The 288358-nt window shown below is 31.7% G+C and overlaps 6 protein-coding genes and 1 long non-coding RNA gene across 12 annotated transcripts; 2 read left to right on the top strand and 5 right to left on the bottom strand.

Moving 5' to 3' along the window:
* The first annotated feature begins 69482 nt into the window (after positions 1 to 69482).
* On the top strand, positions 69483 to 161653 carry LOC143231649 (adenylate cyclase type 2-like). Of its 4 annotated transcripts, none has more exons than XM_076466195.1 (25): positions 69483 to 69835; positions 89949 to 90077; positions 95402 to 95542; positions 100274 to 100645; positions 106147 to 106296; positions 106989 to 107149; positions 112896 to 113007; positions 114805 to 114932; positions 115195 to 115353; positions 120711 to 120849; positions 121477 to 121608; positions 123222 to 123292; positions 123561 to 123644; positions 125684 to 125851; positions 130408 to 130504; positions 131393 to 131533; positions 133662 to 133793; positions 136878 to 137047; positions 138391 to 138494; positions 142979 to 143130; positions 144476 to 144622; positions 145933 to 146034; positions 149293 to 149413; positions 155234 to 155358; positions 161196 to 161652. In XM_076466195.1, the coding sequence occupies exons 2-25, from the start codon at positions 89949 to 89951 to the stop codon at positions 161361 to 161363; spliced, it is 3405 nt and encodes a 1134-aa protein (XP_076322310.1). In that variant the 5' UTR covers positions 69483 to 69835; the 3' UTR covers positions 161364 to 161652. The 4 variants fall into 4 exon arrangements, with proteins under 4 accessions (XP_076322310.1, XP_076322311.1, XP_076322312.1 ...); XM_076466196.1 differs by having other exon boundaries at positions 89946 to 90077; XM_076466197.1 differs by lacking the exon at positions 161196 to 161652 and adding an exon at positions 158334 to 159488.
* Positions 161654 to 162522: 869 nt separating this feature from the next.
* Positions 162523 to 204894, bottom strand: LOC143231651 (inositol monophosphatase 1). Its single transcript, XM_076466199.1, has 8 exons — positions 204687 to 204894; positions 201993 to 202129; positions 193774 to 193878; positions 188785 to 188830; positions 188259 to 188367; positions 178979 to 179084; positions 174829 to 174980; positions 162523 to 164584 (listed from the first exon to the last, which is right to left on the bottom strand). The coding sequence occupies exons 1-8, from the start codon at positions 204753 to 204755 to the stop codon at positions 164478 to 164480; spliced, it is 831 nt and encodes a 276-aa protein (XP_076322314.1). The 5' UTR covers positions 204756 to 204894; the 3' UTR covers positions 162523 to 164477.
* Positions 204895 to 220682: 15788 nt separating this feature from the next.
* LOC143231422 (uncharacterized) lies at positions 220683 to 222014 on the bottom strand. The gene is made up of 3 exons (XR_013016911.1): positions 221883 to 222014; positions 221289 to 221470; positions 220683 to 220968 (listed from the first exon to the last, which is right to left on the bottom strand). It is a non-coding gene; the product is annotated as an uncharacterized LOC143231422 (long non-coding RNA).
* An 8068-nt stretch (positions 222015 to 230082) lies between these two features.
* Positions 230083 to 238057, top strand: LOC143231421 (uncharacterized). Its single transcript, XM_076465958.1, has 3 exons — positions 230083 to 230220; positions 234424 to 234594; positions 236931 to 238057. The coding sequence occupies exons 2-3, from the start codon at positions 234425 to 234427 to the stop codon at positions 237658 to 237660; spliced, it is 900 nt and encodes a 299-aa protein (XP_076322073.1). The 5' UTR covers positions 230083 to 230220; position 234424; the 3' UTR covers positions 237661 to 238057.
* A 15542-nt stretch (positions 238058 to 253599) lies between these two features.
* On the bottom strand, positions 253600 to 258532 carry LOC143231420 (uncharacterized). The gene is made up of 3 exons (XM_076465957.1): positions 258408 to 258532; positions 257299 to 257490; positions 253600 to 253926 (listed from the first exon to the last, which is right to left on the bottom strand). Exons 2-3 carry the CDS (start codon positions 257472 to 257474, stop codon positions 253797 to 253799), a joined length of 306 nt encoding a protein of 101 aa, XP_076322072.1. The 5' UTR covers positions 257475 to 257490; positions 258408 to 258532; the 3' UTR covers positions 253600 to 253796.
* A 7394-nt stretch (positions 258533 to 265926) lies between these two features.
* LOC143231419 (uncharacterized) lies at positions 265927 to 274115 on the bottom strand. Of its 2 annotated transcripts, XM_076465956.1 has the most exons (3): positions 273991 to 274115; positions 271976 to 272157; positions 265927 to 266217 (listed from the first exon to the last, which is right to left on the bottom strand). In XM_076465956.1, the coding sequence occupies exons 2-3, from the start codon at positions 272143 to 272145 to the stop codon at positions 266088 to 266090; spliced, it is 300 nt and encodes a 99-aa protein (XP_076322071.1). In that variant the 5' UTR covers positions 272146 to 272157; positions 273991 to 274115; the 3' UTR covers positions 265927 to 266087. The 2 variants fall into 2 exon arrangements, with proteins under 2 accessions (XP_076322071.1, XP_076322070.1); XM_076465955.1 differs by lacking the exon at positions 273991 to 274115 and having other exon boundaries at positions 271976 to 272186.
* Positions 274116 to 276400: 2285 nt separating this feature from the next.
* On the bottom strand, positions 276401 to 279456 carry LOC143231418 (uncharacterized). 2 transcript variants are annotated; one of them, XM_076465954.1, is made up of 3 exons: positions 279143 to 279256; positions 278634 to 278840; positions 276401 to 276805 (listed from the first exon to the last, which is right to left on the bottom strand). In XM_076465954.1, the coding sequence occupies exons 2-3, from the start codon at positions 278810 to 278812 to the stop codon at positions 276634 to 276636; spliced, it is 351 nt and encodes a 116-aa protein (XP_076322069.1). In that variant the 5' UTR covers positions 278813 to 278840; positions 279143 to 279256; the 3' UTR covers positions 276401 to 276633. The 2 variants fall into 2 exon arrangements, with proteins under 2 accessions (XP_076322069.1, XP_076322068.1); XM_076465953.1 differs by lacking the exon at positions 279143 to 279256 and adding an exon at positions 279311 to 279456 and having other exon boundaries at positions 276404 to 276805.
* Between the last annotated feature and the right edge of the window lie 8902 nt (positions 279457 to 288358).

Below are 288358 nucleotides of genomic sequence, written 5' to 3'. Positions count from 1 at the left end.
TTCATTGAAACACGCAGTAATCATAGTTCAGGACATCATTGAAACACGTAGTAATCATAGTTCAGGACTTCATTGAAACACGTAGTAATCTTAGTTTAGGAAATCATTGAAACACGTAGTAATCATAATTCAGGGCATCATTGAAACACGCAGTAATCATAGATCAGGACATCATTGAAACACGTAGTAATCATAGTACAGGACATCATTGAAACACACAGTAATCATAGTTCAGAACATCATTGAAACACGCAGTAATCATAGTTCAGGACTTCATTGAAACACGCAGTAATCATAGTTCAGGACATCATTGAAACACGCAGTAATCATAGTTCAGGACTTCATTGAAACACGCAGTAATCATAGTTGAGGACATCATTGAAACTCGCAGAAATCATAATTCAGGACTTCATTGAAACAAGCAGTAATCATAGTTCTGGACATCATTGAAACACGTAGTAATCATAGTTCAGGACATCATTGAAACACGTAGTAATCATAGTTCAGGATTTCATTTAAACACGCAGTAATCATAGTTCAGGTCATCATTGAAACACGCAGTAGTCATAGTTCAGGACATCATTGAAACACGCACTAATCATTGTTCAGGATTTCATTTAAACACGCAGTAATCATAGTTCAGGTCATCATTGAAACACGCAGTAATCATAGTTGAGGACATCATTGAAACACGCAGAAATCATAATTCAGGACTTCATTGAAACAAGCAGTAATCATAGTTCTGGACATCATTGAAACACGTAGTAATCATAGTTCAGGACTTCATTGAAACACGCAGTAATCATAGTTCAGGACATCATTGAAACACGCAGTAATCATAATTCAGGACTTCATTGAAACACGCAGTAATCATAGTTCAGGACATCATTGAAATACGTAGTGATCATAGTTCAGGACATCATTGAAACACGTAGTAATCATAGTTCAGGACATCATTCAAACACGCAGTAATCATACTTCAGGACATCATTGAAACAAGCAGTAATCATAGTTCAGGACATCATTCAAACACGCAGTAATCATACTTCAGGACATCATTGAAACAAGCAGTAATCATAGTTCAGGACATCATTCAAACACGCAGTAATCATACTTCAGGACATCCTTGAAACAAGCAGTAATCATAGTTCAGGACATCATTCAAACCCGCAGTAATCATAGTTCAGGACATCATTGAACCACGCAGTAATCATAGTTCAGAACATCATTGAAACACGCAGTAATCATAGTTCAGGACTTCATTGAAACACGCAGTAATCATAGTTCAGGACATCATTGAAACACGCAGTAATCATAGTTCAGGACTTCATTGAAACACGCAGTAATCATAGTTGAGGACATCATTGAAACACGCAGAAATCATAATTCAGGACTTCATTGAAACAAGCAGTAATCATAGTTCTGGACATCATTGAAACACGTAGTAATCATAGTTCAGGACATCATTGAAACACGTAGTAATCATAGTTCAGGATTTCATTTAAACACGCAGTAATCATAGTTCAGGTCATCATTGAAACACGCAGTAGTCATAGTTCAGGACATCATTGAAACACGCAGTAATCATTGTTCAGGATTTCATTTAAACACACAGTAATCATAGTTCAGGTCATCATTGAAACACGCAGTAATCATAGTTCAGGACTTCATTGAAACACGCAGTAATCATAGTTGAGGACATCATTAAAACACGCAGAAATCATAATTCAGGACTTCATTGAAACAAGCAGTAATCATAGTTCTGGACATCATTGAAACACGTAGTAATCATAGTTCAGGACTTCATTGAAACACGCAGTAATCATAGTTCAGGACATCATTGAAACACGTAGTAATCATAGTTCAGGACTTCATTGAAACACGTAGTAATCTTAGTTTAGGAAATCATTGAAACACGTAGTAATCATAATTCAGGGCATCATTGAAACACGCAGTAATCATAGATCAGGACATCATTGAAACACGTAGTAATCATAGTACAGGACATCATTGAAACAAGCAGTAAGCATAGTTCAGGACATCATTGAAACACGTTGTAATCATAGTTCAGGACATCATTGAAACACGCAGTAATCATAATTCAGAACTTCATTGAAACACGCAGTAATCATAGTTCAGGACATCATTGAAATACGTAGTGATCATAGTTCAGGACATCATTGAAACACACAGTAATCATAGTTCAGAACATCATTGAAACACGTAGTAATCTTAGTTTAGGACATCATTGAAACACGTAGTAATCATAGTTCAGGACATCATTGAAACAAGCAGTAATCATAGTTCTGGACATCATTGAAACACGCAGTAATCATAGTTCAGGACATCATTGAAACACGTAGTAATCATAGTTTAGGATATCATTGAAACACGTAGTAATCATACTTCAGGACATCATTGAAACACGCAGTAATCATAGTTCAGGACATCGTTGAAACACGCAGTAATCAGAGTTTAGAACTTCATTGAAACACGCAGTAATCATAGTTCAGGACATCATTGAAACAAGTAGTAATCATAGTTCAGGACTTCATTGAAACACGCAGTAATCATAGTTCAGGACATCATTGAAACACGCAGTAATCATAGTTCAGGACATCATTGAAACAAGTAGTAATCATAGTTCAGGACTTCATTGAAACAAGCAGTAATCATAGTTCAGGACATCATTCAAACACGCAGTAATCATAGTTCAGGACATCATTTAACCACGCAGTAATCATAGTTCAGAACATCATTGAAACACGCAGTAATTATAGTTCAGGACTTCATTGAAACACGCAGTAATCATAGTTCAGGTCATCACTGAAACACGCAGTAATCATTGTTCAGGATTTCATTTAAACACGCAGTAATCATAGTTCAGGTCATCATTGAAACACGCAGTAATCATAGTTCAGGACTTCATTGAAACACGTAGTAATCATAGTTCAGGATTTCATTTAAACACGCAGTAATCATAGTTTAGGTCATCATTGAAACACGCAGTAGTCATAGTTCATGACATCATTGAAACACGCAGTAATCATTGTTCAGGATTTCATTGAAACACGCAGTAATCATAGTTCAGGTCATCATTGAAACACGCAGTAATCATAGTTCAGGACTTCATTGAAACACGTAGTAATCATACTTCAGAACATCATTGAAACACGTAGTAATCATAGTTCAGGACTTCATTGAAACACGCAGTAATCATAGTTCAGGACATCATTGAAACACGTAGTAATCTTAGTTCAGGACTTCATTGAAACACGCAGTAATCATAGTTCAGGACAGCATTGAAACACGTAGTAATCTTAGTTTAGGACATCATTGAAACACGCAATAATCATAGTTCAGGACATCATTGAAACACGTAGTAATCTTAGTTTAGGACATCATTGAAACACATAGTAATCATAGTTCAGGACATCATTCAAACACGCAGTAATCATACTTCAGGACATCATTGAAACAAGCAGTAATCATAGTTCAGGACATCATTCAAACAAGCAGTAACCATACTTCAGGACATCATTGAAACAAGCAGTAATCATAGTTCAGGACATCATTCAAACACGCAGTAATCATACTTCAGGACATCATTGAAACAAGCAGTAATCATAGTTCAGGACATCATTCAAACACGCAGTAATCATACTTCAGGACATCATTGAAACAAGCAGTAATCATAGTTCAGGACATCATTCAAACAAGCAGTAACCATACTTCAGGACATCATTGAAACAAGCAGTAATCATAGTTCAGGACATCATTCAAACACGCAGTAATCATAGTTCAGGACATCATTTAACCACGCAGTAATCATAGTTCAGAACATCATTGAAACACGCAGTAATTATAGTTCAGGACTTCATTGAAACACGCAGTAATCATAGTTCAGGTCATCACTGAAACACGCAGTAATCATTGTTCAGGATTTCATTTAAACACGCAGTAATCATAATTCAGGTCATCATTGAAACACGCAGTAATCATAGTTCAGGACTTCATTGAAACACGCAGTAATCATAGTTGAGGACATCATTGAAACACGCAGAAATCATAATTCAGGACTTCATTGAAACAAGCAGTAATCATAGTTCTGGACATCATTGAAACACGTAGTAATCATAGTTCAGGACTTCATTGAAACACGCAGTAATCATAGTTCAGGACATCATTGAAACACGTAGTAATCATAGTTCAGGACTTCATTGAAACACGTAGTAATCTTAGTTTAGGAAATCATTGAAACACGTAGTAATCATAATTCAGGGCATCATTGAAACACGCAGTAATTATAGATCAGGACATCATTGAAACACGTAGTAATCATAGTACAGGACATCATTGAAACAAGCAGTAAGCATAGTTCAGGACATCATTGAAACACGTTGTTATCATAGTTCAGGACATCATTGAAACACGCAGTAATCATAATTCAGGACTTCATTGAAACACGCAGTAATCATAGTTCAGGACATCATTGAAATACGTAGTGATCATAGTTCAGGACATCATTGAAACACGTAGTAATCATAGTTCAGGACATCATTCAAACACGCAGTAATCATACTTCAGGACATCATTGAAACAAGCAGTAATCATAGTTCAGGACATCATTCAAACACGCAGTAATCATACTTCAGGACATCATTGAAACAAGCAGTAATCATAGTTCAGGACATCATTCAAACACGCAGTAATCATACTTCAGGACATCCTTGAAACAAGCAGTAATCATAGTTCAGGACATCATTCAAACACGCAGTAATCATAGTTCAGGACATCATTGAACCACGCAGTAATCATAGTTCAGAACATCATTGAAACACGCAGTAATCATAGTTCAGGACTTCATTGAAACACGCAGTAATCATAGTTCAGGACATCATTGAAACACGCAGTAATCATAGTTCAGGACTTCATTGAAACACGCAGTAATCATAGTTGAGGACATCATTGAAACTTGCAGAAATCATAATTCAGGACTTCATTGAAACAAGCAGTAATCATAGTTCTGGACATCATTGAAACACGTAGTAATCATAGTTCAGGACATCATTGAAACACGTAGTAATCATAGTTCAGGATTTCATTTAAACACGCAGTAATCATAGTTCAGGTCATCATTGAAACACGCAGTAGTCATAGTTCAGGACATCATTGAAACACGCACTAATCATTGTTCAGGATTTCATTTAAACACGCAGTAATCATAGTTCAGGTCATCATTGAAACACGCAGTAATCATAGTTGAGGACATCATTGAAACACGCAGAAATCATAATTCAGGACTTCATTGAAACAAGCAGTAATCATAGTTCTGGACATCATTGAAACACGTAGTAATCATAGTTCAGGACTTCATTGAAACACGCAGTAATCATAGTTCAGGACATCATTGAAACACGTAGTAATCATAGTTCAGGACTTCATTGAAACACGTAGTAATCTTAGTTTAGGAAATCATTGAAACACGTAGTAATCATAATTCAGGGCATCATTGAAACACGCAGTAATCATAGATCAGGACATCATTGAAACACGTAGTAATCATAGTACAGGACATCATTGAAACACACAGTAATCATAGTTCAGAACATCATTGAAACACGTAGTAATCTTAGTTTAGGACATCATTGAAACACGTAGTAATCATAGTTCAGGACATCATTGAAACAAGCAGTAATCATAGTTCTGGACATCATTGAAACACGTAGTAATCATAGTTCAGGACATCGTTGAAACACGTAGTAATCTTAGTTTAGGATATCATTGAAACACGCAGTAATCATAGTTCAGGACATCATTGAAACACGTAGTAATCATAGTTTAGGATATCATTGAAACACGTAGTAATCATACTTCAGGACATCATTGAAACACGCAGTAATCATAGTTCAGGACATCATTGAAACACGTAGTAATCATAGTTCAGGACATCGTTGAAACACGCAGTAATCATAGTTTAGAACTTCATTGAAACACGCAGTAATCATAGTTCAGGACATCATTGAAACAAGTAGTAATCATAGTTCAGGACTTCATTGAAACACGCAGTAATCATAGTTCAGGACATCATTGAAACACGCAGTAATCATAGTTCAGGACATCATTGAAACAAGTAGTAATCATAGTTCAGGACTTCATTGAAACACGCAGTAATCATAGTTCAGGACATCATTGAAACACGTAGTAATCTTAGTTTAGGACATCATTGAAACACGTAGTAATCATAGTTCAGGACTTCATTGAAACACGTAGTAATCATAGTTCAGGACATCGTTGAAACACGCAGTAATCATAGTTCAGGACATCATTGAAACACGTAGTAATCTTAGTTTAGGACATCATTGAAACACGTAGTAATCATAGTTCAGGACTTCATTGAAACACGTAGTAATCTTAGTTTGGGATATCATTGAAACACGTAGTAATCATAGTTCAGGACTTCATTGAAACACGCAGTAATCATAGTTCAGGACATCATTGAAACACGTAGTAATCATAGTTCAGGACATCATTGAAACACGCAGTAATCATAATTCAGGACTTCATTGAAACACGTAGTAATTATAGTTTAGGATATCATTGAAACACGCAGTAATCATAGTTCAGGACATCATTGAAACACGTAGTAATCATAGTTTAGGATATCATTGAAACACGTAGTAATCATACTTCAGGACATCATTGAAACACGCAGTAATCATAGTTCAGGACATCATTGAAACACGTAGTAATCATAGTTCAGGACATCGTTGAAACACGCAGTAATCATAGTTTAGAACTTCATTGAAACACGCAGTAATCATAGTTCAGGACATCATTGAAACAAGTAGTAATCATAGTTCAGGACTTCATTGAAACACGCAGTAATCATAGTTCAGGACATCATTGAAACACGTAGTAATCATAGTTTAGGATATCATTGAAACACGTAGTAATCATAGTTCAGGACTTCATTGAAACACGCAGTAATCATAGTTCAGGACATCATTGAAACACGTAGTAATCTTAGTTTAGGATATCATTGAAACACGCAGTAATCATAGTTCAGAACATCATTGAAACACGTAGTAATCATAGTTTAGGACATCATTGAGACACATAGTAATCATAGTTTAGGACATCATTGAGACACGTAGTAATCATAGTTCCGGACATCATTGAAACAAGCAGTAATCATAGTTCAGGACATCATTGAAACACGTTGTAATCATAGTTCAGGTCATCATTGAAACAAGCAGTAATCATAGTTCAGGACATCATTGAATCACGTAGTAATCATAGTTCAGGACATTATTGAAACAAGCAGTAATCATAGTTCAGGACATCATTGAAACACGTAGGAATCATAGTTCAGGACTTCATTGAAACACGTAGTACTCATAGTTCAGGACATCATTGCTTCTTGGGTCAAGTTTCGAGGAGACAATAAGAACTAGGAAAATGAAGAGTTCAAAATAAACTGGAGAACTTTTACTGGACAGCTTTTGTTATTTTGATCCCCCCCATCCCGCTAGCACAGCGGTATGTCTACGGATTTACAACGCTAAAATCAGGGGTTCGATTCTCTCAGTGGACTCAGCAGCTAGCCCGGTAAGGCTTCACAATAAGAAAATACACTCTTTTGAGTTCTTCGCAAACATGTCTTCAGCAACCAAACTTACGAAACTAAATATGTATTCACGAACCAAAGATACGAAACTAAACATGTTTCCAGTGGCCAAAAGTACGAAAGTAGTCATTGGAAGTTGTTCAAGGGGACCAAATGCTCTGTTAATCGCACAAACAGTGGTATAACATCATTAGATACCAGCATTTAAATATCGTTTCATACATATGATGACTTGAAGGATAATTCATATTTTAAAGAACAACAGAAAGTGAATCATTATTCTAAGAAGACTTTATTGATTTTAGTATCTTGTATATAATCTTCTGTGCTATACACATTTCGAATATTACATTGGTAATAGTGTTACTTTATCGTTATTATCAGCGTTTATTTCTTTGTTATAAGCTAAACAATGAGCTGTTGGTACTCTGTTATCAGCGGGTATCAAAACCCGAATTTTAATGTTACCGTCCGGTGGCTTACAGCTGAGCCACTAGATGGGATATTTCAATAATTATGGAAGAAATATCTCACACAATGTGTATACAAACAGCTACCTATCATTAACGTGTGTAATGTCCGCATTTATCTAGATTAGACATCAAAATGAAGGTTTAGTAACAAGAAATGCTGGACTTCGTACCATTCAACATACAGAATCATAAAGTACGGGTCATCAAAATGAAGGTTTAGTAACAAGAAATGCTGGACTTCGTACCATTCAACATACAGAATCATAAAGTACGGGTCATCAAAATGAAGGTTTAGTAACAAGAAATGCTGGACTTCGAACCATTCAACATACAGAATCATAAAGTACGGGTCATCAAAATGAAGGTTTACTAACAAGAAATGCTGGACTTCGTACCATTCAACATACAGAATCATAAAGTACGGGTCATCAAAATGAAGGTTTAGTAACAAGAAATGCTGGACTTTGTACCATTCAACATACAGAATCATAAAGTACAGGTCATCAAAATGAAGGTTTAGTAACAAGAAATGCTGGACTTCGTACCATTCAACATACAGAATCATAAAGTACAGGTCATCAAAATGAAGGTTTAGTAACAAGAAATGCTGGACTTCGAACCATTCAACATACAGAATCATAAAGTACAGGTCATCAAAATGAAGGTTTAGTAACAAGAAATGCTGGACTTCGAACCATTCAACATACAGAATCATAAAGTACGGGTCATCAAAATGTAGGTTTAGTAACAAAAAATGCTGGACTTCGTACCATTCAACATACAGAATCATAAAGTACAGGTCATCAAAATGAAGGTTTAGTAACAAGAAATGCTGGACTTCGAACCATTCAACATACAGAATCATAAAGTACGGGTCATCAAAATGAAGGTTTAGTAACAAGAAATGCTGGACTTCGAACCATTCAACATACAGAATCATAAAGTACGGGTCATCAAAATGAAGGTTTAGTAACAAGAAATGCTGGACTTCGTACCATTCAACATACAGAATCATAAAGTACGGGTCATCAAAATGAAGGTTTAGTAACAAGAAATGCTGGACTTCGTACCATTCAACATACAGAATCATAAAGTACAGGTTGGTCTTCGTGACAAATGTGTAAAGATAAGTGAACAGTTCAAATATTTCATAACCATGAGTAAGTTTATAAAAATGGTGAAACTGTTAGCTAATATTGTGTTTGGGTGTCAGGGGTGCGACAAACCCCCTTCTCACTTCCGTCGGGGGGTGTCAAGGGTCGACAAACCCCCTCCCCACTTCCGTCGGGGTGTCAGGTGTGCGACAAACCCCCTCCTCACTTCCGTCGGGGTGTCAGGGGTGCGACAAACCCCCCTCCCCACTTCCGTCGGGGTGTCAGAGGTTCGACAAACCCCCTTCCCCACTTCTGCTCGTCTGTTATCATTTATTTATATTTTCTTTTTGGTTTTTTGGTAATGACCTCTGATTTATAATAACTTCTGTAACACTGTGCATATGGAATAACATTTACATACTATCAGAAAAAAACTTACTAGAAATGTTTATTTGTAGAGATAATAAAGAAATCATTACATATTTTGATATTTCTTTCGTCCCTAAGCACTGACGTGACACTAAAACAAATTCCACTTTGGATAAAAAAAATCCCCATACATTCATACTTCCCAGACCTGACTACGGGCTTGTCATGCAACAATAATTTATTACAGAGTCTGTAATTAAACGTTTAGAATAATATTAAAATATTAACACGAACGGTGTGTTTTTTAATTGACTAGTGGTTACAATATACCGTCAATATTATGTAAATAATCATTATAAGGTTATATGTAATATTATAAATTATTTTACCCATTATCTGTAATTTAATAACCTTGGGAGATTTAAGATTAGCCTAAAGCTTTACATTAGCTCTAAAGGATCGATTAATCATGACGAAATGATTGTTGTTCATCGAAGTAACCAAGAAAAATTGAAGCCCACGAAATTTATTTCTTGCAGTATAATAAATACAGGTTACTCGTGTAACAATGGTTATTACCTAGAACAAGACTTAAATGTACTCGCTGTATGTTAACTATACAGTACAGCTTACCAACATATAGATGTTTCATTTAAGAACTATCTAATTACTAAAGTTAATTAAACACAACCAAGTAGATTAAAATATAAGAAAAACATATGCCACTTATCATGGCTGAATTTAGTTTAAAATACTTATCACGTAAATATATTACGTGAAAACATCACGAAAGTACAGTAAAGACAATTACAGCTTTTCAATTGAAACAAAATTCCAATGGAATTATTTGCTTGTTGTATTTTTAAACTTTATGTGTTCGAAATGATAATAAAGAGTTGTTATTGGTTTTTAATTTCGCACAAAGCTATCCGAGGGCTATCTGTGCTAGCCGTCCCTAATTTTGCAGTGTAAGACTAGAGGGAAGGCAACTAGTCATCACCACCCACCACCAACTCTTGGGCTACTCTTTTACCAACGAATAGTGGGATTGATCGTAACATTATAACGCCCCCACGGCTGAAAGGCCGAGCATGTTTGGATAATAAATAGTAGATCTATATATCTTTTATGGTGTGTAGCCGCAATATACAAACTATAGATAATAAATAAACTTTATTTTGGGACTCAGATATGTCTGTTGTTAATTAATAAATGGCTGGTAATTAATTAAACTGCTCAAAAAATTAAAGGAACAAGTACGTTTAATTATATAATTTATCTCAGTGTTCCAAATGTGATAATAGTTTTAGTTTTTTGGTAATTTGTTTCATTTCAGTTCCATCTGTATCCATTTTTTAATTTATGAAAGGTAAAACATGGATAAATAAAATGTTTAAAAATGGCCAATATCACTAAAACTGATATCCCATGTGGAACAATACTTTAAACAGTTTGCATGCGTTTATTCAAGAAATATTTGAAACATTCAATATCTAGTGTAACCTCCACGGGCTGTGACACACTTCTAATCAGTCTATCGATGTTATCTTGGGGTATGGCAGCCCACTCGTCTACCATGGCTTGTCGGAGTTCCTGTACATTCTGAAGAGGGTGCTGGCGTTTACTAACACGCCTCGACAACATATCCCAGAAACGTTCAGTCGGATTTAAATCTGGAGATCTGGCGGGCTCTCAAAAGTCTCTATTCCTTCGTCGTCAATGAAGTCCATACACAATCTGGCGACGTGGGCTCTGTCTGTCGTTAATCTGCATGAAAATAAACCCATTGCCGACAACACCGGCAAAAGACACAACAATGGGTTCCAGAATGTCGTGCATTCAGAGCATCCCTGTCGAATATGAGTAATACCGTGCGGCCACCCAAGCACATGTCTGCCCAGACCATTACAGAACCTCCTCCATAAGCGTCGACTTGTACAATGTTACAGGCAGAAAATCGCTATCCTCGGCGTTTCCCCACTCTTGCATGTCCATCATCACGAGACACAGTGAACTTGCTCTGTCTGTCCACAGCACGATGGCCCATTGACGAAGTTTCCAGTCCAGGTGCTGACAAGCAAACTCCAACATGGCTGCACAGTGTTGCCCTGTCAGAATAACGCCTCTTGCAAGCCGTCTGGTCTTAAGGCGACCTTCGTGCAGTCGATTGCTAACTGTTTGGATGGACACACTGGTTTCAGTGGAATGCTGAAGGTCACTTCGCAGTGACCGAGCCATAGCTAAACTTTTCCGCAGAGCGGTATTCATGATGTAGCGGTCCTCTCTGGCTGTTGTGCAGCGATGACGGCCTTGAACTGGTCTCCTGCCATAAGAGTTCGTCTCCTGGTAGCGTCGTCAAATTCGATTGATGACGCTTGGTGACACACCGACGCGCGGTGATACCCTCCTTTGGGTCTGGCTATCCTCCAACGTCTGGACCGCCCTGGCCACCTCGTTCTCTGCCAGATGGGGCCTGACTGCTTGGGTACACAAGACAAAGGTACACACTGACAAAACGAGCCGCAGAAGGTCTATGTTGATGTTTGTTTCGAGAATTTATGAGGAAGGAATAGTTTCACGTAACAGCCTTATATAGGGTACCCTGAGTGAGGTGAGTTTCGTTTGAGTTACTTCAAACTTTACCAGCAAGCTTAAAACATACCCATGCAGACGAACGGATATGTTTTTCATACATAAATTTAGTTATGATAAAAATATACTGAATAATGTACTTGTTCCTTTAATTTTTTGAGCAGTAAATATACAAGTTAAATCCCTGAAATACAGTGTATATGACCAAGCATAATTCGAGTGGCAGAATTACCCAAAAGTTGGCAGTGCGTGCTGTTCATAAGATACCTTTTATCTAGACTATCAGCTCAAAACTACTTCTGTGATATGTCGAATGATATAATTTAAACTGTTAAAACCTGATAACTGTGGGTAAAGGGGAGTTAGCGTCAGTTGTGTATCGTTTAACTAAGCGATTCTACATCACTCTTATTGGGGTTGGCTCATTTGTTTGTTCTCATGAGACCATTTTTATATATATATGAAATGCGTAGGTAGCTGATCTATTTATATTTAAATATTAAATATAGAGAGGGAGCAGATTTGTTGGTTTTGGTTTTATTTGTTTTGAATTTCTTGCAAAGCTATTCAAGGGCTATCTGCGATAGCCGTTTCTAATTTAGAAGTGATGAAATAAACGGAAGGAATAGCTAATTAACGCCACCTATCGCCAACTCTTGATTTACTCTTTTACCGACGAATAGTGCAATTTATTATCATATAGTAACGTTCCAAGGACAGTTCAGATAGCCCTCGTGTAGCTTTGTGCTAAATTCAAAACAAACTAAACCAAGGACGAACATATTTGGTGACGGGATTAGAACACGTACCCCGAAGATTGAGAGACCTGTCTCTTAACTACCAAGTCATGCTTGGTTCACGAAGGTTTATGACACCAAGAACTTTTGATCAGAATATTGATAATTTAGGTATTAGGTAAAAGCAATGACGTGGTTAAAAGTTGCTTATTTGATGAAGTGTTGAGATTTTTACTGTCTGGGGTCTATCTCACCAAGTAAAATAAGAAACACTTGAACTGTTTTAATCATGTAAATCCATATCAGGCAGTTGAATTGTAAACAAATAATAAAAACAATTATTCGCTCGTCTCGTGTAGTTGTGACACGTGTAAGACATGTGTACAGGAGATACGTAGTTAGAAATTCAAAAACTATCACAACAAAACAAGAGAAATGAAGCAACTCAATGAGGAATAATTTGAATTACATTTTGTTACCGGTTTTAACATTTAAACATTAATTAAAATGTATTTTATCTATCTTTATTATAAGTACATTAAAATGTCTCTAAATTTTCATTATATACGCCTACCCCAAATGCCCCAAACCCTCGTTGTGATAGAATTGGCCTGTATGTGCTGTCCCTATATAAAAAAAAAAAAAAATGACATTATATAGTCTCCCGCTGGGACAGCGATAGATTCAGAGCTAGAACAATAAAATTAGGGGTTTGATTCCTCCCAGTAGACACAGCAGATAGGCCGATTAGCCCGATGTGGCTTTGCTATAACAAACACAAAAATAACATACATATGCATTATATAGCTGAAAAAATGCATTTTCAAATACTGTGTAACCTAAATCATTTTAACAAAGTATCAGACAGGCTGCAGCGCTACCTATGTATGAATGACTCGCTTTATTAATCGAAAGAGTATTTTAGATATCTTCTCAGCAGGTCATCAGAACGTTACAATATTATATGATGTTTTTTTAATAACAATATTTTTGTAACGACTAAATTGTAAGTTCTGGGAATGTCTGTAATTACTATAGATTTTTCTTATCACGTGATAACTCAAAAACCAAAACAATGGGTTCAACAATATCCCTGATATTATACAGTTTCAAACAGAGTATCCGCTTTTATAAGTATTATTAATAACTACAAGTAATTAAAATTAAAACAATAATTCTAGTGTAAACGATATTATCGTTACTCCTTGAAGTTAGCTTTCTTACAGATATTAGTTGTTTTTAAAAAACTTAAACACAGAGTCAAACTAAAATTATCAGTCAATAACAAATAAACAATAAATATTAAAGTTGGAAAATCGTTGTATTTCCAACTCGGTTATAAATATAACCTTCCTATGTCTATTAAAACACCGAATCAAAAAACAAGCAAACAAATAAAGAAAAAAATATTACAAAAGAAAGTAAAAGTAGCGATGGTTAATATTAAAAATAATACAAACAAGACAGTATGGATGACTAATATTCAAAATTAATACAAAAAAGATAATATGGATGACAAATATTCAAAAATAATACAAACAAGACAATATAGATATATAATATTAAAAACAATGGATACAAGACAGTATGGATGACTAATATTCAAAAATAATACAAACAAGACAATATGGATAAATAATATTAAAAACAATACAAACAAGATGTATGGATAATTAATATTAAAAATAATACAAACTAGTCAGTAAGGATAACTAATATTAAAAATAATACAAACGAGAGAGTAGGGATGGTTTATATTAAACATAATACAAACGGATAGTAGTGATCGCTAATATTAAAAACAATACAAACGAGATAATAGGGATGGATAATATTACAAACAATACAAACCAGATGGTAGGGATAGCTAATATTAAAAACAATACTAACAAACGAGATAGTAAGGATGCCTAATATTAAAAAAAGAATAAACAATAGAAACAATGTTGTGGGATAATAGATATATCATCCTTTTATAACGACCTGACAAACAAGTATGCCACAGCGAGAGATATGAAGTTGATTTGAACTAAATATTTAAGTGTGTAAGCCCATTGCAGTTACGGTAGTTCTCCGTAAGTTGTTTACTTTGAAAACACCAAATGTACAAATTATGAAATAGATACTTTATACTCAAATATTCTACTTTAACTTTAGATCAACCCTGTTCATCATGGCATTAGTATTACATTCAACAAAATTATAAATAATATAAACTATCTATTATCTAGTTTAATGATATGCAACAATCCTCCAGATACGGAAAACTCAGTTTTTTGAAATTATCGTTTAGCTTATTAAAGTCCATAAATATTCCAAAATTAACAAATTATGGATTCTACCTAACAGTTTTACTAATATATATATATAGTACATGAAACTCTTACATATATATAACCAAGAGACTCATAAATCTTGACACGTGTTGGTAACTTGTACATGTTATCAACAAATGTTGCCTTCTCATATCGTCAGTCGCAGTAATGTAAGATGTTATCTTATTTGGTCTAAAATATATTTATGCAGTCACGTGAATCGTTATTGAAGCGCGAAGATCATACAAGTACGGGAGTCAAAAGGAATAATTATAGTTAATTAACTAGAGAAATACAACCATGCAGTTCTCAACATATTGTAACTCAACTCAAACAGTTGTTGTTGTGTTTTGTTGTGTCTTTTATTGTTCACTCCAGTGAACAGTTGTTACCCTGTACAATGTCAACTGTTTAAGAAGAGGCTTGATACTATGGACTGTCCTTGTACAATGTCAACTGTTTAAGAAGAGGCTTGATACCATGGACTGTCCCTGTACAATGTCAACTGTTTAAGAAGAGGCTTGATACCATGGACTGTCTCTGTACAATGTCAACTGTTTAAGAAGAGGCTTGATACCATGGACTGTCTCTGTACAATATCAACTGTTTAAGAAGAGGCTTGATACCATGGACTGTCCCTGTACAATATCAACTGTTTAAGAAGAGGCTTGATACCATGGACTGTCCCTGTACAATGTCAACTGTTTAAGAAGAGGCTTGATACCATGGACTGTCCCTGTACAATGTCAACTGTTCAAGAAGAGGCTTGACACCATGGACTGTCCTTGTACAATATCAACTGTTTAAGAAGAGGCTTGATACCATGGACTGTCCCTGTACAATATCAACTGTTTAAGAAGAGGCTTGATACCATGGACTGTCCCTGTACAATGTCAACTGTTTAAGAAGAGGCTTGATACCATGGACTGTCCCTGTACAATGTCAACTGTTTAAGAAGAGGCTTGATACCATGGACTGTCTCTGTACAATATCAACTGTTTAAGAAGAGGCTTGACACCATAAACTGTCCTTGTACAATATCAACTGTTTAAGAAGAGGCTTGATACCATGGACTGTCCCTGTATAATATCAACTGTTTAAGAAGAGGCTTGATACCATGGACTGTCCCTGTACAATGTCAACTGTTTAAGAAGAGGCTTGATACCATGGACTGTCTCTGTACAATATCAACTGTTTAAGAAGAGGCTTGATACCATGGACTGTCTCTGTATAATATCAACTGTTTAAGAAGAGGCTTGATACCATGGACTGTCTCTGTATAATATCAACTGTTTAAGAAGAGGCTTGATACCATGGACTGTCCCTGTACAATGTCAACTGTTTAAGAAGAGGCTTGATACCATGGACTGTCTCTGTATAATATCAACTGTTTAAGAAGAGGCTTGATACCATGGACTGTCCCTGTACAATGTCAACTGTTTAAGAAGAGGCTTGATACCATGGACTGTCTCTGTACAATATCAACTGTTTAAGAAGAGGCTTGATACCATGGACTGTCTCTGTACAATGTCAACTGTTTAAGAAGAGGCTTGATACCATGGACTGTCTCTGTACAATATCAACTGTTTAAGAAGAGGCTTGATACCATGGACTGTCCCTGTACAATGTCAACTGTTTAAAAAGAGGCTTGATACCATGGACTGTCCCTGTACAATGTCAACTGTTTAAGAAGAGGCTTGATACCATGGACTGTCCCTGTATAATATCAACTGTTTAAGAAGAGGCTTGATACCATGGACTGTCCCTGTACAATGTCAACTGTTTAAGAAGAGGCTTGATACCATGGACTGTCCCTGTACAATGTCAACTGTTTAAGAAGAGGATTGATACCATGGACTGTCCCTGTACAATGTCAACTGTTTAAGAAGAGGCTTGATACCATGGACTGTCTCTGTACAATGTCAACTGTTTAAGAAGAGGCTTGATACCATGGACTGTCCCTGTACAATGTCAACTGTTTAAGAAGAGGCTTGATACCATGGACTATCCCTGTACAATGTCAACTGTTTAAGAAGAGGCTTGATACCATGGACTGTTTGAGGTAAATCAAAAGGCTTGATACCATGGAATGTTTGAGGTAAGTCAATTCTGCGACCTCTGCGATCGTCAGACATAACTCCACTGGACTTCCTTCTTTGGGTGTGTTACAAACATAGTGTATCACGGAACTAAAATCCAGAATAGGAAAAACATCACTATTTTAACTGTAGGAAATTTTCAGCGCACAAAGGCTGAAACTGAATATCAGTTAGTAGTGCTGACAGCTACCAACGATAAAAATAAACTTAGATGACAATAAAATCGAAGTTGAGTTACACGATGTTGGCAAGTGCCTTGTTTTATTTCTTTAGTTATTTAACTACTAAATATTAAAACAGGAAAAATAATTTGGGGCCACTCAGTACATTAGTACAGAAAATGTATAAAAGCGAACAAATTATAAAATACATTAATATTTCTAACAGAATGATAGGCCTTGTTTTATGTTTATGTATTTTCATGGTACCATGAGTTTTCTATGGGACTTTGTATTCTAGATGTATTATAGTACTTCCTAATAATCAAACGTTATATCAGGTTTTCTTTCTTTTTTCTTAACTATTTCCAATAGTGTATGTAGAAATAACTTGTAACTGTTGTGAATACACACTTTTAAAAAGGTTTATGGTGACCAGTATATGATTACTAATACGATGTGGTTAAAACAGAACGACTGGTACAAAGTGTAAAGAAACATACTTATTCCGATTACTAATACGATGTGGTTAAAACAGAACGACTGGTACAAAGTGTAAAGAAACATACTTATTCCGATTACTAATACGATGTGGTTAAAACAGAACGACTGGTACAAAGTGTAAAGAAACATACTGATCCCTAAATCAATTGCGCGACGTGTCAACATTAAGTTTACTGTCTCAAAATACTGGCACATGGGACTAGATTCACCATGATGGGTAAAGTACATATATAACCTTTTATATACTCTTCTCATGAACACCAATAAAGCCTAGTTACTAAGCGATTGTCTTTTCCTTCTCGGTAGCTGGAGGGTAAATCTGGAGACTTATAACTCTAAAAGTCTGGTTTTAATACGCTCCGTGAGCGGAGAACAGGTAGCCCGTTATGTTTGTTTTTTAACTTCGCGCAAAGCTACACGAGGGCTATCTGCGCTAGCTGTCCCTAAATTAGCAGTGTAAGACTAGAGGGAAGGCAGCTAGTCATCATCACCCACCACCAAATCTCGGGCTACTCTTTTACCAACGAATAGTGGGATTGACCGTAACTTTATAACGCCCCACAGATGAAAGGGCGAGCATGTTTGGTGCGACCGGGATTCGAACCTGTGACCCTCAAATTACGATTCGAACACCTTAACCCACCTGGCCATGCCGGAGCCCGTTATGTAATTTCGTGCTTCATGAGAAGTAACTAAGTTCCCAGATCATTAAAAGAAAACTGTTATCTAAGTCTCTAACGAGACGTTTTCGTCTTTCTAAGCTCAGTTCTTTCTTTTGGAAATGTCCCACGCTAGTACAGCGGTATGTCTCCGGATTTACAACGCTAAAATCAGGGGTTCGTTTCTTTTCGGTGGGCTGAGCAGATAGCCCTTCGTGGCTTTGCTATACGAAAAAAACACACAAAACACATAATCTTTTGGAAATATAGTCAAATTTGTTTGTTAAAGAAGGATGTTTCGAAAATCTTTGTTCATCTAGGAAAATATGTTTTCGAGATTTTCGAAGAGTGAAAAATAATACCTCAAATTCAAGACACACCCTAATCTTCAGTTCAGAAAATGTGAAAAAAAAATACGTCTTAAATTCGAGGTATTATTTTTCACTCTTCGAAAATCTCGAAAACATATTTTCCTGGAAGAACAAAGATTTTCGAAACATCCTGTTTTAACAAACATATTGGACTATATTTCAAAAAAAAAGAACTGAGCTTAGAAAGATGAAAAATACACGTACAAAACGTTAAATTTGTCTATGTCAGCGCCTCTAGCGGTGTAGTTTGATATCGCTGTCTTCAGTCTTTGTCTGACTTTCCTGTTGTTCAGACGCTATTTTATTGTGTGTTTTTTTATTGCATCCCATCATACCAAGCATTCTCACTCTTTCAGCCGTGGGGCCGTTATAATGTCACGGTTGATCCCGCAATTCGTTGGTTAAAGAGTAACCCAAGTGTAAGAGGTGGTTGGCGATGACTAGCTGTCTTCCCTCTAGTTTTAAAACTGCTAAATTAGGGACAGCTAACGCAAATAGTCCTCGCGTAGCTTTGCGCGAAATTTAAAAAACCAAACCAATTTTTATTACGTCTTTTCACCCATGGAAAACGTTTTACGTACAATGCCGAATTTCAAAGAAGTTATTTTGTGCATCGTAATTTTTTTTTTTTTTTTTTAGTTTCGCACAAAGCTACACGAGGGCTATCTGTGCTAGCCGTTCCTAATTTAGCAGTGTAAGACTAGAGGGAAGGCAGCTAGTCATCACCACCCACCGCCAACTCTTGGGCTACTCTTTTACCAACGAATAGTGGGACTGACCGTCACATTATAACGCCACCACGGCTGAAAGGGCGAGCATGTTTGGCGCGACTGGGATGCGAACCCGCGCCCCTCAGATTACGAGTCGCACACTTTAACACGCTTGGCCATGACGGGCCAACATTTTGGGAATCATGTAGAAAGTATACAGTGAGTGAGGAAAAAGCACGTCGTTGGTATGAAAACCAAGCTGTTTTCTTGCAAGAAAATCATTTTCTGGTTCAAGAAAAAGAAGACATCTTGAGATTAATGCCGCCGTTTCAACATATTACAAAATATAGAACTGCCTGTAACAAGGGTAGTCTTAATGATAAAAGTATTAGCAATAACTAGTGGTATTTCTTTTAAGACTAGTCGTGGCTGGAGTGAAAAATTTATGAAAAGAGAAAATTTATTATTGCGGCGAAGAGCAACAACTAGTCAGAAATTGCCGTTAGATTTTGAAGATGCGGAAGATGGAACACAAGATGACGTTCTTTGTGACAATAGTGAATCCAGCTATAAAGATGCTTCAACTTCAGAAAGTAACAGGCAGTCAGAAGAAACATCAGAGTTACATTCTGATTAAATAAAGAAACATTATTGTGATGCAAATTTTAAATTTCCTCAATATTTTTTATTATATTTCATTTTAAATACATTATTAACATTTTTATTAGTTTTTCCTGAAAATCCCTTTTGAAAAATGGGGTGCTTCCTAAATTCGAAGTAATACGGTATAAGTGTGCGTATGTCAACTGTCTAACGCTGAAGTTTAACCTCGTATTATTAACCTCAGTGTTAAACTCATAATTATTTTTGAGTGATATGTGATTTATATATAACATATTCGTTATAGATGTGAATTCACCCGTATTATATTTATTATAAACGTGAGTATTTGTACCAACACGCGTTTCAAACTACTCTGGAAGGGACACAGTGTGTCACTGTGGTAGTATTTGTTTTATAAAAGTGACAGTAAATTCTGTAGTGAGGATGGTTACTAGTAGTTCAAAGTTAGGGACTGTATCAGATAACATTAGTAGTTTTGCCACAGTTACAATACTTTATAGATAATGAAAATTAAAAAAAAGTCAAATATGATTTTTAATATTTTAAATCCTCAGTTAACATTTAAGAGAATGTAAAAAATAGCTTTAAACTTCAAGACACTTTGTTGTTTTTTGAATTCTATAATACTGTACTTTTCACACTCTAATCGCCATCTAAACCTATTCAATCCTGGAAAAATAAAAACTATAAAAATGTTCCAAGTGTTGGCCATAATATGAACACAATGAGGTTTTATTAATTATCATTGCGTATAAATGGTAGTAAAATTTCTGTGGGTGGAAGAAAACACATTCACAAAACAACAAGCACGAAAACATAGTGCCGCTACTGAGCACTTGTCTATTCACACAAATGTAAACACTTTTATACTGATGTTGTTAACCGTAGAGTAGAAAAGAGTTAGGCCCGTCTTCAATAAGAACTTCTCTACTACCGTAGATAACCTGAAGTACAGATTTATGCCCGTTAACAATAAGCACTTTTATAACACTTTAGTTCACCATAGAGTATAGAGCTGGGCCTACTAGCAATAATCCATTTCATAGTACTGGGGCCTGGCATGGCCTAGCGCGTAAAGCGTGCGACTCGTAATCCGAGGGTCGCGGGTTCGCGCCCGCGTCGCGCTAAACATGCTCGCCCTCCCAGCCGTGGGGGTGTATAATGTGACGGTCAATCCCACTATTCGTTGGTAAAGAGTAGCCCAAGAGTTGGCGGTGGGTGGTGATGACTAGCTGCCTTCCCTCTAGTCTTACACTGCTAAATTAGGGACGGCTAGCACAGATAGCCCTCGAGTAGCTTTGTGCGAAATTTCCAAACAAACAAACAAAAAATCATAGTACTGGAGTTAACATTATAAACTTTTGTACTGGTGGTGTTAACCATAGAACATATGTTTATGCTCGCTAACAGTGAGAACTTTTATTCTACTCAAGTTAAACCTAAAGTAGAGGTTTAAGACCTGGATTAAGCTGTACAGTAAAAGTTAGCTAACAATAAGCGCTATTCAAAATTCCTTGTCACTTGTGTAATACTCAGTGTTAAAGACTCACTTTGTTTTATAAAACAATGATTGTTCTATACACAGTTCTAATAATGAAACCGTTTGCAGTGTGAATGTTACAATACTAACAACTTATTATATGGGATTAAAATTAGTACAACCCGATAATACTGGAACACAGACATATTGTTAGACATGAATATTGTACTTTATTCATATTGTTAGACATGAATATTGTACTTTATTCATATTGTTAGACATGAATATTGTACTTTATTCATATTTTTAGACATGAATATTGTACTTTATTCATATTTTTAGACATGAATATTGTACTTTATTCATATTGTTAGACATGAATATTGTACTTTATTCATACTGTTAGACATGAATATTGTACTTTATTCATATTGTAAGACATGAATATTGTACTTTATTCATATTGTTAGGCATGAATATTGTACTTTATTCATATTGTTAGACAATGAATATTGTACTTTACTCATATTGTTAGACAATGAATATTGTACTTTATTCATATTGTTAGGCATGAATATTGTACTTTATTCATATTGTTAGACAATGAATATTGTACTTTATTCATATTGTTAGACAATGAATATTGTACTTTATTCATATTGTTAGGCATGAATATTGTACTTTATTCATATTGTTAGACATGAATATTGTACTTTATTCATATTGTTAGACATGAATATTGTACTTTATTCATATTGTTAGACTTGAATATTGTACTTTATTCATATTGTTAGGCATGAATATTGTACTTTATTCATATTGTTATTGTACTTTATTCATATTGTTAGACATGAATATTGTACATGTTAATGAATATTGTACTTTATTCATATTGTTAGACATGAATATTGTACTTTATTCATATTGTTAGACATGAATATTGTACTTTATTCATATTGTTAGACATGAATATTGTACTTTATTCATATTGTTAGACATGAATATTGTACTTTATTCATATTGTTAGAATATTGTACTTTATTCATATTGTTAATGAATATGTACTTTATTCATCATATTTGTTATTCATATTGTTAGCATGAATATTGTACTTTATTCATATTGTTAGGCATGAATATTGTACTTTATTCATATTGTTAGAATATTGTACTTTATTCATGAATATTGTACTTTATTCATATTGTTAGACATGAATATTGTACTTTATTCATATTGTTAATATTGTACATTCATATTGAAATATTGTACTTTATTCATATTGTTAGACATGAATATTGTACTTTATTCATATTGTTAGACATGAATATTGTACTTTATTCATATTGTTAGACATGAATATTGTACTTTATTCATATTGTTAGACATGAATATTGTACTTTATTCATATTGTTAGACATGAATATTGTACTTTATTCATATTGTTAGATATTGAATATTGTACTTTATTCATATTGTTAGACATGAATATTGTACTTTATTCATATTGTTAGACATGAATATTGTACTTTATTCATATTGTTAGACATGAATATTGTACTTTATTCATATTGTTAGACATAAATTTGTACTTTATTCATATTGTTAGACATGAATATTTGTACTTTATTCATATTGTTAGACATGAATATTGTACTTTATTCATATTGTTAGACATGAATATTGTACTTTATTCATATTGTTAGACATGAATATTGTACTTTATTCATATTGTTAGACATGAATATTATTGTTAGACATTTTGTACTTTATTCATATTGTTAGACATGAATATTGTACTTTATTCATATTGTTAGACATGAATATTGTACTTTACTTTATTCATATTGTTATGACATTTAATATTGTACATTTATTCATATTGTTAGACATGAATATTGTACTTTATTCATATTGTTAGACATGAATATTGTACTTTATTCATATTGTTAGACATGAATATTGTACTTTATTCATATTGTTAGACATGAATATTGTTTTATTCATATTTATTCATATTGTACTTTATTCATATTGTTAGACATGAATATTGTACTTTATTCATATTGTTAGACATGAATATTGTACTTTATTCATATTGTTAGACATGAATATTGTACTTTATTCATATTGTTAGACATGAATATTGTACATTTATTTATTCATATTGTTAGACATGAATATTGTACTTTATTCATATTGTTAGACTTTATTTATTCATATTGTTAGACATGAATATTGTACTTTATTCATATTGTTAGACATGAATATTGTACTTTATTCATATTGTTAGACATGAATATTGTACTTTATTCATATTGTTAGACATGAATATTGTACTTTATTCATATTGTTAGACATGAATATTGTACTTTATTCATATTGTTAGACATGAATATTGTACTTTATTCATATTGTTAGACATTCATATTGTTAATTGTACTTTATTGTTAGACATGAATATTGTACTTTATTCATATTGTTAGACATGATGAATATTGTACTTTATTCATATTGTTAGACATGAATATTGTACTTTATTCATATTGTTAGACATGAATATTGTACTTTATTCATATTGTTAGACATGAATATTGTACTTTATTCATATTGTTAGACATGAATATTGTACATATTGTTATTCATATTGTTAGACATATTGTTATTCATGAATATTGTACTTTATTCATATTGTTAGACATGAATATTGTACTTTATTCATATTGTTAGACATGAATATTGTACTTTATTCATATTGTTAGACATGAATATTGTACTTTATTCATATTGTTAGACATGAATATTGTACTTTATTCATATTGTTAGACATGAATATTGTACTTTATTCATATTGTTAGACATGAATATTGTACTTTATTCATATTGTTAGACATGAATATTGTACTTTATTCATATTGTTAGACATGAATATTGTAATTTATTCATATTGTTACATTATTGTACTTTATTCATATTGTTAGACATGAATATTGTACTTTATTCATATTGTTAGACATGAATATTGTACTTTATTCATATTGTTAGATGAATATTGTACTTTATTCATATTGTTAGACATGAATATTGTACTTTATTCATATTGTTAGACATGAATATTGTACTTTATTCATATTGTTAATGAATTTGTACTTTATTCATATTGTTAGACATGAATATTGTACTTTATTCATATTGTTAGACATGAATATTGAATATATGTACTTTATTCATATTGTTATTGTACTTTATTCATATTGTTAACATGAATATTGTACTTTATTCATATTGTTAGACATGAATATTGTATGAATGAATATTGTACTTTATTCATATTGTTAGACATGAATATTGTACTTTATTCATATTGTTAGACATGAATATTGTACTTTATTCATATTGTTAGACATGAATATTGTAATATTGTACTTTATTCATATTGTTAGACATGAATATTGTACTTTATTCATATTGTTAGACATGAATATTGTACTTTATTCATATTGTTAGACATGAATATTGTACTTTATTCATATTGTTAGACATGAATATTGAACTTTATTCATATTGTTAGACATGAATATTGAATATTGTACATGAATATTGTTGACATTTATTCATATTGTTAGACATGAATATTGTACTTTATTCATATTGTTAGACATGAATATTGTACTTTATTCATATTGTTAGAATATGAATATTGTACTTATTGTACTTCATATTGTTAGACATGAATATTGTACTTTATTCATATTGTTAGACATGAATATTGTACTTTATTCATATTGTTAGAATATGAATATTGTACTTTATTCATATTGTTAGACATGAATATTGTACTTTTCATTCATATTGTTAGATGAATATTGTACTTTATTCATGTTAACATGAATATTGTAATTTTATTCATATTGTACATTTATTTATTCATATTGTTAGACATGAATATTGTACTTTATTCATATTGTTAGACATGAATATTGTACTTTATTCATATTGTTAGACATGAATATTGTACTTTATTCATGTTAGACATGAATATTGTACTTTATTCATATTGTTAATTCATATTGTTAGACATGAATATTGTACTTTATTCATATTGTTAGACATGAATATTGTACTTTATTCATATTGTTAGACATGAATATTGTACTTTATTCATATTGTTAGACATGAATATTGTACTTTATTCATATTGTTAGACATGAATATTGTACTTTATTTTATTCATATTGTTAGATTCATATTGTTAGAATATTGTACTTTATTCATATTGTTAGACATGAATATTGTACTTTATTCATATTGTTAGACATGAATATTGTACTTTATTCATATTGTTAGACATGAATTTGTTTTTTATTCATATTGTTAGACATGAATATTGTACTTTATTCATATTGTTAGACATGAATATTGTACTTTATTCATATTGTTAGACATGAATATTGTACTTTATTCATATTGTTAGACATGAATATTGTACTTTATTCATATTGTTAGACATGAATATTGTACTTTATTCATATTGTTAGACATGAATATTGTACTTTATTCATATTGTTAGACATGAATATTGTACTTTATTCATATTGTTAGACATGAATATTGTACTTTATTCATATTGTTAGACATGAATATTGTACTTTATTCATATTGTTAGACATGAATATTGTACTTTATTCATATTGTTAGACATGAATATTGTACTTTATTCATATTGTTAGACATGAATATTGTACTTTATTCATATTGTTAGACATGAATATTGTACTTTATTCATATTGTTAGACATGAATATTGTACTTTATTCATATTGTTAGACATGAATATTGTACTTTATTCATATTGTTAGACATGAATATTGTACTTTATTCATATTGTTAGACATGAATATTGTACTTTATTCATATTGTTAGATTGTATGAATATTGTACTTTATTCATATTGTTAGACATTATTCATATTGTTAGACATGAATATTGTACTTTATTCATATTGTTACTTTTGTACTTTATTCATATTGTTAGACATGAATATTGTACTTTATTCATATTGTTAGACATGAATATTGTACTTTATTCATATTGTTAGACATGAATATTGTACTTTATTCATATTGTTAGACATGAATATTGTACTTTATTCATATTGTTAGACATGAATATTGTACTTTATTCATATTGTTAGACATGAATATTGTACTTTATTCATATTGTTAGACATGAATATTGTACTTTATTCATATTGTTAGACATGAATATTGTACTTTATTCATATTGTTAGACATGAATATTGTACTTTATTCATATTGTTAGACATGAATATTGTACTTTATTCATATTGTTAGACATGAATATTGTACTTTATTCATATTGTTAGACATGAATATTGTACTTTATTCATATTGTTAGACATGAATATTGTACTTTATTCATATTGTTAGACATGAATATTGTACTTTATTCATATTGTTATATTGTTATGAATATTGTACTTTATTCATATTGTTAGACATGAATATTGTACTTTATTCATATTGTTAGACATGAATATTGTACTTTATTCATATTGTTAGACATGAATATTGTACTTTATTCATATTGTTAGAAATATTGTACTTTATTCATATTGTTAGACATGAATATATTGTTAGACATGTACTTTATTCATATTGTTCAGTTACATGAATATTGTACTTTATTCATATTGTTAGACATGAATATTGTACTTTATTCATATTGTTAGACATGAATATTGTACTTTATTCATATTGTTAGACATGAATATTGTACTTTATTCATATTGTTAGACATGAATATTGTACTTTATTCATATTGTTAGACATGAATATTGTACTTTATTCATATTGTTAGACATGAATATTGTACTTTATTCATATTGTTAGACATGAATATTGTACTTTATTCATATTGTTAGACATGAATATTGTACTTTATTCATATTGTTAGACATGAATATTGTACTTTATTCATATTGTTAGACATGAATATTGTACTTTATTCATATTGTTAGACATGAATATTGTACTTTATTCATATTGTACATTATTGTACTTTATTCATATTGTTAGACATGAATATTGTACTTTATTCATATTGTTAGACATGTACTTTATTCATATTGTTACATTATTGTACTTTATTCATATTGTTATGAATATTGTACTTTATTCATATTGTTAGACATGAATATTGTACTTTATTCATATTGTTAGACATGAATATTGTACTTTATTCATATTGTTAGACATATTGTTATTCATATTGACATGAATATTGTACTTTATTCATATTGTTAGACATTCATGAATATTGTACTTTATTCATATTGTTAGACATGAATATTGTAATATTTGTACTTTTGTATTTATTCATATTGTTAGACATGAATATTGTACTTTATTCATATTGTTAGACATGAATATTGTACTTTATTCATATTGTTAGACATGAATATTGTACTTTATTCATATTGTTAGACATGAATATTGTACTTTATTCATATTGTTAGACATGAATATTGTACTTTATTCATATTGTTAGACATGAATATTGTACTTTATTCATATTGTTAGACATGAATATTGTACTTTATTCATATTGTTAGACATGAATATTGTACTTTATTCATATTGTTAGACATGAATATTGTACTTTATTCATATTGTTAGACATGAATATTGTACTTTATTCATATTGTTAGACATGACATTGTACTTTATATTTGTACTTTATTCATATTGTTAGACATGAATATTGTACTTTATTCATATTGTTAGACATGAATATTGTACTTTATTCATATTGTTAGACATGAATATTGTACTTTATTCATATTGTTAGACATGAATATTGTACTTTATTCATATTGTTAGACATGAATATTGTACTTTATTCATATTGTTAGACATGAATATTGTACTTTATTCATATTGTAGACATTATTGTACTTTATTCATATTGTTAGACATGAATATTGTACTTTATTCATATTGTTAGACATGAATATTGTACTTTATTCATATTGTTAGACATGAATATTGTACTTTATTCATATTGTTAGACATTAATATTGTACTTTATTCATATTGTTAGACATGAATATTGTACTTTATTCATATTGTTAGACATGAATATTGTACTTTATTCATATTGTTAGACATGAATATTGTACTTTATTCATATTGTTAGACATGAATATTGTACTTTATTCTTTGTTAGACATGAATTTGTACTTTATTCATAATGAATATTGTACTTTATTCATATTGTTATTCATACATGAATATTGTACTTTATTCATATTGTTAGACATGAATATTGTACTTTATTCATATTGTTAGACATGAATATTGTACTTTATTCATATTGTTAGACATGAATATTGTACTTTATTCATATTGTTAGACATGAATATTGTATTCATATTGTTAGACATGAATATTGTACTTTATTCATATTGTTAGACATAATATTGTACTTTATTCATATTGTTAGACATGAATATTGTACTTTATTCATATTGTTAGACATGAATATTGTACTTTATTCATATTGTTAGACATGAATATTGTACTTTATTCATATTGTTAGACATGAATATTGTACTTTATTCATATTGTTAGACATGAATATTGTACTTTATTCATATTGTTAGACATGAATATTGTACATATTCATATTGTTAGACATGAATATTGTACTTTATGTTAATGAATATTGTACTTTATTCATATTGTTAGACATGAATATTGTACTTTATTCATATTGTTAGACATGAATATTGTACTTTATTCATATTGTTAGACATGAATATTGTACTTTATTCATATTGTTAGACATGAATATTGTACTTTATTCATATTGTTAGACATGAATATTGTACTTTATTCATATTGTTAGACATGAATATTGTACTTTATTCATATTGTTAGACATGAATATTGTACATTCATATTGTAGACATGAATTTGTACTTTATTCATATTGTTAGACATGAATATTGTATTCATATTTTATTCATATTGTTAGACATGAATATTGTACTTTATTCATATTGTTAGACATGAATATTGTACTTTATTCATATTGTTAGACATTTAATATTGTACTTTTGTACTTTATTCATATTGTTAGTACATATTCATATTGTTAACATGAATATTGTACTTTATTCATATTGTTAGACATGAATATTGTACTTTATTCATATTGTTAGACATGAATATTGTAATATTTTATTCATATTGTTAGACATGAATATTGTACTTTATTCATATTGTTAGACATGAATATTGTACTTTATTCATATTGTTAGACATGAATATTGTACTTTATTCATATTGTTAGACATGAATATTGTACTTTATTCATATTGTTAGACATGAATATTGTACTTTATTCATATTGTTAGACATGAATATTGTACTTTATTCATATTGTTAGACATGAATATTGTACTTTATTCATATTGTTAGACATGAATATTGTACTTTATTCATATTGTTAGACATTCATATTGAAATATTGTACTTTATTCATATTGTTAGACATGAATATTGTACTTTATTCATATTGTTAGACATGAATATTGTACTTTATTCATATTGTTAGACATGAATATTGTACTTTATTCATATTGTTAGACATGAATATTGTACTTTATTCATATTGTTAGACATGAATATTGTACTTTATTCATATTGTTAGACATGAATATTGTACTTTATTCATATTGTTAGACATGAATATTGTACTTTATTCATATTGTTAGACATGAATATTGTACTTTATTCATATTGTTAGTTAGACATGAATATTGTACTTTATTCATATTGTTAGACATGAATATTGTACTTTATTCATATTGTTAGACATGAATATTGTACTTTATTCATATTGTTAATAATATTGTACTTTATTCATATTGTTAGACATGAATATTGTACTTTATTCATATTGTTAGACATGAATATTGTACTTTATTCATATTGTTAGAATATTGTACTTTATTCATATTGTTAACATGAATATTGTACTTTATTCATATTGTTAGACATTATTGTATTTATTCATATTGTTAGACATGAATATTGTACTTTATTCATATTGTTAGACATGAATATTGTACTTTATTCATATTGTTAGACATGAATATTGTACTTTATTCATATTGTTAGACATGAATATTGTACTTTATTCATATTGTTAGACATGAATATTGTACTTTATTCATATTGTTAGACATGAATATTGTACTTTATTCATATTGTTAGACATGAATATTGTACTTTATTCATATTGTTAGACATATTGTTAATATTATTGTACTTTATTCATATTGTTAGACATGAATATTGTACTTTATTCATATTGTTAGACATGAATATTGTACTTTATTCATATTGTTAGACATGAATATTGTACTTTATTCATATTGTTAGACATGAATATTGTACTTTATTCATATTGTTAGACATGAATATTGTACTTTATTCATATTGTTAGACATGAATATTGTACTTTATTCATATTGTTAGACATGAATATTGTACTTTATTCATATTGTTAGACATGAATATTGTACTTTATTCATATTGTTAGACATGAATATTGTACTTTTGTTAGACATGAATATTGTACTTTATTCATATTGTTAGACATGAATATTGTACTTTATTCATATTGTTAGACATGAATATTGTACTTTATTCATATTGTTAGACATGAATATTGTACTTTATTCATATTGTTAGACATTCATGTTAGACATATTGTACTTTATTCATATTGTTAGACATGAATATTGTACTTTATTCATATTGTTAGACATGAATATTGTACTTTATTCATATTGTTAGACATGAATATTGTACTTTATTCATATTGTTAGACATGAATATTGTACTTTATTCATATTGTTAGACATGAATATTGTACTTTTGTTCATATTGTTAGACATGAATATTGTACTTTATTCATATTGTTAGACATGAATATTGTACTTTATTCATATTGTTAGACATGAATATTGTACTTTATTCATATTGTTAGACATGAATATTGTACTTTATTCATATTGTTAGACATGAATATTGTACTTTATTCATATTGTTAGACATGAATATTGTACTTTATTCATATTGTTAGACATGAATATTGTACTTTATTCATATTGTTAGTTTGTAGACATATTGTTAATGATATTGTACTTTATTCATATTGTTAGACATGAATATTGTACTTTATTCATATTGTTAGACATGAATATTGTACTTGTACATTATTGTATTCATATTGTTAGACATGAATATTGTACTTTATTCATATTGTTAGACATGAATATTGTACTTTATTCATATTGTTAGACATGAATATTGTACTTTATTCATATTGTTAGACATGAATATTGTACTTTATTCATATTGTTAGACATGAATATTGTACTTTATTCATATTGTTAGACATGAATATTGTACATATTGAATATTTGTACTTTTATTCATTTGTTAGACATGAATATTGTATTTATTCATATTGTTAGACATGAATATTGTATTGTTAGACATTTTGTATTCATATTGTTAGACATGAATATTGTTAGTACTTTATTCATATTGTTGACATGAATATTGACATGAATATTGTACTTTATTCATATTGTTAGACATGAATATTGTACTTTATTCATATTGTTAGACATGAATATTGTACTTTATTCATATTGTTAGACATGAATATTGTACTTTATTCATATTGTTAGACATGAATATTGTACTTTATTCATATTGTTAGACATGAATATTGTAATTCATATTGTTACATGAATATTGTATTTATTCATATTGTTAGACATGAATATTGTACTTTATTCATATTGTTAGACATGTAATTCATATTGTTAGACATGAATATTGTACTTCATATTGTTAGACATGAATATTGTACTTTATTCATATTGTTAGACATGAATATTGTACTTTATTCATATTGTTAGACATGAATATTGTACTTTATTCATATTGTTAGACATGAATATTGTACTTTATTCATATTGTTAGACATAAATTTGTACTTTATTCATATTGTTAATATTGTACATGAATATTGTACTTTATTCATATTGTTAGACATGAATATTGTACTTTATTCATATTGTTAGACATGAATATTGTACTTTATTCATATTGTTAGACATGAATATTGTACTTTATTCATATTGTTAGACATGAATATTGTACTTTATTCATATTGTTAGACATGAATATTGTACTTTATTCATATTGTTAGACTTTATTCATATTGTTAACATGAATATTGTACTTTATTCATATTGTTAGACATGAATATTGTACTTTATTCATATTGTTAGACATGAATATTGTACTTTATTCATATTGTTAGACATGAATATTGTACTTTATTCATATTGTTAGACATGAATATTGTACTTTATTCATATTGTTAGACATGAATATTGTACTTTATTCATATTGTTAGACATGAATATTGTATTTATTCATATTGTTGAATATTGTACATGAATATTGTACTTTATTCATATTGTTAGACATGAATATTGTACTTTATTCATATTGTTAGACATGAATATTGTACTTTATTCATATTGTTAGACATGAATATTGTACTTTATTCATATTGTTAGACATGAATATTGTACTTTATTCATATTGTTAGACATGAATATTGTACTTTATTCATATTGTTAGACATGAATATTGTACTTTATTCATATTGTTAGACATGAATATTGTACTTTATTCATATTGTTAGTTAGACATGAATATTGTACATTGTTAGACATGAATATTGTACTTTATATTGTACTTTATTCATATTGTTAGACATGAATATTGTACTTTATTCATATTGTTAGACATGAATATTGTACTTTATTCATATTGTTAGACATGAATATTGTACTTTATTCATATTGTTTTATTCATATTGTTACATGAATATTGTACTTTATTCATATTGTTAGACATGAATATTGTACTTTATTCATATTGTTAGACACTTTTATTCATATTGTTAGACATGAATATTGTACTTTATTCATATTGTTAGACATGAATATTGTACTTTATTCATATTGTTAGACATGAATATTGTACTTTATTCATATTGTTAGACATGAATATTGTACTTTATTCATATTGTTAGACATGAATATTGTACTTTATTCATATTGTTAGACATGAATATTGTACTTTATTCATATTGTTAGACATGAATATTGTACTTTATTCATATTGTTAGACATGAATATTGTACTTTATTCATATTGTTAGACATGAATATTGTACTTTATTCATATTGTTAGATGAATATTGTACATTCATATTGTTAGATGAATTTGTACTTTATTCATATTGTTAGACATGAATATATTGTACTTTTGTATTCATATTGTTAGACATGAATATTGTACTTTATTCATATTGTTAGACATGAATATTGTACTTTATTCATATTGTTAGACATGAATATTGTACTTTATTCATATTGTTAGACATGAATATTGTACTTTATTCATATTGTTAGACATGAATATTGTACTTTATTCATATTGTTAGACATGAATATTGTACTTTATTCATATTGTTAGACATGAATATTGTACTTTATTCATATTGTTAGACATGAATATTGTACTTTATTCATATTGTACTTTATTCATATTGTTAGACATGAATATTGTACTTTATTCATATTGTTAGACATGAATATTGTACTTTATTCATATTGTTAGACATGAATATTGTACTTTATTCATATTGTTAGACATGAATATTGTACTTTATTCATATTGTTAGACATGACATGAATATTTGTACTTTATTCATATTGTTAGACATGAATATTGTACTTTGTTAGACATTCATATTGTTAGACATGAATATTGTACTTTATTCATATTGTTAGACATGAATATTGTACTTTATTCATATTGTTAGACATGAATATTGTACTTTATTCATATTGTTAGACATGAATATTGTACTTTATTCATATTGTTAGACATGAATATTGTACTTTATTCATATTGTTAGACATGAATATTGTACATATTGTTATTCATATTGTTAGACATGAATATTGTACTTTATTCATATTGTTAGACATGAATATTGTACTTTATTCATATTGTTAGACATGAATATTGTACTTTATTCATATTGTTAGACATGAATATTGTACTTTATTCATATTGTTAGACATGAATATTGTACTTTATTCATATTGTTAGACATGAATATTGTACTTTATTCATATTGTTAGACATGAATATTTGTACTTATATTTATTCATATTGTTAGACATGAATATTGTACTTTATTCATATTGTTAGACATGAATATTGTACTTTATTTGAATATTGTACTTTATTCATATTGTTAGACATGAATATTGTACTTTATTCATATTGTTAGACATGAATATTGTACTTTATTCATATTGTTAGACATGAATATTGTACATGTTAGATGAATATTGTACTTTATTCATATTGTTAGGCATGAATATTGTACTTTATTCATATTGTTAGGCATGAATATTGTACTTTATTCATATTGTTAGACATGAATATTGTACTTTATTCATATTGTTAGACATGAATATTGTACTTTATTCATATTGTTAGACATGAATATTGTACTTTATTCATATTGTTAGACATGAATATTGTACTTTATTCATATTGTTAGACATGAATATTGTACTTTATTCATATTGTTAGACATGAATATTTGTACTTTATTCATATTGTTAGACATTCATATTGAATATTTGTACTTTATTCATATTGTTAGACATGAATATTGTACATTTTTATTCATATTGTTAACATGAATATTGTACTTTATTCATATTGTTAGAATATTGTACTTTATTCATATTGTTAATAATATTGTACTTTATTCATATTGTTAGACATGAATATTGTACTTTATTCATATTGTTAGACATGAATATTGTACTTTATTCATATTGTTAGACATGAATTTGTTTTATTCATATTGTTACATGAATATTGTACTTTATTCATATTGTTAGACATGAATATTGTACTTTATTCATATTGTTAGACATGAATATTGTACTTTATTCATATTGTTAGACATGAATATTGTACTTTATTCATATTGTTAGACATGAATATTGTACTTTATTCATATTGTTAGACATGAATATTGTACTTTATTCATATTGTTAGACATGAATATTGTACTTTATTCATATTGTTAGACATTTTGTACTTTATTCATATTGTTAGACATGAATATTGTACTTTATTCATATTGTTAGACATGAATATTGTACTTTATTCATATTGTTAGACATGAATATATGTAGACATTTTGTATTTATTCATATTGTTAGACATGAATATTGTACTTTATTCATATTGTTAGACATGAATATTGTACTTTATTCATATTGTTAGACATGAATATTGTACTTTATTCATATTGTTAGACATGAATATTGTACTTTATTCATATTGTTAGACATGAATATTGTACTTTATTCATATTGTTAGACATGAATATTGTACTTTATTCATATTGTTAACATGAATATTGTACTTTATTCATATTGTTAGACATGAATATTGTACTTTATTCATATTGTTAGACATGAATATTGTACTTTATTCATATTGTTAGACATGAATATTGTACTTTATTCATATTGTTAGACATGAATATTGTACTTTATTCATATTGTTAGACATGAATATTGTACTTTATTCATATTGTTAGACATGAATATTGTACTTTATTCATATTGTTAGACATGAATATTGTACTTTATTCATATTGTTAGACATGAATATTGTACTTTATTCATATTGTTAGACATGAATATTGTACTTTACATGAATATTGTACTTTATTCATATTGTTAGACATGAATATTGTACTTTATTCATATTGTTAATATTGTACATTCATATTGTTAGACATATTGTACTTTATTCATATTGTTAGACATGAATATTGTACTTTATTCATATTGTTAGTACTTTATGAATATTTGTATTCATATTGTTAGACATTATTGTTCATATTGTTGTTAGACATGAATATTGTACTTTATTCATATTGTTAGACATGAATATTGTACTTTATTCATATTGTTAGACATGAATATTGTACTTTATTCATATTGTTAGACATGAATATTGTACTTTATTCATATTGTTAGACATGAATATTGTACTTTATTCATATTGTTAGACATGAATATTGTACTTTATTCATATTGTTAGACATGAATATTGTACTTTATTCATATTGTTAGACATGAATATTGTACTTTATTCATATTGTTAGACATGAATATTGTACTTTATTCATATTGTTAGACATGAATATTGTACTTTATTCATATTGTTAGACATGAATATTGTACTTTATTCATATTGTTAGACATGAATATTGTACTTTATTCATATTGTTAGACATGAATATTGTACTTTATTCATATTGTTAGACATGAATATTGTACTTTATTCATATTGTTAGACATGAATATTGTACTTTATTCATATTGTTAGACATGAATATTGTACTTTATTCATATTGTTAGACATGAATATTGTACTTTATTCATATTGTTAGACATGAATATTGTACTTTATTCATATTGTTAGACATGAATATTGTACTTTATTCATATTGTTAGACATGAATATTGTACTTTATTCATATTGTTAGACATGAATATTGTACTTTATTCATATTGTTAGACAATGAATATTGTACTTTATTCATATTGTTAGACATGAATATTGTAATTTATTCATATTGTTGGACATGAATATTGTACTTTATTCATATTGTTAGACATAAATATTATACTTTATTCATATTGTTAGAATATTGTACATTCATATTGAATATTGTACTTTATTCATATTGTTAGACATGAATATTGTACTTTTGTATTCATATTGTTAGACATGAATATTGTACTTTATTCATATTGTTAGACATGAATATTGTACTTTATTCATATTGTTATTATTGTACATTTTATTCATATTGTTAGACATGAATATTGTACTTTATTCATATTGTTAGACATGAATATTGTACATATTGTTAATAATTTGTACTTTATTCATATTGTTAGACATGAATATTGTACTTTATTCATATTGTTAGACATGAATATTGTACTTTATTCATATTGTTAGTACATTAGACATGAATTATTCATATTGTTAGACATAATATTGTACTTTATTCATATTGTTAGACATGAATATTGTACTTTATTCATATTGTTAGACATGAATATTGTACTTTATTCATATTGTTAGACATGAATATTGTACTTTCATATTCATATTGTTTTATTCATATTGTTAGACATGAATATTGTACTTTATTCATATTGTTAGACATGAATATTGTACTTTATTCATATTGTTAGACATGAATATTGTACTTTATTCATATTGTTAGACATGAATATTGTTAGACATGAATATTGTACTTTATTCATATTGTTAGACATGAATATTGTACTTTATTCATATTGTTAGACATGAATATTGTACTTTATTCATATTGTTAGACATGAATATTGTACTTTATTCATATTGTTAGACATGAATATTGTACTTTATTCATATTGTTAGACATGAATATTGTACTTTATTCATATTGTTAGACATGAATATTGTACTTTATTCATATTGTTAGACATGAATATTGTACTTTATTCATATTGTTAGACATGAATATTGTACTTTATTCATATTGTTAGACATAGTTATTGTACTTTATTCATATTGTTAGACATGAATATTGTACTTTATTCATATTGTTAGACATGAATATTGTACTTTTGTATTCATATTGTTAGACATGAATATTGTACTTTATTCATATTGTTAGACATGAATATTGTACTTTATTCATATTGTTAGACATGAATATTGTACTTTATTCATATTGTTAGACATGAATATTGTATTCTTTGTTATTGAATATTGTTAGACATTCATATTGTTAGACATGAATATTGTACATATTGTTAGACATGAATATTGTACTTTATTCATATTGTTAGACATGAATATTGTACATTTTGTACTTTATTCATATTGTTAGACATGAATATTGTACTTTATTCATATTGTTAGACATGAATATTGTACTTTATTCATATTGTTAGACATGAATATTGTACATGAATTTGTATTTATTCATATTGTTAGACATGAATATTGTACTTTATTCATATTGTTAGACATGAATATTGTACTTTTGTATTCATATTGTTAGACATGAATATTGTACTTTATTCATTTGTTCATATTTGTTTTATTCATATTGTTAGACATGAATATTGTACTTTATTCATATTGTTAGACATGAATATTGTACTTTATTCATATTGTTAGACATGAATATTGTACTTTATTCATATTGTTAGACATGAATATTGTACTTTTGTATTCATATTGTTAGAATATTGTACATTCATATTGTTAGAATGAATTTGTACTTTATTCATATTGTTAGACATGAATATTGTACTTTATTCATATTGTTAGACATGAATATTGTACTTTATTCATATTGTTAGACATGAATATTGTACTTTATTCATATTGTTAGACATGAATATTGTACTTTATTCATATTGTTAGACATGAATATTGTACTTTATTCATATTGTTAGACATGAATATTGTACTTTATTCATATTGTTAGACATTTATTCATATTGTTAGACATGAATATTGTACTTTATTCATATCGTTAGACATGAATATTGTACTTTATTCATATTGTTGGACATGAATATTGTACTTTATTCATATTGTTAGACATATTGTTGAATATTGTACTTTATTCATATTGTTAGACATGAATATTGTACATTTTGTATTCATATTGTTAGACATGAATATGAATATTGTTAGACATTTATTTATTCATATTGTTAGACATGAATATTGTACTTTATTCATATTGTTAGACATGAATATTGTACTTTATTCATATTGTTAGACATGAATATTGTACTTTATTCATATTGTTAGTATTCATATTTATTCATATTGTTAGACATGAATATTGTACTTTATTCATATTGTTAGACATGAATATTGTACTTTATTCATATTGTTAGACATGAATATTGTACTTTATTCATATTGTTAGACATGAATATTGTACTTTATTCATATTGTTAGACATGAATATTGTACTTTATTCATATTGTTAGACATGAATATTGTACTTTATTCATATTGTTAGACATGAATATTGTACTTTATTCATATTGTTAGGCATGAATATTGTACTTTATTCATATTGTTAGACATGAATATTGTATGAATATTGTACTTTATTCATATTGTTAGACATGAATATTGTACTTTATTCATATTGTTAGACATGAATATATGTACTTTATTCATATTGTTAGACATGAATATTGTACTTTATTCATATTGTTAGACATGAATATTGTACATATTGTTAGACATGAATTTGTACTTTATTCATATTGTTAGACATGAATATTGTACTTTATTCATATTGTTAGACATGAATATTGAATTCATATTGTTAGACATGAATATTGTATTTATTCATATTGTTAGACATGAATATTGTACTTTATTCATATTGTAGACATGAATATTGTATTTATTCATATTGTTAGACATGAATATTGTACTTTATTCATATTGTTAGACATGAATATTGTACTTTATTCATATTGTTAGACATGAATATTGTACTTTATTCATATTGTTATTGACATGAATATTGTACTTTGTACTTTATTCATATTGTTAGACATGAATATTGTATTTATTCATATTGTACTTTTGTATTCATATTGTTAGACATGAATATTGTACTTTATTCATATTGTTAGACATGAATATTGTACTTTATTCATATTGTTAGACATGAATATTGTACTTTATTCATATTGTTATTCACATGAATATTGTACTTTATTCATATTGTTAGACATGAATATTGTACTTTATTCATATTGTTAGACATGAATATTGTACTTTATTCATATTGTTAGACATGAATATTGTACTTTATTCATATTGTTAGACATGAATATTGTACTTTATTCATATTGTTAGACATGAATATTGTACTTTATTCATATTGTTAGACATGAATATTGTACTTTATTCATATTGTTAGACATGAATATTGTACTTTATTCATATTGTTAGACATGAATATTGTACTTTATTCATATTGTTAGACATGAATATTGTACTTTTCATTCATAATATTGTACTTTATTCATATTGTTACATGAATATTGTACTTTATTCATATTGTTAGACATGAATATTGTACTTTATTCATATTGTTAGACATGAATATTGTACTTTATTCATATTGTTAGACATGAATATTGTACTTTATTCATATTGTTTTATTCATATTGACATGAATATTGTACTTTATTCATATTGTTAGACATGAATATTGTACTTTATTCATATTGTTAGACATGAATATTGTACTTTATTCATATTGTTAGACATGAATATTGTACTTTATTCATATTGTTAGACATGAATATTGTACTTTATTCATATTGTTAGACATGAATATTGTACTTTATTCATATTGTTAGACATGAATATTGTACTTTATTCATATTGTTAGACATGAATATTGTACTTTATTCATATTGTTAGACATAAATTGTTACTTTATTCATATTGTTAGACATGACATGAATATTGTACTTTATTCATATTGTTAGACATGAATATTGTACTTTATTCATATTGTTAGACATATGAATATTTGTACTTTATTCATATTGTTAGACATAATATTGTACTTTATTCATATTGTTAGACATGAATATTGTACTTTATTCATATTGTTAGACATGAATATTGTACTTTATTCATATTGTTAGACATGAATATTGTACTTTATTCATATTGTTAGACATGAATATTGTACTTTATTCATATTGTTAGACATGAATATTGTACTTTATTCATATTGTTAGACATGAATATTGTACTTTATTCATATTGTTAGACATGAATATTGTACTTTATTCATATTGTTAGACATGAATATTGTACTTTATTCATATTGTTAGACATGAATATTGTACTTTATTCATATTGTTAGACATGAATATTGTACTTTATTCATCATAATATTGTACTTTATTCATATTGTTAGACATGAATATTGTACTTTATTCATATTGTTAGACATGAATATTGTACTTTAATTTATTCATATTGTTAGACATGAATATTGTACTTTATTCATATTGTTAGACATGAATATTGTACTTTTATTCATATTGTTAGACATGAATATTGTATTGTACTTTATTCATATTGTTAGACATGAATATTGTACTTTATTCATATTGTTAGACATGAATATTGTACTTTATTCATATTGTTAGACATGAATATTGTACTTTATTCATATTGTTAGACATGAATTGTTATGAATGTACTTTATTCATATTGTTAGACATGAATATTGTACTTTATTCATATTGTTAGACATGAATATTGTACTTTTGTATTCATATTGTTAGACATGAATATTGTACTTTATTCATATTGTTAGACATGAATATTGTACTTTATTCATATTGTTAGACATGAATATTGTACTTTATTCATATTGTTAGACATGAATATTGTACTTTATTCATATTGTTAGGCATGAATATTGTACTTTATTCATATTGTTAGACATGAATATTGTACTTTTATTCATATTGTTAGACATGAATATTGTACTTTATTCATATTGTTAGACATGAATATTGTACTTTATTCATATTGTTAGACATGAATATTGTACTTTATTCATATTGTTAGACATGAATATTGTACTTTATTCATATTGTTAGACATGAATATTGTACTTTATTCATATTGTTATTCATATTGACATGAATATTGTACTTTATTCATATTGTTAGACATTTATTCATTGTTGTTACTTGTACTTTATTCATATTGTTAGACATGAATATTGTACTTTATTCATATTGTTACTTTATTCATATTGTTAGACATGAATATTGTACTTTATTCATATTGTTAGACATGAATATTGTACTTTATTCATATTGTTAGACATGAATATTGTACTTTATTCATATTGTTAGACATGAATATTGTACTTTATTCATATTGTTAGACATAATATTGTACTTTATTCATATTGTTAGACATGAATATTGTACTTTATTCATATTGTTAGACATGAATATTGTACTTTATTCATATTGTTAGACATGAATATTGTACTTTATTCATATTGTTAGACATGAATATTGTACTTTATTCATATTGTTAGACATGAATATTGTACTTTATTCATATTGTTAGACATGAATATTGTACTTTATTCATATTGTTAGACATGAATATTGTACTTTATTCATATTCATATTGTTATTCATATTGTTAGACATGAATATTGTACTTTATTCATATTGTTAGACATGAATATTGTACTTTTGTATTCATATTGTTAGACATGAATATTGTACTTTATTCATATTGTTAGACATGAATATTGTACTTTATTCATATTGTTAGACATGAATATTGTACTTTATTCATATTGTTAGACATGAATATTGTACTTTATTCATATTGTTAGACATGAATATTGTACATTTGTTATTATTGTACATTCATATTGTTAGACATGAATATTGTACTTTATTCATATTGTTAGACATGAATATTGTACTTTATTCATATTTGTTATTGTACTTTATTCATATTGTTAGACATGAATATTGTACTTTATTCATATTGTTAGACATGAATATTGTACTTTATTCATATTGTTAGACATGAATATTGTACTTTATTCATATTGTTAGACATGAATATTGTACTTTATTCATATTGTTAGACATGAATATTGTACTTTATTCATATTGTTAGACATGAATATTGTACTTTATTCATATTGTTAGACATGAATATTGTACTTTATTCATATTGTTAGACATGAATATTTATTCATATTTTAGACATGAATATTCATATTGTTAGACATGAATATTGTACTTTATTCATATTGTTAGACATGAATATTGTACTTTATTCATATTGTTAGACATGAATATTGTACTTTATTCATATTGTTAGACATGAATATTGTACTTTATTCATATTGTTAGACATGAATATTGTACTTTATTCATATTGTTAGACTTTATTGTACTTTATTCATATTGTTGAATATTGACATGAATATTGTACTTTTTATTCATATTGTTATTGTATTTATTCATATTGTACTTTACTTTATTCATATTGTTAGACATGAATATTGTACTTTATTCATATTGTTAGACATGAATATTGTACTTTATTCATATTGTTAGACATGAATATTGTACTTTATTCATATTGTTAGACATGAATATTGTACTTTATTCATATTGTTAGACATGAATATTGTACTTTATTCATATTGTTAGACATGAATATTGTACTTTATTCATATTGTTAGACATGAATATTGTACTTTATTCATATTGTTAGACATGAATATTGTACTTTATTCATATTGTTAGACATGAATATTGTACTTTATTCATATTGTTAGACATGAATATTGTACTTTATTCATATTGTTAGACATGAATATTGTACATATTGTTAGACATGAATATTGTACTTTATTCATATTGTTAGACATGAATATTGTACTTTATTCATATTGTTAGACATGAATATTGTACTTTATTCATATTGTTAGACATGAATATTGTACTTTATTCATATTGTTAGACATGAATATTGTACTTTATTCATATTGTTAGACATGAATATTGTACTTTATTCATATTGTTAGACATGAATATTGTACTTTATTCATATTGTTAGACATGAATATTGTACTTTATTCATATTGTTAGACATGAATATTGTACTTTATTCATATTGTTAGACATGAATATTGTACTTTATTCATATTGTTAGACATGAATATTGTACTTTATTCATATTGTTACATGAATATTGTATTTATTCATATTGTTAGACATGAATATTGTACTTTATTCATATTGTTAGACATGAATATTGTACTTTATTCATATTGTTACATTTTGTATTTATTCATATTGTTAGACATGAATATTGTACTTTATTCATATTGTTAGACATGAATATTGTACTTTATTCATATTGTTAGACATGAATATTGTACTTTATTCATATTGTTAGACATGAATATTGTACTTTATATCATAATATTGTTTTATTCATATTGTTAGACATGAATATTGTACTTTATTCATATTGTTAGACATGAATATTGTACTTTATTCATATTGTTAGACATGAATATTGTACTTTATTCATATTGTTAGACATGAATATTGTACTTTATTCATATTGAATAATATTGTACTTTATTCATATTGTTAGACATGAATATTGTACTTTATTCATATTGTTAGACATGAATATTGTACTTTATTCATATTGTTAGACATGAATATTGTACTTTATTCATATTGTTAGACATGAATATTGTACTTTATTCATATTGTTAGACATGAATATTGTACTTTATTCATATTGTTAGACATGAATATTGTACTTTATTCATATTGTTATGAATATTGTACTTTATTCATATTGTTAGACATGAATATTGTACTTTATTCATATTGTTAGACATGAATAATTCATATTGTTAGACATGAATATTGTACTTTATTCATATTGTTAGACATGAATATTGTACTTTATTCATATTGTTAGACATGAATATTATACTTTATTCATATTGTTAGACATGAATATTGTACTTTATTCATATTGTTAGACATGAATATTGTTGTTAGACATGAATATTGTACTTTATTCATATTGTTAGACATGAATATTGTACTTTGTTAGATTCATATTGTTAGACATGAATATTGTACTTTATTCATATTGTTAGACATGAATATTGTACTTTATTCATATTGTTAGACATGAATATTGTACTTTATTCATTGTTGTTAGACATGAATATTGTATTTTATTCATATTGTTAGACATGAATATTGTACTTTATTCATATTGTTAGACATGAATATTGTACTTTATTCATATTGTTAGACATGAATATTGTACTTTATTCATATTGTTAGACATGAATATTGTACTTTATTCATATTGTTAGACATGAATATTGTACTTTATTCATATTGTTAGACATGAATATTGTACTTTTATTCATATTGTTAGAATATTGTACATGTTAATGAATTTGTACTTTATTCATATTGTTAGACATGAATATTGTACTTTTCATTCATATTGTTAGACATGAATATTGTATTCATATTTTAGATTCATATTGTTAGACATGAATATTGTACTTTATTCATATTGTTAGACATGAATATTGTACTTTATTCATATTGTTAGACATGAATATTGTACTTTATTCATATTGTTACATGAATATTGTATTTATTCATATTGTTAGACATGAATATTGTACTTTATTCATATTGTTAGACATGAATATTGTACTTTTGTATTTCATATTGTTAGACATAAATTTGTACTTTATTCATATTGTTAGACATGAATATTGTACTTTATTCATATTGTTAGACATGAATATTGTACTTTATTCATATTGTTAGACATGAATATTCATATTGTACATTTTGTATTCATATTGTTAGACATGAATATTGTACTTTATTCATATTGTTAGACATGAATATTGTACTTTATTCATATTGTTAGACATGAATATTGTACTTTATTCATATTGTTAGACATGAATATTGTACTTTATTCATATTGTTAGACATGAATATTGTACTTTATTCATATTGTTAGACATGAATATTGTACTTTATTCATATTGTTAGACATGAATATTGTACTTTATTCATATTGTTAGACATGAATATTGTACTTTATTCATATTGTTAGACATGAATATTGTACTTTATTCATATTGTTAGACATGAATATTGTACTTTATTCATATTGTTAGACATGAATATTGTACTTTATTCATATTGTTAGACATGAATATTGTACTTTATTCATATTGTTAGACATGAATATTGTACTTTATTCATATTGTTAGACATGAATATTGTACTTTATTCATATTGTTAGACATGAATATTGTACTTTATTCATATTGTTAGACATGAATATTGTACTTTATTCATATTGTTAGACATGAATATTGTACTTTATTCATATTGTTAGACATGAATATTGTACTTTATTCATATTGTTTATTCATATTGTTAGACATGAATATTGTACTTTATTCATATTGTTAGACATGAATATTGTACTTTATTCATATTGTTGGACATGAATATTGTACTTTATTCATATTGTTAGACATGAATATTGTACTTTATTCATATTGTTAGACATGAATATTGTACTTTATTCATATTGTTAGACATGAATATTGTACTTTATTCATATTGTTAGACATGAATATTGTACTTTATTCATATTATTGTACTTTATTCATATTGTTAGACATGAATATTGTACTTTATTCATATTGTTAGACATGAATATTGTACTTTATTCATATTGTTAGACATGAATATTGTACTTTATTCATATTGTTAGACATGAATATTGTACTTTATTCATATTGACTTTATTCATATTGTTAGACATGAATATTGTACTTTATTCATATTGTTAGACATGAATATTGTACTTTATTCATATTGTTAGACATGAATATTGTACTTTATTCATATTGTTAGACATGAATATTGTACTTTATTCATATTGTTAGACATGAATATTGTACTTTATTCATATTGTTAGACATGAATATTGTACTTTATTCATATTGTTAGACATGAATATTGTACTTTATTCATATTGTTAGACATGAATATTGTACTTTATTCATATTGTTAGACATGAATATTGTACTTTATTCATATTGTTAGACATAATTATTGTACTTTATTCATATTGTTAGGCATGAATATTGTACTTTATTCATATTGTTAGACATGAATATTGTACTTTATTCATATTGTTAGACATGAATATTGTACTTTATTCATATTGTTGTTAAATATTGTACTTTATTCATATTGTTAGACATGAATATTGTACTTTATTCATATTGTTAGACATGAATATTGTACTTTATTCATATTGTTAGACATAAATTTGTACTTTATTCATATTGTTAGACATGAATATTGTACTTTATTCATATTGTTAGACATGAATATTGTACTTTATTCATATTGTTAGACATGAATATTGTACTTTATTCATATTGTTAGACATGAATATTGTACTTTATTCATATTGTTAGACATGAATATTGTACTTTATTCATATTGTTAGACATGAATATTGTACTTTATTCATATTGTTAGACATGAATATTGTACTTTATATTCATATTGTTAGACATGAATATTGTACTTTATTCATATTGTTAGACATGAATATTGTACTTTATTCATATTTAGTTAGACATAAATATTGTACTTTATTCATATTGTTAGACATGAATATTGTACTTTATTCATATTGTTAGACATGAATATTGTACTTTATTCATATTGTTAGACATGAATATTGTACTTTATTCATATTGTTAGACATGAATATTGTACATATTATTGTACTTTATTCATATTGTTACATGAATATTGTACTTTATTCATATTGTTAGACATGAATATTGTACTTTATTCATATTGTTACATGAATATGAATATTGTACTTTATTCATATTGTTAGACATGAATATTGTACTTTATTCATATTGTAGACATGAATATTGTATTTTATTCATATTGTTAGACATGAATATTGTACTTTATTCATATTGTTAGACATAATATTGTACTTTACATATTGTTAGACATGAATATTGTACTTTATTCATATTGTTAGACATGAATATTGTACTTTATTCATATTGTTAGACATGAATATTGTACTTTATTCATATTGTTAGACATGTACTTTAATATTGTACTTTATTCATATTGTTAGACATGAATATTGTACTTTATTCATATTGTTAGACATGAATATTGTACTTTATTCATATTGTTAGACATGAATATTGTACTTTATTCATATTGTTAGACATGAATATTGTACTTTATTCATATTGTTAGACATGAATATTGTACTTTATTCATATTGTTAGACATGAATATTGTACTTTATTCATATTGTTAGACATGAATATTGTACTTTATTCATATTGTTAGACATGAATATTGTACTTTATTCATATTGTTAGACATGAATATTGTACTTTATTCATATTGTTAGACATGAATATTGTACTTTATTCATATTGTTAGACATGAATATTGTACTTTATTCATATTGTTAGACATGAATATTGTACTTTATTCATATTGTTAGACATGAATATTGTACTTTATTCATATTGTTAGACATAAATTTGTACTTTATTCATATTGTTAGACATGAATATTGTACTTTATTCATATTGTTAGACATGAATATTGTACTTTATTCATATTGTTAGACATGAATATTGTACTTTATTCATATTGTTAGACATGAATATTGTACTTTATTCATATTGTTAGACATGAATATTGTACTTTATTCATATTGTTAGACATGAATATTGTACTTTATTCATATTGTTAGACATGAATATTGTACTTTATTCATATTGTTAGACATGAATATTGACATGTTAATGAATATTGTACTTTATTCATATTGTTAGACATGAATATTGTACTTTATTCATATTGTTAGACTTTATTCATATTGTTAGACATGAATTTGTACTTTATTCATATTGTTAGACATGAATATTGTACTTTATTCATTCATATTGTTAGTTAGACATGAATATTGTACTTTATTCATATTGTTAGACATGAATATTGTACTTTATTCATATTGTTAGACATGAATATTGTACTTTATTCATATTGTTAGACATAAATATTGTACTTTATTCATATTGTTAGACATATTGTTTTATTCATATTGTGAATGAATGTACTTTATTCATATTGTTAGACATGAATATTGTACTTTATTCATATTGTTAGACATGAATATTGTACTTTATTCATATTGTTAGACATGAATATTGTACTTTATTCATATTGTTAGACATGAATATTGTACTTTATTCATATTGTTAGACATATTGTTAGACATGAATATTGTACTTTATTCATATTGTTAGACATGAATATTGTACTTTATTCATATTGTTAGACATGAATATTGTACTTTATTCATATTGTTAGACATGAATATTGTACTTTATTCATATTGTTAGACATGAATATTGTACTTTATTCATATTGTTTTAGACATGAATATTGTACTTTATTCATATTGTTAGACATGAATATTGTACTTTATTCATATTGTTATTATTGTTAGACATGAATATTGTACTTTATTCATATTGTTAGACATGAATATTGTACTTTATTCATATTGTTAGACATGAATATTGTACTTTATTCATATTGTTAGACATGAATATTGTACTTTATTCATATTGTTAGACATGAATATTGTACTTTATTCATATTGTTAGACATGAATATTGTACTTTATTCATATTGTTAGACATGAATATTGTACTTTATTCATATTGTTAGACATGAATATTGTACTTTATTCATATTGTTAGACATGAATATTGTTAGACATTATTGTATTCATATTGTTAGACATGAATATACTTTATTCATATTGTTGTACTTTATTCATTCATATTGTTAGACATGAATATTGTACTTTATTCATATTGTTAGACATGAATATTGTACTTTATTCATATTGTTAGACATGAATATTGTACATTCATATTGTTAGACATGAATATTGTACTTTATTCATATTGTTAGACATGAATATTGTACTTTATTCATATTGTTAGACATGAATATTGTACTTTATTCATATTGTTAGACATGAATATTGTACTTTATTCATATTGTTAGAATATTGTACTTTATTCATATTGTTAGACATGAATATTGTACTTTATTCATATTGTTAGACATGAATATTGTACTTTATTCATATTGTTAGACATGAATATTGTACTTTATTCATATTGTTAGACATGAATATTGTACTTTATTCATATTGTTAGACATGAATATTGTACTTTATTCATATTGTTAGACATGAATATTGTACTTTATTCATATTGTTAGACATGAATATTGTACTTTATTCATTCATATTGTTAGACATGAATATTGTACTTTATTCATATTGTTAGACATGAATATTGTACTTTATTCATATTGTTAGACATGAATATTGTACTTTATTCATATTGTTAGACATGAATATTGTACTTTATTCATATTGTTAGACATGAATATTGTACTTTATTCATATTGTTAGACATGAATATTGTACTTTATTCATATTGTTAGACATGAATATTGTACTTTATTCATATTGTTAGACATGAATATTGTACTTTATTCATATTGTTAGACATGTTAGAATGATTTGTACTTTATTCATATTGTTAGACATGAATATTGTACTTTATTCATATTGTTAGACATGAATATTGTACTTTATTCATATTGTTAGACATGAATATTGTACTTTATTCATATTGTTAGACATGAATATTGTACTTTTGTATTCATATTGTTAGACATGAATATTGTACTTTATTCATATTGTTAGACATGAATATTGTACTTTATTCATATTGTTAGACATGAATATTGTACTTTATTCATATTGTTAGACATGAATATTGTACTTTATTCATATTGTTAGACATGAATATTGTACTTTATTCATATTGTTAGACATGAATATTGTACTTTATTCATATTGTTAGACATGAATATTGTACTTTATTCATATTGTTAGACATGAATATTGTACTTTATTCATATTGTTAGACATGAATATTGTACTTTATTCATATTGTTAGACATGAATATTGTACTTTATTCATATTGTTAGACATGAATATTGTACTTTATTCATATTGTTAGACATGAATATTGTACTTTATTCATATTGTTAGACATGAATATTGTACTTTATTCATATTGTTAGACATGAATATTGTACTTTATTCATATTGTTAGACATGAATATTGTACTTTATTCATATTGTTAGACATGAATATTGTACTTTATTCATATTGTTAGACATGAATATTGTACTTTATTCATATTGTTGAATATTGTACATTCATATTGTTAGATGAATATTGTACTTTATTCATATTGTTAGACATGAATATTGAATATTGTTAGACATGAATTTGTACTTTATTCATATTGTTAGACATGAATATTGTACTTTATTCATATTGTACTTTATTCATATTGTTAGACATGAATATTGTATTCTTTTGTTCATATTGTTAGACATGAATATTGTACTTTATTCATATTGTTAGACATGAATATTGTATTCATATTTTAGACATGATTCATATTGTTAGACATGAATATTGTACTTTATTCATATTGTTAGACATGAATATTGTACTTTATTCATATTGTTAGATGAATATTGTACTTTATTCATATTGTTAGACATGAATATTGTACTTTATTCATATTGTTAGACATGAATATTGTACTTTATTCATATTGTTAGACATGAATATTGTACTTTATTCATATTGTTAGACATGAATATTGTACTTTATTCATATTGTTAGACATGTAATTCATATTGTTACTTTTGTATTCATATTGTTAGACATGAATATTGTACTTTATTCATATTGTTAGACATGAATATTGTACATATTGTTAGACATATATTGTTAGACATGAATATTGTACTTTATTCATATTGTTAGACATGTAATATTGTTAGACATGAATATTGTACTTTATTCATATTGTTAGACATGAATATTGTACTTTATTCATATTGTTAGACATGAATATTGTACTTTATTCATATTGTTAGACATGAATATTGTACTTTATTCATATTGTTAGACATGAATATTGTACTTTATTCATATTGTTAGACATGACATGTTAGAATATTTGTACTTTATTCATATTGTTAGACATGAATATTGTACTTTATTCATATTGTTAGACATGAATATTGTACTTTATTCATATTGTTAGACATGAATATTGTACTTTATTCATATTGTTAGATGAATATGACATTTATTCATATTGTTAGACATGAATATTGTACTTTATTCATATTGTTAGACATGAATATTGTACTTTATTCATATTGTTAGTACTTTATTCATTATTGTACTTTATTCATATTGTTGAATAGACATTCATATTGTTGAATACTTTATTCATATTGTTAGACATGAATATTGTACTTTATTCATATTGTTAGACATGAATATTGTACTTTATTCATATTGTTAGACATGAATATTGTACTTTATTCATATTGTTAGACATGAATATTGTACTTTATTCATATTGTTAGACATGAATATTGTACTTTATTCATATTGTTAGACATGAATATTGTACTTTATTCATATTGTTAGACATGAATATTGTACTTTATTCATATTGTTAGACATGAATATTGTACTTTATTCATATTGTTAGACATGAATATTGTACTTTATTCATATTGTTAGACATGAATATTGTACTTTATTCATATTGTTAGAATATTGTACATTCATATTGTTAACATATTTGTACTTTATTCATATTGTTAGACATTCATATTGTTAACATGAATTTGTACTTTATTCATATTGTTAGACATGAATATTGTACTTTATTCATATTGTTAGACATTATTGACATGAATATTGTATTTATTCATATTGTTAACATGAATATTGTACTTTATTCATATTGTTAGACATGAATATTGTACTTTATTCATATTGTTAGACATGAATATTGTACTTTATTCATATTGTTAGACATAAATTTGTACTTTATTCATATTGTTAGACATGAATATTGTACTTTATTCATATTGTTAGACATGAATATTGTACTTTATTCATATTGTTAGACATGAATATTGTATTTATTCATATTGTTAGACATGAATATTGTACTTTATTCATATTGTTAGACATGAATATTGTACTTTATTCATATTGTTAGACATGAATATTGTACTTTATTCATATTGTTAGACATGAATATTGTACTTTATTCATATTGTTAGACATGAATATTGTACTTTATTCATATTGTTAGACATGAATATTGTACTTTATTCATATTGTTAGACATGAATATTGTTAGACATGAATATTGTACTTTATTCATATTGTTAGACATGAATATTGTACTTTATTCATATTGTTAGACATGAATATTGTACTTTATTCATATTGTTAGACATGAATATTGTACTTTTCATTCATATTGTTAGACATGAATATTGTACTTTATTCATATTGTTAGACATGAATATTGTACTTTATTCATTCATATTGTTAGACATGAATATTGTACTTTTTATTCATATTGTTAGACATGAATATTGTACTTTATTCATATTGTTAGACATGAATATTGTACTTTATTCATATTGTTAGACATGAATATTGTACTTTATTCATATTGTTAGACATGAATATTGTACTTTATTCATATTGTTAGATGAATATTGTACATGAATATTATTGTACTTTATTCATATTGTTAGACATGAATATTGTTTACTTTATTCATATTGTTTTAGACATGAATATTGTACTTTATTCATATTGTTAGACATGAATATTGTACTTTATTCATATTGTTAGACATGAATATTGTACTTTATTCATATTGTTAGACATGAATATTGTACTTTATTCATATTGTTAGACATGAATATTGTACTTTATTCATATTGTTAGACATGAATATTGTACTTTATTCATATTGTTAGACATGAATATTGTACTTTATTCATATTGTTAGACATGAATATTGTACTTTATTCATATTGTTAGACATGAATATTGTACTTTATTCATATTGTTAGACATGAATATTGTACTTTATTCATATTGTTAGACATGAATATTGTACTTTATTCATATTGTTAGACATGAATATTGTACTTTATTCATATTGTTAGACATGAATATTGTACTTTATTCATATTGTTAGACATGAATATTGTACTTTTATTCATATTGTTAGACATGAATATTGTACATATTGTTAGACATGAATATTGTACTTTATTCATATTGTTAGACATGAATATTGTACTTTATTCATATTGTTAGACATGAATATTGTATTCTTTATTCATATTGTTTTATTCATATTGTTAGACACATGAATATTGTACTTTATTCATATTGTTAGACATGAATATTGTACTTTATTCATATTGTTGAGACATGAATATTGTACTTTTATTCATATTGTTAGACATGAATATTGTACTTTATTCATATTGTTAGACATGAATATTGTACTTTATTCATATTGTTAGACATGAATATTGTACTTTATTCATATTGTTAGACATGAATATTGTACTTTATTCATATTGTTAGACATGAATATTGTACTTTATTCATATTGTTAGACATGAATATTGTACTTTATTCATATTGTTAGACATGAATATTGTACTTTATTCATATTGTTAGACATGAATATTGTACTTTATTCATATTGTTAGACATGAATATTGTACTTTATTCATATTGTTAGACATGAATATTGTACTTTATTCATATTGTTAGACATGAATATTGTACTTTATTCATATTGTTAGACATGAATATTGTACTTTATTCATATTGTTAGACATGAATATTGTACTTTATTCATATTGTTAGACATGAATATTGTACTTTATTCATATTGTTAGACATGAATATTGTACTTTATTCATATTGTTAGACATGAATATTGTACTTTATTCATATTGTTAGACATGAATATTGTACTTTATTCATATTGTTAGACATGAATATTGTACTTTATTCATATTGTTAGACATGAATATTGTACTTTATTCATATTGTTAGACATGAATATTGTACTTTATTCATATTGTTAGACATGAATATTGTACTTTATTCATATTGTTAGACATGAATATTGTACTTTATTCATATTGTTAGACATGAATATTGTACTTTATTCATATTGTTAGACATGAATATTGTACTTTATTCATATTGTTAGACATGAATATTGTACTTTATTCATATTGTTAGACATGAATATTGTACTTTATTCATATTGTTAGACATGAATATTGTACTTTATTCATATTGTTAGACATGAATATTGTACTTTCATATTGTTATTCTTTATTCATATTGTTAGACATGAATATTGTACTTTATTCATATTGTTAGACATGAATATTGTACTTTATTCATATTGTTAGACATGAATATTGTACTTTATTCATATTGTTAGACATGAATATTGTACTTTATTCATATTGTTAGACATGAATATTGTACTTTATTCATATTGTTAGACATGAATATTGTACTTTATTCATATTGTTAGACATGAATATTGTACTTTATTCATATTGTTAGACATGAATATTGTACTTTATTCATATTGTTAGACATGAATATTGTACTTTATTCATATTGTTAGACATGAATATTGTACTTTATTCATATTGTTGTACATGAATATTGTACTTTATATTGTTAGACATGAATATTGTACTTTATTCATATTGTTAGACATGAATATTGTACTTTATTCATATTGTTAGACATGAATATTGTTTTATTCATATTGTTAGACATGAATATTGTACTTTATTCATATTGTTAGACATGAATATTGTACTTTATTCATATTGTTAGACATGAATATTGTACTTTATTCATATTGTTAGACATGAATATTGTACTTTATTCATATTGTTAGACATATTGTTAGACATGAATATTGTACTTTATTCATATTGTTAGACATGAATATTGTACTTTATTCATATTGTTAGACATGAATATTGTACTTTATTCATATTGTTAGACATGAATATTGTACTTTATTCATATTGTTAGACATGAATATTGTACTTTATTCATATTGTTAGACATGAATATTGTACTTTATTCATATTGTTAGACATGAATATTGTACTTTATTCATATTGTTAGACATGAATATTGTACTTTATTCATATTGTTAGACATGAATATTGTACTTTATTCATATTGTTAGACATGAATATTGTACTTTATTCATATTGTTAGACATGAATATTGTACTTTTTATTCATATTGTTAGACATGAATATTGTACTTTATTCATATTGTTAGACATGAATATTGTACTTTATTCATATTGTTAGACATGAATATTGTACTTTATTCATATTGTTAGACATGAATATTGTACTTTTTATTCATATTGTTAGACATGAATATTGTACTTTATTCATATTGTTAGACATGAATATTGTACTTTATTCATATTGTTAGACATGAATATTGTACTTTATTCATATTGTTTGTTAGACATGAATATTGTACTTTATTCATATTGTTAGACATGAATATTGTACTTTATTCATATTGTTAGACATGAATATTGTACTTTATTCATATTGTTAGACATGAATATTGTACTTTATTCATATTGTTAGACATGAATATTGTACTTTATTCATATTGTTAGACATGAATATTGTACTTTATTCATATTGTTAGACATGAATATTGTACTTTATTCATATTGTTAGACATGAATATTGTACTTTATTCATATATTGTTTTATTCATATTGTTAGACATGAATATTGTACTTTATTCATATTGTTAGACATAAATATTATACTTTATTCATATTGTTAGACATGAATATTGTACTTTATTCATATTGTTAGACATAAATTTGTACTTTATTCATATTGTTAGACATAAATTTGTACTTTATTCATATTGTTAGACAATGAATATTGTACTTTATTCATATTGTTAGACATAAATATTATACTTTATTCATATTGTTAGACATGAATATTGTACTTTATTCATATTGTTAGACATAAATTTGTACTTTATTCATATTGTTAGACATAAATTTGTACTTTATTCATATTGTTAGGTATGAATATTGTACTTTATTTATATTGTTAGACATGAATATTGTACTTTATTCATATTGTTAGACATAAATATTGTACTTTATTCATATTGTTAGACATGAATATTGTACTTTATTCATATTGTTAGGCATGAATATTGTACTTTATTTATATTGTTAGACATGAATATTGTACTTTATTCAATAATTTTAAAGTAAAATAATAAGAAACATAACTGAAATGTTGAATAGTTTAAAGGAACAAGGTGTTGTCATTCGCAAGGCTAGTAGTGGTGGAGAAACTCAAATGATTATGATTCTAAAGTTGAAGAAATTTGGAAAGACGTTCCGTGTGAGAACATTAAAGCTAACTTTATAAATAAATTTCATGCAATAGTTAAAGTAAAAAAAAAAAATAAGAGTTACATATTTGTAACACATTACAAAAAGCAAAGTTTAACTTCAAGCAATTTTATTTTATCTACATTTTTTGACTTACCTAAAGTTCATAAGGTTGCTAACAATTCCAGACCTATTGTATTAAGAGTTCAACTTATATCGTAGCAAAGTTATATCTAGGAAGTTCTCATTTTTAGCAGATAAAATAAATACACGGCTAAAAATTCGTTTTAATTCGTGAAAGGAATTAAGTTTAATGCTGTGTCAATGTTCACTAAAGTTCCTGTGGAAAAAGCATGTTTGAAATAACTATAAATTATGTTCTGAAAGCCTTAAAGTGGATTTTCATATTATATGCCTAAGGATTTCAATTTATGTTCCAGCTATTGAACAGTATGGTGGCTTATATTGTTCTGAGGATTTAAAACTCCAATTCGTCACGAGACATCTGCTATGTGAGCTTGTTGCCTGTGGGTAAGTTCTCACTATTATAATGTCTCTGTCTCACTTGTACTTATTTATTTAACCTGTAGTTCTGGTAACATTTCAGCATTCTCATGAGAACGTACGAGATTAATCTTTTGTTTGAATGAAAAGAATGGACGATCTGTCTTGATGTCACAGGAAAATGTTAACGGTCACATGGTTGCGACTTCTAGAGTTCGTTTCACAGATGTGCCGGTGTATTAACTTTGGTTTGTTTCACGTTGTTGTTTTTTATCAACATTTGGAATTTTGAAACAGTTTCGTTGACAAAAGTAGAACCGAATATTGTAAAGGATCTTTGCCATATGAACAGTTTCAAGTATTAACCAGAATTGCCAACAATTGTTTATTAATATTTGTACATTTAACTTATATTAATGAACAATTAACTTTTATTTAATTTACTTATCAAAACATTTATAGACATTGGTGAGTAATAAATTGAAGAAATAACAAAAAATCAGGCAATAATATTTCAAATGTTTAATTTATCGATTTATTTGTTAATTCTATACGAATGAGACTCATAAGTTATAACGCATTTAATAATAATTAGTTATTCTCTTAATAAAATGTCTTCCCATACACATTCATTCACTTGTGTAAGAGTACTGAATGTTTTCCCATTACATAAGTTACTCGAGTTAGAGTGATGTATCAATATTAATTTGTGACTCTTTGTCGTATGGAAATGTTATACGTCGTTCGTTATTTAAGGTACTGGTTTCACTAATATCTTAAGAGTTGCTCAGTCGTTCGCCAAAGTTCGCTTTAGAGCCTATTTAGAGCACAAACATTTGGCAAGCATAGCCTTACTGATTCGTTTTGTATTCAAAAAGATGATGATTCACGACGTCACAATAAACTTTTCTCATTTCTCTCCAAAAGTCGATCTTTAAGGATGATATAAAACTATTCCAGAAACAAAAGTGGACTTTTCATCGTAAAAGACAAAATTGAAATAAAAGTGTGAAATAAAGTGTTAAAAACCAAGTTAGGGGACGTCGTGGAAAATCACGATAATAACCCAGTAAGGTTTTGATTGTTTGTTTCATTGTTTTGAACTTCGCGCATAGCTACTCGAGGGCTATCTGCGCTAAATGTCCCTAATTTAACAGTGTAAGACTAGAGGGAAGGCATCTAGTCATCATCACCCACCGCCAACTCTTGGGCTACTCTTTTACCAACGAATAGTGGGATTGGCCGTTACATTATTACGCCCCCACGACTGAAAGGGCGAACAAGTTTGATGCGACCGGGATTCGAACCCGCGACCCTCAGATTACGAGTCGAACGCCTTAACAAACTAGGCCATGCCGGGCTGGTAAAGTGTTGAATGTATTGTTGCGAGTGTGTTTCGTTTTGCAATAAGACAACCAACTGGAAACTGAGGTTTACAGAAGGTAGAGAGGTTTTATTCAAAAAATATCGAAACTGTATTAACCAATGGTAAAGTACAATAAAGACAAGAGTTGAAGTCTAGTGAAAAAGAAATTATTAAAAACAAAAAGAAAGGTAAAAAAAATGATTATAAATAAATAATACGTATTGAAAAAGATGACTGGTAGAAATAAAAAAATTCATTCCACACAAGAAAAATAAAACTATTATTTTTGTAACAAAGAACTCATAATTACCGTTCATCACTGATTCCGGCCCGGCATGGCCAAGCGCGTTAAGGTGTCGCGCCAAACATGCTCGCCCTCCCAGCCGTGGGGCGTTATAATGTGACGGTCAATCCCACTATTTGTTGGTAAAAGAGTAGCCCACGAGTTGGCGGTGGGTGGTGTTGACTAGCTGCCTTCCCTCTAGTCTTATACTGCTAAATTAGGGACGGCTAGCGCAGATAGCCCTCGAGTAGCTTTGTGCGAAATTCAAAACAAACCAAACAAACATCACTGATTCCAATATTTAGATTCATTTCACTAGGTTGAAGAGCATTTAAATTATAAATGCAATAAGATTATTTTATCTATTTATCACATTTAGTTTTAAAGTGTGTTTCAAGTCCAATTAGAATAACATCGTTTATAGAACCACTAGGTTGATCAAAGAGTTGGAAACAGAAGATTTATGGTTGTTGAAACGTTCTTTAAGAGTCGTTTGAGTCTGTACTACATATTGGAGACTCTCCGTTTCACTTTCTATGAGGGAAATTGTATCCAGTAGTGTGCAAGTAATTTTTTAGTAATTTTAAACTGTTGTTGGTAATATTTGTGAGGGAAAAATGTCTGTGGCTTTTATAATGTTGTAGATTATAATATAATATCTATTACATGGATAACAACATCTCTATTACATGGATAACAAAGACATATATTACGTGAATGAAGACGACCACTATTACATGGATGACGACGACCGCTATTACATGGTTAGCAACGACTTATATTACATGGATGACAATGACCTCTACTATATGGATAATAACGACTTCTAATGTATGGATAACAACGAGTCATATTACATGGATAACAACGTCCTCTATTAACTGGATGACAATGACCTTTATTACATGGATAAGAACGACCTTCATTAAATTAAAAACAGCGACCTCTATTACGCGCATGACAACGAAGATTCTCTTCTAGAAGGTTTTTGCTCTTTTGATCATCACATCAAATATGATTCCTGTAATCTTCTTAACTAAACGACACGATCTACATTGTAAATATCATAGAAGAAATCAATACCACACCACCTTTTATATACAATGGATGTTTCTTCCTCATACAATAATGATTTGTTTCTGGTTTGTTTAAAGTTGAGCAATACAAAATGGGCTATTTGTACTCTGCTCACTACGAATATTGAAACTTGGTTTCTAGTGTTGTATGTCCTGGGGGTTGCAATAATAATCCGCATGATAGTTGTTCTAGAAATCTGGTATCTACCCTAAACCTTTCATAGTTTGTAATAATCTGAAAACTTAACAGAGTTTTTCGTCTTCTCCCATATCTAAGCACCCCCCCCGAAGTTTCAAAGAGGTATATATGCAGAATGACGACGCTACAATTCGGGTTTTGATACCCGTTATGGGTCGTGCACATGTAGTTCAATTTGCAGCTTTGTGGATAATTACAAACAAGCTCATCTTTAAATAATTTCGAATTCAAAAACAAATATTGCTTCGAAATTAACGACATATGGGTATCAAGATGCCCCATAAATATATTTGCATGGCTGGGGTGTAGCTATCAAAAATGAAATATTTGGACTGTCTTGTGCATATGCCACTACGTAAAAGTCTGTCATGTAAAGAGAAAATTATCTTAAGAAAGTTAATTTAGAAGAGCAATCGCCCACCCACAATATACACAATGTTACCTAGACTCTACGAATGAAGAATATCTCTTCTCACAAAAGAAATTCCAGAAAACACACTGATGATCTGAAACAAACACAGCTACGAAAAAGGCTATAAAGATATCGACATAGACCGAAGATTGAAAAATCAACAATACTAAACCATAATTAAACAACGTAATACTAAAGTGTCAAACCGATTTCCTGTAATTATTACTTATCGCTTTAAACAAACCTCACAACAATGTGATTCCTGTCTTTACCACCTAACACTTTAAACAAACCTGACAACAATGTGGATCCTGCCATTTCTAGCTATCGCTTTAAACATACCTGAGAACAACATGAATCTGGTCTTTACTACTTATGACTTTAAATAAACTTGAAAACAGTGTGAATAGTGTCTTTACTACCTGTCACTTTAAACAACCCAGACAACATTGTGAATCCCGTCATTACTACATATCACTTTAAACAAACTTAACAACGATGTGGATCCTGTTTTTATTACCTATTAATTTATACAAACCCGACAAGAATGTGAATCCTGTCATTACTATCTATCGCTTCAAACAAACTTGAAAACAATGTGAATTCTGTTATTATTATTTCTTACTTTAAACTCAAAATGATGAAAAATAAGAAATTGATTTCTCTAAGGGGTATTAAGTGGATTTTTTTATATTTTATGTTTCATTATTGATATGTGTTAGGTATTACTATTTGTAATAGACTGAAATTGTGTTACATGATAATTTAAATTTAAAAGTTAATTAAATATCGATGTGTATTAAATTTATTATAGTTTCCAACAAAATTCACACACAGTTTTTTCTTAAAACATATATATTTTAATATACAAACAATAATACATTTTATAATAACTTTTATTAGAAATAGTTATCAGAAATAATGATTTCTATACAAATGGTTTCCAAGCTTATATACAATATTGAGTATTGCATCTCATGCGGAACTTGCTTGATATCCTATCGGAGGTTCACGATGAGCGAACTAATTTCGTGTTGTCACAATTCACCTAACTGGGAGATAGCGAGCTCCTCCTGATGACACGAGCTTTTCACAATTTAAGCTGTACAATGTTTTTGTAGAAATACTAACATCTGAAGTTAAACTACTGAAATTAAACGTTGCTCATTAAATGTCTCTAGTTTCCCAATTAATAAGCGTTAATCACGGTTATAGTTTTCAAGGACTATAGTATACTAATTGTAGCAAACCAATAATACATACTGTGTCTTGGCACTTTGCGTTGGTTACCTATTATAAGCGTTAAACAAGATTCTAAAAATATCAGCTAAAAAATATGGACTTTACATGCAGACATGTATTGTTGATTCTTACACTCGAGAATCTTCTACAACTTTAGAATAGGTGGGAAGTTTGCAACACAGATATAATATTATTCAACTGAAACAAACATCGATATGAAAATAAATATATAACAATAAATCCGTCACACGTCTATTTTTTGATGATTAAAACGGCCTTTAGGCAGTTTTTAACTAAGATATATATATATACGTTGCAAACAATACACAAAATGTAATACGTTTTCAAATAATTATACAAATTTAGTAAAAATGACAGTATACAACACAATCAATACAAATAACCTTATATTCATGAAATTACATAACACATGAAACTGCATCAGGAAAATGTTAACATTTTAATAAAAAATGAACAATCACACGACTGAAGGGTTCTTCGAAAACTGAGATAGATTTCAAAGAAGCAACAGAAAATTGCTTGTTAGGTTTTCCGACCAACTGACATGTGTGAAAAAGTTTTACAAAACTAGGAAACGTCTTGCCCAATTTTTGGTCAAACAAAATGTTTCATAATTATTCATATGTCTTGTTATTACCTAGACAACTTTCTATAGATAGTTAATTGGCAACTTTCAATGCTCTGAGAGGTATGCTTTAGGAACAACGATTTGATAAATTACGGCTTAGTCCTCTCAGGTTGGCACATATGATGGTCTCCATTTCCACATAAGCACCGTTTTAAAAAAAATACCCATTTGGAATTTTCTCCAGTTCATGTTTTGGAAGTGTGTATTTAAATAAATCTCTTCTTGTTCATTGATCAGTTTACTTTTAGCAAACGGAATTTTATCAGTTGAACCAGATGCTATACGTCCCGCTGCAGCTTCCAAGGGACCTAGCCGCATATCTGCTTACTCACACTGTTAGAAACTGTGTTTCAATACCTACGGTGGGCAGGTAACAGATAGCTCATTGGGTCGCTTTGTGTTTAATTCCAAGCAAACAAATTCGTCACTTGCGTACTTTTCTATAACATTCTATGGTCTAATTTCTTAGCTTTAGCTCCAGTCACAGAACACCAGGGAAATGTATCAAGAATTTCCTCAACAACAACATCATCATTAGATGAAACAGTGATCAGCTCACTTACCATTTTGGGTTATCAATTACAATGCATCCTTAGCTGGCAGAGTATGTCTTATTACAACCACAACTGGTCCCGAACCACGTCTGATGTAATATAGGGAAATATTAATACCCTGAACGATAATAGTCTAACCAGCAACATAACTTAATTTAAAGGTAATAAGCCAACAAAAATGATGGAGTCGCTCTGCTATCACGTACAATACGTATGGTTATGGGGTTATCAGTGTCGTTTGTCTAAAACAAAGAACTAACAGACAGATAATGTCTAAATGTCTTCCTGACTAAATCAGCCTTTATGTTAGTGGCTGAATCAACAATATTCTACACATAAAATAAGTAAAATGGTAATGTTTACAAGTTGAAACGTTTTCATCATTGAAATAATACGGATGTATGTACCACTGTACTAGTAATAAGCAGAACAATTACCTTAAGAAACGATTTCTATACAAATGTAGTAGCATATTTGAAATGTGTTTGTGTTATATAGTAACTCTTAGCAACGTTGTGAAAATACAAGAACTTTTATATAGGTTCCCAAACACTGAGCAGTTCAGTTATGTACGGATGTGTAGCTAACTTAATGATGTATACAAACATATATGTAAGGGTATAAAATATGCACCCTATAGGTCGGTAAGACAGAGTAAAATTTCAAGCTCAAGATCTTAGCAGATACATATAAAAATCATAAGAATATCTGGTGAGACATAGTTAACTTGAATCAAATATGGAGAATATGAATACATAAAACATAGGAAAATTATCTATAAGTAGAAACAACTCGCTTAAAGTGGAGGTGTAGCAAACATATATATAAAAACGAAGAAAAATTACCTATCTATATGTAGATATAGATTACTTAAACTGTAAATGCACCAAACATATATATAAAAACGTAGAAAAAGTACCTATCTATATGTAGGTATAGATAACATAAAGTGGAGATGTAGCAAACATATATATAAAAAAAGTAGAAAAATTACCTATCTATATGTAGGTATAGATAACTTAAACTGTAAATGTACCAAACATATATATAAAAACGAAGAAAAATTACCTATCTATATGTAGGTGTAGATAACTTAAACTGGAAATGTACCAAACATATATATAAAAACTAAGACGAAGAAAAATTACTTATCTATATGTAGGTATAGATAACTTAAACTGGAAATGTACCAAACATATATATATAAAAACGTAGAAACTGTACCTATCTATATGTAGGTGTAGATAGCATAAAGTGGAGATGTAGCAAACACATATACATAAAAACGTAGAAACTGTACCTATCTATATGTAGCTGTAACTAATTTAAAGTGAAGATGTAGCAAACGCACATATATAAAACAGTGAAAAAAGGCAAATAAATATCTTTTAATTAACGTATGTGTGGGCGTGCTTGTTACAACGTTTCAACCTTTGCTCGGACAACTTTACAATACATTCAGAAAGGGGATAATCGTTGATAATACTACGAATTGGATATAGAATTATTTTTTTTTAAAGAAATGGTTGTTTTATTTTTCAGAGTCACATTTCAGACAGCAGTGTTCATGCGTTAAGTTTCAGTGTATGAATGTCTTCATTTTTATATGGACATTTAGAATACCAGGATACTTCACCCTGTTGGGTTTCAATATTTGACTCTGATATTCAGGTTTTGAAAGTGTCTTTTATCAAGTAAGTCGATCAATTTTTGTCAGTTATGATCAGACTATTGGACTCGTATTAGAGATACAAGTTAAATATCATGTACTGTAGAATAGGCTTAACTGCGGAGTCACTGAGAGGCCCCTCGCGGCTATTAGATTCGTTCCGAATTCAACTTATTTTAGGAAGGTATCTTAATAGTTCTAACTACATTAAATACACGTCACTACCTTTTTGTGCATTCAAATAGAAAATGTCCGAACTAAATAATATGTTTCATACTCGAAGCACAAGTTTATTCTTAGCGGTTAGATTAAAGTGAAATATAGAGAGGACACAGAATGCAGAAGTCTTACAATATTCAACTTTGCATTCACAACAATAACCGTGAAATGCAGGATACAAGCTGTTGAAATATAGTTATATTAATCACACAGAAATACAGAGAAAATTTAATTAAGATTTATATACAGTTCCAATTAACTTGAAGCGAAGATGTAAGCAGATATTTTATGTAGAAAATAAATTTTTGGTAACAGATATAGTTAAAGTGATGATGCATAAGTATATATAAATGGACGAACATTGAACCTTTTGGTTCCATCTTCTAAAGTTAAATAAAAACTATTAATAAATAATAAAATGTATTAAAGCTAGCCCTAATCATCCATGTTCCTATTAAGCTTTCTCTTAAACTAACTTAAATTTGTTGCTTCCACAAAATCCGTACAAGCCAGTCATTCTATTAGAAAAATAGAGCTATCCTAGTTGAAGATGACTCCTACCTTTTCAGAATTTATAACAGTGCCCCCTATCCATCTTTTTCTCACTGTTATGAATGAAAAAAGTTGATGTATTAACATTACCAATTTCCCTTATAATCTTAATTACCTCACTCGGATCCCCCTCCTAACTTAGTTACCTCACTCGGATCCCCCTCTTAACTTAGTTACCTCACTCGGATCCCCCTCCTAACTGTTCATTCTCAAGAGAACACAGTTTGAGAGATTTCAGCCACTCCTCATATGTCAAACTCTACATCCTCGACATCATTCTACCAACTCTTCTCCGAATGCTTTCTAACAATTCAGTTATTAACCACCTCAGAACTAAAACAGTCATCTTGTTTCTATCAATCAACTGCTAAAAACGTAGAACACTGCTTAAATCTTTGTTAATAATAAAAAAAGCAAAATTTAATAACTCGGCCGTCTCAAAATCATCAGATATGAGCCTTCCTTTTCATCATCCCTTAAGGGTCCTACAACTGTATTAACATGTTGTTTAACACTAATATATTTAAAGAAATCCTTACTGTTAGCTGAAAATTAACGTTTCTCCAACTTTCTTGATGTTCTATGATCTACTCACTCTGCTATCCCATCATTCAACCTAAATATATTAAATGTATAACGCTTTTCATTAATTTCATCCCTCATAGTCTTTGTGAGCTAACCTGGTTTCTTACTTGCAACTAGCTACCCTTTTCTCTCTATAACGAGCATGTTTACCTTGAACACTTGAAACTGTTCCACGTCTCATTAGTGTCTCCAACTAGTTCAGCTGCCCAATTCAGAACAGGTAATTCTTGTTGCATCCCTTGAAAATTTGTTTCATGAAATTTGTAACCAAAATATCATCATTAGTTATCTCCATATGCAACAAACCATTGAACTTAATAGAGCAACGATCATTTATATCTGGATGTTATCCAGTTTCACCTTCTCAGCCATTTCTGTATTAGAAGTTGACAATAATTCTAAACCTGGATTGCTTTCCTACTATTATTTATTTTCCTCAAATTAAAATCAGCCGTAGTTATAAACTCGTTAACAGATGAAATTTTAATCACATTGTTGCTAAGCGAATTGTCTTGGCTCCGAGGTTTGTCCATAGATAAAGCTTTTCACGTAACCACTTAAGCAGCCCGTGATTCCTCGGATGGGAAAGTGGGTTCTAGATTTGGCATTAATTTACATTAGAGCACACACATAAGTGGGATTAATAATAATTAACGTTCGTAAGTTGGTTAAATAAAGTAGATTAAAATTAGGCCCGGCATGGCCGAGCGTGTTAGGGCGTGCGACTCGTAATCTGAGGGTCGCGGGTTCGCATCCCTGTCGCGCCAAACATGCTCGCCCTTTCACCCGTGGGGACGTTATAATGTGACGGTCAATCCCACTATTCGTTGGTAAAAGAGTAGCCCAAGAGTCGGCGGTGGGTGGTGATGACTAGCTGCCTTCCCTCTAGTCTTACACTGCTAAATTAGAAACGGCTAGCACAGATAGCTCTTGAGTAGCTTTGTGCGAAATTTAAAAAAAAAAATTAAAATTATATCGGCAATAATCGTTAAACTGAAAAAGTGGAAAATAGTTGTCTGTGTGTTAAATTGGAATTACAGTGGACCATGGGTTTGCTAGTAAATATGCATAAATATATAGAAAACGCAATAAAGATATGTGGGGCGACATATTTATTTTAAAACGAAGATTCTTAGTGTAGATATAGAGATAACAAGGAATAAAAATTTGTTTCTTGTTTTTACGAAATATTGTTACCCTGATGCAGTTCTCAAAAGTGGGTTTTGTTATCGTTTAGTAATCCAGTTAATGGTTATGATTTGTCAATATTATGTTATGAGGATTATCTGCGCTAGCTGTCCCTAATTTAGCAGTGTGAGACTAGAGGGAAGGCAGCTAGTCATCACCACCCACCGCCAACTCTTGGGCTACTCTTTTGCCAACGAATAGTTGGACTGATCATAACATTATAATGCCCACATGGCTGAAAGGGTGAGCATGTTTGGTGTGACGGGGATTCAAACCCGAGACCCTCAGATTACGAGTCGAATGCCTTAACCACCTGGCCATGCCGGACCTTGTACAATTGTTAAGACAAGCCACTTTGTGTTTACCTTTACGCTATAGTTGTTTAAACATATCTGTTTGTTCAGTATTTTACTTTGTGGTTTAATGTAGTAAATCGTAAAATATTAAGACTTTACTTTGACTGGGTGAATTAGTACGTGATTAATGCGATGTTTAATATGAACATAAACGGAACTTAAAGATGATTTGTTTTTCATAAGTATAGAACCATTCTTCATTAACAGCGGATCGGTAAGCCTTATTCAGTGTACGTGTACACTGGAAATACTTGTCTGTCTATCTAGCTCCACTCACTGATAAAACGGAATATTTTTACCTGCACACTGCTTTAAAAAGCAAGTAACGGGCATTATCAATTTGAACGGTAATGAGACACAATGAAGAACACAGTCTATGTGCGATAGCAGCGGAGCAAACCTTTACCCTCAACTTAACTAACCCAATATTATCTCATGTGTTCGTGACGGAGTTCGTTTGTGAAAGCATTGTTGTGTGATCTCGGGGCAGAAAATATGTTGTACCAACTATCATAACAAAACTCCGTATATAACGTTGATTTATAACAATTGTTGTTGTTGTTTAGTGCTATAGTTTTAGTGTTGAAATAATCAAGTAACATATCATTCTAGAAATTCTTCATTATGTTTTTGTGACGTCCAAACTTTGATATTATTAAAGACTTTCCCAAGGACCTAATGATGACTAGCAGTTGGAGTTGATAAATCAGGTACAGTAATTTGCTTGGTGACTTGGTTAGACAATATTAATCTCTTCGGATAGTTGAAAACGAATTTTCTTGTTTTCTGTCCCTGTTTAATTAAATTAATTTATTCATTTGTCTTCATTTATTCATATCAGTGGTTATTTGATCTTTCATCTTTTTTTGTGTGTGTATACTCAGTTTCGTTTGTTTTAAAATCTTTTAGCTATGGAACCATACGCAAAATAACACTGCTTCAGTTTGTTTTGATAATACGTAGTTTGTGCTTTCGCGTTACGAAATTGTTCAGTGTAACTGTAGGAGCACGTTTCCCAATTTGAATGACAACATGCATTTTACGAGAACAGAGGCTCATATCTCTAGATTTCCTTATTTAGTTTTTCTCATTAGACAGTGAATACCAGTTATAAATAAACACATAAAGTTGAACCTTATAAAAAAAAATTATTCAACCTGTTCTAAAAATGTCTGAAGATACTTGTACGTGAGCGTCAAAGTCAAGTGTTGCGTTTTCTTTACTATCAATGTCAAACTTTGACTAACAAGCAGTACATCGTATGTATACATAGTTACGTATCTCAGAATTTATGTACGTGGTTATTTTTGTGTAAGTGACTTTTATTCGATGAACATGTTTCCGTTCATTGCCAGACTCTGAAAAATTAGGGCAGACAGATAAACGCATAGTGAGTAAATATAATTCAACTTCTATTAAATCATAACTTGACATAACTCGTGGATAGACATATTAAAGAGTTATCGTTTAAAACTAGTGAACATCAGTAGAGTGTTGCAAGAATTGGTCACGTACATAGAAAGCTTAGCCTGTTGAGTTTCACAGATTTATCTTTAAAACATTCACATATGATTAATAGTAACAGGCATTTAACATTACAAATCCATATATCCTTATGAGGTAAATGAACTTACAAATAACTACCATTAATCCGTCTTCATGATGAGAATTGTCTGGCAGATAAGATTGAAATAATTAGTATCTATAAGTTAAAAAATCCAATTACTCTCATGATCTGATAAGTTTATAAAGTAGTTAATAACATAAATGACTGTTATGTTATTCCAACGTCACGAAACAGCTTGTAAAGTTGTTTATAATATAAATGACTGGTATATTATTATAACGTTACGAATCAGTTTGTAAAGTAGTTAATAACATAAATGACTGGTATGTTATTATAACGTTACGAATCAGTTTGTAAAGTAGTTAATAACATAAATGACTGTTATGTTATTCCAACGTCACGAAACAGCTTGTAAAGTTGTTTATAATATAAATGACTGGTATATTATTATAACGTTACGAATCAGTTTGTAAAGTAGTTAATAACATAAATGACTGGTATGTTATTATAACGTTACGAATCAGTTTGTAAAGTAGTTAATAACATAAATGACTGGTATGTTATTATAACGTTACGAATCAGTTTGTAAAGTAGTTAATAACATAAATGACTGGTATATTATTATAACGTTACGAATCAGTTTCTAGAGACAATCACCAGCTGGAAATAGTTCATGAAGTTACTTAGAAATGTAGTTAGTTAGTTTGTTTGTTTGTTTGTTTTGAATTTCGCACAAAGCTACTCGAGGGCTATCTGCGCTAGCCGTCCCTAATTTAGTAGTGTAAGACTAGAGGGAAGGCAGCTAGTCATCACCACCCACCGCCAATTCTTGGGATACTCTTTTACCAACGAAAAGTGGGATTGACCGTAACATTATAACGCCCCCACGGCTGAAAGAGCGCGCATGTTTGGCGCGACGGGGATGTGAACCCGCGACCCTCAGATTACGAGTCGCACGCCTTAACGCGCTTGGCCATGCCAGGCCAATGTAGTCAGTACATGAAGTGAGCCATAATAGGGCTCATAACATTTTGTTTGTTTTAGAATTTCTGCTGGAATTTTAACTGCGCTAGACGTCTATAATTTGAATCTCACAGAGAAAGCAGTTTTTCAACAGCACCCACCGCCAACTCTTGGGCTATTAGAATAATCGCATTTGATCGTGACCCTTCTAAACCATTCACAGCTCCAAAATACAGGACGTGATTTGTGGAGAATATCGGAATACGAACAAGAAACTAGCAGATTCAAAGTTTTTCACACTAAACACTTTGTCTTTTTCTGTCGCTGTCCCAGTAGTAGAATAGATTTCGAATCTAATTCTACATATTTTGACCAATGTACTCATAAGGTTAACAACTTTCACAACATCTACTTTATTGTTAACTCACCAAGCTGGGAGATATAAGACAAAGTGCACACCTTCATTATATCCAACACTTTGTCCATCTGGTAACATCAAATTAGTGAAAATGGTTCCTTGATATGAGTAAATTTCTTTTGGTATCCCAAACTGGGCTATCGAGTGTTTTACCAACACATTAGCCATGCGTGCGTTAAAGCCTAGACCAATGGATAAGCCTCAATCTACTTATTGAAGGTCAAACATTGTTGGATCAGCCCAATGAAAGAAAATGGTGAGTTAAAACTGTAATCAATGCATAACCTAGAAAATGCAATTTCTCCTGCTTCCAATCTTTACTAAAACTAGAACAACAACAGAAGGTCTGAGTTGGAGAAGTGCGTTATAAATTTGCTCACCTTAAATCGATTTTAAACTAGCGTGTAGATTTGCCTTGATCATAAGATCACACACAGTCTATGTAGATGACAGATATGGCTGTGAGAACTGTATAACAGATGAACATCGCTGCAGTGTCAACAAATTCGTTCCCATGAATACCGATATAGCAATTAAAACTTGATAAAAAAATATGGCAGAGAAAACTGCACCAATCATTCCAGAATGTTCAAGAAAACACTGAGGAATTCCGAGCCCGTAGGGAGCTGAGAAAGTTGATGTAAACAGTACAGTTAGTGTAGTGCTTAGCTTCTATATTATCCAACATATACATCTCATCAGTAAACACAGAAACTAGAGATTTGAACTTGTGAGCAGCCACTGAGCTACAACAAACTGTGTCATAGTCCTAATTTTAAGTCATCTATAAAAAAAACAGAAAAAATTGTTTAAAATATGTTCGACTAAGAAAAGATAGTATTTCCAATCGAGAGTATCTGTTTTCCTCAGATGATTCAAAGAAATGTCACAAATGAGGGTGACAACAAGCCATGAAGGAATGAACTAGTCATCAGATTCAGTTAAAATCATCCAATTACAGAGTCAGTTCTGTAGCCGTGATTCAGTTACGAAGACCAGATAGAGGAAAGCTGACTGCCAATTCTGGAATAGCAAAGCACATTGAGAAAGAAAACAACCTTAGGTAAGATGTCATGGTATATATCGAAGTTTGTGATCAGAGTGCAAAAAAAAGTTCAAACATTTAAGGTGAGAAGTACTTTCATTGGATTCAGTGTACAGATTATGGATTAGTGAAGTGTGGACAGATCATGTGCAGAGCCAGGGCCCCAGATGGTGCGTAGTGTCCAACATCTTCAAGACAGGGTCTCTAGGTGAAATGTAAACCAGACACCCATGTTCCAGTCTTATGACAGCACAATAAATACTGAGCATGGAGCATCTACTTGCATTCCAAATGTGGAAGAGAGGATGCAAAGGATGTTCAGTGTCTTTTTACACTTGACACAAAGTGCGAAAGCTAGCTTATTGCCAAAGATAAGCCCCAGGAACTTTGTCTCAACCACTATGAGAGTTTATCATCACAAAAATGGAGCTCTGGATCAGGATGAAAACCCTACTGGTAACAAAGACGGACCGAAATGGTCTAAGAAAAAGGGAAGGTGAACCGTTTGCTGTGGTCCACAACATCAAGTGAATGAGAACAATCTTAAGCTGTCACGTTTCAGAAAAATGGAGAACAAAGCCTTACACCATGCATCTTCCAAAACATTCTTCTGCCCAATCCGGTTAAAAACAACCAGTAGAAGACCAAGATTGCCAGGAGACAGATTGTACAGTATCTCATTATGAACATTATCAGGTCCAACTGATGCATACACAGAGGAAGAGGAAATTTAACTTTCACCAGTATAAATGGAAGATTCTAAACATAAGGAAAGACTACTCAAACCAGAAGCGACAATCTTTCAACTCATGACGTAATGGCCAAGACGATAGTAGAAGAAATAGAGGTGCCGGAAAAATAACAAACGCACTCTCAGAGAGTATAAGTTATGAACTGCATAAGCAACTTTCTTTCTATTGGAGAACAAACTGGGAAGAATATAGAGAGTGTACTTTCCACTAACCATCCAAATTCTGTCCCATACGATCCTGGAACTGAAGGTAGAAGAAATTCTGCACGTAAACTTAATTCAAGTCCTTTTGGCTTTGATATCTACCCAGCTGTACAAGGATACGAGCCTGCTTAAAAGCAATGCAATTGGAAAGAGTGAGATATCAAATAAAGGAATCCTTTGATCATAAGTTTCTCCTGGTAACAGGTAAAGAGAGCACACAGTGATAGTATGACACACAGAGATACAGATCCTCCAAGAGCATATTTAGTGCCACAGATATAGTGGAGATATGGTATACAACCAGCAGTGCCACATCTCCACGTACTTATCCATCTCACAACTTGTCATTCTTAAATAAAGAAGCTTGTTGATAAATAACTGCAGCAGCACGTTTGAAGAATTTTCCCTGAAAGGAGAGACACACAAGTGGGGGTAAGGAACCGATCAAAATCCTAATGTCACCCAAATTAGGATGAAAATCTCGACAGTTTCACCGCATTCAATGGTCATTTTTATTTCGAATAAAATAACTTGTAGAGGACACTTTTGTTTGCAACCATCTTTAGTAGAAAGATATCTTTCGACCACTATGGAACCTGCCCTGGGTCAGTTATGCTGATTTCCGTCAGAAGAAGGATTCTCCAGAGACAGAGAGTCTGGCTGAATATTGTTTCTGCACCTCGGAATCAACAAAGAAGAAGAAGAATTCAAGCAGCCACTGGATGTGATGCTGGGGACAGAAACAGGAGTAAACATGGGCCTGTAAATTTTTGGATCCGCAGAGGGCAAACGAATTTTTACATGATGAGAAAAATGATGTTAAAGACATGAAAGATCTTTCTTCACACTAAATGTAGCAATGAAATAGCATCATACATCCAAGATGTAAGAAGAGACAACTTCTGAGCCTCCACCTACTTAGACCAAGAAGAAAAGTAAGAAGGGGTGGAAACACACCAAATGACTCACTGAGAGTCAAGGCTCATATGCGTCATGATCTTTGCCACCATAACGAGCACATGTCAAAGAACTACAAAAATTAGCTTTAAAATATCTAACCCATCGACACTGGAAACCCGTGAGAGGGTTTGGTATAGAACAGTACCTTACAGTTGAGATAATCTGCCTTAAGAATGATGGTAAGACGGTGTTGTAAACGTCAGTAGAATAATACTGATAAGCATCATAATTTTGTCTTTATAAGTGGAGACAAATTACATAACAGAAACCCCTTGTCTGGAGAAATCAGTGAGAATTTCTGACTTTGGAATATCCTTTAAATCACTCTCAACGATAGACCTTCGTGAAGAATTCAAAGTAACATAGGGAGTAACATCAACAGTTTTCGACTTCAGGAAGGGTTTGCTATAAGGTGATATACATGACTCCACCAAATTATCCCCAGAGCATAATTTCTTGTGTGACTTTGCAGAGAAAGCAGTCGCGGCTAATCCCTGTTGAATGAAAAAAGGAGACATCTGCCCTAAATATTTATCTGACATAGAATGAAAGATCAAAAACGAGGCACAGGAAAACCTAGGGTGATGATTGGAGATCAGAGTTTTCCATACTTGGTCGTTTTACAGTCAACGGCTTTAACATTTTAGCTTTATTATCTGGATTTGGGGGATACATAGGAAATGGAGAATATTTAGTACCCACTAACTCCAGCTACACTATGAAAGGATACGCTACAATACTAAACAAGGGAAGTGAAGCTATGCAAGAGTTTCGTGCGAACTGTACCCAAACATCAGCCATCAGACAAAATGTCCACAACACTCATTGAAAATCTCCAATACTGGAATTTAGTTAACAATAGCCTAACAGAACTAGTCGACTGATCATAGAGGAGCCGCTCCAATGTACATATCTACAGAAATTCAACGTCAAAGTGACGTATCAAAGTTCCTCTGATATAACACATTCATCGGCATAATACCCCTCAACTATCTGGATCCTCTCCTCCCCTTCACGGGATGCCACGCATGACAAAACACGTGGGAGGATGTTTAGATATCAGAGGAGGTAGAATGTTTAGTTCTCAGAGGAGGTAAAATGTTTAGTTCTCAGAGGAGGTAGAATGTTTAGTTCACGGGATGCTAGAATGTTTAATTCGCATGGCAAAACACGTGGGAGGATGTTTAGTTCTCAGAGGAGGTAGAATGTTTAGTTCTCAGAGGAGGTAGAATGAAGAAACAGAACTTTCCTGAGAGTTCTCCTCATCACTACACGATCCACTTCGAGGGGCCCTGTATACTGTATCTGGTATTTACTCTCCTCTACCATCAAATCTCATTTAATTATTGATGTATGGTAAAAGAAATAGTTTACAATCCTAATACCAAATACCAATTTGAATGGCACTTTATCAAAAGTTGTGGCATACCCACTTTGAATAATTCCAGTGAACATATAGTTAACATCATTATCGCAGATCAGGTTTAACTCCTTTCTTAGTGTCTACAGTCAAGTCACACAACAAATACCACTCTCACCATAGAATTTGATAATCTTTCAGTGTTTACAATGCAGTAGGACAATATAATGCTCTTACAATTATATTATTCAATGTCCAATCATCCTTTATGTATTTTTTAAAAATATGTATGCCACTCTAGTGATGCATGCAGTGTTACCAGTTTTTAATGAAGACTTCAACTATAAACAACACCTTCTTATTTATAGAATATCAACAATTAGAAACCATGAGCTTGTATGTAATGGATGCTTCCAGACATTCTATTTTATTCTTCAACTACAATAATGCTTCTAGTATTCCATTATTCAGGTACCAGTATCTAACAATAATTCACAGTTCTGTCATGCATAAACCCTTGATCTCAAAAGTATTGTTTTGAGTTTTCAGAAGTGTTTTTAAGCAGTGTTCTCAAGTAGTGTTTTCGAAAACCAATACATTTTCAACATAGACCAAGCATCTTTTCCATTGCAACCTCTTCAGCAAACGTTCTTTTAATCTTTTTCAAATGGTACTAATAAAAGTTGGCTTATGAGACAGAAAACTTGTGCAAATTCTTGAGAACCAAAAGCAGTCTTAGCCTTGTCTTTGGGATAATTTTGGCTTCTGGTACCCACATGTCAGTGAACACCTTCCAACACAATCATACATTCATCTGTCCACAGAAGTAGAGACTCATCATTGACATGAGTTACCGTTTTCACCTATCTAAAATTAACAAAGAAACTTTGTGTGCAATTCTTCCTATGACAATCACTAGAGAAGATAACCATTCACTCTGTTGTGATGACTGTACAATGCCATTCTTCAATATTTACTGTAAGTTGGTACCAACTACACTTCTAATGTTTTAGGGATGCCTACATGTAATTATTTCACTAAACATGCATCACTTGAATCTCTGTAATGTTGAGTTATTTCTGTTAGATCCAGTTAGCTGTATGGTTCCACAAATACACTACATGACCAAAAGTATGTGGATACCCCTTCTAATTAATGGGTTCGGCTATTTCAGTCACACCGATTGCTAACAAGTGCTTAAAATCAAGCATACAGCCATGCAATCTCCATATGCAAACATTAACAGTAGAATGGGTTGCACTGAAGAGCTCAGTGACTTTCAACGTGGCAATGTCATAAGATACCATCTTTTCGACAAATTAGTTCGTCAAATTCCTGCCCAGCTGGAGCTGCTGGGTCAGCTGTAAGAGCTGCTATTGAGAAGTAGAAACGTCTAGAAGCAACAACAACTTAGCCACGAAGCGGTAGACTATACAATCTCACAGAACGGGACTGCCGAGTGCTAAAACGCTTAGTGCATAAAAATCGTGTGTCCACTGTTGCAACACTCACTACCGAGTTTCAAACTGCCTCAGGGAGCCACGTCAGCACAAGAACTGTTCGTCGGGAGCTTCAAGAAATAGGTTTATATGGCCGAGCAGCCGCACTAAGCCTAAGATCACCAGGTACAATGCCAAGCGTCGGCTGGAGTGGTCTAAAGCAAACTGCCATTGGATTCTGGAGTAGAGAAAACGCATTCTCTGGAGTGATGAATCACGCTTCACCATCTGGCAGTCTGATGAACGAATCTGAGTTTGGCTACCTGCCTGAATGCATAGTGTCAGCTGTAAAGTTTTGTGGAGGAGAAACAATGGTCTGGAATTGTTTTTCATTGTTTAGACTAGGCTCTTTAGTTCCAATGAAGAGATATTTTAATGCTACAGCATACAATGACATTCTAGAGAATTGTGTGCTTCTAACTTTTTGGCAACAGATGTGGGAAGACCGTTTATTGTTTCAGCATGACGATGATCCTTTGCACAAAACGAGGTTCATAAAGACATGGTTTGCCAAGGTTGATGTGGAAAAACTTGACTGGTCTGCACAGAGCCCTGATCTCAGCCCCATCGAACATCTTTGGGATGAATTGAAACACCGACTGCGAGCCAGGCCTTCTCGCCCGACCTCACAACGCTCTTGTGGCTGAATAGGAGCGAATCTCCGTAGTCATGTTCCAAAATCTAGTGAAAAATCTTTCCAGAAGAGTGGAAGCTGATATAGCAGCAAAGGAGGGACCAACTCTATATTAATGCCCATAGTTTTGGAATTAGATGTTCAACAAGCACATTTGGGTGTGACGGTCAGGTGTCCGCATACTTTTGGCTACGCATAGGGAAATAATAAATCAAAGGTCGTGTGCCATAAGGTCAAATCGAGATTCTTTAAGAAATCTTTGGAAATCGAGATTCCTTGCACAATCGTCAAAAAGCAACCATTAGAGCTAAAAACTGGATAGCTTACTGCCTATAACAACATCGAGTCTTAACATTTCCAAGGAAAGATCGGTTTCTGGAACTATGCTGCCTTTTATTGCTAGTTGAAAGTATTTTTGGAATTTCGCACAAAGCTACTCGAGGGCTATCTGTGCTAGCCGTCCCTAATTTAGTAGTTTAAGACTAGAGAGAAGGCAGCTAGTCATCACCACCCACCGCCAACTCTTGGGCTACTCTTTTACCAACGAATAGTGGGATTGACCGTCACATTATAACGTCCCCACGGCTGGGAGGGCGAGCATGTTTGGCACGACTCGGGCGCGAACCCGCGACCCTCAGATTACGAAGTGCACGCCTTAACGCGCTAGGTCATGCCGGGCCCTAGTAGAAAGTAGTGAATTTTACGTATTGGCTCAACAATCATAATATACATACAGCACTAGTGAAATGAGTAAACAGTCGAACTCTATCTGTAGCATAGAGATACTGTGATTACCTCGTCGACATACAATAGTGCAAAACATTGTTCCTTGACGAGGTCTGTGTGGCTTTGGATGCTGTTCCCGTTACAATTCGCCTGTTGCACAGATAAACGTGGTTGAATACTTTATACAATTTGTCCATTCCTAGAATGTCACTGCAAATCTCAAGTTCAAAGATAAATACTATCATTCTGTGGATTACTTTGTATCAGCATAGTCATAATTCTGCTTCTTTAATCATGTTTTGGTTATCAACATTTTCCTGATACACAATGAAATCAATTCCTGTCGTTGCAACACAAATCTTTACAGTGTATATCACATCCTTCAAGCCGTAACATTAACCACTAAACATACAAACTTTCCCAAGTTGGAAACCAGTTTAATATGAGGAATCATTAGTATTCTAAAGCAAATGTAGCAAAAATCTTTCAATATTTTTGCATCTGCTGTGCAGTTAGTTAATACAGGTAACATGGGAAGGTATAGGAAGTTCACTTTGAAGTAACCTTCCTCCTTACAACCCAGACAAATGGTATAATTCTCCCTTCTGTAGTAACATCCAGGAGACGCATCATTGGCATCAGTTGTGACCAATATAATGGGTGGACCTGGAAGTGAAGCATTCATTTGAGTAAGGAAAGTCTATTCAAGGAACAGCAACTGCAGACCTTTCCCTTCTGTAACTTATTTAAAATCGAGACTTCGAATTATAATTCTGGGAAAAATACCTCCTCAGATGAAAGATCACTGATACTCATCTGATAAGGATATAACTCTGTAAAGCTATCAATGAGAATTGTTTGTCTGTTTGTAGTTAAGCACAAAATTATATAAAGTGCTATTTTGTAGAGTCCACCATAGGTATCGAAACTCGATTTTTAGCGTAAACGTCCACAGATTTGCCATTGTGCCACTAAAAGACATGAACGAGGATATCCTATGAACTGCAAAAACCACTGCAGAGTATACTTTCTCATTAAAATGAATAAGTCATCCACGTAAGTGAACAAGTTCACAGAAAGTTCCTTTTGTCTTCAACTCAGAACGATGGACGGCTGTTTTCGATCAAGTTGAAATATAGGTGCCGTTTAGCAATAACTTTATCTAGACTTCACAGTTTTGTTTTTATAAAGTGCTCAATAATATCAAAAGCTGGATCATCTAAACATTGACTATTCTCGAGTTCAGCCATTCTAAGCAGTAACCTGACTAACACCCTTGAAGAAACCGTCTAGTTTTTATTTTCCCTTAAATGAAGGGAATAATATTTCTGTAGTCTCTAGCACGACTACAAACAATTTCAGTGTAAACTTCAGAGAATCTGTCCATTGACTTTACATGAATCCAGTCCTTACCGTATACATCTCTGCCCAGAGGGGATCAATTATTTGCCAGTCCACGCCTAATGCAAGAAAGACTTCGTGTTACTAAACAGCATTGCAGCATTGGCAAATTTTCAGGAAAAGACTTCTGCTAGATCAAACAACGCTTTCTAAGAGCCATTGCTCCTGAACAATTAACTGGTTTTCATTGTCATGAAACAGTTCACTTGGAAAAAAAATCATTTTCTCGAATTCAAACCTTAAATTCAATCCCTTAAAAGATCAAAGGAATACATTAAAATACACGTTCTACAGTAACAGTTCCTGTGGTCATGGTACCAACTTCTGTCCTACCTACCATATGTTATTCTCAGACTCTCCTAGTGACCAATCAGGGAGGAACCACATTTCATAAGAAATGTTTTACAGTTCTTTCAACCTAAATGTATTCTGAAACAATTAATAGTTTGCTTCCTTACGAATATTCATGAAAGCTGTTTAATAACTAGCTGAAGTAGCTATTCCAGATTTTGTTAAGAGAAAGTGTAGCTAGCCACCGTTACCTTATGGACTACTTTTATCTCATCAGCTAGGTAAATTTGTCATCCGTAATACACAGTTACGACCCCAAAGTGCAAAGTACAAAGGGAAAGTCGTAAAATAAATCATAACAATATATTAACGGTTACAGCAAAGAGTGAAACCAATGATAAAAACTGATTAACCTGTTGTTTCTAATTAAGGAAATAGATTATAACTGCATATAAGAGTTTAGATGAAATTCTAAAATTGTTCCTAACGGGAGGTCAACAATTGTAATAGATGAAGTAACCCACATTAGTAGATAGAGGGGAAAGCATGAAACTGATGAATAGAGTTTCCTAACTGCTTGCTTGTTTGTCTTAGTGCAAAGTTACACAACTGGGTATCTGTACTTTTTCTATTACGGGTAACTGAACCTTGAATTTCAGGTTTGCAAGTACATACTCTTACTGCTGACCCATTGGACGACTGGCTAGGTGTTTGTGTAAGATTACATCAAATGTTAAAAATTGATTTTGTTTTATTATAATGCTTATAGAAAATATATTTAGAAATAAAATTTGGATACATGAAAGACCTTAACTTTAGTGGTTACATACATTTAGAAAATATAAATATGAGACTTTAGACAATAAAATGGTATTGAAGGTATCATATGTATTTGTATTGGAACTTCTACCCTTTATAATTAAGCCATACAGAGCCGTATTTACGTTCAGTTAGTCTGTCATCACTTTTAATTAAACCTATAAAACGTCGATATCATTAAGAAATACAAGATAACAGATAAACAACTTTATAGCAGGCGCCTCAAGGCCTAAACCTATAGTGTTACTGGAACAATCAAACGATGGTTGCGCAATACAACCAAACGTGCTTCAGATACGACATACTGATACGCGGCTCAACAAATACGGCCCAGTGGTTTTGTTTGTTTTCGAAGTTCCCGCAAAGCTACACGAGGGTTATCTGCACTAGCCGTCCCTAATTTAGCAGTGTAAGACTAGAGGGAAAGACTAGTCATCATCACCCACCGCCAACTCTTGGGCTACTACTTTACCAACGAACTGTGGGATTGATCGCCACATTATAACACCCCCACGGATGAAAGGGTAAGCATGTTTAGTGCGACAGGGATTCGAACCCGCGACCCTTAACCACCTGATCATGTTGGGTCCCAGCCTAGATGTTAAGATAAGTTACTTTTTCATTGGGCCCGGCATGGCCGTGTGTGTTAAAGCGTTCGACTCGTAAACTGAGGGTCGCGAGTTCGAATCCCGGTCGCACCAAACATGCTCTCCCTTTCAGCCGTGGTGGCATTATAATGTGACAGTCAATCCCACTATTCGTCAGTAAAAAAGTAGCTTAAGAGTTGGCGGTGAGTGGTGATGACTAGCTGCCTTCCCTCTAGTCTTACACTGCTAAATGAGGACGGCTAGCGCAGATAGCCCTCGTGTAGCTCTGCGCGAAATTCAAAATAACTAACTAATTAACTTTTTCATTTATTTATTATAAGTATTAAGAAACTATTGTTTAACAACTTATAGCTTCACAAGTCTATGCTCTAATTTTAAAGAGTAAAAAGTAGAAGCATTATTTAGAGTAACCAATAGAAGTGTTTTTTTTTAAATTTAGAATGCTATTAATGAGTCATGTGTACATGATGGCACCATGTTTACTAAATTTCATTAAATCATAAGATGCAAAGTTGAATAAGTAATTAATTCTTTTTGCTTGTGTTTGTTTTTTTCTTAAAAGTGTGAACAAACCAGAAAATTGATGAATTTATATATTTCATAATGTCACCACCAATTCTCTTTAATGTTACCTGCTAGTGCAACGGTAAGTCTATGGTTTTACAACCCTAAAATTAGGGGTTCAGTTCCCCTGGGTACACTCAGCAGATAACTCGATGTAGCTTTGTTATGAAAACACACACACACACACACTCTCTATTTAATTATATGTATAATATACGGCATTTGACAGAGGAAGCATATGTTATACGTATGTATGGGTACTAATTCTCGTGTTTCTTGTATAAGTACTTTTGTACACTAGATTACCAATAATTAAAACGATTAGCGACTATAATATATAGTAAAATGTTGAATCGCGAAATATACAGTTCATCCCTTAAATGCATTCGTATTAAATATCAAAGAAAGAATTACACAACATGTTTTAAAACTTCGTTTATTCGAAAGCCTATCTCTGTCGTTCGTTTTTGGTGGAATATCACAGGACATTTTAGGAATTCTTATCTTTCCTGATGTGATAATAAATTATAATTTTCTTTTTTTCATTATTCACCTAAATTAATAGAAAGTAGAGAGAAAAGTATAGGTTAAAATACAGTCTTAAAATATAAGGTTCCACTACTTTTAACCTACAAAGGTTAATAAACCTTGATGTTTTATCGTGGTACCTCAGGTACTAAGTTTATTTTAGGGTTATTACATTTATGTGTAATGACATCAAAACATTATTAGTTAATAGAATGTTAAGAAAATTAAACCAAATATTTAAATATATTCTGAAATAGCATTGAATCAAATTTAGTCCTGCCTTGTTTCCAAATGTTACCGTTGGTTGAAACGATTTTTTTTTTTTTTTTTTACAATGTACAAAATCAGTCTGACGGACGTAAACTTTGGGAACTTGAGAATATCTCAGTTTCGTTTTTTTCCTGACATCTGACTGACAGGACAACGGTTTTACATCAACATTCCGTTCTTATCTGTTGCAAAACCTGACGACAACCAGGAGATAACATAAAAACCTCCCATGTTTCTGAAACTTCACGTCATTTAACTCAGAAGCCACAAAATAGTTTCATCTGACTAAAGCTTTTAAAGACGCCAGAAATAAAACATTTTAAAACAACGGTTAAAACAGTGAATGCCAGTTTAATATTAATATAGACGAAACATTAATTCTCAGTGTAACGTTAACATAATTGAAGCAGTAACCCTCAGTTTAATATTATTATAAATAAAGCAGTAATTCTTTGTGTATTTATTGCTCTCGGTGGTTTCTTAGCACTTTTGTTTTTTTCGAAAATAAAAGTGTTTGTGTTTTATAGACACTTTGATTTATGTTTTATGTTTCTGGTAAGTCTCAGTAGAATACACAATACTCTCCCATATCCTGACGAAAGGAGCTGTATCCCGATCCAGAGATCCAAATCAGTTTAACATTAGAAAAGTAACAGCAGAGTTATCGCTACAAGAAAGTCCACAAAGAAGTTAATTAAAAGTAAATTCATATATTAGAATATCACTAACTACGATAGTAAAAAAGTGGTTTTTCTTGTGCAGGATTTCTGAAGTATTTCATGAGTAAATGAAATGTGTCGTTTTTATTCAACTTTAAAATAAATAAATATTTATTATGTTATTTTCAATCAATTAGCTAAAGTTTAATATAAGTTCTGTATTTCATGCACTTCAATCGTTATTATGTTTCTACTGTAACATATTTGTTCAATGACAAATGTTAGGGTTAAGGATTTTATACCCCTCGTAGACGCAACACAGATGGTCCATTGTGTAGCTTAACAACAAATCAAACAATATTTCTATAGAGAATTCAGAGGAAAGGGTCTCAACTATTGACTTATTAGAACAATGAGGAACTGATATATCTCGGTCATTACTGCTTTCAACTTGTTGTTTTCCAAGACTTGAGGCAATGAACAACAATAGGCTATTCAAGTGTTCGATACATTAAGCAATGCCCCCGAGAGCTTCTTGTGTAGCTATAAAACATTCTTTGTTCACTAATCTAATCCACACTTGTTTGTGTGACACTTAAACATCTTCATGATGACATTTATTCTGTTACAAAATATGTTAGAATCTAGGTTAAAACGTGTGGAAAGGTGAAAGTTATATCTCAGATAAAAACTGTTGTTTTTTTTACCTTTGCGGCATCTTAACGCACAGATAATGTACTACTAAACGCACGTATATAATTGACTCCAAATGGTGGTAATTTGTGATAAAATCTGGTTGTATCTAAAGCTTCCAGTTCACTTTATAAACAAAGAACACATAAGATCAAACAATTTTGAAGAATCCCATTTAAAACCAATGAAACAGTTAGATGTTTGTGTACTTTATAGAACAATATGACGTGATACGTCAGGTTCTTCCAAAATATTCAAAATATGTTTTAAAAAAATATTCCTGTGAAATATTCTCAAAGATATTAGACCAGCAGTACTGGAGAAGTGAAGTTAAATATATTATTTAACTACACATCCATAGTATATTCTAAAACTGCTCCTTATAGTTTAATAATTTTTATGAGTTAGCAGCAAGCAACCACATAATAATGAACAAAATCTATGTCTTTACTATTGGACCATGTGTAACACAATATACAAAAATTACCGTGACTCCAACCATCTCTCTTAACCAATAGTGAGTCCGAACTTCTGTAAATTATTTGCACACAGCTTTACAGATCTCTAAAAGTGGCAAAGGCACATTATTTAGAGTCACCATGACATATTTAATAAGGATCGTGAATATTTCAAAATAAGAAATGGATGAATCAATAGCAATATACGACATATTACACAGTAAAATTGATTAATCGTAGTATATGGAAGGACTTGGAAACACGATGTTAAATACAGATATCTGCTATACTACAAATACGTCATCTATAGAAACACGATGTTAAATACAGGTATGTATTTTACATTAAAAATATCACTTATGGAAAAATTATGTTAAATAGGTAATCAGTTAAAGTACAAGTTTCATATAATTATTTTATATTTTAAGATTATTTCCTCAATTTACAATAGGTGTTTCAATATATAATTAAGCATGGCGATCAACTTGAACTACATACAATAATTATCTTTGTTTTAACATAAATTACAGAAAGATATTATTATTTTTTCTATTGTAATACTTTTATAACTAAAAAGAGTAATATTTTTTTTCTATTGTAATACTTTTATAATTGAAAAGAGTAATATTTTTTCTATTGTAATACTTTTATAACTGAAAAGAGTAATATTTTTTCTATTGTAATATTTTATAACTGAAAAGAGTAATATTTTTTTATTGTAATACTTTTATAACTGAAAAGAGTAATATTTTTTCTATTGTAATACTTTTATAACTGAAAAGAGTAATATTTTTTCTATTGTAATATTTTATAACTGAAAAGAGAAATATTTTTTTATTGTAATACTTTTATAACTGAAAAGAGTAATATTTTTTCTATTGTAATACTTTTATAACTGAAAAGAGTAATATTTTTTCTATTGTAATACTTTTATAACTGAAAAGAGTAGTATTAGAAATAACTCTTTTTTTTTTTTTTAGTACGCTCAGAAATCCGACGGTTTGAAAACAAATATTGTATGACATAAACATAGACTGTTAGATACTTTGTTAAAATAAATAAAAAGAAGGATGTGTCACATTTACGAAAACCAAAGAAAAAGAAAAATACTTATCAATGAAACGTTAGGGTAAATTATATGAAACATAACTGACCATCTGGTTCAGTTTGATGGTTCTATTCCTAACACTTGTTCTTATGTTGTTCTTGACCACAACGCTTCAAAGTAGCATCATGAAACAGCTCAGAAGTTACCTTAAAAATAGTAACATTTCATCATAAGTATTGACTTAGGAAAGAATTTAAGAAATATTGTAACAAGTTTTCGTGAAACGAGTTAGCGCATCCATCTTATCAGACTTGAAGCCTGTAAGCCGCTGAACATTGGCTTCTTGTCGATCTCTGAAACTGTCATGAAGAACAATGACAAATTGTAGAATGAGTCCGGTAATCACTTGAAGAGCATAAGACTGTGGAATGATAACCTGCTTGTCTTACTGTGGGTTTCTTTTGGTAGGTTCGGTTTTCATCCAGAGGTACAGTCGTGCTTAATTTGTCTGGTGTAGGTTTGTCTTGGCTGGTTTGGACTTGGGATTTAATTGGTGTTACAGTGTACAGGATACGATTAATGGTAACGTTTTCAGAGACAAACTATTACAACATTTAATCTGTGTTACAGTGTACAAGATACGATTAATGGTCACGTTTTCAGAGACAAACTATTACAACATTTAATCTGTGTTACAGTGTACAAGATACGATTAATGGTCACGTTTTCAGAGACAAACTATTACAACATTTAATCTGTGTTACAGTGTACAGGATACGATTAATGGTCACGTTCCAGAGACAAACTATTACAACATTTAATCTGTGTTACAGTGTACAAGATACGATTAATGGTCACGTTCCAGAGACAAACTATTACAACATTTAATCTGTGTTACAGTGTACAAGATACGATTAATGGTCACGTTCCAGAGACAAACTATTACAATATTTAATCTTTGTTACAGTGTACAAGATACGATTAATGGTCACGTTCCAGAGACAAACTATTACAATATTTAATCTTTGTTACAGTGTACAAGATACGATTAATGGTCACGTCCCACAGACAAACCATTACAACCTTTCTGAATCTGTGTTCTCCCAGTATGCTTCAGTATATAATGTATAAGGTACCACTCTTCAAATGAAATGACCAACTAATTTCCATGTTTATCATATTTGTTTAAATGTGTTCTTATTTCCTCGCAGTCTTCACTAACAATGCGATGTGCACATGACAACGTACAGTATTTAAGCTAAATAAAATGGTCTGAGTGTTAATGCACTTCCAATCCCACCTTTCTTTCATAGAGAATAGCCCAAGAGTTGATAGTTGGTGATATTTATTATCTGCCTTCCTTACAGCCTACAATTTTTAAATTTGATACGGCTAGCACAGACAATCTTCGAGAAGATTTGTGTGAATATGCAAACCGAACAAACAGAGTATTCAATAAAATTGCATTACCCACATTGTGTAGGTGTATAAAGCAAGAACATAGTATAATATTTAATTCATTTACTAGCCAAACTTCATATCAGAAGGGACCCATCAAACTGCTAACTCTGGATGTGGTTTAACACCAATGTGCTAGGAGGCTGAGTATACCAAGTGGTTTGAAAGAACAGATTTACGGACAATATATATATATATATACATCACGAGAAAGTCAAATTTGATAATTTCCTCTTTCATAAATAGTTTCCGAACAAAATGTATTGCTAGCGAAACTCCAAAGAGTTTTCTATATCAAGAATTAATTACTTCAGCTATTGTATGAACTGTCGTAATTATTACGAAATCACATACACAGCACGACTCAAGTCTTGAACTTTAAACATTCGCCACTGATGAAGTTTCTACTAGCCTATAGCACGTGTGTAGGACAAAGATGTCACGTTTATCTACAGTATGTGCCCTTATTATGTTTTGTGTTTACAGATAACTAATATTTAACTTTCGAAACGCCAACGATAAAAGCAACACAGGCTCTATACTACCAAGTTACTTCTCTCGTGATCGGAGCATAATTTAAATATGCATATGAAATATTATGTGCAGCCAGTTAGGGCGAAAAACAAAAGAATTATTTTCCTTCACGCGTGACTTTCATTATTCAACACAGATTGTGCTTCAATACATGAGAACGCTTTCAGTGCTACGATAGATGAAGCCAAACTGATAATATCTGTAGAAAAAAAAACATGTGCTAGTTTTTATTACCAATTTTTTACGATTGCAATTATACATTTTGGTGCTCACTTGATTACCGTTTCATGAACTAATCAATCGAAACGTGATCTGAGTTCTTTTTTAATTTATTTTTTGTTGTTATATTAATAGTTCATATGCAATAAGCGTGAGAAAATATAAATGGAACTCCACCTTAAATCAATTTAAAATACCAGTCTTGTCTTTCGTAAAGTTAAATGACCAATTGTCCACAGTTATGTGTTTAATTTCCTTCAAAGTCTGTTATAAGTTTTATATTTTTTACAGAGAGGAAGTGGTTAAAATAATATTTTATTATAATACTTTGACGCAGATGAATGTCGAACTGGTAACGGCACTCAGAAATAAAACGTAAAATCTGTCTCTGAAGTACTTTCAAAAATTAATATTGCATAAAGGTTATTAGTAGAGAAAATACTGGTAATATTACTAGCAAACGCGTTAAGACGTGCGACTCGTAATCCGAGGTCCCGGGTTCGCATCCCGTCGCGCCAAACATTCTCGCCCTTTCAGCCGTGGGGGCGTTATTATGTGACGGTCAATCCCACTATTCGTTGGTAAAAGAGTAGCCCAAGAGTTGGCGGTGGGTGGTGATGACTAGCTGCCTTCCTTCTAGTCTTATACTGCTAAATTAGGGACGGCTAGCACAGATATCCCTCGAGTAGCTTTGTGCGAAATTCAAAAAACAAACAAACATTATTACCAGCATAAAGGAGCTGTATCAAAAATCGTGTCGTCACTCATGATCCATATAAAACTTTATTTACCATCTAGAAACTTGTTTATAATCATCGTACGTGTTACCATATATTTCAAAGATAAATGGATGGAAGAAGATATTATTCCTTATCTCGTAGTATGTAATGGAAATGTTCATATGCACATGTTTATATATGTTTTCCTTTCGTACCGTTAGTAATGTTTACTGTTTTTTTTATTCACCTACTTGAAGAAATACAACTAGGAGATAAAATAAAATATTTATATGGCATCAGAATTTTAAAGTAACAATACATAATTGAGAAAATGTTATTTTCTCCAAATGTCTCAAAACAAGTTTCATTTTTGCACAAATTATAAGTTATGTTGAACATAAAACCAGATAATGTTTTACATCAGCAGATGGCTGGACTAGAGATACTTGCAAGAGAAAGCTTGCCTTCATTACGAAGTAGTAGTCAGGCTTCTTTGATGATAGCTCAAGGTTTAGGAGATGGTGATGAAACGAGCTGGTCGTGGCATTACTTGAAGGTAAGCTGATCGTTCTACTGCATTACCGAAACGTAAATTAATCTATGTCTTGTAGGGGTGTTTTAAAGATATTTTGGATTAAGTCTAAACCTTCAAATACATAACAATCAGTTTTAAGTTTGTTAAATATGTTTAAAACCCAACTTTTGACAGTTGTCTAAACCTCTCGAATTCAAACATGTATTGCTTTAATGTGCGCTTAGACGGGTTATTCGAAAGTAATCCATAACTTTACAATAAATTTCATTCAGCAATGATTTTAAATTTTAAATTTCGAATCCCCGTCACACACACATGCTCGCCCTTTCAGCCGTGAAGGCGTTAAAATGACAAGGTCAATCTCACTTTACGTTGGTAAAAGAGTAGCCCAAGAGTTGGCGTTGAGGGCTGATGACTAGCTGCCTTCCTCTAGTTTTACACTACTAAATTATGGACGGCTAGCGCAATAGCCCTCGTGTAGCTTTGCGCGAAATTCAAACAAAATTACTTGAGGGTGGTTTTAACATTAACTTTAAAGCTATATTGTTTCTAGCTGATCTTTAAGCGCAGATAACCTTCATGTAGCTCTGCGCGAAATTCAAAACAAGTAAGAACACATAACTTCAGCACTTTAGTGAATGTAACACTACTTTTAAATTAGTTAACTTTTAGTAAATAAGGCCTCTCTAACAAATCTTGCAGATAAGTTCATATAGAAGTACAATACGTATTTTATAATTAAAAGGCAAAAAAAGTTTGTGAAAGGGGAATTCATAGTATTATTTTGATAATAACAAAGATTCCAGCGCTACAAAATGGTAAAACTCCTATAACCCAAACGCTTTCAAAAGGAGGGCATTTCTATTACCGAGACGTCCTCCGCTGGGACAGCAGTAAATCCACGGATTTACAACGCTGAAATCAGGAGTTCGATTATCTTCGGTGGACACTGCAGATAGCCCGATGTGGTTTTTGCTATTATACTTCAGTGGCAAACTGGTACACTAAATATTTTTCATTACATTGGTTTTAACGGAGATGACCAGATGGCGTGCTTGTACTCCATTCCACATGCATGTCTATTTCATACCAACTTACCCTATAGCCCAGGAAGCGCTGATCAAGGTGGTACTAAGTAAACGGGTGAAATAGTAGTAACTGTCAATCTCGTACAACACAATACGGGTTTTAAATCCTTCTGGGTTTACCCCAGATCTATAAAAGCCGCATGATAATCAGTGAGCGAGAAACTAGGAAATATTCGTCACGGACAGTCACATAGACATAAACCACTCTAGAGTGTAGATGCATATTTGATACGTTCCGAGTATATTTAAAAATAATTTTATATTAAGTTTCAAAGGTTGTGAAAATTGATCAAAAATACATTATTAGCTATATGCGCACATATATATAAATCTATGTGTGCGTGTAATTCGCATCTAATAGTGTGTATGTAAGTAACATTTGATATGTAATCAGCATCTGATAGTATATACGTAATTAGCATCTGATAGTATATACGTAATTAGCATCTGATAGTATGTTTTGGTTTATGAAAAAAGTAAATTTGTTTTATTAAACAGAGTTAGAGTATTTTTCATACATGTATAAATGTATATATATATGTCATCCTCAGAAGGTAAGTTTATCTTTGTTACTCCCAAATGGTAGTATTTTATTTTGTTTTTCATTTCCTTTGGAAAGCAGTCACCTCCCTCAACAGCTTATAGAAGGTCAAGTTTGATATACATGTGTGACGTTGTGGGTTTCAGCACTCACATCTCACTCTACTAATTTATACTTATTTTCATTGTTTTTTTTTGAATTTCTTCATGTGAGACTTGCTAAAATAGTTTAAAACTGATAGACGAAGTATCCCCACCACAATGTGGGTCCTACTATCAGCCACCTCCAAAACCTAGGATACCTTTTATATCCCATATTACTGGGGGTCATCTTGATTTGTGCGGCATCTTTGATTTCATTTTTGTTTGGGTTTGTTTTGCTCAGTAAAATGTTGTTTATCGCAGGTTTGAATTTTATATGGTTTGATTTTGTTTACTTTGATTTTTGGATATTTATTTGCTGTATACATATATACGTACATAGCTAACTACCATATGATAATAAATTATTATTCACTATATATTCAGACGCATTGTTGACTAAATGTATGGCAAGATAGGGGTGTAAACTTATTATAACGTGACGTAACTACCATACAATAAGGCAGTCAGGGAAAGTTTGTACTTCTGTTATACGATCTCATATTGTAAAAACACATAACATATTATCAAAATATTACATATACTGTTTGTAACATGTCGATGTAGAAAATCTGACGATTAAAATATCAAAAATTGAAAGTTAACGTTTGATTCTAGTTCGTGGTATATTTGTAATTATTAGCAATGAGTGCGTGATATCAGATTTCAGTAAAACTTTGTATAACGTCATTGAACCTGACGTAAAGTTATAAAGTTATAATTCATTATACATAAATTAATATTGGTAGCAAAAGTTCCGTTTCTAATATTGGTGGACATTGAGATATAAACATTAATATTGTATATTTATTACTTAGACATTATGTATATTTGATAAAGAAATTATAAATGAAAAATAAATGATAGAATACAGAAACAACCAACGTAAATAATTAAAATAATTATTATAAAACTGATGAATGTGTTAGACAATAATTAATAAATTATTTATGATTTTCTTAAAGTAACACGTCCAACAACCGTAGACTATAGCTTTTAACATCTTTTTTGTTTTCTTAACTAATACGTTCAAAGACGTAGACAATAGCTTCTAACGCTTTATTTTTTGTTTTTCTTAACTAATACCTCCAGAAACGTATACAATAGCTTCTAACGTATTTTTTGTTTTTCTTGACTAATACGTCCAGAAACGTATACAATAGCTTCTTAACGTCTTTTTTGTTTTTCTTAACCAATACGTCCAAAAACGTATACAATAGCTTCTAACGTATTTTGTAATTTTCTTAACTAATACGTCCAGAAACGTATACAATAGCTTCTAACGTCTTTTGTGTTTTTCTTAACCAATACGTCCAAAAACGTATACAATAGCTTCTAACGTATTTTGTAATTTTCTTAACTAATACGTCCAGAAACGTATACAATAGCTTCTAACGTCTTTTGTAATTTTCTTAACCAATACGTTCAGAAACGTATACAATAGCTTCTAACGTATTTTGGATTTTCTTAACTAATACGTCCAAAAACGTAGTCAATAAGTTTGTATTCCTACGTTTGCAGATATTTAAAGTCATGTTTAAATCTATAAGGTTAAAAAAATGAACTGTTTTTAATTAAATATTTAGCAATAGATAGAAGCTGATACAACCGTGAGAAAATTTAACAAAATCACAAATTATGAACAAAACAATAAACCGAAATCAACCTTTGATAAAATAAACAAACAAGAGAAACAATCTTCAATAGTCGCTGCCATTGAATTCCTTTAGGCAGTATTAGAGCAAAATAATCTATGAGGTCTTTATTTCACTTTTTATTAACTATATTTTTGTGCACCAGTAATACCAAGTTTGAGGCATACATATACCTGTTTTGATTGCATTACTCATCAGGATCTCTACGAGTCTACACTAAAATTTAAATTCTTTTAGGCAGGATTGGAATAACTTAACCAACAATTCTCTAGACGTGGTCGTGGTTAAATACATCAATCGAATGAGTTTGACATTCTGAGTCCAAAACTAGAATTAGATTTCAAACTGATGAAGAGGTGACGGAGCTATAAATTTGAGCTTGAAAAACTCAAGAGCTGTTTGTGAGTTGTTCATCCAAGGCTACAAAGGAATGCTCTTTTATGATATATATCAGGTCTCTCATGTCAAATTCATCGCATATTTTAACAACTGAACACAAATTTCTTTCCCATTGATAAAGCTGATCTAATGGATAAAACAGATTTTTTTTTATAAAACTGAATATGAATAAAATTATGTGTTTATATGTTGGCGAAACTAGAAAAATAAAACTTAAAATACATAAACATGGTCTGATCTTGTTTAAGTAAACTAAGTAGTCACACCCCTGTGGATGATGTCCAATCATGCAGTGTCTTTTAGGATCATTTGTTTGTCGTAGGATAAACAGTTTAATTGTACATAAGTTGATCGCCTGTGAATTTTAACGTATAAGTTAAAACATATAACGCACAACTCCTATATTTTTAATGTTATAAATACCAATACAAAAATAGCCCAGAGGGTTCGTTCTCATGCGAAATCTTTGCTTAAAAACCACACAAAATACAACAAAGGAAAGACATTGGCGCTGGTATCCAATTGTCGATTGGAGTCTAATTATCTCAAAGTTTTAGTATTCTTATGTATTTATTTATGACGTGTACTACTTGTAAGTTTGTTTTATTGAACTATCTTCGTTCAATTATGTCTCTGTACTGTTATCTGATTTTTTGATCAAGAGTTTTTAATGATATATTTACGTGCAGGTAACTTCAAAGTTTCGAAAGACATCAAATATTTTATTTCGTAAACTCATTATTAGGTATCAGACTTTATGAGTTTTTAGAACGATTGACATTTGTAAAAGGTCATTCATCTTTCAGTTATCGTGTTTTTTCAATGAGATGTTAAATGCAAGATTAACTCACTGATGTAGTTTGACGTATCAACAGTATTTGGACCGTCAGGCATTAAAAATATTCAGGTTTACACCGTACAAGTATATTAGTTCAGTGCAGGCATATTTGTCTGTAAAATGTAACATTTTATAAATTTGAGTGCGTATCGTTTTTCACACATAACTTCATATGTTGCTGAATCTCTAAAATGAACAATTATTGTACAATTTGGTATTAAGTTAAATTCTCACACTAGAAGGACCTTCCGAATCATAATCTTCGTTCTTATTGTTTTATTTACTCATGAAAACAGTATTATTAAAACTGAATATTCACACTTAGTATGTGTTAAACGTAAAATATGCAATTAATGAATACTTTGTTTTTCACATATTTATAAAATTTAACAGGTTCGATAGAATATAATAAAGGTTATTTCGACTCCTCATACAACGTTGTACCTTTCATTCACCAAACGAGTGTTTTGTAATCTCAGTCTACAGTATCTTATTTCGATTTTCGACTCATGACGTTATTACAAATTCTAATACTATTTTTGGTCACGTGATATTTTAGAACGTAACCCTGGAAGCAGTGACTCAAACAGTGGCAATTATTTGAAAAATATTTCATTTTAGAATTGGTTTATACTTCTGACTCGATAAACTGTTGTGATTTCAAGTGTTATAAATCATTTACAGGAGAAGTTTCGGCTTTCCGAAACGGAGAAACTCTTCTACAAATACCACGCTCGAGTTCAACATTCTATCTTTATGAGTTTCCTCCTGTTTAACATTTTCTACTACTGCTGTTCTATTATTGGATATTTTCTTCTAACGCAGGTAGGCCTAATACTTATTTTCTTCACATTACATTTCTATCAAAACTTCCTCAATTGCAATTGTTTTAAAATAAAATTAACGAGTATGAAGAGTTGTTAATATATAATTAAACTTGTGATTTTTATTTCTGTTATTTTTACTTCGTATTTCCATAATACGCTTAATTACTGAATCACTGAAAGAAATATATAAATATCTTTGTACTCGTCCTATTTTGATTCTTACTAAAATAGATATTAATATGTTTATCAGTAGTTTGTTTTATTAATTTCGCGCAAAGCTACTCGAGGGCTATCTGCGCTAACCGTCCCTAATTTTGCATATCGTTAGCCAACCTTATCTATACCCCCCCGCTGCTAGAAACCGAGTTTCTATATCCGAAGTGGGCAAAGAAGAAATAGCCCACTCTGTAGTTTCATGCATAAATACAAAGAAACAAAAAAATCTATTAATATTTAACTAATTTTGTTGTTTGTTTGTTTTTGAATTTCGCACAAAGCTACTCGAGGGCCATCTGTGCTAACCATCCCTAATTTAGCAGTGTAAGACTAGAGGGAAGGCAGCTAGTCATCACCACTTACCGCCAACTCTTGGACTACTCTTTTACCAACGAATAGTGGGATTGACCGTCACATTATACGCCCCCACGGCTGAAAGGGCGAGCATGTTTGGCGCGATGGGGATGCGAACCCGGGACCCTCGGATTACAAGTCGAACGCCTTAACCCACTTGGCCATGCCGGGCCCAATATATGTGACTGTAACGATAAGAAAACATGAAACATTTAAACTTCTCCGCCTGAACTGCTTTAAAAGAACAGCTTTTATTTAAAGTTTCCCTTATATTCTTTTCCTTTTGTTCACTGATTAAAACTTATTTTTAGTTAAGTATAATCATCGATAAATCTGTTTATATAAGAATTACTTGTACAGATGTCATAAAACGTAAATAGATACTCCTTATGATAAGAATTCTTGCCGGGCCTAATTTTGTTGTTACTCTATACGTCGTTAACCAATATTATGGTAAACAGTGTTGTGCACCCGCTGTAGTTTCTTATATCTTATTATTTGAGTTATTCTGTAAAATCATCAAACAAGTTTCTCTGAAACTGTGGTGCCGTGAAAAGTTATCTGAGAAATAAGAGAACTGATGTTATGGAATGGCCAGGTCAATGACCTGATATCAATCTGGTATGGGCTGACTTGAGCCAAATAACGAAAGATCGCGAGCCAAATACTGAAGGTGAACTTTACTCAAACAAGGGTGGCAGTCACCCACTCAGGAATACCTGTATAAAGTATGTCAGGTTCATGTGAAGCAGTACTGAAACCTTATGGAATGTTGACTAAATATTAACTTGTGAATCTGGTTTGTGTTATTTTCAGTTTCATTTTTACGTTCGAGTATTGCAGAAAAGCTTGTTTCATGATCTTATAAGATAATTGTAGTAATCCATAAATCACTAGCTAATACTGTCGACATATAATTGCTATAGTTGTTAGTCCATAAATCACTAGCTAATACTGTCGACATATAACTGCTATAGTTGTTAGTCCATAAATCACTTGCTAATACTGTCGACATATAACTGCTATAGTTGTTAGTCCATAAATCACTAGCTAATACTGTCGACATATAACTGCTATAGTTGTTAGTCCATAACTCACTAACTAATACTGTCGACATATAATTGCTATAGTTGTTAGTCCATAAATCACTAGCTAATACTGTCGACATATAACTGCTATAGTTGTTAGTCCATAAATCACTTGCTAATACTGTCGACATATAATTGCTATAGTTGTTAGTCCATAAATCACTAGCTAATACTGTCGACATATAATTGCTATAGTTGTTAGTCCATAAATCACTTGCTAATACTGTCGACATATAATTGCTATAGTTGTTAGTCCATAAATCACTTGCTAATACTGTCGACATATAACTGCTATAGTTGTTAGTCCATAAATCACTGGCTAATACTGTCGACATATAACTACTATAGTTGTTAGTCCATAAATCACTTGCTAATACTGTCGACATATAACTGCTATAGTTGTTAGTCCATAAATCACTAGCTAATACTGTCGACATATAACTGCTATAGTTGTTAGTCCATAACTCACTAACTAATACTGTTGACATATAACTGCTATAGTTGTTAGTCCATAAATCACTAGCTAATACTGTCGACATATAATTGCTATAGTTGTTAGTCCATAAATCACTGGCTAATACTGTCGACATATAACTGCTATAGTTGTTAGTCCATAAATCACTTGCTAATACTGTCGACATATAACTGCTATAGTTGTTAGTCCATAAATCACTAGCTAATACTGTCGACATATAACTGCTATAGTTGTTAGTCCATAACTCACTAACTAATACTGTCGACATATAATTGCTATAGTTGTTAGTCCATAAATCACTAGCTAATACTGTCGACATATAACTGCTATAGTTGTTAGTCCATAAATCACTAGCTAATACTGTCGACATATAACTGCTATAGTTGTTAGTCCATAAATCACTAGCTAATACTGTCGACATATAATTGCTATAGTTGTTAGTCCATAAATCACTGGCTAATACTGTCGACATATAATTGCTATAGTTGTTAGTCCATAAATCACTGGCTAATACTGTCGACATATAACTGCTATAGTTGTTAGTCCATAAATCACTTGCTAATACTGTCGACATATAACTGCTATAGTTGTTAGTCCATAAATCACTAGCTAATACTGTTGACATATAACTGCTATAGTTGTTAGTCCATAAATCCTTGTCCATTCATGTCAATACAGAATTTGCATCACTGCTAGTTCTAACTAGCGGAAACAATCGATTTTACTAACGAGGTTTAGTTTATATCGTTCTTGATTCATAAGTCATTAGCTACTTTTATCCATATTTAAATTCTGTCGTATTTAGCTGGTATAAGTAACATTACCCACTCTTCTTAATATTTATTTTCTTTCGCTGTTAGTTCATATGGTATTAACAACTCCTGTGTTTAGTTACTTTCTGTCGTAGTTAATACATAAATCATAAACAACTCATTTCGATATACTTATATCCTTGTTGGTCCATAAATTATTAGCCAGTCCTGTCAGTATTTAATTTGTTCTGTTGTCAGCTCACAAGTCATTATCCAATCCGGTCGATATTTGATTTCCATCTTTGTTAATTCATAAATCGTGTGATGAAAAAACCAAATCAGTTATTTTATTTATATTATGTAAGATGGCCCGAAGATTGTTTCGTGATTGGGATTGTAACCTTCTTGGGTTTATAATCTGGGCATGGCATGGCCAAGCGCGTAAGGCGTGCGACTCGTAATCCGAGGGTCGCGGGTTCGCGCCCGCGTCGCGCTGAACATGCTCGCCCTCCCAGCCGTGGGGGCGTATAATGTGACGTTAAATCCCACTATTCGTTGGTAAAAGAGTAGCCCAAGAGTTGGCGGTGGGTGGTGATGACTAGCTGCCTTCCCTCTAGTCTTACACTGCTAAATTAGGGACGGCTAGCACAGATAGCCCTCGAGTAGCTTTGTGCGAAATTCCAAAACAAACAAACAAAAGTTTGTAACCTTCTTCAATAAATATTTAACTCTAAGAATTTCTTTTTTTTTATTTCGAATAAAACCACAGGAGGGCCGTCTGCGCTAGCCATCCCTAAGTTAGCAGCGTAAGACTAAATAAAGTAAAGGCAGTTAATCATATCATCCACCGCCAACTTTTGGGCTACTCTCTTACCAAGTAAACTTGACCGTCACGTTATACACCTCCACGGCTAAAAGGGCGATCGTATTTGGTGTGACGGGAATTTGAGCCCGACACCTCCAGATTACGAACCAAGCATCTTAACCACTTGGCCTTTCTAGACCAGTAAGACAGAAAAAACGAAAACAATAAAATCACTTTATTGTTCTTTTAGACTAAATATACTGAACTAAACTCACATAATATCTTGATAATAAGTCAAAATTGATGTTGTTGTTTTAAATTAAGTACAAAACTACACAATGGGCTAGCTGTGCTCTACCAACCACGGGTATCGAAACCCGGTTTTTAGCGTTGTAAGTCCGCAAACATACCGCTGAACCACTGGGTGGCCCGTGTGAATTGAAGGAAAGATTCATTATGTTTTATTTTAATATATATGGAAACCAATCAAATAAGATAAACACAAATACTTTTCATGTATTCAGTAAGTGTCTGTTAGAAATGCTGGAGTATCAAACTGTATCAGTTTCAGTAGATAGCGTAAGAATAGATGTAAGTGAAAGTTACTTGCTCAGTGGTTTGTTACATTCTACTGTATATTACGATTTTACTAGATACTATTAACTTTACGTTTTATGTATTTTGCCCATTTCATTAAATATGCTAACACCTGTATTATGTGGTATTGAGATTTTACTTGATAAAATAACCTCTATATTACGTTCATTTAACATTTCGTTAAATATGCTATCATCTGTATTATGTCGTATTGAGATATTAGTTGATAAAATAACCTCTATATTACGTTCATTTAACATTTCATTAAATTAAATATTTATATTACGTCATGTTCATATTTATGTCGTGCCCAAAGTTTACTGATTGGAATCATATCTATATTAAGTTGTGTTCAGTTTCCACCAGACAGAATAACCTTTATATTACGTCGAATCTGGTTTAGTTTTCAATGGCAGATTTGTTATTTCTTTTTCAATATTAGAAAGACATCGTTTTTCCAGTATCTCTACGGTTTGCTGCCCTCATGGCCCACCTGGTAACGTATATTTTGGCCTACAAAGAAATGTGGTTCAAGGAGGAACTCGTTAGAACTGCAGTTGCTGGTATTTTTGTGTTTGTGATGCTTGTAAGTGAACATGTTAAAAGTTTACACGATTTAGTCACCACTGAAACAGAGCGTAATCATCGGATTCGCCCCACCTATTACATCCTTTTAGCAACTTACGTGATGTTACCGTTTCCTCACAAGTACCAAAATGTTTTAGCAGGAATAATAGTAACCGTCTTTGAATTACTAATTACGGCTTTGACACACCAAAAGTCACAGTCAGAGAGAGAGCTGCTGTTCAAAATGGTAGGAAAGGTTCTTAATTATTTAAACGGAAGCTATTGTAAACTATCGTGTTTTTTTCAATAGAGTGAACATTTCTGTTTTCCATTGTATGAATTGGTAACCAATTTAGTTTTAGATTGCAACCTAATTAAAATAACAAATAATTGATTATTACAGTCTATTTCTGGTTTAGCTATTGACGCTCAAGGATGCTTTAATGTACTGTTTAAATAGAAATGTGCAATAGATCTGTAACCTTTTTATATTTAGAATTTCGTGTCACCAATATTTTAAATTTTATGTCATTATAATACTTATAACTGCATCTCAAAATAGCTACTAACAGAAAGGTTCTACAGGACGACTATCAATGTATGTCATGGTTGTTACTCCAAACAGTAATCAGAACGTGATTAGTTACTTAATATGCTAATTACTAATTCGCTTTTTTCTTAAGTTTCTACTGTTAATCTTATTTTAACGTTATGGAAGTAGTAGTTTGTTCTGTCCTGGTAGTGACCATAATTCTATCACGTGTCTTTGTGATAGAAAGAATGAGGTGCGTTTTCTTAGTAGCTAAATATAAAGTTACATGATTTTTATCGTTTTAAGCCCCGTGACTCATTGCTGAGTCGGAGTGAAGCTGTTATCTGTATTTCCTTACTTTCTCAACTTCTGTTTTATTTAAAAGTGTATTTTGGGGATATTTTCGATAAACTCTCACAAATTGAACTTTGTATTAATCTCAAGATGAATGCCTTTTCATCATAAGATAGGAATCCACCATACTTATTGCCATTGTATAACAGTCCTTTATATGTATTACCAATACTTTATGACAATCCTCTCTATGTAGTATCAATATTTTAACATAATGTTTTAGGACAACATAGGACTTATTGATCCATCTTGGTTATTCCAAACTCTAAGTTAACTTACAAAAAAAACCCTTAAAACCGGACCTTCTCATTCATATATTTATCATCATTCATATATTTATCATCATTCATATATTTATCATCATTCATATATTTATCATCATTCATATATTTATCATCATTCATTTATTTATCAAGCTTTTTTCATACTCATTTACATTTACTTCCTCTATATCATGAGAATCAACTCATTCCTGGGCTAACCTTAGAAAAATGAAACTATCTTGTCTTAACTGAAGATGACTCCTACCGTGCCGAAATATACACTTGTGTTCCCTATTAATACTATTATCATTATTATGCATGAAAATGTGCATCATCATTACTAAATCCCTTTACAATTTTACACACCTCAATCAGATCCTCTCTATCTCTTCTTTCTTTCAAAAGAAAAAATTCCAGAGATTTCAACCTCTTCTAATATGACAACTCACCCATCCCAGACACCATTCTAGTAACCATTCTCTGGACCTTTTCCAACAAACTGATGGCTTTACTAAGGTAAGGAGCCCAATACTGAATACAATATTCCAAATGTGATCTTTACAATGAAATTATATCCTCTTTGGCCTGGTATTTAATACTTAGATAAATGCAACCTGAAATCCTATTTCTCCTACCACTAGCAATCACAGTGCTTGGATGGCTTTAGAAGCTGATCAACCATTACACCAAGATCCCAATCCTTTGTGACCCCGTTAAAGTTATTTCCATCCAAATTATACTTATAACACAAATTATGATAATTCTCGTTCATTATCCTGCATTTATTATAATTAAAACCCATCTGCAATTTATTTGCCCGACTCACTAAATGATCTAAATCATTTTTAAATCAACAGCGTCCTCTTCACAGTCAGCAACACCCAAGACCTTAATATCATCTGCAAATGAATGTAATTTATTGACTATTCCTTCATTTATGTCATTGATATAAATCAAAAAAGCAAAGGTCCTATGACTGAATCGTGAAGTAAACCACTTGCATCATTAATCCACTTTGACTAAACTCCATTTATTATAATCTTCTGATTTCTTCCATCCAGCCAACTTTCTATCCAACTTGGTAACTTATCAGCCTATACAAACAACGTTTTACAAATCTTTCATGTGCTACTTTTGTCAAATGCTTTCGGACACACCGAATCTGCATCCTTCTCTCATCCACAAAAAGCACTAATCTCTCCAAAGCATGCCAAAGCAATATTTTTCATCCAGTAAAATTCTAAACTGAGTTAAATGATTTTGTGAAGGTCTTCCAGTTGGACAGTGGCAAGTCTTTATATTTATGATGCTAAAATCATGGACACTTTTTATTACCTTTTTTTGAAAATTGGAGTTACATTAGCCAACACCCAATCCTCTGGTACCTGCCCACTGTTCAAGGACTGACGAAAAGAAGTAACAAGAGCTTCACGTATCCAATTTGTAACCTCCTTCGAAACCCTTGAAGAAATATTATCCAAGGAGTCTTATCTCTAAACTACCCAATTTTATTTTAGCATTCAAATTGTCTGACTTTGTTTCCATTTATCAACTATTCAAGATGTGGTTTACTTCTTAAATTTCTATGGGTAAAAAACCAAAGAAAAAACAAAATCCAATAACCCAGTTATCTTATAATCATTGTAAACAAACATTCCTTTATCATCCCTCAAGATTCCTAACACCATTCAAACATTTTCTCTTGATTTATAAAATAAATTATTTCTGTTGATTTTTACATTTTCAGTCAAGGTTTTCTCTTACATACTTTTGGATGTGATAATTACTTGTTTCTACAACTTTCTTGATTTTCTATAATATTTTAAGTCTCCTGAGAAGTAACAAATTAAAATTTATTAAACTTATAATGCTATAAGTTAATTTTATCTCATAAACTCTTTGAGAGCCAGCCTGGGTTTTAATGGAAGCTACTCTTTTCTTTCTAAAAGGAATATATTGACCTTAAATATTTAATAATTATCTTTTAAAAAATTTCATTATCTGATCACGGTCTCCAACTAGCTCAGCTGCCCAATTCACAACAGGTAATTCTCGTTTCATCCCTTGAAAATTTGCTTTTTCAAATCTGTAACCAAAATATCATCATTAGTTATCTCTATATGCAGCAAAAAGTTGAATTTAAGAGAGCAAAAATTACATACTTCTGGATGTTCTTCAGTTTCACCCTCTCAGCTATTTCTGTAATAGAAGTTAACAATAAATCTGAAATTGGATTGCTTTCCTATTACACTCTTTGACTAATTGGTGACGAAAGCCATCTTGGACACTTTCCATAAACCTTTCTTTCTCATGGTTTTACTATAGCATTTCCTAATCAATTTGTCTGAAGTTAAATTCACCCAAAATTATGACTTCATTCACATTTGAAATCTTAACATCATTGTAAATTTTCTCACTAATTTCATCAGTGCCATTAAGTGGTCAAATTTCAACTAAAAACCTTTTCCCTTTATATCCACCAATATACACCCAAATGAATTCAATCTCCTTGCTATGAAATTTGACATCTTTAATTTCAAAAGGATGTAACTCACACTTTACTATAAAACCACTCATACTCTATCCCTATTAAATAGCCTGTAACACTGTATTTCAAAGAAACTTTTGTCATCAAAATGATCTATTTTCAACCATGTTTTAGTTATTTACATTTGTTCAAAGAAGAGCCACTTGGATGACACTTGGGATAGTGGTATTGTCCTATGAGGAGAGACTAAAATCTCGAAATTCATCTTCACTGGATAAGGAAAAATTCATAGAAGATTGGATTGAAGTGTTTAAGATTATTAAGGGTATTGATAATATAAATTTATCAAACTTTTTTGTGTTTAACTGTTTCAAAATAAGAGAAGGGGTCATAAATTCCAATTTGGCAGCAAAGATTTTATCTTCAGTTCAGACAATATTACTTTTCAAACAGGGTGGTTGGCTTTTGAAATGAGCTGCCTTCAAGTGTAGTGGAAGTAGGCATTTTAACTGAGTTCAAGAAAAGATTGGATGAATACATGAGTAGTAAGGTGTGGTTATAGATGGAAAATGTAATTCTTTCCATTGTCAATGTGTATACGAATTATTTATATATTGGCAGTGTATATAACAATTATTTATATATTATCAGTGTGAATAACAATTGTTTATATTCTATCAGTGTGAAAAACAATTGTTTATATTCTATCAGTGTGAATAACAATTATTTATATATTATCAGTGTGAATAACAATTGTTTATATTCTATCAGTGTGAAAAACAATTGTTTATGTTCTATCAGTGTGAATAACAATTATTTATATATTATCAGTGTGAATAACAATTGTTTATATTCTATCAGTGTGAAAAACAATTCTTTATATTCTATCAGTGTGAATAACAATTATTTATATATTATTAGTGTGAATAACAATTGTATATATTCTATCAGTGTGAATAACAATTATTTATATATTATCAGTGTGAATAAGAATGGTTTTATACATTGACAGTATACATAACATTTTTCTATACTGCCAACATGTTAAAAACATTATATATTGCCACTCAGAGTAGCAACTTTTTATGTTGTCAGTGTACATATGAATTCTCTGCATAATGTGGGTACATTTATCAGTTCTGTAGACAAGGGTTTCAAATTCATATCCACGTAGTGAGCACACTTAACTTGATGACATCGTGTGCTGGATGTGTATAAACATGGTTTATTCCCCGATCATTCGTTACAAGTATAGTGTTTTCACACCAAAAGGGACTGAGTTTGGGAGAAAAGTTTCACATTATTCTCTTTGGAAAGAAAACCATTGTATATCAGTATCTGTAATACTTATCTATATACGTATTATCATGTACCAAACAATTTCATTTTAATTGTCAGTGTATATATAATATACGATTAGTGGATGTGACGTTGTGACGTATACATAACTAATTAAAAAACCTGTTCGATGTAAATTGTTGTTGTTGTTTTAAATTAAGCCCAAAGCTACACAATGGGCTATCTGTGCTCTGCCCACCACGGGTATCGAAATCCGGTTTTTAGCGTTGTAAGTCCGCAGACATACCGCTGAGCCACTGGGGGCGGTGATGTGGATTGAAGAACACAGTATTGTTTATGTTTATTCTGCACTTTCACACAAGTTTTCTTTTTCTGTTTCAAAGTGTTCTTCGTTTCTAATATCAGTCCTTAACCCTTTCTGTTACGTTGTATACTGGAAGTTACACATCAGCATTTCATCTATACACACCAAAAGATTAGGTGAAAAGTACACAGTACTTTTATTAATTAAATCTTAACAAAATGCATTTCGCACCAAACATGCTCACTCTTTCAGCTGTTGGGGCGTTATAATGCGACGATCAATCCCACTATTCGTTGGTAAAAGAGTAGCCCAAGAGTTGGCGGTGGGTGGCGATGATTAGCTGCCCTACATCCACTCTTACACTGTTAAATTAGGGACGGCTAGCACAGATAGCCCTCGTGTAGCTTTGCACGAAATTCAAAAACAAGAAAATGTAATAGCTTTCTTATTTCTTTGCCACTCAACATAAAAGTAAACGTCTTATCAATGGCATTTCTATTTTCCACAGATGATAGCAGACACCATATACTATTGTATAGTTGGCTTCATCGGGTTTTACATCAGATTTCTTCTAGAACTCATGAATCGTAGATCTTTCCTGGACAGACGAGAAGTGACTGAATCCAGATACTTACTGGAGAATGTTAAAAAACAAGAAGTAATCATAGGTTTATTACAATCATTTAATAACCTTTTCCACTATTAATTTCACATAATCACTAGCCTACATTATACTGATGATAACGAAACTCTAAACATTTCAGTCAGTTATAAAACATCTGCATTGTATTAATTTTGATAATTTCATTTACATTACAAAATTGGACTTGATTTTTGTACTACTTCGTGTAACGAACCGTTCAACGCATGAGAAAGACACAGGGACTTCAGAGGTAAAATAAGGGATCATGTCCAAGCATCGGTTTCTCTGTATCACTCCACTGGGGCGTAAGGATACATGCCAAGAATGGTGACAGTGGTCCGTCAATTATAAAACAAGCACGCAGACACAAAGACTTGGCGTAATAGTTTAAATACAATCAAGTTATTTAATAGTGTATAAAATACCTGGTGCTCTTTCTAATCGGTAATGTTGTTTAATGTCTTCCCACAAACTTGACTGAAACTCACGTTTAATCGAAACATTTGCTAAATATGTCGTCATAAACAAGTAATGTTTACTTAGATAACTTTTGCTGCATTGTAATCATAATATACAACTTAACATTTTTAGACAAAATATGTTAGTATGTACGAGAATATATCTTCGAAAATTTGTACAGAGTTATTTGTTTCACTCGAATTTATTTTCTATTTTCTACACGCAATCTAAATGTACAATGTTTTCAGGAGATGTTACTGTATAGTATTCTTCCGAAAGACATTGCATCCGAAATAACTGAATCGGTTCTTCAAGTGCTGTACGAGATGGACAAAAGGCCCAACCTTGAAAAGAAATACGTCAGTCAAACGTTCAACCAGTTACATGTGAAGCAACATCGAAATGTAACGTAAGTACCTACACACATGTGAAGCAACATCGAAATGTAACGTAAGTACCTACACACATGTGAAGCAACATCGAAATGTAACGTAAGTACCTACACACATTGATAAGTAGCCTGATTTAGTCTGTGATTTCTCCCATATTACTAACAGTTTCCGATTACAGTATACTATTTACATAAGTTCTGAAGTAAACAAAATCGAATATGTTAGGACTTGCACAATGAAAATTCAACCACCAAGAGATGGTTGACATCAAATTATTTTCTCATCAATATAAAACTTTTTACTTCTCTATGGTGATATTTGAGCGAGACGTGTGTTTCCAACTAAATAAATTAAAAATACTAGATTTTAATTTTACTCTGTCATGAATGATTGATTCAAACATATTTCATATGTTACATTTTTAAATCAATTATAGTTTTACTTGTATAAAATCTCAATATGTGTGAAGCAGATATTATTAATATGTATTAGTTAACTCACACACTGAACGAGACAGAATCAGATATTGACAGATGTTTAACAAGGCGGATGGCGCTTATATAGACCGACATTGTTATTATACTTCTGCAAGATTGCATACACATTCTAACGTGTATGGATTTATGTTTATCCTTTTCATTTATATATTTCATTGTATTACACGCGTTTTACAAAAGTGAATAGTGTTTCTGTAGGCGAATAGTGTTACTTACACATTTAATGTATAACAATATATATTCTAATAAAGGGACGCATCTGTGCAAATGTGACCATAGCTCCAAGAGGAAAGCACTTCGAAACCTGAACTTTTTCACCCGTACCTAGTGGACCCCTAAGGGTATGCACCTGGTAATTATTACTTTTATTTTCCGCGTGCGTATCTTTTTAATGAAGCAAGCTACCCAAATACCATGTAGAAAAGTGGCTCATTATATTACAAATATAAATCACAGATAGACACGTTCTTTTCTTATTATAGACTAGCGTACAGCTCGTCAACAGTAAGGAGGCAAGTATAATCACCCCATACTATACATACCCTGTAGTATATCAATTAGACTAATTTCTAATATATATACGTAGAAACGAAGGTGCGTTTTGGTGAAAATACGATCCAACAATGGTTTTTATTGCATGTCGCTTAGCAACATAAGTATAACCTAACATTGTTGTTTGTTTTATGTATTGAAAGTATAAAATGAAATATTTAAACAACAAAAATGGGAAAAAATATTTGTTGCTTTATTGATTAAATGAAAAATATTTATTTTTAATAACATATAACAAAAAACATAAATTCAGAAGTGTGTAAGTATAGACTTGAGATCGATAATTATTAAAAATTCTAATTAACATACACATGGAATTTTTTTTAATGTTAAGAATGTGTTTCAAGCTCGTGAGGATGTTTATACTTAATAGTATTTACATATATGCTCCCCGATAGTACAGCGGTATGTCTCCGGATTTACAACGCTAAAATCAGGGGTTCGATTCCCCCAAGCGTGTTAAGGCGTGCGACTCGTAATCTGAGGGTTGAGGGTTCGCATCCCCGTCGCGCCAAACATGTTCGCCCTTTCAGCCGTGGGGGCGTTATAATGTGACGGTCAATCCCACTATTCGTTGGTAAAAGAGTAGCCCAAGAGTTGGCAGTAGGTGGTGATGACTAGCTGCCTTCCCTCTAGTCTTACACTGCTAAATTAGGGACGGCTAGCACAGATAGCCCTCGAGTAGCTTTGTGCGAAATTCAAAAACAAACAAAAAACAAATTTACATATAAGTATTTTTTATTTTCTGTCTCACGATTATTAACCTTGAACATGAACGATTGAAGTAATCTCAGTGTAAGCTCTTAAACCCTACCTTATCATCACGATTTTTCACTAAGCTTTCTCATGTCACTGAATTTAATAGCCAGTAAACATAGTTTATTGGCTATTTTATTTTACATAGCAATACTAAACATGTATTCGCGATGTTCTGTTTCTCGATATTTGCTGTGGCATGTCCATTTAAGTTGGTGTACAATCCTTATGTACTTTCTTCTGTTCAGATTTGTGGCTAATCATTGATAGTAACCTGGTAAGAAAGGTCAGACAATAGATTAATGTTGATGTTTATTGTCAGTACTAAAAGTAAGGAACTTTTTCATCAGTAGACGTGATATTTGCAATCATATCTTTCTCTGTCTCAGGATGTAAGGATCCTGAAAATGTTTTTTAAGCTTCAGTTATATCCATTGCCTTCTCCATCGTTTGGACGAATCATCATTTGAAAACAATGATGATGGTTTCTCAGTATATCTACATTCCAGTGTAATAATATCTGTGGTATATCCAAGTATTCTAGCCATTGATAAGTCAAATTTATTTATTCATTTAGAAACTTATGTTTCATTATAGTCCAACATGTATGAAGCAGATATGATATCATGTAGGTAAAATAACATATTTAATAAGTACTACACATACTGAAACATTTATTAACATATATTTAAGAAATAGGTACACTAACACACTATTTGGAAAAACTATAAAAATCTTAACTTATAAGATACTGACTTACAGCCCAATGTAATAATATCTACAACAGATACTTTTATATGACTAATTACACAGAATGAATTACTGAAAATGAAACATGAATGTTTTGATTTTTTGTTATTCCTCAATATCAAACATTAAAGGTTCTATAGAAAGATAATACTATAATTTTACACAATAGTAAAAGTTACAATATATTTACAAAGATCTTTTAAAATTAAGTGAAGCAAAACACCTAAACATGAAAACTAAATTATTGTATATTAGATATTTAAACAAGCGTTCTTTTCAGAACATTAATATGATACAGTATTTTAATTATAGAAATGAAATACAATTAACTGGCAGGTTCGAATCCCCTTCACATCAAATATGCTCGCCCTTTCAGCCGTGGGAACGTTATAATGTAATGGTCAATCCTACTATTCGTTGGTAAAAGACTAGCCCAAGAGTTGGCTGTGGGTGGTAATGACTAGCTGCCTTCTCCCTAGTCTCACACTGCTAAATTAGGGGCGGCTAGCGCAGATAGCTCTCGAGTAGTTTTGTGCAAAATTTAAAGCAGTTAGCTAACAGAAAGTGTTTTACATATAGAATGCTAAATGTGCAGAGGGATGGACAAAAAGTGCCCCCTAAAATTTTTGTTTTATGTAACAATATGTAAAGCTCTATGTTTTCAGAATGCACATGACGAAATATGTTCAAGTATGATTTCAATTCATAATTTTAACACTGGTTTTCATAAATGCCTGAACTTTTCATAATTTTCTCATAACAAGTCTTATGCACCTGCTGTAGTTTCTTAGTTATTATTATTCTAGTTAGACTACAAAGTAAGAATATTGATCCAATTTCAAACTTATACGTTTCTGAATTAAGGTATTTTCTGTTGCAAAAAATATCTTTAATCAATAAAGACTCCAAATTAAAAAAAAACAACAAACATTCTTCCCATTTTTTTTGTTTGTGCATTTCATTGTATACTTCAAAAATAGACTAACAACAATATTAGGTTATACTGTTGTTGCTAAGCAACATGACATAAAAGCCAGTGTTGGATCGCATTGTCACCAAAACGCACATACTTATATATATATATATATTAGAAGTTAATCTAACTGATATACTAGAGGATGTTAGTACTTACATCGATACTTTTGACAGGCTGTACACTAGTCTAAAATAATTAAATATCGTGTCTGTATGTCAATCTGTGATTTACATTTGTAATTTAATGAGCCACTTCTTTTGTATATGGTTTTTGACTAGATTGCCTCATTTAAAAGATACTCACGCACGTGGATAATATAAATAATAATCATCGGGAGCACACTCTCAGAGGTCCGCGTAGTACAGGTGAAAATTTTGGATTTCAAAGTTCTTTCTTCTTGGAACTACGGTAATCACACACACACGGACACGTTCTTTTTATTATTATGGATATTATTGTGCAGCAAATGTGTAAGTAACACTATTCGCCTCCAGAAACACTATTCACTTTTGTAAAACGCGTGTAATACAATTAAATATATAAATGAAAACGATAAACATAAATTCATACATGTTAAAATGTGTATGCAATTTTGAGGAAGTGTAACATAACCAAATCGGTCTATACAAGCGTCATCCGTCTTTGTTAAACATCTGTCAATATCTGATTTTGTCTCGTTCAGTCTGTGAGTTAACTAATGCACATTAATAATATCTGCTTCACACTTATTGAGATTTTATAGAAGTAAAACTATAATTGATTTAAAAATGTAAAATATAAAATATGTTTGAATCAATCATTCATGACAGAGTAAAATTAAAATCTAGTATTTTTAATTTATTTAGTTGGAAATACACGTCTCGCTCAAATATCACCATACAGAAGTAAAAATGTATAATATTGATGAAGAAATTGTATATAATTTCATATAAATTCATATATAATGCTTATGACGTAATCATATGATATCACTTAGCTCCTCACAATATTGTTCAAGTAACACGAACTCTGGTGGCGGATAACTTCCGTTTCCCAACTCCCATAATAGCTACTATAATAATATATTATTTATCTACCAATAGAAAGTAAATGATTTACATTTTCAAATTATAACTTATGTGGCTGGTAAGATGTTTCAAGTAACAGCCTTTCAACTATATGATTCTGTCTCACCAAAGTAAATCATGAGAATTATCCTGCAAATGATTTAAACACAAATCAAAGTGAAGCGGATGTGTTTTTATTCCCTGTTATTTTTGGTGTATCCTGTACATAACACACCTGTTTGTATGAGTGATGTTAGGAAAAATTAGAACATTCGTTAGTCGAATGATTGTAGATTATTAATGAGATAGATCCTCATGTGGTTCCTAATTAAATGATATTCCATCAGTGATTATTAATGAAGTAGATCCTCATGTGGTTCCTATTTAAACGATATTCCATCAGTGATTATTAATGAGGTAGATCCTCATGTGGTTCCTATTTAAACGATATTCCATCAATGATTATTAATGAGATAGATCCTCATGTGGTTTCTATTTAAATGATATTCCATCAGTTCTTGTGTCCCACCCGACAATAACAGGTAAGAGTGATCAAATGTTAGGACTAACATATACAAAAGTTTTATTATGTACAACTTGTGTGCATTTTTAAAACAGTTGTTTAATTAAATGAGACATATTGAGCAGACAATTAGAACACAAACTATAAAGTTTCAGTGTTTAACTTCCTCCGTGGCACTTCAACTTTTAAAATTAATAGCACCTCTCTAACTAACAGTTCTAAAACGTTCTTGGCCGTTTTCTATTGTAACAAAAACTGGTAGATTCACAGAGTAAATGAATAAAAGGCCCTTTCTTTTAATGTATTTGTGATTTTTATTTGTAAGTAATCCTCTGTGAAAGGCTTTTGTGCAAGTTTCGTATCACATTTAAAAACAAGTTATAAAATAAGTGCCCGCAAAGCTAAATACCACTTCTAACAATTGTAAGGTATTATTATTTACAATTTCAGTAATATACGTAAGATGATTAACTTTTAGGTGCATCGCATATTTAACTTACTCAGAAATGAAGAAGTTGGTTTATCTAGTTTAAAGGCTTAACTTGGTTCTATTTTTAACTATTAATGGTATTCACTGAAAACCAAAACAATCGACAGATAAATGAACACATATAGTTCAGTGTTACTGTATGAATATCTAAACGTATATTTTATTGTTTTTAGCATATTATACGCTGATATCGTGAATTCCATGTTACTAACAGCGAATCTGAAAGTGAACGAACTCGTTATGACGTTAAATGAGCTGTTTGGACGCTTTGATGAGAAAGCTGAGGTATTTCTATAAGTTATCAGATTAAAACACCTGCCATACATATCGTGACAGAATAAAGATTAGTTTGTTTTGTGTTATTATCTGCTACTTTAGTTTGTGACTTGTCGTTAACTTGTGTCACATTCTGTGCTATTCTTGAAGTACACGTTCAAGTCCCAAGTTCAGAAGCTATCAGTTTAGCCAAGGTTATAAATAGTAAAAATTTCTAGGAATGATTTTATATATTTTCATGACGAGGACTTTTTTATTGGCTGCTGTTCACCTGAAATGTCCTGTAATTGGAAGGCTTCACGCTTTCTTTTCCTGAACTAAATACGTATATTCACTGTGAGATAAATCTACTGCAGAAGTGTTAAAAATATGACACTGAGGGTGCAAAATTAGCCCTTTCACGTCTCAGTTTGAACGTAGGAAACTTATATAAACTATAATCATGGAAACTCAGTAAGATAAAAAATGCAAGATATTTAATTTGTGGTACTAAATTTTAAAAGGTTTGGCCAACCAATATATAAGACCTCGAGTCAACAAAGTTTGAGAATTCCTATTAAAGACGAGATATTTACTATTGTAGTTTATAAAGAGCCTATGCGATATTAACTGTCATTTTACACGTTTCTAGTTCCATAAAGCAAATGACAATATAATAAAGGCTTCAGCCTCTAGTATAATTTTATATGTCTTATAAAAGTAGTTTAATTTCAAAGACTAGAAGTCATTTGCACTATTATAGTTTTGCATAATATTTTATGTTGACAGAAGTTTCACTTATATTTCAGTTCCATAATATCTACAGTAAAACAAGAACTGTAATGATAGACTGGCGTAAGTGTATGTCTGATGCTATTAAAACCAAAAATTCATAATGCATTGACTTCAGTCTACCATAAACATACTTTGATTTCAAGTTATATCTGTTACACGACTTATAAGGTTCGATTTGAAGTTAATTGGATTCTTGTCTGTAATACATGTGGGTTAAATGGAATATTCTATTTATAAAACCCACAAAGATCCTTTTATTTTCAGCTCTTTCGTTTTTTGTAGGAAATAAAACTTGTCGAGACAAGTTTCTCTTTTTCAGCTGTTTCCTTAACCCTTTATTCTGTCAATATAAAACTTGATCTAATTACAGTTATTAATAACTTGATATGTAATGTTTCGGATAACATATGAACCAGATCAGTGTATTAAAATGAACTGGTTTATAAAGTTAAATAAAAGATTACATTTAGCGTTTTGACTGTAGGTTTAAAACCATCATCACTATAGTAGTGACTGGAAACTGTTTAACGATTCATTATCTTTCTCATGATTGTGACTGGAAACTGTTTAACGATTCATTATCTTTCTCATGATTGTGACTGGAAACTGTTTAACGATTCATTATCTTTCTCATGATTGTGACTGGAAACTGTTTAACGATTCATTATCTTTCTCATGATTGTGACTGGAAACTGTTTAACGATTCATTATCTTTCTCATGATTGTGACTGGAAACTGTTTAACGATTCATTATCTTTCTCATGATTGTGACTGGAAACTGTTTAACGATTCATTATCTTTCTCATGATTGTGACTGGGAACTGTTTAACGATTCATTATCTTTCTCATGATTGTTTTTTTTCCTCCTATGTTAACAGGTTACACCTGCTTGAGATCACATTATCAGTGTTAAATATAGGCGAAAGATGGAAATTGTATATTTTTTTATCTATTATATTATATTTTATTTTATTTTATTTTATATTATATTTTTATTTATGTCTAAAGAAACTTTTATTTATCTCATTCAAGAAAAATAAATGCACACGCGTCAAGCTACTGGGAGACTGCTACTATTGTGTGGCAGGTGTGATTGAAACTGATGTTGACCATGCAAAAAACAGCGTTGAAATGGGACTTGACATGATTGACATTATCAGGTAGACCAAAGCTGACATTTGTTTAAACAATCCGGTCTTTTGAGCACTTGTGATTAAATACGTTTGTTCGTTACTACACACATTACTACAACATAAAAATATCTATAGCATGATGTAAATGTTATTTTGTTACATATATTATCTCCTCTGGTATGTTTTATTCCCTTCTATTTTTTTCACTAACATTTTCTCACTAGGTAACGAAATATGCAGATACGTTATCTACTGGAATCTATAAACTTATCTGTGTTTACATTATAAGGACTGTTCGTGAAGAACAAGGAATAGACGTCGACATGCGCATTGGAGTGCACACTGGAAATGTTCTTAGTGGACTAATCGGACTTCGCAAGTGGCAGTTTGACATTTGGTCACGAGACGTTACAATAGCTAGTCATATGGAACAATCTGGAAAACCTGGGTTAGTATAAATCAGTAATATGGTATAGCACAGACAGCCATTGAGTATGAAATTCAAAAACAAACAAACAAACTAATATGCTGTTTGGTGTATAGAGAAATGACATTACAAGAATATAAGTTTTTCTGATTCAAAATAGTTATTTCTTTGCGTAATGTGTAACCTACATATACTGTTGATTCACTTAGTTATTTATAACTACAATGCTCAAATTCGTGGAAAAAAGAATTATATACCATGCATAGCTAACAAGACAGAAGGATTACCGTCATAAATAATAAAAGAGAGAGAACTACCTTCATAAATAATAAAACAGAGGACTTCTTTCATAAGTAATAAAACAGAGAGGACTGCTTTCATAAGTAATAAAACAGAGAGGATTGCTTTCATAAGAAATAAAACAGAGATGATTGCTTTCATAAGTAATAAAACAGAGAGGACTACTTTCATAAGTATTAAAACAGAGAGGACTGCTTTCATAAATAATAAAACAGAGAGGACTGCTTTCATAAGTATTAAAACAGAGAGGACTGCTTTCATAAGTAATAAAACAGAGAGGACTGCTTTCATAAGTAGTAAAACAGAGAGGACTGCTTTTATAAGTAATAAAACACAGAGGACTGCTTTCATAAGTAATAAAACAGAGAGGACTGCTTTCATAAGTAATAAAACAGAGAGGACTACTTTCATAAGTAATAAAACAGAGAGGACTACTTTCATAAGTAATAAAACAGAGAGGACTGCTTTCATAAGTAATAAAACAGAGAGGACTGCTTTCATAAGTAATAAAACAGAGAAGACTGCTTTCATAAGTATTAAAACAGAGAGGACTACTTTCATAAGTATTAAAACAGAGAGGACTACTTTCATAAGTAATAAAACAGAGAGGACTGCTTTCATAAGTAATAAAACAGAGAGGACTGCTTTCATAAGTAATAAAACAGAGAGGACTGCTTTCATAAGTAGTAAAACAGAGAGGACTGCTTTCAAAAGTAGTAAAACAGAGAGGACTGCTTTTATAAGTAATAAAACAGAGAGGACTACTTTCATAAGTAATAACACAGAGAGGACTGCTTTTATAAGTAATAAAACAGAGAGGACTACTTTCATAAGTAATAAAACAGAGAGGACTACTTGCATATGTAATAAAACAGAGAGAACTGCTTGCATAAGTAATAAAACAGAGAGGACTACTTACATATGTAATAAAACAGAGAGGACTGCTTTCATAAGTAATAAAACAGAGAGGACTACTTTCATAAGTAATAAAACAGAGAAAACTGCTTTCATAAGTAATAAAACAGAGAGGACTACTTTCATAAGTAATAAAACACAGAGGACTACTTACATATGTAATAAAAGAGAGAGGACTGCTTTCATAAGTAATAAAACAGAGAGGACTACTTACATATGTAATAAAAGAGAGAGGACTGCTTTCATAAGTAATAAAACAGAGAGGACTACTTACATATGTAATAAAACAGAGAGAAGTGCTTTCATAAGTAATAAAACAGAGAGGACTGCTTTCATAAGTAGTAAAACAGAGAGGACTGCTTTCATAAGTAGTAAAACAGAGAGGACTGCTTTCATAAGTAGTAAAACAGAGAGGACTACTTTCATAAGTAATAAAACAGAGAGGACTGCTTTCATAAGTAATAAAACAGAGAGGACTGCTTTCATAAGTAGTAAAACAGAGAGGACTGCTTTCAAAAGTAGTAAAACAGAGAGGACTGCTTTTATAAGTAATAAAACAGAGAGGACTACTTTCATAAGTAATAACACAGAGAGGACTGCTTTTATAAGTAATAAAACAGAGAGGACTACTTTCATAAGTAATAAAACAGAGAAAACTGCTTTCAAAAGTAATAAAACAGAGAGGACTACTTTCATAAGTAATAAAACAGAGAGGACTACTTGCATATGTAATAAAACAGAGAGAACTGCTTGCATAAGTAATAAAACAGAGAGGACTACTTACATATGTAATAAAACAGAGAGGACTGCTTTCATAAGTAATAAAACAGAGAGGACTACTTTCATAAGTAATAAAACAGAGAAAACTGCTTTCATAAGTAATAAAACAGAGAGGACTACTTTCATAAGTAATAAAACACAGAGGACTACTTACATATGTAATAAAACAGAGAGGACTGCTTTCATAAGTAATAAAACAGAGAGGACTACTTACATATGTAATAAAACAGAGAGGACTGCTTTCATAAGTAATAAAACAGAGAGGACTGCTTTCATAAGTAGTAAACCAGAGAGGACTGCTTTCATAAGTAGTAAAAGAGAGAGGACTGCTTTCATAAGTAGTAAAACAGAGAGGACTGCTTTCATAAGTAATAAAACAGAGAGGACTACTTTCATAACTATTAAAACAGAGAGGACTACTTTCATAAGTAATAAAACAGAGAGGACTTCTTTCATAAGTAATAAAACAGAGAGGACTGCTTTCATAAGTAATAAAACACAGAGGACTGCTTTAATAAGTAATAAAACACAAAGGACTGCTTTCATAAGTAATGAAACAGAGAGAACTGCTTTCATAAGTAATAAAACAGAGAGGACTACTCTCATAAGTAATAAAACAGAGAGGACTACTTACATATGTAATAAAACAGAGAGGACTGCTTTCATAAGTAATAAAACAGAGAGGACTACTTACATATGCAATAAAACAGAGGGGACTGCTTTCATAAGTAATAAAACACAGAGGACTGCTTTCATAAGTAGTGAAACAGAGACGACTGCTTTTATAAGTAATAAAACAGAGAGAACTACTTTCATAAGTAATAAAACAGAGAGGATTACTTTCATAAGTAATAAAACAGAGAGGACTACTTACATATGTAATAAAACAGAGAGGACTGTTTTCATAAGTAGTAAGACAGAGAGGACTACTTTTGTATATTCTGATTTAGTGCTGTATATCATAATAATAATTGTTCTAATGCATTGTTGTATATCATGATAGTAATTGTTCTGATGCAGTGTTCATATCATGATAGTAATTGTTCTGATCTAGTGCTGTATATCATGATAGTAATTGTTCTGATCTAGTGCTGTATATCATGATAGTAATTGTTCTGATCTAGTGCTGTGTATCATGATAGTAGTTGTTCTGATGTAGCGCTGTATATCATGATACTAATTGTTCTGATATAGTGCCGTATATCATGATAGTAATTGTTCTGATCTGGTGCTGTATATCATGATAATAATTGTTCTGATCTAGTGCTGTATATCATGATAGTAATTGTTCTGATATAGTGCCATATATCATGATAGTAATTGTTCTGATCTAGTGCTGTATATCATGATAGTAATTGTTCTGATCTAGTGCTGTATATCATGATAGTAATTGTTCTGATCTAGTGCTGTATATCATGATAGTAATTGTTCTGATCTAGTGCTGTATATCATGATAGTAATTGTTCTGATATAGTACTGTATATCATGATAGTAATTGTTCTGATATAGTGCTGTATATCATGATAGTAATTGTTCTGATATAGTACTGTATATCATGATAGTAATTGTTCTGATATAGTACTGTATATCATGATAGTAATTGTTCTGATATAGTACTGTATATCATGATAGTAATTGTTCTGATATAGTGCTGTATATCATGATAGTAATTGTTCTGATATAGTGCTGTATATCATGATAGTAATTGTTCTGATATAGTATTGTATATCATGATAGTAATTGTTCTGATATAGTGCTGTATATCATGATAGTAATTGTTCTGATATAGTACTGTATATCATGATAGTAATTGTTCTGATATAGTGCTGTATATCATGATAGTAATTGTTCTGATATAGTGCTGTATATCATGATAGTAATTGTTCTGATATAGTGCTGTATATCATGATAGTAATTGTTCTGATCTAGTGCTATATATCATGATAGTAATTGTTCTGATCTAGTGCTGTATATCATGATAGTAATTGTTCTGATATAGTACTGTATATCATGATAGTAATTGTTACACATCTGTGTTAACTTATTCTCAACAACGTTTCGCAGATTTATCGTTAGGTATTAAAATATTTATGATACGTTTTTTTAATCTTTGTGTGTGAAGCTTCTGCTTCCCATGAAACTAAAAGAATAAAGCATTTCTTACACTGGTTGTCGTGGAATTAAAAGTGAGATCATTCTAATTCGACAACATTATTGAATTAATAAAATCACAACCAGTAATTAATCAATCGGGTGTCAACTGTTATCGTGTTTGACCAGACATCCACTTCTTTTTGTTTTCAAATAAAATAATTAAATACAAATACATCACTTACAAAAATGAAACTAAACATTCTATTGGCTTTCTTAACAGATTTAGATGTTAATATAAAGAAAATAATTAAATACAAATACATCACTTACAAAAGTGAAACTAAACATTTTATTGGCTTTCTTAACAGATTTAGATGTTAATATAAAGAAAATAATTAAATACAAATACATCACTTACAAAAGTGAAACTAAACATTCTATTGGCTTTCTTAACAGATTTAGATGTTAATATAAAGAAAATAATTAAATACAAATACATCACTTACAAAAATGAAACTAAACATTCTATTGGCTTTCTTAACAGATTTAGATGTTAATATAAAGAAAATAGTTCGCTAAGAAGTTTTTGTTTTGTTTTTTACACAGAAGACAGTGAGTGAAACACCACATTTCGTTATAGAATGGCTACACTATTATACACAGTATTTTAATGGTTTACTTCCGAGTTTCTGTGGCAATCAGTTCTTTTTATTTGTCATTATATGTAACAATTCCTGTTGTTTTACTACTATTTTCGGGCTTTTGTGACACTGCCCATTATTTATCACCTCCTTGCTTTTCTAGCCCTATAAACGGTTTAAAAATAGTTTCGATTGATTCTGATAATTATCGGTTAAGTGATCATAAACTTACTGAGTGATAATGGAATGACTGCTTCTCTTAATCTGACGAACTGCGTATAAGTAAACTGTGGTGTTGTTTTTAACCATCCATAATTCTCCTTCATGTTATAGAATATTTAACGAAGGTTCTTATGCTTTAATAATTTATCTGATGTTCAGGGTAGTCGTGTTTTAGTGGTTAGTGTGCTGAACAGTGAATCTGTTTGTGCCCCTTCGTCGCAAAATGCGCCTTCTTCACTTTGGGATTGTAGGTGTGTTATAATAATGAGGCTCAAATCCCACTATTCGATTATAGTCCCAAGATTTGGAGACGGGGCACTGTTTACTAGGTATATTTTGTCCTTTAATCTGTCAGTTCCAAAGTATATAACTCTTGTATACTTTGCTCAAATATTCAAAATAAGGAAAACAGAAATGTTTTTACAGGCGAGTGCATATCACTCTGGAAACCCTGAAGCAGTTAGAAAACGAGTATGACGTTTATCCCGGCTTCGGACATCAACGAGACGAATATTTAGCTCAACAGCACGTGGAAACGTTTTTTGTTCTTTCACCCAGGTCACAGGTAGGAATAAACCTACAGGAGAATATGTCTGTTCGTAAAACTTAATAAAGTGTAACACAAAGATAACATAATTCATTACTACTATCATTTTCAATATTGACATTTAAAAGTAGTTTAATTATACAAAAGTAAACTTCACGATCAGTATTATATAATTATAATATTATATCATATGACTGGGATATGAAGTTAAAACAAGCACTTGCCACAGTATTTTCATAATGAAACACTTAATTTTTCAAACTAGTGGAATTATTTATAACATTAAAACTAATCTCCTAACTTCGGGTACTGATGAACTGATTGTGGACTTCAGGTACTTATGGCTAATTTTGGGACTTCAACGACTCGTGGACTGTTTGTGGGGCTTTAGATGCTTAATGACTCATTGTGGGGACTCATCTGTTTTTGAAACCTGGTTTCATTACCAATAACAGCGGTGAGAGTTTCGAAACCTGGTTTCATTACCAATAACAGCGGTGAGAGTTTCGTAACAAATTTAAAAAAAGAAACTCCTATAACAAGTAAGGAATATCTGAAGCATTTTATATGTATCTGATTATATAAAGTTTTCACTAATTGAAAGTATACAGAAAAAAACTAATTATTCGTTAAATTTATTATTAGAAACCCCAGACGAACGGTAAGAGAGATTCTATTTTTGAATCAACTGGTGATATACCTAAACTTACAGGGCGTCGTCAGTCAATGACCCCAGCACCTGTACTAGCTCGAGCTAATCAGAGGAGGAACGTGAGGGTAAGATACTGCTATTAGAGCTCGAGTTTCTTTTTATATATTATTAGAAATGCTGAATTACCTGATTTCTTTTAAAATAATTACAGTGTCTTACACGAGAACCTAAACATGAAGGCTGATCCGCAGACGTTACTCAAGTATTGTGTTTCTTTGAATTAATATTCTGGACTAATTGCTTCCTTTTGTTCACTAAGTTCAGCATTTGCCAATTGAGTAAAGAACCATAAATATTATTTTTGGTTTGTTTTTATGCAATGATGTGAATATGGATGTTGAATTTAAATAGTAACACTTTCAAACAATTTTAAAATGCGTAACGTCTCATTGTTCTTTTTTGCTTTACAAAGTAGGTTTAAATTAATCTTTATAGTAATTACTGATAAATAATGTATAATTTACCCATTTTAAATGTGTTTTTAACGTAATCTAGCGATAGTCACGCAATTTTTTTTCTAATTATGAAGAGTCGTTTCTCGACGAAGATGTTAAGGGTTACTTAAACTTGATATTGAGGGTTACACGAACTTGATATTCAGGGTTACTTGATACAAACAACGTTCATCATTTCGAACTGTTATTAAAACTACATCCTACACCGTACTGGGTCTGCTGGCCATGATATCACACTTTCATTATTGAGTCACATATTTTGATAAATTTTACTTAAGTTATTCACTTTATATAATTATTCTTCGATCAAAAGTAAATAACAATTGAAGTCTGTTGTTAAACACAAACGTACGTTTGAGCTGCTTCCCGAAACGTGATAGACACTTGTTTGATAGGACCGAAACGTGATGGATACGTACTTAGTAGGATGCCATTCCTTGTCCTTTGAGCAACCTCCTAATAAAATCATCTGTTCATTTCAAGAAGTGGTTTCAACCTTGCGAAGCCCACCTTCATCATAATGGCTTCTTAGGTGAGTGAGCTCAATTTCGTAACCACACTCTACACTTGAAAGTTCTGTGGCTTGAGATGTGGTTTCAAATCTTCACTCTACACCTAGAATTTTTCGCTTTAAAAGAAAATGTTGAAATCTCTATTATTTTGAAATGTTAATCCTTTCCCTGTACATTGATTAATCACAAATTGTGCCATATGAACCGATCTCTTTGGAAAATATTTTGGCATATTTCTGCACTCATATATTTGACTCTAACAGCACTGCAGTGGAATGCATATATATTGGATGAATACATATCGCCTTTGACATAGTTAAGTTCCCATTAAAGTGTCGAAACTGTCATCGTAGAGTGTTTTTAACCCCTTATATCTGTTCATAGAAATTTGGGTAAATTTAGGACTAATAATACATTTATACATTTAATACATTTAATGTATTATAAGCTTTAATATAAGCAAGAGTATTTAAAAGCATTATTTGACTCCATGTGTTCTGTATGGTGTAGAGTATCTACATTAAAGAGAATCACGTGCCAGTAATCCTGTTAGCTATATACAGTGTCCATTGTCAAAATAGCCCGTCTAAAAAACATTACACATATATACGCTTGGACTTTAAATTATGGAAATAACAGAAAAAAAAACTATTGTTACATCGTAACATCCGCAACTAATGAGATTATGGTAAATGGTTCTTTTTACGACAGAGGTCTTCAACTGGTGGGGATGGTGATGGTTTTACATTTCGATCCAGGAGGACAACAATATTGGACTACAGGTGAGAAGATATATATATATCATGTATTTTGTGCATAAAAATGTAAATAAACGCATCCTTTGTATCTGTAAAAAACAAAAACATCTACCTGTGTTTGGCGGTTACTTCAACTCGACTGAAAGTCAAACCATGTTTAAATGTGAAGTTAGGTAGTTAAAAAAGTGTGTTAAAATAGGTACACATAGAAATGCATGCCAAATTAGATACCGAGCAGGATATAACTGATTGATAAAAACGTAAAATAATAATTTATATTTTAATTTTCCAGCATCACGAACTTTCAGATGATGAGGAAATCAGTAAACAAAGGTTTGGACTCTGCTATCAACAGGATGCAACTAAGTAAAAAAGAGTAAGTTTATCAGAACATTTTTATACATCTCGCCCTTTATGAAATACACATAATCTACCTTCCTAATGTAATACACTTACAGTTACAACAGAAAGTGTTCGTACCCCTGCGTCCCGAATAGTTTTTGCTCATAACTTAAAAAGTATCACGATTAGGCTAATAGACGTAAGAAGGGAACACGAAGTCTTCCAAAGAACACCGTCTCTACAGTTAAACACGGAGGTGGCTGGTTTGATCATGCTATGGGGTTCCTTCAGCTCTTCTGGTGTACGCAGCCTTCACCGCGTCAACGGAATCATGAAAAAAGAAGAGTACGTTGATATATTAGGCACTTATATCAAGAATGATGCTCGGAACTTGCGGCTTGGGCGTCGTTGGATCTTCCAGCACGACAATGACCCTAATCATGCATCGAAATATGTGCAATCCTGGTTGCAGAGGAACCATATAAGCGTTCTGGAGTGGCCATTGCATTCACCCGATTTCAATCCAGTTGAAAACGTTTGGCATGAGTTGAAGACCAGGGTACATCAGCGTCATCCGAAAACACTTGCAAAAATTTGAGGCCTTCTGTAAAGAATAATGAAAGAAAATACCAGTCGAGTACTGTCAAACGGTCATGGAGGGCTATGAGGAGAGGTTACGCCAAGTTATTCACCTGAAAGGCTACACAACTGACCATTCAAGTGGAAGCACGAACACTTTCTGTCCCTCCTATGTTTGGTTATTTGTTTATAAACAGTTTATTTGTCGTTCAATTTACGTAAAAATTTATGTAGATGCGTGTTAGTATAATATTTATAATATACTCAACTTTCATTACCATAATCGTGATACTTTTTAAGTTATGAGAAAAAAACTACTCACGCCATTCTCATTTTACTGGAAATCTGTTCACCTCTCAGAATCTAGCACTTTATTTAACGTTGAACAGATTTCCAGTAAAGCGAGAATGACACAACCTTACGGAAATGTATAAATTCACGTGATAATTCCAAACCCTGAAGCACAAAAACAATGTCAGCTTCTGTAAATAATATTAGTGGATTAAAATGTTTAAACTAATTAGTAGTTGATTCGTTTCTATATCTCTTTTTTCCATTGTTTAAAATAAATATTAATAGCCAGACAAAAGTATACGCATATATGCCACGAGTTGATGGTTTGCAATGTTCACCACTTATTTTCATTCTAATTTTGATGAATAATATTGACTACTTACCTTTACTTTAGGTTTCATGAATAATGCTAACCACTCATCTTCGCTCTAGTTTTGATGAATAATGTTGAGACTTACCTTCACTCTAGTTTTGGTGAATAATGTTGACCATTTACCTTCCCTCTAGTTTTGGTGAATAATGTTGACCACACTTACCTTTACTCTAATTCATTACTACAAAATGAAAGACCACACCACAGATAGTATTCTGTGTTGCTTTACACGAAAATTCTAAAAAACGAACAGTTTGGAATAACGAAATGATTCAAAATTTACCTAAATTCGGCTGGTAAGCTAGACGACGAAAATACTTGGCTGGATCTAGAATAGTCTAGAGTATGCTGGTAGTATTTCCGTTTCTAAATGGCTATCGGCTTCAAAAAGTCAGTCATTTAAGAAAATTATCTCTTTTTTTATCGTATGACCACTGTAGCCTTCGAAGTATTTCTAATAGATGTGACAATAGATTGAACTATTCGAAAGACTTCCAGTAGAAATTGAAACTTGTTGAACGTAATAAAGAACTTTTCCATGAACAAATTAGGAACGAAAATAATAATAAAATCAAGGATAGCGAACATCTTAATAACCACATTTTAATGAATATACATCTTGTTTTGTCTTATAACATCAAATACTCTCAATGAGTACTTTGTTTAAAATAGCCTACATTACTTGTTGACATATTACTTTCAGTTTTTATCTATTCAGTAAATTTTCTTTTATGAGAAGTCATTGATAATTTAGAACATGAAAATCAGTATATTTTATCATCTCTCGTTCAAGATTATAATTATAGAAATGAATATTTTTCCCACAGCCAGTGGTGTAATAACAATGGCATCCACCCGTTATTTCTTACCTTCTACAAGTTAGAACAAGAGAAACCGTACCTGACTCAGATAGACCCACTTTTCAAGTACTATTTGTTGTGCGTCTTTTTCCTGTTTCTCGGCATGTTGATGATTCACATTCTAATGATGAGCAGGTAAAGGAGTTAAATAAAAACAAAACAATTACCAGTTAGTTACCAACTGTGGTATAAGTTTGTTTACCTTTTAAAATACCTAATGTTATATTTATCATTAAAATTCAAGCGTATTAAATTAGTTGTTTTTTATACGTTTGAAAATACTACGCTGTTTAGTATATTCGTGCACTCAGAGTTTCAAACGCGTTATCTTCACACTCTCTTGATAATTCATACATTGATTCCTCACATACGTTCTTAATATTTAAATTAATAAACTAATTCCTCTCATAATTTCTCGATATTTAAATTGACACATTAGTGCCCGTAACACCCTCTCGATATTTAAATAGAAATATCGGTTTCACTCACACTCTATCGATATTTAAATTCACAGATTAATTCCCCTTACACCCTCTTGATATCTAAATCGACACATTCGTGCCCCTCACACCCTCTTGATTTTTAAATTGACACAATAGTTCTCCTCACACCATCTTAATATTTAAATTGACAGATTAATTCCCCTCACACCCTCCTGATATCTAAATCGACACATTCGTGCCCCTCACACCCTCTTGATTTTTAAATTGACACAATAGTTCCCCTCACACCCTCTTGATATTTAAATTGACACATTCGTTCCCCTAACACCCTCTCAATATTCAAAGTGACACATTAGTTCCCCTAAAACCCTCTCCATATTTAAATTGACACTTTAATTCTCATCACCCTCTTGATATTTAAATTGACACATTAGTTCCCCTAACACCCTATTGATATTTAAATTGATACATTCGTGCCCCTCACACTCTCTTTATTTTTAAATTGACACATTAGTTCTCCTCACCCCATCTTGATATTTAAATTGACACATTAGTTTCCCTAACAAAATCTTGATATTTAAATTGACACATTAGTTCCCCTCACAAACGCTCGATATTTAAATTGACACATTAGTTCCCCTCACAACCTCTTGATATTTAAATTGACACAATAGTTCTCCTTACACCCTCTCGATATTTCAATTGGCACATTAGTTCCCCTCACACCCTCTCAATATTTAAATTGACGCATTATTTCCCTCACACCCTTTTGATATTTAAATTGACACTTTAGTTCCCCTCACACCCTATCAATATCTAAATTGACACATTAGTTCCCCTCACACCCTCTCAATATTTAAATTGACACACTATTTCCCTCACACCCTTTTGATATTTAAATTAACACATTAGTTCCCCTTACGACTTCTTGATATTTAAATTGACGCATTAGTTCCCCTCACACCCTCTTGATATTTAAATTGACACAATAGTTCTCCTTACACTCTCTCGATATTTCAATTGGCACATTAGTTCCCCTCACACCCTCTCAATATTTAAATTGACACATTATTTCCCTCACACCCTTTTGATATTTAAATTGACACATTCGTTCCCTTCACGACTTCTCGATATTTAAATTGACACATTATTTCCCCTCACACCCTCTTGATATTTAAATTGACACATTATTTCCCCTCACACCCTCTCAATATTTAAATTGACACACTATTTCCCTCACACCCTTTTGATATTTAAATTGACACATTAGTTCCCCTCACGACTTCTTGATATTTAAATTGACACATTAGTTCCCCTAACAACCTCTTGATACTTAAATTGACGCATTATTTCCCCTCACACCACTTGATATTTAAATTGACACATTATTTCCCCTCACATCCTCTTGTTATTTAAATTGACACATTATTTCCCTCACACCCTTTTGATATTTAAATTGACACATTGGTTCCCCTCACGACTTCTTGATATTTAGATTGACACAATAGTTCCCCTCACACTCTCTCGATATTGAAATTGATACATTAGTTCTCTTCACACCCTCTTGATATTTAAATTAACGCATTATTTCCCCTCACACCACTTGATATTTAAATTGACACATTAGTTCCCCTCACACCCTCTCGATATTTAAATTGACACATCAGTTCCCCTCACACCCTCTCGATATTTATATTGACACATTAGTTCCCTTCATACCCTCTCGATATTTATATTGACACATAAGTTGTCCTCACACCCTCTCGATATTTAAATTGACACATCAGTTCCCCTCACACCCTCTCGATATTTAAATTGACACATCAGTTCCCCTCACACCACTTGATATTTATATTGACACATAAGTTGTCCTCACACTCTCTCGATATTTAAATTGACACATTAGTTCCCCTCACACCACTTGATATTTATATTGACACATAAGTTGTTCTCACACCCTCTCGATATTTAAATTGACACATCAGTTCCCCTCACACCCTCTCGATATTTAAATTGACACATCAGTTCCCCTCACACCACTTGATATTTATATTGACACATAAGTTGTCCTCACACCCTCTCGATATTTATATTGACACATAAGTTGTCCTCACACCCTCTCGATATTTAAATACTCATTAGAAAGCTACTTTCACCTATTTTCTCTTATGTCAGTTTTCTAGGATATGGTTTTTCCTTTCATCGTAGGTTTACTTAGTTAAGTCATTTTCAACACTTTTTTCAGCAGGGCTTTAACCTGAATATCCGAACCCAAATGCAGTTCTAGATGCATGGCTTCTTTTACAAATTTGCTATTTTTGTTACAAATTCGACATAATAAACTACCTAACGGAATGTAAATAGATAAATGTTTTTTTTATCTTCCATATTTTCCTACTTCTGATACAAGTTACTACAAAACACCTTTTCCGAGACAATAAAAAAGGAAGGAAATTAGATTTATTTTGGTATTATTGTGACAATAACAACTTCACTCATGTCAACGAAGGCAATTATTAGAAACATTTAAAACAAAAAGACAATCTATCTGAACTAAACAAAACATGAAGGGGACGTTATAAGAGTATGTGTGTGTTTTTCTTATAGCAAAGTTACATCGGACTATCTGCTGAGCCCACCGAGATGAATCGAAGCCCAGATTTTAGCATTATCCGTAATAACAAAATAACAAAAAAAACTGCTTACATTGTTGTAAAACGAAACCCAGTAACGTGTACAAAAATACTCTGCAAACATATTAAAATGAAGACTGGTATTATTCATCACAAGGCTAAGGTTGATAGCTATTTCACAATGAATCACGAGGGCAGGGAAAGGCCACACTCCTTTCCTATGGTTACGAACTTCGAAACGTGTTGAACGAAGCTAGGGATAATATTGTGGAAATAAACTTTAGAATGTTTTACACACAACACGTAATTTAAGAAGATCAGATGGAAAACAGTTTTACTCCTGTTATTTAGTTCTACTAGGATATGAGTTCTAATGCATAGGTTTCTTTCAGTATCATTTTTAGTCAAAGTTAACTTAACAGTCACTAAATTCTGTTGTTTTATCTTTGTTCTGAGATATCTAACTACAAACTTCGGTTCTCTGATTTGGAGACCATTATAACTTTTGTCTAATCTCTGGTATAACAAATGTCAACTACCTATACTCGTTACCTCTCCAAAAGGAAAGAAAAATCTACTTAATGTTATCTCAAATGTGAATACAAAACTTTGCACTTCTAGTACCTTAAATAATCATAAAGTTGTTCATTATCGTTAGGTTAATTTCTGAATAGTTAATGTTATACTAGTAGAGTTTCTTTAAATTACTATTCAATCCTTCGTGGTTACTGCTAGTATATTATTTTTAAATCAACTATTCAATCTCGCATGGTTAACACTGAAACAGTATCTCTAAATCACTTATATTGTGTGATTTATATAGATTTAAATGATGTGTAATATTTAAATATTGTTCATAAGTTTTAGGTTTATATTAGTAAGTTACTTGAGACACAGCTCAGTTTTGTTGTTTAATACCAGTAAGAAAACATTTCAAACATGTTCTGGTTTTGTTGTTTAATGCCAGTAAGAAAAGATTTCAAACATATTTAATCGTTTGATAGGATCTACAACGGTAAGCAAACCTTTTAACATTCTGTCCAATGGTATTAAATATGCTTACAGTAGCTCAGCGTCATGTCTGCGGACTTACAACGCTAAAATCCGGGTTTTGATACCCATGGTGAGCAGACCTATTGTGTAGCTTTGTGCTTACTTCAAACCAACAACTATTACATGTACATTAGTAAGTTACGTTTAACACAAAACGTTGTTTTATATGGAGTTGTTAAGATTTTCTGTCTTACAAGTATAACGTAATTATAAAATACGTTTGAATATTGTACCGATAATTTATCTTTGTGGTTTTTATTGTTTCTGATAAATCATAAGACATAGTATCCTTCCTTTTTTAATTATGTAAGACTAAACATGTATATAAAAAACAGCTTCTGTCTTTATCAACGTTCTTGTAAAAACACACTCATGAAAAGATTTAGGAAACGAAGAAGAAAAATCGAAATTTAACTTAAAACAAACTAATAATACAAATAATTCAATTTCTTTTAACCCTATATATTTTATTTTAAACTTTCGTCACATTACACAGAGTTTTAGTGTTGTTTTGTCTATCATTTCAACCATCACTGGTTAATTGTGTTCCCTTTTCCTGCAGAACTTTGTATTTCTGGCTCTCATATTCAGTGACTCTAGTTATCATACTTGTATGTTGCTTAGCAACGTGGATCGGATACCTATGGATCAAAATCAAGGTAAGGTTATGATAATTTATTCTTCAAAAATTGGGAAAATGTTTTACGCAATAACGTAGTATTAAATGGTAAATTATTGTTCTTAGCTCCAGAACATTCTTACTTTGTCCCTACACAACTTTAAATGATAAACTATATCCCATATATACCACAGTATGAATATTCTAAAGTATCACGGTAAATAGGCGATGGTTGTTAAAGCTGTTGTTCTTAGCTCCAGAACATTCTTACTTTGTCCCTACACAACTTTAAATGATAAACTATATCCCATATATACTACAGTATGAATACTCTAAAGTATCACGGTAAATAGGCGATGGTTGTTAAAGCTGTTGTTCTTAGCTCCAGAACATTCTTACTTTGTTCCTACACAACTTTAACTGATAAACTATATCCCATATATACTACAGTATGAATACTCTAAAATATCACGGTAAATAGGCGATGGTTGTTAAAGCTGTTGTTCTTAGCTCCAGAACATTCTTACTTTGTCCCTACACAACTTTAAATGATAAACTATATCCCATATATACTACAGTATGAATACTCTAAAGTATCACGGTAAATAGGCGATGGTTGTTAAAGCTGTTGTTCTTAGCTCCAGAACATTCTTACTTTGTCCCTACACAACTTTAAATGATAAACTATATCCCATATATACTACAGTATGAATACTCTAAAATATCACGGTAAATAGGCGATGGTTGTTAAAGCTGTTGTTCTTAGCTCCAGAACATTCTTACTTTGTCCCTACACAACTTTAAATGATAAACTATATCCCATATATACCACAGTATGAATACTTTAAGGTATCATGGTGAATAGGCGATGGTTGTTAAAGCTGTTGTTCTTAGCACCAAAACGTTCTTGTTTTGTCCCTTCTTCTAGAGCTCTGAAGAGGACAATCTTTTATATCGCACAGCCTTTGTTTCACGACTTGTCAAGCGGGTCAACGAATCTCTACCAATCCGCGTTCTCCTCTTTATAATGATATGTGTGTTGATGCTAGCTTGTGCAATGCTGGGACTGGTAAGCTTCATGTTCTATGTTTTCTTCACTTTAAAACAAGTATATTTTTATTATGTTCTAAGCAGTTCTCAGAAAACTGTCATCAGATGTAAGCTCTTATGTATATATCTAAATACTTCAAGAAAGTGTAACGTTTACATCTCTTTGTTCCTTATATGTTATTATTATTATGCCTCTCGATTCCATGAAGGAACATAGGGCCTTGCGGATTCATTAACAGACTGGTTTTTTAAGTGAGTAGATTGTTAGCCTACCGCACAACCCCGAACCAGGAGGAGAAACCTAATTTTGCCGAGCCTCCCTTATATGTTATGACAAGTGAATTATTTTCTACAGAACGGTTTGAGTATAATCAAGTGATACACAAAAGTAATAAATGAAAGGAAAATCATAAAGCATCAAAACATTGATCTACAAGTTTATTTTTATTACAGATCGAAGTTCCAGTGACAGTAGAAGGTAATAATGAAGTAAATACAAATAAAAATGAAAAATTACAAATCTTTCAGCTCTGTAGTAGCTATGAAAGCTAAATTACAAAATTATCTGACTTTACCTTGTGATTAACTAAATATACATATAATGAGTTATATAGATAACACAGGGGCCCGGCATGGCCAAGTGTGTTAAGGCGTTCGACTCCTAATCCGAGGGTCGCGGGTTCGAATTCCCGTCACAACAAACATGTTCGCCCTTTCAACCGTAGGGGCGTTATAATGTGACAGCCAATACTACTATTCGTTGGTAAAAGAGTAGTCCAAGAGTTGGCGGTGGGTGGTGATGACTAGCTGCCTTCCCTCTAGTCTTGGGCCCAGCATGGCCAAGCGCGTTAAGGCGTGCGACTCGTAATCCGAGGGTCGCGGGTTCGCATCTCCGTCGCGCCAAACATGCTCGCCTTTTCAGCCGTGGGAGCCTTATAATGTGACGGTCAATCCCACTGTTCGTTGGTAAAAGAGTAGTCCAAGAGTTGGCGGTAGGCGGTGATGACTAGCTGCCTTCCCTCTAGTCTGACACTGCTAAATTAAGGACGGCTAGCACAGATAGCCCTCGAGTAGCTTTGTGCGAAATTTAAAAACAAAACAAACCCTCTAGTCTTACACTGCTAAATTACGGGCTGCTAAAACACATATCCCTCGAGTAGCTTTGTGCGCAATTCAAAACAAACAAAACGATAACACAGGAATATGATTTTTTTCCCAATATTTAAAAAATTAACTTTTTTATTTCAAATACGCAATAGAAGATATCTAGTTTTTTTCGCTGCATGGCTCGAAACCCGAATTCCCTCGTTATAAATTCTCAAGTTTACCACTGAGCCACCAGGGAACAAATATATATTTACGTTTGCAAGCTGAAATAAATCATAACCCCAGAAAAATTAAATTAATTTGTAAAAAAATAAAAAGTCATCAGAATGAAATAGGATCCACACAATAAAGATCTGATGGATCTAAACATATTTCATAGATACAACAATCTGAAACAAAGTCTGTGGTCTCATCACAATCGAAACTACGCCTAACTACAAAATTCAATGTTTGTGAAGCCACATGATAACAACTCACCTGCATTGTGTTGTTTTCGTCATACTTTAGGTTTATATGTGACTGTATTGTTTATGTTTGTGTTTTGTGAATTTCGCACAAAGCTACTCGAGGACTATCTGTGCCAGCCGTCCCTAATTTAGTAGTGTAAGACTAGAGGGAAGGCAGCTAGTCATCATCACCCACCTCCAACTCTTGGGCTATTATTTTACCAAGGAATAGTGGGATTAACCGCACTTATAACGCTCCCACGGCTGAAAAGACGAGCATGTTTAGTGCGACCGGGATTCGAACGCGCGACCCTCGGATTACAAGTCGAACGCCTTAACCCACTTGGCCATGCCGGGCCCAATATATGTAACGATAAGAAAACATGAAACATTTAAACTTCTCCGCCTGAACTGCTTTAAAAGAACAACTTTTATTTAAAGTTTCCCTTATATTCTTTTCCTTTTGTTCACTGATTAAAACTTATTTTTAGTTAAGTATAATCATCGATAAATCTGTTTATATAAGAATTACGTGTATAGGTGTCATAAAACGTAAATAGATACTCCTTATGATAAGAATTCTTATGTTTCTAGGGAGAATGTGTATATTTAGATAAGAAAGACAAAGGTAATTCCTCGAGTTACTTATACGAACAAACTACCATCTCCGGACACTCCGGATCTTCACGTGTACTCACAGATGAGCTTGGATGCAAGTATCCATGGGTAACTATCCCGTTCCTCTTAACATAATTACTTATCCTAAATTTATATTTATGGTAAAATCATACTTATATGAAAGCTGATAAGTACAGCTCCAATTATGTATGTAAATGTGATATGACACGTGACTCAACGTTCCTTCGTGGTATTGGACACTTTATAATAGTGCTGAGTTAAACAAAATACCTTCAAAAATTCGTTTACACGTGCTTTCAATATAATAGAGAAATTGTTAAAATATGACTGAAAGATAAGGAAGCTAAGAAATGAGACAACAAATGAGTCAAGGTTGAATCCCATACATACACAATCACGTTTACGTGGACGACACTTTATGTCCGAATAGGTCAAATGATCAGTCCATAGACTTCTGTCATCACGTCTCTAATTTTAAACTGCGGACCAGAAGGAAACAACTGACGACTGAGTTGAGTTACTCTCAACCTAATAGTTGGATTACCTGTCATTCTTATAACGCACACACAACTGAACTTGCATTATAGCACCATATATAAAACTCAGATACTTGGATTCCCACTCCTTCACCCTAAACACATTCGAGCTCACGTGTTTATATATATATCTAACGTTCCAGTTGTAACACATTCACGTGCAATACATAATGCTAACTCTTTCATGCATGCACAAATTACTTAGTCCATACACGTACAGAGCATTATTCCACAAACGCAAGAACGTAGTCTAACTTATACAAAAGCCAGTTTGTCATGTTGGGCTTCATTTCTCTTTAGATTTAACTAGTGGAGGGTTTAAATTTAAAAGTAAACAAATATTGCTTACTAGTTTTATTGTCTAATACTTTCAGTACCACATAGACTAACAACAATAGCATATTATACTTTTGTTACCATGCAACATGACGTAACAGCCATTTTTGGAACATAGTGTTAACAAAGCATAATCACTTTTACCAATAATTATTCTATGAATACACCACGAACTCCGAATTATGAATGGTTCACAAATAATTTACTGACAATTGTCTTCTCGACTGCACTTTCTTGGTCGCATACAAACAAAAACAAAGTAATATGTGGCATGATTTCGGTACGAGGTCCTCCAAAGGGAATTACTGTGGGCGTCATAACTTTTCTTCACCCCACTCGTGATGGTGGAGGGGTCTGAATTTGAAGTTTAATTAAGATAGTTTTGACGAGGTGGATGCTTCAAGCAGTAAGAAGGAGTCCAGAGAGCCAAGAAATCCAGACTTCACGAATTAAACAGAGTCCAACAGAGCAGCAAAAACCAATCAACAAATCCAAAGCTGGAGAATTTCACTATGGGGGGGATATCCTCCGATTCAGCCCACTTTCACGGTTCAGCCGCCTGGGTGGTGGTACTTTGTCATATTTAACCGGCTATACGCTTAGTAGTAGAACACAGAACACTAAAAATTGTACATAACACGCACAGACATACTCATTATAATAGCCCAATGATAGTGTACACACATTATGACTAATTATAATTGAAAATACTATAACAGACTAATTATATTATATACACACATTATAATAGCCCAATTGTAATGCACACACACTAAAACAGATTATGTTGTACATACATATTACGATAGTCCAGTAATAATCGAACGTTAACAGTAAGTGTTTTTTTGTAATATTAGAATGTTAGTGAGTACAAAATAACTAATTGTTATATGTAGTTCGAAATACCAAATAAAAATATATCTAATAAGTAGTTTTGATATTGTAGTGTGAGGTTATGTTTAATGTTCGTGGGAAACTTATCCGAAGTATTCATTCGTTATCACGTAGTGGAATCTTTTTAAATATAATGCTTTCAATGTAACGTAGGGAAAACTTATTGTTTTCAAGTTCTCTCAACCTCTTTAATAATTATAATATCCGATTCAATCTAAATCAAATAGCAACTGTCCTTCAAACAGTCATTCCTGCTCGCTTCACAACCACACTGGTCTCAAACTATATGTTCTCAACATAAAAACACGTTTTTCATACAAGATACGTCATCTTCACGAGGTTTTATTGTTTATCTATTGATATGTGTTCTTTTCTGTCTTCCCCAGGTTTAGAATCTACGATTTTAGAACTTTATATCTATACTTGTTTTACGCTTCAGAGCTTTTTTTATATGAAACCAGCTTTTTTTAAAATTCTTTAAAATATAGCTGTAAATGTGAGAAAGACAACGTAAAAATAAAAAAATAATTACATTGAATTTCAGGTTTTATAGTAAATGTGGATTAAAAGAGAAGTAATCTCATTTTATGAACGAATTTTTCCATTGAAGATATTGTTCTGTATTTTAACATATCATTTCTAATAAAACAGTTTCCATTTCGATCTCTTTTTTTTTAAGTAAATAATCTCTTAAAAACAATTTCAAACTCTCTGCATTATTTGAGGGAATTGTATTTGTGATACAAACTTGCAAATCCAATCTCATCTAAACGTCCATTGTATGAAGCCTATCACTGCTAAAGCCATGGTCCTAAAGTAGCAGCCTTTGAGTTCATAACTTAACGAGCTCTAACGAATTTTCTTACTCGAATAGTGTTAACTTGTTTACTAATTTCTCTGATTTTACGTGCTTTATCATGGGTTCAAAAATATATTTGAATTGACTTCAGTAAATAAACATACAAAATAAATATTTTCTCCATCTTATGAGTGTCATTGAAAAATAATTGATTCGTCAGTAGTTTTAATATTCTCGACCACCTGACTCTCCTACCTTAAATTATGGAGCCTGTCGCGGCATTTTTATCAATGCGCCCTCTAGTGTGGTGCTGATAGTAATCTCGAACTAGTGACCGCAGAGAATCAACAGAGTCGGAACAAAATCTAGCTACATATATTTATTTAGTTCTCAAGTTAGAACTAGAGAATTTAAAATTATTTTCTTTCATCTTACAAGTATGTCATTTTGTATTTCATCGCTAGAGAAAGCTTTTTTAGTATTCATATATCTAGATGCACATGTTTTCGTCTGAATAAATCAAAGCAAATATCAACATTTTGACACAGATAAAAATACTTTAAAGTTTGTGTACGGAAGCTAATTATATATTCTGTCTGTAAACAGTACTACACTTACTGTGCAGTTTTAGCCATGACTGCTACCTCCACCTTCCTACGGTTACATTTCCTCCTTAAGTTTGTTATCAACGTAACAGCTTTGGCCGTCTTCTTTTTCCTAATTACTATGGAAGAAAGCGACGTATTTTCTACAGGAGAATTCCTCTTCTCTGATTGGTGAGTTACGACACATAAAATACTGTTTTTAAGGTTTTTAAGGTTAATTTCAAATAATAAAACTCGTAGATTTACAATAACAGATCCCTATTTGCAATACATTGAACCTGCACAAGAATTACAAATTATTGGAACAATCGGAGACTGTAATATGACTTTTCCAAACATATATGTGGTGTAATAAAAATAATAAAATGATTAACTTTATATACGACTACTTCATTGTTTGGTTATCTATGTGATAAGTTTTAAAACAAGTTACTTCCAGGGTCCCAACAGCTCCATATATGACGGTACTGAAAAATAAAGCTGTAAGAAGACTTGATTTAGTAACTAATGTATAAGAACCGTAAGTAGCTAAGTTTAAACATACTGATGATTACAGTAATCTGAAATGTTATTGGTGCTCGTTTTCTAGGACCTCGTAATGTTATTGGTGCTCTTTTCTTATGTCCACATAACGTTATTGGCGCTCTTTTCTTATGTCCACGTAATGTTATTGGTGCTCTTTTCTTATGTCCACGTAATGTTATTGGTGCTCTTTTCTTATGTTCACGTAATGTTATTGGTGCTCTTTTCTTATGTCCACATAACGTTATTGTTGCTCTTTTCTTAGGACCACATAATGTTATTGATGCTCTTTTCTTATGTCCACGTAATGTTATTGGTGCTCTTTTCTTATGTCCACGTAACGTCATTGGTGCTCTTTTCTTATGTCCACGTAATGTTATTGGTGCTCTTTTCTTATGTCCACGTAATATTATTGGTGCTCTTTTCTTTTGTCCACATAATGTTATTGATGCTCTTTTCTTATGTCCACGTATTGGTGTTTTTCTTATGTCTAACGTTATTGTTGCTCTTTTCTTATGTTTTTTCTTATGACCACATAATGTTATTGGTGTTCTTTTCTTATGTCCACGTAATGTTATTGGTGCTCTTTTCTTATGTCCACATAATGTTATTGGTGCTCTTTTCTTAGGACCACGTAATGTTATGTTGTTCATTTCGTTTTTCCTATCACACACTCTTGTCCTGTTTAACTGATGAACGATTACTTCATCTATATTTTTTATCAATGATAAAAGTGTAGCTGCCAGTTTGACCGCCAAGTTTGATTTCATTCCTTCAAGTCGCACGCCCACACCATCCTTTTTTAGCTGCACCTTTGTTATACACCTCAGATGATTTTGATTAGATAACTATATGTTAAAGAGACCCATACTTTCAAGGCGATTTTTAGAATTGCATGATTCATTATTACTTTGTTTACCATTACCTTTTTGCATGTGACGAAGAAAGTGTTTTACACCCTGTATGTAATATATTACTTCTTGTTTATTTAGGGTGTGCCAAGGCCCTACAGAAATGAAACATTGTGTGATTGCAAGCCACTGTGCATACCTAATAGTGATATTCATAGCTTTACATATTTTAGACCGTCAGGTAGGTTATGTTATTCAATAATATATATTATTGGCAAAATACAGTTTTTATTAAGTCGTAAACTATTCAATTTAGCTTATAAATTACTATAATTTGCATTAAAATACGTTTGATTTCTTCCATTGTTTTACTGTTGTAGCGTAAACTGTGCTGTACCTGAAAAACCATTACGTGAGGATCAAAAATATTTGTGCTTTATTAAGTCTCTTTGTTTTCAGTTTTGCACGTTGAACACGTAAAACGAAAGGGTTAAATCAATATACCTAGATAATAAGGCATAATAACTGTTGAAATGGTTTGAAACAACAATGTTGGGTTTGGTTCTTTTATCAGCAAGAACTGGACGTGTAATCTTATGTCAGTAGTAACAGCAACATGTGTTATTTGACTGGGATTGCCTTCCGTAAATCAGGAAAGGTAAATTTAATTTTGTTAAGTGATTCAACCAAAGGTAGGCGAATGTTGTTCTCTTATGACTTAAAATTAACTCTACTATCTTCATAAATCTATGTTCACACTCGATCTAAGAAAGTCTGCTTCTGACGGTCGTTTACCTTCAAATGTACCAGCTGTGTGCTTGAATTTTATATAACGAAAACTTGATAATAGATTGAACTTTACCTGATTAATGGGAATATATTGACACACAGCATTTTATTCTATAAATCTTTTGGCACTGTTGAACATTTGCTACCAAAAATAACTAAGTGTAAAATTGTCTGTTTATATCTTTAAACAAGTTGGTCGTCTTTGTTTTTACCTGTGGTGATTTCTGACAACCACTAATTAACATCTGACCTATTTGACGTCAATTTACAAGAAAATGCAGCCCAAATTGCAAACTGTACTAAGTAGATGTTACATCCTTTCAATACACTTTTCCAACAGAAACTCACCAACAGGGTTTGAAATAGACCAAGTTACTCCAGGGTCTCTAATTATGTGACTTAAGCAGTTAGATAATAAACTATTCTTCCTAGTGTGTTTTCGTGGGAAATGTCTTTTCGCATCAAAACAAACTGTCAACTATCTATAAGACTACGTGGTATGGCGATTGTGACAATGAATCATTTGAAATCTAGGCTTTTTATTGATTATATTGTTAATGTGAATTAACCTAAGAAATGTCTGTTACTGGTTTGGTTTGGTTTGAATTTCGCACAAAACTACACGAGGGCTATCTGCTCTAGCCGTCCCTAATTTAGCAGTGCAATACTAGAGGGAAGGAAGCTAGTCATCAACACCCATCATCATCTCTTGGACTATTCTGTTACCCATGAATAGTGGGATTGACCGTCACATTATAACGCCCCCACCCCGGCTGAAAGGGCGAGAATTACGAGTCGAGTGCATTAATCACCAGGCCATGCCGAGCATATCTATTAGTGAAATTAAAATTAAAGTATGTCAAAGGTAGGCGTGGAAAGTGGTTTCTGAATTTTCATCGATTGGTTTTGAGCCCAATAAGATTTCAGAGTATAAAAATATACTTTCATAATATCCATGACGAAATTATAGTGAATATTTTACGTTACATTTAGTAGGGTTAGGGGATCCAAGGGTGGACAAAATTCCAGAGGAGAAAACAACTCTGGAAACAATGTCCAACTTCTTACATTAGGGGAATCTGAGGTTGTTTTTAAAACTTATATAATATTACAAATTGGTTTATTATCAAGTTTCTTCATATAATCTGATAATTATATACTTTAATTAAATATTTAATGTAACTCACTAAAACTTCGTGGCATGTGCAGTTTGACTTGCCCGAATGCTAAGGGTTAAATACAGACGCACCTACCAAACGTGCAGTTAGTCAAGTAGGCATATTCATGTTCTCTTCCTGAACGTAGGAGCCACTAATTTGTCGTATTTCATGCTACTGCCCATTTTCATGGTGAGATTCGCTTATCGACTGAAGTACGAACTTATTAAACATACATAATTCTGTGAAAAGTGAAGCTGAAATACCAGAGAAGGCATTCCTTCAAAACTCCAAAGATGGAACATGTGATAACATGTATTATTCTCAAAATGTGATCTACTATAAACGAGTACCGCTAACGACTGCAAACCCTCTTCACTAGTATTCAATTCCAGTTTCAAGGTTCTGATTGCTACAATCTCTTTAGTTTATAAAAGGCAGTGATTTTCGACAATTCCAATCATTTTAAAGTGCTCGAGAGATTACCAGAAAAACTAACACACGCTTAAGAATGTTTGTTCTTGGTAAACTGTGCTGAAGGGTCTTTACGAACCAAACAGACACCAGTCATCAATAACCTAAATCCAGAATTAACAAGAGAGTTAAGTAAAATGAGTTTAATGAAAAAACTCAAAATCATAAAAAATCCTAAAGTTTCAAGGATAATTAGGTTATTACGTCAGTTTACGTTATTTTCTTTTTTGTTTCGGAATAAAATAATTTTAAAATTAAGAAGCAGAATAGTTTTCTCGATCTTGAAATTTTATTTAATATCAGTGTAGGTTTATTGTGATTATGGACTTAAAGCAAATCTCCAGTCATTCATTTAATATCAGCCTATATTCTTTGTGATTATTGAACAAAGTTATAGTGAGTTTAAGTTTCTTCGTTTAATATTGGCCCGGCATGGCCAAGCACGTTAAGGCGTGCGACTCGTAATCCGAGGGTCGCGTGTTCGAATCCCCGTCGCGCCAAACATGCTCGCCCTTTCAGCCGTGGGGGCGTTATAATGTGACGGTCAATCCCACTATTCGTTGGTAAAAGAGTAGACCAAGAGTTGGCGGTGGGTGGTGATGACTAGCTGCCTTCTCTCTAGTCTTACACTGCAAAATTAGGGACGGCTAGCACAGATAGCCCTCGAGTAGCTTTGTGCAAAATTCAAAAAAAGAAAACAAACAAACAAACAATCGTTTAATATTGGTTCAGGTTTCTTGTGGCTATGGACCTAAAATTGAGGCGAGTTTCCAGTTCTTCGTTTAATTATCAGTCTAGGTTTCTTATTGTTTTCAACAAAGACTGGAAGTGGGTTTTGATTCCTCTTTAATAATTCACTTCTGTGAAAAAGAAACATAAAACAGTTTAGTAAAGGTCTAGTTTCTCATGATTATCAAACAAGACTCACAGCCAGTTTCCAGTTCTTTACTTAATGTAAGTCTAACTTCGCATAGTTAAGGAATAAGACCCAAGCTATACTCCATTTTGTAACGCTATGTTTACTGCAATGTTTCAATTCTGAACAGGTTTAATTAACTGTTTCAGAGAGTCACTTAAAGCTCCCTGTAATAATGGTACTTAAATTTTGAACTAATCGATTAAAAAAAACTAATTAATTAAATTAAAAAAAGCTAGCACAAACTCTTAGACCACTCCAATCAAATAGCGGTAGCGGGATTTCATCATCACTCCTTTAACGTGCCCACGGACTCATGCCTCTCGAATTCACAGTCCGGTGCGTTTACCACAAAGCCATATCTGGCACATTTTCAGTAGAAATAATGAAGCTGATTTTCAGTAAATTCCAACATATCAGCAAGTAAAATGTATGTATTTCTGTATAACAGAATTATATGTACTAGGTGAGGTACCCGTAACCCGGATGGAAGTTATGTAAATTCATGATTCATGAAAGGTTATCTTAGAACATGAGAAGTTGTTTTCTTCATTTGTAATTTTTAAAAATCCCAAAACGTCTACAAAGACAGCAAAACATAAAATGTGAAACCGTAAATTTCCATGTATCTCCTAATGAACCCAATAAATCTTCATGCCAAATTTGGCAAAGATCCCTTAAGAGGGGCGAAATAGTGAATTAAAAAACGTAAAAACTGATAAAAAATCGCAAAATGCAAACTTGAAATGTTATGTGTATTTTCCTGTGGGTCTAATAAACCTCCATGGTCATACAATAGACAGTACTAATCAGTGATGTCGAGAAAACCCAGTTGCAGAGAAAAATATATATGTAAAAACGTCATGAACCTGATGATGACCGAAGAAGGTCGAAACGTTGTTCGCTCCTCTACGTAAAATATTTTCTCAAACCAAACGAGCCGTATTTATATATATAATAGACAGTACTGTTATAGTTATATAGATGGCGCTAGTGCATTACATCCGCGTGTGCCGTATTCATGATATCATATTTCCACTCTGAAAATGGATAAAGAGTTCACTGTGACGGGAAACAGAAGAGAAATAAGACAATCGTGACCTCTATTGCAGTTTTACATACAACTAGGATGAAAAGTTGATGAAGTTGAGGGTTACACATCGCGTGTAAAAAAGTTTTTCCAGTATCATATAAGCAAGAGTTCTATCATAACATGGTGTGTGTGTATACGTTATTACATGGGAATTTTCAAGTATACTGATTTCCGCACAAGCATAAAATAGTTTCACTTAATAACGAATAAGTTTTTATTGTTACTTCTTCAGGTAGAGTACAGTCTTCAATATGATTTTATAGTTAAATAGTAAGTTTTAATCGTTACTTCTTTAGGTAGAGTACCTTTGTCGCTTGGACTTTTTGATGAAACGGTATTTGGCTAGTGAGAGAGAAAGAGTGAAAGACATCAAGACAGTAAATAGGTTTTTATTAATTAACATTCTTCCTACGCATGTTGCAGACCTTTATCTGAATAACGGGAAACCCGAGGTATGTCTAAATGTATAGCTTCGTGTATTAAATCATATCTTATTGTGACCCTGAGAACCAAAACTAATATTTTCTCCAGTTTCTGACAATAATATAGTCCAATAAAGTTTTCCTCAGATTTCCCTACAAAAATATAGTCTAATGAAGTTTCGCAGATTTTCTGACAATAGGATAATCCAATAAAGTCTTCCACAGACTTAATGACAATAATATAATTTAGTAAAGATAAGTCAAAGTTAAATTAAATTGGGATTGTTCCTTCCATTAGGTGGATTAAAGTAATAAATCATAGCTACAAATGTTGGATTATTTCAAAACTTATGTTGAATAATATTTGTATCACAGTTACAATTGCTGGATTATTTCGTGACTCATGTTGAATAAAGTTCGTGTCATAGTTACAATTGTTGGGTTATTTCAATGATTATGTTGAATGATATTTGTATCATGGTTGCAATTGCTGGTTTATTTTATGATTCATGTTGAATAATGTTTGTATCATAGTTACAACTGCTGGATTATTTCAAAACATGTTGAATAATGATTGTATCATACTTACAATTTTTGGATTATTTCAATGGTTATGTTGATTGATGTTTGTATCATAGTTACAATTGCTGGATTATTTCAAAACTTGTGATTAATAATATTTGTATCACAGTTACAACTGTTGGATTATTTTAAGACTTAAGATGATTCGATCAGGTTAGATGTGGTTAATGTAGTTATGGCCAAAAATACTCTTAATGGCAACTGTACCCAGCTGCAAGCATTTATGTGTACAACATAAAGTACGTAGACATGTGTATGTATGGATTTCCATATATTTATTTCACATTTGCATTTTCAAATTTCCTTGTAATATTCATGAGTCCCCCTCCAAAGGCACAGCGGCGTGTCTGCGGACTAACAACGTTAGAAATTCGGTTTCGATACCTGTAGTGGGAACAGCACGGATAGCCCCTTTGTGGTTAATCATAAATAAACATGTCGATGACGTTCTATTTCGTTACATTTCTGACTAGGTATGCAAGAACTACTTTTATTCAATTTTCTATATTCAGTTTGATTTCTTTGTCTTCTGTTGTTTTTTTACTTTATGTTTAAGTTAAGAGTAAAGTGTCATGTTGACAAAAATGGAAATTACCTAAGTATTTCAAATGAGCACTGAACGACATTTAATTATAAGTGCATAACTACTGAACGATTCTAATTCTAACTACTTAGTATAGATGTCCAAATTGAAACCAGGATTACATACATCTATAATATGGATAGTTTAAAGCATCCAAGTGATTACATCAATGGATATCTGTATTTCAGATACTAACACATCTCTTTGTAGGGCTTATACCACGAAGAGTACAGCAGTGTAGCTGTCATGTTTGCTTCCATTCCAAATTACATGGATTTTTACTCCGAGAATGTGATGAATGAGGATGGATTGCGATGTCTGATGGTACTGAATGAAATCATATGTGACTTTGACACGGTACGATCTGTACAATTTAACATTTATTATATTCTTCACGTGACTCGTAACGCGTGAATTTCTAGGTCTTTTAAAATAATTATCTTTCATTACATTTTGCTTAGAATGATTTTCCCAACATATATCTGATAGACACATTTCCTGAAAGAACAAAACAATCTCGTTTTTCCAGCAGAGCACTTTTTAGTAATACGTGCGTGATTTTGTTTTTACTTCCAAAGAATATTTTATGTTAAATATACGAGGGCTGTTCAAAAAATACGCGGACTGACGTCATAAAACAAAATGTACTTTATTTAGAAGTTACAGGTCTGGGACCCCTTCAAAGTACTCTCCTCCCCAACGCACACGCTTATCCCAACGGTGTTTCCACTTGTTGAAACAGTTCTGGTACGCTTCTTTTGTAATGTCCTCCAGCTCCTTCGTCGCATTTGCCTTAATCTCGGGAATCATCTCAAATCTTCTTCCTTTCAAGGGTCTTTTGAGTTTGGGGAACGAAACCAAATCGCAAGGAGCAAGGTCAGGTGAGTAGGGGGTTTGGGAAGAACAGTGATCGAGTGTTTGGCCAAAAACTCACGAGTTGTGAGGCACAAATTTCGCAGCAACGCGGTGCATCTTCAATTTTTCGGTCAAAATCTCGTAACAAGATCCAACTGATATCCCACACTCTTCAGCAAGCACCCTGACAGTCAGACGTCGATTTGCCCGCACAAGGGTGTTGAGTTTGTCGACGTGTGGGTCGTCAGTTGATGTGGAAGGACGTCCAGGACGCTCATCATCTTCAATGGACTGTCGACCATCCTTAAAACGTTCATGCCACTTGAAACATACCGTACGCTTCATAGCAACATCACCGAAAGCCGTGTTAAGCATAGCAAAAGTTTCAGTCGCAGATTTTCCAAGTTTAACACAAAATTTCACAGCAAGTCGTTGCTCCTTCAGGTCATTCATTCTGAAATCCGCCAAACGAAAAAATCGCACTTCACTTAAAACCGCGTAGCTAATACACAAATGAAGATATCTGCAATCGGGAAATGGCGTCGTAATCAGCTGATCTGTGCAAACCTAGCGACACCAAGCGGATTTCCCTGGAACCAGCTGGAGCCGCACAATTCAAACAGACCTTGTAGTTGTGCCAGTTTACATTAATAAGTAATACTGGGTTTTAAGTGATAGGCATGATAAACATAAGTCTGTAGATAAGAATGAATACCTTATGGATAAACTACACGACACATTTAATAAAGGATCTAAAGATCTATGTAAGATTTGGTTTGAGTATCCATTCAACAAATCATTTTTTCTAATAGCTACTTTATCATCCTAACAACGCGCGAATAGAAAAGATCAAGACAATTGGAAGTACATACATGGCGGCGGTGGGGCTGCAGCCTGGCAGAGGGTCAACAGAGGTAAGTGTTAACCATCTGAACGTTATATTACCAGAAGTAGGTAAATCACCAACAGAGGTATAGAGTATTAACCAGAAGTAGGTAAATCATCAAAGGAGGTATAGAGTATTAACCAGAAGTGGGTAAATTATCAACAGAGGTATAGAGTATTAACCAGAAGTAGGTAAATCATCAAAGGAGGTATAGAGTATTAACCAGAAGTAGGTAAATCATCAAAGGAGGTATAGAGTATTAACCAGAAGTGGGTAAATTATCAAAGGGGGTATAGAGTATTAACCAGAAGTGGGTAAATTATCAACAGATGTGTAGGGTATTAACCAGAAGTGGGTAAATTATCAACAGATGTGTAGGGTATTAACCATAAGTATGTAAATCCCCAACGGAGGTATAGAATATTAGCCAGAAGTAGGTAAATCATCAAAGGAGGTGTAGGGTATCAACCGTAAGTAGGTAAATCATCAGAAGATATAGAGTATTAACCGTAAGTAGGTAAATCATCAACGGAGGTACAGAATATTAACCGTAAGTAGGTAACTCATCAGGAGGTGTAGGGTATTAACCAGAAGTAGGTAAATCATCAAAGGAGGTATAGAGTATTTACCAGAAGTGGGTAAATTATCAAAAAGGGTATAGAGTATTAACCAGAAGTGGATAAATTATCAACAGAGTAGTAGGATATTAACCGTAAGTAGGTAAATCATCAAAGGAGCAACAGAGTATTAACCAGAAGTGGGTAAATTATCAAAGGAGGTATAGAGTATTAACCAGAAGTAGGTAAATCATCAAAGGAGGTATAGAGTATTAACCAGAAGTAGGTAAATCATCAAAGGAGGTATAGAGTATTAACCAAAAGTGGGTAAATTATCAAAGGAGGTATAGAGTATTAACCAGAAGTGGGTAAATTATCAAAGGGGATATAGAGTATTAACCAGAAGTAGGTAAATCATTAAAGGAGGTATAGAGTATTAACCAGAAGTGGGTAAATTATCAAAGGAGATATAGAGTATTAACCAGAAGTAGGTAAATCATCAAAGGAGGTATAGAGTATTAACCAGAAGTGGGTAAATTATCAAAGGGGGTATAGAGTATTAACCAGAAGTGGGTAAATTATCAACAGGTGTGTAGGGTATTAACCATAAGTATGTAAATCACCAACGGAGGTATAGAATATTAGCCAGAAGTAGGTAAATCATCAAAGGAGGTATAGAGTATTAACCAGAAGTAGGTAAATCATCAAAGGAGGTATAGAGTATTAACCAGAAGTGGGTAAATTATCAAAGGGGGTATAGAGTATTAACCAGAAGTGGGTAAATTATCAACAGGTGTAGGGGGTATTAACCATAAGTATGTAAATCACCAACGGAGGTATAGAATATTAGCCAGAAGTAGGTAAATCATCAAAGGAGGTATAGAGTATTTACCAGAAGTGGATAAATTATCAAAGGGGGTATAGAATATTAACCAGAAGTAGGTAAATCATCAAAGGAGCTATAGAGTATTAACCAGAAGTAGGTAAATCATCAGAAGGTATAGAGTATTAACCGTAAGTAGGTAAATCATCAACGGAGGTACAGAATATTAACCGTAAGTAGGTAACTCATCAGGAGGTGTAGGGTATTAACCAGAAGTAGGTAAATTATCAAAGGAGCAATAGAGTATTAACCAGAAGTAGGTAAATCATCAAAGGAGGTATAGAGTATTAACCAGAAGTGGGTAAATTATCAACAGAGGAGTAGGATATTAACCAGAAGTAGGTAAATCATCAAAGGAGCTATAGAGTATTAACCGTAAGTAGGTAAATCATCAGGAGGTGTAGGGTATTAACCAGAAGTAGGTAAATCATCAGGAGGTGTAGGGTTTTAACCAGAAATAGGTAAATCATCTACGGATGTATACTGTTAAATTCCTAAACGGTACAGAGTATCATTACGGGTATAAAGTTTATGTTAATAGAGCAACCAAGAAATAAATATGGCTAAATATTTTAAGTTTCCAAACGTTTACGTTACCAAAAGGTAGAACATATTAACCTTATATGTGTCTTTGTTGAGCATGTCAACCTTGTAAAAAGCTTTCTTTATTCAGGCGATTTATAAAGCAAGTTAATTACAGTAGGAGATTGTTACAAAATGCACTTTGGGCAATCAGTTTTCTTCCTCAACATCACATATTGTTCTTCTAAAGATGGTGGAAGCCTGAAAAGATGACCTAAACAATATAATTAAAACTAACGTAAACCACATATTGTTCTTCTAAAGATGGTGGAAGCCTGAAAAGATGACCTAAACAATATAATTAAAACTAACGTAAACCACATATTGTTCTTCTAAAGATGGTGGAAGCCTGAAAAGATGACCTAAACAATATAATTAAAACTAACGTAAACCACATGTTGTTCTTTTAAAGATGGTGGAAGCCTGAAAAGATGACCTAAACAATATAATTAAGACTAACGTAAACCACATGTTGTTCTTCTACGTTCTTTCTTATTTCGCGTTTCAGATCAGAAGTGTTTAAAAATGACTTTTTTAGGATGTCATGACATCACACAACAGTTGATGTTTATCCTACAGTCGGTGTAAATATTCACAGCATAACACGACAGTTAGAGTTTATCATATACTTGGTGTAAATATCAACGTTATAACACAACAGTTAAAGTTTATCATACACTTGGTGAAAATATCAACGTTATAACACGACAGTTAGAGTTTATCATATACTTGGTGTAAATATCAACGTTATAATACAACAGTTAGAGTTTATCATACACTTGGTGTAAATATCAACGTTATAACACGACAGTTAGAGTTTATCATATACTTGGTGTAAATATCAACGTTATAACACGACAGTTAGAGTTTATCATACACTTGGTGTAAATATCAACGTTATAACACGACAGTTAGAGTTTATCATACACTTGGTGTAAATATCAACGTTATAACACAACAGTTATAGTTTATCATACACTTGGTGTAAATATCAACGTTATAACACGATAGTCAGAGTTTATCATACACTTGGTGTAAATATCAACGTTATAACACGATAGTTAGAGTTTATCATACACTTGGTGTAAATATCAACGTTATAACACGACAATTATAGTTTATCATACACTTGGTGTAAATATCAACGTTACAACACGACAGTTATAGTTTATCATACACTTGGTGGAAATATCAACGTTATAACACAACAGTTAGTGTTTATTCTATACAAGGTGTTAATTATGAATTTTTTCGCTCTGTACAGACAACAGGAGAAGAAAATCCGGTACAAAACGTACTAACTCTCGTGAGGTTTGCTTCCTCTATGATGGAAGTCCTACATTTTATAAATAAAGACACACTACAAGAATTTAGCCTGCGAGTAGGTAAGTTTAATGAAAAAGTTCATCTGTTGTAAAAAATTCTATGTTTATATCTTTTAATGAATCAGATTGAAAATAACGAACTTTTTAAGTCCGTTGGCGTATGGTAGAAGGCAATGAACAATTTGATTTTTCAAATAAATAACGTACGCTTAAGAAGTCGTCTCCTCACCAATAGCTCAGTTTTGGTGTTTATAACATAAAATTTGGGTTTCGATCCCCGTAGTAACTCACAACTGAACATTCCTCTTCAAATAATTATTCTTAGTTTCACTAGTAACTTAATCGTAACAAAAACACCGTGGTATCAAATATAAAAATACTGAATTTAAATTTATCGACATAAGCGAATATATAATTTCCTTAGATGCTTTTATCAAGTCGACCGGCTACATACATTGAGGTCTTATTAGCTATGCGTCATTAGGCAAACTTGAATAACCTATTTTCACTGGTCACTGGCAGTTTTGCTAAACTTTTATAGATGAAATTATAATAGTTTTATACTAACAACTAAATTATACTAATTTTATACTAACAACTAAATTATATCAGTTTTATACCAACAACTAAATTATATCAGTTTTATACCAACAACTAAATTATATCAGTTTTATACTAACAACTAAATTATATCAGTTTTATACTAACAACTAAATTATACTAGTTTTATACTAACAACTAAATTATACTAGTTTTATACTAACAACTAAATTATACTAGTTTTATACTAACAACTAAATTATACTAGTTTTATACTAACAACTAAATTATATCAGTTTTATACTAACAACTAAATTATACTAGTTTTATACTAACAACTAAATTATATCAGTTTTATACTAACAACTAAATTATACTAGTTTTATACTAACAACTAAATTATACTAGTTTTATACTAACAACTAAATTATATCAGTTTTATACTAACAACTAAATTATATCAGTTTTATACTAACAACTAAATTATATCAGTTTTATACTAACAACTAAATTATATCAGTTTTATACTAACAACTAAATTATACTAGTTTTATACTAACAACTAAATTATATCAGTTTTATACTAACAACTAAATTATATCAGTTTTATACTAACAACTAAATTATACTAGTTTTATACTAACAACTAAATTATATCAGTTTTATACTAACAACTAAATTATATCAGTTTTATACTAACAACTACATTATATCAGTTTTATACTAACAACTACATTATATCAGTTTTATACTAAGAACTAAATTATACCCTTTTATACTAACAACTACATTATATCAGTTTTATACTAACAACTAAATTATATCAGTTTTATATTAACAACTAAATTATATCAGTTTTATATTGACAACTAAATTATATCAGTTTTATACTAATAACTAAATTATACTAGTTTTATACTAACAACTAAATTATATCAGTTTTATACTAACAACTAAATTATACTAGTTTTATACTAACAACTAAATTATATCAGTTTTATACCAACAACTAAATTATATCAGTTTTATACCAACAACTAAATTATATCAGTTTTATACTAACAACTAAATTATATCAGTTTTATACTAACAACTAAATTATACTAGTTTTATACTAACAACTAAATTATACTAGTTTTATACTAACAACTAAATTATACTAGTTTTATACTAACAACTAAATTATACTAGTTTTATACTAACAACTAAATTATATCAGTTTTATACTAACAACTAAATTATACTAGTTTTATACTAACAACTAAATTATATCAGTTTTATACTAACAACTAAATTATATCAGTTTTATACTAACAACTAAATTATACTAGTTTTATACTAACAACTAAATTATACTAGTTTTATACTAACAACTAAATTATATCAGTTTTATACTAACAACTAAATTATATCAGTTTTATACTAACAACTAAATTATATCAGTTTTATACTAACAACTAAATTATACTAGTTTTATACTAACAACTAAATTATATCAGTTTTATACTAACAACTAAATTATACTAGTTTTATACTAACAACTAAATTATATCAGTTTTATACTAACAACTAAATTATATCAGTTTTATACCAACAACTAAATTATATCAGTTTTATACTAACAACTAAATTATATCAGTTTTATACTAACAACTAAATTATACTAGTTTTATACTAACAACTAAATTATACTAGTTTTATACTAACAACTAAATTATACTAGTTTTATACTAACAACTAAATTATACTAGTTTTATACTAACAACTAAATTATATCAGTTTTATACTAACAACTAAATTATACTAGTTTTATACTAACAACTAAATTATATCAGTTTTATACTAACAATTAAATTATATCAGTTTTATATTAACAACTAAATTATATCAGTTTTATACTAATAACTAAATTATACTAGTTTTATACTAACAACTAAATTATATCAGTTTTATACTAACAACTAAATTATACTAGTTTTATACTAACAACTAAATTATATCAGTTTTATACTAACAACTAAATTATACTAGTTTTATACTAACAACTAAATTATACTAGTTTTATACTAACAACTAAATTATATCAGTTTTATACTAACAACTAAATTATACTAGTTTTATACTAACAACTAAATTATATCAGTTTTATACTAACAACTAAATTATATCAGTTTTATACTAACAACTAAATTATATCAGTTTTATACTAACAACTACATTATATCAGTTTTATACTAACAACTACATTATATCAGTTTTATACTAAGAACTAAATTATACCCTTTTATACTAACAACTACATTATATCAGTTTTATACTAACAACTAAATTATATCAGTTTTATATTAACAACTAAATTATATCAGTTTTATATTGACAACTAAATTATATCAGTTTTATACTAATAACTAAATTATACTAGTTTTATACTAACAACTAAATTATATCAGTTTTATACTAACAACTAAATTATACTAGTTTTATACTAACAACTAAATTATATCAGTTTTATACCAACAACTAAATTATATCAGTTTTATACCAACAACTAAATTATATCAGTTTTATACTAACAACTAAATTATATCAGTTTTATACTAACAACTAAATTATACTAGTTTTATACTAACAACTAAATTATACTAGTTTTATACTAACAACTAAATTATACTAGTTTTATACTAACAACTAAATTATACTAGTTTTATACTAACAACTAAATTATATCAGTTTTATACTAACAACTAAATTATACTAGTTTTATACTAACAACTAAATTATATCAGTTTTATACTAACAACTAAATTATATCAGTTTTATACTAACAACTAAATTATACTAGTTTTATACTAACAACTAAATTATACTAGTTTTATGCTAACAACTAAATTATATCAGTTTTATACTAACAACTAAATTATATCAGTTTTATACTAACAACTAAATTATATCAGTTTTATACTAACAACTAAATTATATCAGTTTTATACTAACAACTAAATTATACTAGTTTTATACTAACAACTAAATTATATCAGTTTTATACTAACAACTAAATTATACTAGTTTTATACTAACAACTAAATTATATCAGTTTTATACCAACAACTAAATTATATCAGTTTTATACCAACAACTAAATTATATCAGTTTTATACTAACAACTAAATTATATCAGTTTTATACTAACAACTAAATTATACTAGTTTTATACTAACAACTAAATTATACTAGTTTTATACTAACAACTAAATTATACTAGTTTTATACTAACAACTAAATTATACTAGTTTTATACTAACAACTAAATTATATCAGTTTTATACTAACAACTAAATTATACTAGTTTTATACTAACAACTAAATTATATCAGTTTTATACTAACAACTAAATTATATCAGTTTTATACTAACAACTAAATTATACTAGTTTTATACTAACAACTAAATTATACTAGTTTTATGCTAACAACTAAATTATATCAGTTTTATACTAACAACTAAATTATATCAGTTTTATACTAACAACTAAATTATATCAGTTTTATACTAACAACTAAATTATATCAGTTTTATACTAACAACTAAATTATACTAGTTTTATACTAACAACTAAATTATATCAGTTTTATACTAACAACTAAATTATATCAGTTTTATACTAACAACTAAATTATACTAGTTTTATACTAACAACTAAATTATATCAGTTTTATACTAACAACTAAATTATATCAGTTTTATACTAACAACTACATTATATCAGTTTTATACTAAGAACTAAATTATACCCTTTTATACTAACAACTACATTATATCAGTTTTATACTAAGAACTAAATTATACCCTTTTATACTAACAACTACATTATATCAGTTTTATACTAACAACTAAATTATATCAGTTTTATATTAACAACTAAATTATATCAGTTTTATATTAACAACTAAATTATATCAGTTTTATACTAACAACTAAATTATACTAGTTTTATACTAACAACTACATTATATCAGTTTTATACTAACAACTAAATTATACTAGTTTTATACTAACAACTAAATTATATCAGTTTTATACTAACAACTAAATTATATCAGTTTTATACTAACAACTAAATTATACTAGTTTTATACTAACAACTAAATTATATCAGCTTTATACTAACAACTAAATTATATCAGTTTTATACTAAGAACTACATTATATCAGTTTTATACTAACAACTACATTATATCAGTTTTATACTAAGAACTAAATTATACCCTTTTATACTAACAACTACATTATATCAGTTTTATACTAACAACTAAATTATACTATTTTTATACTAACAACTAAATTATATCAGTTTTATGCTAACAACTAAATTATATCAGTTTTATACTAACAACTAAATTATATCAGTTTTATACTAACAACTAAATTATACTAGTTGTATACTAACAACTAATTTATATCAGTTTTATACTAACAACTAAATTATATCAGTTTTATACTAACAACTACATTATATCAGTTTTATACTAAGAACTAAATTATATCAGTTTTATACTAAGAACTAAATTATATCAGTTTTATACTAATAACTAAATTATATCAGTTTTATACTAAGAACTAAATTATATCAGTTTTATACTAACAACTACATTATATCAGTTTTATACTAACAACTAAATTATATCAGTTTTATACTAACAACTACATTATATCAGTTTTATACTAACAACTAAATTATATCAGTTTTATACTAACAACTAAATTATATCAGTTTTATACTAACAACTAAATTATATCAGTTTTATACTAACAACTACATTATATCAGTTTTATACTAACAACTAAATTATATCAGTTTTATGCTAACAACTAAATTATATCAGTTTTATGCTAACAACTAAATTATATCAGTTTTATCCTAACAACTAAATTATATCAGTTTTATACTAACAACTAAATTATACTAGTTTTATACTAACAACTACATTATATCAGTTTTATACTAACAACTAAATTATATCAGTTTTATACTAACAACTACATTATATCAGTTTTATTCTAACAACTAAATTATATCAGTTTTATACTAACAACTAAATTATATCAGTTTTATACTAACAACTAAATTATATCAGTTTTATACTAACAACTACATTATATCAGTTTTATTCTAACAACTAAATTATATCAGTTTTATACTAACAACTAAATTATATCAGTTTTACTAACAACTATCTAAAAAGTACGTGTTAAATTCAAGCTTCAAAATAACTCTTGGTTTGCAACACATTCTTTTCCCCCAAAGTAAGACAAAATATTAAAATACTATTGTATTTAAAGGTATTGCCGTTGGTCCAGTTATTGCTGGCGTTGTAGGTGCCGGTAAACCTCAGTACGATATATGGGGAGATACCGTGAATGTAGCAAGCCGAATGGACAGCACAGGGGTCCACGGACGTATACAGGTTGGTAAACTATGTGTAACACGAACTGAAACTGAGTCCAGTTTAGCTTTAAGGATGTTTTCTTACAAAGTTAATTATGTAAATATAAAAAGAAAAGTAAATAAAACTAACGATAAACTCAATCAAAAAATATATTTGTTTTTAAGTTCATATGTTTCAACCTTATGTAATTTTAAAATGGAAATCATAAAATTATACTATCACATCTAACTGTCAAATAAACACAATAAAAGTGCTACTTTTATATTTGTATATGTAGATATATTTGTAAAGAATATTAACACTAAGAGTTAACTAAAACATAACAAGCTCAAAAGGAAGGACTGTTAAAAACAGCAAGTCCAAACCTCTGACTTATGTAGTTTGTTATTACCAAACATTAGTCGAAACAAAAATACAAATACGCTGCACCAATTGGAAGAATCTCAGGGTACAGGCTATAATATAGGATATAGAATGTACCCTTGGTTATAGAGGTGACTGGAAAGTAGGACCCACATTACAGTGGGGATACACCGTCTGTCAGTCTTAACCTCCGTTCGCCAGTCTCACATAAAGAAATAATATAAATTAAATTAAAATAATAGAAATTATAAATAGGAGAGCGAGATGTGGGTGGTCAAGCCCACAATGTCCCACATCTATATTACCCTTCATTGCCTGTAGACAGTTGTGGGAAGGTGAGTGCTCTCCAAAGTAAACAAGAAGAAGAAAAGATAAGAATAAGGTACTTCCAGCTGGAAGTAAGTATGTTAAATAAACTTACCTCTTAAAGTTGTTTAATCGTTATGCAGTTAAGTGTAATAGCCTTAACATATTGTGTAAACTATAATTTATTCTAGCGAGCTGATCAAAGTAAAGACACTGTAATAACAAAAGATGTTTTAGATTTCCTGTTTTAAGCACTTTTCACCCCACTACTTACACAAATTCATTTTGTAAAATAAAAAATGTAATTTATTTATAACTTGTACAAACTGTGATATGGAATATGTGAGTCAAACTTGAAACCCATTCCATATACATATAAATTTGCATAGATCACAAGTTAAAAACAATTTAATCAATGTCAGAGAATTAAAACAATTGATTATCTCTGTTAAGATAACTAAATTAAAAACTGTTAATGAAGACTCCAATAGACTTCAACGAGAAAATTTCTACATTTTGAAACTAAGAACATTATATTTTTACAGATTAAGTCAATGTTTTAATAATTCTACCGCTTTGAATTTGAGTAATGATTACTGTATTGCTAATTTTTATTTATAAATAACATTTCCATAAAAAATAGTAATACTAGAGGCTTAGGAAATAACAAATTAAAATGGATTGATTTTTCAGAATTTTGTAGTAATTTCAATAATATTTTTTTACTCTTGTATTAGAGTACATAAATTATTTTTCCAAAAAATTTATCAACTTAATATTCCTAAAATAAGACCATTAATTAATGTAATAAAAAATTTGATTTTCGAAACAAACAAGCAAAGCACGTGTAGCTATTATGAAATATCGATTACATTGTTTGTTTGTTTTTTGAATTTTGCACAAAGCTACTTGAGTGCTATCTGTCCCTAATTTAGCAGTGTAAGACTAGAGGGGAGGCAGCTAGTCATCACCACCCACCGCCAACTCTTGGGCTACTCTTTTACCAACGAATAGTGAGATTGACCGTAACATTATAACGCCCCCACGGCTGAAAGGGTGAGCAAGTTTGGCGCAACGGGATGCGAACACGCGACTCTCAGATTACGAGTCGCACGCCTTAATATGCTTAACCATTCCAGGTCCTATCGATTAGAAGTCAATGATTTATCAAGTTTGGAAAAAGAGGAACTGCAAACAAATCTTCATATTTGGAAATTAATTTTAGGCATAAACTAACTAAGGACTTGCAGATATATAAATGTATTCACCAACCTATAAAAGGTCCCTAGGAGGACAGCACTAAAAACCAGGTTTCGATACCCGTGGTGGGCAGAACAAATAACCCTTTTTGTAGCTTTGAGCTTAATTACAAACAACAATCTGTAAACAATATTTTTCCTTGTAAAAACGTAAAGCCTATTGTCGGTTATAAAGACGAAGTTCCTATTAGTCCACTATTAAATAATTATACAAGTTTTTTTAGTTAATTTAAATAGAGATGATATTAATAATTTACCTCATGAGTGTAAAAATAGTTTATTTATTGGTACTTTTCATAAACACATTGTTACTGGTAACTTGGAAATTATAAAAGACAAAATATTACGTGAAATAATAAAAAACAAAAATTTAAATATAGAAAATCCACAAAATGTAATAAGAAAAAAATTTCTAAAATCTCTTGAAAACAATATTGATGAACATATTTGTAAACTTAATTATATGACATCTTATCCAATAGATGGTTACTTTGGAAAACAGTCAACTTCTCACAACTGTCTGCAGGCAGTGGAGGGTGATATAGATGTGGGTTTTTAAGCACCCACACCCGCTCTCCTATTTCTAATTTCTATTATTTTAATTTAATTTATATTATTTCTTTATGTGAGACTGGCGAATGAATGTTAAAACTGATAAACGGTGTATCGCCTTCGTAATGTGGTCCTACTTCAGCAGTCACCTGCAAAACCTAGGCCACATTTTGCATCCACATTACAACGTTTACCCTGGGATACTTTCAATAGGTGCAGCGTCTTTTTATTTTTGTTTCGGCTTGTTTTTGGTTATATGTATATATTTGTGTGTGTCCGAAATGCCTGGTCATAATAAAAAAAATAAGACTTTTCTTCATGTTTACCCTGGAAATTAAAATGCCTGAGTAATCCTAATCAGAATACAATAATTGTAGCTGTTCTAACTCGCGTAAATCAAGACTCATTGCGTAGAGAAACTCTGATCTAGTTTTTGCTCCCCCTAATACTGTATTAAAATGTATTTTATCTTAAACGAAGATTGGATTTGTCTTACTACGAACAACTTTGTAGGTGACAAAAGAAGTTGCCGACATCATCATGGAAGACGGTACGCACGAGCTGGACTGCAGAGGAGAGATACATGTTAAAGGCAAAGGAAAGTTGGTCACTTATTTAGTGAAAACTCCTTTTGACGAGCCTGACACAGAGATTACCGAACTTTAGCAGAGATAATCCTCACGGATACTTGAAGCATTTGTTGGCCATGCTGGTGGTGAAATCAGTCGGGTACGGTCAACCCAAGTGACCAAGTCCACTCGTTGTAGCCTCAAAGCTAAGTGAATGATCTGTTAATAACCATGTGCGGTTCCTATGACATATGTGATCACGTGATATATTCAAACGCCTTAAGAGGTGAACAGAATAAGTCTTATTTAAGGAATAGAAGCCTTATATGATCAGACAACAATCTCCAACACATAACTTAATCAGGATGATATCATGGAAGGTAGATATGATATGATATGATATAATCGGGATACTGCATCAGTTGGATACAACGTTTCAAACACTTCAGTTGGTGTGAGGAAAGGAAATATAATTCGTGGCAAGAAGGTACACATAATGACACGATTACCACATGTGTTTATGGTTAAACTGTCATGTGAGAATCACAAACACTTGTTGATAAAACTCGTAAACTACACTACGATGTCAGTCTAATCAGTTATGTAGTGTTATACTCAGTTGTATTATGTCACTCTAGTCAGTCGTGTGACCTCACTCTAGTCAGTAGTCTAACGTTAATATAGTCAATTCTGTGACTCAGTCTAATCAGTTGTGTAACTTACAATGTTGACTACGATAGCTTTATTGTAAATAATTTGGAGGGGCTCAACTCTAGCAGTGTCGTCATTATTTTTAAGGCAATAAAAGGATTAGTATCATTGGTTTGACATGTTGATATAAACAGTCAGGTTATAACGATCACTATTATAAGTGAAAAACGTTTGATGGGATATCCACCATGATATATGTATTGTAAAACCTTTATATCCTGGGAATAACGGTTTACCGTTCCTGGTATGAAAGAAAATATCATGTCAAACAAACTTTGTATAATAAAGTGTTGTACATCAAGTTTCACTAACATAAAATCATCAGCAGTGAAAAGAACTTCTGTAAGAAGATCCGTTTTGTGTGATATATTAAAAGCATTTTAGCTACTCAATTGTTTGTTTGCATGAATATATTCCTTGTTAAAATTGCATGTCATCAGGAAATCATTTTCTGAATGTTTTTGTTTTCCCAGTATTGTTCAAATTAAATTAAAAAGATAAACCGGTTAGAAGTGTTAATTATTTATACAGAACGCTTCATTAGTGGTTTATTGATCGTAAAAGATCGCAGCATGTGACATATAATTATCTATGGTATTTTAAATTTTTTAATCAGTTACCTAGTCTTTGGTCAGCTGTTACTAATAACAATGACAAATTCAAACGTGGCATGCTACATCAAAAGTACCAAAACTGAGAGGCAAATCTGTATGAGTATTTGCTACGGATAGTGTTAATAATATACAACTTGTACCTCACCAGAATGAAACGATAGAATTGTTCACCGTAAATTTTAATGTCTCCCAAACAATTATATGAAATCTGTTGTGTGGATCGTTTCGTCAACAGTTCAAGACTTTTCAACCAACAATCAAATTCTTCGTACAATTGTTACAACTTAGAAGATTTTATCCAACTCTATAATTTTTTTTTATATGAACAATTACAATAATTTAAATTAGGGACGTTTCGGAAGTGCTTAAAATAGTGTTAAAACCTCTAAACGTTGGTTCACGATATTGTAACTAAAAAAATAAATAATTAGCTATTGAGGGGCAGTTTTGGAATTCAATCGGAATTTTAGAAAAACATATTTAAAGGATAAAAATGTGATATAATTTTGTTTATTTATATTGACAATAAAAACTGAAAAGAGACGTTATTTACATATGAAAGCCAAATGTAGGCTTATACAAGTCAGCCTGGCATGTTTTCCTACATGTTGTAAGAAAGTTGCCAAAGTACCTGATATTGGATTTCTCATGGCAAGTTTGTGCGGCTCAAGTTCGATTAAGTGTTCTTGTTATGTTGATTCCTTTTTAGAGATATTGTGTCGTAATTTCTGTAGTATGTAGTATTACCTCATGACAATGGCTTTGAAGAAATAGGTTTAAAGCTAGTTGTTTGTTTGTTTTTTGAATTTCGCACAAAGCTACTCGAGGGCTATCTGTGCTAGCCGTCCCTAATTCAGCAGTGTAAGACTAGAGGGAAGGCAGCTAGTCATCACCACCCACCGCCAACTCTTGGGCTACTCTTTTACCAACAAATAGTGGAATTGACCGTCACATTATAACGCCCTCACGGCTGAAAGGGCGAGCATGTTTGGCGCGTCAGGGATGCGAACCCTCAGATTACGAGTCGCACGCCTTAACACGCTCGGCCATGCCGGGCCCGTTTAAAGATAAACATAATGACAGTATTGTCTAAACCATATACATGACGTAAGAAAAATACGTAGGTTCAAGAAGTCTTGATATAAAATGATAAAAATAGTCTACTCCGAGATCTTTTGAAAGGTAGACCTTTCTTCTTGAGGGGTAAATATACTTGAAGAAAAGGTCACTTTTCAAAAGTACTCGAGTTATAGGTTTTTTCATCATTTCGTCTAAATTATACAAGCGTTGTAAAAAAATATGGACCTGCTTTTGGTTGGATAGAAGACTGCCATTAAGTTGTTCTTGTTTATTGGAATTTGAATAATTTTTCGAGGCTTTAACACTGATGACGGAATTCGAAGGAATTCCGAAACGTTAGCAATTTAAAATGTTTTTGTAACTTTTGCTTTTATTATTTATAATTAAACTCCATTTTGCAGCCGATGAATCAGCTTAAAATAAACTTTGCCCACCACTCATATCGAAACCCTGTTTCTAGCGTTGAAGTCCACAGACATACCGCTGTGCTACTGAGAAGCTGTGCATGGAACACCGAACACATAGAACTTGACATTTCTATCAGCAATAGTGACTACAGAGTTCTCTGACACAATGTTTGACGATTTGTTTCCCCGGAGAGGAATTTCAAGTTTTCTTGTCAATAATTCGTTCGTGCTTATTGCATTCTAGTTCGATGGGCAACACTTAAATTAAAAAAAAATTCAGATAGATTATCCAGAGAAGACTAAAGCTAGATTTCCCTCAGTATTTTTTCTCTCTCTTACTGGAAGTAATTTAAGAATCGATTTTAAAGATTTCTATACCAAGAGTGTTTACTTTCGAAAGTTAAGAAACTAAATATTAAATGTATCATTGTTAGGCCATATTTGTAGGAAATGTCTTTTATCCCATAAGTACCTGTCTCAAACTTCATATTTTTCGTAAGTTAAAGGGATAACTCTTAGAAAATGAAAGCTAGTACTGTTTTGTTATCTATATACGTAAAACACAAATTTATGTCTTTTAAAGATTTAGATAAAAAAGTTTTGTTTGTTTGTTTGTTTTTTTGGAATTTCGCACAAAGCTACTCGAGGGCTATCTGTGCTAGCCGTCCCTAATTTAGCAGTGTAAGACAAGAGGGAAGGCAGCTAGTCATCACCACCCACCGCCAACTCTTGGGCTACTCTTTTACCAACGAATAGTGGGATTGACCGTCACATTATAACGCCCCCACGGCTGAAAGGGCGAGCATGTTTAGCGCGACGCGGGCGCGAACCCGCGGCCCTCAGATTACGAAGCGCACGCCTTAACGCGCTAGGCCATGCCAGGCCCGATAAAAAAAGTATTTCACTTTTCAGAAATTAGTTTCAAAGTATTTAAATCACAGCCTGCCATCTAGTATATAAAATACGAACTACTCTCTAACATAATATTCAAACTTTAGTAATCATAATAGGCCGTTTCGACATATATAAGATAGATGTTATTGAAAATCATAGTCAACAATGCACAAAACCTTATCAAGTGAATTTAAATGTAAACATTAAAACATGTAAAGTTGTAAAATAAAAATCGATCAATTTATTTCACTAAACTTTTCACTATTGAATAGTATTTTGTAACATTTTAATAGATACCTCTTACGAACACTTGTAAATTCTGTTATACATTTCGATGGTGTTTCTTGTGTTAAAATGTTAACGAAAATATTTTTTTCATTCTACAGTTTATTTGTATTATTTTTAAAAAATGCCAAATTGTAATGACTCCATTTCATTCTTTTATTTAAGATTTACTTATAAATACCAAAATATAAATACCTACAATGTTTATATTTTAGTATTTTTTGTTATAAGTAAGAAATGGTACATTATTCCAGATGATAAAAGTATCACTATGTAAAACACAAATAATACATTCAGACTTAAACGTAAGCTTGAACTTCTAGAAAAGAACTAAAAATGAGCTCTTAAACATTTATTAAGCAACCTAATCAGTATAAAACAAAAATGTCAAATACCAACCAGTTGGATTTCAGTTACTTAGTTTATTCTATGTTATGACTGATTTTATGGTTTGTTAAGATACTGTTTGATTGGAATTCAGCACAGAGCTACACAATAAGCTATTTGTACTCTGCCCACCACAGGTATCAAAACTTGGTTTCTAGTGTTGCTTTTGTTGAAGCTACGACGCTGTTGTTCTTAACCATTCTAAACGGGAAAAGCAGTCTTTATACCTCTACCAAGATACCAAACAACATGGTCAAATTTAGAAAGAAAATTTATTGTTGAAGAATCTATCATATTTTTTGGTACTTGTAGCTGAATAAAATTAAAGTTGACCCCGTTAATTAGGTGGACAAAAATTGTAAAAAATTATGTAGGCTTACATAGATTTAAATCCAAACAAAAGTAAATTCCATTTTATTAAACAAATCTCCTCATATACCTGTGAACTGTAAAATATAAAACAAAATCAATTCTTTAAGAACAACAGAACTTTGAGAATTTAAAAAATGGAATGTACTTTAACAAACATCTAATATTAAGAGCATAGTTAAAGTATATGAAATTACTTGAAAATATAGCACAAGAAATGTAAAATAAATGTAAATAATTACTTACTTTTAGAATAATGATAATCATATGTAGTTTAAAAACAAGTAAACAGAAACATAACCCTAAAAACAATCTCAAAGTTATAATTTTGACCATAATTACAATGTAATAATTATCTTCTTGATGATGAGAAAACCCACTTGAAATAAAAATGTATCTCAAAACAGCTGGTATGGGTATTAACACTTTTACTGATATATTTAATATTGAAGAAACAAGCAGAAAAATGGAAACTGGATTCAAAGAACAAAAAAACCCACCTTCACACATATTCAAGCACTGCAAATCAAATAAATACAACAAAACCATAGAAAACACCCAGATATCAAGTAGGGAAACAAATATAAACAAACGCAAAATCAAACAAGCCCTACTTATACATCAACTAAAACCAAAATTAAAACAATATAAAGGAACACCTTTATTCCTATACTAATTAATAATCTAACATATACTGCAACGCCCCCTACAATCCTGAACCCGTTTATACTATCGTCCCTAAGACATGTGCCCCGAAATGGTCAGTTGCAAACTTTGTTAAACTCAAGATGACCTACAAAGGTCGAAACATTGTTCTCTGCTTTATTAATAAGTGTTAATACCCGTACCAAATACAATGTAATGACTACAGATTCTCAAGAGAAAACTAACTTTGTTAACAAGTCTCTATTTGTTGGAAATGTTAGTGTTTTTTTCATAATAAAGACAGTTCTTATACAATGGTGAAACAGTGTCTGACATAAAAAGTTCTTTATTATATATAATCTGGAGGGTAAAGTTAACTTGTTTCTACTTCCACTGACAAACGTTTTCTGCATCTCATTATTCAACAACAACAACAATGCAACAGGACTAGTGTGCCAAATTTTAAAACAACAACTTTTCTCAAATCATTACAATAATTTCTATCTTGTACATTATTAATTACTGAGAATCCTTTGCATAACTTCACATAATACACAATGACTACAAACTAAAACAATAATTTATAATTATTAATATAATATTATCTAATAATTTATGTGAATATTGCTAGCACAGTGAACTACCTATTTTTAGATTAATTTTGCTTACAGTAAAGAATTTAAGTTCAAAAATAAATTAGTCACGTTCTAGAGTCATCTGTTGCAACAACTGACTTATGGTTGCTGCTAGTTTTGGTGAACTGCCACATAACATTCTTCGACTCATCAAGTCCAAAGGACCACCTAAAAAAATATATATTTTCAATGATCAAAAAGTTTCATTTTAAATCATACTGTAACACAAATGATGCAAATGTCCACAATATAGTACTCGGACATTATGAGAAAGTATGTTGTTTGTACAACTTTGATAGACTAGAATGTCCTCATGCTGTGGTCCACTTCCTAACTATAAATTTGAATAAATATACAAAACTATAATTTCAGATATTATTACTTTAAACACCCAAGTTGGAACACAATTAATGTAGAATATCATACACAGGATAAAATACAAAATATTTATTTACAAGTGACACATGGTAGCCAACTAAAGAAACCTCCATAACTTGTTTTATGTGCCACAACGGTGTTATACGTTATTACTAAACTATACATTGTTACCAGAAATGTAATTATTCTCCAAATGTCAGTGTGACTGTAAGAACACTAAGACAAAAAAATGGAATATGTGACAATCTCAACTTTCTTGTTTTCTAAACAATTTAGCTTTTACAAGTATTACATTGTAGCTACTATTTGTGTTTCATAATGTGATAAAACACACATTTTAAAAGAGCCACTTTCTACCAAATTGACATCACTTTAACTTCTGACTTGTTAACAAAGGGTAATAAATAATTCTGCAGAAAAAAAGTCTTTAAAAGAAGTACATTTTAACTAGATTATAAACTATAGAATGTTGAGTTTTTTTAAACAATGTTTGACCTACAAACAATTACATAAACATACTGACTGAACAAGGATATGTTAAAATATTTAGTATAAATAAATAGCATAGTTTGCTTCTGCATACTGATTCTGCAATAAAAAACAAAAACAAATAGCAGAGAGCCACAACATTTCCAGATATTTTAGATCTTGTGATAATTATATAAAATTTTCCTGTCTTCTTTTCAAATTATTTGACTTGTCCAGGTCTGTGGGTACTGTTTAAAGAACACAGTTATTATTGGTAACATATACACACTTGCAGTCAAGAGTCATAATCAGTAAGGTAACTTGTATTTTTCAACATCTTTTATTGATTACTGCTGCATGAATGTATGTAAGAAAATAATTATCACAATACAATAACAGTTATAAACTTGAACATCAGTGAAAAAATAGTAATATTATCTCTTCTACATGATGGTCTATATTTCTTTAGAAGATGGTTTCTCCAATTAACACAAAAAATATATTAACCTAATCACTGAGTTATAACTTCATTCTCATTTATTAATAAAATCTAAATATGTGAAAAACATTTATATAATAGCTTGTACAGTAACTAAGTTTTGGAGTTAAAACATTTATCTGTGGTTGAGAATCAAATTCTTTAAGGTATGGTCTTGGAATATCTTGAACTTTTATGCCTACACAATAGATGTTTGACTGTTCAATCTGAGATGACTGATATATAAGTTGCTTCACACAAGATATTAACTGTTGAATTTAGGACAACTGATATATAAGGTACTTCCAATAGATATTAACTGCTGAATTTACAATAGCATTACATTTAGAGACAGTAAGAGACCTGTTGATTCATGTCAACTGTTTCATCTTTTAAATTAAACTAAAACTACAAAAAAACAAGTTTAAAGTTTTATTAATCATGTTTCTACCAAGCTTTCTTTTAAACTTACTCAAATTTACTGCCTCCCACACCATCTGAAGTCAACCCATCCCATAAGCCAACAACTGTAGTTGAAAAATAAAATTTTCTTAGCTAAAGATGGCTTCTACCTTGCCTGAATTCATATACGTGTTCCCTAGTTCTATGATTCTCACTGTTAAGTATGAAAAATATTGATGAATCAACATTATCAGTTCCTTTTACAATATTAAATACTTCAATCAGTTCCCCTCTGAATTTTCTTTTTTTCAAGATAAAACAATTTTAAAGAAGGATCTTAATCTGTTCTAATATAACAACCTCTTCATCCAAGATAATATTTTATTAGCCTTCCTCTGAACCCTTTTCAACAATTCAATCTAAGACATGAAAACTGAACACAATATTCCAAATGTGGCCTAACCAGTGACCTATACAATGAAATTATAACCTCTTTATACTTGTATTGAATATTTCTGTAGAAACAACCTGAAACCCTATTTGCCCTCCCCCTAGCAATAGCACACTGGCTTTAGAGAGTGATTAACCATTACACTGAGATCCTTTAATTCCATGATACCATTACAATTATTTTCATCAAACTATACTTGTAACACAAATTATGATAATCCTCGTTCATTACCCTGCACATATTATAATTAAAACCCATCTTCTATTTTTTTGCCCAACTCACTAAATGATTTAAATCCTTTTGTAAATTAGTAATATCCTCTCACATCCAGCAACACCCAAGGTCTCAATATTATCTTCAACTGGTTTGTAACAAGTTCCTACTAAGAGCTATTTTCCTTAATATCCACTAACATAAACCCACACGGATTCAGTCTCCTTGCTATCATATTTAACATTGTCAAGTTCAACAGGATGCAAGTCACACTATACACTGAAAGTCACTTCTCCCCTTCTATTTACTGCTATCATACTTAACATTCTAAACTTCAACAGGATGTAAGTCACACTATACACTGAAAGTCACTTCTCCCCTTCTATTTACTGCTATCATATTTAACATTCTAAACTTCAACAGGATGTAAGTCACACTATACACTGAAAGTCACTTCTCCCCTTCTATTTACTGCTATCATATTTAACATTCTAAACTTCAACAGGATGTAAGTCACACTATACACTGAAAGTCACTTCTCCCCTTCTATTTACTGCTATCATATTTAACATTGTCAAGTTCAACAGGATGCAAGTCACACTATACACTGAAAGTCACTTCTCCCCTTCTATTTACTGCTATCATATTTAACATTCTAAACTTCAACAGGATGTAAGTCACACTATACACTGAAAGTCACTTCTCCCCTTCTATTTACTGCTATCATATTTAACATTGTCAAGTTCAACAGGATGCAAGTCACACTATACACTGAAAGTCACTTCTCCCCTTCTATTTACTACTCTGTCCCTATTAAATAACCTATAACCATGTATTTCAAAGAAAGTTCTGCCATTAAAATCATCTACATTTAACCATGTTTCAGTTATTATCTTAATGTTAAATTCTTCTATTTCTGCCAGTGCACTAAAGTCATTTCTTGTACTTCTAGCATTACAACAGTAACAATTAAGCCTATTCTTATAACTACTTTTATACTTATTTCCTATATACCTCAATGTGGTTTCATTTAGTTTATGTTTGCCCTCACTAATACCTAGTCCTATGTATCTCAGAATGGCTGGTATGGGTATTAACACTTTTATTGATAAGGAGAGAAAACCATCTACCATTCCAAAAAGTTCCTTCCTCCCACTAAACTAATCCCACAAGTCCAACCAGCTAATCTGCTCATCTTTACATATTAACTTCAACCTAGTATTTAGCTGTAATGACCTACTTAAAATTTCATTTCCACAATTATTTCTTGGCAGTATCCCTGACACAATTAATTTATGGTCTTTAAATGCTGTTATCAACCACTTGTACTGATTAATTTACTCCTCTGACTTATGTTTCCCTATGTTATTAGTCCATATGTGCACAACATAAACTGCATCATTGTCAGTCCCCCTAATTATATCTCTTGCTTTGTCAGTTATGTCTTCCACCTATGCCCTAGGATGGCATAATGTATTTTCTCCCTGTTTACCTCAAAGAATATTCTGTCCTCATGCCATGTTAAGGAATCACCTATAACATATTTAAGTTTATAATCTATATCCTTTTCTATTCCTTTTGCTTTCCCTCCCTCCAATAGTTCCTAGTCTACATAAGCCACGGGTTTAAATATCTTGCTCAATAGAATAGGGTATTTACAACTGAGTTCACTACTTTTAACCCTAATACTTCTCTTTGTAACTTCCTGAATTTCATTGTTAATCTTAGCTGACACCTCCCTTGCATGTATATGTTTAAGCCCCTCTTGATGTCCTGCTGTCATTCTTATAGTTTATACTTCTATTTATATATTTAATTAGCTTTAGTTAGGATAGCTTCCAACTTTTCTTCCAACCTGAAACTATATATATAAATTGAATATCCTCACTACTAGTATCCTTAAACATGCATAGCAGTTCAGATTTCTGAAATAAAACCCATCCATTACACCTATCACACCTAACAAACTGGGAACGTTTAATTCATAAATTAGTATTAACCATTACAACCATTGTATGACTTTTAAAATTCAAATAAACACTCATTAAACAGCAATAGTTTGTTTGTTGTGGAGTCTAAGTTGGACAATTAACTGTTTTTAAACTGTAGTTATTAAATAAAATAAGGTATTTAATTTGTCTTATAATCTCACTGCAAGTTGAATTATATATGAGCCTAAATAAATGTTAAGTGTACCGAGTCTAATTTAACATTAAACTACAGTTACACTTCTATGACATAATCAGGTCAATTGCAAATATTCTTTTAGAATCAAGATGCCCTACATAAAAAAGTTTGTACCAGCTTATACCCAGAAATATTTGACAGGAATGCACAATCACCACCTCCCACTTGTTTTACCATATCATTACAGGTAACAATCTAGCTACATCAGAGAACAACAATGTAACTGAAATTTCATGTGTCAACTTGATAGACAGTACCTCAGTAGCATTCATTTTGTTACAGTTAAAATAAATTATATTTAATTGATATACATTCATCTCAACTAAGAATCATGTTAAAAATGTACTGATATCATTCCTGACCTGATACCATGTTGAAAGGTTATGATCTAGGTCGCAATTAAATCTTTTCAATATACGCAATTTTTTTAGAACCTACAGCCAGAAATTTATCACCAACAAATCACGAGCACCTACTAAAGAATTTGGTACTATAACAATCTAATAATTCTGCTTACATGAGAATATAACAAAAATAAACCACCTTTCAAATAATGCTAGAAGACATCAGAATTGGATTATTTAGACATTAACTAACAACAGAAAACTTTCTACACTCTGGAACTTGTGCAGTTTCTCTCATTTCATGGAAATGAATCCACCGAAGTTTTTATAAAGGAAACACAGCATCAAATATAAATTACAAAACTATACAGACACAACCACAGTTCCAACACAAGTCATCATAGTAATATGTTTGTATTTACAAATGTTTTTCTCTATTCGTGTGTCTTGTTGTCATGATATGGCTTGATTAAATAAAACAATTAGAGCATTGTATGGTTTGTTTTCACTTGGATAAAAATGATAATTTATAATTAATGCTCTAAATAATACAAACATGATAATGAAATATATAAATAAAGAGCTGTAATCTATGTTATGATGTTGAATAAAGAGCTGTAATCTATGTTATGATGTTGAATAGAGAGCTGTAATCTATGTTATGATGTTGAATAGAGAGCTGTAATCTATGTTATGATGTTGAATAGAGAGCTGTAATCTATGTTATGATGTTGAATAGAGAGCTGTAATCTATGTTATGATGTTGAATAGAGAGCTGTAATCTATGTTATGATGTTGAATAAAGAGCTGTAATCTATGTTATGATGTTGAATAAAGAGCTGTAATCTATGTTATGATGTTGAATAAAGAGCTGTAATCTATGTTATGATGTTGAATAGAGAGCTGTAATCTATGTTATGATGTTGAATAAAGAGCTGTAATCTATGTTATGATGTTGAATAGAGAGCTGTAATCTATGTTATGATGTTGAATAGAGAGCTGTAATGTTATATGTTATGATGTTGAATAGAGAGCTGTAATCTATGTTATGATGTTGAATAAAGAGCTGTAATCTATGTTATGATGTTGAATAGAGAGCTGTAATCTATGTTATGATGTTGAATAGAGAGCTGTAATCTATGTTATGATGTTGAATATGTTATGATGAATAGAGAGCTGTAATCTATGTTATGATGTTGAATAGAGAGCTGTAATCTATGTTATGATGTTGAATAGAGAGCTGTAATCTATGTTATGATGTTGAATAGAGAGCTGTAATCTATGTTATGATGTTGAATAGAGAGCTGTAATCTATGTTATGATGTTGAATAGAGAGCTGTAATCTATGTTATGATGTTGAATAGAGAGCTGTAATCTATGTTATGATGTTGAATAGAGAGCTGTAATCTATGTTATGATGTTGAATAGAGAGCTGTAATCTATGTTATGATGTTGAATAGAGAGCTGTAATCTATGTTATGATGTTGAATAGAGAGCTGTATCTATGTTATGATGTTGAATAGAGAGCTGTAATCTATGTTATGATGTTGAATAGAGAGCTGTAATCTATGTTATGATGTTGAATAGAGAGCTGTAATCTATGTTATGATGTTGAATAGAGAGCTGTAATCTATGTTATGATGTTGAATAGAGAGCTGTAATCTATGTTATGATGTTGAATAGAGAGCTGTAATCTATGTTATGATGTTGAATAGAGAGCTGTAATCTATGTTATGATGTTGAATAGAGAGCTGTAATCTATGTTATGATGTTGAATAGAGAGCTGTAATCTATGTTATGATGTTGAATAGAGAGCTGTAATCTATGTTATGATGTTGAATAAAGAGCTGTAATCTATGTTATGATGTTGAATAAAGAGCTGTAATCTATGATGTTGATGTTGAATATGATGTTGAGAGCTGTAATCTATGTTATGATGTTGATGATGTTGAATAGAGCTGTAATCTATGTTATGATGTTGAATAAAGAGCTGTAATCTATGTTATGATGTTGAATAAAGAGCTGTAATCTATGTTATGATGTTGAATAAAGAGCTGTAATCTATGTTATGATGTTGAATAGAGAGCTGTAATCTATGTTATGATGTTGAATAAAGAGCTGTAATCTATGTTATGATGTTGAATAAAGAGCTGTAATCTATGTTATGATGTTGAATAAAGAGCTGTAATCTATGTTATGATGTTGAATAAAGAGCTGTAATCTATGTTATGATGTTGAATAAAGAGCTGTAATCTATGTTATGATGTTGAATAAAGAGCTGTAATCTATGTTATGATGTTGAATAGAGAGCTGTAATCTATGTTATGATGTTGAATAAAGAGCTGTAATCTATGTTATGATGTTGAATAAAGAGCTGTAATCTATGTTATGATGTTGAATAAAGAGCTGTAATCTATGTTATGATGTTGAATAAAGAGCTGTAATCTATGTTATGATGTTGAATAAAGAGCTGTAATCTATGTTATGATGTTGAATAGAGAGCTGTAATCTATGTTATGATGTTGAATAAAGAGAGCTGTAATCTATGTTATGATGTTGAATAAAGAGCTGTAATCTATGTGTTATGATGTTGAATAAAGAGAGCTGTAATCTATGTTATGATGTTGAATAAAGAGCTGTAATCTATGTTATGATGTTGAATAAAGAGCTGTAATCTATGTTATGATGTTGAATAAAGAGCTGTAATCTATGTTATGATGTTGAATAAAGAGCTGTAATCTATGTTATGATGTTGAATAAAGAGCTGTCTATGTATGTTATGATGTTGAATAAAATAAAGAGCTGTAATCTATGTTATGATGTTGAATAAAGAGCTGTAATCTATGTTATGATGTTGAATAAAGAGCTGTAATCTATGTTATGATGTTGAATAAAGAGCTGTAATCTATGTTATGATGTTGAATAAAGAGCTGTAATCTATGTTATGATGTTGAATAAAGAGCTGTAATCTATGTTATGATGTTGAATAAAGAGCTGTAATCTATGTTATGATGTTGAATAAAGAGCTGTAATCTATGTTATGATGTTGAATAAAGAGCTGTAATCTATGTTATGATGTTGAATAAAGAGCTGTAATCTATGTTATGATGTTGAATAAAGAGCTGTAATCTATGTTATGATGTTGAATAAAGAGCTGTAATCTATGTTATGATGTTGAATAGAGAGCTGTAATCTATGTTATGATGTTGAATAAAGAGCTGTAATCTATGTTATGATGTTGAATAAAGAGCTGTAATCTATGTTATGATGTTGAATAAAGAGCTGTAATCTATGTTATGATGTTGAATAGAGAGCTGTAATCTATGTTATGATGTTGAATAAAGAGCTGTAATCTATGTTATGATGTTGAATAAAGAGCTGTAATCTATGTTATGATGTTGAATAAAGAGCTGTAATCTATGTTATGATGTTGAATAAAGAGCTGTAATCTATGTTATGATGTTGAATAGAGAGCTGTAATCTATGTTATGATGTTGAATAGAGAGCTGTAATCTATGTTATGATGTTGAATAGAGAGCTGTAATCTATGTTATGATGTTGAATAAGAGAGCTGTAATCTGATGTTATGATGTTGAATAGAGAGCTGTAATCTATGTTATGATGTTGAATAAAGAGCTGTAATCTATGTTATGATGTTGAATAGAGAGCTGTAATCTATGTTATGATGTTGAATAAAGAGCTGTAATCTATGTTATGATGTTGAATAAAGAGCTGTAATCTATGTTATGATGTTGAATAAAGAGCTGTAATCTATGTTATGATGTTGAATAAAGAGCTGTAATCTATGTTATGATGTTGAATAAAGAGCTGTAATCTATGTTATGATGTTGAATAAAGAGCTGTAATCTATGTTATGATGTTGAATAAAGAGCTGTAATCTATGTTATGATGTTGAATAAAGAGCTGTAATCTATGTTATGATGTTGAATAAAGAGCTGTATCTATGTTATGATGTTGAATAAAGAGCTGTAATCTATGTTATGATGTTGAATAAAGAGCTGTAATCTATGTTATGATGTTGAATAAAGAGCTGTAATCTATGTTATGATGTTGAATAAAGAGCTGTAATCTATGTTATGATGTTGAATAAAGAGCTGTAATCTATGTTATGATGTTGAATAAAGAGCTGTATAAAGAGCTGTAATCTATGTTATGATGTTGAATAAAGAGCTGTAATCTATGTTATGATGTTGAATAAAGAGCTGTAATCTATGTTATGATGTTGAATAAAGAGCTGTAATCTATGTTATGATGTTGAATAGAGAGCTGTAATCTATGTTATGATGTTGAATAAGAGCTGTAATCTATGTTATGATGTTGAATAAAGAGCTGTAATCTATGTTATGATGTTGAATAAAGAGCTGTAATCTATGTTATGATGTTGAATAAAGAGCTGTAATCTATGTTATGATGTTGAATAAAGAGCTGTAATCTATGTTATGATGTTGAATAAAGAGCTGTAATCTATGTTATGATGTTGAATAAAGAGCTGTAATCTATGTTATGATGTTGAATAGAGAGCTGTAATCTATGTTATGATGTTGAATAGAGAGCTGTAATCTATGTTATGATGTTGAATAAAGAGCTGTAATCTATGTTATGATGTTGAATAGAGAGCTGTAATCTGTGTTATGATGTTGAATAGAGAGCTGTAATCTATGTTATGATGTTGAATAGAGAGAGTAATCTGTAATCTGTGTCTATGTTATGATGTTGAATAGAGAGCTGTAATCTATGTTATGATGTTGAATAGAGAGCTGTAATCTATGTTATGATGTTGAATAAAGAGCTGTAATCTATGTTATGATGTTGAATAGAGAGCTGTAATCTATGTTATGATGTTGAATAAAGAGCTGTAATCTATGTTATGATGTTGAATAAAGAGCTGTAATCTATGTTATGATGTTGAATAGAGAGCTGTAATCTATGTTATGATGTTGAATAGAGAGCTGTAATCTATGTTATGATGTTGAATAGAGAGCTGTAATCTATGTTATGATGTTGATGATGTTGAATAGAGAGCTGTAATCTGTGTTATGATGTTGAATAGAGAGCTGTAATCTATGTTATGATGTTGAATAAAGAGCTGTAATCTATGTTATGATGTTGAATAAAGAGCTGTAATCTATGTTATGATGTTGAATAGAGAGCTGTAATCTATGTTATGATGTTGAATAGAGAGCTGTAATCTATGTTATGATGTTGAATAGAGAGCTGTAATCTATGTTATGATGTTGAATAGAGAGCTGTAATCTATGTTATGATGTTGAATAGAGAGCTGTAATCTATGTTATGATGTTGAATAGAGAGCTGTAATCTATGTTATGATGTTGAATAAAGAGCTGTAATCTATGTTATGATGTTGAATAAAGAGCTGTAATCTATGTTATGATGTTGAATAGAGAGCTGTAATCTATGTTATGATGTTGAATAGAGAGCTGTAATCTATGTTATGATGTTGAATTTTTACCTTCTGTGTCCACAACAACCCCACCAGCTTCTTGTACAATCAAGAATCCGGCTGCCATGTCCCAGCAGTGAATTCCAAATTCATAATAAGCCTCTGCTTCTCCAGCAGCTACAGCACACATGTTCAAAGCTGCAGAACCCATGGAACGCATGCTACGTAAGGGAAATTAAACGATTCACTGCTTAATATGGCAGAGTTGTTTACTATAGAGAGTACATACCATTATTATAACAATATGAAAAGCAACTTTCTCAACAAGTTAAGAAATTAAAATAAAAACATCTATATTTAAATGTTTAAGATATATATATTAGAGGATTACCTTCTAAAATAATTTTATATTATGTATACATCAGTAGAAACTAAACAAAGGTATACAAATTAAACTTAAAACCTATTTATAATCAATAAGTACCTAGAAAAGAAAGTTTTTGAATTGTTTTTTGACAGATTGTTGGCTGATACTACCTTTGCAACATTGGAGTTCTATTTATGTACTAACTGAAAGTGACTAAGGATGACAAAAAATTCTAAATCTATTAAGGTTATTCTTTCACAAATCAAATAAACATAAAAATTATAAAACTATACAATAATATTTAAAATAATACATATTAACAGTAGCAACAGTGATATGCAGAGAGTGGAGGTCTGAAGCACTTGACTACCTCATCTTATGCCCTGAAAATGTCTGCAAATACATTACGTTTACCTAATTCCACATCTTGCTGGAGGTAAGTTAACAAAAAAACATTTCAACTCTACAATTACTTGTATATCCTTACAGAAAAATAAACTATACAAAGGGTTAAGATACAAGAATTAACTGTTTATTTTTATATCACAAATGTGCCTATAAGATTGACCGAAACAAAGAGAACTTTGTTGTTTTTCTGCAATAAATCTCCCACATTCTCCACTGATGTGTCCTTTTAATATCCTCTACATGTTACTGAGCACCCAGCATGTCACCATGCAAACCCTTCTACAAGTTTAAAGCTAAAAGGGAAGTTATTTTGTAGAAAAATAAGTCTGAACTTGTATTTTGTCCAAAAATTACATTTACTACCACTATAACTTTAGTATGTATTTCAAATATCTTTATTCTGCCACAAATAGAAATAAATTCATACATAATTATACAAAATTCCTAACATTATCTCAACACCTAAATCAAGTTTTCTGAGCATAAGAAGAAACGACTCCAAGCCTTTAAGTCAAACTTTACAACTTCAACTTAATATTTTAAGTATTATATTAGTAGCTTTTCTCAACACCCTATCCAATATATATAAAAACGGCTCATTTGGGTTGAGAAAATATTTTACGTAAAGGAGCGAACAACGTTTCGACCTTCTTCAGTCATCGTCAGGTTTACAAAGAAAGAACGTGATGATGACAGAAGAAGGTCGAAACGTTGTTCGCTCCTTTACATAAAATATTTTCTCAACCCAAACGAACTGTTTATATATATATTTTTTTTTCTCTACAAGTGGGTTTTCTCGACATCACTGATAACCCTTTCTGATATCTTCTTATGCATCACAATCTCTCAAAACTCTACAATAACCTTCTTGCTCTCAAATCACAGTTTCTCAAAAAAGTCACACTTTAATACATAACTGAAATACAGTAAATTCTATAAACCATCCTGGATGTGTTTCAAAACCTATACTCCTATCACAGAACAAAAAAAGACTTTAAATTTCCATACTTCAAGTCCATCACATTCCGCTTTTCATTATTGAAAATTTATTTTTCAGTCTTCAACACGAGTTATTTTGACAGTTTTAATTCTTTTCAATATCAGACACATTTCAAGTAATACAAGCCCTGGCAAGAATTTTAAACTCATAAATGAAACTTGAAAACATTTCCAAACAATAACCAAACCAGTGGAACAATTATCAAAAAAACAGACATAATACAGATTCCAGTACTTTATTACTTACATATTTTGTTCCAACACCTTGAGAAAAGATTTAAACACCCAACAATATTATCCTGTTTTGTTTTGTTTTATCTTCTTAAAAAAACTTTACTCTGTCCAAAATATGGGTATACTGGTAATCCTTCATCACCACAAATATTCCTATAGTAAAATGACTTTTAGAACCTAACAGTTACAATTTACTAAGTTTTTCTAAAAGTTTTAGAAGTATTGTTACCAAATGAAGAATGTTCTTAAAAGGTTTATACAGTCCCTCTTCAGCTTTCATAACAGTTTATCACAGTCCTAGTTCATCTCAATAACAGCTTCCTTTACTTGTTTATCACAGTCCTAATTCATCTCAATAACAGCTTCCTTTACTTGTTTATCAGTCCTAATTCATCTCAATAACAGCTTCCTTTACTTGTTTATCACAGTCCTAATTCATCTCAATAACAGCTTCCTTTACTTGTTTATCACAGTCCTAATTCATCTCAATAACAGCTTCCTTTACTTGTTTATCACAGTCCTAATTCATCTCAATAACAGCTTCCTTTACTTGTTTATCAGTCCTAATTCATCTCAATAACAGCTTCCTTTACTTGTTTCTCAATGTCCTAATTCATCTCAATAACAGATTCCTTTACTTGTTTATCACAGTCCTAATTCATCTCAATAACAGATTCCTTTACTTGTTTATCACAGTCCTAATTCATCTCAATAACAGCTTCCTTTACTTGTTTATCACAGTCCTAATTCATCTCAATAACAGCTTCCTTTACTTGTTTATCACAGTCCTAATTCATCTCAATAACAGCTTCCTTTACTTGTTTATCACAGTCCTAATTCATCTCAATAACAGCTTCCTTTACTTGTTTATCACAGTCCTAATTCATCTCAATAACAGCTTCCTTTACTTGTTTATCACAGTCCTAATTCATCTCAATAACAGCTTCCTTTACTTGTTTATCACAGTCCTAATTCATCTCAATAACAGCTTCCTTTACTTGTTTATCACAGTCCTAATTCATCTCAATAACAGCTTCCTTTACTTGTTTATCACAGTCCTAATTCATCTCAATAACAGCTTCCTTTACTTGTTTAACAGCTTCCTTTACTTGTTTATCACAGTCCTAATTCATCTCAATAACAGCTTCCTTTACTTGTTTATCACAGTCCTAATTCATCTCAATAACAGCTTCCTTTACTTGTTTATCACAGTCCTAATTCATCTCAATAACAGCTTCCTTTACTTGTTTATCACAGTCCTAATTCATCTCAATAACAGCTTCCTTTACTTGTTTATCACAGTCCTAATTCATCTCAATAACAGCTTCCTTTACTTGTTTATCACAGTCCTAATTCATCTCAATAACAGCTTTACTTGTTTATCACAGTCCTTTCATCTTGTTTATCACAGTCCTAATTCATCTCAATAACAGCTTCCTTTACTTGTTTATCACAGTCCTAATTCATCTCAATAACAGCTTCCTTTACTTGTTTATCACAGTCCTAATTCATCTCAATAACAGCTTCCTTTACTTGTTTATCACAGTCCTAATTCATCTCAATAACAGCTTCCTTTACTTGTTTATCAGTCCTAATTCATCTCAATAACACCTTCCTTTACTTGTTTATCACAGTCCTAATTCATCTCAATAACAGCTTCCTTTACTTGTTTATCACAGTCCTAATTCATCTCAATAACAGCTTCCTTTACTTGTTTATCACAGTCCTAATTCATCTCAATAACAGCTTCCTTTACTTGTTTATTACAGTCCTAATTCATCTCAATAACAGCTTCCTTTACTTGTTTATTGCAGTCCAAATTCATCTCAATAACAGCTTCCTTTATTTGTTTATTACAGTTCTAATTCATCAATAACAGCTTTCTTTACTTGTTTATTACAGTCCTAACTCAACAATAGCAGCTTTCTTTACTTGTTTATTACAGTCCTTATTTAGCTTCCTTTCCTTGTTCATTTTAATAAAACACAGTATCTACCAATCTGCAAGATTTGAATTTATTATTTCTGCAATTCCTCTAACAAAAATTGAGCTTAATTAGCAATAAGTTTCATTTCTTAGCTAGTTACATAAAACTAATATTACTAATGAGATATCTAGACAGGTTTTACTACAATATAATCTTAATAGTAAATACAGTTTCTGAGATAAACGATAACAAAGACTTCAGAACACTGAACCTTAAATACATACCTGTGTGCTTTCCTAACTAGAGAACTGATGTTATTAAATACAAGTTCCATCTTTTTAGGGTCAGGATTACTTCCAATTTCAACTATCAGCAGAGCTTTAGAGATATCTATGACAAAGAGTACATAAAAACATTAATACCCTATGTGCATTATTAATTTAGTATAAAAGTATATGAAATATTGTCGATTAAATAAAAAAAATTAAATGTTTGTACTTCAAAACTAACTCTATTCATTAATCCTTATGGACCTCTGAGTGTTCAACTCACTCTTGGTGCACACTCTGAACTTTAAAAAAATATAAATATTATTCCATTTGTATTTGACAAATGTTTTGTGTAGAAAATTATGGAACTGATATGAATTAAGAACAAAGCAAAAACTTGAGGTAGCCATTCTTCTTTATTCTGTGATGACATTTTATCACAAATTACTGGATATTAGGCTCTGACAAAAATGTATAGAAGGCATCTAATGGCAGGTAGTCCATTCTAATTCACCACCAACAGTAATTACAGCTATATATGTAAAAGCGGCTCGTTTGGGTTAAGATATTTTACGATTAGGAGCGAACAACGTTTCAACCTAACGATGACCGAAGAAGGTCGAAACGTCGTTCGCTCCTAATCGTAAAATATTTTCTCAACCCAAACGAGCCGTTTTTACATATATATATTTCTCTACAAGTGGGTTTTCTTGACATCACTGGTTAGTAATTAGAGCTGAATGTCATGGCAGCTAACACCATTTGATACAGTTTTGCATAAAACGTGGGTTGTGGTGAACTGTTACATTCCTGAACACCCCATTCGCTAAATGAGGTTGAGATCTGGGAACTGTTTTGGACAAATCATGTTCAGAAAGCAACACATTCCAAAATCTGGCTCTGCACACAGTGGAACTGTCCTTCTGGAATACCGCATCATCACATACTTAAACAGTAAAACACACCAAAGATGTGAAGGTCTGTCATCCAGAATGATCAAAGGAGCTCTTCCACACCAACACAATGTACCCCAAATCATGACACTTTCATCAACTGCCTGAACTGTAATTTCAGACCAATTCTCATGTTTCAAATGTCCAATGGTCTTATCTTCATGTTTATAGCACAACTGTAATTACACTTCACAGTTTTCTCACGAGTGATTTGCACTTTTCAATACCACAATTTCTTACAGCTCCCAGTTTATGGTTGTAATCCCAGTGTAGTATAATATAATGAGTTTTTCCAGACTTAAACATCTATTTCTTCTCACAAAAAATAAAATCTGCTATATTTATTTGGATCAGAAGCTTCTCATAACCTGAATTACACTTCTCATTGGTTTAGTCTGTAACCAATGCTTGTAAATCTTTGATGTTTGAATTGACACATTAGCCAATCTGCTGTCCTCTTCAGTGATACACTTCAAGCATATACACCAATAATCAAGATTTTTGTGAAGTCACTTGCATTCTTCCCATAGCACATCCCACCAAGGAAAAGGCCTAGTATACCACTACTTCACAGTTGTCAGAAATCACAAGTGATACCATCATCTATTGTTTTAATACAGCAGTGTATAATGTTTAGCTAGATTAATGAATGAAAAAAAATACGTTATGTTTAAAAACTTCATTTATTTAGATATCTAAAAATAAACACTGGATTGCTAAACTTTGTTGAATTTATTCATACATACTAACTTGTATGTATTTTCTGCTAATCAAATGTCATTATTTTTAATGAGCTTATTTATTTTGTTTCTAAACCTTCTACTTTTCAACCGAATTTACAGTAATGACATTAGGTATCTTGAGAATCTTAATGGTTTCAAAACTGAAAAGAGCTTGTTTTAAATAACTGTACAAAATTATTGAAGACCTATATGAGCTAGCTGACCCAAATCTTGAAATAATACACTAATGAGAAGACAACAAGTTTTTGGCTACCACTGTTTGACTACCACTCTTATAGCACATACATGTCCTTAAAGTGCAGGGAACATTTTCTTTGTTGAAACAGAATTTGAATGATGAAGTTTTACAACCACAATGCAACACACTGACCATTTTGTCATGCTTGACCCTCTGGAAAAGGATACACATTAAAGGTAATAGCTGTTAAAAAGAGGTAATTCTATTTCATCGTGTAAAAGTTATTTATGCTTTTAAATATTTTGAAAACTAGATGTATTCAACAGTAACAAAGCAACGTTTTAAAAAATTAGAGGCCTAAAAGTTAACACTTTCTTTAACTGAAATGTATTTCCAGTAGATACACAGTTTAGGTATCTTTCATGTGTATCTGACTAACAGATTTGCATGTCATTAGCCTTGAAAAGATTCCCACCTAATTTCATGCATTTTAATGTGAAATGCAGTGGTGCAAGGAGGCATCATCATGTGATAAAAGCCCTCCACTAATAAGAGGGTAACACAATCTTCATGAGAAGTAACTGTGCTATGCACTTGCAATCATAACTTCATTATTTGCTGAGAACTAGTAAGTGGAAAGGGTCTGCCATGTCCCACTTGATGTGAGAAGGAAAGAATTTTCATTGAGGAAATCTTGAAATGTGCCCAAATCCCCATCACACCACCTGTTGAAAAGGTCTTTCACTAGAGCAGGGGTTCCCAACCTTTTGGCACTCGCGACCCCTTACCTAAAAGTTTGAAACCCATGTGACCCCCTACTTAGGGCTTACTATCAGCAGCTTAATTTTTATTTTATTTTCTGTGAAGGAGAGGCAAAGATACATCTAAAAAAATATTTAAAAATTCTGTAATTATTTATTAGCAAATTAAATCACATTGGTCCAACCTGAATTCACAAAAAAGAACATATATTTCTTAAAATAATATTAACATAGGTTTGAACAGCTATCCAACCCAGCTAGTGAGATGCCTGATGTTGCATTTCAGCAGCAAGCTTTGAAATTCGTGGTCGGCGCTTGTTAGAGTCAGTCTCATGTCATCTCCAACATCCAATCTGTTCCTATTCTTTGTTTTTATATTGACAAGAGTGGAAAATCCTGCCTCACACAAGTAGGTAGAAGCAAATGGAACAAGGACACGTAAAGCTATCATGCTGACTTTGGAGTATGACTGATACATAGCGCACCAAAACTGAGTCACAGATTTCACCTTGAAGAGATCACGAGCTGAAGAGTCATTCCTTAGATCCAGAAATTCATCTTGGATATCATCTGGGATGCTGGATACATCAAGTTCAGTACAAAATGGGTTCCTTACCAGGGCCTCCTGTTCCTGTGATAGCTCAGGGAAGTAACGCTTGACTTCCTTTTCTAGAGACTGAAGATGTTCGGTAATCTCATCCTTGAGGAACTGATCCAGTTGGATCTGAGACTCATCCGTCACTCCACAAAGTTTTTCAAACATAGCAATGTTTCCAAGATTGGTTTTCCGACACCAGTTCTGCAGTTTGGAAACAAAGGCCCAAGACTATCTTGAAAAAGGAGAACATGTGTTTCCCTTCCTTGAAGCTTCAAATTGAGCTTGTTCAGCTGGTCAAAAATGTTGGCTAGGTACACAACCCTTTTATTCCATGCTTCATCTTCGAAGTGAGCTACAAGATCTTTCCTTTCTTGAGTCTCCAGGAATAGCTTTATTTCATCTTTCATTTCAAAGACACGATTAATAATGTTTCCTTTCGACAACCAACATACTGCTGTGTAGAAGAGAAGGACTTCGTGGTCAGCATTCATGTCTTTGCATAGTTCTTTGAATAGGTGAGTGTTGAGTGCTTGAGTCTTCACATAATTTACAATTTTGATTATAGATTCAAGCACTTCCTGCAGAGAGGCAGGGAGAGTCTTACTGGTGAGAGCATATCGATGAATCATGCAGTGAATGCCCTTGCTTGAGATGCTAGCTTCTTCACTCTCGACTGGAATCCTGATTTCGATCCCAGCATAGCCAGTGCCCCATCCGCATAAAACCCCACACACGTTTTCACATTGAAGATCTTCGCCTTGAAAAAAGTTGAAACTTTTCCATAACATCATCAGCTTTTGTTGTGGTTTCAAGTGCACGGCAGAATAAGAATTTGTCTTTGATGTAACCTGAATTAATGTATCTCACAAAGACAAGCAATTGAGAACATGAACTTACATCTGTTGACTCTTCGAGCTGAAAGGAGAACAAAGGGGAACCTTTGATTTCAGTCAAAACCTGTTCCTTCACATCCATAGACATTTTAGAAATGCACCTCTGTATAGTATTATTTGACAGGGATACTTGTTGCATCTTCTTTGCACTGGCTTCTCCAAGAATAAGATTTACTGCTTTCATCATGCAGGGTTTAAGAAGTGTTTCTCCAATCGTGTGAAGCTTTTTTTGTTTAGCAATTTCGAATGCAATCTCCTATGAAGCTTCCACTACGGCTGCACTTTGCTGCTGAAACGACCCACTTCTATCGATTCTTAGACTTTTAAGACACCGTTCATGCCGTTTCAAGAAATCTAAACCCTTCTTTGCGTGTTCTGGATGTTTCAAAACACACTGTGGTTTCTCAATGCCGTCGTTGGCGAGCACAGTGGTGAAGCCAATGTTGAGGTAGCATTCTGAGTATCTGCACCATTTAGCCATGGACACAACTCACCTCTACTGCTTACATATCTCCTTGTTAAAATAAAATAAAAATGTTGAATAATGAATGCTTTGGCAACTGTAGATCTTACACTGACTACTTGTGGGGTGCAGGTAGAGTAATGATGGGGTAAGTATTGGGAGGGAAGGGAGCGGGCCAGTCTCATAATTCGTCATCCACCAATCAGCAACGGACATGTGACTCACGCGTCGATAGCGAAAGCACACACACACTTTAATCACAGCTAAACAGACACACAAGCATACGCATACGCGCTGCACTCACATACTCGCTACTCACTAGTACACACATACATACAGTTGCAGACACATACACATTCACACAGGCACATTCACTCACAGGCACGCATACATACACCCATAATATCACCTAATGACATTGAACTAACGTAGCACACGTTTTGCTTTGCACCGAAACAAAAAACATGTAAGAGCATGAAAATATAATTGATGAAATAAAATTAATGTTATCCCAAGCTACTTCTAACAAGGCTATGCGACTCCCCTGTCAAGGCTTCGCGACCCACCGGTTGGGAACCCCTGCACTAGAGACAGTGCAATGAGTGACTGCAAAGAATTATTCTTAAAAGTCAAGGTAAGCACAAGCCAAAGAAATGGGCAGAACACTTCTCCAGTAATGGTTTTAACCATGACAGTTTATAGAATAGGTACAATCTGCATTGGACAACTGAATAAACATGTATACCATGAAAATGCTAAGTGGTCTTCTGAAACACCCCATCTCACACTCAGTGCTATTAAAGACAGAACAGATGATACATGTGCTTTTTATTATACTGGCTCAGGTAAATATACTCTGAGGTAACATCAACTACTTGATGGGGTCCTGAAAAGAAAATAGTCAAAATACATCAAGAGAGAAAATAGTCAGATGATATAGATGAGAAGATGTAAATGTGCTGAAAGTGTCCACATGCCAATCTGAATCTTCTTGTACTAAAGCTGGTGGAAATGAGATGAAAAATGAAAAAGGTAATAAATCCATTACAGGAAAATGTAAAATACCCTGCAGGAATCCACAGTTAGAGATGAGCACACCAACAGGAGGAGGTAACAGACCAATTAAGTAAGGGTAGAAGGAAAGGGTAAGGAAAGATAATAACAAGAACACGAAAAAGGTGAAATCCATGACAAAGAACAGTTTGAAAAGGGCACAAGAGCTGAGTTGGGTCCTAACAACCTAACAGATGAGCCAGGGTAGCAAAAAAAAGGAGGTAAGAAAAAAAAGTATTGGTTGAAGTCTGAGGAAAGATCAGAATGGGGAGAATATTATGTAAGTGTAATGGAAGCCACTGTGAGAAACATCCATATAGCATAAACAACAGTAACTGCTGAAAGAACAAAGAAAAAAGGCAATGACTCAAACCCAATGAACACCAGAGCACACAAATCCCAATTAAGTTGTGAACCAGGAATAGAGTCAAGCAAGGAGGTAGAAGAAGGGTACAGGGGAATACACACACTGTGATACTGGGAAAAATACAAATACCAAAGCTGCCCAAAAACAAGCATAGGGAGGAACAGAAAAACTATGGACATGCAAAAAGACAGAAAGGTAGTTCACAGTGGGATGGACAGAAATAAAGGACCAGCAGTGAGTTCAATGAGAAAACACCTAGAACTTTCATTGACAGATAAATACAGTGAAATAGTTACAGAAATGCACCACATGATTAGAGAGTCTGATCAAAGAAACATCAATCATAGCACACAACAAGAAGCAACACATTCAGGTGAAGACCTAATGGAGGAAAACAAACAGAATAAACATAAACAAAGGAGGTGAAACAGACCTGGCTGAGAAAATTAACAGAAAATTAAGAGTATAGAAGGATGTCAAATTTTGTCCATGAAGGTTGTGGTCAAAAGTTATGCCCTGTATTAGAGATGTGTTTCAATCTCAGAGGGGAATATTTAAAGAGAAAGTTCAGATTAAGAGAAGGTAGGGAAATGCTTGAAGTATTATGGGCACAGACTAGTCTCTATAACAATTCATCAAGAAGAGAAAGGAGTCACAAATGAGAACAATGGAGACCAAGACAGAAATCGTTGGATCCACAGTGTAAGGCATATATGTGTGACTGCTTTAAAGAAATGAGTCATTCTAGAGAAATCAGTGTCTGCAAAGCAACAGAACTTTATGTGCAGGAAGAGAATGAAAAATATAAAACCTGGTGACTAGATAAGTCACAGCCTGAAAAGTACTTGAACCTAAGAATAAACCCATGAGCAGGTGTGAAAATAGAAAATCAGCTAAGAATACGTCAACAAAATTAATCATCCAAAATAGGGATTGTCAGTCTCAGAACATGAATATGATGAGTGAAGGTCCTCCCAATATCAATGAATACAGCAGGGAAAAATGTTAAATGAAACTGAAGAGGAAGAATGGGATGGTACAAAAATGACAGATAAAATGCAGAATAAATATGGATAGTGATCAAGAATGATATGGAAGGAGGTGTCTGACACATCAACCATGGATAACCATTTACTGATTGAAAAAAATCATAGATGAGATCAGAAGAAGGAAAAAATGAAGTTGGAAGAGAAAAGCAATGAAAGAAAAACCAAGCAGAAGAAGAGATGAGTTTCTACAGAGTCATAAGTGTCTGACAGTCACTGAAGACAAGAGCAGTGAGGTAGATTTGTGTTAAAAAGGACTAGGAAAAAAGAAAAAAGCCTGGAACCTGGAATGAAAGGTAATGAGTACAAAAGCAATATAATGCGAGTTCAAGTCACCTCAGAGGAACGAGCTCAAACAAAAAAAGAGAGATCTGAAAAATACACAAAAAGAAGGAAATAACACAGTAATGAAGTAAAACACCCAACCCAATAGGTCCCAACAGTAGGAGGACAAAGAGGATAGAACAGAAAGAGTGAAACAAGCTGAGCTGGAAGAGAGAAGGCAGAAGATGATAAAAAGCAAAGTTAGGACAGGAAATACATAATAGTGTGGAAAAATCCAAAAAAAAAGTGAAATAAAAGGTAAGGGATCCAATCCACAAGTTGGTCAAATAAACACTAAGGACAAGAAAAAGCCTACAATTTACGACAAAAATAGTCACAAATGTGAAGAGAATAAGACATTCTGGTGTGAAAGAACAGCTATTAGAGAAAGAAACAATAAAAAACCTAAGCAAGAAAAAACATCAATAGTTGTGAATCATAGAGTAAAAATAAGAAACAAGAAAGAGCACAGAAATAAGATAAGAAACACAAATGAAAATGAAATCCAGAAAGAGATTAGAAGGTTAAAATTATTTCTTGTATGTGAAGACACAACCCAAAGCAGATCTGTTTAAAGTGGTAGCCCAATAGAACATTGACAATTGAGGAGAAAGAATTTCAGCCAACAGGATGAGAGTAAGAGGCCTAGCATGCATGTTGTAGCACAACACAGCAAACAATGGTTGAAATCTCTCCAATGGTTAATAAGCCTAAAGAAGCCACAGTAAAAATTAAACCTGTATATGAACATCACTCACACAATAAAAAGTATAAGTCACCATCATTTCAGTATTCATAAATAAAAAAATTAAAGCTTTCAAAACAAAAGTAAAAGTTTCATTTACAAGGCACACCTTAACAATTTAAGCTCAGACAAGAAACTGAAACACATCTGTTTGACACAATGTTCAAAAAAAGAACAAAACTGTCACATCTGCAAATAGATAGAGGAAGTTTTATTAGTGGAGGGCTTTTCTTCCATGCTGTAATTACACCAGAGAAGCTCACAATAGCATACATGAAAGTAGATGGGAGTTGTCTTAAGACTAGAAGCATCCAAATCTCTTAGGAAAAAAACTAAACAGTGTAAAGAGATGAGTTTTTATTTTGGAATTTTTCATTATATCTTATGGTAAAGTTATTATTCCTGATAATGTTTCTGCTTTAAAATTTGTCTGTTTCCAAGTTATTTAAATAAAATATTCATTATGAGATCAGGTCAGAACATTTAGGCTTAACTAAGAACAATAAGCTAAGGTCTGCTACTGCAACAATTTGGATTAAATAAATTATTTTTTGTAGTGAATATATTGTGAATTTCACTGTACTAAAACAAGAATTTATTATTTATTGAGAACAAACCAAAATAACTAGATATAAAGTACTCTTGACCAAAAATATTTTGGCAAAATATCACACCAAATGTGAGTGACACCATTTTGAAGAGTGAGGTCATTGTTCACTAATAGATTTTTGTCAACCATTCCATTATTGTAAGATTTATAATGGAAAATTGGTCACCTTAACAACATGTTACTAAAAATCATACAAGTTAACCTTAATTAGACATATAAAACTGAATGTACTGACCAACAACAACAATAAAGATTACAAAGTCTAAGCAAAAAGACGTACTTTTCTTTTTCAACAACATTATGAACATTTTAAAATTAAAAAAATGATAAATATACTAAATCAAACTTTACAAACATTTTTATACAGAACTTAGACATTATTCAGCAAAATTAATATCAAATTTCTTGCAGTTAGGATAAGGATTTTCAATACAAGATTATAAAAGATCAGTGTTTTCATCATCCACAAATCTTATAGGATTAATGTTTACAGACTATTAGCTTGATAAATTTTCAACTTAATATATACAATACACAATACTGTTTGAGAATTACTCCCACCTTCAATTCCTGACACTTGGAGCCTGGTATTGTTGCAATAAGCTCCCTTTCCTTTCTTGGCTGAGTACATCTTATTCAACATAGGATTATATACAATGCCCAGCACAATCTGACAAAAAACAAAAATACTATATCAGTTAACATGAGATAAAAATTTAAAAAAATACTCCATAAGTTAGTAACTTTATCATTTCAATCATCATCTGGTGGGCATATCCAACTCAACAACAACTGTTCAGTCATTCATTTAAAACAAAACTTTATTCTTTTCTTCAGTTATTTGCACATAATCAAAACTTACATCCAACACATTTTTCGCTCACAGATGAGTACTTTATAAAATAGCCGATAATTTTGACCATAAACAGAAGTAGTGAAATGTTAAAATATATATATTAATTGAGTAAATAACTGACTTTATGAAGAGAAAATAAAGAAATGTCATAAAGTGATTGATCTACAAAAAGTACAACTCACTACATATCACTTTAATTTAAATATAATTACTTGTCTAGATTTACTGTACCTCCTTTTCAATTGCTAAGCCTATGGATACTCCCACATAAGGAAAACTGCAAAAGAAATAATGATTTGGTGCATAAATTCACTTGTAAGATTATGATTATCACTGTACATATTTATAAAACAAAGACACACAGAAAGACAAAATCTCTGTTCATATTGTTTCTACTATTTATCACTTAACAACACCATTTCATTCCTTCAGCTTTGAACTACACATTTAGCATAAGCAGAATTTACAGGTAGGCCTAATTTCACACATAAACTATACCTAACAAAAAGTGTACTAGCTTGCTAATTATTTATCTTTCATTCTTCATAGAAACACAAACTCAATATTCACTGCAGTTTATTCAAATAAACAGAACTGGCAAAATTATTGTTCGTTTTGTTTTTTAATTTTACGCAAAGCTACTCGAGAGCTATCTGCTTGTTGTTGTTTTTTTTTTTTTTGAATTTTCCGCAAAGCTACATGATGGCTATCTCCACTAACCATCCTTAATTTAGTAATGTAAGACCAGAAGAAAGGCAGCTAGTCATCACCACCCACTGCCAACTCTTGGACTACTCTTTTACCAATGAATAGTGGAATTGACCATCACATTATATATTGCTCTTATGGCTGAAAGGGCAAGCATGTTTGGTGTGACAGGGATTCAGACCCGTGACTGTCAGATTACAAGTACCTTAACCACCTGGCCATGCCAAGCCAAATGATAAAGTAACAACTAATTACCTTAAGGTTGGAGAAAATTCCAAACATCAGTGATACCCATTATGTTATATTATACTTCATTCTAACTAAACAACAAAACAAATGTCTAAATTAAAAACACTACAATATGAAATAATGTGAAACAAGAAACAATTAACAAGCCTACAAATGTAGTTTAAAACAAAAATTGGTTTATTTCTTGGCACATACGAGTTACCACAGATGAACAATCCCTCTGAAGTTTACAGCTGAATGAAATGAAACTTTCCGAGTCAAACACATAGTGTGTTAAAAATGTTATCAAAAAGCCTTATAATGATGACTCATCATTAAACCAAATCACTAATTATACTAGATTAACAACTATACAAAAAGAAAAATAATGCAATAGATTACTATTAATCCACAAACAAGTAAAGTTGATAATGTCAACTCAAAAATGCATGGGTTCAAGAAATTTGGTACAAACTGATAAATACCTTATAATCCAAATGCTTTTGAAAGGTGGGCCTTTCTTCTTCACGGACAAACTGGGAAGACGACAGGTCCACCTCTGGAAGGTGCTCAGGTTATAATGTTTCTATCACTTTCTGTCAAAAGTTAACATCTTCCTGAACTGAAAATGTATTTCCAATAAATATTTACCTCCACTGACATTTATAGCTATTACTTGACTGCCAGGATTTCTTCTTTACAATCAGCATTGATCAGATTTTGTCTTGCTTGATTTTGTCCAGTCTTTTATACCACACCCACTTACCCTTGGAGATATGTCTCATGATATTCTCCACCTACAGCAATGCACCCCCTATCCTGGTACTGTATAAGCACCTCATTCAGATAATGTTATCAATTTTGAGACCTATACCATCCCAGTCTCTAAAACCAGCTCTCAGTGGGAAAGAGTGTTGACTTCCAAAACATACCTAAGTCTGCTGTCACTTACAATTAGAATTATATACTGAGATGGTGGAGAGGCAGGCAAAGACATTATCCATACAGAAGGCTTCTGTATAGGTTAAGGGTGTACCATGATAAGAATAGTACCCAATTAGGAAAAGTATGCTTTTCATATGCATCAAGGGTGGAACTGTGCATGAGTAATCATTGGTATAGGCCAGCTCCAACCATACAGCCGAGGTTCCACTTCTTAGGGTTGGAATTAAGGAGCCTTGGTCCCTATATCCACGTTGGTGGCTAGGGCCATTGTACAGCTACAGTATATAGAGAGTTTACTTTTGATTGGGTTCTAGTTTGTAGTCATAGAGAGATGTGTTTCAAACCCCAGAATCACAACAAAAAAGTAAGCAATACTGAAGAGAACAAACCTCCTTCACCTGAAGAAGTTCAAAAGGTAGCACACAGTCTTTAAATAATGGAATCATGCATGCCTTGTATCTCAGGATAACTGGCATGAGTATGGTATAACCCACAAGCTTTGAATAATGGGATTGTGCATGCCTTGTATCTCAGGATAACTGGCATGAGTATGTTAATACCCACAGGCTTTGAATAATGGGATTGTGCATGCCTTGTATCTCAGGATAACTGGCATGAGTATGTTAATACCCACAGGCTTTGAATAATGGGATTGTGCATGCCTTGTATCTCAGGATAACTGGCATGAGTATGTTAATACCCACAGGCTTTGAATAATGAGATTGTGCATGCCTTGTATCTCAGGATAACTGGCATGAGTATGGTATAACCCACAGGCTTTGAATAATGAGATTGTGCATGCCTTGTATCTCAGGATAACTGGCATGAGTATGGTATAACCCACAGGCTTTGAATAATGAGATTGTGCATGCCTTGTGTCTCAGGATAACTGGCATGAGTATGTTAACCCACCAACATGCTTTGAATAATGGGATAATGAGATTGCATGCCTTGTATCTCAGGATAACTGGCATGAGTATGGTATAACCCACAACATGCTTTGAATAATGGCATGAGTATGGTATAACCCACAGGCTTTGAATAATGAGATTGTGCATGCCTTGTGTCTCAGGATAACTGGCATGAGTATGTTAATACCCACAGGCTTTGAATAATGAGATTGTACATGCCTTGTGTCTCAGGATAACTGGCATGAGTATGTTAATACCCACAGGCTTTAGAATAATGAGATTGTACATCCTTGTATCTCCTGAGATACATTTTTAATAAGTGGGTTTTTTGTCATCAGGTACATGCTTTACTCAACCAGAGGAACAGACTGGTTTGGTTTGACTTTTGCACAAAGCTATACAAGGGTTAGGTGCACTATCCTATCCATCCCTAATTTAGCAGTGAAAGACTAGAAGAAAGGTAACTAGATATTACCACAGACTGCCAAGTTTTTACTAGTCTTTTATCAATGACTTGTGGAATTGACCATCACTTTATGTCACATGGCTAAAAGGGCAAACATGTTTGGTAGGACAGAGATAGGAGCCTGTAACCCTCAGACTGTAAGTCAAGCACCCTAACCATCTGGCTATGCTGGGTACAAAAGAACAGAACCCATCTGGCCTGGAATTATTAGCATTCATCTTCACTTCTCAGCAAAGTAGGTAAGAAGCTCTCCTCTTACCCTTAGAATTATGAAGAGGACATGGAACAATTGTGCTTAAACAAGAATTCAGAATGGGATCACTCTGCAATCAGAATTATGAGGAGATATTAGATATCCTTCCATGAACAATATACACATCTAATGTTAATCAAAAAGAAAGGTCAACCTGATAACTGAACATCAACTAGGAATTATATTATGAATAAACTCCTGAATAAGCTGGCACACCCATTTCTGTCATCTGAAAAACGTATCCAGGATATGGGCAGGAGGGTCCCCAGCATCACATTCTTCTCCAATCCACTACCTCAATGACTGGAAACTGGGTGTTGTAAGGACTCCTTAGCTCCACAAGTAAAATCTGGGGGATAATTAATGTTAGGAAATCCTGATGAGCATTGCAATAGGTGAACCAAGTTCCCCAAATTATTAAAGCAAACCTACCCCAATTTATTCAATTTAATGATTAGCTGGGACAGACAGGATTCCCTTTAGCTTTATTTATGATAGTCTATGAGTGGTGGTCCAGCATAGGATGGTAATACCACATGGTGAGCTCCTCTGTGGCCATATGGAACACCTCATTTTTACAGGGCCTGTTACAACTGGTAGTAATTATAGTTAAACAGTGGTTCCTTGTATGGAACACTTGCCACAGAGATCCTGTAAAAACAAAGTAAAGGACCCTTAAAGGAAGAAATAAAAAATACTCATTCCTCTGAATAATCTAGCATAAATAATTAAGATGGCTACAAGGGATAGGCAAAAACCCATAGATGAAGAAACTGCCATATCAAGCAAACAATGTGAGTAAAAGGTATTTCAAAAGGTTCATATACCATTTTACATAGTGACCTCCAGTGGGCAATTACACTCTCACTGAAAATGACCAATATTAAAATCTGATTGAATGTGGAGAGAAACAGTGAGTAAATAAATCAGAGAAAAGGACTGAACTCCTTTCCTGTGTGACAGAATACTGGGTACAATGAATTGATCTGAGGACATCGAGTGAATAAGAAAATGGTCTGTGGACAAAGAGAGCAAATCATTATGACTAGTCATATCCATAGGTCAGTGGCCATTAAACTTAAACTTGCAGATAAAGGGTGTACATGGCATATAAGAGTCAGGTCACAAACAGATTTATAGAAAGAATAGGTAATCTGAATCTACTTGTAATTGAACTGGAATGATCATTTGGGATCAATTACCCATAACGATGAGAGAAATCTGAAGAGTACAGTGGACTCAAATGTATGTAGCTGCAACAATCGAATGATAGTTGATAAGCATGTTACAAACAATGGTGGCTGTGGAAGATGTATAAAACCTTCATCAAAGAGCCAAGTCAAAAACTGAGTTATTCTGGTGCATAAAGATGTAGCTAATAGAAAGAAAAAACAGAGCTTACAGATCAACTTACTCTAATCTTGCCTAAAAAAATTCAAGTGGCAATGCTAACAAAAATTTCCTCTTGTTCTCAATATTTTCGTATAATTCTTATGCAAAGCATGATTCACCATGTTGGCTTGTTATATTGCCAAGCAGTCAATTACATTAGTCCACAATGCATGGTTTTTACAAAATCTGCTACCCCGAGTTATTTGTAGAAAGAACAATAAAAGAAATTAACGGATATATTTGTTTATAATGTACAATAATACATATCACAATAACCAGCCCTACCTGTGATGATCCTACAATAACAAAGTTCTCACCTATGTACAAAATTCATGGTTCCATCAACAGGATCAATTATCCAAGTTGGAGCATCAGTAAGTTCACATTTCTGACCAGCTGAAGTAGATTCCTCTCCAATAAACCTATACGTTTCAGAGAAATAGTAATATTATATGATGGCAACTAAGTATACATGTATAAGTATTCCTTAATAAATTTTGAAAACTTTATTTAATCATGATAATGGGTCATTCCATGTCAAATAATCCAGGGTGACCTCTACAGAATCCCTTGAAAAAATTCACATGTGCTCATCTACCCATATAATGACAAATCACCAAAGATTAGATCAATATCTCTAATAGTTTCTGATTTACAGCCCTTAATTAATTTTTTTTGTTATTTTGGCAAATTTATTTTCGAACAACTTTGTCTGCTTAAAGCTGCAAGAGTAATGGTGGTAGAAGGCTGAAATTTGCTACACTGACTGAATTAATCTCACAGAATTCAAAAATGGTCTCAAACCAAGTTTATCTCTCTTAGGATTTGCATAGTGAGGCTGTAAACTCACCTGAAAACCCAAAATTGTAAAAAACATTGGTTTATGTAATAAGCCATAGCTCTAAGACTTAATATGATACAAAGCTAAATTTTGTTTTCAAATTTCCTATAACATATCAGTTGATAAATCAGCAATTGTTGTAATTAAAATTCTATCTATAACAAATTTAGTTGCATGCAACTTTTTATGACTTAGCTAAAAATAGCCCTACTTCAGGCCACAGTTTGACTATGTCACCAGTTATCTAGCCTTTTCAGATTTTAACCATATATTCTTACATCTCTGAATATGATCTACAAAAAAAATCAAGATGGTGTTCAACCTACTTTTTAAGTTATAATGTTTTAAAGTATCCTCTGAACATACGTTTCTTTACTTGAAAAAAAAACACTTCTGGATGATTTGACATGGAATGACCCTAATGTCACACATAGATAAAGTACTATTCAATCACGATAATATCGCACACAGAGAGTGTACTATTTAATCATCATAATATCGCACACAGAGAGTGTACTATTTAAATCACGATAATATCGCACACAGAGAGTGTACTATTTAAATCACGATAATATCACACACAGAGAGTGTACTTTAAATCACGATAAATCACGAGAGAGTACTATTTAAATCACGATAATATCGCACACAGAGAGTGTACTATTTAAATCACGATACCATCGCACACAGAGAGTGTACTATTTAAATCATGATAATATCGCACACAGAGAGTGTACTATTTAAATCACGATAATATCGCACACAGAGAGTGTACTATTTAAATCACGATAATATCACACACACAGTGTACTATTTAAATCACGATAATATCACACACAGATAGTGTACTATTTAAATCACGATAATATCACACACAGATAGTGTACTATTTAAATCACGATAATATCACACACAGATAGTGTACTATTTAAATCACGATAATATCACACACAGATAGTGTACTATTTAAATCACGATAATATCACACACAGATAGTGTACTATTTAAATCACGATAATATCACACACAGATAGTGTACTATTTAATCACGATAATATCACACAGAGAGTGTACTATTTAATCATCATAATATCACACATAGAGAGTGTACTATTTAATCATCATAATATCGCACACAGAGAGTGTACTATTTAATCATCATAATATCACACACACAGTGTACTATTTAAATCACGATAATATCACACACAGAGTGTACTATTTAAATCACGATAATATCACACACAGATAGTGTACTATTTAAATCACGATAATATCACACACAGATAGTGTACTATTTAAATCATCACGATAATATCACACACAGATAGTGTACTATTTAAATCACGATAATATCACACACAGATAGTGTACTATTTAAATCACGATAATATCACACACAGATAGTGTACTATTTAAATCACGATAATATCACACACAGATAGTGTACTATTTAAATCACGATAATATCACACACAGATAGTGTACTATTTAAATCACGATAATATCACACACAGATAGTGTACTATTTAATCACGATAATATCACACACAGAGAGTGTACTATTTAATCATCATAATATCACACACAGAGAGTGTACTATTTAATCATCATAATATCACACACAGAGAGTGTACTATTTAATCATCATAATATCACACATAGAGAGTGTACTATTTAATCATCATAATATCACACACAGAGAGTGTACTATTTAATCATCATAATATCACACACAGAGAGTGTACTATTTAATCATCACACACAGAATATCACACACAGATAGAGAGTGTACTATTTAATCATCATAATATCACACACAGATAGTGTACTATTTAATCATCATAATATCACACACAGATAACTATCACACACAGATAGTGTACTATTTAATCACGAGAATATCACACACAGATAGTGTACTATTTAATCACGATAATATCACACACAGATAGTGTACTATTTAATCACGATAATATCACACACAGAGAGTGTACTATTTAATCATCATAATATCACACACAGAGGTGTACTATTTAATCATGATAATATCACACACAGAGAGTGTACTATTTAATCATCATAATATCACACACAGATAGTGTACTATTTAATCATCATAATATCACACACAGAGAGTGTACTATTTAATCATCATAATATCACACACAGAGAGTGTACTATTTAATCATCATAATATCACACACAGAGAGTGTACTATTTAATCATCATAATATCACACACAGAGAGTGTACTATTTAATCACGATAATATCACACACAGAGAGTGTACTATTTAATCATCATAATATCACACACAGATAGTGTACTATTTAATCATCATAATATCACACACAGAGAGTGTACTATTTAATCATCATAATATCACACACAGAGAGTGTACTATTTAATCATCATAATATCACACACAGAGAGTGTACTATTTAATCATCATAATATCACACACAGATAGTGTACTATTTAATCATCATAATATCACACATAGAGAGTGTACTATTTAATCATCATAATATCACACACAGAGAGTGTACTATTTAATCATCATAATATCACACACAGAGAGTGTACTATTTAATCATCATAATATCACACATAGAGAGTGTACTATTTAATCATCATAATATCACACATAGAGAGTGTACTATTTAATCATCATAATATCACACATAGAGAGTGTACTATTTAATCATCATAATATCACACATAGAGAGTGTACTATTTAATCATCATAATATCACACACAGATAGTGTACTATTTAATCATCATAATATCACACACAGAGTGTACTATTTAATCATCATAATATCACACACAGAGAGTGTACTATTTAATCATCATAATATCACACATAGAGAGTGTACTATTTAATCATCATAATATCACACACAGATAGTGTACTATTTAATCATCATAATATCACACAGAGAGTGTACTATTTAATCATCATAATATCGCACACAGAGAGTGTACTATTTAATCATCATAATATCACACACAGAGAGTGTACTATTTAATCATCATAATATCACACATAGAGAGTGTACTATTTAATCATCATAATATCGCACACAGATAGTGTACTATTTAATCATCATAATATCACACATAGAGAGTGTACTATTTAATCATCATAATATCACACATAGAGAGTGTACTATTTAATCATCATAATATCACACATAGAGAGTGTACTATTTAATCATCATAATATCACACACAGAGAGTGTACTATTTAATCATCATAATATCACACACAGAGAGTGTACTATTTAATCATCATAATATCACACACAGAGAGTGTACTATTTAGTCATCATAATATCACACATAGATAGCATATTATTCAGCCACAATAATATCACACATACATAAAGCATTCCCATTTCTTTCAGAATTTCAAGTTAGCAAAATCTGTAACAAATTATCTTCAACAAAAAATATGCAATATACCTAAACTGTCTTATTACATTACTTAAACCTCTTGTCATCTCAATATTACTTTGTACAAGTTTACTGTAATTTGGTCTACACCAGTTTGACTAAAATATTACTGCAACTCAATGTACTACATTTCAACTTTGCATTGCTATTTTCTTAACATCACTATTCATACAAGATGCTCAAAATGATCACAAAATGAACCAAAAGTAATCACATCAACTTGGTTTCACACATCAAGAAACACTTGCTTTGACTTTTTATAATTTGCATAATAAACACTAATGAAAATGTCTGATACAACAACAACAATTTTATTATAAATAAACTGAAAATGATATACTATAAAATACTCAATTAATTAAAAAATAAATCAAATTATTTTCATATGTATACATACACACACAGATAACAAATTGTTTTCATATGTATACATACAAACACAGATAACAAATTGTTTTCATATGTATACATACACACACAGATAAATTGTTTTCATATGTATACATACACACACAGATAAAATAAATTTCACTTCCCCAGCAAACAGTATAAATTCCAACACAAAACCCTTAACACTTTATTAAATTATACAAAAAAACAACTTGTGTATCTTTATCACCCTAACATTTTTGCTCTTACAACTTTGTTATGAGCTGTTACCAACTAAACTAAACTGAAACACCATAATTAGCTAATCAAACATCAATACACATCTAAAATGTTCAACTCATATCAAACATTTCTGAGCATAAATTGTTGAAAGAAACCAAGCCAATAATAAATATGTAAACCATTATATTAACTACTAAAACCATAAAACATAATACAGCATACATTATGTATGTAATATACATCTTCATAATTGTATCTATAGCTAATATCTAATCTTATTATATTTGTGTATAAACAGTGTTGATAAATATATTTACTATAATGAGAATGTATAAATTTTGCCAAATTTCCAAATACATTAGTCTTAAGAATACCATAAAATTTCTACACTAGAGATTGACATTTATATACATGCATTATAGATTTCATTTCCTTGATTCAAATTGATTTTTAAGTCCAAAAAAATATAACATTTAGATAAGATCTTGATATCTGATGTTATCCTATGTTCTCTTTGAAAATGTTTAGTAATGGCATGGCCAGTACTGAGATTTTGAATGACACACACATATTCATATATTCTATCATGTATTGGTCATCAAGTTTCTGATAATGTAGATACAAGAGAATCTGTCACAAGTTACTTTATACACAATGTTCTTGCTATGGCATCTATCGTGTGGTCCATATTTAGTAACTTCATAAACAATGTTCTTGCTATGGCATCTATCATGTAGTCCATATTTAGTTACTTCATAAACAATGTTCTTGCTATGGCATCTATCATGTAGTCCATATTTAGTAACTTCATAGACAACATTCTTGCTATGGCATCTATCATGTAGTCCATATTTAGTAACTTCATAAACAATGTTCTTGCTAATGGCATCTATCATGTAGTCCATATATAGTAACTTCATAGACAACGTTCTTGCTATGGCATCCATCATGTAGTCCATATTTAGTTACTTTATAAACAATGTTCTTGCTAATCTACAAGTCCATATTTAGTAACTTCATAAACAATGTTCTATGGCATCTATCGTGTGGTCCATATTTAGTAACTTCATAGACAACGTTCTTGCTATGGCATCCATCATGTAGTCCATATTTAGTTACTTTATAAACAATGTTCTTGCTATGGCATCTATCATGTAGCCCATATTTAGTAACTTCATAGACAACATTCTTGCTATGGCATCTATCATGTAGTCCATATTTAGTAACTTCATAAACAATGTTCTTGCTATGGCATCTATCATGTAGTCCATAGTTAGTAACTTCATAGACAACGTTCTTGCTATGGCATCCATCATGTAGTCCATATTTAGTTACTTTATAAACAATGTTCTTGCTATGGCATCTAACATGTAGTCCATATTTAGTAACTTCATAAACAATGTTCTTGCTATGGCATCTATCGTGTGGTCCATATTTAGTAACTTCATAAACAATGTTCTTGCTATGGCATCTATCATGTAGTCCATATTTAGTAACTTCATAGACAACGTTCTTGCTATGGCATCTATCATGTAGTCCATATTTAGTAACTTCATAGACAACGTTCTTGCTATGGCATCTATCATGTAGTCCATATTTAGTAACTTCATAAACAACGTTCTTGCTATGGCATCTATCATGTAGTCCATATTTAGTAACTTCATAAACAATGTTCTTGCTATGGCATCTATCGTGTGGTCCATATTTAGTAGCTTCATAGACAACGTTCTTGCTATGGCATCTATCGTGTGGTCCATATTTAGTAACTTCATAGACAACGTTCTTGCTATGGCATCCATCATGTAGTCCATATTTAGTTACTTTATAAACAATGTTCTTGCTATGGCATCTATCATGTAGTCCATATTTAGTGACTTCATGGACAACGTTCTTGCTATGGCATCTATCATGTAGTCCATATTTAGTAACTTCATAAACAATGTTCTTGCTATGGCATCTATCATGTAGTCCATATTTAGTAACTTCATAGACAACGTTCTTGCTATGGCATCTATCTTGTAGTCCATATTTAGTAACTTCATAAACAACGTTCTTGCTATGCCATCTATCATGTAGTCCATATTTAGTAACTTCATAAACAATGTTCTTGCTATGGCATCTATCATGTAGTCCATATATAGTAACTTCATAGACAACGTTCTTGCTATGGCATCCATCATGTAGTCCATATTTAGTTACTTTATAAACAATGTTCTTGCTATGGCATCTAACATGTAGTCCATATTTAGTAACTTCATAAACAATGTTCTTGCTATCTATCGGCCATATTTAGTAACTTCATAGACAACGTTCTTGCTATGGCATCCATCATGTAGTCCATATTTAGTAACTTCATAAACAATGTTCTTGCTATGGCATCTATCGTGTGGTCCATATTTAGTAACTTCATAGACAACATTCTTGCTATGGCATCCATCATGTAGTCCATATTTAGTTACTTTATAAACAATGTTCTTGCTATGGCATCTATCATGTAGTCCATATATAGTAACTTCATAGACAACGTTCTTGCTATGGCATCCATCATGTAGTCCATATTTAGTAACTTCATAAACAATGTTCTTGCTATGGCATCTATCATGTAGTCCATATTTAGTAACTTCATAGACAACGTTCTTGCTATGGCATCTATCATGTAGTCCATATTTAGTAACTTCATAGACAACGTTCTTGCTATGGCATCTATCGTGTGGTCCATATTTAGTAACTTCATAGACAACGTTCTTGCTATGGCATCCATCATGTAGTCCATATTTAGTTACTTCATAAACAATGTTCTTGCTATGGCATCTATTGTGTAGTCCATATTTAGTAGCTTTATAGACAATGATCTTAAAATGGCATCCATCATGTTATCCATATTTAGCAGCTTTACTAATGGATAAACGTACAGAAATTAAACTCTGAATTAGTGTTTACAACTCCAAATACACCATCTATGAAGTTGTATCAAATTTGATGAACCCATACTCTCTCATGGTTTCCAAGAATTAAGTGCTATCTGTTCAAATATAGACAAATAATGCAACCAAGACTACTCATATTCTTCTAATATGTTTATAAAATATCTTGAGGAAGAACTACGTCCAATAATGGGATCTATCAAAAACCTCACATTTATGCTTTCTATCAGAGATCTCAAATAGATGCCATGAGTCTCACGAAGTATGTTAACTTTATTAACCTTAGGATAGCTGACAAATTCAGGGACTTTGATCCCTGAATATATAATTTTTTTACATACTTAAAACTATTCATAGGTTATGGAGCTACAGAAGTATCTTCTTTCAGTTTAATTAAATTAATTCTACTTCACTTTTGGTAGAATCTTCATTTAATTTTCAGTTATTACATTTGTTTAACAAATGAGCATAAATATCCTACAATTATTACTCTCCACTAACACTAAGAATTCTTTTCTTTTATAGGATACTTTAACTACAATGTTGGTATCAGCATTTAATATATACAAACATTTCTTCTCTTCAGAACATATTTCATTATGTAACCACACAATTTTCCTATCTTTAGACCCTAAACTACAGATAAATCTAGCTGCATTACTTAAAAATTTGCATAAAAAATTCCACACAACTTCACCTGTGATCAGGAAATTTGTCCTGAAAACCTTTAATCAAAAGGTCTTCCACCTGCTTATCAGTTTCTGTCACTAGGTCAATTCGTGAGGATTTTATTTCAAATGACCTTTTAGTTGATTTTACAGCTTCAACTATGACCTAAAAAGTTAAAACAAAAACACTTTCATGGAAAATTTTACCAAATTAACAACTCAGTAATGGTAGCTGTTACACTGTGGTAAATTAACAACTCAGTAATGGTAACTGTTACACTGTTGATTCAAAAATTTAAATCTAAGATATTTGAAAAATGGAATTTTATCCTACTTAAGTTGTTTCACAGATTATAACTCTACAACTCCTTCTGATGTTACTGTATAATATACTGGTAGCTTACAAAAGTCAGTGCATACAAAATAACTCAACATTTATTACATCATTCAACCTATCTCTCTTGTTTTTTTGGTTACCTGCCATCTTGTTTAATGGGCCAGATTTTTTTAAGTGTCCATTTTAGAAATGGAAAATATTGAAAAAAAATATCCTCCAAGTATAATTTATAGTTCTTGAAAATATAACCACTGAAAAACCTCATGTCAAACACCTAGAACTCACGTTACATTCTGTCTAATTTTTACAACCTTCGTGAAAATTAATATTTTTAACACGTGTTCTCCTTTACCAGATAATATTTATTTTAGATTAAAAATAAAAAAAAAAAAAAAACTATATGAAAGTTTTCCTTTTTTCTATGATAATATTACAGGTACTATCTATTCTAAAAATACAAATATGAAACTTATCACCCAAATACTTATCAGTTATGTATGTATGTATGAACAAAGACAGGTTTGGAAATTAATGTTATCTTCTTTACATTTCCATAGTAAATGCAGCTATAGCAAACTGACAAGAATAGTTATTTATTACATTACCTATACAGATCATAAATGTAAGCTTTTATTATAATATAGCATCATACTAAGATGTGCAAAGCATATACAAGGAGTTGAATTAAAATGGTGATCTACTTTATCCATTCTGTGGACTTTTTACATGTATCTCACCATGTGTGTTTTCATAAATAGACCCCTGATTATCACACACAGATTTAGCTTTGTAATTTAAAAGTCATTTCAGCCTAAAATTATCACCAATCACACCACTTGAATGTTAGTTATACCGTCAGAGATACACACCTGCTATGTAATTCCATTTTCAAGGACTTTTATCACAAGAAAAAGAGTTAATTTGTGACTTATTCATTTCAAATCCACCCTAATCATCTGCACACAGTAGGAATTAAATATGGTGTGAAAAGCATTATGCACTATATATATATTCCCTTTTGAAGTAATTGAGAATACATAAATGGCTTCACTTAATTTCATGTTCAGTGATTTTTTATTGAAGAATGCAATTCATTCTTTCCCTTTCAGTTACTGATAACAAATGCCTTGGCTGTTATTTATAATGATGTAATAAAATGACATAATTTGAGAATCTACACTAGATACATAGGTAAAGGAGGTCATGTGCTTAAAAACCTAATTTTATTACAAGTTCAAAATAAACATAGCCACAATATCCCTTAATACCCTATGTTTGGAATATGATCAAAGCAAATTATATACTTTCGAGATTGATTTGAGACTCCAATCTTTTTATTTGCTCAAAAATTCATAATAACAGTTTTCAAAATAAACAATCATAAAGGAGAACACATGGTTATAGCAACATGTTACATGAAAAGTAGAGACAATGAGCTAATAACAAATGTTTACTAATCAATGGCAATAAAGGCTTCAATCATACTTACAATTGTTTTGTGTTACTGCTTTGAAATTAGATGTTTCTACTGGTGACATGCTAGTTTTAACCCCTCCCCCCACCATTGTTTATTTCATTGGTTTGCTGAAGAAACAAAACAAACTAAACATATATAGGTTTGGAAATCTCTGCCCATCATGCATCATTTATCAATCATCATGTTTGTGTAAGGTATGTACTCAGAGAAGTTTGCCCAAAAACACTGGCAACACCAAATTGTAAATTTAATAAAGATTAGCCCTAATACAAGTACTTGTCAGTGCATGTGGGTTACATTTAACATTAGTGGTGCATAACTGCATGCTAAGTGTACTTAAACAAAAAAAAACCACATCATGCTAAAATCAATGTAATAAACTAGAAGCAAGAACATCATTCATATCTGACAAACCTAAGCAAGAAAATCTCTTATAACAAGGTGGAATTTCTAAAAAACATCAGATCAATGTTTGAAATTCATTTGTGCCATTTTTTATTCCTATTGTTTTATACGTGTACATGATATTATTTTAATATGATTTTTTCAGGTGCATGAGTATCTGACCTGTTCTGTGGTGCATAACGTGCTAAAGTAAAACTCAATTTTTTGTCTCAGACTTATGTACCATTTTGTATATTCTAGTAATCTGACGGTAACCAAATCCAAAAGAATCAAATTATAATAATCTTTCAATCACTGTCAAGCAAGTGTATGCTTGTCTTTCATAGGAACAGGAAATAAAAAAAGCTATTGCACTTAAAGAGTACGATTTAATTCATAAGAGTTCTAGTGTAATGACAATGCTATATCAATACACACAGCGTTATCATAACAAAAAAAACTTTGCAGACTGATATATCATATCAATAACAATAATTAACATATAATTCTTAGCTTCACGTTTACTTTTCCAGCTTCTCTTGCAAGATCTACTGCTGTGTTAAAATACTGGTCCAAATCTGTTTCGTTTGGCATTTCAGCTTTTTGATGCTTCGAAAAACAAAACGTGAATGAAAATCCTTTCAAATAAAGTTGAATCAAAAACGCCAAGATATCAAACACTAATCCCTTTCATCTCTACTGTTATTATAGCAAGTTAAATCAAAGGTAGCGACATCTGAGAACAAATTAACCTGTTTGTCTATCAATCTACAAGAATATATATATATATAAATCTGTAGATACTTACTTATTAATTGTTTATATATGTATATTTCTATATCCTTATTTTTAGTATATGATTTATTTTCTACTCAAAATGCATAAGATTCATACATACATATATATAACATTAATTTGTTATAACCTTAAAGCAAGCCGAAACAAAAATAAATTAAAACATAATAAATGAAAAACGCTGCACTGATTAAAAAGACCCAAGGATACAAAATATAATGTGGGATATAAAATATATCCTAGGTTTTGGAGGTGAATGCGGAAGTGGACCCACATTACGGTGGGGATACACCGTCTATCAGTCTTGACCTCCACTCGTCAGTTTTACATAAAGAAATAAAATAAAGTAAACGAATAGCAATATAAATGATAATTAAAGATATAGAAATAAAAATTAGGAGAGCGAGACGTGGGTGCTCAAGCCCACGACGTCCCACATCTATGTCACTCTTCATTGCCTGCAGATAGCTGTGGGAAGATGACTGCTTTCCAAAGGAACGAAGAAGAAAAAATTACTAATAAGGTTCTACCATTTGGGGATACGTAAATTAAATAAACTTACCTCTTGAAGTTAATATTCCAGCCCCCATTATAGTAGAAAGGCACTAATTGGTAGTATAGTAAACGAATTATACTAATATGAAGGGTCCCTTCCAGTTATGTTAATTAACTAGTTTTACACCCAACCACCACCCATTAAGTTTACTTCGTCTATCATGCTGTAAAAAAGCCTTTATATGCAGTAACGTGTACATCCGCATAAACTAGTGCCAAGTTATTCAATGAGCATTCATAACTAAAAATCATTATTAGAAATTTTAGTAAAAATGTCTTTAAATTTTCAGTGATGTCGAGAAACCCACTTGTTGAGAAATTTATATGCAAAAACGGCACGTTTGGGTTGAGAAAATATTTTACATAGAAGAGCGAACAACGTTTCGACTTTCTTCGGTCATCGTCAGGTTCATTGACCGACGTCAGGTTCATTGACAATGACCGAAGAAGGTCGAAACGTTGTTCGCTCTTCTATGTAAAATATTTTCTCAACCCAAACAAGCCGTTTTTGCATATAAATGTCTTTAAATTTTATTTCTTTATATTTATTTAATGCATTTTATATTTCTTACACAATAGTTTAATAATTTTATTTAAATTGTGTTTATTAAATCCATTAATTATTATTTTTCGTATCGGTATTTCAACATTACTGATAAAATATTGTAAGTCATTACGAATTTTACAAAATCTGAATATTTGCGAAGTTACAATGCTTATACGAGAATGGTATGGTACATTATTAATAAAAGACGGAAACCATAAACGTAATATTTTTAATCATAGAAGCAATGACAATAACAGTCAACCTGACATTCAACGATCTCAATCCGTAACTTGTTTCTTCACTGATTCTTGTACTTACATTCTATTTGCTTTCTATTTGCTGTAGGCCCGGCATGGCCGGGTGAGTTAAGGCGTTCGACTCGTAATTTGAAAATCGCGGGTTCGAATCTCCGTCGCACCAAATATGCTCGCCCTTTTAGTCGTGGGGGCGTATTATAATGTGACAGCCAATCCCACTATTCGTTGGTAAAAGAGTAGCCCAAGAATTGGGGGTGAGTGGTGATTACTAGCTGCCTTTCTTCTAGTATTGCACTGCTAAATTAGGGACGGCTAGCGCAGATAGTCCTCGAGCAGCTTTGCACGAAATTCAAAAACAAATCTATTTGCTTCATGAAATCTCTTGATAGTAACGTCATGTACCCTCTATCAAACAATTATTTAAATAAAAATATCAAAAAAATAACTTACAACACGATCTTCTTCTTGGATTGAAAGCCTCTTAATTAAACAATATTATTATAAAAGTAAAAGAGTTCTCTCATAGTTCATCTACCAACTCTTTGGAGTGATTTTCTACTCTGAGGTTATACTCGTAAGACCTCTTTTCTTTCTGTAGCAAGCAATTACTTGTTATTTTCTGTGTTATACTTGTAAAAATGCTGTTCTCACTACAAAATCACTAGCATATGCATATAAAGTGAATTGATGTTAAGGAATTGGAGATCTTAATACCAGAGTAGAAGTTGATTCTCCTTTCAGATTTTGCTGAATCCTTTTTCATTATCTGTTGTCCAACAGAATTTGTTTGGTTTTTCAGGTAATTTGTGTAGATAAAGAACTATAGTAAGAGTAGAGTCTAAAAATTATTTTACCTCACTGCCAGGTTTTTATAATTCTGCAATTTTTTTACAGAGGCGTCTGTGACATGTTGGCGACAAATTTCAATAATAAACGGACAGAATACAATCCACTTGTTTTAAAATAACGTAATCAAAACAAGTCAAACTATGTAATTTTTTCTACACTATAAATTATCACACTTGTATCCAGAGCTATAAATAACTGTTTCTTGCTAATCAAAGTCTACACAAGAGGGCTCAGTTCTTTAGAGCACCATTGGCAAGACAAATTATTCTCCTTTAACTATATTATTACAAAACAAGCTGTGAAACTCACTTTAAAAATCGCTCATTATGGTTATTTCACATATAGTCTAACTTATTTTTACTTTCACTTTCACTAATTTTTTTCCTTTCACTAACTTACTTACTGCACCTGCTCGTAATTATAACACGTAACAAAAAATTTAGAAATATCAAGATCTCTAGTTACAGCAATACCACAAAATAACATATAAAACGTTCGAGTAAGATGACGTACGTCACAATATTACAAAAGCCAAGCATAACAATTAAACTGCATATACAACTATGACTCATTCAGAATTACATAACAAAACTTGCTATAACTATCGCCTTTAAAATAATCAACTTTTAACATTCTTGTCATGAACACTAAATAATCATTAAATAAATCGTCACTAAATAAACTAAATAGTAATTCTCATACTGGACAATATTTTACATCCAACACTCACACACGTTCTTTGTTGCTGGCCAGTGTTGAAAAAAAGTTAGGCCACTAAATATTCTTTTCCTCTATGCTGCTTAAGTTTCCCAGAAAACTCGCCTATTGATAAAAGAGTTCACACTTGTTGAGATTCAGTTTATTTCATTATCCAAATAGACAAGTGTGACTTTCCAAGGTTGTTTAAATAAAGTGCATTTAATTAATTATCAAAATGTCACAGATGCTTCATTTACAGTGCTGTGCAAAAATGTTATGACAAAGTGATTTTACGCTATTTTCAAAGAACAATGAAAATAAAGTTACAGGTAAAACATCAAATAGTTTTAATATTTAGTGTGTCCTGTTTTTTGTTTTAATAACTGTAGACAGTCTTTCCAACATTCTTGCAACATATTCAATCTAAGTATATTTTGGATTTTATTCCAAATGTCTCTAATACACTTCCCTAAAATTTCTTTGGAAGTAACTTTTGATTTAACTCTTTGATCTAACAAATTCTAAATCTACTCAACTGGGTCCTGATTGTGGTTTTTCTGGGATATTGCATTATTTATATAACTCCAGCAGCTTTTTTTCTTAGCTGATTTCTGTAAAAGTTGGATGAGTGTTTGGGATCAGTAGAAAAACATCCTCACATTATGACGCTACCTCCATCATGCTTCATGATAAATGCTATGCATTAAAGTAAAATATCTTTCACATTTCTTCCACCGGACGAACAACTTTCGCTTTGAACCAAATATTTAAAACTTTGACTCATCCGCTTATAAACCACTTTTTCGATAACCCGGGAGGCCTGGCATGGCCTAGTGCGTTAAGGCGTGCGCTTCGTAATCTGAGAGTCGCGGGTTCACGCCCGAGTCGTGCCAAACATGCTCGCCCTCCCAGCCGTGGGGGCGTATAATGTTACGGTCAATCCCACTATTCGTTGGTAAAAGAGTAGCCCAAGAGTTGGCGGTGGGTGGTGATGACTAGCTGCCTTCCCTCTAGTCTTACACTGCTAAATTAGGGACGGCTAGCACAGATAGCCCTCGAGTAGCTTTGTGCGAAATTCCAAAAACAACAACAACAACCGATAATCCGGTATTTGTACTTCTTAACAAATTTTAATCTCGTGACAATATTTAAATTTCAACGTAAAGGTTTCAACTGCTACACGGCCAAATATCCCATTCTCGATTAGTCTCATTGATAATGTAGATCTGTAACTTTTTTCCGTTTTTTGGTACATGGACGTTTATTTCATGCTTGAGATCAGTGGCAGTCTTCCTTCTGTCCCGAAGGCTGCTTAAACAAAGATACTTAAAGTAAGTATCATTTAGTTTAAATGTTTTGTTTCTTTCTTTGTTAATTTCAAATTCATCTGTCTCGCGATCTAGGGTGTATTTGACAGTTTCTGTAAATTTTCAAATTTACAGTAATTTGTAGGAGAGTTCAGCCGGTATCAAATAAAGCTTTAATGCAAACTCACTATTCTACTGATAATTCTCTGTGCTTTTTGGCCCATTTGTGGATTAAATTGATTTCTTCTAGAATACACTGCTACCATACGCAAGCTTCTTTCTATACAGTTAAGACACTGCAATAACAATTATTTCGGACTCTAAATTTGATCACTATCTTCAGTTAAGCAGAACACTTGTGACTTGCCGTTGGTACAAGTATATGGAAATTCTAAAGAATAAATATTCTCACTCTTTCTCAATCCATTGCCAACACTAATCAATGAAGCATTACCATAATGTTGAAGCATTACCATAATGTTCCATTACATTCTGTAATGGAATTGAAGAATTTACCTCTTAAAATAGAAATAATCACGAAATATAGTTCCCCCTAGTGACACAACGGTATGTCTGCGGACTCACACCGCTAAAAACCGGGTTTTGATACCCGTGGTGGACAGAACACAGATAGCTCGTTGCGTAGCTTTGTGTTTAATTCTAAACAAACAAAATACAAAACATTGTCATATCCAAGTACTTTTTCGTGGTACTGAAATAAAAATAATTCCACAACAAAAATCTACTTGCCTTGTCAAATTCCCGTTGCCAATACCAATTCTTAGGATCCAATACTTGAAACCATTTTGATCCAGGTATAGCATCCAAATTAGAGAAAATCAATGTCAGATAGCTTCATTGTGACTTCGTTCATCCACAGAGAACCTTATGGGTCTATCCTTTTTTTTCACAATATTAATTATTAATACTCGGTTCTATTACTTCATGTTACTTCATGATTTCTATCTCGGTTTATTTTGCAAGTAGTAGCCGTTTTGGTAACTGACATCTTTATATCAGTCTTGTTTGATATTCTATTTGTTCATTAGAGAAAGCAAGTCACGGAATCTGTGGAATTAAACAGGTGCAACAGTTCTACAGTTTTAGTTATAAAGCTTCTTTAAGAATTTGATATCACACTTTCTATATCTTTTCTTAAAGATTACTGCTTATTGTATTCTTTGATGTTGGGGATAGCTTCATGTCTTTTAGTGTTCCATCTAGGTTTAACTCAAATTTTATGGTTTGTTGTGTTCATGGTTCTAGTAATGACATTTTTACTCTCCAAATTCACGAGCGTTTTTCCAACCATTTATTCATCAGAACATTGAAGTATTTGATTCTACTAATTCAATAGAAGAAAATTTATATCTAGTTTGAGAATTTCACTTTTTTGGTTGTACTATGCTACCCTTTAGTTTTATGCTAGATGTTCAACTTCTGTTGTGCTAACTGTAGTATAATTTTCCCAAAAGAAAACCAAAGACTGCCTGAATGGGTCATCTGTTTTAACCAGTCGTACCACTCAACCCATTACAAAGTATGTTGTGTGCCAATCTGTAAGTAGACAGTAAAATGACGTCATATAAGTGATGCTTAGCATTACAGTATGTGCTTTTCTGACATTAGTAAAACACGCATATGCTGTGAATCATGAATCAGTTGTGCATTTTGTAGGTTACAACACAGCATGATATATGAACTTTAGAAGTAATAAAAAAAATATTTGTTACTCCTTGTTTTATTTTAAATTACTCTTGAAACAGGGATCATGCTGATGTACATCTAGAATATAGGGATTTTCTGGCCATAGAAAGTGAAACTACTAACCTTCGCATCCACTTTTTGCATGGAGTCAGTTGCCCAACCATCATGAGGTATAGAAAAGTTTAATACAGTAGAAGTAACTTCGAACTGTCCTATTGTCCTTTCATATCCACGTGTTATTTGCATCAGTCAAACTTCTCTTTTCATCTTTACAGGCATCTTCTCACCTTTAATTACCAAATCGGTTCTAAGATTGTAACTGTCGAATCAGTACCGATCACCTTACTGCAAGGCTTCTCATTAAGGAAACATTGGAACCATGGATTGTTTTCTCTAACAAATAAACTTATGTCATTTAGGCTAATGGAGTATTTTCAGTTGAAACCTACCCTTTAAGTCTAGCTCTGTCCTTCTTCCAATGTATCGTTATTTTTTTGTTGATCTCTTCCACTGATATATTTCAGCTTTGAGACTCGTAGCATAGATAGTCCATTGTATAGCTTTGTGATTAATTACAAATAAACCAAATCCTTTTTGCTGCCATCCTTTTTTAAGACTTTATATTCTTTAAAAGCTGTTGTCTGCAGTTTTGATGAATATGTTCTTTTAAGTTGCATCTGAAACGTCTATTGTTTCGTAGTTTATTTCTTTCATTATTTGTAATACTTCTCTAACTATTTATTTAGTCATAGACTACAATTGTAGGAGTTGATATTTCAATACTGCTTGATATAATGTTCCTTTGTCACCTCTAGATGTTGCTTTTAGTTGTTTGTCTACAACTTCAATAGATTCTGTATCCATCATAAACTGGAAAGCTTCAGCTATAGATGTACTCCGACTTTGATTCTGCCTAAATCACGCATTCTCGGCAGCTATAACATCTTTAGGTTCATTGCATGCTAATGAATCTGAATAAAATAATTTGGTAATTTTCTTTTTAAGTATTCTACAAGCTTGGCTGTGGTTTCTTCTTTCCTCTGAACCCTGCTTTGTTATTTTCCTGTTGATACTTCCTTCTGACGTATCACTGTAATCCTGTTGAATAAAGCATACACGAATGCTTGATAGTCCTTACAGCTGTCAGCAGGAGCATTATTTGATATCGTTACAGCTGGTCTTTTAAAATGAACAACAAGCTTGTAGTTAAATATTCTACATTTCAGTCTATGGATTCTCAATTGTATTGTGTTGTAGAATTAGTCAAGTAAGTTCTGGGACTTGATCTTTTTAGTGACATGACTGGAGTAATTCAGATAGGTCTTACAGTCACAGATAGGACAGCAGTGGTAGTAAAGATATAGAAAAATAGGTTTTATATTATATTGTTTTAAAGTGGAATTCTTGAAAGATGAAGGAAGATGTAGTTGATCTACACATCAACTGCTACTGGAAGTTTCATTGATGATAATTTGTAATTTATTGATCTTTCTGTTATACTGTGCTTCACACATGAGTTTTTGTACTTCTTCAATTTTATCAGTGCATCCATCAGTTCCTTTTTAATGTATTTCTGTACTTTTTTAATATTGTTGTTGTAAACACAAAATTTAAAGTTTTAATAGCTAACACAATTATTTTAATTGATAGTTCACTGAATCTGTCTACAGTAATTGTGAAAAATTTACTCAAGACATTTTATACATTTATCTAAAATAATAAACTACACTACATGGCCAAATGTATGTGGACACCACTTCTGATTAGTCGATTCGGCTATTTCAGCCACATTTATTGCACACAGTCATGCAATCTCCATAGACAAACATTGGCAGTAGAATGGGTCGTACTAAAGAACTCAGTGACACTGTCATAGGATGCCACCTTTCCGATAAGTCAGTTCGTCACATTTCTGCTCTGCTAGAGCTGCTTCAATCAACTGTAAGTGCTGTTATTGTGAAGTAGAAACACCTAGGAGGAACAACAGCTCAGCCACGAAGCAGTAGGCCATACATTCTCACAAAACGGGACCACCGAGTATTGAAGCATGTAGCGCATAAAAATCGTCTGTCTACAGTTGCAACACTCACTACCGAATTCCAAACTGCCTCTGGAAGCATCGTCAGTACAAGGACTGTTTGTCGGGAGCTTCATGAAATGGGTTTTCATGGCCGAGCCGCCGCACACAAGCCTAAGATCATCACGCACAATGCCAAGCGTCTGCTGGAGTGGTGTAAAAGACATTGCCATTGGACTCTGGAGCAGTGGAAACGCGTTCTCTGTAGTGGTGAATCACGCTTCTATCTGGCAGTCTCACGGACGAATTTGGTTTGACAGTTGTTAGGAGAACACTACCTGCCTGAATGCATAGTGCCAACCGTAAAGTTTTGTGGCGGAGGAATAATTACCTAGAGCTATTTTTTCATGGTTTGAGCTGAGCTCTTTAGTTCGAATGAAGAAAAATTTTAATGCTACAACATACAATGACATTCTAGAGAATTGTGTGCTTTCAACTTTGTGGCAACAGTTTGGGAAGACCCTTTATTGTTTCAGCATGACAATGTCCCCGTGAACAAAATGAGGTCCATAAAACATGATTTGTCAAGGTTAATGTGAAAGAACTTGACTGGCCTGCACAGAGCTCTGACTTCAACCCAATCGACCATTTTGGGGATGAATTGGAACACCGACTGCAAGCCAGGCCTTCTCGCCCGACATCAGTACCCGACCTCACTAATGCTCTTCTGGCTGAATAGGAGCGAATCCCCGCATCCATATTCCAAAATCTAGTGAAAAGCCTTCCCAGAAGAGTGGAGGCTGTTATAACAGCAAAGGGTGGACCAACTCTATATTAATGCCCATGGATTTGGAATGAGATGTTCAACAAGCACATATGGATGTGTTGGTCGAGCGTCTGCATACTTTTGGCTATGTAGTGTAGATAGTATGTCTAGAAAGTTGTAAAACTGGGGCTTCAGTGTAGAATAACTCAAATTTATATTAAAATAGCAAGATTTAAGTGTGTAGGTAAAATACTGAAAATATACAAAGATAAACTATTGTCAGCAAATAAAAATCAAACATAAAATATATAACCCAAAATGGTAGTATGTTTGTTTTTGAATTTCGCACAAGGCTACTCGAGGACTGTCTGTGCTAGCCGTCCTAATTTAGCAGTGTAAGACTAGATGGAAGGCAGCTAGTCATCGCCACCCACCGCCAACTCTTGGGCTACTCTTTTACCAACAAATCGTGGGATTGACTGTAACATTATAACACCACCACGGCTGAAAGGGCAAGCATGTTTGGTGCGACGGGGATTCGAATCCGCTACCCTCAGATTACGAGTCGAACGCCTTAACCCACCTGGCCATGCCGGGCCACTTAATACTGTAAGTATACAAATGTGATAAAGAAATACATCGTTAGAAATTAAGATAAGCAAAATAAGTAGTACCAATTAAATCAATTAAATAATACCAATTAAATCAATTAAATAGTACCAATTAGATTAAACCTTGATGTCAGAAAGAGTAAATTTATAACAAAAACAGAATGAAAGAGGATTTGGTCACAGGAGCACGTCTACTGGGCTCACACTGCTAGAATCCGAGTTTCGATACTCGTAGTGGACAGAGCACAGAAAGTCCATTATGTAGCTTTTAATTTAATTTCCAAAGAAACAAAAGCATAAAATTTATAATGTATTTTTTTAAATAAAAGAAAACTGAACATTCGGATGCAAAACCTATAGTAAACTGGAAAATGTTTCATTTAAAAACACAGGTATACAAAACATTTGCTAAATATATAAATCATTATTTACAAGTACAAATAATATAAAACTTGGAATATAGGAATTCTACACGGGTTTGAAACGCAAGAAGCTTTTCATATGGTCCGAGAGCATTTTGACTTATGGTTACTGTGACAAATGATGTATCTGGAGTTCTGTGAGTTGCGCCTCGTTACTGCCAAGAAATATCATACTTTGGAACCATTGGTGCATTATATGAATAACGGTAGGTTACATCATTTAGTTTGACATGGGTAGTCTAACAGTTGACGGGGTGTGATGCTGTTTACAATTTTGTTTGTTTTTAACAGAAGTTTTTAAGCCAAACAGCGAAACATTAAGTCAGATCTGACGTGCGTCTAAATCTCGTACGAAATGAAACAAGTCATCATGCGATCATATGACGTCATAGAGCTCATTGGTATCAAGTTTGTCTAATTAAACTACAACGAATCTAATCTAACCTAACAACTACCAATTATATCGTCATAAATATAACTGTATTTCATATACATATACTTTGGAACTAAAACAATTGATATTGCATCTAATTGCATCACAGTGTTTCAAATTTGGATAAGTTTCAACTATTACGTTTCATTGCGTTCGAGACTTAGCCGCTAATCCAGATCTGGTTTTGAAAAGACCGTTGGCATCACTATCCAGGGTTAGCCGATGTTTCATACGAAAATTACCAAGCTATCTTGAATCTTCAATGACGTATGCTATCTTGAGATGGTGCCATATCTATCAGCAACCAATGGTGTCACTGTCGCAGTTAACTGAGATTGTATTAACACTTTCACCGCGAGAACTTCCCTTAAACTAAATAAAATCGTCTGGCGTTAGGCAGAATAAAATATTAAAGGGTCCAATACGCGAGAAACATGTTATATTAAAGATATATTTCACTTTTTACTTTTTTGTACGTCGTATTATGATTGAGTTTTGTAGTCTTAGGAAAAAATATTAACATTATAAAATTTCGGAGCCCCAGATAACTATGGCGGAGCAAAACATAGTGTGAAAAAACATGCAATAAAACAAAAAATTTATAAGAAACTCATGGATAATGTGCAGTGATTAAAGAAACGTTCATATCGGTTTTATATTATTACGGTTACGGTAAACAGCTAATGAATTGTGAAAAGGTATCAAAGCGGAGATAAAACAACTAAATTCAAACCTTCCAAACTATTAAATATTCAAGATAAAATATAGTGCAGGTAACAGACTGGTAAAGGAGGTTTCTCTAAAATAATCTATCAGTAGTTTATGTGCTTATCGTAACATGTAAGTTGTCTTTCTCAGTGTTTATAATTATACAGTTGTGGTGATTTTTTTCTCTTGTCTGCAGAAAATCCACAGTTGTGGACAAAATAGTCCACAAACTACAATTCAGAAATCCTTACAGTTATTAACGGTCTACTCTAGCCAAACGTAATTATTACGGACTGGGCAAAGGAGAATATGAAATTCCACGACCACCACGACTTATTTCATTTTGAAACTAAACACCTACCAGGAAGAAAATAAACACTCACACTGACTTGCAGCCGAAAGACTTGAGAAACAACGTATAAACTTGTTGTTGTTGTTGAACTTACAACACACAGTTGACGCTCATTCCAGTATACTTCTCGAAACAGTGTATTTCATTCCAATATACACACCAAACATGCTCGCCCTTTCAGCCGTAAGGGCGTTATTGTGTGACGGTCAGTCCCACTATTCGTTGGTAAAAGAGTAGCCCAAGAGTTGGCGGTGGGTGGTGATGACTAGCTGCCTTTCCTCTAGTCTTACATTGCTAAATTAGGGACGGATAGTGCAGATAGCCCTCGTGCACCTTTGCGAGCGAAATTTAAAAAACAAACCAATATACACCTCATAATTATTTTTATTTTTAGAATTAAACAACTAAACGAAGTAGAGAAAATGCTTTCTATACTCTTACTAAATGGATTTATTTTTCAACTTTTCGGCCTATCGACCCACTGTAGGCATAGAACTGGTTATGGAATCGACTTATCTTTTCAACTGTAAGATGAGTAAGAATACAATATGGTTATTAGAGTAAATCATATGATAAATTTAACTAAACAGAAATAAACAATCGACCTTCTACCAATAAAATAAAAAAGATGATTGGTACATAATAACCTCTAATGATAAATCCATCCATAAGTAATTTTGTATTTCACTGACATGAGCATTATGTGTTTCTAAGGTACATAGACTAAACATAACAAGCTAAATCACTTACATTATGGGTTTGAAGTATACACTAAATCTGACCAGCTCAGTCTCATCTGTAGTTATACACTAAACCTAACCTAAATTACTTATATTATGGGTCTGAAGTATACACTAAATCTGACCAGCTCAATCTATCCAATTATAAATCTGAAATAATATACTAGATCTGACACAAGTAAATCTTTTCTTTTATGGGTGCGAAACTGAACATTAAACCCCACATGTTAAACCGCTTCTGTTATAGATCTGTATTTATAAATCAAACCTGAAAAATATATTTACTCTATTGTATATCTAGGGTTATACACTACACTTGACAAACTAAATCTCTTCTATTATAGATCTAGGGTTATACACTACACTTGACAAACTAAATCTCTTCTATTATAGATCTAGGGTTATACACTACACTTGACAAACTAAATCTCTCCTATCATATATCTAGGGTTATACACTACACTTGACAAACTAAATATCTCCTATCATAGATCTAGGGTTATACACTACACTTGACAAACTAAATCTCTCCTATCATATATCTAGGGTTATTCTCTACACTTGACAAACTAAATCTCTCCTATTATAGATCTAGGGTTATACACTACACTTGACAAACTAAATATCTCCTATCATAGATCTAGGGTTATACACTACACTTGACAAACTAAATCTCTCCTATTATAGATCTAGGGTTATACACTACACTTGACAAACTAAATCTCTTCTATTATAGATCTAGGGTTATACACTACACTTGACAAACTAAATCTCTTCTATTATAGATCTAGGGTTATACACTACACTTGACAAACTAAATCTCTCCTATCATATATCTAGGGTTATACACTACACTTGACAAACTAAATCTCTTCTATTATAGATCTAGGGTTATACACTACACTTGACAAACTAAATCTCTCCTATCATAGATCTAGGGTTATACACTACACTTGACAAACTAAATCTCTCCTATCATAGATCTAGGGTTATACACTACACTTGACAAACTAAATCTCTCCTATCATATATCTAGGGTTATACACTACACTTGACAAACTAAATCTCTCCTATCATAGATCTAGGGTTATACACTACACTTGACAAACTAAATCTCTCCTATCATATATCTAGGGTTATACACTACACTTGACAAACTAAATCTCTCCTATCATATATCTAGGGTTATGCACTACACTTGACAAACTAAATCTCTCCTATCATATATCTAGGGTTATACACTACACTTGACAAACTAAATCTCTTCTATTATAAATCTATGTTTATATACTGAAACTTCTAAGTCTAAACCTCACAAGTTTAATATCTTGTCTCCATTTATACACCAAACTTAACAGACTAAATCTCTTTTACTATAAGTCTGTAGTTACACACTAAATCTGATAAACTAATTTTTTTTATTATGATTTTGTAGGTATTTACTAAACATAACAAGCTAAATCTCTTTTATTATAAATAAGTATATATATATACACTAACTCTAACACAGCTAAATCTGTAGTTATACAATATACCAGAAGAAATAAATCTCTTCTGTTATGTGTCTACAGTTATACAATAAACCCAACAGTGCTATATCTCTCCTATTATAAAGCTAGAGACATACGTTCCACCTGAAACAGCTGAATCTCTTCTATTATAAATTTGTTGTTATATACTAAACCTGACAAACTAAATTTCCTTTGTTATGGGTCATTATTTATACATTAAATCTGACAAACTAAATTTCCTTTGTTATGGGTCATTATTTATACATTAAATCTGACAAACTAAATTTCCTTTGTTATGGGTCATTATTTATACATTAAATCTGACAAACTAAATTTCCTTTGTTATGGGTCATTATTTATACATTAAATCTGACAAACTAAATTTCCTTTGTTATGGGTCATTATTTATACACTAAATCTGACAAACTAAATTTCCTTTGTTATGGATCATTATTTATACATTAAATCTGACAAACTAAATTTCCTTTGTTATGGGTCATTATTTATACACTAAATCTGACAAACTAAATTTCCTTTGTTATGGGTCATTATTTATACATTAAATCTGACAAACTAAATTTCCTTTGTTATGGGTCATTATTTATACATTAAATCTGGCTACTTCTTTTCTATTATGGGTCTGAAAAACTGTTATCAAATTAAACATAATCGGAGGTATTCGATATAGCGAACCGAAATATCGAGACAAACGTCACATATTTGTTGTCCATACGTTTGGCTGCTCTAACTGCTTGGAAATGGCTCCAGGTTCTGCCAGAAATCCCACGACACTGTTGTAGCCAATTGTACGTCATGTTGCTTTGATTGACTGGTTTCTCACTTTCTTCATGATTGAGACATCCAAATGGTTTTGTCTTAGTTTAATTATATCTTTATAACTTTCAATAAGCCTTTGATGATTTTGTACGTATTTTAAAGTTGTATTTGTAATATTCTAATTCAACCACCAAAAAAGGCTATAAAAGTAAAGGAATGTCATTTTAAATAACATTACTATTGTTTATTTACAAAATTACTCGATTCGAATTGTTTCGTTTGTTTTTCTTGCAGCATTATTGTTATTGTTCTCTCAAAAACACTACAAATGATGAACAAAAGTTAAAGTGAAACATAATTTCTGATTTACAGTTTTAGCTTAATAAACTACGGTTATTTACTTTTTCCAGCGTCAATTTCTTTCACACTTGATAAAGAAATTACAAAGTTTAATTAAAATCATCGCATTTAATGTTTTATATCATTTTATCAACCAGTAACACCAATTTAACCAGTGTTTACCTTACAGATTTCAGTTCCGCTCACTGTGGATGTCTTTGTTAAATGCCAGGTAATTAACTTCACCCATCAGTAGTCAAGAAATGTGTTGTGAAAGGAAAACAAACGACTTGAATTTACTAAGATATAGGTTTAATACTATATTGGTTTTTACAGTGATTGTATTACATCAAAACATTACAGATTACCATAAAAAATGTAAACAATCGAAATTAAGTCTTACTTTGTCTACGAACACGAGAAACGCAGGATAAGTAAACTCATTTAGTGACCTCCGTATAAAATTCGCTCTTTGAAAGTAGCTAAGAGTTTATTCTATCTCACTGTTTTCCTAAGCAACTGGGAGCTACTATTACGGACATGAAATTACTTGGCATATCTAGAAAAATCCTTGAAAGAAGTTTAATTTTTAAGCTTAAATAAACACTTTAGCCAAAACCTTCAGTTATGAAGGGCTAAGGTAGATTTAATGAGTTAAACTTTTAACAAGTTGTTCAAGGAACAAACTACGTTTCCACCGGAGAGTCATAGTAATAAACACAATATTGATAAATATTTGTACTTCTATAGAAAAGCAAGCCTTGTTAAGATTAGTCTCAAACAACAAACAATATACTTTTAAATATTAACATAGTTTTTATTTATTTCATCTATTCGAAACATTTGAAATTTCACAATATACAATGAGTTTTTGACACACAAATATGAGTATTTATGGTATTTTAATATGGAATAATCAATACTGTGTAAATTAGACATTGAAGTTTCAATTTTATATATATTACACTTGGAAAATGTGCATATATCTGTGTGCGTGTGTGTATCTTTGTACATATTTGTGAACAGTTCTCAAAAAGTTTCTCCAGCATCTAAATATGTGATGACAGCTCGTTATCCTTATAAAAACTCGATTAATATATTTTAGTATTCATACTTCGTCTAACCCTCTTTCGACATGATTTTATTCAGTAAGTGTATTTCATACAAAATGAATACCGGATCACTTTTCTTCACATTTAAGACACAGTGTTGATTAAACTTAGCAAGTCATTAGTCACAGGTTTAGTTGGCTTACAAGTTTAAATAACTTCTTCAATATTATGAAGAAGTTTCAAGCGATGTTTCCATACCCCATCATTGGCATACCATATCCCATTGCAGGTACACTTGCATATCCAGCCATTGCTACGTCACTATATCCAACCATCCCACCATAGCCCATTGGGGGATCGTTTCTGCAGTACAAAAAGAATGTGATTTAGAACAAACATAAAGTTAGATATATTTCTGAATTATTCTGGATAGCATAGAAGAAATGTTTTATATATAAATCAAATAATAATTATTATAGAGAAAAATAAACTGTCGTGTTTAGTTACTGATAGTTCTAAGTTATTCTACAAAAAAAGCTGACACGCGAAATGCTAATTTGTCCGTAATTCTTTAAATAATACGAAGAAATTTCAATATTTTTATTTCACTTAAGCTTCATGATCTTACTAACTTTATTATGCATTATTTATTTCATCAAAATAAATAAGAGAGATCTTCTTACTGTATAGCCAACGGGATTGGTATTGGTATTGGGACAACGGATAATAAGCTTCTCCTGGGGAGTAAGAATAATAGTTTGAACAGCTTCTTTAGCTTGTTGGCCTCAGTTCCTTGTAACACAACGCTCATAAAAATACACGAAAGCAAGAGAAAAGCTACAACTCCAAACGTCTTCATTGTAAACTAGAAATAAACAGAATGGTAAAAGAAAAAATATTTAAATGTTTCTGCCGTTTAATAAAGTTAGTAAACGTTATTGGAAAATGTTTTGTTGTTTTTTTTAAACAGGCACTAAAATAGAATTGTATTGATTATAGCTATTAATTATAGTTCTCTGAAAGGTCAGCGGTAATTTTGCGGACTCATTATGCTGAAACTGAGGGTTCGATACCATATTGCAAACATCGTACAGAGATTCAATTGGAAAGCTTTCTACTAATTGAAAAAACAACAAGAGTCGTTATTATTACAGAACAATAAATCTGCTCGACGCTTTGGCTTTATTAACTGATGAGAAATTACACTTAACATAAAAACCAACAGATGTCGTTCTCATTTTATCAGGATTAAAATGTATCACCTCAATATTTCCTACCTTGTTCAGAGATGCCACTAAACAGTTCACGCTCTATCAGCGTGCTTTTTAACACCGTTTTTATATACTCTCTGGAACCAGAAGACACAATTAATATATGTATATGACATTCATCGTTAAACCAGAAAAAACCTCATTTCTTTGACGGAATTTATGGTATTTACATTTTATCACCACACTCAGAGCAACTATTTATAGAATGTTCTTGGTTTCTCAGCTACCAAGAGGTAGGTCTTTAACCTTCGTTAATTGAAAGTTAGCGCAGTGCTCCACATAGTGGTCATAAATTATATGTTGCTAGTTTATGAGTACTTATCACCACTGGGTTGCTGGGTTTATTTCCGGGGAGAGTTCTGAGGGCCAGAATTTTTTTTTTTTTGAAATCACTAATAACTGATGAAGTTTAGTGTCAGAAACATAAACATACGTCTTATAGAAAACATTTATAAAAAATAGTTTCAAAAACACTATTTGTGTTAAAATAAGACAGAAATCGATCAAGCCGTACGTTATTAAATAAGCAAATTATCTTAAAGAACGCCCGTTTGTCAGTTATAGACATGATAAAAGAAAAAAACAAAATATTAGTACACGGTATCATCCACAAGTCTACCCCTAATGTGAGCCCGGGTACAGCCTGTTGTCACAGAAATAAATGCTTCACCTACCTACATGTTACCGTCATAACGTCCACATCTAGCCCCAATGGAAAACTTTAAATACAACAGTTATTTACTTGTTTTTCAACAAGCCTGATACACTGCGTGTGCTGTAAAAGATATATAGCATGCTACACATGGGTCGCTTACGTTCTCTTACATAAGATATAATAACTCCAATTATTAATAACTTTGATAACCCTTCACATTTCCTTTGACTTCTAACGTCTGGAGAAAATCGTTTGGTCTTTAGATTGTGTTGTTTTTTTGTTTAGAACAGCAGAACAGTGGCATGATGCGGACTCGCAATGCTAGAAACCGGATTTTGATACTCGCGGCGAGAAGAGATAGTCCGTTCTGCAGATTTACACTTAGCTACCAAAATAATAAACCCTTTGTAAAAATGCATAGTTTTCTTTCCTTTAACACCTGACCCGGCATGGCCAGGTGAGTTAAGGCTTTGGACTCGTAATCTGAGGCTCGCGGGTTCGAATCCCTGTCTCACCACACATGCTTTTCTTTCAGTCGTGTGGGTATTATTATGCTACGATCAATCCCACTATTCGTTTGTAAAAGGGTAGCCCAAGAGTTAACGGTGGGTGGTGATAACTAGCTGCCCTCCCTCTGGTCTTACTTTGCTAAATTAGGGACTGCCACCGCATACAGTCCTCGTGTAGTTTCACGCGAAATTCAAAACAAGAACATACAAGAACAGGCAACACGTGGTTCGAACCATAGAAGAACTCAGAGAAGTAGCATAAATATAGAAATAAATGAAAATAATAATAAGCATAGTTAAATATAAAACCATGTACAAAGTCAATTATTAATATACATTTTATTGTTGTATTCCTTTGAACAATATTACCTGGTGCAAGTTTACGTTGGTTTCCTTGTATCCTATATTCTTCATTTTTATTTTCTTAATTATTCATTTACTACAATTTACTATATTTATACCGAATTATTTTGATTGCTGTTATATATATATATATATATATATATACAGTCAGGTGTATTCTAAACTGGTTAGTTATATTCATCTGACTACTATAGAACACACACACACATATATAAAGTCAAGTACGTTCATCTAATTTTCAGACTCCTGTATATTATTTTAACATTATCTTCAATACTGAATGTCCAGATGTCGTAATTATGTTTTAATTGTTATTTAGTTTAGGGTTACCTTTTTCAACATCTAGATGCTTGTATCAGCTTGACCTTGTTTCCTTTTATTACATCCTTAAAGGAGGAGGTAACGAACCCCTCTAGAGAAGAGAAGTAAGTAGAATGAGTCGGAAGATTTCACATCTTTTATCGTCCTTGTCCAGTGCTTGAAACCTTTTATCTCCAGCTATCAAACTCAGCAGTCAATAAAAGTCGCCTTCTCTCGCTCTACTCCAATATACGATTAATCACAGTTACACATAGTAAATAAACACACTGTTTAACTTGCACATTTGCTGTATATGTTTGAAATTACTCTCCACACTTGTGATGTTTATAATTGCAGTTTTCTTAATGATAACTAAACAACTGATTAGCTGCACTTTGTTTACATCGACGAATCGAATCGAAGTCCCAGTACAAATGTAGCAAGCACCAATATCTACCAGGTAATTAAAAATATTGTCTTCCTCATCTTCTTTACGTACTATCAAAGCTAAAATCTAGGGTTTATGCTTAAGAATGAATAAATAAAGACACTAAACTGCACAATGAGCTATCTATTCTATGCCAAAGACAAGTATCGAATCCTGATTTTTTAGCATTATAAGCAATGTGATCTAGTGGCTAGGATACCTGGCTTTTACCCAGGAGGCCCGGGTTCGATTCCCGGCATGGGAGGTTCTCGTTTTGGGTCTGGCATGGCCAAGCGCGTAAGGCGTGCGACTCGTAATCCGAGGGTCGTTGGTTCGCGCCCGAGTCGCGCCAAACATGCTCGCCCTTTCAGCCGTGGGGGTGTTATAATGTGACGGTCAATCCCACTATTCGTTAGTAAAAGAGTAGTCCAGGAGTTCGCTGTGGGTGGTATTAATTAGCTGCTCTCCCTCTAGTCTTACAACAGTAAATGATGGACGGCTAGTGCAGATAACCCTCGTGTAGCTTTGCGCGAAATTCAAAAACAAACAATTTCAATGAAGTTCCAATATCTGCCACACGATCCTGCGATATGGATAAGAAGAAATAAAAAAGTTATTTTGTAAAGGTTTGCGTTGCCTTAATTAGACAAGACGACTCTGACCTTTGACTCTATTTGCGAGATATCCCAATCAATTTAACATTCAAATTGATTCGGAAATTTGTAAATTAATTACTGCATTAATATCAAAACATAATGACAAAATAGACACAACATTATCGTTAATTTTAAAAAAAGGAACATTGAAATCATGTATAAATCATTAGTTTCAATATTTTACGGCAAGGTAAAGCAGATACAGTGTAAGATGCTGAAGATGCTGCTGTAAGATGGCGCTCTCGTAGATTTTCAAATTAAAGAGCTCTCTCCTGTAGTGAAGATGGTAATGTTGAAGCAGATACAGTGTAACATGCTATAATATGATGTAAGATGTTGCTGCAAGATGACGCTCTTGTCGATTTTCAAATTAAAGATCTTTCTCCTGCAGCACCACCATGGTACTGATTCCATTTAGATTTCATAAAATCATATTTTTTTAATTAATTAATTTTTTTCATTTTAGGAATTTTGCCACATTTTTATTCAGATCTTAAGAAATATTCCTAAATCACCGGTTTCTGGAATGAATTTCCTGTTTAATACTAAAACATCTTGGGCTGACTCGTGTGTCAAGTGTTAAAACATCACCATAATTCTTATGTTGTTTTTGTCTTCATTAGATCTCTCACATCATCCATTTGGTTCGGACAAAAATCGTTGTTAGAAATGCGTGTATTTAAAAACAGCAAACCTGCATAATAAATAACTCTAATCGAATTCGTAAAGACGCGTAAATTTCACAATTCTGTGACATCGACTTTTAAAACGTTTTGTGTGTAAGTACTTAATTTGATTAAAATACGAAGGAAGAAGCAGTAACATTTCTACCTATAACTTTGTTATACGATTGTTTAAACCATTATATATAACTGATGTTAATGATAATATTACACAAAAATAATGACTAATGGTTATGATAGAAAAACAACATCAAGATAAACTACATATAACCTATAAATTGATTTTATGTGTGTATCTCGACTTTGTTGGATCATTTGTATTGAAATTAAAACTTATATGATAATTTCGTTCTTTAAAATGTTTCATACATACATATATAACACATTTATGTTTATTTTTATTTTTTTAATTACGACATGTATTCTATTATAAATATAGTATTTCATCTTATATATGTATTTAGGACTGATTTAAACCTCTTAATTTGGACTGAACATTGTGAGCTTTTTTGGGATTACGATTGAAACTGTCATTAACACTGTTTTTGAATCAACGCATTTTAATTATTATACCTTTTTGTTTTTTATTCTTCATTCTTCTAGATGGATAAATATTCAAATTTTTTCCATTATTTAAGAGTTTGCTTTTAGTTCTAATATACGCAGGTAGGTTGTTGTGATTCAAAACCTCTTAATGACAGAACTATATAGCAAATGTTCACGTTTTTATTACTTGATAATAATAGAACTGCACACCACCTCTTTATGTTTTTATAAATAGTTAATAACAAAAGTGTATAGCACGTTTTTGTTTTTATTACTTGAACTGTAGAGCCGATAAATTTAAAAGCACTGTTTTGTTTGTATTTTTCTTATAGCAAAGCCACATCGGGCTCTCTGCTGTGTCCACTGAAAGGAATCGAACCCCTAGTTTAAGCTTTGTAAATCCGAAAACTTACCGATGTCCCACCGGGGAACAAATTTAAAAGCAGACACATAATCAAAGTGAAAAGATACAGAAATTCGATGTTATTAGCAATAAACTTAAGCGTCCCATCAGTTTGTGATAGATAAAGGCTTACACTGTGATAACATTATCTTGGACGTAGCGTTATATTTCTAATAATAACTACCAAAATACATAGTTCAATGAATTAATATAAATCAGCGCTAAACTTTCCATTTAATTAGTTTACCTAGAAGTGTGAAATATTTATTCATCTATTAAGTTTGGAAATTGTTTTACGATGTTGAAGACTAGTGGTGACATTTATTTTACTGTTAGAATTGTTTTTGTTTTCTTTTTCGAAAAGAAATATTAGAACATTTATATATCACATAATAAACAACATTCTATTCACTATTGCCCCCCCCCGTGGCTCAGCGGTATGTCTGCGGACTTACAACGCTAAAAATCGGGTTTCGATACCCGTGGTGGGCAGAGCACAGATAGCCCATTCTGTAGCTTTGTGCTTAATTCAAAAAACAAACAAACCATTCACTATTAAGCTCTGTTCTAACTACGTCACCCCGATCCTCCATTGTGTAACAGAGACCTACACGTATCAAGAAGCAAACTGTTTACACAGTGTACGTTGTTTCATCGACTATTTGTGCAAGTTCGTGTACGGTAAAGAGAATTCAGAGTTAAATATTTTTTTCGCTACCTCATATTAATCTTTTCATATCTAATCTATGGACTTAAATCAATTTAAATTACTCTCACCTAGGTATAGGTTACACACAGCTGCGAAGAAAGGTTGAGAGATGCTACTGGCCTAGCAATCATCTGTACCTTTTCGAAATGGCCTAATTACAATTTATTCTTAGCTCGTAGTTAATGTTAGGCCTACTACTGCCAGTAGAGATGATTTAATGTTCGATTCACTTACCTCGATCTCGGTCATCGCTTAACTTGAATATATTTCAAATGTATTTGCCTTAGTGTAACAGGAAGGGTATAATACCGTGATATTATGATCGTATTTATGTTCTTGTTGATCAAATACCGCGAAAGGAAGAAGTGTTATTTGATTTTCAAATATTCTTCTCAGTAAACTGTGATACTGAATATTTGAAAAGACAGTTTAGTGAACTTATATCAGTGAGTTTTTGAGGATATAGTGATTATTATAGGTATCACGGCTGAAATAACAAGAAGTGTTTTTTTTTTAAAGTAAGTTTCCGAAGGCCTTAACGACAAACTATGTCAAGCTACTTTCTCTTTAGACTGCACTAGTTGGAAAGTCTCTGTTCTATTTATTCTCTTGACATAAAACAAATTATTAACCCTAATTTTAGCAATTACGTTTATATACATGAAAATAAAAATAATGTATTGTCATAAAAAAATAACAATTATTATTCATTATCAACTTATTCAGAATGAAAAGAAAAATGTATAGATTTTTAGGGTATGGAATATTTCTGCATTCAGTTACCTTGTATTATGACATTCAAACTGTTCTATTCTTATTTATACATATGATGGTAAAAGCATACATGTATATAGAATGTTTCTGCGATTGTAGCTAGTTCATAAACGCAAAAGAAAAGCTACATAATGGACTATATTCACTCTGTCCACCACAAGGAATTGAACCTAAGATTTTATCATTTACTATGTAAACTTAGTACTAGCCTTCAGAGGAACGTGTTTGAACGAGTCAAAAATATGTCTGAAAAATTATCAGAAAAGAGATGTCCCCGCTGCTACAGCGGTAGGTCTACAGATTTACAAAGCTAAAATCAGGGGTTCGATTCCTCTCGGTGAACTTAGCAGATAGCCCAATGTGGCTTTGCTATAAGACAAACCCACCAAGAAAGAGATAATAAATGAATACCTCAGAATTGAATCTGACGTTTATTCATGCATAGTAACTGTTTCTAACATGCTTCAGTTAATGACTTCTAAAATAAATTTATAGTAATACATATGTTGAAAATAGACATAAAATAAAATAAACTATTAAAATGTTTGTATCTACTCAACTCTACAAGACGGCCACATGTATAAGATGACTCTTGCTTTTCTAAGCAAATTGTGTGTACTTCTTTGAGGGTCGATACATATATAAAGGAGCCACCAGTGGTACTGCGGGATGTCTTGCAACGCCAAGATCTGGGTTTCGATATCCGTGGTGAGTAGAGGAGAAATAGTTCAATGTGTAGCTTTAAGCTTAATTACAAATTACAGTAACAATAATGATATATCAGACGACCTCTAATGACAATAAAGTCTAGGATATTACTTTTGCGAAGATACTTTTAGAAATTATATTAAACAGTGCTAACTTTCACTCTGTATTAGTCAACCCAACCATAAGTTTTTTTTTCTATGCTCTTAAACCGTTACAGATTGCTCAGAGGGACATAACTTCGTGACAAACATATAATAAACAACTTTACAAAGTTTCATCACAGTTGAACCCCTGTCACATTATAACAAATACCTTTGGTTTGTTTGGGATTTCGCACAAAACTACATGAGGGCTATCTGCGCTATCCGTCCCTAATTTAGCAGTGTAAGACTAAAAGGAAGGCAACTTGTCATCACAACCCACAGCCAACTCCTGGGCTACTCTTTTACCAAAAAATAGTGGGACTGACCGTCACATTATAATGTCCCCACGGCTGAAAGGGCAAGCATGTTGGGTGTGACAAGGATTCGAACCCGCAACCCTCGGATTACGAATCGAGTGCCTTAATCACCTGGCCATGTCCGGCCATTATAATAACTACTAAACCCTAAGGTATAGTAATCTATTATAACAAAAAAGAAAACGTTTACAAAATTAGTGCACGTTACAGACACTAAGTTTTTGGATCTAATATTATCAGTATTTTAATATGATGGGTACTTTTATTCTAAATGTCTTGATTAATTTCAATTAACACGTGAGACAAATAACCTCTAGTTGTAAAGAATCGAGAAAAATAATACAATTACAAATATGTTTTTGTAACGCGGTAGATGGAATGATATTAATACACTTCGATAAAAAAAATGGTACAATGTGGTTTTGTTAAATACGCTATTAACCGAAAAGTTTTTTTTCTGTTACTCTATCTTCCAAAAAGTAAAATCAGATATTTTTCAGAGTAGAAAGTAAGCTACATACATCAACAAATACTGTAATTGTTTTATCTGTTTCACTATGTACCAAAACTTAAGATTAGTTTAGGTCATCTCATTTAAATGTTGCAAGCTGTCGATGGCCTCAGCATCGATTACATGAATTCATGGTATAACAGTTGGTAAATAGGTCAGATTTCTTACATAACCTAAGCGTTATCAGATTCACGTAATACCCTATCCGAAACGTCTCAGCCAAACTTTCTTACTAAGCTACAAATGTTTTTCACACTATCCTTATCAAACTAATTCTCATTCAGTTAAGAATCAAATTTTGCTCAACGTTTTAAATTTTGATAATTGTAAGATAAATATATTTTACAATGTTGTCAAGTAACATAGTACAAGTGGGTTATGTTAAGTGATGAAAATATAAACTCGTCTCTCAGGAGGAAGAGGAAGAGGAAGGAACATGCGAGCCCTAAGGTGTGCCCTCAGAATATGTTCCCATAGCAACGTCTTTCATTATAACATATGTATTTATTACAGTCTTAGGATCTCTATAAAAGTAGGATTGGTAACTGAAACAGAAAGTTCTTAATAATCTAGAAAATGATGTAATTCAGTGTTGATTTGCTTCTTTGAAAACAAATTCGAGCTACGACTATAGTGCAACGTAAGTCTGTGTTAACATATTTTAGGCTTAGGTAATGGTAGTGTGATGCCTCTTGGTCACCTTGTTTTTTTTATTTTATTTTAATAATCAGTTTTCCTCTGTTTGAAGACGACAACTTCCTTATACTTCAGTTTGTCGTTTTACAGAAGTTGGAAATCTTTCATTATTAATACGTTTCTCTTGATTGAAAATGTTTTCAAATGTTTTATCGTTTTACAGAAGTTGGAAATCTTTCATTATTAATACGTTTCTCTTGATTGAAAATGTTTTCAAATGTTTTATCGTTTTACAGAAGTTGGAAATCTTTCATTATTAATACGTTTCTCTTGATTGAAAATGTTTTCAAATGTTTTGTCGTTTTACAGAAGTTGGAAATCTTTCATTATTAATACGTTTCTCTTGATTGAAAATGTTTTCAAATGTTTTGTCGTTTTACAGAAGTTGGAAATCTTTCATTATTAATACGTTTCTCTTGATTGAAAATGTTTTCAAATGTTTTATCGTTTTACAGAAGTTGGAAATCTTTCATTATTAATACATTTCTCTTGATTGAAAATGTTTTCGCTGATGTAAAAACTATTCAAAACAAATTATATTTCATCAAAATATTCATATTTTCAATGTTTTTGAAACTTTCGTAGATGAATAATTGAGTTACTCAGCCCACTAATTTTTTATGTGTTTTAAATAAATTAATCACAAAACATAAAGACAGAAACAACTTATAACACTTGAGTACAGTTAGGCTTTTACCATGTCAAGCTTAATTTCTTTAACTCTCATATCTCATAATAAAGGCCCTTTGCGTGTTGTTGTGAAGAAAGATGGTCAATTTGAGACAATAAAAACAATACAAGTTAGCTGCAGTTTCTTTGCAAAATTTGGAATAATTTTAAAATTACAGTTGAGTGATGTAGAATAATACGTCATACAAACAAAGACAATGTAATGGGTCTTTCATGTAAGGCAAGTCATGCTGACCAAGGAAAATCGATACTTCCCACATTTGATCAGTAGGTGGAAGAGTATATAATTGTCCTATTATAGTCAGGATCAATTTCCTTACTCAAGATGTTGTCGAGAAAAGCCCTCTAACCAATAAGGCTTTTGTGATGAGGTTAGGAATACTTTTTTGGTACCATTATAAAATAATAGACAAGGGCTTAAAATCCACAAAGGTACAGTAACCAACAGTTCGCGATTTGACAGGCACATTTCAAAATCAATGGCTTTTTTCTTTTGAAACATAACCGAACAAAGTGTAACTACATATTGTCAAGTACTAAATACATCTAGAACGGACTATTATGGCTTCACTCCGATACTTCTAATTGGAAATCATTGAATCACTTTATTAAGAGCTGGAGTGAGGAAACAACGATGTGACTATTTTTCCATGAACTGATGTCACGATATAGTGAGGATACAAAGGTGTGACTCTCTTCCAAGAACTAATGTCAGGTAACGGTAACGTGACTTTTCTCTATGAACTATTGTCACGATGGAGTGAGGTGACAACATCTTGACCATTTTTCAAAACCTGATGTCATGATGGAGTGAGGCAACAATAGCGTGACTCTTCTCCAAGAACTGATGTCACGATGGAGTGAGGCAACAATAGCGTGACTATTATCCAAGAACTGATGACACAATGGAGTGAGGCAACAATAACGTGACTATTCTCCAAGAACTGATGTCATGATGGAGTGAGCCAACAATAACGTGACTATTCTCCAAGAGCTGATATCACGATGGAGTGAGGTAACAACATCTTGACCATTTTCCAAAAACTGATATCATGATAGAGTGAGGCAACAATAACGTGAGGCAACAACAGCGTGACTATTCTCCAAAAACTAATGTCATGATGGAGTGAGGCAACAATAGCGTGACTATTCTCCAAGAACTGATGTCACAATGGAGTGAGGCAACAATAGCGTGACTATTCTCCAAAAACTAATGTCAAGATGGAGTGAGGCAACAATAGCGTGACTATTCTCCAAGAACTGATGTCACAATGGAGTGAGGCAACAATAGCGTGACTATTCTCCAAAAACTAATGTCATGATAGAGTGAGGCAACAATAGCGTGACTATTCTCCAAGAACTAATTTCATGATGGAGTGAGGCAACAATAGCGTGACTATTCTCCAACAACTGATTTCATGATAAAATATTTTTAATGGTATGGTTATTAAGATTAAATGAAACATACAGAACGTGGATGACAAGCAAAATACGATCTGTTTGACTTTCGTTACAGAGATGGAAAAGTTTCGAAGGGAAGCTGGTCTATTGAAGACATAAAACTAGATTTATGGTTCTTCATTAACAAGAAACACCTATAGATAATAAATATAGTTTAACTATATCTACATGAGAAACTCAAAATTCTGCATTTTGAACAGGTATCAAGAACATTATCTTTAGGTATGATATTTAATTAGCAGTGACATAACACAAAGAAATATAAAGTATATTAAGTTCTGCAGATAAAACAACATGAATAAATATTTTATTACAAATTCTCATATGACAACTTACTGACTATATAAAATTATTCAGACTTTTATTTACGTTTTTCATGTCACAGTTGGTACTAAGTTAGTGTTTACTAAGCATGATTTAGTCTAGATAGAATTTTTAACAAGGTAATGTCTAATATCTGTTCTACACGAGTACTTGAGCTGGCAACACTTTAAAAACATAATGTAAAAACTCTCATCCATTTCTAGTAGAATTAAAACATAAAATATTTTATTTGGAAGACATGATGACTCTAGCAAAGGTTTAGTAACCAAATATATTAATGTTAAACATGTTATTCTACATTCTAAAAATAATAATACAGCTAACGTGCAAATCAATTGATTATACACTTTACTTCATTGTAAGATTGACTAAGACATCTCCAAACACTCCAAAGTAATTAGTGATGTCGAGAAAACCCACTTGTAGAGAAATATATATGCAAAAACGGCTCGTTTGGGTTGAGAAAATATTTTACATAGAAGAGCAAACAACGTTTCGACCTTCTTCGGTCATCGTCAGGTTCACAAAGAAAGAGGTAACTGACCGGAAGCTGACCATATGTTTGAAAGGGGTTGTGTAACTGAGTGTCGGAATGTAGAGGGCGGTGTTAGATGTTTGAATATATAATTTTATTTGTTTTATTATATTAATATAGGTATAAAGGCGTTACTTTATATTGGTTTATTTTGGGTTTAAGTTGTTGTATAAGTAAGGCTTCTTTAATTTTGCGTTTGTTTATATTTGTTTCTTTATTTAGTAACCTGACGATAACCAAAGAAGGTCGAAACGTTGTTCGCTCTTCTATGTAAAATATTTTCTCAACCCAAACGAGCCGTTTTTGCATATATACTCCAGAGTAATTATTTCAGAATAACTCACTTACGTACAAGTGAGCGATCGACCAGATTTTATCATATAATATTATACGAATATTATCATAAAAAATATAATTAACTTACTGTTTATAAACTGGGTATGTTTTAGTTTTCAGGGTTAAGGGTAGTCTTATTTTAAACTATATACCAATAATTACTACCTTTTACCACTGATAGGATGAATAATTATTACCTTTTACCACATATAGGATAAATAATTACGACCTTCCACCAATGATATAACCTATAATTACTATTTTTACCGTTGATAGGATTGATAGCATCAATAATTATTCCATTCTTTTAATGATAATATCAATAATGACTACCTTCTATAGATGATAAAATCAATAATAACTACCTTCTATCTATTATAGGATCAATAAATACTAATTGGTGTATCTTATTACTAAATTACATACGTGTCGTTTTAACTGTTGCATCGTATTACTAAATTATATACATGTCGTTTTAACTAATGTATCGTACTACTAAGTTATATACATGCCGTTTTAACTGGTCTATCTCATTACTAAATTACGTACATGACGTTTAAACTGGCGTATTTTATTACTAAGTTACGTACATGTAGTTTTAACTGATGTATCTTATTACTAAGTTACGTACTTGTGGTTTTAACTGATGTATCTTATTACTAAGTTACGTACATGTAGTTTTAACTGATGTATTTTATTACTAAGTTACTTACATGTGGTTTTAACTGACGTATCTTATTACTAAGTTACGTACATGTGGTTTTAACTGATGTATTTTATTTGTTTTGTTGTTTTGTGTAGAATGAGATTATTTACATTCTCGTTCATGCCATTGTTTGTCCTGAGTGTTCTGGTCATGTTGACCTGTGCAACAGGAGCCTTACTTGGAATTCAAATTCCTGTTACAAATCTGCTCAAGCTATCTCTGTCTTCACCACTCATTTCTCCTCTACCAACGCCAGTTTTACTCCGGTGAGTTTTTCTTTCTTATTTAAAGATAAAATTGAACATTGGTTTTGATTATTTCCCTGTTCTCTTCTTTAAATCATAGTAATTTTTAGTTGTTCTAAGGAATAATTGTTGTAACAGAGTAGTAAGGATGGCACTTCATTCTTAATAAGGATCGTGTCCAGTATATGTGACTATATCTTACAACATAACAGTGTTCAATCTTTTTAAATGAATGAATGGCTGGTTAGCTATTATTAATAGCTTTACATTAGTGGATATTACGATGATAATTTTTATATCATTTGTTCTTTATATTCCTTTCATTTCTCAATTAAGTTTTTGTACAGAATTATCGTTTTTGTATTACTTCTCTTGAAATCTCGCTTTCATCGCGAAACTGTAGAAATATCTTCGAGAGGAAAAGTGTCTCTTCTTGTATACTGTTAAACAAGAAGTAGTGATAACTTGGTTTCAGAATTGTCTATAAATTTGCTTTGGGTTTTAACATAGACATTTGAAGTTATATGCAGAAATACAATACAAGCAGTAAGAAAGTAACATCCTCTGAGTACTTATTAATTTTTTTAGTAACACAAACACAGTACATGGCCGTGAGTACTGGTTTGGTATGGTTTGTTTTGAATTTCACGCAGAGCTACCCGGGGTCTATCTGCGCTAGACATTCCTAATTTAACAGTGTAAGACTAGAGGGAAGGCAGCTAGTCATCACCAGCCACCTCTAACTCTAGGGTTACTCTTTTGCTAACTAATAGTGGGATTGACCGTTACTTCATAACGCCCCCACGACTGATTACGAGTCGAGTGCCTTAACCACTTAGACACCCCTTCTAATTAGTGGGTTCGGCTATTTCAGCCCCACTCATTACTAACAAGTGCATTAAAATCAAGCATACAGCCATGCAATCTCCGTAGACAAACATTGGCAGTAGAATGGGTCGTACTAAAGAACTCAGTGACACTGTCATAGGATGCCACCTTTCCAACAAGTCCGTTCGTCACATTTCTGCCCTGCTAGAGCTGCTCCGATCAATTGTAAGTGCTGTTATTATGAAGTGGAAACACCTAGGAGAAACAACAGCTCAGCCACGAAGCGGTAGGCCACACAAGCTTATAGAACTGTACCGCCGAGTGATGAAGCGTGTAATACGTAAAATTCGTCTGTCCAAAGTTGCAACACTCACTACTGAGTTCCAAACTGCCTCTGGATGTAACGTCAGTACAAGAACTGTTCGTCAGGAGATTCATGAAATGGGTTTCCATGGCCGAGCAGCTGCACACAAGCCTAAGATGACCATACGCAATGCCAAGATAAGCTGTAGTGGCGTAAAGTACACTGTAATTGGACTCTGGAGCGGTAGAAACGCGTTTTTAAAGTGATTAATCACGCTTTACTATCTGGCAGTCTGACGGACGAATTTGGCTTGGCGAATACCAGGAGAATGGTACCTGCTTGATCGCATAGTGTCAATTGTAAAATTTTGTGAAGGAGAAATAATGATCTGGGGCTATTTTGCCATGGTTTGGGTTAGACTCTTTAGTTCAGTGAAGAGAGACTTTAATGTTACAACATACAGTAACATTATAGAGAATTGTGTGCTTTCAAATTTGTGGCAACAGTTTGGGGAAGACCCTTTTTTGTTTCAGCGTGACAATGTCCCTGTGCACAAAGCGAGGTCCATAAAGACATGGTTTGTCTAGGTTAATGTGGAAGAACCTAACTGACCTGCACAGAGCCCTGACCTCAGTCCCATTGAACATCTTTGGGATGAATTGAAACACCGACTGCGAGCCAGGCCTTCTCCCCGACCTCACAATGCTCTTGTAGCTGAATAGGAGCAAATCCCCGCAACCATGTTCTAGTAAAAAAGCCTTCCCAGAAGAATGGAGGCTGTTATAGCAGCAAAGGGGGGACCAACTCTATATTATTGGCGATGGTTATAGAATGAGATGTTTGGCAAGCACATATGGGTGTGATGGTCGGGTGTCCACATACTTTTGGCCCTGTAGTGTATATATATGTATACAAACACAGGAAACAAGACCCTGTAATTTATATTCTTATCGTTAGAATGTCACTCTAAATTTATTTATGTTCACCAATTTTCCCTATGACACAATGTATAAGGTTACTGCAAGATGAGTAAAGAAATATATTTGGAATTAACAAAAAATAGTGTACTGGACATTTCCGTCTTAATATAGACCCATGTGAAATATACAAATAGTAATAATGTTATATACTACTACGTACAACTTTAAACTACTAGAGTTAAAGTTATAAGTTCTTTACTGTATATGTTAACAAATGCTAGGTAATCCAACATTGTTTTTTTCAGGAGTATAAAGAAATGTCATGGAATGACTGGGATGCCATTAGCCGATATCAGTATGATGATGGCTGGATATGGTGGTGGGATGGCAGCAGGTGATGCTAGTATGATGATGGCTGGATATGGTGGTGGGATGGCAGCAGGTGATGCAAATATGATGATGGCTGGATATGGTGGTGGGATGGCACCAGGTGATGCTAGTATGATGATGTCTGGATATGGTGGTGGGATGGCACCAGGTGATGCAAGTATGATGATGTCTGGATATGGTAGTGAGATGGCAGAAGGTGATGCTAGTATGATGATGTCTGGATATGGTGGTGGGATGGCAGCAGGTGATGCTAGTATGATGATGGCTGGATATGGTGGTGGGATGGCAGCAGGTGATGCTAGTATGATGATGGCTGGATATGGTGGTGGGATGGCAGCAGGTGATGCTAGTATGATGATGGCTGGATATGGTGGTGGGATGGCAGCAGGTGATGCTAGTATGATGATGGCTGGATATGGTGGTGGTATGGCAAAAGATGATGCTAGCATGATGATGGCTGGATATAATGGTGGGATGGCAGCAGGTGATGCTGATATGATGATGGCTGGATATGGTGGTGGATATATTCCGTCTAATGCCATAAAGACGGCTGTTAAAACAACTCCTATGAAGAAAAGTAATGCTGTGATGCAGAAATCTGCAATGGCCAAAACTGGAATGATGATGATGATGCCTGGAGATTAATTGAACTATAAACATTTTAATATATTAAACCACATGCATCATCATTGAAATATATTACTTCATGAATAAATGGAATATTTTACCAATTTATATAAACCTTACACTGTAAGTATACCTAGCACTTTGAATGACCACTTTACCAATTTACATAAACCTTACAGTGTAAGTATACCTAACACTCTGAATGACTACTTACCAATTTACATAAACCTTACAGTACAAGTATACCTAGCACTTTGAATGACTACTTACCAATTTACATAAACCTTACAGTGTAAGTATACCTAGCACTTTGAATGACTACTTACCAATTTACATAAACCTTACACTGTAAGTATACCTAGCACTTTGAATGACAACTTACCAATTTATATAAACCTTACACTGTAAGTATACCAAGCACTTTGAATGAATATTTTACCAATTTATATAAACCTTATACTGTAAGTATACCCAGTATTTTAAATGAATATTTTACCAATTTATATAAACCTTATACTGTAAGTATACCCAGTATTTCAAATGAATATTTTACCAATTTATATAAACCTTATACTGTAAGTAATACCAGTATTTTAAATGAATATTTTACCAATTTATATAAACCTTATACTGTAAGTATACCCAGTATTTCAAATGAATATTTTACCAATTTATATAAACCTTATACTGTAAGTAATACCAGTATTTTAAATGAATATTTTACCAATTTATATAAACCTTATACTGTAAGTATACCCAGTATTTTAAATGTTTACTTTGGTAATTTACATAAACCTTACACTGTAAGTATACCTAGCACTTTGAATGAATATTTTACCAATTTATATAAACCTTACACTGTAAGTATACCTAGCACTTTGAATTAATATTTTACCAATTTATATAAACCTTACACTGTAAGTATACCAAGCACTTTGAATGAATATTTTACCAATTTACATACACCTTACAGTGTAAGTATACCTAGCACTTTGAATGACAACTTACCAATTTATATAAACCTTATACTGTAAGTATACCTAGCACTTTGAATGACAACTTATCAATTTATATAAACCTTACACTGTAAGTATACCTAGCACTTTGAATTAATATTTTACCAATTTACATAAACCTTACACTGTAAGTATACCAAGCACTTTGAATGAATATTTTACCAATTTATATAAACCTTACACTGTAAGTATACCTAGCACTTTGAATGACTACTTACCAATTTACATAAACCTTACAGTGTAAGTATACCTAGCACTTTGAATGAGAACTTACCAATTTATATAAACCTTACACTGTAAGTATACCAAGCACTTTGAATGACAACTCACCAATTTATATAAACCTTATACTGTAAGTATACCCAGTATTTTAAATGAATATTTTACCAATTTATATAAACCTTATACTGTAAGTATACCCAGTATTTTAAATGAATATTTTACCAATTTATACAAACCTTACACTGTAAGTATACTTAGCACTTTGAATGACAACTTACCAATTTATATAAACCTTACACTGTAAGTATACCTAGCACTTTGAATGACAACTTACCAATTTATATAAACCTTACACTATAAGTATACCAAGCACTTTGAATGAATATTTTACCAATTTATATAAACCTTACACTGTAAGTATACCTAGCACTTTGAATGACTACTTACCAATTTACATAAACCTTACAGTGTAAGTATACCTAGCACTTTGAATGACAACTTACCAATTTATATAAACCTTATACTGTAAGTATACCAAGCACTTTGAATGACAACTCACCAATTTATATAAACCTTATACTGTAAGTATACCTAGCACTTTGAATGACAACTTACCAATTTATATAAACCTTATACTGTAAGTATACCAAGCACTTTGAATGACAACTCACCAATTTATATAAACCTTATACTGTAAGTATACCCAGTATTTTAAATGAATATTTTACCAATTTATATAAACCTTACACTGTAAGTATACTTAGCACTTTGAATGACTACTTACCAATTTACATAAACCTTACACTGTAGGTATACTTAGCACTTTGAATGACAACTTACCAATTTATATAAACCTTATACTGTAAGTATACCCAGTATTTTAAATGAATATTTTACCAATTTATACAAACCTTACACTGTAAGTATACTTAGCACTTTGATTAACTACTTACCAATTTACATAAACCTTACACTGTAAGTATACTTAGCACTTTGAATGACAACTTACCAATTTATATAAACCTTACACTGTAAGTATACTTAGCACTTTGAATGACTACTTACCAATTTACATAAACCTTACACTGTAAGTATACTTAGCACTTTGAATGACTACTTACCAATTTATATAAACCTTGCACTGTAAGTATACCTAGCGCTTTTAATGAATACTTACCAATTTAGATCAAATTTATACTGTAAGTTTACCCAGCATTTTGAATGACTACTGTACGAAATTATGCAAGTATACTTAGCACTCTTGGTCAGACTGTTCTGCTCTCACACTAGCATATATGCATGTGCTATTATGTGCATGTTAAACAAATTGTTTGTTATACGTTTAATTCCATAACTTTTCATGAATCTTCAAAGTCTTCGAAAACTTTTATTACATCTTCAAGTTGGTTTTATAGAAAACATTATTTATATAACTCTAACTTAGACATATATCCAACTAAGTTACTTAATAGAATACGGAGTGCTTTAAAAGAGAAGCAGTTTCCTAAAGATTGGTTAGAAAAACATGATAAAAACATCTGTTTTATAAGAGAACAAACATTACCTGATTAAAGTACAAAATAATGTACCTTGTTCAGCTCATCCTGCTTAGTCTGAAATTTTTATAATTCAAAAATTATAATTTCAATCACCGGGTGTATTAATTTCTAACTCAAGATGTTTGTTGGTAATTTATCAACGTAACCTTTCCTTTTTTTTGTCATTATCCTTAATGCTTCGAAAAATATTCCCAAGCACGTGTTTTAAGGGATATCTGTGATTACATTTAAAATATATTAAAATTGGTTTTATCATATACGTCAATGAGTAAGTCAAAATATCCCATAACACTAAAATTCGAACTTCGATAATCACATTTGACACGACACAGATTACCCATTTTGTTTGTTTGTGCTGATTTTGTTTGTTTGTTTAGAATTAAGCACAAAACTAAACAATGGGTCATATATTCTCTGCCTTCCACCGGTACCGAAGTCCTTTTTTCTCGCCGTGTAAGTCCGCAGTCATATCCCTGTGCCACTTAGGGACGATATCAAACATTAGAAAAATTAACAGAAGGAATTTTGACTGCTGCCATCTTGTGGACAATAAAGTAATGTTTTTCAGTAGAATATACTTCGATATTGCTGTAAAAGGTTGTTTTGAACTCACGTATGGCTAGAATAAGAAAAGAAACTGTAAGCTGATTTGAATAATTATAATTATATATTTATCCATCTGTTTATGTACCTCATTAATAAGTCAAGGATTTAGAGTTTTTGATCATCAGCAATCGCTTGAACCGAAAAGCGGCTTCGAAAATAATTTGAAGCCATGTTAAAATTTTTGCTGAACGCAGTACATTTTTTTTCTGACAAAAAATATTCAATAAATTTATTGATATTAGCTCGATTTTAGTCGGTTTGATAACAATAACAGTTTTATTATTTTTTGTTTTTAACGAACGTTTTAATTCCAGTAAAACGAGTAAGTCAAACAATGTATAGTAGTTTTGCTCTATTCAGGTACACTGATATTACTCAGGTAATCACAAAACACAGGTTCCAGAAAGGTTAGATAAACCAATATTTCAAAATTGGAAGCAAAACAGTCAAATAAACACAGTCTTTATTATTATCAAAGTGGTGAACATTCTTATTGTTGAAATGCGAATAATTTATATGCCAGATGGAGATAGGATGAAAGTAATAAAACAAGGTTCTAGTTTGGTATCCAACAAATATTTATATTTCTTACCTTAATAATTATTCAAAATAAAATATAAAAGCCAGAGAACCTCGCAACCCGCACTATCTTTTGCAAGAAATCATGTCACACCAATGTGAGAGTGGACAGAGACGTGAGGTCAAGGTGGTAAAAGCTTCGATGGTATATTCGTTTTAGTAAAGTAAGAAGATTGAGACATTTTTATGACACTTGGGCACGCAGTTTATTTGGAAGAAGTTTAAATTTATAATTACCTATTTACATTCTATGAAATATATATTCTGCACTAGTCATATAAGGTTAAAATATAGTGGAGTCAACATCATCATCTATTCTGTAAATATATTATTGACAAAGTCATAATAATAATTGTTATAAGAAAAGTCGGAGTGTAAAAACAAAAATCGATAAATATATTTAAATATTAGCTTGCTTTTGTACTTTTTACATTGATTTCTTCAAATTCAAACATGCGTATTTATTTATTGGTTATATTCTTAATTAGACTTAATGAAATGTAACTATTACAAAGTTAACGACAAAATCTGACAAATTTCTTTATTCTCGTTCGAAAAGTAGCTTGAAAAGTTTTCACTTTGTCTTTAATGTCAAGTGTTATTATGTATTGTATTTTGTAAAATGTAAAATATTAAAATATAAAAAGCAATTTATTTTATTGGGAACAAAAGGACATAATTAAATTTTAATAAACAGAACTTTTGTTTGTAATTTCGCACAAAGCTACTCGAGGGCTATCTGTGTTAGCCGTCTCTAATTTAGCAGTGTAAGACTAAAGGGAAGACAGCTAGTCATCACCACCCACCGCCGACTCTTGAGCTACGTTTTTAGCAACGAATAGTGGGATTGACCGTCACTTTATAACGCCCCCACGGATGGGAAGGCGAGCATATTTAGCGCGACGCGGGCGCGAACCCGCGACCCTCAGATTACAAGTCGCGCGCCTTATGCGCTTGGCCATGCCGGGCCGATAAACAGAACTAATCGAATAGAGTTTCTATTTTTCATCAAATTTAGAACGAACTTTACATGAGGTATCAGAGAATGGTTTCACACTTTTTAGAAAACACATCAGCTAACAACTTGAAATTACATCATTATTCAGGATTTCCATGGAAATCTTTAAAAATAATTCTCGAATATTTCCAGAATATTTTATGGATCAATTACAGAAACTACAAGAAAAACATTGTTTCTTTATCATATACTTCTTTCAGTTGCGACTTCTCCAAACACTTGAAATTCTTTTAAATAGCCATAAATATGTAATGCAACCTATTTTTTTACTAGTAAGTTATCTCGTAAATTAAAATAGATTGTTTTTCAATTAATATTTGATAATTTGTATAAGGTCATCCCATAAGTTATGTTCAAAAATTTTATACCAAAAGTGCATCATCAATTCCGTCTTTGTAGAGAGCGTTAATGACTAAAATATGTAGTAGGACGTGTATAAAAACGTTCGAACAAATAAAAGAAACTAACCCAACTCCATCTATTCAGATCATTAATCAAATACACGCTTATGAAGATGGATGTGTCTGAGGAGCACATTAGACATATAATGTTTTATGAGTTTAAGAAAGGCAATAGTGCAACAGAAACTACATGAAACATTCAAAGGGTTTATGGTGCGGAGTCTCTCAATGAAAGAAAATGTCGAAGGTGGTTTCAGAAGTTCAGATCAGGTGATTGCTCAATCGATGCGCTACGTTCAGATCATTCTGTTGAGTTTAATGATGACTTGCTGCTAGTTACACTTGATGAAGATTGTGCGTTAACAGTTGGAGAACCAGCACAGAAGCTTAATTTAACCCATTCAACAGTTCACCGTCATCTGCAACAGCTTGTAAAGGTGTCTAAACTTGGAAAATGGGTCCTCATGATTTTACACAAGCCAACATCAGTGGACGTTTCCACTTCTCTGCACTCTCGTGAATGTAACTCACCTTTTGTGGACAGGTTAGTGAATGGAGATGAAAAATGGATATTTTATAAAAATGTTAAGCACTACAGACAAGGGCTCAGTACAGGTAAACTGACAAAAGCACATTTATATGCAAAAACGGCTCGTTTGGGTTGAGAAAATATTTTACATAGAAGAGCGAACAACGTTTCGACCTTCTTCGGTCATCGTAAGGTTCACAAAGAAAGAGGTAACTGACCGGAAGCTGACCACATGTTTGAAACATGTTTGTGCCTGGTTTTTGAATAAATTTGGTAGGAACTGGAATGTCATATTTTGTTACCAGTTTTTGCTAAATGTTGGTTATTTTTTGCTGATGTCAGGAATATATGGTATGCAGCAGTAAACGGTTTCGTGATTCTTTGATTCGTGAGATATATTTACTTTTGTTGGTTGATTTTGCTTTCTGTCCAGGTGTGTGCGTATAATGTTTTCTACGGTTTGTGGAGAAAACTTGATGAAGTATTGTTTTATTTTGTCTAATTCATCGTTAATTCTATCTGGTGAGCATAGTTTTATGGCTGTGTTTATTTGATTTCTTAGTATGTTGAGTTTTTGTTTTGTTTCATGTGCTGAGTCCCAAGGAATGTATAGTCCAGTATGGGTGATCACCAAAACTGAGGTATATATTATGTAAAAACTACACTGACAAACACCACACCAACATGTGTTCCTTTGTATTGGTTTATTTTGGTTTTTTTCCGACGCTCAGTTACAACCTCTTTCAAACATGTGGTCAGCTTCCGGTCAGTTACCTCTTTCTTTGTGAACCTGACGATGACCGAAGAAGGTCGAAACGTTGTTCGCTCTTCTATGTAAAATATTTTCTTAACCCAAACGAGCCGTTTTTGCATATAAATTTCTCAACACGTGGGTTTCTAGACATCACTGATGACTAAAGCACAGCCCAAAATGGACATCCACTCTAGGGAAGTCTTGTTAAGCGTTTGGTAGAATATTGTTGGTGTGATCCACTTTGAGTTGCTGCCACTAAATGTAACAATTACATCAGACTTTTGTTGTCAACAGTTAGAGCGCTTGAATGTTACACTGAAAGAAAAGAGTCCTGCTTTGATCAATAGTAAAGGTGTTATGTTACACCAGGATAATGCATGGTCCCATACAGTAAAGATCACATCTGTAAAGACTGAAGAGCTAGACTTGGGAAAACATCCACATCTTCCTTATTCTCCAGACCTTGTCCCATCTGATTATCATCTATTCTGAAGTTTGCAGAACTATCTTGATGGAAAAGAGCTCGGAACACATGAAGATGTCAAAACTACTCTCCAAACCCCAATAATTTTATAGAAGTGGCATTCAGAAGCTTGTGAATTGTTGGCAGGAAGTAATTAATAATAATGGAACATACATTATTGATTAAATAACATTAAAAATGTTTCAAATCCTTTCTCTTTTTCTGAACTTAAAATCGGACATTACTTAAGGAATGACCTGATATAATAACATTTAACAGATATTAATATTTGAAAATTATAAGAAGGAGAAACTTTATTCCTTTTTACAAGAAACGAATTATATATTTTATTATTATTATTTATTATTATTTACACAAACGCAAGCATATAACTGGCTAGTTGATACACTCACATATTACATATTATTGAAACGAAAGAGCTTTAGATTAAAAAAAAAACACGAAATAATAACTTTAAAAGTTTTTGTTCCCACAAAATAAAAATCATAATTGTAGAATTACTTTATTGTTTTATATTGGAAACAAAAACTCGAACTAAGACAAAATATGGTGTTTGATTCACATTAAGAGACGCAGTTATATGTATATATATATGTGTGTGTGGTGTTTAACATTGAAACACTATTTCAAGGGTAAAAGAAGTAGCTCAATATAGGAGTTTAGTAAATTATGGTGTGGATAATAGAAGCTTAAGAAACTAACAATTATAAATTTAACACTGACAGTATAGGTTAGCGTGACTGTTGGTGTGGCAGTGGTCACCATAACAATTTAACACTGACAGTATAGGTTAGCGTGACTGTTGGTGTGGCAGTGGTCACCATAACAATTTAACACTGACAGTATAGGTTAGCGTGACTGTTGGTGTGGCAGTGGTCACCATAACAATTTAACACTGACAGTATTGGTTAGCGTGACTGTTGGTGTGGCAGTGGTCACCATAACAATTTAACACTGACAGTATAGGTTAGCGTGACTGTTGGTGTGGCAGTGGTCACCATAACTGTTATAGTCATAGGACTCTTGATATTCGCTATAAACTAAGTTGAAGATACCATGAAAAACAGGAAAACGAATAAATTAACCTTCCTGAAATAATGCAAAAAATATATGTATAAATTAATCAACAATCAGTTAATATTTTTATTTTTTAAGTTTCATGCGATCAGCAAAGCATCCATTAATATTAATATATGGCTGATTGAAGGCGTAATAAACAATCATTATTGAATGTTAGAATACTTACACGTGCCTTTTCTTGGTGGTACGTTAAATTATCGATTTAGTTTGAACATAATATTTGCTATAAAACAATAAAAATTTTAACCTATGTTACACACGCGAAGCTGTCACAAAAGGAATGGGTACATACTGTTCGTCTTCCAATAAGCGCTGTTCCCATAATCCAACTTACGGCTTTTCCTGCAAGACAAGTGGAAATGAAGCAGCAGCTTGATACAGAAGACCACTCTCTACTGTAGATGGCGCTGTTACCAGCAGTATCAAAATTGTGATGCTCAGTGGCATATAACACGTTTTGATGATGGTGTGCGTGGTCTTACAGAACGGGATGGAGTAAAAACTTAGTCCTACATATAATGCAATAAATATACAACCTTTGAAACCGGAACTGTTTTGATATAAACTTAAATACTGTAGTAGTATACAAGATCACACAGAAAGGACTAACAAATTTTTAAAAAAATCAAATAGTTGACTACTGTTCTTCATTAGAATAATAAGAAGACATATTACAATGAACTTTATTAATTGTTTCAATAATCCTGTAAGACTAAAGTGATATATAAAACATGTGTAACTTTAATACATCAATTAATAACTATACCTTGATGCCATTTAAGAACAAATGTACTTAGGCCTATCTTTAGCTTTAATCAACTGTGGGTTTACAGATAGGTGTATGAATAAACGGATAAATTTTACTTGTACCTTAACACACATACATGCATTTTGTTTTGGCTTTTAAAATATTATGGTTATAATTAATTAGAGATTGGGATTTCCTGTTTTTAACGCAGTCCTTCCTGATGATTTTGTTTACTTATTTAACTTTATTTAAATGTATTTATTTAATTACACTAATATATATATATACACACACACACACATATATATATACACATTCATATAGCAAGAATAATTCAGTCTAAAGTACTTTCACACCATTAGACACAGATAAATCTATATATACATTAATATAGCAAGAATAATTCAGTTTTCACTACTTTCACAATACATACATCTAAAGCGTATAACAACCGAAAGGAATCTCCTATACATACATCTAAAGCGTATAACAACCGAAAGGAATCTCCTATATATACATCTAAAACGCATAACAACAGAAAGGAATCTTCTATACCCTCTAAAATGTATCTTTCACTTCTATGTTATTCAAACTAGTGACTTCATACCTTTACTTAACTGTGTTTATTAATGAATAGTTCGTTTGTTTTTTTTGAACTTGAACATTATTCTTGAACTATTTAACGTTTGCTATTAAAGACATAATTTTTCCCTGTCGGCAGATCGTTAAAAATCGGCATTCATTATTGTACCGAAATATCAGGTCATCCCTTAAGTAATGTTTGTTTATTGTACCGAAATATCAGGTCATCCCTTAAGTAATGTTTGTTTATTGTACCGAAATATCAGGTCATCCCTTAAGTAATGTTTGTTTATTGTACCGAAATATCAGGTCATCCCTTAAGTAATGTTTGTTTATTGTACCGAAATATCAGGTCATCCCTTAAGTAATGTTTGTTTATGGTATCGAAATATCAGGTCATCCCTTAAGTAATGTTTGATTTTAGGTTCAAAAAAAGGAAAAGATTTCAAACACTTTTAATGTTATTTAATCAGTATTGTGTGTTCCATTATTATTAATTACTTCGTGCCAACGATTCATAAGCTTCTGAATGTCACTTCTATAAAATTCTTGGGGTTTGGAGGAAAAGATTGTACAGAGAGTAGTTTTGACATCTTCATGTGTTCCAAGCTCTTTTCCATCAAGATAGTTCTGAAAACTTCAGAATAGATGATAATCAGATGGTTTGGAGAATAAGAAGGATGTGGATGTTTTTCCCAAGTCTACCTCTTCAGTCTTTACAGATGTGATCCTTACTGTATGAGACCATGCACTATACTGGTGTAACATAACACCTTTACTATTGATCAAAGCAGGACTCTTTTCTTTCAGTGTAACATTCAAGCGCTCTAACTGTTGACGACAAAAGTCTGTTGTAATCATTACATTGAATGGCAGCAGCTCAAAGTACATCACACCAACAATATCCTACCAAACAAGACCTTTTGGGCTGTGTTTTAGCCAATTTACCTGCACTGAGCCCTTGTCTGTAGTGCTTAACATTTTTATAAAATATCCATTTTTCATCTCCATTCACTAACCTGTCCACAAAAGGTGAGTTACGTTCACGAGAGTGCAGAGAAATGGAAATGTTCACTGATGTTGGCTTGTGTAAAATCATGAGGACCCATTTTTCAAGTTTATACACTTTTTCAAGATGTTGCAGATGACGGTGAGCTGTTGAATGGGTTAAATTAAGCTTCTGTGCTGGTTCTTCAACTGTTAAAGCACAATCTTCATCAAGTACAACCAGCAGCAAATCATCAGTAAACTCTACAGGACGATCTGAACACGGTCCATTACTTAAGCTGTAGCCACCTGATGTTAACTTTTGAAACCACTTTCTAAATTTTCTTTCATCAAGAGATTCCACACCATAAACACCTTGAATGTTTCGTGTAGTTTCTGCTGCACTATTGCCTTTCTTAAACTCATAAAACATTATATGTCTTATGTGCTCTTCAGACACATTCATCTTCATAAGGGTTTATTTGATTAATAATCTGAAAAAGTGGAGTTGGGTTAGTTTCTTTTATCTGTCTAAACATTTTTATACAGGTCCTACTAGATATTTTAGTCACTAAACCCTTCTACAAAGCCAGAAATTATGATGCACTTTCTGTATTAAATTTTCGGACATTACTTGTGAAATGACCTGATAGTTCAACCCTGAAACAAAGTATTAATAGCTTCTTGGAGTTGATGGAGATCAGAACAAGAAGGATTGAAAGGAAATTATGTTATGTAAAATTTGAACAATATATATAAATGAAATGAGATGTTGATTCGTTTGTTTAGTTGAACTCAGATCTATCCTTTTTAGTGCCGTAAATAAAAACTCCTAGCAATATGGATACTGACAATAATAAAAAGGACACCAATTGTAGTTAATATATATAAAATGATGAAAAGTTAAAAGAAAATTTAATACTTTTAATATTTAATGGCTTCTATTTGTTTTTTATATAATTGAAGAACTAATGTTTAACACGAAAAAAATATAATATATTATATATTATAATATAATATATTACCGACATCAACCAAACAAAATTGATAGTTATTAGATTTACTGAATTGTACTGTTTCACCACAACCATTGAACTCATTACGAAGGAATAGTATGATTTCTTCCTTCCCTGTTGTATAGAAGGAAACATGCTTTCACACAGAAAAATAAGTAACGTAATTTCTAATTATTTGATGGCCATTTCTCATTATTATGTGTTTTATCACCAAGGTAATACTGTACATCTTCTTGACTGTCACTCTTATGAGCCGAATTATGTCCCGTGTTTCATGATTTTAGCTGAGGATGCGCTAAAATGTCGTTATTAATCCCTCTATATAGTCAAAAATATGCGCTAAAATGTCGTTATTAATCCCTCTATATAGTCAAAAATATGCGCTAAAATGTCGTTATTAATCCCTCTATATAGTCAAAAATATGCGCTAAAATGTTGTTATTAATCCCTCTATATAGTCAAAAATATGCGCCAAAATGTCGTTATTAATCCCTCTATATAGTCAAAAATATGCGCTAAAATGTTGTTATTAATCCCTCTATATAGTCAAAAATATGCGCTAAAATGTTGTTATTAATCCCTCTATATAGTCAAAAATATGCGCTAAAATGTCGTTATTAATCCCTCTATATAGTCAAAAATATGCGCTAAAATGTCGTTATTAATCCCTCTATATAGTCAAAAATATGCGCTAAAATGTTGTTATTAATCCCTCTATATAGTCAAAAATATGCGCTAAAATGTCGTTATTAATCCCTCTATATAATCAAAAATATGCGCTAAAATGTTGTTATTAATCCCTCTATATAGTCAAAAATATGCGCTAAAATGTTGTTATTAATCCCTCTATATAGTCAAAAATATCCACGTAGGCGGAGAGTGGTCAGTAGGTGAAAAATGAAACGTCTATGCCTTAATATTCGAGTCTCTGGCCTGGTCTTCTAGTCCGTTTTTGACCAGTATCTTTGAACAGTTTTTCTTTCTTACGTTTCTGAGTCACAAAATCGAAGATATAATTTAGTCTTAAATTGTACTTTTGTTTGCCCAAATCGGTAAGTCGATAGTATTCTGGGTTAGTTTATATAATCAAAACTGTTACCACTAACTTCTCTAATGTTGAACTCACAGATTGGTGGAAAAGCTACTGGTTATACATGCCCACAGTTAACCTTTTGGTTGCTCTTATGTAATCGAATAGTTGGAATTGACCATCACTCTTATAATGCACTACACTTGTAAAATCAAGAACATATATTCGTAGTGAAGAGACACAAACCATAATCCTTCAGATAAATTTACTCTCTGATAATTTAACCACTAAGCCTTTTCTCACCCCTTTTAAAGTGAGCCTCTTTTTAATTCCAACCTTCACATAGTTCACTTAATATTGTTTTAGAAAATTGTATTTAAGATTTGTTTTTCATTTTTTCATACCAGTAGTAGAAAAACGGTAAGCATATAAGTCACAGTAATAAACACGCTACAAAGTATAGAAACAGACAAATCTAGCCGAGATACAAGTCAAAGAGGCACCTCGTTGGACGATATATTTGCTTATTTTATTTTTACCCTGTTTTCGTACATGTTTGTTTTTTTTTAATTTAGAAATTTACACTAGAAAAGTCTGTTTTCTTTATTTGTTGCTGTTTTTGTTTCTGTCCTCAATACATAAATTAACTTTTAATTTGATGCGATCGAGTGTCTGAAATGGACACATTTGTATCGAAGTGCGCGTGTGTGCATGTGAGTACGTATGTTTGGCCACAAGGATATGTTTTTTTTTCTCACTCTCTCAAAATCAGGTCTTCTCTGTTTAATATGTTTCTATGAAAGAAGATAATTATTTTCTCATGTTTAATTTACGGATTATTTAGCCTGTGAAACAGAAAACATTCAGTGAAATTTCACTGATCTATTTATTTAATATATTTATCTCGCTTTTTAAGTGTGAAAAAGATTTAATGGTTAAATGTAATAAACTGTATCCTCGTTATTGTCTTTCTTTAGCACAAAGCTACACACTGGTCTTTTTCTGCTCTGTTCAATGTGGGGAATCGAACCTCTGACTTTAGAGTTGTAAGTTTGTAAGTTTATGCTGATCTACCGGAGTAAAACTGGACACTTTTATTAAAAGTAATAAAAAAAAGATGAAGATATGTTACATTCAAATATTAATTCCTATTACAATTCGTATGCACAGTTAATCAAAATATTTTTATCTTTAGCCTTCAAAATTAAGAGAAGTTTAATGTAATTTATGAACTATTTTAACAGGAGTTATTGCTACTTGTAAAGTCCCCCGGTAAATCAACGGTAAGCTGATACTCCACGGTAAACAAAGGCAGCTTGACATTATGATATCGTTATTGTTTAGAGTAACTGACAGATTAACAAATTTTAGGAAAACAATTACTTTAATATTTTAACTATGAAACGTTAACGAGATATAATTTAATACAAATACCATTTTACTTGTCAGTGTAGGATATCCATATTGTAAAGTAAGCGCTTGATGACATGTTTCTCATATTTTATCAGTTTAATTTTAACTTGATTAATTCTCAGTAATTTGTTTATTTCTCAGTATTACAGCTGCAAAATTTTACTAACTGGTTTTCTGAAGTCGTTCTAATAACTACAGGTTTAACTACGTGTCCTGTTTAAGCTCACCATAAGAGAATGTTCTGTTTGTTGTATCTCTCAAGTCACTGACTTTGGTATATCATTGTTCGAACTTCTGATGTACCGTATAATAAAGTTAGTCGTCTAGTGTGAAAACAGGTCAGAGAGCACAGACCGAGAATGTTACATGTTCTTTAAAAGTGCTTGTGCTATTATTATTATCTTAACACTTTGTCCCGAACTGTCTGTCATGTGCGTATGGTTTACTCACCCTTAATTTTCTTATATTTTGCACAATCATATTTGTCTCTTCTGGTCTAATAGAAATTATTTATATTTCAACCCTCTTGTCTGCGGTTTTAAAGTATCTCTACTTTGTTCTATTAGTATCTTGTATCTCTACTTTGTTCTGTTGGTATCTTGTATCTCTACTTTGTTCTATTAGTATCTTGTATCTCTTCTTTGTTCTGTTAGTATCTTGTATCTCTACTTTGTTCTATTAGCATGGATACGTCAGCAATTGTCACATCCAAAATAATATATTATCAGCACGTTTTTGCAACACGGATCCAAAATCCGTTTCCTCATGTAAAGTTGTTGCGGCTGAATCTGACTGTAAAGTTTCACCAGCATATGTCGGAAAATATGCATAAGGTTACATATAATCTAACGTGGCCCTGGCGTGTTTTGTTGTATCGACGATTTAAGTTATTTGTTCTTTAATTTGTGTGTGTGTGTATAGAAACTTATTGTGTGTGTGTTTTTCGTTATAGCAAAGCCACATCGGGCTGTCTGTTAAGCCCACCGAGGGAAATCGAACCCCCTGATTTTAGCGTTGTAAATCCGTAGACATATCGCTGTATTAGCGAGGGGCAGAAACTTATTAACAAAAATAACATAATAAACAAAATAACAAGAGTTGGCAATGCACCCTTCCGTCTAATTTATCACTTCTGAATTACTTTCGAAGTAGCTTTATACAAAATTCAACATATCAAACCATGTTTTAATAGCAAGTATAATTTCCGAGTGAAAATAAATCAATTATTGATATTAATGTGTAAATTTCTTTTGTTTATCACACCGTATAACTTAACACACAAAACAATTAAAGATTATTAGACATTTTATGATCGATAAACATGAAACTATATTCTTTCTACTTAAATTTTAGTATACTTAATACCACTATACTTAAGTACCACTTTACTTCAGTACCATTTGTAACAATTTCCACTGATAATATTTGTGTTTAATAGAAATTAATTTTTATATTAAATAACTTATAATTTATTCCATAGAATCACGTCCTGCTGTCACTTTTCTAAAACACATAAATCGTATTCTCCCACTTTATAATCCAGTGTTTTATGATATTTTAAAACTGAAAACTCAAACAGTGTTTACTAGCTGTATAATAGCTTCGTGTCAACAGTTAATTTGTTTTTCTTGCTGGAGAATTTTCCGTAAAATTATACAACATCAAGATACAACTAGATAGAGACCGATAAAATTACGATAAAATCTATTGTTTGCTTCGTACAACCATCAGCTAAAGTTGTTAGGATTTCTATTTTCTCAATTCGGAAATGATATCTAGTAACAAAAAAAAACCTTATTACCGTTAAACTCTTGTCATAGCTAAGTACCTAATACCTTATCTAAGATCTCAGAATATTGTCGTAAGCACAACTCTTTTCTGACTGTTCTGAGAAATTGAAACACTTTATTGGAAAAACATAAATTTACATCGAACAATCGAAAGGCCGTTGCTTTGGTAATGTTCCCGTGTTTCCATCTAGTTCACACTGAGTATAAAACAGGATGTTAATAAACACGTTTTTATACAAAAAAGTCAAATTGAATGATAAGAAATAGAGAACAGAACTACTAATGTTACTCGTTGTAATCTGTCGTATGATGAGTCTTCTGTAATTGTATACACTATGTGTTAATCCCAACCTCCGTAACCACTACTATAACTATAACTGTGACTTTTTATATATATGGGATAAGGGATATAGCTGGGCACATGGTAAGGGACTGGATATGGAACTGGATGGCTCTTATATTTGACCGACCTGGAAAATATAAATAAAAAAATCAGAAAACAAGTTATCACAAAAGGTTTGCTGTCTGTCTGTTTCAGAATCAGAACACAATATAGAAGATTTATTTACACATGAACAGCCTGCGAATATTTAGAAACATGAACAATATTTAACCAATCTGTCTTGAACAGAAACAAAATTATAATAAAACATTACAGAAAAGTATTAAACGTCTTAACTGGAACCTTTCCTTTGTCAGGCGTTCTGAATGTTTAAATGTTCGTATACTAGAAAGCAACGAACTTTATTTTGTTAAAATTCTTAAGAGAACCAAAAATTTCTTTTTACTTTTTTCCATCATCACTAGAATTATGAATATCTGTTAGGCCTGGTAATGCTTATTTAAACATAATATTAAAATATTTCTGTTTCTGTTTTATTTACATGAAATTTCCAGTGGTTAAACATAAATATGCACGAATTGAAGCCAGTCATTAAATCTCCTGTGGAAAAGGTGTTCAAAATGTAGTAATAACACCAATCTGAAACATCTATTTAGTTTAAGTGTAGTAATAACACCAATCTGAAACATCTATTTAGTTTAAGTGTAGTAATAACACCAATCTGAAACATCTATTTAGTTTAAGTGTAGTAATAACACCAATCTGAAACATCTATTTAGTTTGAGTGTAGTAACAACACCAATCTGAAACATCTATTTAGTTTAAGTGTAGTAATAACACCAATCTGAAACATCTATTTAGTTTAAGTGTAGTAATAACACCAATCTGAAACATCTATTTAGTTTGAGTGTAGTAACAACACCAATCTGAAACATCTATTTAGTTTAAGTATAGTAACAACACCAGCCTGAAACACCTGTTTGTTTTAGATGTAGTAACAACACTAATCTGAAACACGTGTTTGATTTAGATGTAGTAACAGCAACAACCTGAAACACGTGTTTGATTTAAATGTAGTAACAACACCGATCTGAAACACCTGTTTTGTTTTAAATGTAGTAACAACACCAATTTGAAACATCTATTTGGTTTAAATATAGTAACAACACCGATCTAAAACACCTGTTTTGTTTTAAATGTAGTAACAACACCAGCCTGAAACACCTGTTTTGTTTTAAATGTAGTAACAACGCCAGCCTGAAACACCTGTTTTGTTTTAGATGTAGTAATAACACCGATCTGAAACACCTGTTTTGTTTTAAATGTAGTAACAACATCAATCTGAAACATCTATTTAGTTTAAGTGTAGTAATAACACCAATCTGAAACATCTATTTAGTTTAAGTGTAGTAACAGCACCAATCTGAAACATCTATTTAGTTTAAGTGTAGTAATAACACCAATCTGAAACATCTATTTAGTTTAAGTGTAGTAACAGCACCAATCTGAAACATCTATTTAGTTTAAGTATAGTAACAACGCCAATCTGAAACATCTATTTAGTTTAAGTATAGTAACAACACCAGCCTGAAACACCTGTTTGTTTTAGATGTAGTAACAACACCGATCTGAAACACCTGTTTTGTTTTAAATGTAGTAACAACATCAATCTGAAACACATGTTTGATTTAAATGTAGTAAAAGCAACAACCTGAAACACGTGTTCGGTTTAAATGTAGTAATAACACCAAGTTGAAACACGTTTTTGAGTTTTACAGACTGATAACTGTCAACAGTTATATTTATGAAAAGTATAGCTGCTAGATGTTGCAGCTGTTATACTGACGTCCAACATCATTCCACACTCTTTTTAATTTTCTTTTTAAAATGTTTTTAACATTTTAGTAAAAGTCTGCCAAATTATCTTCATCTTGTGACTAAAATAGCTGTTTTTAATTTCGAATAAGAAATATTACTACAAGAGGCCAGTTTTTGATAAAGTAAGACAAACATTAATCTCTTCTTTTAAATAAGGTTGAAGTTATCGGGAAATTTCTGCAAAATAAAAGTATTAATAAATGTAGGTTACAAGAGATACAATGAAACTAGTACCGCGGTTACAAGAGATACAATGAAACTAGTACCGCGGTTACAAGAGATACAATGAAACTAGTACCGCGGTTACAAGAGTTACAATGAAACTAGTACCGCGGTTACAAGAGATACAATGAAACTAGTACCGCGGTTACAAGAGATACAGTGAAACTAGTACCGCGGTTACAAGAGATACAATGAAACTAGTACCGCGGTTACAAGAGATACAATGAAACTAGTACCGCGGTTACAAGACATACAATGAAACTAGTACCACGGTTACAAGAGATACAATGAAACTAGTACCGCGTTTACAAGAGATACAATGAAACTAGTACCGCGGTTACAAGAGATACAGTGAAACAAGTACCGCGGTTACAAGAGATACAGTGAAACTAGTACTGCGGTTACAAGAGATACAATGAAACTAGTACCGCGGTTACAAGAGATACAATGAAACTAGTACCGCGGTTACAAGACATACAATGAAACTAGTACCGCTGAAGACAAAACATGCCCGTAAGACTACCTAGGCTTCCCACATCAGATATTTGGTACTTTAGGCTTGATGAGTTTATTGGAAAGCGACGTAAATGTAGCAGCTGTCTCACTACAGAACTTTAACTGTATATGTATAAATCTTCGATTTTGCAGTTGATTCTTCCACAAATTCACTCAAGATCAGTTGAGAGGGTGCATTTCAGGTGATAATTAAGTTTAGAAAAATAGGACAACTTGTGTGTAGGAACGGCAAACTTTATCTGATTAACTTTAGAACCAACAACAACAGGGGCGGGAAATAAAGGAATATTGTCACCAGCTTTCGGTTAAGTATGGTGGAATAAACAACAAATTACTTAACAAGCTACTTACTGAGATAAAAAAAATTGTTAGTGTTAATAATAAATTCCAACCAGAACCAGCTACTTACTGAGATCAAAAATCTGTATTAACATTAACTTCCAACCAGAACCAGCTACTTACTGAGATCAAAAATCTGTATTAACATTAACTTCCAACCAGAACCAGCTACTTACTGAGATTAAAACTTTTTATTAACATTAACTTCCAACCAGAACCAGCTACTTACTGAGTTCAAAAATCTGTATTAACATTAACTTCCAACCAGAACCAGCTACTTACTGAGATCAAAAATCTGTATTAACATTAACTTCCAACCAGAACCAGCTACTTACTGAGATTAAAACTTTGTATTAACATTAACTTCCAACCAGAACCAGCTACTTACTGAGATCAAAACTTTGTATTAACATTAACTTCCAATCAGAATAAACTAGTTGTTCAGATCACAAGTGAAGATCAGTGTGATAATAATGAATATTATACAGTGACAGTAAACGTTTTCTTAAATAAATACCACTAAAAGTTGGAAAGACATACTTACTCTAGAGCAATAGGTAATGGGAATGGTATTGGTATTATTTTCTTTTGATGACCTCCGAGTCCAAGGAGAAGAAGTGGAAGTAACTTTTTGAGCAGCGCCGCCTCAGTGATGTGAATATAGACGTTTAGTAAAACGCAGGAAAAGAAACAAACAAAAAGGATATTGGAGATTTTCATCTTCACGTAAGGTTTCCTGCAATCATCAACAAATACGTGTTGTTGTAGATAAATTATATAACATACTGATTAGCCTAATAATTAATAGGTGGAATGTAGTTTAAGCGTTTCAACTGAAGAGAGCATGTGACTACATGTATGGAAATGCTGTTGTATTATTGTGGATTTAAACATTATTTTAAATTTAATAAATGTTTAGATGATCGAAATGTTATTACATTTATGAAGATTGCTTCACACTGTTAGTAGAATATACGAATTAAAGCTAACCTGGTCCTCGCATCTAGCTCTATATGAATCATCTAATCAGTATAGGTTTTGTTTCCAGGTACGATAGCGGTAAGTACACGGTCTTATAACGCTAAAATTCGGGGTAGGATTCCTTGCGATGACACAGCAGATAGCCCAACGTGGCTTTGTTCTTAAACAAACCTACTAACTATTGGTTTTACGTTTATTGATCTATAACATCATGTGGTCTTATAACGTTGGTTTCATATCTAGTTTTTCCTCCTGCTATTCACTGTTGTTAACAAATTATTAGTATTATACGAAGGTACGGTGGTTAGGACACTCGACTCGTAATCTGAGGGTCACAGGTTTGAATATCCGTTACACCAAACCTCGCTCTTTCAGCCGTAGGGATGTTATAAAGTTACGGGCAAACCCACTATTCCTTGGTAAGAGTAGCCCAACAGATGGCGATGGGTCTTACACTGGGACTGCCAGCGCAGATAGCCCTCGTGTAGCTTTGTGCGAAATCCAAAACAAATAAACAATATTGTACAAAAACGCAACTATTCGTGATTGTATTCATTTTTTTTGGCAATTTTCTGCTTAAATTAACAAAAAACATTTTTCCACCAGGTAATAAAAGCTGATGTCCTGTTTTTGAATTACAATTTTTACAACCTACTCAGATATATTCCTTACCTTATTTACCTACTGGTGTATGAAGGGTTAACTTTCAAGTTATTCTTCTAAGTCTTATTTATCAGTTTATATAGAATTGCAAAGAAAATAGGACTTAACTTCAATGTGTTTTAATGGGGCGTCTCCGTCAAGTTTATTGGATATTAAAAATAAACATGTTGTAACCCTGTCTTATCACCTTAGCGATGGGTTATTGTTTTCGTTGTGTTTTTTTTTCTTTTAGTTACGTTTGATATTGAACTCGACGCAGGTTTTAAACCTGTCGCTAAAATTAACTAGATCCTCGAAGGCCATAACCGGGATTTTGTTGACCTATTTACGTTCTTAAACAACCATCTTATCTAATTTATTCAACAGCTGTTAGACGTTTAGTCATTGTAGTTTCTTCTTTTTTCATCTTGCTTCATAGGAATTAGGCTTAGTTCATTTCATGCCAGCCTCTAGTTTCACTAATGTTGTGTTTGTCGACTCGAGGAAGTTATGATAACCTTGACAATGGCATGGCCGCTGTACTGAGGATCTCAGAAAATAAAATAACAACACAAAAAAACTCTAAATATAGAACACTCTAAAAAAGTATGATGTCATTAAGTCCGCATAAGATTTTAATTTTCCCGCCTTACACAGATTATTTATAATGTGTACAAAAGTGTCGTGTGAGATTTTATTTGTATGTTAATAAAACTATATTTTAAATACTTTTTTATACTTGTAATAAAATTAAGTCCATGCATCGACCAACTGGTATTTTCGGCCTGTTCTTAACATTTCTGCGCTTTTAAAGTTAGTGTAAGATATTCATAGTAATTAAATACACAACACAGTATAAAATAACTTAAAATGAGATTAAGGCACATTATGTCGGGACGCATTTTATACGGAAGTAATTTTAAAAACTTTTTAATAAAATATTTGTTTACGGACACGAAAGTAGACCTTATTTTTTACCTTAGAAAACAATTTCACGAAAGTTACATTATTTTAGCACTTGGTTCAGTATAAAACATAAACGTCAGAATGCATCCCATTTGAATACAATACCTCCCAGGTAAGTTAGCGGTAAACTTACAGACCTATAAAGCGAACCTGGGGTTCATTCAATTCCTCTTGGAGGACAAAGCATAGATAGGGAGTTGTGTATAATGAAAACAAAGGAGAGTTCTTCAAAAAAAGTTTTAAACATAGAAGACAATTTAGAATATTAATAAGTGTTGCAGGTTAATGCTATAATTTGAACTTGAATAATAAAGTTAATATGGGTGTTGGAGAAAAGAAGTTATATTTAAGTTTACATTTCTCAGAATACATTACGTAGTTTCAATAGCATGTCCTACTTATTTTACGATAACACTGATTTCTAATGCATGCCAAGGGTATCCCAGTCTTTTTTATGGAGTTTATGCTGCAGCCAATCATTATGATGTCTCTGCCTCGAAGAATTCTGGGAAGGACAAACAACATGTTTGCTATATTTTCTCTTTCGAGTAAACTAACTATACAAATATTTTCGAACAACATGGTAGTCGTGTCCTGGTGTTGTGTTGTCATTAGAGTAAGTGGTAGTAATGCTAAAGTTGCATTTATCACACTATATATGTGACAGATTACGTGGAAAGCATCTTGTATTGTAGGTTAAAGAGTATACAAACAATCTGTACAGATCCGTGTCTTATCAGTTGAATATGTCAATTAATTTGTGGAACCATTTAACCGAACAGCAGTACTTCATGATGCTCGTTTCATGGATGTTTCTTACTCTTGGTCTCATATTCCACATGGTGAAGGACTGAAAACTCTAACGTCCACATTAATCCTTTTTAACTCCTCAGAATCTCAAACAATAACTGATCTTGCCAGCCTCGTTTTAACTCTGAACAATTTCGAATTTAATAACGAACATTGCATTCAGGTTAAGGGTACTACAAATAGTACCAAAAGGACTCCCAGTTAGATTGTTTTTGTTTTTGAATTTCGCACAAAGCTACTCAAGGGCTATCTGTGCTAGCCGTCTCTAAGTTAGCTGTGTAAGACTAGAGGGAAGGCAACTAGTCATCACCACCCACCGCCAACTCTTGGGCTACTCTTTTACCAACGAATAGTGGAATTGACCGTCACATTATAACGCCCTCACGGCTGAAAGAGCGAGCATGTTTGGCGCCACAGGGATGCGAACCCGCGACCCTCAGATTACGAGTCGCACGCCTTAACACGCTTGGCCATACAGGGCCAACTCCCAGTTAGGCCAACAGTTTTATGGGCCTTTTTGAAAGTCAGTTCTTGCAACTAAGCCCTGTAAAATCTTATGCCTAAAAAAGTTACACAGATGACATATTTTTCATTTGGACTGCCGGTCTTGAATCATTTAAATAGGTTATGTTTGTTTGTTTGTTTGTTTTGGAATTTTGCACAAAGCTACTCGAGGGCTATCTGTGCTAGCCGTCCCTAATTTAGCAGTGTAAGACTAGAGGGAAGGCAGCTAGTCATCACCACCCACCGCCAACTCTTGGGCTACTAAATAGGTTATCTAACATGCAAAGTTTCACAAAACAATCAAGTTTACCCGTGATTACTCGCCTACCCTGACGTCAGTTTTTCTAAATGACGGAGTTTTACACACTGATAACACAAACAAACTTACAGACAGACCACAAAACCTTCACTTTAACAGCTGTCACCTCTCTTACACTAAACGAAACATTACCGACAGTGAAGCTCATAGAATAAAGAAACTATGCTCAAATGAAACAAACTACAGAATACACACCAAAGATCTAAAGCAAATCATGTTACAAAGAAGATATAAAAATATCAAAACCAACAGAGAAATTAAATAAGCTAACAACACTCAGCGGAAAAACATTCTAAATCAAAGCTTGCTTTGTTTGCAGGGCCTGGCATGGCCTAGCGCGTTAAGACGTGCCCTTCGTAATCTGAGGGTCGCGGGTTCGCGCCCGTGTCGCGCCAAACATGCTCGCCCTCCCAGCCGTGGGGGCGTTATAATGTGACGGTCAATCCCACTATTCGTTGGTAAAGAGTAGCCCAGGAGTTGGCGGTGGGTGGTGATGACTAGCTGCCTTCCCTCTAGTCTTACACTGCTAAATTAGGGACGGCTAGCACAGATAGCCCTCGAGTAGCTTTGTGCGAAATTCCAAAACAAGCTTTGTTTGTTTTTTTAATTTCGCGCAAAGCTAGTCGAGGGCTATCTGCGTAGTCGTCCCTAGTTTAGCAGTGTAAGACTAAAGGCAGCTAGCCATCACTACCCACCGCCAACTCTTGGGCTACTCTTTTACCAAAGAATAGTCGGATTGAACGTCACATTATAACGCCCCCACGGCTGAAAGGGCGAGCATGTTTGGCGTGACGGGGATGCGAACCCACGACCCACGTGGTATCTTAACGCGCTTGGCCATGCCGGGCCCACTTTAATCAACCATAACATTCTATTAACGATCATTCAAAACTAAAAAAAGATAGAAAAATAAAAGAAACTGATTTAATTGTTAATCTAAACACTGTTTAACCTTTCGGAACTAATCTAGGTCCAGAAATCAGTGACCTCTATTCATTGGTTTCATCTCTTTTTAAAGCAACTTTTATTCTTTGCTTATTTCTTTCATTTTGTGTCAACCATAACTTTCCAAAAACTGATTATTTAAGAAAATTTTCCATACTTATCTACATAAACTGATTAGTACAATATATATTTTTCAATCAGTCACCAGATGCCACCTTCATTTTTATTTTTACTTAAACGCTTAAGTATTTAGCCAATCCTAAAGCAAAATATTCCTAACACCTTCTTGCATAACACTCAATAACACATAACACTCCCGTTGCGACTACGTTGTACTGAAAATGAGACACCTGCAACAATACATAGTAAAGTATGCTAAATTTTCCTGAAAGACCGAATGGCCTTTATGACGTCACTCAACTCCTTTTATATAGTGCTCACTCAATTAGAAATTGTTAAAAGCGTTCGGGATTATGGGATTTTTACCACTTTATATGTAGAAAATCATATACTTCAGAGAGCATCACCACCGTCATGTCTCAGACAAGAAACACACCGCCAGCAGGTCAGGCTGACAAACATCAAGATGCCATAAAAATGTATCCTCAAGACGGCGGTAAGCAAACTCGTTCTTTGTTAACCTGAAGATGACCTAAGAAGGTCGAAACGTTGTTCTGTACTTTATTCTAATTAAATACCCTTCGTCACAACCTCATAACCAGTTGTCTTATGATTGGTATCTTGTTCGTGATGACAAGAAACCCTTCATCACAACCCCATAAGCAATTATCTTATGATTGGTATCTTGTTCATGATGACAAGAAACCCTTCATCACAACTCCATAAGCAGTTGTCTTATGATTGGTATCTTGTTCGTGATGACAAGAAACCCTTCATCACAACCCCATAAGCAGTTGTCTTATGATTGGTATCTTGTTCGTGATGACAAGAAACCCTTCATCACAACCCCATAAGCAGTTGTCTTATGATTGGTATCTTGTTCGTGATGACAAGAAACCCACTTGAAGTAAAAGTGTATTCTCAAGACGGCTGGTATGGGTATTAACCCTTCATTCATCACTTTATCACAACTGCTTATGGGGTTGTAATGAAGGAAGTAAAACTCTGACAGTTTCATCTCCATCTTTAGAAAGCTTTCTCCGTTTTGTACTTTTCTAATTTAATTTTTGAATTATAACACTTCTGTGTATTTCAATATGTTTCGCGATCCTATTAATTTTAATAATTGTATAATGAATGTACTTTGTATTTGATATGGTGTTATGTGATTTATTTTATACACTGTAATTATAGTGTGTATATGTTTAAACGAACCAGTTGTCAGTATCCCCCCCGCTAGTACAGCGGTAAGTCTACGGATTTACAACGCTAAAATCAGGGTTTCGATTTCACTCAGTGGGCTCAGTAGATGACCCGAAGTGGTTTTGCTATAAGAAGAACACACACGAAAAAAAACACATAGTTGTTAGGAGTGGATTTAACGTTTCAAATCTTGTACAACCAAAAAGTCCCATTGTGAACATTGTACTTATAAGAATGAGATTCTTTTCTCACGTTATATAATGGCTGAATTTCATTGTTAAAGGGTTTGTTCTTGTCATTTTTGGCTGAATTTCATTGTTAAAGGGTTTGTTCTTGTCATTTTTGGCTGAATTTCATTTTTAAAGGGTTTGTTCTTGTCATTTTTGGCTGAATTTTATTGTTAAAGGGTTTGTTCTTGTTATTTTTGAGACTTAGTTTCACTTAAATCTAATTTTTTTTAAAAGGTATGAACTCTGTATTTACAGTTTTACTAATAAAGCAGAAAACAACGTTTCGACCTTCCTAGGTCATCTTTATATTAACAAAGAACAGGTTAACCTGAAGATAATGAAGGAAGGTCGAAACGTTGTTCTCTTCCTTATTTTTACCCCAAATGGGTTTATCGTCATCGAAAACTGTGTACTTATTTCTTTGTCCTCATTTTTGTAAATACGTTTTGTAGACGGGTGAAAAACTTGCGTCACTCCTTGACCAGTGTTTGTGTGTGTGTAAACTGAACAAGTTTTAAGGTTAGAAGTAATGTTAGCTTAAGGTGAATGTCTGAAATATAAGGATGTGACAGTAACCATGTGGGTTTTAATGCAATAAATAATCAAAATGGTTACTTTGTTTGTTTGTTTTTCTCTGTCATTACCTTAGATAACATCTAGTCTACCCAAGAGCGATATAGCTGTACAGTTGTGATTTGTGTATGGATAATATCGTCCTACGGTTGATCAAGTTATACCTTAAAGTTACAACTCAAAGCAAATTTCCAGACTGATTTCATCGATTATTTTAAGTAATGTGAGTTTTAGTCATTCTAAAATAGAATTTCAAGGGGTCGTCTTGAAATAAACATTAAGAAACTAACACCAGCCTCATCAATCTAAATCTCTTGTCCATTGTTCAAAGTTCACTGTTGTTTTGTGCTTTAATAAAAGTTATTTCAAACATATTTATGTCAAGTCTGTTTATTTATAGCACAAACTCTGTTAGTTTTAGAAAAACTCAGAATTAGTTTATATTATATCAAAACCCTCGTTAAACAATAGACCTGAATGAGATATCAGTTTTACAAGAAAACACCACAGATTTGGCCAGACAGAGATCACAAGGACTCGGCATAGCCATTTCTAAATTAGAAGTGCTGACCAAAGAAAAGGTACCCTTACAGTAGCAACATGTTAATCTTTTCTGCGACTCCTCTTAACTGAATAGCAAAACTTGATGTCACACTCATAACTCCCCACATTAGACCGTGACTCTAACCTTAAACCTCCCTACACTTAGTTAGCGCACTTTTCCCAAGAATAGAGAGAGTGATTTTGTATTCTTGTAAAGCAATAAAAACAATTCAGGATAAATAAAAAATAGAAGTAAATTTGTATTATTTTCATGACATATGCATAATAAAACAATATTTTAAGTTTGAAATTGGAGATATTGGAGGTAGAATTCTTAATGTAGAGATAAATCTTTAAAGTATAACAATAAGTGTTGTTGTTTGCTCGTTGGCCCGGCATGGTCAGGTGGTTAAGGCACTCGACTCCTTATCCGAGGGTCGTAGGTTCGTATCCCCGTCTCACCAAACATTTCAGCCGTGGGGGCGTTATAATGTACGGCCAATCCCACTATTCGTTGGTAAAAGAGTATCCCAGGAGTTGACTAGCTAGCTGCTTTCCCTCTCTTACACTGCTAAATTAGGGACGGCTAGCGCAGATAGCCCTTGTGTAGCTTTGCGCGAAATTCAAAACCAACTAATCTTTGCTCGTCAATTAATCTGGTGTGCTCACCTCGGAGAATTGATCGCGAATTTTAGCGTTATAAGTTCGTAATTTATAGATGAGGCACTGAAAGAACAATAATCGATTTCATACTAATTAATTTTTTTTAATTAATTTTTATTTCTTAAATATATGATACTGAATAACAAATATCTTTATTTTGGTAAAGGGAATATACTTCTGTCATACAGCTCCATTGAAAACTGATAGTTGAAGTAGAAATCTTTACAAAATATTATAGTTTTAATTTTTATATTCTTCAATAAAATAACATCACTATTTTATGCTTTATTTATGAGAAATATTTAAATTCCAAATTATGAACAAACAAGTTTAAAACTCTAATTATAATGAGTTAATCATGTTAATAATTTACAATGTTGGTAAATATTAAAATTGGTAACCTCAGAGAAGCCTTTATATATTACGATAATGCATACGAGCATATGAATATAATATCGGTTAACAAAATTAAAACCTTTTTATTTATCTGTTGCTTTAGACTAGTCACGTAATACATGAAATAATTACATATAAATGTTCAACATAATAATACTTAAAACATATATATATATATATATCATACTATACAATATGTTCTTAGCCTAACAATATGAAATGTGGAATAAACATCTTAAAAGAAATTAGAATGGTTATTAAAATTACCATATGTATATATACAACTTCAGAAAATCGTTAGTAAAATTAATCATTTTACCATATGGTTAAGTCACACTATTATTGTTCTATATCCAAGTCTGATACAACTTTGTACTTTATGTTTAACCAAAAATATAAACACTTGATTTACGATCATACATTTGTACGTTTCTGACTTCAGTTGTAGCCAAATCCACCACCATGCTCTCCTCCGTATCCTGACTTTACATACACAGGAACAGGAACAGGAACAGAAACGGGAACATGGACTGGTACATGCACAGGATGACTTACCACTTTCTTGGATCTTGAAACAGGAAAACAAAATATATCAAACCTTCAGTAGGTCTACTACACAGTCTATAACATTATGTAGGAAGAAGTAATATTAAAACAGTGTACCAGGATATGATATATAAAAACATTAAAACAGTGTACCAGGGTATGATATATAAAAACATTAAAACAGTGTACCAGGGTATGATATATAAAAACATTAAAACAGTTTACCAGGGTATGATATATAAAAACATTAAAACAGTGTACCAGGGTATGATATATAAAAACATTAAAACAGTGTAACAGGATATAATATATAAAAGTATAAAGACAGTGTACCAGGGTATGATATATAAAAACGTTAAAACAGTTTACCAGGGTATGATATATAAAAACATTAAAACAGTGTACCAGGATATGATATATAAAAACATTAAAACAGTGTATCAGGGTATGATATATAAAAACATTAAAACAGTGTACCAGGATATGATATATAAAAGCAGTAAAACAGTGTACCAGGGTATGATATATAAAAACAGTGTACCAGGGTATGATATACAAAAACATTAAAACAGTGTACCAGGATATGATATATAAAAAAAAGTAAAACAGTGTACCAGGGTATGATATATAAAAACACTGTACCAGGGTATGATATACAAAAACATTAAAACAGTGTATCAGGGTATGATATATAAAAACATTAAAACAGTGTACCAGGATATGATATATAAAAGCAGTAAAACAGTGTATCAGGGTATGATATATAAAAACAGTGTACCAGGATATGATATATAAAAACAGTGTACCAGGATATGATATATAAAAACATTAAAAGAGTGTATCAGGGTGTGATATATAAAAACATTAAAACAGTGTACCAGGATATGATATATAAAAGCAGTAAAACAGTGTATCAGGGTATGATATATAAAAACAGTGTACCAGAGTATGATATATAAAAACAGTGTACCAGGATATAATATATAAAAACATTAAAACAGTGTATCAGGGTATGATATATAAAAACATTAAAACAGTGTACCAGGGTATGATATATAAAAGCAGTAAAACAGTGTATCAGGGTATGATATATAAAAACAGTGTACCAGAGTATGATATATAAAAACATTAAAACAGTGTACCAGAGTATGATATATAAAAACATTAAAACAGTTTACCAGGGTATGATATATAAAAACATTAAAACAGTTTACCAGGGTATGATATATAAAAACATTAAAACAGTGTACCAGGATATGATATATAAAAACATTAAAACAGTTTACCAGGATATGATATATAAAAACATTAAAACAGTTTACCAGGGTATGATTATAAAAACATTAAAACAGTTTAACAAGATATGATATATAAAAACATTAAAACAGTGTACCAGGATATGATATATAAAAACATTAAAACAGTTTACCAGGATATGATATATAAAAACATTAAAACAGTTTACCAGGGTATGATATATAAAAACATTAAAACAGTGTACCAGGATATGATATATAAAAACAGTAAAACAGTTTACCAGGATATGATATATAAAAACATTAAAACAGTTTACCAGGGTATGATATATAAAAACATTAAAACAGTTTACCAGGATATGATATATAAAAACATTAAAACAGTGTACCAGGATATGATATATAAAAGCAGTAAAACAGTGTACCAGGGTATGATATATAAAAACAGTGTACCAGGGTATGATATACAAAAACATTAAAACAGTGTATCAGGGTATGATATATAAAAACATTAAAACAGTGTACCAGGATATGATATATAAAAGCAGTAAAACAGTGTATCAGGGTATGATATATAAAAACAGTGTACCAGGGTATGATATATAAAAACAGTGTACCAGGATATGATATATAAAAACATTAAAAGAGTGTATCAGGGTGTGATATATAAAAACAGTGTACCAGGGTATGATATATAAAAACAGTGTACCAGGATATGATATATAAAAACATTAAAAGAGTGTATCAGGGTGTGATATATAAAAACATTAAAACAGTGCACCAGGATATGATATATAAAAGCAGTAAAACAGTGTATCAGGGTATGATATATAAAAACAGTGTACCAGAGTATGATATATAAAAACATTAAAACAGTTTACCAGGATATGATATATAAAAACATTAAAACAGTTTACCAGGGTATGATATATAAAAACATTAAAACAGTGTACCAGGGTATGATATATAAAAACATTAAAACAGTTTACCAGGGTATGATATATAAAAACATTAAAACAGTGTATCAGGGTATGATATTTAAAAACATTAAAACAGTGTACCAGGGTATGATATATAAAAACATTAAAACAGTTTACCAGGGTATGATATATAAAAACATTAAAACAGTTTACCAGGGTATGATATATAAAAACATTAAAACAGTGTACCAGGGTATGATATATAAAAACATTAAAACAGTGTACCAGGGTATGATATATGAAAACATTAAAACAGTGTACCAGGGTATGATATATAAAAACATTAAAACAGTGTATCAGGGTATGATATATAAAAACAGTAAAACAGTTTACCAGGATATGATATATAAAAACATTAAAACAGTTTACCAGGGTATGATATATAAAAACATTAAAACAGTGTACCAGGATATGATATATAAAAACATTAAAACAGTTTACCAGGATATGATATATAAAAACATTAAAACAGTTTACCAGGGTATGATATATAAAAACATTAAAACAGTTTACCAGGATATGATATATAAAAACATTAAAACACTGTACCAGGATATGATATATAAAAACATTAAAACAGTTTACCAGGGTATGATATATAAAAACATTAAAACAGTTTACCGGGATATGATATATAAAAACATTAAAACAGTGTACCAGGATATGATATATAAAAACATTAAAACAGTGTATCAGGGTATGATATTTAAAAACATTAAAACAGTGTACCAGGGTATGATATATAAAAACATTAAAACAGTTTACCAGGGTATGATATATAAAAACATTAAAACAGTTTACCAGGGTATGATATATAAAAACATTAAAACAGTGTACCAGGGTATGATATATAAAAGCATTAAAACAGTGTACCAGGGTATGATATATGAAAACATTAAAACAGTGTACCAGGGTATGATATATAAAAACATTAAAACAGTTTACCAGGATGTGATATATAAAAACATTAAAACAGTGTACCAGGATATGATATATAAAAACATTAAAACAGTTTACCAGGATATGATATATAAAAATATTAAAACAGTTTACCAGGGTATGATATATAAAAACAGTGTACCAGGGTATGATATATAAAAACATTAAAACAATTTACCAGGGTATGATATATAAAAACATTAAAACAGTTTACCAGGGTATGATATATAAATACATTAAAACAGTGTATCAGGGTATGATATATAAAAACATTAAAACAGTGTATCAGGGTATGATATATAAAAACATTAAAACAGTTTACCAGGATATGATATATAAAAACATTAAAACAGTGTATCAGGGTATGATATATAAAAACAGTAAAACAGTTTACCAGGATATGATATATAAAAACATTAAAACAGTGTATCAGGGTATGATATATAAAAACAGTAAAACAGTTTACCAGGGTATGATATATAAAATAGTAAAACAGTTTACCAGGGTATGATATATAAAAACAGTAAAACAGTTTACCAGGGTATGATATATAAAAACAGTAAAACAGTTTACCAGGGTATGATATATAAAAACATTAAAACAGTGTACCAGGGTATGATATATAAAAACAGTAAAACAGTTTACCAGGGTATGATATATAAAAACAGTAAAACAGTTTACCAGGATATGATATATAAAAACAGTAAAACAGTTTACCAGGGTATGATATATAAAAATATAAAGACAGTTTTCCAAGATTTACAAAGTAATGTGTTATAAATTTAATAATTAAAAAATACACTGTTTAGTTTTCAGTGGAATAATATCTCCCAGTATCTACACATTGTATAATATCTACACTTGTATTAAAATTTGAGAAACCCTGACTAATATTCGTATGTTTAATATTCCATCCGTAACTGGTGGCAAAACGAATTTCAGCAGTAAGAGACTATATTATCATGTTCAGTCTCTCAGTATTGGGCCCGGCATGGCCAAGCGTGTTAAGGCATTCGAGTCGTAATGTCGCGGTTTCGAATCCCCGTCGCACCAAACATGCTTGTCGTCCCAGTCCCAGTGGGGGCGTTATAATTTGACGGTCAATCCCACTATTCGTTGGGCCCAAGAGTTGGCGGTGGGTTGTGATAACTACCTGTCTTCCCTCTAGTCTTACACTGCTAAATTAGGAACGGCTAGCGCAGATAGCCCTTGACAAGCTTTGCGTGAAATTAAAAAACAAAAAACAAACTCTCACTATTATAAGGTGACGCCAGCCATGCACGTTCCATAACTTATCAGGCTGCTTAGGTAAAAAAGTATTCACTTCTTGTCATATATATAATACATCTTTTATATTAGATGAAACATACTGTAAGGAGCAGACTAGATATGGACAGTGCAAGTAATTCATTTATCTGCAACTAATTATCTTTGATAAACATCATTACTGTCGTTGAAAGTAAAATTTAACTTTGAACTTGCCTTATCAAAGCTAAAATACTTAATATTTTGCTGTTAAAACCGTTATGCTATTTTCTGACTAGACTTTAGGATATAAGATGTTTGATCGACCAAGAACAGGAATGTTTTACTAACACTTTGAAAGAAGAGAAAAATATGGCTTAAGACGTTTTATATAGAGACAAATAAAAGCAGCATTTCTTGTAATATAAAAATATATTAAATTAAAGTATAAAAATATTTCGAATAATTAAATGACGAAAATATAAATCAAAATGATTTGCAGTTTTTAATGGGTTTTTTTCCTCAATTTGAACTTGTCCAAGCTTTGTTAACGTTATGTTTAAATATTCAGCTGGGACGATTTGTTTGTTTGTTTTGGAATTTCGCACAAAGCTACACGAGGGCTATCTGTGCTAGCCGTCCCTAATTTAGCAGTGTAAGACTAGAGGGAAGGCAGCTAGTCATCACCACCCACCGCCAACTCTTGGGCTACTCTTTTACCAACGAATAGTGGGATTGACCGTCACATTATACACCCCCACGGCTGGGAGGGCGAGCATGTTTAGCGCGACCCTCGGATTACGAGTCGCACGCCTTACGCGCTTGGCCATGCCAGGCCCAGCTGGGACGAAGTAGACGTTTTTAATTTTGTCTTTTAAATTTTGCTGAGACTGAAATCCTTGAATATTATAATTTAGCGCATGTCAGTTTTTGCGTATTTCAGTGTTCTATACAAATCAGTTAATTTGTTTGTGTGAAATGTTCTAATGAGCTTCATCTAACTGATTGAAGTGTGTAAGAAGACAACGTTTTTGTCTGCTAACTATTAACTATTAACTATTAACCTCTGGTAATTGGTCGAAACGTCTTTTTATTCGCTATACGATCTTGAATCTGTTCGTGAGCTGTTGTGTGTGTGTTTCTTATAGCAAAGCCACATCAGGCTATCTGCTGAGTCCACCGAGGGGAATCAAACCCCTGGATTTTGCGTGGTAGATCCGTAGACTGTCAGTTGTTGACTTCCGTTTATACTCAGTAGAAGTCAGCATAGATTATATATATCATCATTGTCAATAGGACGTGTCTTTTTTTTTTCTGATTACAATAAAAAGAAGTAATCAATAGACCATTCAACACTTACTCTATAGCAATAGGGATGGGGAGTGGAAATATTTTAGTGTGTCTTCCCCCCCTCAAGGTCGACAGTAGTAATCCTGCACCGAAAGCTCTTAAAGCGATGTTGGCAGTAACTGTTACCGATAACAGCAAGCAGGACAGTACCAAGGCTGAAAAATAACTGGACGTTCTCATGGTCTCGTATTTCTGAAAGAACATCATCACGTGTTCATCAAGGGCTAACACTGAAATCAAAGAACTACAAGAAAACATAAAAACTGGTTGATTCTTATGGCTTATTTCTAAAATATTTTTATCGAGCCAAATAAACTGAATTACTTTATGTAATCACTGATCTTATTGTGAGCCGTGGTGTCTGTCCAAGCGTTCGTTTGTCTCTCGTTTAAAAAACTAGGCACGTGAGAAAAGCTCAACATTCACCTTGGAAATGACGGAAGAACTGGCATAGATAATGTTGATGCCAAGACATTCTACACTAAATTGTTAAAATACAGTCATTGACATTTTGAATTGCGACGTAACTTAAAGAATCAAAATTTCGATTTACTGTACGCTATTGTTAAGTAGTTCTAAACATGCACGAAATGCCCAACAATTACTTTTCGTAGTGTACAATATAAGTAGCTTTGAATCTGAATGAAACCAAGGATGCAACATAACTATTTTAAAGTTCATGAACTAATTAAAATTTAATCTTTTCTTGTCTCTAGGGGCGGGTACTTTTACTTTTTAACAAACTCTGCAAAGAGAGACTTGGTTTCAGATCATTCAGAATCACTATTTCCGTAAGAAATAAAGTCTATATTTTTATTGGGTGGCAGGTTTAGCTACTAACTAGTAAAAAATATAAAACTGACCAGAAGCTGATTGTGGGAAACCTATATAAGTTAGATAAAATATGAAACAAGCTTACTTTGTTTGATCAGTAACTAAACACAAAACAAGGAGTTTTATCTGTTTAACGTTTTAATTCCTTATATCTGGACCTGGTTTTGTTCATTTCATTCAGTTCTTCAGTTATATTGTTTGTATAGTTATCTAGATTATAAATAGGATAACTTATGTATTTCTCAAGTTGTCAAAAGAAACGATTTATTTATTTATAAAAATTACTAAGGGTACTTTGTTTGATTATCTACTAATGTTATTAGGAATGTCTTCCTTGGAATAATATTGTCTGTATAATAATTAATAACGTCGATATTATAATTAATATTGTTGGTATTATAAATCATATTGTTCGAATAATAAATAACAGTGTTGCTAATTAATTTATTTAATTATTGTGGATGACTACTCTCTCTTATCATCACCAGGTGGCTCAGAAATAACTCTCAGGGCTTATGATGCTAAAAATAGGGTTTTGATATACGCTATGGGCAACACAGTTAACCCATTTTGTGAATAACTCACTAACTTCCGAAACATGTAACTTGAATTATAACATGTTGTTACTCATTAAATTACTGCTATTTTGTTACTAGATATTAAACAGTGAAATGGTGTATCTAGACGTACTTGTTTGAAACACCTACATTCAATCACAATTACTTCCCAATCTGAAAGTGGTAATTTTGTGAATAACTCACTAACTTCCGAAACATGTAACTTGAATTATAACATGTTGTTACTCATTAAATTACTTCTATTTTGTTACTAGATATTAAACAGTGAAATGGTGTATCTAGACGTACTTGTTTGAAACACCTACGTTCAATCACAATTACTTCCCAATCTGAGAGTGGTAATTTTGTAGACTTAAAAACAAACATTCGAGGTTTGATTCACCGCAGTTATCAGAAAGCAAATGTCTCTTTGTGTGACTATGTGCTAAAATAAAATAAAAAATGTAATCAAACAATTAAACCACAAAACGTTTAAGTCTAAGAAGAAAACTCTGACATATTTTTATGGAAGCAAAAGAAATATAAACAAAAGTCATCTTAACTACAAGTTAAAAGAATATTTTCTAAATTACAAGAACATCATGATTATGATGTTATGGCGATTAAAACTCACCTACACACAGGATAGTTGATGAATAATGATAAGATAGTATACTTCAACAAAACTTATGTACTGACGAATGAAACATCGAGACATAGGACATCTATCCTCTTATATACTGTTCTGGTGTCACTGACTGAACTGTGTTTACACCACATTGAGAGATAACGTCATGAATAAATTCAATTTTCTCCTCCTACGTTTATTCTCAGATACTTTTATTAACCCATTGGCAGCTATCAGAGCGTTGAAACATCCTTCGTTACTATAATTACTTAAAATATGTATATGTGAATCACATAAATATGCCAGAGACAACCTTTCTTCTCTGTGGACCTTTCAGCAATATTTACATGCATACGAATTGACTCACCAGATAACTGTTGGTTGGTTCTTAGATATAAATAAAGTATACTTGAATGAAAATAACCTCTATTTTACAATGTATATTATTAGGTTTTATTATACAGTTACTCCATCTAGGAAGATTTATAAAAATAATCTGACTGGCCTAAATGTAAAACGAGAAAGAAACATGACCATTGCTGTATATGGAACGTATTTTAATAGAATAGTTCATGTGGATAAATATCATGTATGTAACACGTAACCTCTGACTTCAACTTTATTTATTCTCAAGTACTTAGATTATTTTTTATTTTAATAACTAATTAGGTTAAATGGACGTTTTTGTGAAAATAAAATAATTACGTGGAACCCAAATGTTTTCTTCTAATATCAGTTTTTGCATCACATTTCTAGTTAAACGTTGTTTTTTTGTGTGTGTGTGTATCGTGCAAGGCCTAGATTACCATTATAAAGAGGCTGAATGTGTTATTTTAAAGCAATTAAGGCGATACAGTCTATGTTTCTACTTCCGGTCATATACTGTCCTACAGATGTGCATCTTAACCATACTACTTGAGCGTCGTTTCCACTAAAGAAAAGTCTCACCATCAAAAGCACAGTTATATTAGTCTGCATTATGTTTCGCATAAGCAATCTACTGTTCGAGAAAGACATCCTTCCAACTCTTGTTTCAATAATTTAAATGCACAGAATACATAAGTGACTTGGCTGGTTTGTCGTCTTATGGAATACTTCTTTCATTCTGCAACTGCTTAAGGTGTGCGATAACATTTTCAAAAGTTCCAAGTTTTTATGTATCATCGAATACTTACGTCATACCTAGAAACGTGAACATTTGATTGAGATCACGTCGCTCGACCGCGACCTTATAACTGTGTAGTTCTGATGGTATTTGATGAACTCCATATTGCAAGTCTTTTTCATGCACTAGTACTCCATCCTATGTTTTTTGTTTTGAATTTTTCTGTCGTAATCAAATGTTTTTGTTTTGGAATTTCGCACAAAGCTACTCGAGGGCTATCTGTGCTAGCCGTCCCTAATTTAGCAGTGTAAGACTAGAGGAAAGGCAGCTAGTCATCACCACCCACCACCAACTCTTGGGCTACTCTTTTACCAACGAATAGTGAGATTGACTGTCACATTATAACGCCCTCACGGCTGAAAGGGCGAGCATGTTTGGCGCGACCGGGATGCGAACACGCGACCCTCAGATTACGAGTCGCACGCCTTAAAATTTTCTTATTTGGGATGAAGTATGTGTGATTAAAAGTACTTGGCTAACAATAAAAATTTCACAAATAAAATTTAATTATCTCAACTTTGACCACTTTCTACTCCGAGTCAAAACCTTATGGTACTTTCACAGTCGTTATGCAATGATGTTGATACGTACACTACTTTAAATAAACCACTTTTAATATCGTTTCAAGACGTGGTAACTGATATTGTTTTCATTTTATTCATTTTTAATGCGTTTCCATGAGGATAGGTTCTCCGAGTACTCAATATTTTAATATGGTAAAAGGCTATTTGCTGCATAAGGAATTGCATTCAGTGTTAAATGACATTTATAACACAGCAGTAACGTGGTTACTGAAGTGTTTTATGTATCTCAGAGATACTTACTTTGTAAATTATGAATAACAACTAAATGTTTAATGAAGACACTTTTATAATCGTACAGATTTCCCACGTGCGTTATTTTCAAAAATATAGAATATTTAAGAAATTGATTCCAAAGAAAACTTTTAAATAAATTGAAGATAAACATATTTGTTACAAATGTCCCGGATGTGGATTTCACTTCTCGTTTTTTAAGTTGTTCAAACTGAAATCTTCAAAATTGTAAAATAATATAAAGTACCATCAAGCAGTGTTTGGATTCTTTTAGATCTGTTTATATGTATCCTATATTCTGAGCAATGTAACTTCAAGCTTCAATGCACTGTTCCTACGCTATTAGGAGTTTGGAATATGGAAGTACTATAAATAGAAATTCTTTTTATGTAAAAGTGTTTTATTGTTAAGATTATATAATGTTCACAAGTCAGAAAATGACTATGGTACATTGCGAAAGTAGAAATTATATACAAATTAGAAAACATACACAATGAAAAAAATGAAAGTTCTAACAAAACCTCTTAATTTCTGACTTTTAAGGTAAATAATACACAGTTAAAGAGAGATTGCGGTCAATGTGCAACATATTTTTTTGTAAATAAACACCTAATACAACACCCTGAACAAACGGTGAACGGAAACTTAAGTTACATTTCTAAAACAATTCTACCATCTACTTCCACTGAACCCTCCATAGCTGTAACCACCAAGAAGAGGGCTATCGAAGCCAACACTGTGCTCAAATCCCACACTCTGTCCATAATCTAGACCATGTCCGTATCCACCATAGCTTCCATAGCTATTCCAACCATCATAGCTTCCATAGGTATGGCTAGATCTGTAATGAAAAATATGATACGTATATATTAGAGAGAGAGAGAGCACCGTTAAACTGGTATTGGTACTTTCAAAATGGCCAAATTAAATACCTCAATACAGTTATTAATACCCGATACTGGAAAAGATCTTTTGAATGGTAAAATAATTACCACTTATAGCACACACTTTAAAATATCGAACGTGTTAAACAAAATAACGGCTCAGACATTAGGGTTTTGGACCTCAGCACGCTAACCATTGGCATGTTCAATAGAGTTTGTTTACGACACGTACAGTAAAGTTTGTTTCCAGAAAACGTAAAGTAAAACTAGTTTTCAGAACATTTACAGTAAAGCTAGTTTTCAGAAGCTGTGCAGTAAAGCTAGTTTTCAGAAGATGTACAGTAAAGTTTGTTTTTAGAATATATAGTCCAGTCCAGTCTCTCTGGTGTTTGGGTATATTTATGTGTATACCCAGGATACACTCGACCTCTTCCTCATTCCATGACTTTGTTGGAGTGGCCAGATTAATATATATTTCTATTTAAATAAAGAATGGCTGGAGTGATATCATAAATTTAGTCTGGTCCTTTTCAGGACAATTATAATATATATTAGTAAAGATTGTTTGTTTTTGAATTTCGCGCAAAGCTACACAGGGGATATCTGCGCTAGTCATCCCTAATTTAGCAGTGTAAGACTAGAGAGAAGGCAGCTAGTTATCACCACCAACTGCAGACTCCTGGGCTACTTTTTTACCAACGAATAGTGGGATTGACCGAGACATTATAACACCCTCGTGGCTGAAAGGGCGAACATGTTTGGTGTGACGGGGATTCGAATCCGCGACCCTCAGATTACGAGGTCATGCATACAAATAGAAAAAAACTTCCTATATTAAGTTTGTAGTATATGATGCACAGAAAACTTTGGTTATGAATACTGTGCAATATAATGCATAAAGATAAAAAGTCGATTTCTTTCTTTTCTACTGTGTTATGCACACGTATGAATTCTTGTTTATTACATTTGTGACCCTCGGATTACGAGTCGAGCGCTCTAACCATCTGGCCATGCTGGGCCGTTTGTTTTTAGAACATGAGCAGTAAAATTTGTGTTTATAACAGATAGAGAGATGCTAGTTTTCTGCACACGTACAGTAAAGTTTGTTTTCAGAACATGAACAGTAAAGCTAGTTTTTAACTCAATAGTAGTGTTTCCGTGTCAAATCTTTTAATAGTTTTACAAAAAATTTCAAGAATTTAACAGCTCAATATTTGGATCAAAGTAATTGTCGTTATTTAACAGCTCAATATTTGGATCAAAGTGATTGTCGTTATTCAACAGCTCAATATTTGGATCAAGGTAATTGTCGTTATTCAACAGTTCAATTCGTTGTTTTACGAACTCCAGTATTTTATGCTTATATATAAAGACATAGATAAAACAAACAATTACTATTTTAACATCTATTTTAAGCATGTTTGTTATTTGAGAAAAATAACTCAAAGACCTGACTCTAATTGAAAGTAAGAAACGTCTATTAATAGTTAGATTAAACCTTTTGGATACGTAATAATAATTTATTTCAGAATAATAGTCTTCATAAATATATTATCTAACGATTTATTCATAGATCTAAGGGGTCATGAGTATTCATGACCTGATCCGAGTTCAATCTGAATATACTGAATATACTTTATTTAAACTATTACACCACTATGCTCGTAATAGACAAATTGAACATGTAACCAGTTGTGATTATTTTTCAACTAAATAAACATATTTCCTGTAGTTTCTAGTCTCATGATAGCCTTAGATTGGAGTTAAAAGTAAACCATAACTTACGATAAAGCAATAGGAATTGGAAACGGGATTGGTAATGGTACCACACGTTTCCCTGCTCCTCCTAGTAGAAGAAGTGGAAGTAGTTTCTTGATTTTACCAATAGCTTCAGTATCTTGAAAGTTTGAACACACCAACAGACCGGACAGCAGACAAGCAGCAAGGACAGAAGTCAAATTCATTGTTGGTCGTTTCACAGTTGATACAAAACTGTTGTCCCAAAGAAAGAAAAAATCATTTGAAATAGACACTTTCCTGTCTAATATTAATAGTTGTCTTCTAAAGTTAAGTTTATGAAAATATATAAACGGTAACACTGGTAGGAAAAAATGTATTTTATACGATTTTGTTGAATAATTTCACTGTAGAAGTTTGGCTAGATATTATAACAACGATGTCGACTATGACTTATTAATACGTCAAGTCTCTAGTCATAAATTAAATATATTAACTTTTAAAATCTGAACGACTGACATATTTTTCAGGGATTAACGTTATACTTATCACTTTACCCACAAGATGTCAGCTTGCTTCCAAAACAGTTTTTGACGTTTAAAATATTACAGATATCTTATGGAAGTTGTTTTTTTTTTCTTTTCAATAACAACTCCTGTGGAATATGTTTAACTTTAAATTAAGAAACCAAGTTTGACAGAATTTTTATATTTTCGTATTTTTACCTCCACAGCTTTGGATTTCTTTACTTGATCCTTCGAGGTGTTTTTTTTTCTGTATTCTATCTTGGTTTACCTGCTGTTTTTATACCTCAAACGTTACGTAATCCACTTTTACAAATAGGACAACAAAATTATTTCAAAATTCTTTCAGCCTCCAACCCAATATTCCTCCCCCTCTTTCACCCAATAATTCAAATTTTTAAACGTAATCGTTTCACGTTGGGCGTGACAAAGATAAGAAAACTTTCCGAAACCGGACCACAAGTTACGGAGACAACACGTGACTTTATTTACTAGCCTATTGTAGCTTAAAGCCAAAATATATAGTTCTTAGTGGTAAAAACCAGACTATGGCGGCACTTGCATTGAAGCTGATTCATTACAATGTTCTATTCTAGGTTTACTTAGTAGTTGCTTTAGGAAAGGTCGGGGAACAAATAGTCAAAAGAGAAAGGAGGTTAGAAGAGAGCGAAAAAATACTTTAGTTATGGTGTCTGGCTCAAGAAACAGACTAAGATCTAGGTCAATAGGTTCGTGATAAACAACTCTAAACTGACCCTAAGGGATAAATTTTACCACGTACTAGAGACCGTCCATCGTCTTTGTCTACAAGGTTATGTTATTAATAACAAACGTATTGTGGATCCTACGGTATTCTAATGTACAATATATTCCTAAAAACTTACAAAGAATCCATTAATTTATTTTAAAGCTAAAAAGAATATTTCAATTGCACTTTAAACATTTAAACTTTCTCATGTTATTTCCATCACAAAGTTGTATTGTTTAGATTTATTCCAATGATGCATTTCTGGTTCGAAACGCTGTCCTTTGTTTTTCTCTTCTGTTACTGATAAGAAAAACTTTATTGTTTCTATAATAGGGATTTGCGGTTTAGGTTAACTGAGTTAGCTAGATTTTTAACTTCGTGCCAAACGGGCTAAAAGAGTATAAATTAAAGACGTTTCCAGAGTCTTTAAGCTTCATACATTTTTCACTTAAGCACCACAACATTTTGAAACAATTGGTAGTTAAAACATCACTAACGGCGCTGGTGTCCTTTAGCATTAAATTCATTCTATAACTTTGTTCTGTTGAGTTCTTTTTAAGCGTAAAATCATTGAATGGACTATTTGCATTGTGCTCTTATTTTCAACGTTATACCCTCTAAACTTACCCTAAACCACCAATGGCCTCTATAACCTTAGAAGGAAAAGCTCATAACCAAACGTGATGCACAATTTATGAACTTAAAAGTAATTTATAAATCTGATTCAAGGATAACTCTTTGAAATAACAAACAACTTAAATTCAGTTAACCCAGTAAAAAGTGGTCTAATCGAAATGATAAAAATATTTTATTTTCTTACAGAATGTTAACAGTAAAGTTCAGAAATATCAGATACGGTGTGTAACATACGTGTTGGTTTGATGTGTGTAATTATAAAAACAGAAACAATACTTAGAACTCTTGTTACAGCACATTCTAGTGTTGGACATCTTTACAGGTGCAGAATAATATATTGAAATTTATCAGTGTTGAAGTTTTAAGGATAAAACTTTAATACTGATAATACATAAATTTAGTTTTTTTATACTCACATTCTATAAATGCAATAAACGTATGTAGCTAAGGTGACTAATTCTGTTAGGACAATACACGTATGTAGCTAAGGTGACTAATTCTGTTAGGACAATACACGTATGTAGCTAAGGTGACTAATTCTGTTAGGACAATACACGTATGTAGCTATGGTGACTCTAATTCTGTTAGGACAATACACGTATGTAGCTATGGTGACTAATTCTGTTAGGACAATACACGTATGTAGCTATGGTGACTAATTCTGTTACGACAATACACGTATGTAGCTATGGTGACTAATTCTGTTAGGACAATACACGTATGTAGCTATGGTGACTAATTCTGTTAGGACAATACACGTATGTAGCTATGGTGACTAATTCTGTTAGGACAATACACGTATGTAGCTATGGTGACTAATTCTGTGACGACAATGTTAGGACAATACACGTATGTAGCTATGGTGACTAATTCTGTTAGGACAATATACGTATGTAGTTATGGTGACTAATTCTGTTAGGACAATACACGTATGTAGCTATGGTGACTTTAATTCTGTTAGGACAATACACGTATGTAGCTATGGTGACTAATTCTGTTAGGACAATACACGTAATTCTGTTACGACAATACACGTATGTAGTTATGGTGACTAATTTTGTTAGGACAGTACACGTATGTAGCTATGGTGACTCTAATTCTGTGACGACAATACACGCATGCAGCTATGGTGACTCTAATTCTGTGACGACAATACACGTATGCAGCTATGGTGACTAATTCTGTTACGACAATACACGTATGTAGCTATGGTGACTCTAATTCTGTTAGGACAATACACGTATGTAGCTATGGTGACTAATTCTGTTAGAACAATACACGTATGTAGCTATGGTGACTAATTCTGTTACGACAATACACGTATGTAGCTATGGTGACTAATTCTGTTACGACAATACACGTATGTAGCTATGGTGACTAATTCTGTTAGGACAATACACGTATGTAGCTATGGTGACTCTAATTCTGTTACGACAATACACGTATGTAGCTATGGTGACTAATTCTGTGACGACAATACACGTATGTAGTTACGGCGACTCTATTTCTGTTAGGACAATACACGTATGTAGCTATGGTGACTAATTCTGTTAGGACAATACACGTATGTAGCTAGGGTGACTCTAATTCTGTTAGGACAATACACGTATGCAGCTATGGTGACTAATTCTGTTAGGACAATACACGTATGCAGCTATGGTGACTAATTCTGTTAGGACAATACACGTATGTAGCTATGGTGACTAATTCTGTTAGGACAATACACGTATGTAGCTATGATGACTAATTCTGTTAGGACAATACACGTATGTAGCTATGGTGACTAATTCTGTTAGGACAATACACGTATGTAGCTATGATGACTCTATGATGATAATTTTTGTTTCACCTTTGTTTTTACTGTCTACGTTTTGAGTCTTAAAACTCGATGTATCCATTCGTAGAAAATTAAATTGAGGTAAATTCATAGGTTTTTATGATATTATCCATAGCTAATTGATTCTTAGGTTTTTATGATATTATCCATAGCTAATTGATTCATAGGTTTTTATGATATTATCCATAGCTAATTGATTCATAGGTTTTATGATATTATCCATAGCTAATTGATTCATAGGTTTTTGTGATATTATCCATAGCTAATTGATTCATAGGTTTTTATGATATTATCCATAGCTAATTGATTCATAGGTTTTTATGATATTATCCATAGCTAATTGATTCATAGGTTTTATGATATTATCCATAGCTAATTGATTCATAGGTTTTTATGATATTATCCATAGCTAATTGATTCATAGGTTTTTATGATATTATCCATAGCTAATTGATTCATAGGTTTTTATGATATTATCCATAGCTAATTGATTCATAGGTTATTATGATATTATCCATAGCTAATTGATTCATAGGTTTTTATGATATTATCCATAGCTAATTGATTCATAGGTTTTTATGATATTATCCATAGCTAATTGATTCATAGGTTTTTATGATATTATCCATAGCTAATTGATTCATAGGTTTTATGATATTATCCATAGCTAATTGATTCATAGGTTTTATGATATTATCCATAGCTAATTGATTCATAGGTTTTATGATATTATCCATAGCTAATTGATTCATAGGTTATTATGATATTATCCATAGCTAATTGATTCATAGGTTATTATGATATTATCCATAGCTAATTGATTCATAGGTTTTTATGATATTATCCATAGCTAATTGATTCATAGGTTTTTATGATATTATCCATAGCTAATTGATTCATAGGTTTTTATGATATTATCCATAGCTAATTGATTCATAGGTTTTTATGATATTATCCATAGCTAATTGATTCATAGGTTTCTATGATATTATCCATAGCTAATTGATTCATAGGTTATTATGATATTATCCATAGCTAATTGATTCATAGGTTTTTATGATATTATCCATAGCTAATTGATTCATAGGTTTTTATGATATTATCCATAGCTAATTGATTCATAGGTTTTTATGATATTATCCATAGCTAATTGATTCATAGGTTTTTATGATATTATCCATAGCTAATTGATTCATAGGTTTTTATGATATTATCCATAGCTAATTGATTCATAGGTTATTATGATATTATCCATAGCTAATTGATTCATAGGTTATTATGATATTATCCATAGCTAATTGATTCATAGGTTATTATGATATTATCCATAGCTAATTGATTCATAGGTTTTATGATATTATCCATAGCTAATTGATTCATAGGTTATTATGATATTATCCATAGCTAATTGATTCATAGGTTATTATGATATTATCCATAGCTAATTGATTCATAGGTTATTATGATATTATCCATAGCTAATTGATTCATAGGTTATTATGATATTATCCATAGCTAATTGATTCATAGGTTATTATGATATTATCCATAGCTAATTGATTCATAGGTTATTATGATATTATCCATAGCTAATTGATTCATAGGTTTTTATGATATTATCCATAGCTATTTGATTCATAGGTTTTATGATATTATTCATGACTGATTAACACTCACCTATAACGTTGACATCTTACATTTTTCACCAAATTCTTCTCTTCTTAAGAGTGGAGAATGTCAATCGATGTGTCTGTTTTACAGTAATACTTTAGTTACGGTGACACCACAACACCATATATCTATATGCTTAGCGCAAGATTATCAGTGAATAACTCTATTCATGTAAATAATGTATGTATTTGTTATCAGGAATGCTTGATTTTGTTTGTTAATTCTTTTCACAAGTTGACCTCGACGTATTTGCAACTGAGGCAAAGGTCTTCATGTTTGTTTTCTCTGTGATTGGTGGTTAGAGAAAGAACATTAGCATTTTAAATATACCATAAACAGAAAGAAATGCTATCGAAAAATGTAGATGTTACTTTTCCAAAGGTTTTATAAACGTATCGTTACACTAAGCACCAAAGAGAATAGTTTGTTTATTTGTTTTTGTCTTTTCATACAAGTCGCAAATCCGTCCATAATTTTAATCTGATAAACTAGGTAGAAATAATGTAGTCAACAGCATGCGAGCTACTCTTGTTTAATTTGAATGTCATGTTATAACGCACCCACAGTTCCAAAGTGCAAGTTTTTTAGTGACGGTGAGCCATCGGATTGTACAGATCGGGTTTTCTAAATTTAGAGCCACATTCGGCCTTAATTAAAATAGAAAAATTGTAAAAAAAAAAATATTTCAGTCATGGCTTATAAGTATTATAACACTTCCCTTTCCAAGATAACAAAACATCCTGTATAAGCAGTGTTTAAAACATGAACATAATAACAGTTTGAAATTTATGTTAAACTTTACTCTAAAACTGTAGCGTTAATGTTAGCCTGCTGGTAATGGGTGTTCGTTTGTTTAGTACTTAAATAAACGTCCAATATTATAACGTATCGTTTAGGCCTACCAGAGGGGAGCCGGTACGTTACAACATACATATTTTGTTACGTGTATCGAGTTAATTTAATATAAAACATTAAATTATTCATAAGATGCTTTTCGTGAATCCGTAAAACGTTTACTCTACAGATAATTAAAAAATAAAACATCTATATTTCGCTATAGCGATTTTATTTAGTTTTGTTTATGAACCTTTATTGTAAGTAAATGATTTATTTGTTGTTAGTATTATTTTATTCAGTGACATACAATTTTGGTTTAATACGTATTCGTAAACCTTTGTAGGCTTTTAAACAACTGTTGACCTAAAATTGAGTATTTTTAAATAACTATTAACTGTGTTGAGTACTGTTTGAATATCTGTTTACTGTCTCGAGTACTGTTTAAATATCTATCAATTGTGTTGAGCACTGTTTAAATATCTATCAATTGTGTTGAGTACTGTTTAAATATCTATTAATTGTATTGAGCACTGTTTAAATATCTATCAATTGTGTTGAGCACTGTTTAAATATCTGTTAACTGTATTGAGTACTGTTTAAATATCTGTTAACTGTATTGAGTACTGTTTAAATATCTATCAATTGTGTTGAGTACTGTTTAAATATCTGTTAATTGCATTGAATACTGTTTAAATATCTATCAACTGTGTATTTTTCGTTTTGGTATCCTTAATTCAAAATAGTTGTATTTTAAAATCAGCCCACTGAAGTATTGTGCTTCACCGTGTTTCGTTAATTGTATACAAAGGTTTGTCTCTAAATATCCAACGCATACTACGTTAGTCTTAATGTCAAATAAATTACCGATCAACAAACAAATACGCAAGTTTAGTTGGTACGACTGAACACCAATTCATTTTGTAATATTACTTAACGGGCGGGATATATTCAACATGAAAATAAATTAACATGCGGGTTGTCTTCGGTTATTTTAACATTATATATAGTGAAAAGTATGTTAGATTTTTACACACTTTATAAAATTTAGTCTCCAACACATGTACAGTTCCTTCACAGTTGATGGTGCAGTGTGTGAACACATAAATAAATTAACCACTGTTAAAATTATGACAATATACTGTGGATTTTTGTTGTGAACAGTGATTACATAAAAATACTCAAAACGTCTATTTTTAAACTCGAACTAAATCTGAGAGTAAAGTTTTGTAACATGTAACATGTTTTAAACCTCAGTTACAAAGTTACGTTAGCCTTTTTTTTTTTTGACAAACATATTTAATGCAAATTTTCCAAAATGTATAAAACGCATGCATATTTGTGTGAATGTTTAAATAAGTAATCGTAAATATAACTATGACCTTATATGGTTATACTTGAAGACTATACAAACATTATAAAACAATCCTGAAATATATTGACTTCCAAAGAGGGGAAAATGAGCACAGTCCTTCATCGAACTTGTTATGTGGTACATACATTTGCAAACAACTGGATGGATGAAAAGCATTTTCTCACCGTGACTGTATCATTTCTCAACTATATAAGCTGACCTCACACAGAACTTACCACAGCAGATGTTTCGCTCAGAACGACACAAACCTTCTTATAGTGACAGTCTTTAAGCATTAACTTAACTGTATAAACTTACCAAGATAATTTTACCCAAAATATAGTTGATCATGATAAGGGTTTGTAATTCAACCTGAGCAGAAATTACAGGAATTCCTTTTTAATATCTACTTGTGAAAAACAGTTTCGTAAAGCGATGAATGAATTAATGAACTTTCCATATGTTGTTACATCATGGTAGTTGAAGAAAACTAAACCTTACTAAGACATTACGTGTATCGAATAACATAAATCATGTGCAATGTGTACGTATATTTGGTGTTTGAAAATTGTTAACCAGCCTGAGATAAACTATCCGTTGCCATAGTAATAGAAATAGGTAGAAAAGGTGAAAGTGATAATATTTTTGGAATAGCCACCAGCTAAATGTCCAACATCAAATCCAAGTCATCCTCCGCCTAATCCAAATTTATCAGATCCTGTGCCAGGAACATCTCGAGATAAACAACAAACACCAGAGGGAAAGTCACTGGTCTTTCATGATCTACGTTCCACAAACTTTTAGATAAGTTTATTATTTTATATTGATAAGTTATAGTTCCATTTGAATGAATCTTACGTCAGTTATTAGTGTTTATTATAATGAATATACAAACTAAGTTTTTCTTATTGTATGTAATCATTTATGAAACTGGTATTTTTCTTAAGGTGTGGTTTTCATGTTCAAGTTTTATGAGAATATCAGATAAATAAAACTACCTCTAATCTTATTACTTAACTTAAAACTAATAACACGTGAAAGTTTCAATCTCATGTAGATTCCTATAAAATATTGTTAAGACGATTTTTAACTTTAGTAGTTACATTATTCCAACTGTATCAGTTACGTTATCTTCAGTTTATTAACTTATTCTTAACGTATCATTTACATCAAAATATTTAGCTATTCAAGTCTCAATACAAAGTATCACAATCTATGAAAGAAAATCATATTTAATTTTGTCTTAAAATCTCCTTAGTTTCGTTAAGCTGTAGAGCAACTTGAGTAAAACATAACACAAGTTGTGTCCTGTATAAAACAATGTCTTAAAATCTCCTTAGTTTCGTTAAGCTGTAGAGCAACTTGAGTATAACATAACACAAGTTGTGTCATGTATAAAACAAGGTTTTAAAATCTCCTTAGTTTCGTTAAGCTGTAGAGCAACTTGAGTAAAACATAACACAAGTTGTGTCCTGTATAAAACAATGTCTTAAAATCTCCTTAGTTTCGTTTAGCTGTAGAGCAACTTGAGTAAAACATAACACAAGTTGTGTCCTGTATAAAACAATATCTTAAAATCTCCTTAGTTTCGTTTAGCTGTAGAGCAACTTGAGTAAAACATAGCACAAGTTGTGTCCTGTATAAAACAAGAGTGGTGATTGAATAATTACATTAACTTTAAATTAAAAAGTAACGCAGTCATTGTAGGCTAATAAACCAGAACAGAAGTTGTGGTCGAATTTCATACAACCGGCATAAACTTCATAAAAGTGTGGCCACACATCATAGTGCAAAATGTATTTAATTATAAAGAATTTTATGTTTGTGGAATGCAGTTTATGCTTTTGTTAAATAACACAACGTTTATGTTAACTTACAACACAATTCTTGATATAAATTACTATAATCACATGTCAAATCTGGTTGTATACTATTTGGGAGGTGGTTCTTTATGGCAAATGTGTTGAAGCCTTGGTATTTTTGTTAACTATATCACAATCTTTAAGAATACCACACAAATGTACTGTTTGTCACAATATGATGCAATGCCATTACGACTTAAGTTTTTTTAACGACTTAAAAAGATTTGTAAAACATATATCTCTATTTTGGTAAAATTTAAAGTTTGTCACGTATATCTGTTATAAGATTTAAAATACTCAATTGATA

This window comes from Tachypleus tridentatus, chromosome 11 (assembly GCF_004210375.1).
Source record: "Tachypleus tridentatus isolate NWPU-2018 chromosome 11, ASM421037v1, whole genome shotgun sequence".
NCBI lineage: Eukaryota > Metazoa > Arthropoda > Merostomata > Xiphosura > Limulidae > Tachypleus > Tachypleus tridentatus.
Note: the sequence above shows the minus strand (reverse complement) of the source record. Positions and strands in the feature narration are given on the sequence as shown.

Bases quoted from the DNA above. Each gene is read 5' to 3' on its own strand.
- LOC143231649 (XM_076466195.1), top strand. From the start codon at position 89,949: ATGGCTGGACTAGAGATACTTGCAAGAGAAAGCTTGCCTTCATTACGA. The intron at 138,495-142,978 runs GTTATGTTATTC...TTCTTTAGGTAG, and splicing joins TATTTTAGACCGTCAGGTAG to AGTACCTTTGTCGCTTGGAC. The intron at 146,035-149,292 runs GTAAGTGTTAAC...CGCTCTGTACAG, and splicing joins CTGGCAGAGGGTCAACAGAG to ACAACAGGAGAAGAAAATCC.
- LOC143231651 (XM_076466199.1), bottom strand. From the start codon at position 204,755: ATGCCAAACGAAACAGATTTGGACCAGTATTTTAACACAGCAGTAGAT. The intron at 188,831-193,773 runs GTGAGAACTTTG...TTTCTTTTGCAG, and splicing joins ACCATGAATTTTGTACATAG to TTTTCCTTATGTGGGAGTAT. The intron at 188,368-188,784 runs GTACAGTAAATC...GTTTTTTGTCAG, and splicing joins GCTTAGCAATTGAAAAGGAG to ATTGTGCTGGGCATTGTATA.
- LOC143231421 (XM_076465958.1), top strand. From the start codon at position 234,425: ATGAGATTATTTACATTCTCGTTCATGCCATTGTTTGTCCTGAGTGTT. The intron at 234,595-236,930 runs GTGAGTTTTTCT...TGTTTTTTTCAG, and splicing joins CCAACGCCAGTTTTACTCCG to GAGTATAAAGAAATGTCATG.
- LOC143231420 (XM_076465957.1), bottom strand. From the start codon at position 257,474: ATGAAAATCTCCAATATCCTTTTTGTTTGTTTCTTTTCCTGCGTTTTA. The intron at 253,927-257,298 runs GTAAGTATGTCT...TATATTTTCCAG, and splicing joins CCATTACCTATTGCTCTAGA to GTCGGTCAAATATAAGAGCC.
- LOC143231419 (XM_076465955.1), bottom strand. From the start codon at position 272,172: ATGATGTTCTTTCAGAAATACGAGACCATGAGAACGTCCAGTTATTTT. The intron at 266,218-271,975 runs GTAAGTGTTGAA...TCCTGTTTCAAG, and splicing joins CCCATCCCTATTGCTATAGA to ATCCAAGAAAGTGGTAAGTC.
- LOC143231418 (XM_076465953.1), bottom strand. From the start codon at position 278,812: ATGAATTTGACTTCTGTCCTTGCTGCTTGTCTGCTGTCCGGTCTGTTG. The intron at 276,806-278,633 runs GTAAGTTATGGT...TTTTCATTACAG, and splicing joins CCAATTCCTATTGCTTTATC to ATCTAGCCATACCTATGGAA.